Source organism: Myotis yumanensis, unplaced genomic scaffold (genome assembly GCF_028538775.1).
Source record: "Myotis yumanensis isolate MYYU_CA2020_CCGP unplaced genomic scaffold, mMyoYum1.0.hap1 SCAF_1, whole genome shotgun sequence".
In the NCBI taxonomy this organism is placed as follows: Eukaryota; Metazoa; Chordata; class Mammalia; order Chiroptera; family Vespertilionidae; genus Myotis; species Myotis yumanensis.
The window spans coordinates 16,448,929-16,737,286 of record NW_027223752.1 but is presented as its reverse complement, the minus strand read 5'-3'; the positions used below and the strand labels follow the sequence as shown (position 1 = coordinate 16,737,286).

Here is a 288,358-nt window from a genome sequence, read left to right as displayed (position 1 = left end):
CTGATGTGTGTGTGTTTGTCTCTCTCTTTCTTTCTGTATGCCTCTCTCTCTCCCTACTTCCCTCTCTCTCTTCCCCTTCTTCCTGTCCTTCCACTCTCTCTAAAAATCATAGGAAAAAATACCCTTGGGTGAGGGTTAACAAACAAACAAAAAAGTAATGCATGGCTTAAAAACTTAACCCAATTATAAGCTGAGAAATTCAAGTTAAAACAGAAACTTTCCCAAATAACATTAATATGGACTTAATACTCTATACTTCAGCAAGTTCCTTACTAATATACTTTAAAACAAACCAACAATGGATATATTTAACTGCTCCACTTTTAAAAAGATGTATTCACGTCTGAACACTAAAACAGAGTCCATCTGATGTGCGTATTCATACACAGGTAACACTGCCAACACATATATAACCGGAGGCCCGGTGCACGGATTCCTGCACGGGTGGGGTCCCTCAGCCTGGCCTGCACCCTCGGGGGATGCAGCAGTACCAAAGCGGCAGGCGGCCGGGAAGGAGCCCCAGCCGGGGCCTCTCATCCTGGCCCTGTTGCGCCTGCTGCAGCGTGGAGGCAGGAGAGGCTCCCAACACCGCAGCTGCGCTCGCCAGCCGTGAGCCCATCTTCTGGCTGAGCTACGTTCCCGCTGCAGGAGCGCACTGACCACCAGGGGGCAGCTCCTGCACTGAGCGTCATAGCGACCGGTTGACCAGTTGTTCGGTTGTAACAGTCACTTAGGCTTTTATATATATAGATTATCTAGAGTTTCTCTTATTGTATCATATATACTTTCAAATTACTATTGGGTAGAAATAATTCCCTTAAGAATATAAAAATAGGGCACTTTATTCCTTACCCAAGCTTCTGTTGCTCCCCTGAGAATTTTTCCTCGACGAAGAGCTGCTAGGCACACTGGACAGTGAATCATGTCTCTACAAATAGAGTTCTTTAGTCAGAAACTGCATGTCAAACTTGAAGGCGTCTGAAATAATACCTACCCTACTACCAAAATGCATGCTAACCATTTTGACAGTTACTGATCGGAATTTCCCACTTTTAGATAGAAAAGATTTCTGTGTGTGCTATCAGGAAAATCTTACATATCTTACTAGATAATATATGGAAAAGCCTTTCCTGTTTGGTTTGGTTTGGTAATAAGGATGAAGAGACTATGGCTATGTTTCAGATTTAAAGGTACTAATAAAAATCTGAATATATTTGCAAGTGCCCTGCTACTTAACAACCTGTAAAGCAACAGTTATTCCAGCATGGTCCCTCTGGACTGAGAGGTACAGCATCACCTGGGAAACTATTAGAAACACAAACTCACTGCAGAGCTACTAAATCGAAAGCTCTGGGGGTGAAGCCTGGCATTCTGTATTTTAACAAGCTCTCTACACAATTCCAATGCATGCTAAAGAACTGGTGCTATAAAGAATTAAGTTTGCAAACATTTAATTCAACTGGGATTATTAATGATTATTTAGAATACACTTCATTTTAATAAAATATATGTATATATGTTCACGTGAAAAAAAGTCCACAAATATGTAAAAACAATATTTGCACAGTGTTTTTACTCAGTTATAGGAATATAGGTGATTTGTCTTTTTACTTTGCTTAAATCTTTCTAAGTTTTAAATAATAATCACAGTTCACTTGTATTAAGAAAAGAAACATTTTTTAAATGTCAAAAATTTGTCAATTCTATTTGAAACATAGGACAGTATTTTAATATTACTGAATAATTAAAGTTCTACATCTCAATAGTAATACTACTTTTTATTAACTAGTTATGTTCATTAAAGAAAGTAAAATCAATAAGCACTTTTAAGTATATACCATTTTAAATTCCAAGTATCTGAGTGCTTATCAAATGAGAGATATAAGACACATAAAAACAAACAGAAACTACTGCCTTTTTTTTCACTTGAAAGCTAAAATAATGCACATGGGAAATATCAAGCGTTTTCCTAAGAGGTATGAGAATAGATACATCTACATAAGATGCAAAGCATGTTGTTCCTAATGTAATTTACACGCTTTTGAAATTTTAGCTCGAAAATAAATTATCAGATATAATTAAATTTATATAAATAATTTACCTGCATGAACTTCTGAGATGAACTTGTAAGATCAAACATAGACTTGCTTAGCCCGGGGGAACGAGGGAGTTTGTTGGTCCTTAAATCACAAACTACAAAAAGATGTAAGTAAATTACTTATAGTAAAAAAGTAGAAATTCTATTTAATTACAATGAATTAAATCTTTTTAGGAATATATCATGAATATTATGCGCAAATCTACTTACGAGATAAAACCTAACAAAATTTTAAAATTTTTTCAATTATTTTACTTTGTTTGAAACAAAAACCAATAAAAATCAAACAATACATTTTTACATCCACATCAAATATCAAGCAGGGAAAATTCGTTATTTTCGCTACATTCCTCAATTCTTCACCTCATAAGAATAATCAAAGAGGTAAGTCCTCTGCACTAAATGCAAATCAACTATTTAATGAGCACTTTTTTAAAAAAAAATCAACACCAAATCCTAGGTGATCCTATATTGCTAGTTTCCCTCCTGAACTGTAAGATCCTGGAAGAATAGAACTCTGCATACTAATGTGTATTCTAGCACAGTACTGAAATAACTAAGTACTTAAATAAATATTTCTGCTTTATTTTAGTGCCTGAATTCATTGTTGAGACAGATATATGACCTGAAGAACAGTGAGAAATTTGTGAATTAGATATGTACTAAATAGACTATAACTGATGCAGTTTCAAATATGAAACTAAGAAAGTTCTAAATATCACTTAGGCATTTTCTATTTTCTTTGTTTACATTTGTAAACCTATCATGTTTCTAAATATATCATTTTTATTAAGTAGAGCAGAAAAGGAACATTTGTGAACGGATAGATGATATATAAAATATACCAAAATAATCTGTAAACAAAACTTTTTTTCAAAAAAGGACAAATCAAATGGAATTTAGAACTCACTAACACATACAACGTATTAGTCTTTCCATTTGTATATTAGATGTAATGCCACAAAGAGGTGAAGATGCTTATCTCGGCACTTCTGAAGCCTGCTTTCCCCTTATTTGTAAATTGTTTTCCGTAATAAGAATCATCTTTTCCGGGGTCTCTGGTTTAATCTGACTTGTACATTTTTTGCTAAAAGAGAAACACAGAGAGCCAGCACGGCTGCCCCAGCGGAGGAGGAGAAAGTGGGAGCAAAGAAAGAAGGATCTGGGAGTCTGATGGGCTTTGGTCTTTTTGACTAAACCTCTCTTGTAACACATTCAATAAAAAGCTGAACTCTGAGAAAAAAGCAAGAACTATAAGGAGGGGAAAAAACACACACAAAAAATTTCAAACCTGATCCATACAGTCTTGTCACTTCTGCAGTAGGGGGAAAGCGCCGACTCAGATCTGGGGAAATGTGCTGATACATATAGAACGGGTTGTACACGTCATAGCTGGATCCAGGGTGGGAGGAGCCGGAAAGTTCTGCCTTTCGATCCCCAAAAGATGCTCTGGCCGATCCTGAAAGCAAATGTTCCTAAAGTTTTATGACGTCCTTTGCTTGGAGTTACTAGCCAACAGCTGGTGCATTCAAGGCAAAAGGAAAAAAATTTGTTTCGAGTAATATTAACTCGCATGTGTTTGATATCTAAAACAATAAGCACACTTTTACTGAGCTCTAAGTGTGTGGAGTATCCTGCCAGGGACCAGCCATGAACCCTGCTCTCAAGACAGTCTGGTAAATTTTTGACATTTTTCTTTGCCCCTAAGCACACTATTCCAAAATGTTGTGGACAATTCTGTATTTTGTGACTGGAGTTTCCTTTTATTTTTCTAGTTACACAAAGAACATCTTTTAAGTAAAAAGATTATCTCTTTTTAGAAATGTGCTCTTTTCACGAAGACCACAACATTTATAAAAACGGACCACAAGCTCATTTCTGTCTGGCATCTTTTTGTTGTTGTTGTTAATCCTCATTGTTTTCCCATTGTTTTTTAGAGAGAGTGGAATGGAGAGGAGAGAGAGAGAGAGAGAGAGAGAGAGAGAGAAACATCAATGTGAAAGAGACACATTGATTGACTGCCTCCCCCACCCACCCTGATGGGGGCGGGGGGATTGACTCTGCAACCCAGGTTCACTCCCTTGACCAGGAATTGATTCTTCAGTTTGCAGGCTGATGCTCTAACCACTGAGAACACCAGTCAGGACTTTGTCTGACATCTTATCAGGACATCAGTGGTAGCAGCTGCTCTTCGAGTTCGCTATTCTGCCCAAGAATGACAAGAAGAAGAAGGATGCCAGAAAGTCAGCTAAGAAAGACAAAGACCCAGCGAACAAATGTGGGGACAAGGCCAAAAAGAAGTCGTGGTCCAAAGGCAAAGTCTGGAACAAGTTCAATAACCTGGTCTTGTTTGACAAAGCACCACATGACAAACTCTGTAAGGAAGTTCCCAACGAGAAGCTTATAAGCCCAGCTGTGGTCGCTGAGAGACTGAAGGCAGAGGGAGCTTCCTTGGCCAGGGACTTATTAAACTGGCTTCAAAGCACAGAGCTCAGCTAACTTACACTGCAAACACCAAGGGTGGGATGCCCCAACTGCTGGAGAAGAGGCACGAACAAACTGTACATTTTGAAAAATAAAACGTTATTAAATAAAAAAAAAGAAACTGACCATATGCTGAGATACACAGAGCCAGTCTCAACAAATTATAAAGAACTGAGATCATAAAGAATATGTTCTCTAACACCAATGCAATAAAGTTAGAAATCAAATTGCAAAACGGATAGGAAATATTTATATTGAAACATAAAGGACCAAAAATAATAAAAAAGGTAATCTTTAAAAAAACAAGATTGAAAGATTAGCTCTATGGGGTATTAAGAAAGGAATACTGGCACCAACGATAAGATCAATGAAACAGACTAGAAGGCCCAAAAAGAGACACCCGTTTTATGGAAACTTGATTTATAATCAGTGTGGCACTGGCACTTTTCACTAAAAGGGATAAGACAACTGAATATTGATACAGAGGAAACAACACCAACCTTCATGCCAACTAAATATATTCACAAAAATTAATTCCTTGTGGACTGTGGCTCTAAAATAATGTTAAAGGCAAACCAATAAAACTTCTATATTAAGTACATTTATCAGAAAGTCTTCCTAGCCTTAGGGCAGAGTAGCACTTCTTAAAGGGAACATAGCCTTAATCATTACAAGTTTTTAATAAACTCAACTATATTAAATTTGAAATTTTCCAAATCTTCCATTTCCAAAGACTATTTAAGAGAGTAAAGAGGTAACCCACAGAGGGGAGAAAATATGTGCAAAAATATAGCTAACAAAGTGCTTATATCCAGAATTTATGAGGAACTCTCACAAATCAATAAGAAAAAGACAAGCAAGTCTATATGTAAATTAGCTTAAGGCTTAAGCAGACACTTCAGAAGAGAGTCTATTCAAATAGCCAATAAACATGATCTGGTGCTCAATCTCACTGACCATGAGGGAAATTAAAACTCTAATAAGATACCACTACATGCTCACCAGAATGGTTAAAATTAAAAAGCTGACAATAGCAAGTGTTGGCAAGAAAGCAGAGCAATGTGAATGATCATACTCTGCTGATGAAAATGTAAATTGATATAATCACTGTGGAAAAGTTTGCTAACTTCTACTAAAGTTAACGATATTTCTAACCTACAACCCCAACATGCCATTCTGGGACATATACACGACTGAAATGCTTGTACATGTGCACCAAGAGACAAGTACAAGAATGTTCATAAGCATCATTATACACAATAGCCAAAAACTGGAAAAAACTCAAATGCCCATCAACAGTAAAAATAGATGAACTGCAGTATATACCTGATACATAAAAATATCTTATGCAATGGTCGCCAATCGGTGATCTGCGGACCACTGGTGGCCTGGGAGGTCCAAAAGGTTGGCGACCGTTGCCTTATAGTATGCTATACAGGAACACTTCTGTATCTCACCACTAGAAAACAATAGATAAATACACGCTCTGTGCAGATATAAAAACAAACTGAAGCTTACTAACAACCATCTGAGTAAATTTCACAAACATAATGCTGACTGAAAGAACCCACAAACAAAAGAATATATACTGAGTATGTTATTTCATTTACATAAGGGTCAGAAAACATACAAAAAACGAAGCCATAACATTTAGGAATATGTACTTAGGTGGTAAAAAGTAAGAAAAGCAAGAAAGCGATACTGATTACTCTGAAGTGACTGAAAAGGGAAAGATGGAAGCTTTGGGGTTGCTGGCTTTACTCTCTTTGCTTGAGTGGTGACTATACACATGATTTGCGGTGTAATAAATCACTGCGCGATAGATTTCTTTGTTCCTTTTTTCTACATGTGTTTTATATTTAGATCAAATTTTCTTCAAAGCTTATAATCACACTGGAAATAATATATACACGTAAAGTTTTTTAAATGTTTAAATCATCACCATGTTTTCATTCTTTTTGTTCCATTTAAAACAGAACCCACAGTATAAAGTAGTATTTTCTGAATTAAGCTAAACAATAAAGCAGGTAGCTTGACATTGAGTTCAGAAAAGAAAAATAAAATATGAGGTTACGAGGTGAGATTCTATCCTCATCCTGTTTCAAAAAAACGATGTATGCAATCCAAGCACAGCCTATGGTCAGAGGGGTGCCAAGAGGGAGCTATGATGCCGAAGAGCCTAAAGAGTGTGCACCCTATGAGCTAACACTTGACTCATTCAACACACAAACAATACAAACGTCTATGGTAACAAGAATAGCACTGTCAAGAGTATGACTCACTGCCTTTATAGGCTATACCTAAAACGGAATATTCTGATTTCATTTTTCCTTTATAAGTAAGCCACTACAGAATTCCAATTTTCCCCTCAAACAGTACACAGTGATAGCAGTTTTTAAGTTCAAGAGGAACTTCTCTCAATTTACAGACCCACACTGTTGTAAAGTTGCATAATTGCCAACACATGTCAAAAGCCCTATTTGAAATTTCAATATTAATTCAAAATGTGTCCTCTGGATGGGTAGGTAGGTAGGTGATAAAGCCAGCACAGTAAAACTTTCATGACAGATCTGTCTGCTATCAAAGCAGGAGTCTACAGCTGTGATCAGACTCATTAGCAAGTAATGCGACAAAACAAATTTCAAATATTTGAAACATAATTTAAGTCACAATTGATAATGGTCTGCTCTATCCTCTTCTCAAAATCTCCATATCAGCCATCACTCACACATGCATTTGCACATACAGCTTACACATATTTTACTTCTATAATTAGGTACCAAGAAGACTTTCCCGACTTCAGTTATATAAAGTAATTCTCTCTCCAATATGCTAAAAATCAGATGGCTTCACCACATCCTCCGTGAGCCTATAATCTAAGTATAAGCCAATTTCTGACTCAGTCAGCTAAAAAAGTAATATTTATTAATGATACAATGAAAAAGAAGAAAAAGAAAAATGACCACATATTGCCAGGTAGGTATTTCTTACTTATTTTCTGATTACAAACCCCCCCCCCCCGCCCCCACATAAAATACTTTAAATGTCTAAGAACAGATAATTTATAAATTGTGGTACATCCATATAATTTAATACTATAAAGCCATTAAAAAGTAATGAATATGAAAACATGTTCATAACAGATGATGTGAATAAAATAAATTGCAAGACTGTTTACATGGCTTAATCCCAATGTTGTTAAACAGGTATGAGAGAAAGAGAAAAGTCAATTAATCATGGTATCCTGTGAGCCAGAGCTCTTAAAAACTATTTTTTAGAGATATATGAAAAATAAGACATAAGGTTCATCTTTCCTTGTTTCTTAAAAAAAAATAAATCACTCCTACTAGACCTTATTCGCTTATAGATAACACTAAACTCTACATCAAAACCCAAAGGCACTGGAGCATAAATAAAAGCAATGCAGACTCTGGACAGGATTTGACTGTTGGAAAAAAAGAGAACAGTACAAAATTAGTTACCTGTTTTTAATAACTTTTAGCCTAAGGGCAGGCCAAAGTTGGCACTGAGCAGGGCGGGTAAAACTCCAATAGAAAATTCAGTCTTTCTGGCCTGAAGAACCAGAAGGCAAAGTTCAGAGCAATCGCAGCAGCTAGAAAGTAAGGTGGGAATCTTGGAAAGGAGAAAACCCCAGATTATGTGAATAAAGTCTGCTCAAATACCTGGCTGATCCCTGAACCACACATGTGTGGACAGACTCCAGCTAAGGACAATAAAACTAAGCTGAGGTAAGAGCTGCCACTACCAAGTTGCAGAATCCAACCAAGTTAATTGCCTGCTGAAAAAAAAAGAAAAGAAAAAAAATAATCCTCTGAGTAATATAACAGATTTGAATCCCTAAAATATAATATCCAACATCCGAATACAAGCCAAAGTTACCAAACACAAAGAAACGGGAGAATATGACCCATTCTCAAGCAAAAAGACAATACACCGAATTCAAACCTAGGTGACCTCAATGCCAGAATTTTTAGACAAACATGGTGAAGTTCAAAAATATAAAAGAAAATGGCTCAAAGTAATGAAAAATATATGTTTAAAACAGAAAATTCAGTGGATAGGCTTAACAGCTGAATGGAAATAACAAAGGAAAGAGACAAATAACTTGAAGATAGATCAATATTATCCAATCTTAAGACCAGAAAAAGAAAAAAAAAGATGGGGGGGGGGGGGAGTCTCAGAAACACATAAAACAATATCAAAGAGTCCTACATATGTGTAATTGGAAACCCAGAAGAAGAGAAAAAGGGACAGAAAAAAATCTTTGAAGAAATATGCTAGGTCTCGATAGTTTTTATTACACTAGTATATGCATTTGTCAAACTCAAAAATTACACACTTAAAACTTGGGCAGCTCACTGCATGTAAAGTTTGTGTTGAAAGAAGAAGACTAAACAGATGCTGAACTCTAGTAAATTATATAAATGCTTAAATGTTTAGAGGAAAGTCTACTAATGCCCATAATTTACTCCGACATACATCCTCCTCCACAAGAAAGTATTAATAACGCACAGAGAAATGAATAGATGAATATATGTGACAGGAAGTATACTAAAACGTAAAAATCTATATGATAGATATGTAGAGGTATTTACCAATAAATTCTTTCCATTTTTCTTTCAAATTCTTTCTGTATGTTTGAAACTTTCCATAATAAAATTCTGAGAAAAAATAATCATTGTGACTGTTTCAATCCACTAGAACAAATTATTTTTAAAATACAAGAGTTACATGTTGTTTCCTCTTCATTAGTCCATTGATCTCTACAATATCAGCCAAAATTCAAGCCAATGAACCTACCTCATTGAAGCAGCTATTTAGACTGGCAAGTGTACTTATAGACTGGGGAGCATCGTGGTGAAGAAAGATGGGAAGGAAGAAAGACTACTTCATTGCTTCTTTATTTCTCTTTACACCAAACTTTAGAAAACAGTAGACAGAATGTTTCCTCTATTTACTGATCAAATCCAGAGTAATTCCTCTATTTTTTCTTTCTACACGTATGAAGGATAACTGATTATAATTATAATAGTGGCCCGGTGCACGGATTTGTGCACATTGAAAGGAAATTAATTAGAAGGAAGATTCGTGCCCTGGCTGGTTTGGCTCAGTGGGTAGAGCATCAGCCTGCGGACCAAGAGGTCCCAGGTTCAATTCCGGTTAAGGGCATGTACCTTGTTTGCGGGCACATCCCCAGTGGGAGGTGTGCAGGAGGCAGCTGATCGATGTTTCTCTCTCATCGATGTTTCTAGCTCTCTATCCCTCCCTTCCTCTCTGTAAAAACAATAAAATATATTAAAAAAGAAAAAAAGAAGGAAGATTCATGCGGAAATTACGTTACTGCAAAAAATTACATGTCAAAATAGTATATATAATATAGTATTATAAAATTAAAATACAAAATATTTTAATATGTATCGTGCATGCGCGAGTCAACATTTATTTTTAAATTGCCAGTGTGCATCATATGTACCAGACGGTCGGTCACATGCGATTGGTGCCAGCGAGAGCTTTATATGTATAGCGCATGTGCGAGTCGGTCGGTCGGACGGTCAGACGTACGTACAGTTGGTCACTCAGCCTTTTATATAGAGAGATTATTCCTTTAAAAAAGGCCAAATCTAGATACAAATGTGTTGTATTATGGTCAGATTTCATAACGAGAGCTTTCAAAAATACTATACATTTAAGTTCCTCTACAGAAAGAGCAAAACACAAAAAGCGGAATGTAAAATTTGTGTATAAAAGATATACCTTTATGTTAAATAGAGCAATAACAGCATTGAAAGGCTACATGCTGATTTTTCAACCCCGGCATTTTCTTGTTTACCTTCAAGTTCTTCTAGATGTGAAGGAGTTCCTTGCGTCCTGGGCTGAATATAAGATAACTTAAACTTGGGCACCACAAATGGTACTTGTTTGCCATCAGATGGTAACTTGGAAAGTAAATAATCCTCAGTACAGCCAACCTGAGGCTTTACACAAACAGACGTCAATGGAGGGACACAGACGGCAGTATTTCGACTACTTGAGACTGCTGTTTTAGCTTCCACAGAAACTGCATGGAAGAGAAGGGAAAAAGAAAAGAAAAAAAATCACAAATATGTACTCAGATTTATATATAAAAATCTAAACCTAGCATGCTTTGGTATTTATCCAATCATTTCAGAAGAAACGGCTGATCCATAAACTACTCTTGGGTCCTATCAAGCACTTCTGGCCTCTACATTAATTCTGTCCAGCCAATATTCGAGCAATTAGTACACCACTACCGAAGTCTATTAACATCATAATGGTGAAAGGAGGCTTTAAAGACTCATTCCCACAAGAGTTCATACAAGGAAAAACGAGTTTATTTTGAAGTTAATTGCACAATACTTTCAAGTGAAATCTAGTCATTTAAAACTACTCTCAACAAAGCAATTCTTGTCAATACTAATGGTTACATCAGTCCTGAATACATAAAGCAATTCTGAAAAACCTACTTTTAAGTCTCTAAGTCTACAAAAATCTTCACCAAATCACAAAATAAAATATACACTGACCCTAACATGATAGCAACTCTCCTTGTGCTAGCTTCTCTGACCTACTTTGTTTGATAGAACGATATATAATTCCTAAAATGAGGGAGTTAGATGGGGAGGTAAGGGACACCCAGAATTAATCCACCTGTAATACTCATGTCCAATCCTCCTCTTCCCTTACTTCCTTCTTCCCACTCAGCTTGCTAACATCCTCCTCATATTTCCACAGCAAATGCCACCTTCTTTGTGGGATTGTCCCAGGGTGCCTCCTGGGTTGAATTCATCTCTCCCCACTATGCCCCAGGTATTTTAATACTTACCTAGCGTGCCTTATATTGATGTTTCTGCCTCCCTCATGCAGTTAGGAAATATGCCTCACTTATTTTTATATTACAAAATGCCACAAGTAAGGGGACATTAAATAAATGTTTGTTGAAGTCATAAAACGAAACTCACCGTTGTGTTTTTCTGTTTCACCATAGAAACATCCCCTACAGCAACTCTTTATAAATTCTGTTGCCATTACACTCAATTTCCAATATCCAGCAAAAGATGCACGCTTCCAACTTTAATATTAATCTGTTGGTAGAAAAGAAAACAAGTTAAAATAATCATGCTTCATGTCATTAGGTATCACCAAATAAATCAAATTATCTGTCTTTCTAAGATGTTCAAATATTCAGAGGAAGGTAGATTTTTTTGTTCCTATTTGTAATTTTTATAACCTGGGCTCCTTATAAGTTAATAAAAATGGAACTGAACAACCTCAATGTTAAATGTGAAAAAAAATCCCCACTCTCCATTTTCTCTTTAGCCTCATATATCTAAATTGATGTCCAAGCAAAATTTGAAACATAAAATGGCCCTCATAAAAAAGTGTGAAAAAAAAATTCACTTGCTCCAAATCAATTCTTTTGGTAACCCAAGGACCTTATAATGGGGGCCAATGAACAAATAATTTCATACTTTATGAGTTAGCTTAGTGCTTAGAATTACACTAGCAGAAAAATATACCTTAAACACTGTAACACATACATGCAATGCTATCTAAGTCACAAATAAGAGATGTTGACAATAAAGGGGGTCTGTTAAGTTTACCAGAAATATAAGACTGTATGAGGAGACACATTTGTTGTAGGAACAGTGCACCAATCACAAGACACATTTCATGGACAAGCTAACCTGGCATTCAGGAACAAGACTCCCCCTGGCTTTTGGGTTCGAGATGGCAAACTAGGAAGATCCTGAGCTCACCTTCTCTCATTGACACCAAAACTACAATTACACACAGAACAGCCATCTCGGAGAGCGACCCGAGGACTAGCAGAACAGGTTTCCCACAACTACGGATGTAAAGAAAAGGCCACACTGAGACGGGTAGGAGGGGCAGAGACTCAGTCTAGGCAGGACCCACCCTAACCCCCATTCCCCGTGTGGTGGCTCACAAGTGGGAGGGATATCACAACTACAGAGGTCCCCCACCAAGAGCGAGGGGTCCAAGCCTCAGCCTGGGGGACCTACACCAGGAAGAGGAGCCTCCAGAGCAGTGGTTCTCAACCTTCCTAGTCCCGCGACCCTTTAATACAGTTCCTCATGTTGTGGTGACCTCCAACCATAAAATTATTTTCGTTGCTACTTCATAACTGTAATTTGCTACTGTTATGAATCGTCATGTAAATATCTGATATGCAGGATGTATTTTCATTGTTACAAATTGAACATAATTAAAGCATAGTGACTAATCACAAAAACAATATGTAATTACATATGTGTTTTCCGATGGTCTTAGGCGACCCCTGTGGAAGGGTCGTTCGACCCCCAAAGAGGTCGCGACCCACAGGTTGAGAACCGCTGCTCTGTAGCATCTGGCTTTGAAAACCAGCAAGACTTATTCTGAGAGAGCCAAAGGGCTGTGGGAAATCCAGGTTGTGCTCTTTCTGAGTTCCGGCACGCAGGCAGCAGTTTGAAAAGCATCTGTGTCATATATGAAGGTGATAGATACATGGACCAACTTTAGGGCATGTGCTGGAGGGGCAGGGATCTTTCTCCAGAGTCCAGAGTGCTGCTGGGCGCCACTTTCCCCCCACTGCTTTACTCTCTTTCCACCTAACTGGTCTGATGCTGGCAGGCGCCATTTCTGACTCTCCATTAACCTTGCGAATACTGTTCAGCCCCTAGCATTTCCCTGACGACCTCTCCAAAGCCTGCCACAGCGGTGGGCGACCTCAGCCAGCATCTGTGCTCAGCAATGTATCTACAACAGTCCGCAAAGCTGAAGATATGCAATGTAAACCGTAAAGCAACCACTAAATAAGAAAACAGGGGTTTAACTAATAAGCCAAAAAGTTGATCAAACGGAATTATAGAAAATAATTCTTAATGTAACAGAAAGCAGAAAAAAGGGGAGGAGACAAAGAAGAACTGGAGTGAACAGTAAACAAATAGCAAGGTTATACAGCAGGTGGAACACAAAAACAGGTGGGATGAACAGGAAATAGCAAAATGATACATTTAAACCTAACTATGTCAATAATCACATTAAGTATAAATGCTTTAAATATGCCAATTAAAAGGCAGAGATTGTTAAGACTGGATAAAAAAGCATGGCCCGAGTATATGCTGGCTATAAGAAATGTACTTTAAATATAGACACAAATAATTTTATAGTCAAAGGATGGACATCCCTCATGAATATAGACACAAAGATCCTCAACAAAACTAGCAAACTGAACCCAGAAACGTTTAAGTAGGATTATACATCATAACCAAGTGAGATTTAGCCTAGGATGGCAAGGCTGGTTTAACATCTGAATATCAATTCACGTAATACAGTACATAATAAAATAATCAACAAAAACTACATGATCATCTCAATAGATTAAAAAAAATCTGAAAATTCCAATACTCTTTCATGCTAAAAGAAAGAAAGCTGATCAAACAAGGAATAGGAGAGAATCTTCTCAACAAAATACAGAGCATCTATGTAGCTGCTGCAAGACTGAATGCTCTCCCTCTAAGCCCAGGCAAAAGACAAGGATGTCTACTCACCAACTCCCGTTCAATGCTGTCCTGTAGATTCCAGCCAGCACAATTAGGCTAGAAGCTATAAAGGGCATACATCCTGGAATTAAAGAAATAAAATTCTTTATTTAAAGACAAATTTGACCTTGCAAATAAAAAGAGCAAAGGAATCCACTAAAAACTAGTAGATGCAATAAACAAGTTGCATGCAGTGTTCAAAGCATTAGGTTGATATACAAAAATTAATTGTACAGGGTGAGGCAAAAGTAGGCTTACAGTTGTAAGTATGTGAAATAGAGTTTATTCTTGTATTATTATTTGTGTTATTTCCCATATGAACTGTAAACCTATTTTTTTCCCAACCTGTATTTCTATATACTAAAAACGAACAATCTAAAACTGAAATTAAGAAATCTATTCCATTCATAAAAACATCTAAAACAAACCCTAAAATATTTAGGAATACCTTAAAAAGAGAAGTGAAAAACTTGTACACTGAAAACTATAAAATATCATCGAAAGATATTAAAGAAGCCTTCAATAAATGAAAAGATATCCCATGTTCATGGGTTGGAAGATATAATATTATTAAGATGGCAACACTCCCTGAATTTTCTACAGATTTAACATGATCCCTTCCAGCTTCTTTCTAGAAAGAGATCCTAAAATTCATATGGAAATGCCAAAGACACAGAGCAGCCATAACAATCTTGAAAAACAAGAACAAAGTTGAAAAACATACTTCTCAAAATTTACTACAAAGCTAAAATAATTAAGGCTGTGATATTGGCATAAGGAAGACATATGGATCAATGAAACAAAAATGAGAGCCTAAAAATAAGCCCTTATGTTTATGGTCAATCAATTTTTAACAAGGTGCCAAGAAATTTTAAAAAGAATAGTCTTTACAACAGATGGTGCTGGGACAACTGGATATCCACATGCAAACAACAACAAGAAAAAATAAAGAAACTGGATGACTACCACATACTGCACATAAAAATTAGCTCAAAACTCATCGCCTATATATATGAGCTAACATCAAGAAACTCCTAGAAGAAAACACAGAAGTAATTAGTTCTTTGTAAACATGGATTAGGCACTGATTTCTTAGATATGACCCCAAAAGCACCGCAATAAAAAAAATTTTTGATATATTAAATGTAATCAAAATTTACAACTTTGTGCTTCAAACGACACCATCAAGAAAGTGAAAAGCAACTCAGAGACTGGGAGAAAATATTTGCAAATCATAAATCCAAGAACGAGCTTATATCCAGAATATATAAAGGCCTATTACAACTCAATGACAAAAGAAAAACATCACAATTTTAAAATAGGCAAAGAATTTGAATAGACACTTCTCCAAAGAAATATACAAGTGGACAAAATAGCACAAAATAGCACATAGGAAAATGCAAATTAAAACTACAATGAGATAGTACTATACACTTATTAAAAAGGATAAAATTGCGAAGTCTAGCCATTCAAGTGCTTGCAAGTGTGCAGAACAAGTAGAACTCTCATATTCAAATTGTGGCAATATAAAATGGTTTGACAGTTTCTTAACTTAAACATACATCTACCATATGATCTAGACATTCAATTCCTTGAGTAAATATACTCAAGGAAAAAGAAATCATATATCCACATAAAGACGTGTACACTGCTGTTCATAGCAGCTCTATTTGAAATAGTAAAAAGCTATCATCTCCATCATCAAGTGAGTAAACACATTATATAAAATCTATACAATGAAATACTACTCCGTAATCGGGGAATAACCCATCTGTAGATTGATGTCTTTCCACCAGTACTAGTAGATTTTCCAGTACTAAAAATCTTCATTCTCTTTTTAAATATTGCTTTGCCTATTCTCAATTTATTAGACTTTCTCACTATAATTTCTCATTCTGATCATTCTAATTTCCATGCCTCTTAATTTTTCTCTTTTCCATTTGTCTTTTTGAGCTGTATTCTGAATGATTTATTCTGACCTATATTCTAGTTCACTGATTCTTGGGGTTTGCCTAATTGCCTAATCAGTGGTTAAACTCAATGAATGAATTTTGATTTTTTTATTACTGCATTTTTCATGAATAGCAATTACACTGTTCTTTTTTAACCAGCTCTGTATCTCTGTCACTTTTAAGCCTTCTGCTCCCTGCATCTATTTTTTAAACTTGTCTGTTATATATGTAAAATAGCCCATTGTAGTCGCTTTAATAATCTGTGACTGGTAATTCCAATACATAAGGCTTTTATAATTTTACTTCTAATTGCCTATTGTTTCTGCTGATTCTTGCTCAGGTTGTCTTATTCCCTTGTGTACTTGGGTTATCTTTGACAATAAATTATTCACTGACTTCAAAACTTTAAATCAAAGATGACAGTATACTCCTACAGAGAATATTTGCATTTGCTTAAAAACGATTTTAACTTCATGCTTTCACCAATAACCCAATTTTTAAATGAGCAAAGGATGTGAATAGACATTTCTTCAAAGAAGATGGACAAATGGCCAATAAACACATGAGAAGGTCTCAACATTATTAGTCATTAGGGAAATGCAAACCAGAAACACAATGAGGTACCACTTGACACACACTAGGATGGATCTAGTAAAAAGGACAGATACAGTGTTGGCAAGGGTGTGCGGAAACTGGAACCCTCACACGTTGTTGGTGGGAATGAAAAACGGTGCAGCTGCTCTGGAAAAACAATTTGGTAGCTGGTGACGGACGGAGACTTGACTTGGAGTGCTGAACACACAATACAGTGTACAGATGACGCGCTGTAGAATTGTGCACCTGAAACCCGTATACTTTTGTTAACCAGTGTCACCCCAAACCCCAGTAAATTCAATTAAAAGGAAAAAAGCAATTCTGAGGAATTGGGAGAAATTCAAGGTTTGAAAATAAAATTAAGTGGAAACTTTAAGTAATTAATAAAAGAAAAACAGTTTTGTAGTGCCCCTAAAACTTAAACACAGAGTTACCATATGACCCAGGAATTCCACTCCTAAATATACCTATGAGATTGAAAAATTTATTTCCACACAAATGTTTATAGCACATTACTCATACAGTAATAGCCAAAAAGTAGATACAACCCAACTGTCCATTACTAATGAGTAGAAAAACAAAATGTAGTATATTTATACAATGGAATATTATTCAGGTATAAAAAGGAATAAAGTACAGATTTATGCTACAATATGAATAAACCTCAAAAGCATTACACTAAGTCAGTGGTTCTCAACCTGTGGGCCACGACCCTTCTGGCGACCCTTTCACAGGGGTCGCCTAAGACCATCCTGCATACCAGATATTTACATTATGATTCATAACAGTAGCAACATTACAGTTATGAAGTAGCAACGAAATAAATTTTATGGTTGGGTCACAACATGAGGAACTGTATTTAAAGGGCCACAAGGCTGAGAACCACTGCACTAAGTGAACAAAGCAAGAAACAAAAGACCACATATTGTATGATTTCATTCATATGAGATGCCCAGAATAAGCAAATCCAGAGACAGGATGTAGATTCGTGACTGCCTGGGGCTTGGGGGCAGGGAAGCAGTGAGTGACTGCTAATGGGTACATGGTTTCTTACCACAGTGATGAAAATGTTTTGCAATTAGATAGTGATAATGGTTGCACAACTCTGTGGGTAGAAAACCCACTAAATTGTATGCTTTTCTGGCCTGAATTTTATGGTATGGACATTATATCTCCCCAAAACATGAATTTTAAAAATTCACATTTTGACATTTTTTATGACTACCACTGGGATGCAAATTTCTCCCATGGTCTGGTGGTTGCATTTCCTAAGGACGGGCTTCTTACTCCTCTGATTTACTTGGCATCAAGGCAACTTTCACTGCAGATCCTTGAAGGAGGTAGACTGAATTTTCATCCCTTACATGATAGCACAGACATCTGGGATCCCAGAATTATGGGCAGTCTTTGGTTAGCGAACCTTGACTGAGCCCTGTGCTGACTTGTAAGTATGCCTCCCATCCTGCAAATCCACCAAGTTCTTACTCAAAGCCAATCAAGTCCCCCTCCGTGCCCCCGCGCCGCCCCCCCCCCCCCAGTTCAGCAAACACCCTCTTTAGTCTCTCAGAGTTTCAGCTTTCTCTTAGATTTTGACATATCCATTCCTAACTACCATTTAATTTTTTTAATACAGCATTCTTGGCTATTTCCAGTAACAACGTTTTCCCAAATATCTTACCTATATCCCCCAAAGTGAAAATCCTGTATTTGCTTTTCAAGTTAAAAGTTAACTCTAATGAGTTAGGACAGGATTTGCAAAAACTAAAGACAGTCTGATAGTCTAACTTCAGTATTACTTGTGAGGTTGGGGGATTACTGTAGAGATACTTAAGACTTAACTAACACATCATACTACAATAAAAAGTTTTAAAAGCAGCATGGGTGGGTGATTTGTTCTCCTAGGTAGCGAGGCTCTTTATAAAACTAAAGTAAATAAGATTGCAGCAAAGATACACAAAGAAACCTAAGGAAAAAAAAAAACAGCAGGAACATACACACATATGGAAACTTGACATAGGACACAGATCAATAAAAGGAAAAACAGAATATTCAATTTAAAAATACTGGTCAAACATCTTATGAATTCTGCCTGAGTCTCACTAGCTACTTACTTCCTCATTATCACTGCAAAATAAACCTTAGGAGTTTCATCCAAAAAAAAAAAAAAAAAAAAAAAAGGGGTCAAAAGATTAGCCATATGGCAAAAAATAAAAAATAAGTAAACTAGATTCCCCCACTTCACATCATACAAAAATCATGTGCACACGATTAAGGACATAAATATGAACAGCAACATTTTAAAGCTTTTAGAAGAAAATATCAGACTATATCTTTATGACCTCAGAGAAAGAAAAGATGTGTTAAACAAGATGCCAAAAGCACTAACCATAAGGAGAAAGATGACATATTCAACTGCATTAAACTATTGAATATGCCCATCAAAAACCACTATAAAGAAAGTAGGAAGACAGGTTACTTACCAGGAAAAAGATATTTGCCACATGTATAACTGACAAGGGATTAGTACCCAGAATCTATAATAATAAAAGCATAATATGCTAATTAGACCGGACAAAGCTGGGGCTGTGAGGGAAGCCCAGGACCCAGATGCCAGAGGGAAGCTGGTGCTGGCAGTCAGGGGAAGAAAAGCCTATTCTTACACGAATTTCATGCATCGGGCCTCTAATGTATATATAAAGAATATACATATAAAGAGACTTCTAGAAATCAATTTTTTTAAAGATTTTTAAAAACAATACAAACTAGGCAAAAGACCTATATGGACGTCCCATAGAAGAGGAATTATAAAAGGATCAACAACATTAGTAATTAAGGAAATAGAAATTAAACTCCCAATGGGGTACCATTTCTCACCCACCAGATTGTTGAAAAGAAAAAAAAAATCAGGTAAGTACAAATACTGTACAAACTGTACATTGTCTCAATGTGGTTGAGAAAGGGAACAAAGCAAACACTTAACACACTGGGAGTATAAACTGGTACAGCCACTTTATAAAACAATTCAGTATTATCTAGCAAAGCTGAAGAGCCACAACTCCACTCCTAGGCAAAAAGCTAGGGAGATTCTTGTGGGTGACACAGAGACATGAATTAGAACGGTAGTAACAAGTCAGCTTTTAACGACCAAAAATAAAAATTAAATTTAAAAAAGACCGCTGAAAAGTCCCCCAAATCTCGATTAACAGGAGGATGGATAAAACAGAGGTAGAGTCATACAATGAATGACATACAGCAATAAAAAGTAAACAAACACATCCACATGGATGAATCTCCCAAATGTGTGCCCCCCAAAAGTGATAGAATAGACAACTAAATAATACATCGGGGAGCGTGGAAAGACAGAGACAATCAGAGATAAAGATACAATCAGTTCTTCAAAAATACTGACTATGTATTATTTCTAAAGTATAATATGGGTACAGGGAATTTTATTTTATTTGTATTCTCTAAATCTGGGGGTGAAATTTCTCATTTAAAAATTAAGTAAGGGCCATAACCGGTTTGGCTCAGTGGACAGAGCGTCGGCCTGCGGACTCAAGGGTCCCAGGTTCAATTCTGGTTAAGGGCATGTACCTTGGTTGCAGCACATACCCAGTAGGGAGTGTGCAGGAGGCAGCTGTTCGATGTTTCTAACTCTCTATCCCCCTCCCTTCCTCTCTGTAAAAAAATCAATAAAATGTATTTTAAAAAAATTAAGTAGATACATGGCTGTGGTAGAAAATATAGAGGATTATATGAAGAAAATAAAAATATCAATAATTCCATCATTCTGAAATGACTACAATATTTAAAAGAAATAAAGACAATTGACCCTTGAACAACACCAGTTTTGAATGGCATGAGTTCACTTATACATGGATTTTTTTTCAATAATATTGTAATGTATTTTCCTTGTGATTTCCTTCATAACATTTTTTCTAGCTTACTTTAGTATAAGAATACAGTATCTAATACACATAACATACATGTGTTTGTTAATTTACTGTTTATGTTATCAATAAGGCAACAGTAGGTTATTTGCATTTAAGTTTTGGAGGGGTCAAATTTATATCTGGATTTTTAACTGCATGAGAGGTAGGCACTGCTAAGCCCCACTTTGTTCATGGGTCAACTGTATATTTCTTCTTAAATGATGTGTTTTCTTCCACTCTCTTTTTTTATTTACTCTCCTTTATAGCTTTATTGAGGTACAATGGACTTACAGTAAATTGCACATATTTAAAATGGACAATTAAATGAGTCAGACGTTATGTATACATTGATGAAAGCATCTTCACAATCAAGAAAATGAATACATCCACCCCCCTCAACGTTTCCTCGTGCCCCTTTTCAACCCATTCCCCCTCACTTTCCCTTGTCCCTCTCCCCAAGTAACCACTGATCTGTTTTCTGTACTTTACACTAATTGGCATTTTCTAGAATTTATCAGGTATAGTTTGGGCATAATTTATGCATATATTTCACTTTAGTAGATACTGCCAGGAAGTTCTGTAAAATGACTGTACTAATTCACACTTGTACCAGCAGAGTATGAGAGTTCCAGTTGCTCTACAACCTTGTAGACCAGTGGTTCTCAACCTGTGGGTCGCGACCCCTTTGGCGGTCGAACGACCCTTTCACAGGGGTTTCCTAAGACCATCCTGCATATCAGATATTTACATGACGATTCATAACAGTAGCAACATGACAGTTATGAAGTAGCAAAGAAAATAATTTTATGGTTGGGTCACAACGTGAGGAACTGTATTTAAAGGGCCAGAAGGTTGAGAACCACTCTTGTAGACCCTTGATTATTGGCCTTTTCCATTTTAACCATTTTTTGCATATTCCTAAGTAAGATACATATAAAACTACTTGTCTGAATAACAAAAACATTAAACGTTCAATGGAGATTGAAGTCATTACAAAATAAGTTTAATCAAAGAGCATTTTCTCTTGAATGCATAATAATTATTGAAGCAAAGGCCCTAACTGATGTATACCTCATGGATTCTGATTTAGTAAGGCCATGATTTCTCCATAAGAATTTTAGAAGAGTCACTGAGATACACATGAAAGAGTCACATGAGTTAAAAGTAAGTTGGGCAGCCCGGCTGGCATGGCTCAGTGGTTGAGTGTTGATCTATGAACTGGAAGGTTATGGTTCGATTCCTGGTCAGGTCACATGCCCAAGTTGCGGGCTCCATCCCCAGTAGGGGGTGTGCAGGAAGCAGCTGATCAATGATTCTCTTTCATCATTGATGTTTCCATCTCTCTCTCCCCTCTCCCTTCCTCTATGAAATCAGTAATATTTTTTAAAAAGTAAGTTGGGCAAAGGAGGGGGAAATAGGGGACATCTGTAACACTGTCAACAATAACATTTTTTTAAAAGTAAGTTGGGAGTATCCATGTACTCAGGTGAAATACTACCCAATAGTTGGCTACAATATGACTTGAACACTGATAACAGCACTTGAACCCAACAGACCAAAATACCACCAAAACAGTGCTCAGCATTTGAAATAAAACAGGTTCTTATAAACACTGTAGTTCTATCAATGTGCTCAGCTACTTGTTCTCACCTTTTGCTACTTGGCCATGAGAGAGGAACAATGCTGTGAGATACACTTTAACATAAAGGTATTTTCCTTCTATTCTTTCCAATCTGACTATAAACTCTCATTTCCCACTCTGTCACTTCTAATCTTTGTTTCTCAAAGTAAGGACTCGCTACCCTCTATCTTTATTTCTTCATCTTCTATTTACTCCTCAAATTCATTCAAATTTGGCTTCCATCCAAATCATTTCACTTAAACTATGTTTGCTGAGATCGATGACCCCCTCCTTATTAGCAAAGCCAATGGGCATTTTATCAGCTCCTATCTTCCTGATTCTTCTGACTCATTCGACTCTGAGATTCCTTTCATTAAGCCTCTTCCCTCTCCCGGTTTCTATGACGCCTGTCAAAAGTTTCACTCCTTCCCTGAGGGCTCCTCGTTTCCTTCACTGTGCCTACCTGTCCCTTAAATATCGGTACGTCCCATCCTCGATCTCCCTCCCTTCTTACTCTTCTTATTTGAATGGTTTCTTCCACTCTCACAGAATCAACATCCACAATCCAGATGCTTCCAACTTCTACAACTCTGCTCCTGACTGCAGAAAACCCCTACACCAATATATTAAAACTAGAGGCCCGATGCACATAATTCGTGCAAGGGGCTAGGCCCTCACAGCCCGGCTTCGACCTGGGAAGTCCTCCCGAGGGTCATCCAGCTGTTCAGTCTAATTAGCATATTAGCTCTTTATTATATAGGAGGATGCCTGCTGGACAGCAATGCCAGGTGTCTTGTGAGAATCTCAAACTCATTTGCTCTCAAACGGAATTAGTCCATCAATGTGTTAGTTTTATTTGTAAATTAAATTCATGAAATGAATTATTTATTATAACTCAAGAGGAGCCCCCCCCCCCCCAAAAAAATACAAGACACTTAAAATATTTTTTCGTAAAGGGTTAAAAAGGAGCAAAATTTTTATGGTGTCTTTTCTTCAGTTACAAAGGTAACTCATTGTCATTAGCAAAAACTACAAAATACAAAAGATGATTTTAAAAGCAAATTTCGAATTCCAGCTCTCAAAAGCAAGTAAAATCAACATTTCCGCCTAAAAAATACATTTTTTTAACCATGATAACGTTACATCACAAAATATTAAATTGGTAAATAGGGGTGTTGTTATTAACTCTCAATATTTTTAAGCCCTCCCCCCCCCCCAACTCTATTAACCGCCCACCTGGAGTTAGAATCAGTGTAATATTTTAAATACAAAAGCAGTCCTTTCTCATGCTGTATTTTAAATATTCTAAACTTTTTTGACTTGGCATCTATCTTACCTATACCTGACGTCTGTGTGCAATATACCCCGCCATCCATCCACAGTGTTAGCAAAGGGGGAAAAAGGTGGAAGAAATAGATGACAAATCTAAAGCCTGGCTGGGCAGATAACTCGTGTTCTGCAAAAACCACAGGAAAGTGGCATTTTAACACCCCTTCGCGGCTTCAGGAAGGGCCGGGCCTGGTCTCCCTCCCTCCGGCCGGGGATCCCCACAGCCCACCCAGCTCGCGGGGCGCGCCAGTGCCCTCCCGGCCGGGACCCTAAGCTACACCCCCCCCCCCAAAACCCTGGCCTCCGGGGAGCAAGCGACGCTGAGGAGGCTCGGGAACAGTCACCCGGGGCCCCAAGGAAGGCGACATTGAAAGAAAAAAAAAGTTGGAGACGAAAAAGAAAACGTGCAGAGCAGTCGCGGCGCACTCAGCCCGCGGGGCACCAGGCGAGGGGTCTGCTCGCTGGGCCCCGGGCCCGGGACGCTCTCACTCCTGCCCCCCCAAACCCCCCCCCCCAAACCCCCAACCCCGCGAGCCAGACCCCGGAGGCCAGGGCAGCGGCGGCTGGACCCCGCGCCCCGTGCGCCTGGGAAGCGCCCCGACCGCGCACCTGAGCCCCGGCTCCCTCCCCGCCGGGGCCCGGCGTCTCCGCGAGGCTCCGGGGCGCCCGGCTCCACTCCGCGCTCCCGGCCCCGGCGGGTTACCTGCTCCGGGCAGTGGGCGCTCTGCCGTGGCCGCCCCGGGGGAATGGGACTCGGGTCACCCCGCGCCGCAGCGGCCGAGGTCCCGCCCCGCTTCCCGTGTCCTCCCGCCCGTCCCCTCGGGAGGTGCGCGCCTGGGGCGGGGTGGGCGGGGCTGCCGGCCAGGGCACCTGAGCGCACTGCGCCTGCGCCGTCCACTCATTCATTTTATTATTTTTCCCTCCCATTCTTGGCGTCTTCAAGGCCCAGCTCTCAGCTCCTCCCTTTGGAAAGGTCTAAGATGAAGCCAGGCATCTGAGTTTGGAGTGTTTTGAGGGATCAGAATAGAGATAAAGGATAGAAGGGGACTAGAGGGACCGCACTGGCCTTATGAACCTCTTTGAATGGTGAAGGAAGGAGCAGTCTCTCTTGTCAGAGATGTTTCTGCACCTTTTCTTGGAAGCGGAGAACCTTTGCTTAGTTACTAGACTTAGTGTTTATTCCTAACTATAAAGCCTTGAGCATCAGCCGCATCTCTTGGCTTTTGTGGTTTTGCATCTACTACCACCTTGCCAGCAGGAGGCACGCTGAAAGGAATACTAAGGGTCTCCCCTGCCATGGCCCTGTCCCCATCCTATGCTGGAGTCGTGGGCCCTGGCGAGGAGCTGACGGGCCCTTGTCCTTTCTGCCTCCCGTGGTCGGGTCTTAAGGCAACGGTAAGGTTGGTGAATGAATTCTTAGATTATCTGTTGGAGAAAAGCTCAGCTTTTTGAGAGGCTGATGGATTATAACTTGAAATAAAGGTAATACTTTTCTCCCTGGAGAGCAGTCTTTTCCCAAAGTGGGTTCTGTTCATCTCTAGGTCCTAGAGATGCTGGTGGTGGGGTGGGGTGGGTATAGAATACAAAGTCAGATTGACCTAGGGGAAGAAACACAATATAGTCGCTCTCCTTGAAACAGATGAAGCATTTACAGGACTGAAAACTGTGTTTTACTTTGTATCATCCTGCATTTCCCAAATGTATTTGACCTGAAGGGTGGCAGACTATGCCAGCCCAAAACATGCCACTTGGGCACAAGAATTACTTCGAGTTAAAAGCACTTGAAAAACTTCAGATGCAAGAAGGGCAGGCTCGTCTTCCTTTTTCTTCCTGAAGGCAAATGAAACTGCAGTGTGAAAGATGCTCTCCATGTACCAGAAGGAGAGAAACACTCTGATCACCAGAGAAGGAAGTCAAGGATGAGGGAAATCTATAGAAACCTTGTTAAACTGACCCTTGTCTTCCTAGTCACTTCACAATTAACACATTGCGGATGGACCATGAGAATTCTCGCTTCATATTACACAGTGTTTTACAAAGTATCATACTTTAAAAAGATATTAGCTTGTAAGAACATCTAATAAATAACTTCAAAATGCAATGGGTATTAATTTTAAAGCATGCCTTTAACATTTATGTAAAACATTTTTTTGTGCTCATTCAATAGAAACTTATCTGGCCACTGGTAAAGCTAGCAATAAAACTACTGGTCTGCAATGTGTTAACTACCAGAACTCAAGCCCCCTTGTCTTGTCGCGTTGTCACTACTTACTACTCTTTGTCCACCTTAGTATATGAATGTCCAGCTCTAACTGCTTCTTTGGGCCTTCAATTTCCTATGGCTGCTCCCCTGTACATGGAAACCTCTGTTTGCTTTGCTCTTGTTCATCTGTCTATGTCAATTTAATTCTAATTTCTAGTCAGAAACCCTAAGAGGGTTGAGTTTTACCTTCTCTAGCGACCACACAAATCTCTTCTTGAGAAATGCCGGTTACAATCCCGGGGCATTAGTGTTTCAACCAACACACTTCGATCAATTCTGCTTTAACGTCCAAGGACATTCACTTTGAATAAATTTTCACCCTATTACAAATGTTTGCAAGGTTCTGTACTGTTTACATAAAGCTTTCACATGAGACATCTCATTTAATCCTCACAGTGATGATGTAATGGAGCTGTAATTATCCTCATTTTACAGTTGTAGGTATTGAGGGTCAAACAGTGATTGCCCAAGTATAGAGTCAAGGTTGACTCTGGACCTCAGACTCGAAGGCCTTTTAAAGGTGTACGATGGGCTTTTACTCCCAACGGCACCTGACATCATAGTTCACCCAAAAGTGTCACACAAATGTGCTGAATGAATGAATGCTTAATGGTGCTTACTGAATGGGACTGAGTCCTTGGTGCCCTAACTGGACAACCTTCACAACCTCTTCACTGATGCAGAAGCTCCAAGAGCAAGAGCTCCCTGATTGTTCTTAGTTTTCTTCCATCTTCCACCTAAAAAGGATTCCTTAGAAGAATCCACTCTGTTGGCAGAAAATAGTTCTTTGAAAACAGTGAAGCCACTTCCTTTATTTTCCTTGAAATGGGCCTCCTTCCTGTTCCGCCTTCAGAGGCGGAGCTACGTTAGTAGAAATGGTGATTTTGTATATACACCTTTCTTTGTGTCCCGGTGTTTAACCTCTTCCCACAAAGAGACGGTTGTGCAACATTCTGAATAGGTTTTTGTTTTCTGTTTGTTGGATTTTTAATGTTAAACATTAATGTTTTAATAGCAATGTCATATTATTTGAGGCAGGTCTGAGGCAAAAAAAAAAAAAAAAAAAAAAGATTTGGGTTGCTGTGGGTAACAGGGCTGCTTAGATTTTGTTGTGCGAATCGATTCTTTCATTTGGTAGAGACAAATCACTGAATCCCTGTCCGAATCCCTTTTCTTTCTTCCTTCACTCAGTGCAGCTTGTAAATGATCTGTGACTCAGTCCAGCCCTGCCACTACCCCCCACCACACATTTTTGAATCAACTGTAGTTCCCTACATTGCCAAATTTGCACTACTGTTCCCCTTAACTCTATTTTATGGGGGCCAACTGGCAAATTCATGTTTATTCAGCTGAAGTATCTCCTCTTCTGAAGATGAAACTCCACAACACTCATCCCAGGGTGAATTAAGTGTCCTTCCTCAGTGTTCCCGCCACAATCCCTCCGTATCTCAATCATGCCACCTGTACAATAACGGTGATAATTGCTTTCTTTCCCCTCTTGCTACTAAACTCACTCCATGTGAGTTACCAATACACAGGAATCATAATTTCCACCTGTTTCCTGGACACATGGCTTAGCACCTGACACATAGAAACCACTAAAATATTTGTTGAATGAAGGAAAAAAAATATGAATTCCTAAAGTGCTTGTAAAATGGGGATAATTTCGCAAATATAAATGTTTACGTGAATACAATGCAGGGAGTGGGGGAGAGACAGAGTCCCCTCAAATGATCCCCTTCCCATTTTCTGTCTTAGGAAAACTTCAGCACAAACTTATGCATAGGTATTCATTCATTTACTTGTTCAACAAACATTTCTGAGTGTCCATAGTATACCAGGTACAGTCCTAAGCACTTGCTTCAGAGCGAAAGTGACATTTCAGCAGAATCATGAATGCTCACCAAACCTCGATTCCTCTTTCTGGGCACAAAACTAAAGTGCTAGGAGTGAGAAGAGAGGCCCTATAGGTTCTTGAATGTCTTACTAAGAAGTTTATATATTAATCTACAGGACACAGAAGTTGAATAAACCAGGGACTATTTGTGGTGGGATGAGTTTTTTCTCTCCCTGCCCCCCTCTTTCTTCATCATATTCTTTCCTAAGTGACTAGTACCCACTAAAGCTAAGGTAACAATGGGAAAATGGTTGGTTATAGATACTTCACCAAAGGCCTCTTTTCTCAATGCCCTCACCCCACATACCTTCCCTGCTCCAAACCCCATTAATCAATGACACTTCATAGCACCAAACGGCTGATAGTTTCATGGAGATCTAAATGAAAAACATCCAGCCCCTAGGACAGGAGGCAATAGCACCAGTGGGATCAAAGGAAGATTTAAAGGCGGAAAAGGAGAAAAAGAGAATTCAGGAAAGAAAGGAAGAAAGAAAGAAAGAAGGAAGGAAGGAAGGAAGGAAGGAAGGAAGGAAGGAAGGAAGGAAGGAAGGAAGGAAGGAAGAAAAGGAAGGAGGGAAGGAAGGAAGGAAGGAAGGAAGGAAGGAAGGAAGGAAGGAAGGAAGGAAGGAAGGAAGGAAGAAAAGGAAGGAAGGAAGGAAGGAAGGAAGGAAGGAAGGAAGGAAGGAAGGAAGGAAAAAGAGAGTTTTCTACCAAGTACAAAATCAACTCCTCCAGGCTGGGAAGCTGGTCCAAAGAGGATGAAACATACATGGAGCACATGGTGTGAAATTGTCCCAGGATTTTAGAATAAAGGCCCCCAGACTCATTGAATAAAGCACAGAAACATCTAAATTCCTGGATTGGAAGAAATGATTCAATTCTGAAATAAACAAGTGCATTTTTCTGGACTCCTTTTACAAGGGTTTAAACTGAGTCAACTTGCTTAAGCTGGAACTACCCTTCCCAAGATTTCTTTCCCTGTGTGGTTCTATGTGGGATTGACCAAAAAGAGGAATTTGGACAAGACTTGGAAGGTAGGAGTGAAAGAGAGCTATTACTCTCTGAAAATCCTCATAATTACACACAGTGGTGCACACACACACACAGAGACACTGCCAGGTTCTAGCTTGTCCTTGTTCCTTGTGTCTAGGTCTTCCTCCTAATCGCTGGCCCTGCAGAGCACTAGAGCACCAGGCCTACATCCTGAGCTGACTGAAGACCTACAGAGATGAGCTAGCCACAGGCTTCCCACCGCTCTCCTGGATGCCACTCTAGCAGCTACAGACAGGTGCCTGGCTTCCTAGATTCATCCCAAGTTCTGACCCTGTAGATCCATCTACCAGGGCTTGATGGGAGCTGGTTAGTGACTGTCTCTGGTCCGTCAGTCCGGCTACCAGGACTTTACTTTCCCAGTTTCTACCACAGTTTTTACATTCTTATGTCAATATTACTCTAATGGTGCATCTTCTCTGATCAAAGCCCTCCGATTCACCTGGCATGTGCTTGGATGCCCAAAAGGAAGGCTATGTGACTTGTACCTCTCCTCCCTTCTACTATTAAAGGAAAAGGTTATCTATAAGAACTACAGAAATCTGAGGGAGAAGTACTACTTGATAGAGGTCTCCCCAAGAGAGGGTGGCTTCCTACTGTGAATTTACTGTAGAAGGAAAACTGACTTTCAGCAAGTTTCTAAGCTTGCTTCTCCCCCCACCCACCACCACTTAGCATACTAGGTTAAACCCTATTGAAGAAGACTCAATCGGGCTCAGTAGACACTGAAGTAGACAATAATGTCTATTAACAGGGCCTATTAATATAGCATGAGAAATAGAATTATTGCAGGCCCTAGACATTTGTCTCTTATGGTCAAAGCCCTGCACTTGCAGAAATAGCCATACAGGAAGCTAAATGATAATCAGGTTGCTGAGGAGGGATATGTTACCAAAATTAGAAGAGTGAAGAAGAATACTGAGTGATGAATAGCATCCAGTTATGATAGACATATCAACCCCACAGAACACACTGGCCTGTCACAGCTGTAGATAAGTGTGTGGCTCCATTCATCAAGGGTTCAGTCATAGCCATAGGCCTTCTCTGTAGTCGATTACAGTATTAGCCCAGTGCTTCATCTCCTACTGTATCCGTACCCTTTGCCATGACTTTGAAATTCCTTTCACTCAAGGAGTGGAGTATATTCCTCTACCCCTTGATTATGACTTCAGACATGTGACTTGCTTTGGCCAATAGAATGAGATAGAAGTAACTGTTAAAGTTCTGAGCTCGGGCCAGAGGAGGCCTCACATATTTCTGCTTGCCCTCTTGTGCTGCTGCCAACGCCATAAGAGGAGTTTGCCTGGGCCGGCCAGCTGGTCCGAGAAGGATGAGGGGCATGGAGCAGAGTCATCCCAGATAAGCCCAGACTAGATCAGCGTGACCCCAGCTGACCAGCAGACAGCTGAGAAGGAATAGCTGATTACTGTCTTATGCCATGGTATTTTGGGACTGTTTGATACGCACTGGTAGTTACCTGAGACGCTCTCCAATTATGATTTTCTGGGATGATGGGAGAGGTGCTCTCACCCCATTGTGGCCGCAAAGTTCTAGAGCAGCATGCCCAGGATTCTCCCCCCAGATCACTAGGAGGCACCAGTCTGGGCCGATGGTAAGCTAGAGGGTCATCTTGGGGCCCTCAGTCAAATTCTGTTTGACATTTTCTATCCTTTTGGTTCGATGTAAAATCTAAATATTGTTGCAGCAGAGGAGAAAAAGATAAAAAAAAACTCTTCAGAAGGCTACTTCTGAATATTAAGGGCCGTTTGCAAATACAACTCTGAATCACCATCTGAAAAAACACACACACACAAATCTGAAATCTATCATTTGTGATTTTTGCTTTTATCGGAGTTTGAGGAAAACTAATACACCCAACAAAATCCCCAGGCAGCTTAGGATGCCAAGACGTCCTTCCCCTCTCTTCAAATCTGCTCCAAGCCCATAATGAGAAGTCACGAATAAATGTGGTTGGCAGATGGACCAAATGTCCAAAGACATATTTTAATGACAATTGTATCTTAATTTGTTAGTTTGAAGTATGCATTGGTCTTTCTATGAACTAGAAGCATTGTTGGGGGTGGGGGCTCCTCAAAACATTGTATAATCTATTTCTTTAGACATTCCTTCTTTCCCCACCGCCCCCTGCCTTTCACCGGCTTCCCCCACCCTTCCAGTTTGCGAGGGACTGATGATGTTGGGATATTTTTTTCAGGAAATGTGGGAGGTCTGCAGTCCATTTCCTACTTGATGTGGGCTTCATTTACGAGAAGAACAAACCAACAACAACAATGCAACACTCTTCCAGCTCCACTCCACAGCACCCCATGCACTGGCACTGGATGGGCTATCGCATCACCCTACAAGGTGACAGCACTCCAGGGGTGGAACAGGGTCTGTGAGGGCCAGCGAAGCACACCCTTCCATTTCTGAAAAACATCCCCTCAGGAAACAATTTGGCTTTTCCTGCAAAACATGAACTTGCTTGGCAGTCTGACCAACTCATCACCCCTGTTCATCTCACACTGAATGCCTGATTAATAACAACAGCGAGTCCAAGAACATAGTGAATACAGCTTCAAGAGGAAAGGGGACAAGGAGAGACAAACAACACCCTCGCCAAAGAACACGCATGCGCACACCCCCACACTCCCCATACCCCAAACATACAAAGCCACTTTTAAAGTGTTGAGAAATACAAAATGCCTCAATCAAAACCATTTCACTTTCCTGGGAACAGGGTTGAGAATTACTTCCTTGCTCCCATCCAAATATGTTTGGTGTGATAATAGCATTCATTCCTCAATGGCCTATCACATGCCAAACACCGTGTTAATGGTCCATACATACATACTTAGTTTAAGCCTAGTAGATATTATTATCTAAACTTTACAGAAGAGTAACTTTTCCAAGATCACAAAGAAGCGATCGAGGAGCCAGGATTTGAACCCAAGGCCGTGTGTGACTCCAAAGGTCAAGCTTCTTTCATTGAATCACAGCAGTTGTTTCTACATAAACTCAATTCATTTCTCAAGGCTGATTGAAATCATCATCTCTCGTGTGAATTCTTGACTTGTTCTGAACAGAACTCTGATAGTTACAAGTAACAGAAACCCACCAAAATTAGTTCAAGTAAAAGGCACAGCATGGCATTCTCATCCCAGCCCTGACATGGGAGAGGAAACAGTAGGAACATCCAGGAATCAGGAATCTGAACAAGTGGGCGTTAGGAAGGGCAGCACCTGGGGCAGCCCAGGCACCTCCCAGCCTCTCCGCTCAGAGAGGCCACTTTTCCCTGCACACCCTGTACATCTCAAGCAGCTTCTCTGAGTCCCTGGTCCCTCAGAGCAGCAGTCTGCCCCCAATTCTGCAATGACTTCCTTTACTGCAAATCTACTGGAGCTTGGAGCTCAGGGCCCACCACCTAAGAGTAATAAATGAGGTCACTTTCCAGATTCCTGGGAGCAGCTTATATTTTTCAGCTGAACCACAAGAAGCACAGGTTGCTGGCTGGTCTATGGTTGGGTGCCCCTAGGTCCACCCTGGGCCAGACAGAGGGAGCTGAGAAGGAGAGGACCAAGTGATCTGCTGCTGTCCCTGTGGGTGAGGAAGCACCTTGAAGTTCAGTAAATGCTCAGCTCTCATTCACCCCCCTTTCCTCTAGAGGGCTGATTTATATACCCGGGGTAGCCCTTCATTTCAAGTAGCCCCAACTGCTCTTCAACTGCATTTCATTTATTTTCTAGGTTCCCAGAGAACCACACCTTCAGGTCATTATATCGGCAATGCTTGGCCGAGTGCTAAGAACACAGTGGACATTTACAAATGGTTTGTTTTACTAAACAGAGTTCATCATGGAGCAGGACAATGCAGATGATCAAGAAGAGTTTCTTGCCCTAGCCGGTTTGGCTCAGTGGATAGAGCGTCGGCCTGCGGACTGAAGGTTCGATTCTGGTTAAGGGCATGTACCTTGGTTGCAGGCACATCCCCAGTGGGGGGTGTGCAGGAGGCAGCTGATCGATGTTTCTCTCTCATTGATGTTTCTAACTCTCTATCCCACTCCCTTCCTCTCTGTAAAAAATCAATAAAATATATTTTTAAAAAAGAAGAATTTCTTGATTCTTTCCCTTGCCCACAGAAAGACCAGCAGAACTATAAAGAGAATATCACATGCGGCCCACAAGTCTTTAACCTCAGTGGCTTAACTGGAGTATATGTGGAGAAGGAAAAGAATTTGACCCTGAGCACATGAACTCTGAAGTACCCTCCAGCTCTTACTAAAAGAGACATCCTGCCACAAGCTCCTAACCTGGACTAATATTCCTAGACACCATATTCTTGCTCTGATCCCATCCCTTTATTACCCATTTAGAGAAGTCTACTAGAATTAAGGTAAATGACTCGTATGCTATGATAGTGGTAAGCTTGATTCTGTTCCAATTTTCAAGAGAAAAAAAGTAAATAGTTTCAAAACCTTGATATTAAATCACTAGGAAATTACTAGCCACCCTGTCACTATTGGCATTGGTATTGAAAACTGTTCATTTATGACACTCTGCTGCCCACAGCTGAGATGACACTAACTGCATCAATAAGGGTGTCTTCAGCCACAAATAAAGTGCCCAACTCCAACGGTCATAAAAATAAGGAAATGTATTAGCAAGTGTGGTGGTTTCAATCATGTTCATAATTCTTGGAATTTCCTCTCTTCAAAGACTGGGGTGTCCTCTCTCCTGTATGTAGGGTAACCATAGTCCCTGGTTGACCAGGAGAGTGCTGTGGAAATGACAGAATCTATATATATAAAAGCCCAGCGATCTAGCGGCGGAATGACCAATTGACCGGTCAACCAGTCACTATGACGTGCACTGACCACCAGGGGGCAAATGCTCAAAGCAAGAGCTGGTCCCTGGTGGTCAGTGCGCTCCTACAGTGGGAGCGCAGCTCAGCTGACCAGGATGAGCAGCACTCCCACAGCGGGCCAATCCCCACAGGCCACCCCCCCCCCCCCCCCCCGCCCACACACACACACCAGGGCACGAATCCATGCACCAGGCCCTCTAGTGTGGTAATATTAGAATATGACATCCAAGGCCAGGTCATAAAAACCAGTACCATTTCTGCTTGGTTCTCTCTGGATGCTTGCCCTTGGGATCCAGCCACCATGCTCTGGGGAAGCCTAAGCAGTTTGTGGAGAGGCCCACATGCAAAGGAACCCAGGGTTAGGACTCTCAGATCTGACTGAGCCCTTCTGTGCCAACTTTCCCGTTAAGGCAAGTGGATCCTCCAGCCCCCAGATGACACCTTGTGCAACAGAGACAAGCCTTCCCCACTGAGTCCTGTCCATATTGCAGATTCCTGAACTCAGTAATGATAACATGTTGTTTTAAGCTACTAGGTTTGGGGAAGGCTTGTTATACAGCAGCTGATAACTGACATGACTAGCCTAAAAGGAAGTCCCAGGTAGATCAGACTCCAGAGTCATCGATCCAGCAGGTCAACCACTTTATCATGGAATGTTTTCCTTCCTTTTGCTCTGTCCCAGGTTATGCAAGCTTTATCCGAAATCTAGTTGCCTTGTGTTTGTACAATGGTGGCCAGGGGCCATCAGAACTTCCTCTTTCAATTCTGGTGGGGGGTTAGAATGAATTCCCCTGGACCACTCTCAAGAGAGAAACTTTTCCAGAAGCCGGAAAACCTCTCCTCATATCTCTTTGGCCAGAACTGGGTCACAGGCTCATGCCTGAACAAATAACTGGCCAAGAGGATTAGATCATGTTTTGACTAATCAGGCCTCACTAACCCTTACATTGAGATTAACTTACCAAACGATATTGCTGCTTATGGGATAGAATGGATATTGGAAAAGACACTTCACCAGTGTAAGACATTTGAAAAGAAAGTCAGGTGAATGGAAAACCCTCATGGTGTGACCAGCCCTGGCATTTAATAACTAGGAGAAGAATCACAAGATTGGGACTGTCCTGCGTTAAGTTGTACAGGATCTAACTTTGTATTGATCATGAAGGAGGTGAAGTCTGCCTTCATAACCCATTGACTTTAGGACCTTTCCCTTATCCCCTTGTCCTATTTTTATCATCTGTCTCCTCTTCATCAGCCATCTGCATATCTACACCTGCTATCTGGCAAAGGTCAGCCTCTCGGTGAAAAACGCACTGTTCAACTTCTGGTGACTTTCTTCCAATTTCCCTCGGAAGAATAACCCCCTGACATAGGCAAGGGTTGGGGTCGTTATTTTTCCCATTTGTGCCAATGAAATAATTAAGGCTTTATGGTCTGGGCAGATGACTTCTTCAATCTATCTACTCATATGAAAAATAGAAGGAATAGACCAGAAGATGAATAACCTTTCTAATTCTAGGAGTTTCTGCCTCCTTTTTTCTCCTTATATCTCCAAGATATAGCCGGGTCTGAAAATGTCATTGTATGGCAGTCATGTTATTCTGTGTTTAGTCTTCTTAGTCACCGTCACTCCCCCACACCCTCCTTTACCGGTTTGTTTTCACTGCTCTGGGCCATCTCCCAAGTCCACCTTCCTTCTTTACTTCCTGGGCTGGCTAAAAGTAATGAGGGCTCCTCAGCTTTTCTACATGGATTTCTCCTCATTCCTTTTGGCACTGTGCTGACTCTTTTAAACATAGAAAACTGTTGTGATGGAGTTCTGCAAATATTTACTTTCCAAAAATTGAGTGGGATATTTTTTGAAGAGATATTTTTGTATATTAAATTTAGGGATGCTTCAAGTAGACATCTCTTTACAGCATGAGAAAGAAGATCATGAGTACCACTGCTTTCTCCACTCCAAATGTGTACTTCTATCTGCGGCTGCGTTATGTTCCCATAATTTTATTCCCCTAGTCAGAGTGGGTTGATTCATGAAAAGGCACCTGACTAACCTTGCTGGTGTGGCTCAGTGGCTGAGCATCAAACCCATTAACCAGGAGGTCACAGTTCGATACCTCGTCAGAGCACATGCCCAGATTGTGGGCTTGATCCCCAGTAGGAGGCTTGCAGGAGGCAGCCAATGAATGATTCTCTCTCATCATTGATATTTCATTCTCTCTCCCCCTCTCCTTTCTTCTCTGAAATCAATAAAAATATATATATATATATTTTTAAAAAGGCATGTGTAAAACTCTACACATGGTAGTTTGGCTTTCAAGACAGGAAAATGGTCAATACTTTATTTCTAATATCCATCAAAATGACTAAAATTATTTTAAAATTTAGTGCTTCAAAAAGTATATCCCTAATTAGCTAAAACACATTTTCCAAAATGATTCTTTTTTTTCCAACTATTCAAGACAGCCTTAATTTGGGGGTATTGCTGTCCATTCAATGGTTCAGTAAGTTAATTGCAAGTACTAGATCCCCATAGTGGAAAGATTCCCAACCCTTAAGATTTTATAAAAGTGAAAATGAGCAGTCCCCCAATAATAAGTATATTCTGTCATGCTATCTTTGCCTCACTAACCTTGACTTTTTTCATTTATAAGGGAAACCTGTTTCTGGGCAAATTTCCTACAAGAGAGATTGTTGAAGACAATGAATCCATAGGCTTTGGATTTTTTTAACCCCACCCCATAGATCCTTAACTTGTTGTCAATTATTTGAAACAAATATCTCCTACTTTTCTACCTTAATACACATAATGTAACATGTGTGCTGACACCTATGCTGGATCAGTGAACCCTACAGTAGAAACCTGCCTGTCATGTTTATTTTTGAATGTTTTTCTTTATTTCAGAGAGAGGAAGGGAAAGAGAGAGAGATAGACAGAAACATCAATGATGAGAGAGAATCATTCATCGGCTGCCTCCAGCACGCCACCTACTGGGGATCGAGCCCATAACCCAGCGCATGTGCCCTGACCGGGGATTAAACCGTGACCTCCTGGTTCATAGGTCGACGCTCAACCACTGAGCCACGCGGGTCAGGCTGCCCAGCACGCTTGAGGAATGGTGAGAGGGTCAGAACGACAGGAGCAAAAGGAAGAGAGGGAGAGGGGTAGAAATTGAGGACAGAAGAGCACAGGATGGGGGTCGGGGTGAGGGAGATAGTGTAGGCCGTTGTTATTTGCTTTTACTCCAAATAGGCTGAGAAGCTGTTGGACGGTATGGAGTAGAGGAATGGCATGAACCGATTCAACATTGGTGCTCAGCTGTTGCATTGAGAATACACGGCTGGGAGCAGCAAATGTGGAAGCAGAGAGACTGGCTAGCCACTGCCCATAATAGAGGCAGAGAGGAGGGTGGTTGGGACCAAGGCGGTGGTAGTGAAGGTGACAGGTTCAATGGTATAACGTACGCAAAGAAACAGTCATCCCCAGTAGATGCTGGCTCGTAGTGGTTATGGCATTCTGAATCCCAAGACTCATCAAGAATTGACTGGTTGGTGGAATGGCAGACCCAGGTGAGTGATGACAGGTTGGAGAGTCAACGTCAGGATTAGAAAAGAAACTTTTTGAGCGTTTGGCATAGATCAAGTGAAATGAACTGGAATTGAGGCAAAATGAGAGAGTTCATGCTTCCCCTCATTAAACTCTCTGTTTGGGCTATTTTTAAAAATTACACACACACACACCACCACCACCACCACCACCACTACCACTACCACCACACAGACACACACACACACAACACACACACACAACACACACACATACCACCACCACCACCACAGACACACACACACAACACACACACACAACACACACACACACCACCACCACCACCACACACAGACACACACACACACACACACACACACACACACACACACACCACGGGAAACCCTGTGATCAAGAAGCTTGTTGAAATGCCACCGGTGCCCAGAACCCAGCCTGACCTTGCAGCACTCCTCGATATGAAAGATTATTTCTATGGTCATACATTTTTTGGTCTAACAAACACAAGAGGCCATGAACTCCAATATCTGAAGCAAACGTGTTAAACATCTGGAATCTGGCGCAAGTTTCTCCTGTGGGATGCATTGTTTGCGCAAACTTTTACTGAGTAAAAAAAAAAAGAGTAAGGACTGAGTTTCAAAATAGTCGTGTAACCTAGTAAGAACATTTCTCTGAGGCCAGAGTAAAAATCCAGAGCTCTTCAAACGAGTTAGTAAACAATTTAAAACCAGGCTCGGAATCGGGTCCTAAAACACAAGGTGTTATCTACACGGAATGGACTTAAGTAGCTAGAGCGCTCGCTCTGACAGGATGGCTAGTCCAAACGGAGTGGATTTTTCCAGGCTACGGGCTGACGCTGCCAACTCTGCCGAGAAAGGGCCTGGATTTGCAGGAAGGGCTCTGCCTGCAGTTTAGGGCAAGCTCTGCCCCTGAAAGGCAGATGACCTACAGCAATTCCATGTATCTCTGGGTTTGATTTGCTTTTTTCCTATAAAAGGTGGGAAGAACAATATTGCTCCCCAGGTCTTGGGAGTTCACAAGCATAGAAAATAGAAATAAGGTGACAGAGTGTTTGAAAGCTCTGTACCTATAGGCACATAGAAGAGGAGGAAATACCAGGAGGGAGAAGGAGGATTGGAATGTAAGAGAATGTTATTGGAAGATGGGAAAGACCAAACAAGCTGAGTAAGCCTTTTAAATTTTTTAAATTCTTTTTATTGATTGATTTGAGAGAGAGAGGGAGAGAGAGAGAGAGAGAGAGAGAGAGAGAGAGAGAGAGAAGCATTGATTTGCTGTTCCACTTATTTATGCATTCATTGGTTGCTTCTTGTATGTGCCCTGACCAAAGCTAGAAGTCACAACCTTGGCATATGGGGACAACGCTCTTACCAACTGAGCTACTCGGCCAGGGCCTGAACACAGTTTTTTTTTTTTCTTTTCCAATTGATTTTAGAGAGAGAGAAGGAAAAGAAAGAGAGGAAGGGAGAGATAACTTGTTCCACTTATTCATGCATTCATTGGTAGCCCGAACAAAGCTTTTAAAGGAGAAAAGCTAAGGGTGGTCTTCTGGAATGTTCCTCAAGGGTGGGACGATTTCTTATACTCCTTTAGTATCTCCCCAAAGTGTCCAGGGCAGCATCCACTGACTGACAGACGGACACATTTCTCTCAATCTGCACAATCCATACCCTGAGCATTCTAGGGGTGGGGTGAACAGTATCTACCCCATGCAGTGTCACCAAAAATTGCCCCCGCTGTCACCCAGAGCTGTCCATCCTATGAGTGCTTCCTCATGATCCTAATGAACTTCCAAGACTGGAGCACCATGTGGGAGCCCTTTCTGCTTCTCTCCCAGGTCTATAGACTGCAGAGGCACCAGTTCATTTCCCCCTAACGCCTCTGAAGTCTTTCCTTTTCCAATGATGGACATTCTCTCTCTACTCTGACTTGACTTGCCACTTTGTGGTTTCTGGCCTCTTAGTGGTTTCTGGTGTCCAGCACAGTGCCAGGGTTGACCTTACTGAACTCCCATGGAAGTGGTCTAAATTGGTGAATGTCCTTCCGCACAAAAGGGCAAGGATTAAGCAAATAGCTCTCAGACCACTTGAGACGCAAGCAGCTAACAGGGTTTAGGACTGCAAAGATTCTGTGGTTTAGAGGAAAGTGAGCTAGACCAGGAATCAAGAAACCTGTATGTCAGTCTACCACTGGGTGACCTGCAGCTAGTCCACTCCCTATCCCCAGCCTCAGATTCCTCACTGTAAACAGGTGATTGGACCTTGTGACATAATTTCTAGATCCTTTGATCTGTCATGGTCTATATGGAGGCATTATCAATAAAATTCCATTACAATGACCTCCCTGGTACATCCATAGTTCGCGGGAAGAGTGAAAATGTTGCTAGGAACCACATTCCCAGTTTGTAGAAAGTGGAGAGGAAATGACCTAATTTCAAGTCTCAGTGAAACGAAACGCAATGAAATGAAAAGGAGTGAGAAGGAAATTGCTGAGAATGTGCTGAGGGAAGTGGGGCCACTTTGGTCCTGCAAGTTCCAGGAACTATTTATAAACGGAGCTGTGACTCAGGTGAATGGCTTTGTTGTTTGGAATATTTGAGGTTAAGGAAGGCCCGGGGCCATTGCTACTTGCCAGGATAATAGGGAAGGAAAGCATTTCCACACACATCTGATTTCTCAAAACAACGAAGACGTATCTTTATCCCATTTAATGGATGAGGAAAATGAGCTCAGAGGACCTAACCAACTTATTCCAGGTCACAAACTAGTAAATGGCAGAATTGGGATCCAAATCCAGGTCTATTCAACTCCAATCCCAGGTTCCCTCTGCCTCCCCAGATTGGCACCGACACCCCCAGTTGTCTGAGCCAGAACAGAATTCCCATAAGGGACCTGGGGGTGCGCGGCTCATTTTTCTGTTCTCCAGCTCAGGGAACACAGGCATGTTTTGGAATCGAGAGTGATGGCTACCTGGCCAAGGGCCAGAGCAAAGAATTTTTAGAGCCGGGATTCTTAACAAGCCCAGAGCCAGGAACAGAGGAGAAACTTGAAAAACACTTGTTCAGGAGTTGAGTAAATACCGGATTCAGGTTACAAAAGAAGGACACGAGGCTCAGCAAGGCCAAGTGACTCGCCCAAGGTCAAGAGAGACCTAAAAAAGGCCTCTCTTTTTCCAGAGAGAGATGGAAAAAGAACCAGGGATGCATAGTCTCCCAGACTAGAGATCTTCCCACTGTATCACCATACCTCCTAAGGCCATCAGAAATGTTCCTATCCATTTAGGTAAATGCAGTAGACTTGGGAGGGGAATGAATGCTAACCTCCCACCAGGAACATCTATTTGCCTAATGGGTTAATTAGAAAAAGACTTTGCTGTTTCAGGAAGCTAATGGATAGCATGCAATTTTCAGTTTTCATATTAGGCTCTGAGTCATATTTGTTTATCTTAGCATTTTTTCTTCATGTGTCGTGTTTGCTGATCACAATCACTGGGGCTAGGATCCCTGTCACTCAGGAAGCAAGTTACTGACTCCCTCTGAGGGGACGGCAGCTCTCATGAGTACATTTGGTCATTTAGATCACAGACTGCGTCCTCCGGCTTCTCAGCCCCAAATAGCCACCCGATCTGCTTCCCCAGAAGCACTTCTCACAAGGATCCCCAGGGCTCAGTCCCTGGCCCCAAACCCTCCCACTGAACACATGCTGCTGACCATCCTCACTGCCTGCACCCAATGTCTCACAGTCACCTCCAATTCAGATATTCCATTTGCCCAAGGGTTTGTAACTGTGTGATGAAGACCTATGCATTTCACTATATGTAAATTATACCTCAAAAACGCTTTTTGAGAGATGCACATTTAGAATGAAATTCATCTTCCCCCACTACCAAAACTCACCCTTCTAAAGTATTCTTCAGCTCAGGTCAGGGTGTCCCCTAGCTCCCTAAGCCTCCACGCCCCATAAATCCCCAAGACCTGCTGATTCATCTCTGACGGCTCTCTTGATTCTTTCCCCTTCTCTCCATTTTCTCTTGTCACTCCCCATCATCACAGTCACTCAAATGACCATGTACTTTATGCCAGGCCCTGAATTAGCCCTTAAGTCTAGAGTGATGAGCAATAGATACATAGTGTCTTGAAGGAGTTAGCATTTTAGAACTCCACGTGGTCACCACAACCACAGAAGCACAGGTACCACAGAAGGAGCAAATCGCTGTACACAGGAGTGGAAAACAGAGTGGACAACGCAGTGGAGGGTGTCAGGGGTGGGTCTGGAAGGCTCCTAGAGGTGCTGTCCTCCAAGGGGAATGCTGACAGATGAATGGGCATTTGCCAAGTGGGCACAGAGAAGAACTGCCAATGAGAAGAGCTCCAGTAAGAACACCTGAAGGGAATATATCAGCCTTTCAGGTTTGGGGGAGTTGTTTGTTTGTTTGTTTGTTTGAGAATTCATTATAAAGGAGGGAAAGGGTTGGAGCTGGGGCTGAAGGAGTAGACAGGAACCAGACCATGGAAGGCTTAGTCAATCATGTTCGGGAGTTTGAACCTTAACTGGTAGGCAGTGGGGATGTTAGGAGAGTTTTAAGCAGGGAGCTAGTCAGCCTTACGCTATCTGTTTAGAGATAATGATCTCTCGTGTGAACAACTGCAATACTTTTCTTGACTCCTATCTCTCCCATTTTCTCTCTTTTTTTAAAAAATATATGTTATTTTTTTTTTACAGAGAGGAAGGGAGAGGAATAGAGAGTTAGAAACATCAATGAGAGAGAAACATCAATCAGCTGCCTCCTGCACACCTCCTAGTGGGGATGTGCCTGCAACCAAGGTACATGCCCTTGACCAGAATCGAAGCTGGGACCTTTCAGTCCTCAGGCCGACAGTCTATCCATTGAGCCGTTAAACTGGTTAGGGCTCTCCCATTTTCATATACCACTTCCAAAGGGATCTTCCTAAAAATAAGGCCATGTCTCTTCTTTAATTAAAAAACAAAACACAACAAAATAACAACCCTACCATAACTCCTCTGAGTAGACAGGAGCAATTCCCAGACTCTAAAGAAAACTGTTCCTGAAGGTCCTGATTGTTCTTGGGCAGGGAGGGGGAGGGGTAATTTCCCTTGCAAATAAGTTTGATTAACATTTATGCAAAATTAAACAGGTTTCCTTTTCATTGCAGGACTTCTCAGAGGCTTTCATTTTCTAATGTCAATTGTGAATCTTAAAAAGGGGATTCCGAATTCAGGTTCCCCAATCTATGAAGCAAGTGAGCTCTTTGCCCTTGGAGCACTGGTCAGCATCTCCACAGGCCAATGTTCTGCGAAATGACGGCCTCTGCAATACAGTCCCAACTCAGTTAGATGACCCTCCCCTAAAACCCGGCCTCGACGTCTGTCCCTCCCTGCCATGCACATGCCTGCATCCTCTGCCCCCCCCCCCCCCCAACCCTGGCCTTCTCGGTGCCCTTCCCTCCCTATGCGTGAGGAATTCCTAATCATCCTTGAAATCAGAGCCAGATATCACGGGTCCCGGTGAAAGCTGCAAAGTTAAAGGTGAAGCTGAATGAAGGCTACAGTCCACGTACTGTCTGGGACTCATTTGGATGAATAACTCTGTAATCTGTGAAGCGTGCAAGACCACATTTTACAAAGAAAGGCAAGGACTGTTACTGCCAAAGAGAGTCTGGTCTCTAGAGACTGAGCACTGCCCGTATTTAAAGGGACAGCCTGGCTGATGCAGATTATGAGAAGGATGTCGACGCCACGTCAAGCCACTAGATACCGTGATGGACGAGGGACAAAGGGAGGGCTGGACAGATTTTTTAAAGTGCATTTTGGGGATGAGTGGGGGTAGCCTGGCCCGGGGAGTCGGGGTGTTGGGATGATAGAAGCCAGCCTGGAACGGAGAGAGGAGATCGGAAGGAGCCCTGAGAGAGGCCTCGTGAACAGCCATGAGGAAGGCCCGGCGTCAGGTGACTGAACAGAGAGGCTTTCTTTTTGAGCCGGGACAACAGGAGAGGAATGAGAAGAAGGAAGGCCTGGCTTTGCTGAGGAAGGGATGTTCTGGCGAGTGGGAAGAGGTTCCATGTGCTTGGGAGAGAAGAGGAGCCGGAGGGAGAAGTGGGCAAAGCTCACCAACAGCTTGTACTTTGTCCCACGGATCCAGCTCCCAGCGCTGCCCTCACTGGACCGGTCCCATCCCTGACCACCGGCTTCCAACCTCGGGATGGAGATCAGGTGGGGGTGGGGAGACGGTGCAGAGAAGGAAAGAAGAGAGAGGAGAGAAGAGAGGGAAGACATGAGAAGAGGAAGAGGAGGGGGTGAAGGGCTCTCTCAAGCCCACGACCTTGCTCAGAAGCGAGTGAGGAAGCAGTGTTCAACCTCGGTGGGGGCGGGGGTTGGGGGTGGGGGGAGAGACAACAAGAGCACCAGCTCCAGCCCCAGCCCCAGCCCCAGCCTCCCCCTCTCCTCTCCCTCCTCAGCCCTCTCCAGGTTGTTGAAGAACCAACAAAGGAGTGGCGTGGGGCTGAGTGAGAGCTGGTGAAAACTAAGAAGGGCAGCGTTGAGGGGATTCCCCCAAGATGGAAGCACGGGGCTGAAGGAAATGAGCGTGAATAGCAAAGTATTTATTAGCTGCGTATTAGCAGAGTATCGGCTGAGTATTAGCTAGAAGGAGCAACTCCTGCTCCTCCAGGTGCTGCCCCATCTCTACAGTTGCCCTAGTAAATTCCAATGTTCCGACAGGAAAACAAGCAGGAGGCAAGGGGGGCTCGCTCTCCATAAATGTGCATAGATGCTCAGCTGGAAGGATCCTCGTGACTCACCCTATATAACCTTATTAACCAACCTCACCCAACAAATGTAATTAATTTTTTAAAAATATTTTTTATTGATTTCAGAGAGGAAGGGAGAGGAAGAGATAGAAACATCAGTGATGAGAGAGAATCAAGGATTGGCTGCCTCCTACAAGCACCACACCGGAGATCGAGCCCGCAACCCAGGCATGTGCCCTGACAGGGAATCAAACCCTGACCTCCTGCTTCATAGGTCAATGCTCAACCACTGAGCCACACTGGCCTGGCCCAACAAATTTAATTTAAAAAGAAAGAAAAAACCTCAGAAAAAAACAAGGCACCTGTTTTAAGGGACAGTCACCACTGTGTGATACAAGCCAGTTCTGCAACGTCAAATGCCTTTCACATAGAAGGGTAGATAGTAAGAATTTGAAAAAAAGGCTAGGTTGAAACCAGAACAATTCTCCCCAAACAAAACCTACACTTCAGTGGCATCAAGCTATCCAGTGACTCTTTGGCCCTAAATCGGTGTTAATTAATAATCTACCAGACCTTGATAAATGAGTATCCTAATGACCTTGGTGTTTATATAGACGTACAATCTACCCCTGCCTTTATGTTACATTATTGTTCAAGAATATTCCAAATTCCTGAACAGAAGTTTGTCATGGCCTGTTTGTCACTGCCTATAATCACCATGTAATACACATGTCATCACCACTATGAGAGAACATGTCAATGACAAATTCATAGATCATTCCTAGGTTGACAACTCTTTTCTCTCCCTAATGGCATACTTCACTGATGGCTACTCCTGAAGATTCATTATTAGAAAGCATTAGCAAGCCAAAGGTTCTAACTCAGGGCTGTCGTCGCAATAAAAGCTGTCCAAGTGATAAAGCTCGCTTCTATGCATTCATTCCCTTTGTCCTGAAGCCTCTTTGTTATTTTTTAAACATATTTTAGTTTTCTGAAGTTCTAATGGAGATAGTCATTTGCTGAGTAAAGATACAAAGATTTGAAAACAAAAATATCAATGAGAAGGAACGATTTGTAGAGATTTGTTTGTAGGTGATGAGCACTGGCCAATTCCAAAATAATGAAGAGTTTTAAAAATGTTGACTCTTTTTTTCTTTTTCTAGAAAAGAATGCATTACAGTACACACAAACTATCAAAAAGAACGAAACTTTTCACCTCACATTGATTTTGTGTTTCCCTTCAATGCATGTAATAGTTCTAAGCAAAAGGCATCTCATTCTAAATTTTAAAGATGTGTCTGTGGAGGTTCATAAGGATTTTGTAGTGTAAAATCAATGCCAATGACTATTAAAATCTAACCCAAATCATTTCTTCGAGCTGCTAAAATGCTCCTATCACGCTGTCTCCTAGTTTGGTCTCACTGGCTGATAAACCCTGGATACATGTCCTTATCCATGAACCGGAATCCATCTTGGCTATTTCTCTGAATCCAGAAACTGGCTCAGCCAAAGTTGGGTGGGTGGGAGGGCGTTCAACCACGGAGTGTTCTCCCTTCAAGACAAAAACCTTTACCAACAGGATTGCATGAGCTGAGAGGGGAGTAAAAAATGGTTGCTTCTTTGTCATGTTCTCTCTCTCTCTCTCTCTCTCTCTATCTCTCTCTCTCGACCTCTGGGTTCAGGAGGAACTTGTGCACCTTACAATAAACATTCAGCCCACAAAAGTACATTGGAACCACTGAAAATGAAGTCATCCCACCTATTGAAATGTGTCCACCATCTGGGAAAACAACATCGCAGGGGCCAAGCCAGTTACCTAGGGAAACCTAACCCAGGCCTGAGAGGCCACAGGTGTGCAGATCCCACACCCATCAGAAAGCGTTAGGGTTGGCAAACCCCCGTGAAACTCTCCAGTGTCAGTTTAAAGGAAATGCTGGCTGTCGTCCCCAGAGCACATGTCAAGGAATCACAAAACTTGAGAATCAGAGGCCGCTGAGTGGAAGTTTGGGTCCTTAGTGAACCCGGATTAGGCAGTAACACAAGGATGTTTGCAGGTGTCCCCGCTCTTAATCCGGCGCCCCTTCCACCACAGACCCCTTCATCCTGCAGGACCTGCTAGAACAGCACAGAGCAGGGGTCTAGGACAAGCCCTCGCCCAGCGGAGAAGGGACAGGTGCCGAACGCCCAGATATTTCAAGCGTCCATCAGACGCCCCACAGACTCTGGTGGAGGGAGCACAATGCGTGTGATTCAAAGAGGAGGCTTATCCGCAATCTTGCAAAAAGAATAACATCTGTCTCTTCTTGAGGGTGGGGGGCGGAGGCGGGGGGCGGGGGCGGGGAGTAAACAGCCTTTCGGGTTCTGGGAGCCTCTGGAACTGCTTCCCAAACCTCTGGGGTTTGGCCTTACGGTACATGTTTCGCCCCTGAGTGTTTCCCCCTTGAATTTTAAGCCCAAGTGTATTTTAAGGTAAATGGATCCCGCACGCTTCTGATTCATCGGCACTGAATTCATCAGGTCACGTTGGGAAAGAGCAACCCGGGGCCCAAGGAGCCGGCTTCTATGAGTCTCTGGGCTTGTTTTTCTCTTAGGAGCAGGAAGCCACCTTTTCGCACAAATAAAATGCAAGCTCTCGACTAGAGACTCGGGTCTAGTCCCAAATGTGGTTCCTCTGAAACCAGTGGGTCCTCAAGTCACCAGGACAAAGCTTCCCTTCCCTCTTCCAGAAGTTCAAGGCAGCCTTACCCGTGTGCGGAGTTGAACCTGAACTGGCAATTCAGAGCTGCTCGAGACGCAGAGCTCACATCAACCTTCAGCAGCCCTGACTCCACGCCAGCTCCCGAGGCCTCAGCCTCCGACCCAGCGAGCAAGCGCAGCCCCGGCTCAGGGCCCCCTTCTGGTCTTAGCTCCATGGAGAGCTACTCGGGGCCCCTTGAGCCGGCAAGTCTGCAGGAAATCATCCTTCTCTTCAGCTGAGGAACGGGCGTTCTGAGCCATTTGCTGTGAATGTTATTGTTAACATCACCTGAACCTGCTGAGGGAGCACAGTGGGAAACGGTTTGGATGGGATTTGTTTTGTAGAATAAAACAAAGCTAGGTGTGTAGTGTGGGTGTGAGAAATGAGAAATGTTTTCTGGGTAAGGAGGCCCAACAGGCCATTCCTTCCACTGAAGAACCAGCTCTAAGGCTCTACGAAACCCCTCTCCACCCTAAGAACCCAGGCCCAGTTCCCGGCATGCAGTGGGGTTTTAATAAATATATCCTAATGGGTAGAACGGGAGCATCCACATGTCTACCCTCTAGATCAGTGGTTCTCAACCTTCCTGATGCCGCGACCCTTTAATACAGTTCCTCGTGTTGTGGTGAGCCCCAATTTCATTGTTACAAGTTGAACAAAATTAAAGCATAGTGATTCATCACAAAAACAATATGTAATTCTATATGTGTTTTCCGATGGTCTTAGGCGACCCCTGTGAAAGGGTCATTCGACCCCCAAAGGGATCGAGACCAATAGGTTGAGAACCGCTGCTCTAGAGGCAACCTCGGCCATCAGGGAGGGCACCTCCTCCTCTGAAGCTCGGGCCAGCTTGCAGGTGGGACACCAGGGCAGCTCCCCCACCTGTTCTCTAACCGGGACGGGCACTGCCGCCTCTCTGCCCCTGCCTGGGGTTCTGACGCTTGGAGGAAATGCAGAGCCTCGATCGGGACAAGGATGATGAACCCTACAAGGAACTGAAAAAGACGTTGAGGCCAAGGTGGCCGGGACTTGGGCCACATTTGTCTCCCTCTCTGTACAGGGTTTCTAACCACGTGTTCTCAACTCCGAGCGCTTATTAGAGTTTTTAAGATTCCCCATGCCTGGGGCATGCCTCAGCCCAACTTAATCAGAACCTCTGGGAGTGCCGCCCAGGAAATCAGTTTTTTTTTCTTAAAAGCTCCCTTCTTATTCCCCCAAGCAGTCAAGGGTGAGGGCCCCTGATTTAAAGTGACTTGAATAGATTCCTATTCTGGAAGAGTCCCTGGAACTAATCCTCAGAACAGAGGACTTGATAGTTTTCTAGTCAAATGAATAGGATTCGGGATTATGCTTCCTCCGACTTCTTCACCTCATTTCTGCTTCCCACCCTCGCTCCCCACCAGGTGCCTGAAGGACGATGATGATCAAGCTCCGGGCCAGCTGCTCTGCCAGCTTCTCCAATAAGCAACTTCACAGAGAGCTAGAACCGGCCCAAGTGCGGAATCCCCTACGGTGCCCGGATGAACCACACACAGACTCTCTTCAGATACCTCATCAGTTCGGAGACCTCCGCCTTCCAACCCAGTTGGGTCAAAATTCGAAAGCAAGCATGATGCCAGGGGTCCTCAGAGGAACACGGGGCTAAAATGGAGAGGAGACTGGGTTTGGGAAGACAGAACACAACATGTGCCCGAAGGCCTCTGGAAGGAATTCTACCACTTATTCTTTTTTTTTTAATTAAAAACAAAACAAAACACGAAAACTCAAAATGAACAAAAAGAAAGGATTAAACAGTTATACAAGTTTCAGGACAGCTCTAAACCTTCTTTTACGGCTGCAGATACCAGACGTGGATTTGGCATAGACTCTGTAAGAACCCTTCGGTCCTGCAGTGGCTTCTCTCCATAGCCTTCTCTGTGCATACAGGAAGCGGACTAGCTACACACAGCGTCCCCGGGGGGCTCTGTGGGCCTTTGCAAAGCGGCAATCAGCGCGTGGACACGGGAGGGGGGGATGGGGAGGCACGGAGGAGCGGGGAGGACTCTGTTCCCAGTCTTTGAACATGAACTCAGACCCCAGCAAACCTAATCTATTTCTTTGAAAAATATGAAGGTAAACGGAAGGCCTGGAAAAATCACCGTGACCCTGGGGCCAGGGTGCCAAGGATAACCCTTGTCGATAACTGCACTGTAGGAACTGGGGCAGCGTGTCCTCCGATCGGCAGGTCTACGATAATGCAGGCGTGGCCAGGACAGCGGGGCTGACTCCGGGGGACGTTCAGCAGGAAAGGCGGGGCGTCTGTCTCCCTCTCATTCTCCCTCTCGTCGCTCCCCGTCTCCTGGCCCTTGGTGCTGGTGAGAGGCGTGTCGGAGGCTCCGCCCCGGCTCAGAACGGGTATTGCGACACGTATATCCGCAGTCGGATCACGGAACTGCCCCTGAAGTTGATGACGGTGTTGACAGTGATCATCTCCAAGTCCAGCTGTATGTCCCGGGGCCCTTTGATGGGGCGTGTCATCACCAGGGTGGCACTGATGGGGCCTGTTTGCTGCGGACAGAACCGGGGGCATTCGTTAGAGAAGGCCTGGCCTGCCTGAGGGGGCAGGGGCAGCTGGTCCCCAGGAACAGCAGAGAAGGCGAGGAAAGCAAAGCTGTCCGTCAGGACACGTGGCCTCCCACACCATCCCCACAGAAGGCCGGGTGGTCTGGCCACAGCCGGCTCCTGCAGCCCCAATCAGGGTGCTCCCCCTGGCCCACTTCCATCACGCTCCACCTGGCTCTCTCCTGCTAACTCTTCCGGTCTCACCTAGAAACATCGCTTCCTCCGAGGAGCCTTCCCTGCTTTCCTCGATCAAAGTCACCCCTCCTACCCACCCTCTGGACCCTCTGCCATTGCACCTGCTACTCTGCCTAGAATGGGAAATATTCATGACCGTGTGTCATCATCCACACTATTTACTTGGACCACCTCTGATGTCCAGGTCCCCAGTAGACCAGGAGCTCTGTAGAGCTCAGATCTACAGGGTTAGGTTTGTCACCACTGAATCCCCTAACCACCACTGTGGTGCCTGGCGCACAGTAGGTGTTCAGTAAATATGTCTTGGATGAAAGAACAGAGGATTGATGAAACAGAGTGACCTAAAGCTGTCACTTCACCTCTTGGGGCCCAGCTCCTAATGGCCCCCAAAGCACCTCGGACTCTTAGATCTTCTGCCTCCGTGGATTGTCCATGTTGCCTGGGGCACCTGTCATTTGTTTATGAGCCTCCCGTTGGTTTCCATGCGCCCTGCTGTGGCTCCTGTCTAGAGACCGTAGTCACCTCCAGCTTTACCATTCTGCGACTATCGCTGGGGTCCTCATAATGCCACCTGAACTTTTCTCCTCCACTGAATCTTTTTCTTAAAGTCCCGAGGAGGGAGGGACAGCAGCCTGACATCAACCAAGCATCCACCACCAGCTTTTATTGTTTGCATGAGCAAAGGCCAAGGGTTGAGAACCCTGAGCTGTGGGTAGCCCTCTGGAGGGAGAGCTGCAGAGCCCTCCAGAGTGTGGTCCCTGGGCCAGCCAGGTACTGGGACCTCCACTGTCTGCTGGTGCAATTTCCTCTAGTATGCGCTCGGCCTGGCTCCAGAGCCCACACTAGAGTGACTACGCTGTAACTTTCTGGTTTGTCTGTATACTCTCATTTTTCTTCCATAAATACGTAAAAACAAAGTCATATAAAAAAAGAAAAATAAATTTTTAAAGAGAACAACAGCGTGTGGCCTCCTGAGGAGGGTGCTGCATGCTGGACAGCTTGGACACGTGGAAGCCGCCTGTCCGTCTTCCTCCTCCCATGCCCGTGGCCTCGGCACAGGCTCCCCACACGAAGCCTGTACTCAGCCCTCGGAACCGTCCCTCCCCGTCCCTCAGCTCCTTCAGCCATTCTCAGAGCAGACCTGCGGCCCCTCAGCATCCTTGGGACCCAGATGGAAGGAGGAGAGCCTGGGGGAGAAGTGACAGGTCCCAAAACTGTTCTAAAGGTGCAAGGAATGGCCTTCTCAGCATCTTCAAACAGCCCGAACTTCTGCTGTGGGAGAAGGAGACCATTCCACAGTGACCGAGAGCACCTGGGAGTCCTCCGGGATTAACCTGAGCGGTGGCCCAGGGGAGCCGGGCTCGACAGCAGGGTGGTGGTCATTGGTGAGGCTCTCCTCTGGCCACTTGGATGTACATGTGCTTATGTCATCCCCATGGAAACCCCGAAAGGCCTCGCTACTCAAAGTGTGATCCCTGGACCAGCAGCAGCAGCATCCTCTAGAAGCTGGTTAGAGATGCAGGACCTCAGGCCCCACCTGTGACCTCCTGCGCCAGAATCTGTAGCTTAACACAATCCCCAGGTGACTCGTGGGCACACTAACTGGGAAGTGCCCATCTGAAAGCACAGACCCTGGCTACCGTATTAAAGGTGTCTCATTATTTCCCCATTTTATAAATAAGCAAACTGAGGCCCAGGGAGGTTAAGGAATTGCTCAGGGTCACCCATCTAGTCAGGGGCAGGGCTGAGGGATTTCTTTCAGGTGCTTCTGACTGCAATCTCCAGGCCTGTTTCCCTGCACAATCACCAGAAGAGCCTGGTGGGTACCACTTTTCCTCTCCAACATGGCCCTTCAGGAGAGATGCTCAGGAGTCAGTGAATGGCCACACAATGGGCCCCTGGAGAGGACACGAGGATATGCTGGACAATCGCTTCCTATCAGCTGCAGAGCCCAGCAACTGAAAGCAACAGTCTCTGCAGAATCAAGAAGCTTGGCCACACCAGGTGTTTTATCGGCCTCTTGTAAAGTTCTGGGCATCCCCAAGCGCTCCACAGGCACGTCAAGGGTGGGGCTGGCAGACAGGTGCCAGCCAGGTACTGGGACCTCCACTGTCTGCTGGTGCAATTTCCTCTTGGCATCCGCTCCCTCTGTTCGCGTCAGCATCAGCGCAACTGGCACCTGCTCACGCAGAGGCTCGCTCCGACTTCCTTGTCAGCTCTTACATAAAGCTGGGAGCCCTGGGCCAGGACTCCAGCGGGCACAGCCACACAGGGAAATGCAGCATTTACATACACAAATATCTCACCAGCTTTTATTGTTTGCCTGAGCAAAGGCCAAGGGTTGAGAACCCTGAGCTGTGGGTAGCCCTCTGGAGGGGGAGCTGCAGAGCCCGGGAGGGGGACTGGAACAACTGGACACTTCCAAGTTGTTCCGTGCGGCTTTCCCGGTCAAAGCCTCCAATTTGGAAAGAGCTACAGAGATCAGCAAATTCAATCTCCACCCGGCTCAGACCGGCAACAGCCGGAGAAAGGCCAGCCCCCAGCACAAGGGAGGACTCAAGTGCCTGCCAGGAGAGCTGAGGACAGCCACTTGCACCTCCTCTAGGCTTTTAGGGCAGAGTCAGGGCATTAATGCAGCAGCCCCTGAAAGCCTCCGGTCATCGATGGACTTGGTGGTCATTGGAAAATGATGGTGGTGGTAATGGTGGTGGTGGTGATAATGATGATGGTGGTGGTAGTGATGATGATGATGATGGTAAAGGTGGTGGTGGGTGGAGGTGGTAGTGGGTAGAGGTAGAGATGGTGGTGGGTAGAGGTGGGGGTAGTGGTTGATACTATGCAGTTGGCTATGAGCTTTCACACGTATCTTACTTGATCCTCCTAACACTGCAGTGTAAGTAGGTTAAGTACACTAATTAAGGTTACAAAACTTGCACATGGTACTAGAGCGCCTGACTCACAAAGTCATGCTCTGACCACTCTGCTCAATGATGAGGTCTCGGGACCTCTCCGTTTCCTGCCGCCTCACAGCACTCACACTACTTGAGAATCACCACTTTGCATTGTAAATGTTTGCCTGGTGGGTCCCCCGCCCCCTTCCCCTCAGTGTGGGCTCCTCAAGGGCAGAGGCTATATCCTGTTTGCTCCTGAACTCTCAAGCCTGACGCAAAGCCACCTACATGGTGGTGCTGAATGAATGCTGGTGGCGGAAGAAGGAATGAGTTACAGAATGGAGCTGGCCCTGGACGCTGAGTGAGAGGCTGAGAGGTTGAGGGCTCCACTTCAACCAGCCCGGACTTCTGCTGTGGGAGAAGGAGACCGTTCCACAGTGACCGAGAGCACCTGGGAGTCCTCCGGGATTAACCTGAGCGGTGGCCCGGGGAGCCGGGCTCGACAGCAGGGTGAGGAGAGAGCCATGGAACCTTCCACCCTTGCCCATCCCAGTGGCCTGATAAAAACCGTCTCATTCCGTGTCCCAGGCACCGCGCTACGTGCATGATCTCATCTGATCCCAGAGTAAACACTGCCATCGTCCGTCTTCCCAGACGAGGAAGCGGAGGCCCAGCAGGTTAGGTAACAGGCCCAAGGTCATGCGGTTGGTAAAGTGCAGGACGCCAATGAGGCCAGTCTTGCCCAGTCTATTTTAACTCTCCAGAGCCCACACTAGAGTGACTACGCTGTAACTTTCTGGTTTGTCTGTATACTCTCATTTTTCTTCCATAAATATGTAAAAACAAAGTCATATAAAAAAAAGAAAAATAAATTTTTAAAGAGAACAACAGCGTGTGGCCTCCTGAGGAGGGTGCTGCATGCTGGACAGCTTGGACACATGGAAGCTGCCTGTCCGTCTTCCTCCTCCCATGCCCGTGGCCTCGGCACAGGCTCCCCACACGGAGCCTGTACTCAGCCCTCGGAACCGTCCCTCCCCGTCCCTCAGCTCCTTCAGCCATTCTCAGAGCAGACCTGCGGCCCCTCAGCATCCTCTGAGTAAATACTAAAGAACGAGGGCCCTTCTCAAAGCCCTCCGAGAGGGCACACGCTCCGTGCAGCTCAGCGTTGTGAGCTTCAAGGGGCCCCTAGTTACTGCAACAACCCAGGCAGCAGAGGGAGCCTCCAGGAAGGAGCCCTCACAATTGCCCACTCCACCTGCAGGATAATCCCCTTCCCACCGTCACTCTTACAAGTCAGCCAACGGGGAACATTTGGGTCTAGGGGGGTTTCAGTGGGTGGGATCCTGGGGAGCCCAGTCTTGCCTAGACAAGACCACCTTCTGCCGGTCTGCCATTCTGTTGGGAGAGAAAATACGGAGGCAGGTGGTATCAGTGAAGGTATTTTAACTCCCCAAGAGAAGCATCGGTGTGCCCTCTGATTGGGCCCCTGGTGATGCGAGAGGCCAGGCTGGTGATGGCCAGTGGGCGAGGCTTCCCCCGGAAGCTCCCAGCTGTGGGTTTCTGGTGGACAGCTGTTGCGTAAGGGTTGGGGGAAAGGGCAGACATAAACACAGCTCCGTCTTCTTCATCTTGCAGAAGCGCCTCTCCCCTCCCCTCCTTCCATCTCCTCCCAAAGCCCTTGACCTTGCTACGTGGGCCTACAGATGTTGGCTTCACAGGCCCTGTTATCACACGTGACCTGGCCCTGTGTGGGTCTTGCCAAAAACACGTGAGTGAGGACGCAGGCGGGACGCCAGCATCTGGGACCTTTTCTAACCTGTTCTAGCCTCTGTTTCTGAGACCTCTCTGTTTTCATAGTCGCATCCCCAGAGGCAGGGATTGGAAGAGTCTTCCAGGAGATGGGGAGAGGAGAGGGAGAGAGCTCAGACACGTGGCCCTCTTGCAGGCCCTGGACCCTCTGCCCTAGAGGCGGATAAGCTCTCATGGCCTATCTTTCTGCGTATCGCTGCCCACAGTGACTTTGAAGGACCACCTGCTGCATCTGTTAGAAATGCAGATTCCTGGGGAATGCTCCCCCCACACACAAGATATCTGGTCCTAAGCCCCAGAACCTGTCAATGTTACTGTATAAGGACAAGGAAACTGCGGGTGTGATGAATTTAAGGACCTGGCCACAGAGCGATTATCCTGGATTCGCTGGGTAGCCCGAAACCCAAACACTAGTGTCACTGTGAGAGACGGAGGGCGATGGTTGCACAGAGAGGAGGCGGCCCTGTGCCCCCAGAGGCAGAGGCTGGAGCGATGTGGCCATGAGTTAGGTGATGGCAGCAGCCGCCAGAAGCCGGAAGAGGGATGGGAGGCATTCTCGCCCGGAGCCTCCAGAGGGAACACGGCTCGGCCAGCACACAATGTCAGCTCAGTGGAAGTGGTTTCAGACTTTTGGCTCCAGAACTGCGTGCGAATAAATTTCTGTTGTCTTAAGGCCACCAAGTTTTTGGCAATCTCTTTCAGCAGCCATAGGAAACTGGCATTCCAGGCCTCGGCCGCCATATTTTGGATGATTCTGGATAATTCAGGTAATTCCAGATTTTCTGGAACCCATTTTTGGGCCAGTGCCCAAATTCTCACATAAATGAGAAAAACATCTCAGCCCGTGGGCGCTAAGAGGTGCCACCACCCGAGGTGGCAGGAAGCAGAACTGCTCTCTCTCTCTGAGCTAATACGGCAGCCCCATGTGGCTACTGGGCACTTGTAATATGGCTGGTGCCACGGAAGAACCTGATTTATGATTTTATTTCATCTTAATTGGTTTAAATTTAAAGAGACCGTGGCTACTGTATCGGACACGCAAGCAGAGCCCACCTCTGCCAGGCACGCCTTTCTATTCACTGCAGCGTAGGTACCACGCAGGCAGGGGTTTGGGGATGTTTTACAAACTGCTGTATTCCCAGTTTCTAGTTGTGCGTAGTAGGCACTTGAGCATCTTGGCCTAGTTTCTCATGGCACAGACGAGGATGCCGAGGCTCACGGGGGAGAAGTGGCTCTCGCAAGGCCATACAGAACGTTCCTGGAACAGCACCTTGGAGGCCTAACTCCTCTCCCCGCTTCTCTGCCCTCTCTACCCCAGCCCCTCCTAGCTGCACACTGACCTGTTTCTAGAAACACGTGCCAGGCTTGACGACACGATGCATGGTTGAAGACAGTGACTATCTGCCCGGCTGGCGTGGCTCGGTGGTTGAGCATCGACCCATGAACCAGGAGGTCACAGTTTGGTTCCCGGTCGGGGCACATGCCCGGGTTGAGGGCTTGATCCCCAGTGTGGTATGCGCAGGAGGCAGCGGATCCATGATTCCCTCTCCTCATTGGTGTTTCTCTCCCTCTCCCTCTCCTTTCCTCTCTGAGATCAATAAAAATATATTTATTAAAAAAAAAAAGATAGTGACCATCGCTTGCCACCCCTCTTACCCGCATATAGAATTCTCTGCCCTCATTCCCAGACTTGATCTGGAAGATGTAGTAAGCGCCGGGGTAGCGGGTGGTGGCTTGCATCTGGAAGATGTCAGCAGGAACGGAGCGTACGGACACCACGTCCATGTCCCGGTACAGGATGGTGAAGGGCTGGTCTCTGCAGCCGGTGTTCTCGGCGGGACACATACAGCGGCTGTTGGCAAGGGAGATCGTGTGAGAACGTGTCAGTCCTTTCCAGTCGCTGGTTGGAACCACTACCCCGTTTAAAACACGAAAAGGAGGCCACCCCGTCTTTGTCATCCAAATGCGGTAACCGTAGACACCTCTCCTTTCAAACCTCTCCGGCACGTAGGCGAGCTCTCTGTTTCCTAGAGAATGGCCCATTCTGGCCAATCAGATATTGTTGTGACTGGAGGTATAACCCGTGGGTGTCTGGTTTTCGGAGTCCTGGCCCACGCAACTCATGTTTCTCATGTGCTTAGTCAGTGAAATGTGCCACCATGGCACAGCCCTTCACTTCCCCAGCCATACACACTCATTAAGAAATTTAACTTCATATTTCCATACAGAAAACAATGGGTTTTAATAGTGAAGAAATCAAGGTCACTCCAGCCTTGTAGCCTTTGCACATGCTGTTCCCTCTGCCCTTCCACTCTCTGTTAGGTTAACATCCACTCACCTTCCCATTCCAACTCAAATGTCCTTCCCTCAGAAGGGCTTGTAAGCACCCAGTCTAGACCAGGTCCAACCTAGGCTTTCATTTTGCAAATGTCTGCTCTCCCCATTCATGGCACCCATCACAACCTATGATGGTGTGCTCCTGTGTGACGGAATGTCTAATGTCTTTCTCCTCCTTTACTCAAAGGGCAAAGCCCAGGGCACTCAGCACCGTGTTTGGCTCGTAACAGGATCTCGACTAACACCTCAATGGATGCGTGAAAGCATTTTTAAAGTTTTGTTCTTTAACCCTGCATCGAAATTGCCAAGTCCAATGTCCCCGGTGCCCAATGGTCACATTAAAAGTCACACGAAGAACTGTTTCCTAGAAGACGTTGGGAGGAGGGAGTGATGGCTCCCAGCTGAAGAGGACCACAAACAGCTGGGAGCGGTGGCAGGGAGCTGAGCTCTGAAAGGCGGGGCAGATCCGTCTGCGTGGCAATGAGAGGAATGGCTTCCACATGCAGACAATGTGTGCGTCGGGGTAAAGGTGAGCGCATGCCCTGTTCAGGTTGGCAAGAGTACAGGACGCCTGGGCAAGGAAATGACCTGGAAGAGGTGGCTGGGGTCTGACTGCGCCGGGACCTGGAGGCCGGGGTCACTGGGCGCTTGCAGCGGCCTGCCGTGGACCCACCGTGACACCAGCTCAGTGCTGCCAGCTGAACCCGGTCAATTTCCAGGCCACAGACAAGGGCAGCCTGGAGAAACCCAGAGAGAACTGGGAACAGAAGGCGGTAGGAGTAACCCACGGCTCAGCTCTGCCACAAAGGGCCCTGGGACCAGAAATACGCGACTCCTCTGCAAAGGGCTGCTTGGGAGCATAGCTCTGAGCAACAAGCGAAGACGGCTCTAAAGGACCTGTCCCTGCTTTGTCTTCTTTTGTCAGTTTTTAAAAAAATTTTTTTTTCTTTATTGATTAAGGTATCTCTGACTGGCTTATTTCTTTTGTCAGTTTTGATCCGAGGGGGAAGCACACAGCTATGCCAGGACCTCCTCTGAGAGGCTGAATTCCTAGAGGACACCAGGGGCATGTCCAGTGCATCCCAGGACTAGGGCGGGGCGGGGCTCAGGGTGGTAAATGTGTCACCAGCAGAGAGGAGGGCAGAAGATGCACATGCGTGTGTGTGCGTGTGCGTGTGTGTGTGTGTGTGTGTGTTCCCGAGGAGGAACTGAGATGGTTAAACGGGGACTAAAAGAAAGAGAAGGAACTCCTAGGAGGCCACACACAGGAAAACACTGTCCAGGGCTTTCAGCTGTAGAGGTGATCTTCCCTTTAGTTCCGTCCCCAGTTCCAGTATTTGCCATCTGGTGAGCTAGTAAACAGTGAATATTGCGAGACCGGAAACGTGAATACAGGAAGCTAAGTTCCCGGGTGCTGAGAACTTTCTGGTGACATCCCCCGCTCCTCGCTGCTCACAGTCCAGTCCAGGGGGACTGTCCGTCTCCCCTGGGAGCTTGTTGGAAAGCCAGGCCCTCAGGCCACCCCGAGCCCACAGAGTCGGGACCTGCACTCTAACACCACCACCAGTGGGGCCAACGCACAAGACGTCTGAGAAGCCCAAGCAAGAACCCCGTGTATCCAGAGCCAGGTTGTCAAAGGGAAAGAAAGTTCCCGAACTCTCCTCTTGGTCAGCTCCAGGAATCTTCCTGAAACTCTGGCATGAGTGGGGGAGTGATTGAGGACTGTGTGCTGTGTGTGTGTGGCTGGGTGGCGGGAGTGGGGGGGGGGAGGGTCCCACAGGCCCGATCCCCTGGCAGGTGTATTCTCCTTCACGCCGCGCTGGCAGCCTCCCGAACCAGGCCCCTCACCCACCTTCCCATTTCCCAGGGGAAGTCACGACTTACTTGTCGCTGATCTGAATGTACGGCTCCTCACAGCGGATGGGGTCAATGCACTTGAACCCCCCTTGCAGATTGTAGCAGGTCTGCTGCAGGGTGCACGTGTGGTTTCTGTGCTCGCACTCGTTGATGTCTGAAAAGCAGGGCAGAGGAGAGGCTGAAGCAGGGCAGTGTTCCCAGGGTGCTGGCCCTGGGCCAGGCAGAGGGGGTGCCTGGGGGTGCGGGCTGCCTGGGTCTGACTGCAGAGCTGCACGGGCCAGGAGGGCAGCCACTGGCCACGTGGGGCCACTGAGCACTGAGAATGCGGCTGGTCCAAACGGAGGTGTGCCCTGGTCAGTGGAAAAGACGCGAGATTCCGACAACTTCGTGCAAAAGAACATAAACTATTACTGATTTGTATATGGAGTACGTACATGTTGGAACATTTTAGATACATTGCATTAAGTGAAATGTAATCTTAAAATTAATTTTACCTGTTTCTTTTCACTCTTTTAATGTGACTCCTGGAGAAATTTGAATTACATGCATGGCTCCCATTTGTAGCTCATGTATCGCTTGGCACTGCGATGGAGGATTCTTGCTGGTGTTGGGGCAAGGCAGGTGCAAGAAGGCTGAAGTGGTCAGCCGCTCAGCTACCAGCCTCCCCCACTGGCCCCGGTGGGTGGAGCATGGGGCTGGAAAATGGCCAAGTGTAGGATCTGAACAAGACCCACCCTGACTCAGCATGGGGTCCTGACCCTTTAAGGGACAGAGCAGTCAGATGGGTGAGGTCTCCCTGGCATCCCTTCTCTAGGAAGTCAGTAGAACAAGGTTGACCAGGGGGCCCCCAGGGGCCATGAGGAAGCCTGGGCTCTGGTTGCTCCGGTCACACAACGTCCCAGTTAGGTCGGGAGCAGCCTTCAGAGGGCCCGCAGATCTACCGAGGGAGACAGGACCAGCCCTTGGCGGATGCCACCTCTATCCGCAGAGTTCATTTACAGAAGCGCGAGCGGTCATGTCCTTTCTGGGGCCAAAGGATGAATCACAGGGCAGAAAGGCACCAGCCCAGGCATCCTGCCCAGAAACTGCCACTCTGGGAGCCGCCAACACCCACTCATGCTCTCACCCCTGTCACCTTCCCGAAGCTGTCCCCAGGTGAAGACATCTGAGCCAGCCCCACCTTCCATCCCCCTCCTCCAGGCCCCTCCGGCCGGCCTTACCCTGGCAGCTTCGGTTGTCATCCAGCAGGATGTAGCCAGGGGGGCAGGAGCAGAAGTACGTGCCGGGCTGGTTCACACACTCGTGTTGGCAGAGGAACTCGGAGAAGCTGCACTCATCCATGTCTGGGGGAGGGGGGACAAGTTACACCTGCTGTTTATAATCACAGACGCCCTGGAGGTGGGAGCTCAGTGGCCGTCTACTCCCGCTTCCACACTCTCGGACACGTGACAGCTTTACTGCTAAAAAGCTGCCAATTTGCTTCTTGAATATGTCTGGTGACGGGGAGCTCACTACCTTCTGAGGCAGCCCATTGATATTTGGACAACTCTGTTAGGAAATGATTTCCTACAAGGAGGTGAGATCTCTCTCCATTGAGCCTCCCACTCCCTCTGCCTCTGGCCCTGCTACATTGCTGACTCATTGTGCCCTGCAGGTGAATCCACCCTCCATCTCTGGAGGTGGGATTTGTTTGCTCGCTGGAGTTTTCTGGTTACAGAGCTCTTCCTCGGAACCCCAAAATGACTCACTGGCCCTGGTCTTCTAAACGGGCAACTTTATTAATTGGCCCAAGTTGAAAAATCATTTGATTCCTAAAACCACAACGAAAAGGGACATAGCCAGAAAGCCAGGGGGTGTCCATTATATCAAAACTTCCTTATGTCCAAAAGCCTCCTTGGAAGAGAAAACTCTAGAGGGGCATCGGCGGGCGGGCACCCCATGGCTCAGCGGCCCGCCTGCCTCTGAGGGCCTCTAACCGCAGGCGGTGCAGTGGCTGCAGGAGCAGGCGTCTCAGCAAAGCCAGCTCTTTATCACACACGGAGTTTGGCAGTGAAGCCCCCGTTTGAGCGTCATTCAACCAACAGGCCAAAGAAAACATGTTTTCATTTCATCTGTTGTTTCCCGAAAACTTGCTTTTTCACTCGTTTCCCCCTGTGACATGTCCTCGGATTGCTCTCCAACTCACAGACCGCTGATGGCTGGGATCACCCCGAGTGGGTGTCAGCCAATGAGGAGGCTTCTCTGCCATCGGATAATCCGGGTGTTACGTGCCTGATGCCTCTCGCATCCTTACAGTCTCTCTCGGGATCTTCAGGTGATGGGTTATGAGCCAGCAGGACTGGGATGCGGATTTGAAAGCTAACACATGTGCAGTGAGATCTGCTTCTGCCATGGCCCCTCCCAGTCCCCTGGGAGCCCTGCCCATCATAACAAAGGGGGCCCTCACTCTTCACAGACTCCTAGACTGCATACGAGGCTCCCATTTGTAGCTCCCGTTCTCCCTCTATGGCCTGGCAGCGCTGGGGAGAATTGTCACTTGGTGTTGGGGTGAGGCAGGCTGGAAATGGGTCAGCGTGTGGATTGGTTCAGACCTTCAGTAGAAGCAGTAGTCGCCCCTGGCAGTTCCTGAGACTTGCTATGTACCAGGCACCCAATTAAATGCTTTACCTGCCTCATCTGATTTAATCCTCACCTCAGCCCGTGGAGGAGGTGCTATGAGTAGCCATGCGTTACAGGGGAAAACTGAGGTTCGGCAACTTACTCAATTCACCAGTGAAGTGGGGATCTGAACCCAGCCAGCCGCCAGATCCTATACTTGTCAACACCATTCTGTAAGGTCTCCCTGAGTCGATCATACTGGGGACTTAAAATGGATGGACTTGGGGAGTCCTGAGGTTGGGGGACATCCCCCGAGCAGGGTGAGCTCCTGTGCAGAGGAGATGGTAGCACCCCTTCCCCCTCCCACCAGGCAGCAAGGGGCCGTAACAGACACACTCGGTGTATCTTAGGGTTTGCAATCCCCAGACCTAAGAGCTGAAATACGATCCCAGTTTCTGGCAGGGAGCACGCAGGAGGGAGGCCCTTTTCATTCATCCACCTGAAAACCCACCGTGGTTTCCGGGACCAGCTGGGCTTCCCAAATCCCCGAGGGACAAGGGGACACGGCTAGGAAGGGTCTGGTGCCGCATGGAGGGGCCTCACTGGCTGTGATAATAGAAAGGGTGACATTTCCTGGGGAAAGTGATTAGCAGAGAAAGAGGGGAAGTAGAAGAGACGGGACATAAATTCTGTGTCACATTGCTATCCGAAGCCAGCCCTAAAGCCCTCAATGTCCAGGGGTCACGGTCACGCTAAGTCTGAGGAACATGGGCATCTGGTGGATGTGGAGAAGTTGGCCATTTTAGGTGAAGCCGGGCAACGGAAAACCCCTGCCAAACCACCGAGGAGGTGCCCCGCTGGAAAGGCCAAAGGTCTCTTCCACTTACGCTGAGAGAAAGCACGTGCACCTGCAATGGCACCTAGCTACACCAACATGTCTAATCCTGGTGACCGCCCCATGAGGGTGTTTGTTTTTCAATAAATGAGGAAACCGAGGCTTAGGGAGTGACCTGGCCAGGGAAAGCACTACACAGTAGAGCCAAAATTTGAACTCAGCTCTGTCTGGCTCCACCACACCGCCTCTGCGGATGGGAATAAACCCCTGTGGACGTGCAAGGAACTCTAGAGACAAATGATCCCATCTCCTGAGGCTAACCCTCCCACCAGTTAGTTCCTTGGCCCAGATGCCCCAAGGAGTGCCATTCGGGGAAACTGAAATCTAAAAAGAAAGTAGCTTTTCATGCCTGAGGGTATTTTATTACCGTTCCCGGGCTGACATTTAATGGGTGGAAGGCTCCCTGTCACTGCCTACTTGCTGCCCTGGCTTTCCCGGCCCCTGGGAGAGGCTCTCGTTTGTTTCAGGGAACTCTGTCCCCAGACACTCCAGTCCCGAGTGGAGCTATCGCACAGTCCCATCTCGACCAGAGGCACTTCCCGTCACAGTGAGACCCAGGATTAGGAAACGCTCCATCCTGCGAGACAGAAAGGTTTGCACACCCTCGGGCTTGGCAACCACTGGTTTTTGAAAAATACAGCGAAGCATCATTAATTCGGCCTGCGCTCGTTTACAACTGATGATGATGAAGATGATGATGCCCAAAGTGGATGGGTTGGGGCTTAATTCAACGTTTACCAAACAACAAAAACAACAACAAAAACAAGCGGGGGGGAGGGGGCGGGAGAAAAGAAGGAAGAACGAAAGAAAGAGCTGTGCGTGGCTCTGTGCAGGATGCTAATATAGGAGTCCGATGCGGTCCCTGTTTTCAAGGAGTTGACAAGAGTTGACATGTTTCTTATTACAAGGTTTAAGAAGAAAATTAGGACAGAATCCACAGTCCAGCATGGGCAGAGAACCAGCTTCTTATTAGGCTTGGAAGGGATTTATAAAAGGCTCAACTAAGCCGTCACATCTATGTTCTCACAACAAGTTAAGGGCTCGTTCATTCACTGTTCAACCATTCGCGCATTGATCTGACAACGACTTATTTCATGCTCGCTAGGTGCCAGGCCTGGAGCTGGGCACCGAGTGTTTGCAGAGATTTTAGAATTTCTCAGTGTTTGCACTTACATACATGACCTCATTCTCTCCACACGCCCCTCCTGACCCGACCGTATGAGACAGACCATTGTTCCTGGGCCACTGCCCTCTGTCAGCACCGTCTGTGCTATCCCCAGGACCCGAGTCACTGCTGGGTGAGGACAGAGAACTCAAACCAACGTGCACAATTGGGTGACCCCTCTCCCTCTTCGCCCCCATCTCAGACTCTGAAAGGTCGCCCCATTGGTTTTTGCATTTGGCTCACACCACCTTTCCGGAAGTGACTCATCCCTGTGTTGTGTGGTTGTGTCCCAAACTGAAGATGTTTCTGGGCAATGAGAGGAAACACCTGTGAAGGAAGCCCTGGACCGCCACCCCTCACCCCTAGGACAGGTGGAGGTCTCCAGGACTAAATAAAACCCATTACCACTGCAACGAACTCCGTCATCCTCGAGTTCATATCCTGGGTCACAGCGGCAGATGAAGGAGCCGTAGGTGTTGACGCAGGTCTGCACGCAGGGGTTCTCGGCCGCACACTCATTCACGTCTGTGAAAAGCCAGAGCGAGTCACTGATGGTTCCCAAACAACGAACTGGGCAGATAAACATGCACTGGCAACACAATCTGCTGTCCCTGGGGGACCAGGTCCACGGGCCGCGAGGTTCTCCGCCTGGGACCTATCAGACTGAGGAGTCGGCCCCCAGAAGTGTTCACTGAAGAATCAGGGGCTCCACCCATAGGCCCCTCTGGAGTCACGCAGGGGGAAGGGTAGAAACAACATGTATACACGTCCTATACATGTGTGCACATGTACGTGTTTATACCTCCTAGGAAGCCCGCCCTCCAAGGTCACCAACATTTCTAAGCAATGTCTGCTCTTTCCCATCACCTGCCACATTCCATTTCCAGTGAACTCTGCCCTCACCCCCACTGACGTTGACATTTCAGGTAAACACACAAATAACTGTGACAATTCTAATAATAACTCTACTTATTACTGCTATGGAATGAATTGTGCCCCTTCTCAGCCCCCTCCCCCTCCTTCCCTCCGGCCAAGTTCAAGTTCACATTGAAGCCCTAACTTCCTATGTGATGGCATTGGGAGCTGGGACCTTTGGGAAGCACTTAAGCTTAAGTGAGGTCCTAAGGGTGGGGACCTCCTGAGGGAATTAGTGCCCTCATAGAAAGAGACACCAGAGACTTGCTCTTGCTCTTTCTGCCGGGTGAGGATTCAGAGAGAAGTTAGCCATCGACCAGCCAGGAAGAACGCCCACGAAAGCCCCTGGCCATGCTGCCCCCCGACCCTGATCTTGTACGTCCAGCCTCAGAACCCGTGAGAAATAAATTTCTGTTGTTTCAGTCCCCCAGTCTATGATATTGTGTCTGCCCAAGTTGACTGAGACAATGATGCATAAATAACATCACTGATAATAACGGGATCTCAAGTTCACGGAATCCTCACAACAACCCTGCTCTAGGGCCACAGCCCCAAGTTCAGTAGGTTAAGGCGAGGACCAGAAAGGAAACTGTTAGGAATGATGGAATGTTCATTATCTTGAGTGTGGTGATGGGTTCATGGGTGTATACCTCTGTGGAAGTTCACAAAAGCACATTCCTTGAACCGTGCAGTTCATTGCACGTCAATTACACATCAATAAGATGGTCACGGTTGTGTTAAGGCTGAGAGATGTACCCAAATCCCCAAGCTAACAAGGGTGCAGTTGTGACTGGAACAGGAGTTAAGGGTCTTTCCCTAAAACCCAAGACTCCTTCTGCACAGCTGATGGAGACGGGGAGGCGGACTGCACTAGCATTGGCTGCCCAGCTTAAAGCACACTCTCTCCCATGCTCCTTACGCCAATGACCAACGTTCCAGCCCAGAGAACTTCTGTCCTCTTCAAACGTCCCGGCAACCCTCTGAAGACTCTGAATAGAGATGTGAGTGTTTTCAGAGTTAAAAGCCTTCCCAGTGAGTAGCTTTGAGAAGCTATTCTTAAAGGGGAGGGATAATCCCATGCCCAGATACTTCCTGCTTCCTGGAACCCCTTGGAGCATTTTAGAGAAAGAAAAATAATAGTCGGCCATGCCGGGTGGGTCCAGTGAGATACCCGTGTCCCCTGGTGCCCATGGGGGTTTGGAGGCTCTCCGCCCGGGAGGCCAGGAAAACGCGGTGGCGCCAGGCTGTGGAGGCAGGTTCAGGCAGGACGGCGCTGGTGAGCATCAGGGCTGGCACCCGTGGCTTCCAGCCGGACACTGGGCACACAGAGATGAGCAGACTTCAGTCCCACCCTCTCTCTCTCAGCTGTTTCTGCAGAGCAGCAGGACCCAAAGGACCCTGCCCCAGGAACCCTGGCTGCCCTTCCCCGCCAGCCCGGGAGCCACACATGTCCAAATCCCTCTAGGTCCCGTGGGAACAGACCGCACCCGCTCCACTGCTGGGCAGGAAGGCCGGCCCTTCGTCTGCGCTCAGCTCTGCCACCACCTGGCTGAGGCACTGGCCAAATTGCTTAACCTCTTGGCTCCTGGATTTCCTTGTCTGTGCAGAGAGCCACACACACCTGCCCTGCCTCCCTCGTCCGGGCCATTGTTGGGATTCAGTGAAATGAACAGATGGGACAATGCTTGGAAGAGGGCAAAGCACACTTCCTCGCACAAGGTGTTAGAATTACACAAGCCCCGTGCAGTTGGGAACATTCGTGTCACCAGCGGGCCCAGCTGATGCAACATCCCAGTGGCCCAGTGCCCGTGTCCAGGCCTGGGTGCTGTGCCTGCTGCCGGACTTGGCACCGCCAGGCGTATTATCTGCTCCTTGTCACAGGCCCGGCCCTGAGAGGCTCAAGGACACATGGGACTTTGGCCTCCGCTGCGCCTGGCTGTTCCTCGGGGGGTGTCGGGTGCACCAAGCCAGACTCGAGGAGGGGCGGGGGACAGAGAAGAGGACCTGGGCTGGCACGTCCAACCCCCAGCCTTGGCATGGAGACGCCTGGATCTGCCCTGAGCTGCTTATCACAGCAGCGAGGGAGCCAGGCGCCTGCTCCCGCTCCAGGGACAGGGGAGGGCCCTTGCTCTATTGGCCCCTCGACCGCCCAGCCCCGTCTCCACTCCCAGAAGAAAATGACCTCTGCTGGCGAGAGGAGCCTTGTTGGAACAATCAGCAGAACCAGCTCTGGACGGGAGACTTCCAAAGAGTCCAGGATCACGCTCTTTAAGGCCAATGCCTTCCTGTTTACCCAACGATTTAGATGCGATTAAATGGAGACATAATATCCTCCAACTAGCTGGCCAGAAGCCCGCCAGCCAGGCCTCTGGTGGTGTGACAAGGAAATGGGCCCTGCGAAACCTGGTGGCAGCTCCAGACAAAGACCTCAGTCTGAGTCCCCGGCACTGCCTCCACCCTGGACGGAGCAGCTGCCAGGGCCCGGAGGCCCCGGCCGGGGGCTGGGGCGGGCGGGGAGCCGGCGGCCAGGCCAGGCGGGACCTGCACTAATTCCTCGAATCTTAAGTCCCCCATTCATTTCCTGAGCGGGAGAAACCGGCAGATGGAAACCACAATAGGCACGGGGATTGTTTTTCTTACTTATCAGTGCTCGAAGCAATCATGTGAAAACCAGAAAATGCCTCTGTTCTGTCCCGTTTCTGTGAGGAATGCTGAGTGGTAGGGGACGTGACCGCCGCCACCAGACCCTCTGCTAAGTAACAGGCCCTCCTGGCGGGGGCTGAAGCGGAAACTGTAACACGAGGCATCAAAATTGCCCACGAAACCCCTGCACAGAGTGTGCGTGTTTATTTCGCCATTCATCAAGGGTCGGGTCAGGCGTTCTTTCCGACCACCCCACTTTGGCCCAGGAATTGGACTGAGGCTACAGGATACGCAAGAACGTTTCTGATGAGCCAAGAAAGCCGGCAAGGCTGCTTGCTGCTGGACAGCAGACAGAGAAGCCAGCCCATGAAACCATAGCTCCCAGCTGACGGATGGCTGCGCTTCTCACGCCAGCAATGCCCAGAGCGCTCCTTGACATGCATCATGCAACCTCCGTTCAGGTCTCGGGTTTCTGTAAGCAAGGGGGTGCTCGGGCAGTGACACTGGGCGGACAAGCGCTTTAACCGCGCGGCCTCTCCCACCCGCAGGAGCTGTCAGGCTCAGCAGAAGACAGCCTCTCGTGTTTCATGGCATGTTCGAGTTACCGTTCACGTCGCATACCTTGGCAAGACCTTCCATCCTCGTTGAGGGTAAAACCAGGGTTGCAAGTACAGGAATAGGATCCAGGAACATTCGCGCACAGCTGCTGGCAATAGCCATAGCGGCATTCATCAATGTCTGGAAACAGAAACACGCAAGGTAAGACATTTCTTCTCCATCACAATGCCCCCGTCTCTTCTGCAGAGAGATCTTGAAGGGAAGCCAGGGAGAACCGACGTGAAGACCGTACCTACTAAGTGTCAGGGCTGGTGACACTCTCTGGATTCCAAGGCTCGATCTCCCTACAATCCTCCCCGACCCATCTTGGTCCCATGAACACCCCAACCCTATCTTGAAAGTTGTAGAGGACGATTTTGCTTAGAGTGGGCAAGATGGCCTCTAAGATTTTATCCACGCTAAGAGTCCACTTTAAGCGGGACACATTAGCTCAAAGTATAAGAAGACTCTATAGCCTCGCTCCAATAGACTCCTCACCAGCTCCATCAACAATGACTATGCCCAGGTGTCAGGAACAAGGACAAGTGTGGGGGAGGAGGAGTTGGTCGCACTACGGTCTGGAGACCCACGGATCCAGTAACACCAGGACTCCGGAGCTCACCGGGGATCTCCTCCTTGCACTAGAGCGGACATACAACTCTGCCTAAACACACCTCTTCCAAGCCACGACTGGTCTTTCCTGAGCAAGCCGCTCTGCGCATGAATGGATCCTTTTAGCAGAGTAGGCAATCTGACCTCCCTGCCAACATGGACCAGTCCATGGGGAGCCTGGTGTCCCTGGGGAAGCACTTCTCAACCCCCAAAGCTGATGGGCTGGAAAATTCACTCCTGTGAGATAGGATGTCTTGAATGAAGCCTACAGGTGGAGACAGAGTCCTCACCTATACAAGCACCTGCTGTGACCGATTGATCTGACTGTAGCTGTGACTGGTTATCTCATCTCCACTTCCCCCTAAACCAGTGGTTCTCAACCTTGGCTGCACATTAGACTCACCTGGGAATCTTTTTAAAATCCTGATTTCTGGGCCTCATCCTCCAGAAATTCTGTTTCTTGGTTACTCATGTTGTGGCCCCACCCCATAACCAAGAAACAGAATTTCCGAAGGATGAGGCCCAGAAATCAGGATTTTAAAAAGATTCCCAGGTGATTCTAATGTGCGGCCAAGGTTGAGAACCACTGCCCTAAACGAACCACATCCCTCCCGGGCACCTGGTTCCCAGGGTCCATCCAGCTCTCCAGAGTTCAGCTCAGAACCTCAGTCCCTGTGCCTAGTTCCTACCACCTGCTGCCAGAAAGCACCCCACTTGCACCTCACCTATTGTCTAACCTTCCTGGAGGCTGTGCCCTGCCCTTGTGCTTCTGTTTGACCTCTGAGTCCCAGCTACCTCTACCCTGGCACACCCCACTGCCCACCGGGTGCCTGGCAGCTCCTGCTTAGAAAGCACAGTGACTTGTGCAGTGGCCCGCCCACCTCTTCCCAGGGTGCAGTTGGACACATCAGCAGGGACAGGAGGCAGCAGGGAAGGGAGAAGACTTCCTAGGGGACCTTGGAGGAAAGGCAGCCCCCAGCCCCTCCTTTTTCTCCAAAAGCAATGCCTCCAAGGGTGCACAGAGCGGGCAGTGGACATGGCTATGGAAGTTGTGTCTTTAAAGAGAAAGAAAAAAGTTTGGCCTGAGGATGGCAAGCGTTCAGCCACAATTAGGATGTGAAGTGCATGTGGCACCAGGCAAACCTGTCAGGCCTCCAGGAGCCCCTCCCAAAGCTGCACACTCGGGGGCCAGGAACCACCCTCCCGGGTAGAGGAATGTCCCAGTGTCTGGCCACCCTCAGATCAGAGGGGTTTCCTCTGTATCATCAGTCCAGCCTGTGTGTCCCCAGCACCCGATCCTCTCTTGCGCCCCCTGGTGGCGGACAGTAACTGGACTGAAGAACAGGAGGTGGGTTTTAGACCGAATTCACTTTGTCCAAAATGTCCCTCCTGGTTTGAGTCTCAGTTTCCAACTGCATAAAAGCTGAATGACATAATATCGAACGTCCCTTCCAGCTCCGAAATTCTACATATTAAGTTCCTGCACAAACAACTCACAATGGTGTGCTTATGTTCAAAGCAGCGGCATCAAATTTTCCATAATAGCGGAGGTTGGTTAAAACGCACAGCGACCATCGCATTCACACATGCCGTGTGCGGCCAGCTCTCTGGTGCATGTCTGGAAAGGGGAACCGCGCCAAGTCTAGGCTGGCTTATCGGGCCCCCAGGAGGCCGCAGACAGGGCCCTGGGGCCGACCTAAACGCAGTCTCCATCGAGAGAGACTTGGAAAAAAAAGAACCTTCTTTTTTTGTCTCCATGATGTCGTGTGGGTTTGTTTCTCGGCTCCTCCAGGGCTGACTTTGGGGCACCAGGACGGTGTCTTGGAGAATTGAACCTGGCAGGGCTTCTCCAAGAAAACAGCATAGAAACCACACCCCAGAATAGAAATTGAACTGACAGCGAGAGGTGGCTATGAATTCATTCACTTAGCGAGACCGAAAACTACAGGGAAAGAAAGGAAAATAACCCTCCAGTGAAAATAAACAGAGAGACCATAGAGCAGATGCCAACTGCAAGCAACGAAATTCTCAATTGGGGCGGCTGGCTCCTTAACAGTAAAAAAGAAAGACCAGCCAGTGGGGTGGGCATGATGGGGTGTGGGGCGGAGATGGGGTTCGAGCAGGATCTCCTGCCCCACGCGGGAGAGCTGGAGCTTGCCTGTGGCTAAGCAAAGTGTGTCCTTCTCTTAGTATGATTTCTAACTAGGACAGGTTAACGCTCTCCTCCACCCTTTCCTGCCTTGGACATAAACGTCATGAAGGCTGGAAGAAGGTGTAGGTAAAATTAAACAGGAACCTTTCAAGTAATTAAAAAATTCAGACGCTGACATGGCGGAGATGGTGACAACTGATTTCAAAAGGTGGTGTGGCCCTGGCTGGTGTGCTCCGTGGTTAGAGTGGCGGCCTGCACACCGAAGGGTGGCAGGTTCAATTCCTGCTCAAGGGCACTTACCTCGGTTGCGGGTTCATTCCCTGGCCCCAGTCAGGGAGCATGCAGGAGGCAACCAATCAATGTGTCTCTCACACATCAATGCTTTTCTCTCTCTCTCTCCTTTCCTCCTTCCCTCTGCCTCCCTTCCTTCCATTCTCTATAAAAATAAATGGGAAAATATCCTCTGGTGAGGATTAACAACAACAAGTAGAAACACAGTGGTATTGAAACATGTAAGCTCATAGCCTTCTACCTCCCCCACCCCCTGCAAAGCCCACCCAGCGATGCCCATTTCACAGTGACCCTGGCAACCATCCACTTCCAAGACCCCCGTGAGCCCCGAGAGCTCTTACCTAAGCACTGGCCTTCCAGGAGCCAGTAGCCGTCAGTGCAGGAGCAGGTGTACCCTCCTTCCGTGTTGATGCAGATCTGGGTGGGGTTGCACTGGTGGGAATCCGTTGCACACTCGTCCACATCTACAACACAAACAGATTCCGAAGAATGTTACCTCCATCTGTGTAGGGCCCCGGTGCCACCAGAGGTGCCAGCTGCTTGCTTGTCTGGCTGGGGGGGCAGTTGATCACATTCCTGAGTTCTACCCAAAAAGATGGGGCCACCTCCAGATGGGTGCCCCTGGGAGACACTGGCCTTTCGTGGAGCTAGTCTGCTGCCCAGAACTCCACCAAGAGAAATGGCCAAGAAGGGAACACACATCCATGGCTCCTTTCCGCCACCCTCGTCCATCGTTTTCTGCAAGCAGGTCACCCTGACAATAACCATTACTGGATTTAGAAATGCGTTTTGTTTCGGCTTCTCCTTTCACCTGTTACGTGGGGGTCTTTCGGGGTCTCTATTGTGTGCATGGAGCTACGATACCTCTGAGGACATAAGAGAAGAAAAGGAAAGCCCTCCGCCAGAGGAAGCTTGGAATCGAGGCACTGGATTGGATCTGTCCATGAGCATCTTTCCATCTGAGGTTCCTGACCCTTCGAGATGCTTCATGGGGCCCCCAGTGCTCCCTCCTCTCCTGCGGCTGACCTCTGTGCTCTCTGCCCACACCAGGCTTGTCTACACTGTTTCATACCCATCGCCGTCTGACTGTCTGTCTGTCTGTCTGTAGTCACTTGTGTCTAAGGCAGCCCCGTCTTCATTGAGAGCCTTGAAGCATAAAGACCACGCTGCAGTCACAGTCATATTTCTCACGACACCCGGTGGACACATTCAGCCTCAAAACGGTTTCAACTGAAACGAACGCTTCTTTCCCATCTCCCACGCTGTGCTTTAGGGAGAGCATTCAGATCCTGTAAGGGGACCTCCTGACCCCGCCCTCTCACTCTGACCTCAAGCCCTGGCTCCGCCTGGCCTCACCCCAACGTCTTTCCTCCTGCCCGTCCTGCCCTGGCCTGTCTGTCCCTTCTGTCCCTCATCACTGCAGTTCCTCCCGCCTCCCCCAGCGGCCATCGCGCAGTTGGAAGTAACACTGGAAGCGGCAGTTCGCTGGGCTGTGCAGTGTGCCTGGGCCCGCACAGATGTTAGTGTATTTATTCTCACACTCGCCCTGCCCATGGGCTCATCATCCCCATCCTACAGACGGGAAAACTGCACAGGAGGAGCTCACAAGCCCAGCCGAGAGCTCAGCCTGGGCCTCCCTGGCTCCAAGCCCACCCCGTGCAGGATAACAGAGGCCATTCCGCCCCTGGGTCTGGCAGGGTCAGGAGGGGAGGGAGCTGGCACACCTGGCAGGGGGACCACACGGAGCTGTTGCTGCCTTTTCCTGCCTCTCCTAGAGAATTGTCTGCCTCTGAATGTTGCCTATTGCAGACTGTGGTGGGAGTGGGGGGCACCGGGGGCCCCTCAGTGGAAGCTCCCCAAGGACAGGGTCTTCCGTGACAGGCCTGTTCTGCTACGCGCTCAGGGAGCGAGCGTGACTGATTCAGGGAAACACTCGGCCAGGCGAGCCACGGTGTCTTGGGTTCCAGTGATACAAGCACAATCCACCTCCCACGACAAGTCAAACACCAAGAAACGGATCAGTTCCCACCCGCCAGGAACCGTGTGTCTGGGCCCCGCATGGAGCCAGCCTTCAGTCTCTAGACATGGACAGACTCCAAGGAGCTGGTTCCAAGGTGGGGGCCGCCTCAGCTCCAGCCTCGGTGGTGGCGAGGACCAGCCCAGTTCTCAGCTGCAGGAGCTCCTGCCTCTGCCGCCGCACCCCACCCCCACCCCCCGCCACCCCCAGCTCTGCCCACCTAGCCGAGCCTCCCAGGGGAACCTCGAACAAGGCTTGGCCAGCAGCCGGGCCTGCTCACATCCACCCTGAAGCTAGGATAATAAATAATGCCACTATCGGCCAGAGCATATTTACATTTTTCCGGAGGGGAGTGATGGATGGCAACTGTACCCTGGGAACAACGCTGCCTTAGGAATTCGTGCTCTTTTTCCTGCCTGGAGGGCAATGCGGGGTGAGGGAGACCCAAGGCGAGCAGAGCCATGAGAGCGCCTTGGTGACCGCGAGTTCCCAAGGCTCGGTCTGTCTGTGTAGCTCACACACACGCCACGTGCCCGCAGGGCCCCACAGGGAAGACCAGACACTTGCAAGTGGACCCGACTGGCTCAGAAGGGCAGGCAGGGGCCTATGAGTGCGTGCGTGTGTGTGTGTGTGTGTGTGTGTGTGTGTACGTGTGTACATGCACGGGCACACAGGCACAGGCACAGGCAAGGCAATCCCACCAAGACACACAATCTTTAAAGTTCATTTTTTTTAAAAAAACTCTACCATTTTTACCAAGTTAAAGAATTAACTCATTTCTGTTGATGTATGCTCAATAAACTAATTTGTAACGTTCGCTACCTGACTGAATGGACTGTCAATATAAATGTATTTTGAGAACTGAAGTGCCTGGCGCAAGCCTGTCAAACTAGTGGTCGGCGGGCCACATGCCTCATTAAATGCGGCCCCCGGCCGTGAGTTTGACATGCTTGCCCTGGAGTTTTGGGTGGAGGGTGCATCCCATCTTTGTATCCTCAGAACACACGTGGTATAACGCCGTGTCCATAGTAAGTGCTCAGTAACTGTTTGGTGCGCGGATGAATGAACGCAGGAACTGCAAACATGAATGCCTCTAGACCACGGACAGATGCGTCCCGGACAGCTTGCTACCAAGCCCGTTCTGGGGTGTGGACTGGAAACACAACCAGCCCCGCCGAAAACCACCGTCCACCACACACCCTGGCGGCCACGCGGAGGGCTCCACGCGGGGCTGGAGGGCCCACCACACATTCCAGCTCACAGCCGAACTGCTTATATTCAATACATTCGACTTAAATAAACAGAAGGAAAAATACGTCGCATCACTCCAAGGACATTCTGTGGCAAAGCGTCCGCTCTGCAGGGTGGAAAAGCACGCCCTGCGGCAACCTGAGTAGGTGTCGTTAGCCTCGGGCGTGCGCGGCCCGCTGCTTCCTTTCCTTCTTGTGTGATATTTAGGAAGAGGCTCCTAAGAGAAAAACATGCTGGGTTCATTCAGGCATCTGTTCAGTCCGGCTCTCACTCAGTCTTCGTGCTCTAGTGTGTGTGTGTGTGTGTGTGTGTGTGTGTGTGTGTGCGTGTCCTCCCAAACCTCCAGGTCACTCGGGAGAGCTGGCATCCAGCACAGTCCCTCCATCTGGACTAGTCCCCAAAGCAGCCTTTGCTGAGAGCCCTTCTGCCCGCTCCCTGCTCCCTCCCGAGAGCGCCGCCTGGGCACGCAGAGGATTGCACCACAGCAACTGTGGCCCGTCTCTCCCCAGGTGGGCATCCTCCACCCGCCGTCCTGGCGACCAGCACCCTGGCCGCTGGAGGAAGGAGCCTGCTGACTCCTCCAGAACCTGCAGCTGCGAGCGCCCAGCACGGCACCCGCCCAGGAACGAATCCTCCCCGGGCGTGAGCAGCCCAGCTCTGCTGGCCCACGCGGCTGTGTCTGAGCTGTCATCCTTGTGCCGATGTCCCTTCAGTGAAAGCAACTGCTGACTCAGTCATCGACACAGCCCACCGCATCCCTGATGGCCCAGGAGGCCGCAGGCAGAAGTGGGCTCCGGACCTCGGGATAGCGGGCCGTCCATCAGGGACACATCCAGGGTTCATGCCACTGGCTGGGTCTCATGTCCCCCTCCAGACAGCAGCTTCACGCGGGCAGGTGCGTGAAGGCAGGTGAATAAAGAATGACCTTCCAGTCCAGTGATGGCCTCACAGAGGCACCAGATGGAGGGACCGGCCTCCGGTCACGAGGACACACTACCCAGCAACCTGGGACAACCAACGAGGGGTCTTCCAGGCTGACTCGAGCGGCAGGCGGGTGGACCGCGGGCCACAGAGACACCTCGCAGCAGGCGCCTGAGGGAAGCGAGCGGTGACGGGCAGCCGTCTGTCGGATGAACTCTCGGGATCTTGTGGTACCAGGTCCCGTGTCCTTCCTGGAGTGGGCGGGTTCTGAGAACACAGCATACAACCCACGTCTCTGTCCCGTGTGAAACTGAGGGCTCCGAGGACAATCCCAGTGCTAACTCGCGGGTTGTTGTACCCACATCTCCACAGGGAGGTGGAGCAATTAACGTGCTGACGTAAATATCTTGGGCTATAACTCCTCTGTGTCTGTATGCCAGCTGTTCATTGTATTTGAACGTGTATATGTACATCTGAATGTATATTTCATCATTTACTCCTATACGTTGAAAGGAAAACACTTAAACTGCTTTCCTAACACCAATTCTAATCGAAATAAAGTGTCGTTCAAAAACTATAACACAAAACACAACCAAGCAGGAACTAGTGGCTCCTTCATGCCCGCAGAGAGCACACTTCCTAGGCCATGAGCCCAGCACCAAAGCACAAGAGGGAAAACAAACAAACAAAGGGCTGAGTCTCCCCAGAAAGGACGGTGGGGAAAAACATCAGAACTTGGGGGGCCGGCAGAGCTGGGCGTGCGGCCAGGCTCCGGCACGTAGTACCTGCGCATTCCGAGCATCATTCCCTCTGACCTCTCAGGTGTCCTGCAAAAGGGAGCAGGCGGCCTGCCTCAGCGGCCCCCCCGAGAGGTCATCCGTGAATATGTCCACCGGTCCCACCACCACTGCCTGGCACACAGTAGGTGGCCGGGAAACTGTGTCCCCTTCCCTGGCGCGGCTGTTTCTAGCAGCCGTGAGAGATTGGGGCAGCGTGGCTGCCGCCTCCTGCAGGCTCTGTTCTGCAATTCACCAAAGACACCATAATGACAGGCGTGATCCGCTCTGTGGTTCAACCAGAGCCAGAGCCGCCTTCCCCCCAAGCCCAGACACGTGTCAGGAGGTTGGGAAAAGACGTGCACAAAGGCCGGAGCGTTCCCTCCCGGGGTCTCGGGGTCCCCGCTGCACCATGGCATCTCTGGCTCCATCTCTGGTCCCACGGGGGTCTGATCCGAAAGCCCGGGCGCATGGGTGTCTGACTGAATTCCACAGCCGAACATGATCACCCTTTGCACAGTCTGATTCTTCCCGCTTCCTGTGTCCCCTCTTCCCCTGTGAACAGCAAAGGGCTGACTTTGGGAGCCCGTGTCCGCAACCTCGGCTGAACGTCTCTGCCGTCGGCCAAGAGGAAACATTCCCACTGGGCGCCACTGGGAGAAACGTCCCGGAGAATGCGGACAGCTACACCTTCCCAAAGGCCTCCACGGGGCCTTTTTTGGACACGGCACCAATCGTTTCCTTGGTAGTAAATTTTTACCCAGTGAAACAACATGTTTTCCCAGCCCGATTTGGTTCCTTCCTTGCTCCAGCTAACGGGGCTTGATAAGCAAGAAGAACATAACAATGGCACATTCCTACGTCTCCGCTTGAAGCCAGTCTCGGGCCTGCTGCTGAGCTGGGTCGGGGCCATTTTTTCAGCGAGACAAGCCCGGCCAAGGCTGGAAGCTACACAGGGCCTACTTCCCAAACACCTGCTTAATTAAAGACCTCAGCGTTGGAGAACTCGCTCGAAGGGTTCCCAGGACATCTGCACTCCATGTGTCTGTGGGTCCCGGGCGATCGTCAGGAACCAGATCGTTCTGTGTTTACGGCATTTTTCCGAGCGCTTGACAGTACGCATAGGATACAAAGCTTGCCGGTTCTGAACCTCCATTGGGGCAACAAATACGTGGTCCATTTTCCAACCCACAGCAAGACTATCCTTTCCTTTGGACAACGACGCCAAACCGGCTGGAATGCAGGTCCCCACCTTGCCGCCGTGAATTCTACTTTTCTCTCCGTAAAATGAGAGCCTGGAGGGGAGGCTGAAGGGCCCCTTCTCGCCCTGACCTTCCGTGGAAACAAACGCTCCGCTAATGGGGACCACATTGCTGGTTCCTGAGTAATGATTTTCAGCCCGAGTGCTCGGTAAACATCAGCTGACGCTGCCGCTCTCGGCAGCGAGCTGGCCCGCTCGGCCTTGTTGTGCGTGAATGGTCCCCGCCACGCGAGGCGGGTGTGGCGAGGGGGAGCTGACAGATCGATTCCTTCTTGAGCATCACGCAGCCAGACGCCCCAGAGGAGGAGGACGGGCTGCTCGATGCCAATCTAGACCTGGCATTTTTTTTACTTAAAGGGCGTGAGACTTTGGTCATAATTGTGACTGCAGAGCAAACAGACCATCCCTTTTGAAGGGAGGACTCTCAGAGCCCAGCAGTCTGCAAAGCTCCAGCTCTTCAGTCCTGCCACCTCCCTGCAGGTTCCTCCCCCACAGCCTGACCTCCGGGCTCCATGCTCATGTCCCGGCCTGTGATGTCCTTGTCCCCATCCCCACACCCTCTCCTCCATGCCGTCTCAGCGAACGGCGCCACCGCGTTTCAGTCATCCTCACATTGCCCCTCCCCACACTCCCTGCTCTCAGGCAGTTCTTCTGGAAACCTTGCAAATCCCCCTCCTTCTCCCCCTCCCCCTCCCGTCCCCACCCCCAAAAACTCCAAGGCCTGCCTTTGCTCTAAATGACTGAAATAACTTGGCCTCTCGTCTGCTGGTCTCCAGTGTCTCCCCCAGGAAAGTGCACTAAACACACAGAACCATCCAAGGCACAGAGGAGATCGTGTGGCTCTCAGAACTGTGTGTTGCCTCCTTAGAAAGCTCAGGGCTTTGACACCTGGGCCGTGCAGGGTGTCGAGGCGGCTCCACACTCACACGCGTGCTAAGCACACACCGTTTCCGAGCGCTCCACACGGCGGCACGCGGCTCAGGGTGTGCGGTTCCGCCCCCTGCACTACACCGCGAGCTTCCAGAAAGTAGGGCTGGGGCCTGCTCACATCTGTATCCTGAGCAGCGAACAGTGCCTAGCGGGGCCGAGCGCAGAAGTGAACTTCATTGGAAATGAAGGTGCTTCGTTCTTGGGCTTCTCTGAAAGCCAGCGGGGAAGGCGGGGAAGCCACGGACATTGGAGGAAAAAGTTCAGCCACCCACCTCTTTTGTGGCCCGTGGCCCGTGGCCAGGATCACACTCCCCTGGGACACTCCCCTGGGATGAAGGATGTGACGGACACAGCTCTGGCCCCACAGAGCCTCAGGCCCCAGCTGGCAGGGCTTGGGGCCTTCCTCCCATCCCTGGGCGGATCTGAGCATCCTCACCCCCAGAGGCCTCATCCCACCAGGTGCTGGGCCTGGGAGCTGCTTCCTCTTTCCTCCCAGACGAGGACGAAGCTTATTCTTAGCAATCGAGGAGGGGGACATCCGAGGGGGGGAAAGGCACGCCTCTGCCTGGCCTGAGAACGTATCCACAGGACCTCTGAGGGCACCGCCAGGAAACCCGATCCATTTCTCAGGCTCAGCACAACCCCGCAGCCTGGTGAGGGCTGTGAGAAGAGCCAGGTGAGCAAATTCACCGCCAGGAATCAGCCGGCTCACGGACGGCAACAAACGTTCCCTGGCAGCCCCTCTCGGAGCGAGATCACAACATCAGCACCTGTTCTCTTCCCACCGCCGGGATCAGAAAGCCCTGCCACCACTCTGATCCATCACTAGCCAACCAGGTCACCTGGTGAATGTCACTGACTTTCTGCACCTGCCTCCTTGTGGCTGAAGTGAGGCGACCGTCCCCTGCCCTCCTAGGGCTCGCAGGCCCGTGGGGAAGACAGCTGTGGACACAAGTGTGTGGAGGGCACCACAGAGAACAGTGAGGACACAGAACTGGGAGTGTCCCACATCTGGAGGGTGGGGGTGGGCGGGTCTTGACACTGAACAATGACGTAGGAGAACAGTCCCTTCACATACACCCATTCCTGGAACCCGAAGCCTCTTAGGAAAAAGGAGGGAAGTGACAGAGGGATGGCTCTTTCAACATTACTTAACAAGAAACAGGCCAGCGCCCAGCCGGCGTGGCTCGGTGGTTGAGTGTCGACCTATGAACCAGGAGGTCATGGTTCGATTCCCGGTCAGGGCATATGCCTGGGTTGAGGGCTCGATCCCCAGTGTGGGGCGTGCTGGAGGCAGCTGATCAAAGATTCTCTCTCATCATTGATGTTTCTATCTCTCTCTCCCTCTCCCTTCCTTTCTGAAATCAATAAAAATATTTTTTTTAAGAAAGAAATGGGTCAGCAGGAGAAGAAGAAAATGGATATTCATCCTGAGACCGGCCCACTCTGCTGGTCCCCTCTCCTGCCCTCACTCCTTCATGCTGGTACTGTCCACAGCTCCTGCTCCCCAGCTCCAGCAGGTGAGCCCAGCAAGTCAGAGAATAACTGCTGAGGCTACAGCTCAAGAGGAGGGCAGACCTCGGGAGATGGCGAGAAGAGGCGACAAACCTATAAGGCCATGGGGGTGGGGCGAGGATGCCGGGGAGAGAGCGGCCCGAGGGTACTGACACATGTCCGGAGAGTCGGGAAGCCAGGGTCCCACCGCACACAGCACAGGCCTGAAACAGCCACGCCCGCTCCCGACCACATCTGGGGCTTGGTGAGAGCTGGATTATATCACTTGAACCTAAAATAAATATTTGAACCGACGAAACACTTTTCAGGATTGCGTGCTTACCTGGCTGAAGGGACCGAGGGCTGCCCTTTCCCATCCACCTCTCTGTGGTCACTAGCAACTCCTGGATTTCTTTAGTGTGGAAGGCAGAGCGGTGAAGGAGCTACAGGTGGGGCCAACCAACTAATTTACCTGCCAGGCCGCTGTAGCCCTCCCTCTCTCCCACCAGGAGGAGCCCAGTGCCAGTAACACAGCTATTCAGGATTCATAGGTGCTGCACACATTAACCAGGTGCCATCACTGCTATGGGTCCTAGGGATTCAAAGATAAAGGAGCCATGTCTGCTGACAGTCTAGAAGGAAACAGATAGGGAGCCAGATCATCCCAATTCCGTATGGTAGGTGCCATGCTGGAGAGAAGGATGGGTACTTCCCGGAGGAACAGGCTTCCTGGGATAGAAGATATTTGGGTAAATCTAGATGGTTGACGTGGCAAAAGCAGCCACCATTGGATTTTGGCCTCCAATATCCATTCTCCCAAGTAAAGGTTGCTTTTCAGCTTCCCTTACAGCGACACGTGTCTATGGCACTGCATCCTGGCCAGTGGGTGTGAGTAAAAGTAATGTGTAACAACTTCTGGATCGTGTTTTAGAAAGAAGGAGGGTGTGGGCCCATTGTCACCTCCTGCTGGCTGGGATGCAGGTGTGATGGTGGGAGCTGCAGCAGCTGTCTTGGATCCAGAGTGAAAGCCACACATTGAGTTTGGCCAAACCACCCTACCAGTCCTGAATCACCTGCCTCTGGGCTATGCCATGAGAGAGAAATAGAAGTCCCTCTTACCTACACCAGTGTGTTGAAGGCCTCTTTGTTATGGCAGCTTAGCTTGTACCCGAATTCAAATGAATAGGAGTTAGTCCAAAGGAGTAGATGGCGTGAGGCCCGTGCAAAGGCATGAGAGGCGCAGCACAGCCAGGGAGCGAAGAGCTGTTAACACACCTGGGGGGGGGGGGGGGGGGGGGGGGGGGAGGAAGCCCATTTGTTAAAGCGTCAGGTGCCCAGCTAAGGAGGCTGGAGGAGAAAGAGATGGAGAATGGGGGCAGAATGAACTGGAAATGGGAAAAGAAAAGAAAGAAAACGAAGAGATGAAACCAATTTAGGCAAAAATTAAAATTACATTGTATGTTTTAATGAGTTCTCTGGGTTAGCTTTAATCAGAACCATTTGACTTCCATATTTTTAAAAAGCCACAATAAGGTGAGCCCCCCACCCGCCCCGGCCAAATGTAGTCCCTGATTCTAAACAGTTGGGTAAAGCATCTGCTCAATTGGGTTCCTAGCAAATGCATGTTTGATGCGCATTAGTAGCAGCAGTGAGGAGATTCTAATGAGAACACAATAGAAACAGATGGCCCAAGGCACCTCCCCCGAGACCACAGCATTCCTCTGTGCCCCTCTGACACAGACATCCTAGAAGTGTCACATACAGTCACTGTTCTGCCTCTGCGCTCTCTCTCTCGCTCTCTCTCTCTCTCTCTCTCCCTCCCTCTCTCTCTTTTCCCCAGTCCAATCAGGCTCCCATCTCTTCCATTCTACTGCAGCCTCTCTTGTCAAGGTCACCATCAACCTCCACAAAGTCAAATCCAATGGTTCAGGTATCATCCTTGCTACTTCTCAGCAGCATGTGGCACAATCAACCTCCCCTTCTTTTTTTTTTTTAAAGACTTTGTTCAGCCCTGGCCGGTTTGGCTCAGCGAATAAAGCATCGGCCTGCAGACCAAAGGGTCCTGGGTTCGATTTCAATCAAGGGCATGTACCTTGGTTGCAGGCTCCTCCCCAGCCCGGGCCCTGGTTGGGGCTCGTGCAGGAGGCAACCAATCAATGTGTTTCTCTCACATCGATGTTTCTCTCTGTCTTTCCTTCTCTCTTCTACTCTCCCTAAAAATCAATGGAAAAATAGCCTCAGGTGAGGATAAATAAATAAATAAAATAAAGACTTTGTTCAGTAGATTCCCATGATGCCATCCTCTGTCATGCCCATCAACAGATGAATGGATAAGCAAAATGTATTACATACATACACAATGGAATATCATTCAGCCTTAAAAAGGAAGGAAATTCTGACACATGCTACCACATGGATGAATTTTTTAAGACATTATACTAAGTGAACTAAGCCAGTCACAAAAAGACAAATTTTGTATGATTTCACTTATATGAGGTACCTCCAATGGTCAAACTCATAGAAACAGGAAGTAGAATGGTGGTAGCCAGGGGCTGGGAGAACAGAATGGGCGTTAGTGTTGAATGGGTACAGAGTGTTAGCTTTGTAAGAAAGAAGAAACAGCTTGGGGGAGTGGGTGCACAATAACATGAACGTACTTAACACCACTGAGCCGAACACTTGAAAATGGTTAAGATGGTAAATTTCATGGTCTGTGTGTGTTTTTACCACAATAAAAAAAAAGTTAATATCGGTAAATCAACGCATGCATCTTCACTGAATTCCATTCTAAATTCTATGGATTGTTCCTACCCAGAGACAGCATTAACCTGTGATCTGAAGCAAAATCCTAGTGAACAAGCATACAGCGGCCTCCTGAGCTCCCAATGGGCGTAGGTCTGCCCAGACAGCCCACACTCCTCTGCCACCCCTGCTCCACCAAGGAATTAAGACTCGAGGATCCCCAGATGGGAGCAGAGAGTCAGGGAGAAAAGGAACGGCGGGGAGAACAAGGAAGGCATAGAAGGAGGGGGAGGAGAGGAGGGACGCAGGAAGGAAGAGGTCTGGACGATGGGCATCTTGTGCTCCTGGAAATTTGGTTCAAAGGCCACACAGGTTGGTGGGAACTCAAGCTTTGGAGTCAGACCTGTTTCAAATCCTGCCACACCCTCTCCCCCCAGCCCCCTCCCTTTTTTTCTCTGCAAGTTTTTTGTTGTTATTTTTTGTTTTTAGCCACTAGAAGCCTTGGTTTTCTAACTCCTTGTAAAAGGAGTTAGTGATGTTATATAACTCATGGGGTTTTGTGAGGTTCCGTGTAAATCAAGTCTTGAAATCATGCCGGGCACAGAAATGTCCCTCGGTCTAGTCTGACTGTTACAGCTTCATGCCAAGAAGCAAGAGGAAGGGAAGGAAGGCAGCAGGTGTGAAACTCACTCCTAAAAGAAGAGGGGAAAAATGGGGTTGGAAGCCCAGTTCTAGTCCAGAACCTTCTACTAGCTCATTGGTGACCTCCGGGCAAGTCCTTCTCAGCCTGTTTCCTCCTCTGAAAAACGAGGTCTGAAGCCTCTTTTACCTGGGAAGGTAGATGGACCTGAATCCTCTGTGCTCCAGATGGCTTCCTCCCCAGGCAGGTCACTCACGGCCCACACCTCCGCCCTGGGCAGGCCCGAGGAGGCCCTCTGGAGGACGCAGGAGGAAAAGACCTAACGTGGCTGGGAGACGTCCACAATTTGCCTCTGCATGACAATGAGGACATGACCTGGTAGACCAGACTATCACAAAGCAGGGAGAAGACTTAAGGTAAGAGGGCGACCTGAACGGGAAGGGTTTCTTGCCTGACACCATTTGTAAAAGCTCTGTGGAGCACCACGAAGTCATGTCCTGTCTGGTCAGCCCCATGTCGAGTGTCTACTACAACATATAGGCATTGACATAATGCACGAGCATTGCCGCAGCCTATGAACATGGTTATACTAGGTGGATGTGGTTGCAATATCAAATGCTGTTATAATGTATAAGCGCTGCCACCGCTCCTGGGACTCGGAAATAAGAACGATCTGGATCTCTTTCATGTTTTGTGGAACAGGCATCTTCCAAAGGCGCTTCCTGGGGGCTCGGGAAAAGACAGAGGAGCTAGCAAGTCACTCTTTTCTCCTTCACATGCCCTCATGGTATTGATTCCAAAAGGAGAAAATGTGCTCATCAAAATAAGGACCGGTCATTCACTCACTCACTCACTTAAGCAATATGCATTGACTCGTGCAGAAGGGATATATTGTTCATTCTTTGTCTTCAAATGCCCTTGACAAGCAGAAATTAGTCAAATGTGTTTACCTACCTTTATATTCTCTTGGGCAAGTCTAACCACCCTGCTATTGTAGGTGACAAAAATGAGGTGAAGAAGGTTAGTGTATAGAATAAAAAGCACAGATCAGGAACTCAACCAACCTCACCCCTAAGTAAGTAGGTTTATGTCAAGTTTCCCATTTTTTGTAAAGGGGGGTGGAGGGGAGGCATCATGCCTGATTACTTTCAGGGATTCAATGAGATAAGAGTTTCCTTTGGAAGAAATGTCACCTTCATGTATTTTTAGAAACTATTAGCATTAGAGAAGAAATACTTTTCTCCAGGTCATAGAAGAAATAAATGGAAAACAATGATCTAATTCTATCACATGTACTAGGAAGACTGGGCCTGATGGTCTCACCTACCAGTTTTGTAACTAGCCTCTCACCCACATACTCCGTGTCTGCTTCCCAGGCCAAAAGGAGGAAGGGGGTGAGCAGGCTAGAAGACAATTTTGGAGAACCACTTTATTACTGGTGTTCATTTGCAAGGCAATTTTGGAATATGATGTAGCTGGAAAGACTGGACAACTTGGCTGGGCAGGAAGAGACAATTCCTCTAATGTCTGCTCACTAGACATTCATTCATCTGTCATTCATTAGACTGGCAAACACGTACCAAACTACTTGTACATTCTTGGCATTATGCTAGGCGATGTGGATACCAAAGCGAACAAATCATGTTCCAAACAAATTTCATAGAATCAGTATCCCCTGGTGATAATGCAATTAAATAGAAATCAATAACAAAAAGATAAACCTCCATAAATGTGTAAAATTTTAAACTCATCACTAAATAAATCATGGGCCATAGAAGTGACCACAATAAATCAGGCAGTTCTTAGGACTTAATGACAGTGAAAATACTATATATCCAAACTTGTAGGACACTGAGAGAAATATGTGCTAATGCTAATGTTAAGAAAGAAGAAAGCTCTGCAGTGAATGAGCTAAGCATTCTGCTTAAGAAATTAGGAAAGATACAAAAATCCAAAAAAAATAGAAAAAATAATCAAGATAAGAGCAAAAATTAATAAAATGAAAAATGAAATAAGCAAGAGAGATCAACAAAGTCAAAAGTTAGTTCTTTAACATTGCCAAATAAAATAGATTTGATTTTAGCATTTTTTAAAAAAACGAGTTAGCATAGCAATATTAGGAATAAGAATAGCAACGGAACTAGATTCAGCTGAGGTTTTAAAGATAATACAAAGAATGCTATGAAAAAGTTCATGCAAATTAATCTGAAAACCTAAATGGACAAATTCTTAGAAAAATATAACTGCAAAGCTGACTTAAGAAGGAGTAAAAAGTTCAAATAATCCCCTAACTGTTAAAGAAATCATATCTTCCAACAAAAATCTTTCCACAAAACAAAAACCCACCAGACCTCAATGATCTTATAGACACATTCCAATACACTTTCCATAAATAGGTCGTTCTAGCCTTCCAGAGAATAGAAAAGAAAGAATATCTCACTCTACCAAGCTAATATGTTGATACCAAACCCAGCAAGAGTAATTGTTTAAACAGTGCCCAGGCACTTTGCTTAAAGTGTAGTTCCAATACACCAAGGTTGCGGGTTCCATCTGTGGTCAGGGCACATACATGAAGCAACCAATGAATGCATAAGTGGAACAGCAAATTGATGTCTCTCTCTCTCTCTCTCTCTCTCTCTCTTTCTCTCTCTCTCAGGTAGGTGATAGATAGATAGATAAAATTTATTTTTTTAAAGGAATGTGACAGGTCATTTTAATATATATACATGATGAAAAAAATCCTAAACAAAATATTAGCCAAACAAATTTTACTACATCATGACCAAGTTAGTTATCCTAGGAATAAATGAAAGGTGGTTTAATAAGAAAAATCTGTCAATGTAATTTCCCACATAAGCAGATTTTTAAACATATGCTTATCTCAATAGTTGTATAAAAAGCATTTGATAAAATTCAATACTAGTTAATAATTTTTTTAAAAAAAGAAAGAAAACTTAGCAAAGCTCATTCTTAATGAGGTAACATTAGATACAGTTCTTTTACCATGAGGAAAAAGACAAGGATACCTACTCTCACCACCTATATTCAATATGGTTTTATAGGTATTAGCCAGTGCGGTAAAACAAGTAAAATAAATAAGAGGTATAAAAATTAGAGAACAAAACTCTCACTATTCACACATAGTGTGATTGTCAGAATAACCCAAAAGATTCTACAGACTAAGTATTGGAAATAATAAGAGAATTTCACAAGCCATCAGGATACAAGATCAATATTCAAAAATAAATTGCATTTCTACATACCAGCAACAAAAGGAACACTGAGTTTTTTTTAAATGCTATTAATATAGAAACAAAAAATATATATGAGCTTGCTAGGAATGAATCTAGACAAAGACTGCAAGACTTGTTTGGAGAAAATAATGAAACCTTACTGAAAGATATTTAAAGAAGACCTTAAAAGGGGGAGAGACTTAATGTTCAAGGATGTAAAAAATCAATAAAATGACGATGTCAGTTTCCTTCACATTTATCTAAATACTCAAGGAATTTCAACCAAAATCTCAACAGGGTTTGTTTTGTGGGTTGTTTTTTTTCAAGGCACTTGGCCCAAGAATAGCCAAGACATTCCTGGAGAGGAGAATAAAGAACCCTGCTTATTTAATAAGACTTATTATAAAGCTGTGATAGTGAACACGGAGTGACACTGATACCAAACCCAGCAAGAGTAATTGTTTAAAAGAGGCCCCGTCCCTATCTGGTTTGGCTCAGTGGATAGAGCATCGGCCTGCGGACTAAAGAGTCCTGGGTTCGATTCCAGTCAAGGGCACATGCCCATGTTGCGGGCTCGATCCCCAGTAGGGGGCGTGCAGGAGGCAGCCAATCGATGATTCTCTCTCATCATTGATGTTTCTATCTCTCTTTCCCTCTTCCTTCCTCTCTGAAATCAATAAAAATATATTTTTTAAAAGAATAAGAGAAAAAAAACATTTTAATTACTAGATTGGCAAAAATTAAGCAGTCCATCGATACCAAATACTGGAGAGATTGTAGATCAACAGAAACTCTTAATCATTGCTGATTAGAGTGCAAACTGGTGTTCTGGAAAATTATAAAACATTATTTTGGGAAATTGACATTTCCATACCTATAGCACAGCTCTATGGAGCCTGAGAAAATATTTATAGCATCGTTCTTTCTAACAGCAAACACCCAAAACGATCCAATGTCTTTTGACAAAATAATGAATTGATAAATTGTGCTATAGTGTAGTCTCAGAGTGGAAAAGTATTTTTATAAATGAACTACAGCTACACACAACAACATGGATCAGAATCTTGGAAACCTAATGTTGTATGGAATGGGAAAGTCTCAGAAGACCTTGGATAAAGACGGTGCCATCATGGAGAAGCCTCAGGTTCGTCGGTTGAGTGCTGGGTTCTCCCGTGTGCATCGTTAATTAGCCTCTGCTCGCATATGTTACATATCACTTTGTGCATATACCAAGTATTGCACAAGTCCTTTCCACAGTTCAGCGCACGGTTGATTAAGACAGACTGACAACAGCTACAACACACTCATAAATAATAGAATGGAGCAATCTCTAAAATGCTCTGGAAACAATTAGTCCTCCAGATTTTATAGGCGCTAAAGGCTCTACTGCATCACTAATCATCCTGTGAAGTGGGCAGAGAAAGAATCGTTATCCCTTTTAGCAGATGAGAACACTGAGATTCAGAGTTTCAGACATCTGTCCAAGATCACACAGTTAGTGAGAGGCTGAGCTGGCATCCAACCCTGAGATCCTAGGCCTGGCCCTGAGGATTTTCTATAGATGTTGCTCTATTATAAATGCTTGCAGGGAAGGGTCTAGTCCAGCGGTTCTCAACCTGTGGGTCGAGACCCATTTGGGGGTCGAACGACCCTTTCACAGGGGTCGCCTAAGACCATCGGAAAACACATATATAATTACATATTGTTTTTGTGATTAATCACTATGCTTTAATTATGTTCAATTTGTAACAATGAAATTGGGGGTCATCACAACATGAGGAACTGTATTAAAGGGTCGCGGCATTAGGAAGGTTGAGAACCACTGGTCTAATCTGTTTCTGATACCTTAGCACTAAGCTTCTAGAATGATTCTGGTCAATTTTCAGAATAGTGTTATCCAATTGCTTAAGATTTTCTTTCTCGGGTATAGGGCAGTGGTGTACCCCTGGACCATCGTTCCAGTTCACAAGCTCTTAGAACTAGCTCTCGTGCACTTTGTAAGTGACCCGTGGGACTTTTTATTAAGAGAAGAAGTTACATACATTCATGAAACATGTCTTAGGGCAATATACAGCTATGCATCTTACTGAGCACCTTCTAAGGTCACATGCTTTGTATACATTCTTTTAATCCTCACAAAAATATTTATGAGATAGGCATTATTCTCATATTACAGATAAGAAAACCAAGGCCATTCCCAAGATTCACTATGATAAGGGGCCAGGAGACAAAAGGACCAACAGCTCTGCACATGTGAGTGCAGGCAGTTAGAGTGCATGACCAGGGGGAGCACATTAAAATAAAATGGGAGCAGAAAGGCACAGGTACTCTGGTGTGGGATGATGGTGATGATGGTGGTTATACACGGTAACAACCTACCAGTTTTTGTTCTTCCTAAGGGCAGGATGAGAAAGACAGCAGCACAAAAGATTCAAGCAAGGCCCTAGACGAGTGGTCGGCAAACTGCAGCTCGGCAAACCGCAGCTCGGCAAACCGCGGCTTGCGAGCCACATGCGGCTCTTTGGCCTCTTGAGTGTGGCTCTTCCACAAAATACCGGCTCTTCCACAAAATACCGACTTCTGAGTATGGGCCACGAAGTTTCAATCTCACTGTATGCGCGCCAGCATGTGGTATTTTGTGGAAGAGCCACACTCAAGGGGCCAAAGAGCCGCATGTGGCTCAAGAGCTGCGGTTTGCCGACCATGGCTAGACATTTCTTCTTTTTTTTAAATTGATTTCAGAGAGCAAGGGAGAGGGAGGGAGAAATAGAAACATCAAAGATGAGAGAGAATCATCGATTGGCTACCTCCTGCACATCCCCTACTGGGGATCAAGCCAAAAAAAAAAAAACAAAACAAAAAATGGGCATGTGCCCTGACTGGGAATCAAACCAAAATGGGAATGTGCCCTCCTGGTTCATAGGTCAACACTCAACCACTGAGCACACTGTCTGGGCTAGACATTTCTTCTTGACTTGGGGCATTATAACAGCTTGATATTTCTATAAAGAGACTTCATGGTATTGTTCCCCTGACAATTTACAATGAAAAAGAGTATTAGTTGTCTTGGTGCAGTGTGGGTACCTGCGCACCTGAGGACAGGTGTGCAGCAGAGATGAAGGCTCCAGGCCCTTCCTTCCTTACTGGTGATCCTCCGATGTCAGGGAGCGTGTGCCCCATGTGCACTGGATCGGCCGTGAGCACATCGTTGCCATCTGGCTGTTGACTCAGAATAAACATAGGTGCTTCTGTTTCTTCCTTTTCCAAGTGGAAGGGGGGATCCCGGGTATAGCTCTTGCCCATTCGACATCTAAACCCCCTCCACCTGGTAATAGCACTCAGTTTTCCTTTGAGGGAACACCTTTCCCCACACTGAGTGCATGTGTTCCAGGTAGTGTTAGACCCCCTACTGGCTCCAGGTTTGGACTTATGTCAGAGGCTTGCTAAGTCAAAACCCCACGTGACCAAGGCATGAGCTCAGGGATGGGCATGTGACCTGAGCTGGCTACCAGAGCCCGAACACAGCCTTTGACTGGAGCTCTAGCGACTGAGGCATTCTCTCTGGGTGGGTCAACTGGTAAGAGAAAAGCCTGGAGCTGCCAGGGCCATTTCTTGAGCGAGCCTGCCTTGAGAATGAAGACACAGCGGGTACTAGATGGAGAGAGAAAAAAACAAGTCCAAACGACAACACGTGAGCCCTTGCATCCAGCCATAGCTAAGGCTACTTCCACTCATGGACTCTTCCGGTATAAAAATAAATAATGCGGGCGTGTAGTTTTTCTTAACTCTTGTGTTTGTTGGTTTAGTCTTACTGTTTGCTTTGAGCTGGGTCTCTGTTACTTGCCACCGAGAGTCTTGATGATAAATACGCCGAGTGTAAGCAAAGTGCCCCCACAGTCTTATTGAACCCCGGAGTCCTGATGTTGACCTTCACTTTGCCAAAGCCAGAGCACCAAGAGCATTAAGGGAATGCGTTTCATTTTAAAAGGTAAGTACTGAGAAACCTGCTCGGTGTTCCTAGGAATCTCCGCAGAACACATCAGTCTAAAATAGTCCTTCCCAACCTTTTCCACGTCGAGGCAAACACACAGAAAATTCTAGAAGTGTGTAAGGCACAATGGAGAGAGCACAGGTGATTGGTCCAAGGACTCAGGCATCCCAAGCCCCTCCCAGCCATCCCAAGAGCCAACCAATCCCCAGCCACACCTCTCTCCCAGGTGCCAGGTGAGTGGCGTTACGAGAGGAAGTAAGAGTGGAAGGCGAGGGGATGTGTTTTGGAGCAAATCCTCAATGAGTCTCCTCTTAACAAGCTGGGTGACCTGCCGTATCCGACAGTCTGTTCTTTATGCTCCATACGCAGGCTGGAACTCAGTGCTTGTACATTGTTAGCATTGTTTTTCAAAATCCGTCTGCCAAGAGCCAGCTGCTTCTGCACAGTCAGGCTTTCTGGGGCGTGTGGCTCTGGCTTCGTGGGAAGGACCCCTCGCTCGGCTGAAACTGCTTTTGCTCTCTGCAGCAGACCCAGACTTTCAGCCAAGAAACAAAGGGGCGGAAGGTCACCGGACTGGGGGCGGAGGGAGGAGTAGCCATAGAGCCGAGCCAAAAGAATGCCATTATTCAAGAAATGATTGAAGAGTTTCTTCAAGACCGGCCAAAGGAGTCATTCTCTTTGAACTCTGGGGGGTTGAAGAATGCTGAGCGCCCAGTTTGCAGATTCTTCCATTGACCCGTTGTGGTCAAACCAGGATAGAAGGATGAAAAAGAGCGTCTTTGCTTTAGAAATCCAGGAGCTGGACTTTGGCGATGGTGGGTGCAGAGAATTGAAGGAAAGGCGCCTTATTAACAGCTGCATCTCCCTCATTACTTGGCACCTGTCACCCAACTTTCATAGACGACCAACCCATCAACCAGCCAACAAGCATCGAACCTGCTGTTCTATGTGCCGCGCAGGAGGGGAGGGAAGGGAGAGCGATACAGGCATGTAAGACATGAAGCTCTCCTGTGCCGGAAACACAGACACGCTTCTCATTAAGTCTAAGGTAGATGATAAGTGGCCAGCGGAGGAACAGGCCGAGTGTTTGAGGAACTCGATGTGGGGGGTGGGGAGAGAATTCCAATGGGCTTGGGGCGGGGTAATAGAGATCTAAGAAGGCCTCCAAGAAGAAACCGCATATGGCCTGGGTTGTTAAGGATGAGAAGAAAGAATGGCATTTCCTGTGTCTCAGATCTCAGAAGGGTCCCTGCTGGAGGAACAGGACTGGGTCCTAGCTGTGGGCTGAACTGTGTCCCCCAAATTCATATGTTGAAGTCACATCCTGAGTACCTCAGAAGGTGATTACTTGGAGATAGTTAGACACCTTGGAAAAGGTAATTGAGTTGAAATGAGGTGAGTAGTTGGACTTCCAGCCAAGGAAGGCATCCTCCTGAGATGAAGGAATTCGGACACAGAGATGCGTAGAGGAAAGACCATGGCAGACACCCTGCCACACGCCTCGGAGAGAAGCCCGGAACAGCTCCCGCCCAGCGGCCCTCAGAAGATCCAGCTTCGCTGACACCTTCATCTCGGCTTCCAGCCTCCAGAACTGAGACAATGTGTAGACTTACACATTCCCCAGCACCGCCCACACTGGAGACGGCCACCCAACCTCCCAGAGGGAAGTGAACACCCGGTCCGATCCCTGACCCCCGTCTGGTCTCAGCGCCGTTATTAGCGTGCATGTGGCTCATGTGCCCGATTCTAGACTCACACACACTCTTCCCCAGATCAGGAGGGTCAGCAGCCGGCCTGGAACACTCTCCTGGGTTGTGGCCAGCCTGCCCTCCTCCTCACAGCTAAGAGCCACCAGCTCCTATGGTCTCCAACCACTTTCTGCTTTATGAACCCTTTTGTGGCTCATCTGCCTGCTGGAGTACCAGGGTCTGCCTCGGTTTTGTTTGCTTCTTTTTCACCTTCAGAAAGCAGTAATGCTAGCAGCCAAATGTATCCCGTTTACAGCTTGAGTGTGAGAAGACAGAGCTCTGACTGGAGAGAAGACTGAGTGTAGCATGTCCATGTGGCGGGGGGGGGGGGGGGGGGGATTCCTGCAAAAGCAGAGTCTCGCTTGAAGACCTGAGGCTGACGCCACCAGCCCTCTTTGAAAAGACACCTCCATTGACTGCCCGGACTCCCCTTATCCTGACAATCACCAGCCTGACCACGCTGCTTAGAATCAATAAACATGTGCATGGGCAACAGCAGCAAAGATCTCCAAACTGCCAGTCTGAGGTCCTGAGGTGTTCACCTGTAGCCTCACCTTCCCTCACACCGGAGGAGTCTCTAAGCGAATCTGATGAATCGCCCCCCTCTGCGAAGCCCACGGAGGAGCCGTGACTTGCCCAAGGCCAGTCAGCTTCCAAACCCAGCCTGTCTTCTTGGGAGTAAGAACCCAGAGAAGGCAAGCGGGATCCCAGCTCTGCAAATGACCTCTAGGTGACCTTGGGTAAATGACATCTCGTCAGCTTTCCCAGCTGACCTGTGACTGTCCCTTCTCTATGTGGGCTGCCTTCATCTCATGGGCAGAACTAGTTGCTCCCATGATACTTAGTCCATGGTGGCCATGAGGTGGTCTCCATAAGAGCTGGTGGTCTCCTATGAGTCCTTGAGGGAGCTGTATCCCCACCTGGAGAAGGCAGTGTCAGCCGGCTCGGTCTAAGCTCACCCTCAACACTTGTTGGCCACAGTAATAGCTTTGGGGGATCTATAGTCACCCCAGATTTTATCTTCAACTCCCCCTTGCCAGGAAAGATAAAATTTTACAGCTAAAACCCAATTCCAGTCCGGCAAGAGCTCAACTTTGTTCTTTTGAAACCAAAGAGTAGGACTAGGCGCCAGTGGCCTCAGACACTCCAGAGTTCTGAAAATATCAGTCTGGGAATTATGAGAAGTGCAAGCCAGTCATAAAAACTTAATTCACTTACCCAGAAAGTTCCCCAGAGGTTTACAGCTGTGTTGGCTGGGCTGGATCACACAGTTTGTTAGAACGTGGTGCCCATAAGCCCCAGATCAAGGTTTCTTCCCTCTGTGCCAATCTGCCCTTCCCAGAGGAACACCCTGAGCCACAGGCTCCAGCCGCAATGCCCACCCACCCGACCTCAGCTAGCTCTTCTGTCATCTGTCCCCAGGGAGGAGAGTTAGGCTGGGGCTCCTCCCCACCTGCTGAAGGGAAGGTGGGTGTTAAGGTCGGAGCACAGCATGGGCTATGGCCGACGTGGGAGCCATACTTGCTGGATGCCCTTCAGCTTGGCTGGGTTTCTTCTGACAACTCTCCTTGAACCCAGACCGTCCAATGCATTCACCTGCGATTTTATCAATGTCATCCATGCAATCTATACACAAAATTAACAACGACCCTTAGAAAAAGCTCGAGTGTGAAAAGAAAGAGGTAACAGGGGAGAAGAGATCTGACCCAATAACTCCCAGGGCTCCTGCAATGTCTGGTCTTCTTCCCCTTGTGCAGGAGGGATGACTCTAAACCAGTGATGGCGAACCTTTTGAGCTCGGCGTGTCCGCATTTTGAAAAACCCTAACTTAACTCTGGTGCCGTGTCACATATATTTTTTGATATTTTCAACCATAGTAAAGCAAAGATTTATATTTTTGATACTTATTTTATATATTTAAATGCCATTTAACAAAGAAAAATCAACAACAAAAAATGAGTTCGTGTGTCACTTCTGACACGCGTGTCATAGGTTCGCCATCACTGTTCTAAAGCAAGGAGTCCTGACTGAGTCTTCAGACCACACTCAGGAACAAATACTGATCAAGCACCAGCGATGGCCAGGCTCTAGGGAGGCCGCAGAAACAACGTGAGAGACGGACAGGCAATAAGCAAACCAGACAATGAATGTATAAATAAGTGGAACAAGTCAATATTTCTCTCTCTCTCTTTCCCTAAAAATCAATAAATAAAAAATAAAATGTTTTAAAAAGGAAATCTTGCCATTTGCACCAAAATGGAGAGACCTTGAGGGCAGTATGCTAAGTGAAATAAGTTAAAGACCATATGATTTCATTTACATTCAACGAAATCATTAAAACAACAAAACACGAGCTCATATATACGGAGAACAGCATGGTGGTGGCCAGAGGAAGGGGGTCAGGTTTGGGGAAATGGGTAAAGGGGTTCAAACAAACTCCCAGTTATAAAACAAGTCAGCCATGGGATGTCATGTACAGCCCGGTGACTGTAGTTAATAATACTACGTCGCACATTTGAAAGTTGCTGAGAGTATATCTTACAAGTTCTCATCACAAGAAAAGCTATTTTTCCATGTGTGGTGATGGATGTTAACTAGGGTTACTGTGCTGATGCTGTGTATACAAATATCAAATCATTATGCCATATACCTGATTGATGCTGATTATACCTCAATAGGAATTCATTCATTAATTGGTTAAAAGATAGTTATCACTCCGTGGTTCTCAAAGTGTGGTCCCCAGATCAGAAGCATTAGCATCCCTTGGAAATCCAGGCCCCACCCCAAATCTACTGAACCAGAAACTCTGGGGGTGGGATCCACAACCTGAGTTTTCATTCTTCCCGGCGATGTCACACAGGCTCGAGTTTGTGAGGATGAGGGCTGTGATGGAGCGTGACTGTGGGGTTACTGTGGGCAGGCTGGGCAGGGATGGACTCTTAAGGGAGGTGACATCTAAACTAAGCTGAAACCTGGAAGCAGAGAATGAGCCAGCAATGTGAAGGTCCAGAAGAGCGGTCCAGAGGGAACAGTAAGTGCAAGGGCCCTGGGGTAGGGAAGAGCCTGGCATGTTTGAGGAAGAGAAAGGAGGCCAGTGTAGCCTGTGAACAACAAAGAGCATTGGAACATCTTATGGGAGGGGCAGGGTCTGAACGTCAGCAAGTCTACCCTCTGGTGGGTCTCTCCCATACGTGAACTGTGGATGCTGGGACAGTCACACAGCCCTTGCAAGCGTGCTCTAAAATGGGGAAAACAATATGAACCTGCATACTGGGTCATTTGAGAATTCAGTGAGTTAGCGGATGTGAGAGATTGGGATAAGGGAGAGGCAGTGTTCAAGTGGGAATTATTGCAATTAAGGGAGTCGCTTAAGGATGTAACCACAGAATCCAGCCTCCCACCGTGACAAGCCAACAGACCACAGGCCAGCACCACCTGGTCCCTGGCCAACGCCTGTTCTCTGGAGCTAATTGACATTGAGATGATTCTTTAAAAAGGGTCTGTGAGGAGGTCTGAGGTGGGAAATTTTCCAGAAAGGCCTGATAGTGGAACTCTGTGTTTTTTTTCTTTTTTCTTTTTGGAGAGAGAGAGAGAGAGGAACAAAGGAAGGGAGGGAAGGAAAAAGGGAGAGAGAGACATCAACTTGTTGTTCCATTCATTCATGCATTCATTGGTTGATTCCTGTATGTGGCCTGACCGGGGATCGAACTTGGTGTATCAGGACGATGCTCTAACCAATTAAGATACCTGGCCAGGGCTAATAGTGGAACTCTTACGTTTCCACCCTACTGGTCACTCTAAGAGGATTCTTGGCTTCATAAGGAGTTTGTGTTTTACTCCAGCTCCTTGCAGACCCTGCCAGGTGTTATAAAGGCAATGCCAGGTTGCTCATGGGACCCAGGCCACCTCTTATCATCAGATACACGCCATCCACCGATGCCCCTTTCCTAAAGGGACTCCGAAAAGGGCTCATCTCTGCCTCAAGCTTAAGGGAAGGCTCCGCCCAGGACTCTGAGAACATGGAAGTGATGCCATTACCAGGTGGCCCAGTCACCAGCCCCCGGAGCTTAGACTAAATGCAAAGCCCCTGCCTCCAGAAGCTCCTCTTCACCTGGTGGTAAGATTTTCACATCCCGAGTGGTCAGGGTGGGGGCAGCCTTGGAGACTTTCGTCCAGCCCCTCTTGTATAGATGAGAAAACGGAGCCAGAGAGAGAAGGGACTGGAGCCACAACCACCCACTGAGCTGGCTGCGGTGCTAAGATTAGATCAAGACCCCAGTTCACTGGGCCCCTAAACGGGGAATCTTCTCCAAACAGATGTCAGCACACCACGCCCCCACTCCAAAACCAGCGCTCACAGGACAAAGCCCAAGCCATTGGCACGGCATTCCAAGCCCCCAGAGTCTAGTTCCTGCCAAGTTTCCTAGCCCCATCTCTCACTCGATCCTCCCCGCCCCAATCCAAGGCCGCGCTGCAGCCACGTCCTGGGCATCTGAATGGGCAGGTGACCAATGGGCTCATGACCAAGGCTGGCCCTCAACAGCACCCCTCAATGTGCTGGGCAATTTCTTGCCTCCATGTCTTTGTCCACATTATCCCCTTGACCCAACAAGCCCTTCCTCGCCTCCCACATAAAAATCCTACTCAAGGCTCCAAAATTCACACCGAGGCCATCCTATCCATTCCCAGAGCAGAATCCCCATTTCCCGCGGGTACTCCCTCGGCACCTGGCAATACTGCTTCCGCCCCCCTACACACTCTGGCTCGTGGGAGACTCTGGGGGGTTATGTACATCCTCCCCTCCCCGACCGCACTCATACCCGCTCAGCTGCGAGATCCGGGGGCAGCGACAGTCTCCTCCATCTTTAGATCCCCTTCCAGCACTTGGCAGTATCTGACACAGAGCAGTGCTCAGTGAGTATCTGTTTAATCGCATGACGCACAGATGTGTAACACCTGTCTCTGAGGAAGGTTTCCGTGGCCATGCCAGCCAGCGCCCGCAGAGAGCCCCCTGCCTGCTTTCGTTGCTGCACCATCCCACTGGGCTAGAGCTAATGTATGTGTTGGGATGTTTCCTACCGTCCCACCCCGACTCTTGGCAAGAGAATGTGAACTCCCCAGGGCAGTAATGATGCCTGACTGATCTGTGTGCACAGCATAGACCCCAGCCCATACATGGTAAATGAAGCAATCAAGCCCATCCTATATATAATAAAAGCCTAATATGCAAATAGACAGAATGGCGGAATGACTAGTGGAATGACCGATTGCTATGACGTGCACTGATCACCAGGGGGCAGACGCTCAATGTAGGAGTTGCCCCCAGCCCACAGGCCCCAGGCCAGCCAAGGTGGGTGCCAGCGGGGGGGCCCCCAATAACCCCACCGGTCGCCCCACAAATCAGCCCTGATGGCCAGCCAGGCCTAGGGACCCTACCCATGCACGAATTTCGTGCACCAGGCCTCTAGTTAATAATAATAAACTAACCTATATGGACACCTAGGACATAATCAATTTCTCTTGCTCATCGGAATCCTATATGTACAATTCACCACGTGCCGCTTTCCCAACAGCGAGCAAGACAGAAAGTTCCTGCTGGATAGAGGTGTTAAATAAATAATCGCCAGCGTCTATTTATCACAGTTATGGGTCGTGCTCCAGAGAACACAGGACGGGACGCTCTGGTCACTGCTAAGTTGGCTCTGAGTTCATGGCTGGTCCCAGCAGCCCAGACCCATGATGCTTCCTTTGGTCACAGTGGCCACCTCTCACCCAGCTCGCAGATGACTTACCTTTCTCCCCAGCAGGAATGAAGCAGAGTCAGGTTTTCTTTGTGTGTGTGTGTGTGTATGTCTTTCCATTGTTTCATATACTCTCCCTCCAATTAGGACGCCCTGATTCCCCGGGGAGCTATTGAAAATGCCAAGTTCTTACTGGTTGCGGATGCAAAGTCTGTTCTGTCTGACCTCACTGATTCCTGGGGGATGTGTTAAGACCTGCAAAATATGTGGAGCTCATAAATCAACTCTGGCTGGGTTTCTGCAAATGTTCTAGCTTGAAGGAAAGTCAGACAGCACTGACAAGTCCCCAAGCCTCACTGCTTCCCGGGCCCCAGCCCGCCCGCACCGGCCCCTGGAGCCTGTGGATGCCGGCGGCCGGGGCAGGGCCCAGTGCTGGGTGTCCCCATCTCCCCTCTGGCCTGGCTCCGACAGCTGGAGGGGAACGGGAGGTCAGTCCTTGACATCCAGTCTGCTGTCTGGGGCCCTCTGGAGGGAAGGAATCCTGTGAATGTCCTTTCTCTGCCAGCCCCCAAGGAGATGGCCCAGGGACCCTTCCTCAAGCACGTTCCTCTCTTTCCAAGACAAACAGGAGCCTCAAGCCAGCTGTGTGGTGGGAGGGGGTGCCAATGGCATGTCATACAATTGAACGGCGCCCCCTGGAGTTGTGCAAGAAGCTGGCCCTGGCTGGAGGCAAATCCTTGGGAGCCAGTCCCTCCCATGGCAGGGAAACGAAGCCTGGCCTCACAGTGGGAAAAGCCCAGCGACCACGGATTTCCCCTCTGGCGAATCCCCAAGAGGAAAGGGGCTTGGAGGTGGGTCCCTGTAAAGCTCATCTGACCAGAAGGTTCCTCACAGGCATCAGCCTCTCGGCTACAGAGTAAATTCAGCTCAGTTCAGCGTTCACTGAGTGCCGTGGCGTGAGGACCCAGCTGGGCATGGGCCCACGTGGCGACCATGGCTCTGGGCCACAGGAACTCAAGGAACAAGGAGACCTTGGTCCCCTCTTGGCTCCCAGCGAGAGGTAAGGGTGCCTCTAGTGGGTAATGAGAGATGGAGTGTGGAAATGAGTGAAGACCCCCCTCTCATTTGTCCCCACTGTTCATTCACTCATCCATTCATTCATCCATTCATTCATCCATTCATTCATCCACTCATTCATCCATTCACTCATCCACTCATTCATTCAGGTGACAATTGCTTATTGAGAGCCTGTGCTGCCAGGTGCCAGGTGCCTGCAGCCAAGGAAGCCTCTGTCCACTGCCCAACCCTCAACACCCACACCCTGATGAGAGCCTGTGGGCCCCTGCCTGCCATCTGTCACACACCTGGGGGCTACCTGGAAGCTGTAGCCTTGCTGCCTCCAAGCAGGAGACCAGCTGGGGGCTGGTCTTCCGGGGGAGGTCATCTGATTCAGGAAGGGGGGGGGATCTCTGATAAGGGTTCAACCCAGCCCACCAGCACTTTCCCAGTCACAGCCAGCCGGGCCAGCATGGTCTGGAGTCTGTCTTTCTGTCTGTCTGCATGTCCATGTGTCCAGAGAGGCTGGCAGCCGATGGGAGAAGAGAATGAATGGACCCGTGTCGCTCCTTGGCACTCCCAGAGCTAAGAGGGCCCCAGAGGAGGGCTCCAGGGAGCCTGTGTGAGTGGGGTCAGAGTGGAGGAGGGGAGAAGGGTCAGCGCATGGTCACAAACTAAAGGGAAGTCCCTCTCCTTCTCCCTCCCCCAACCTGCCCACCTGGGATAAGCAGCCAACAGCACCCCACTCTCAGGTGACTGGGCAGGGGTCCGTAGATGTAAGCAAGTAGATCGCTGCCCCCAAGCGAAGGGGCTAGGGGCGTGACAGCAGCGATGGGTAAGGGGGTGCAGACTTGACCGTCAGACACACAGCAGACCCTTTGCTAAGCCCCCGAACAATCCCACAAGGTGTGTACTAGTGGCCTAAGGGCTTAATGCCCTGAGCCAGGCACCTGTTCAGGGGTGGCATTCGAACCCCAACATGTCTGAATCTAAAGCCCATGCCCTTTTCACGGCATCATACTACCTCCCACTACATCCTGGACTAATAACCCACTCCCTCAGGTCCTCTGAGGAAATAAAGAGCCCCTTTCCTTCCCTAACAGCAGACAGTACCACTCGGGCCTATCAGAAGATGTTTACATGTGGCTGTGGTCGACAGCATTAACCGTGATTCCTAACTTATTGCTTGAATTAGTTTTATTGCTCTCATGCGCACACTCTCCATAACACTAATATTTTGCACTCACGTGGTATATTTACTTCTTCATTTCATTGACTCCATTCCCAATAGCACAAAGAACTCCCAAATGGCTCTATTCCTGGCCTCACATTGGGTGGGGTGGGAGCTGCAGAAGCCCTGCAGACACCGTCTACACAAGCAGATAAGAAGGGGGGACATCTTATCTGCTACCAGTGTAGGCACAGACCCTAAGCCAGCAATTCTGTCCTGGACTCACCAGTGGTGTGCTCACCCCACTCCCATCAGAAGGACGTTTGAAAAGAAATCTATGGAAACAGCCCAAGTGCCCATCAGCAGATGAGTGGATAAAAAAGCTGTGGTACATTTACTCCATGGAATACTATGCAGCAGTAAAAAAGAAGGCTCTCTTACCCTTTGAGAGAGCATGCAGGGACTTAGAGAGTATTATGCTAAGCGAAATAAGCCAATCAGACAAAGACAAGTATCACGTGATCTCACTCAGATGTGGAATCTAAAGGACAAAATAAACTGATGAACAAAATCCATCCAGAGACATAGAAGCATAGAACAAACTTCGAAATCTCAGAGGGAAGGTGGGAGATGGGGTTGGGTCGAGGGTGTGAAGAGATCAACCAAAGAACTTGTATGCATATATGCATAACCCAGGAACGCAAACAATAGGGTGGCGAAGGCCTGAGGCAGGGGAATGGGGCCGGCTAGAAGAGGTCAATGTGGGTGGGAGGGAAAGAGGACATATGCAATACTTTCCACAATAAAGATTTTAAAAAAGAAAAAAGGAGAAAAGAAGTCTACTAGCCTTGAGGAGAAAAGAGAAGGTACAATCGCCCTCCACTGTTTCAACACACTTGGAACCACTGAGCCTCTTTCAGAAGCACCAGAACATGCCCCTCCCACTAAATGAAAACACACCTGGCTAACCCTGGCATCTGAGGCTGTTGACAACCTGGCAGGTCATGCCACCTCTGTCCTCCAGCAGGCACTCTCTGGAGACCTGGCCATGCACCCGTGTTCGCCAGAACCTTCCAAAGCGGAGCTGAATTTTGTCCCGCTGAAAGTCCACACTTCTCCTCGCCTCTTGCAACACCACTTGTTTTCCACACACAACTGGCTAATTCCAGAGTGGAACATAATTAAAAGAAACACAACCAGACCAAGGAACATAAGGTGAGAGCCAAGAAAAATTTGTAGGTCATTGAGAAAATTGCCGTGCTGGGCACCAGGGAAGTGCCTACTACACAAAGGCCCCGAGGCTGGGCGTGCCCCAGGGCCAGTTCCCAAAGCGGCTCCAGCTGTGGGTGGGAGGGGCCCACAGCTGGAGAACGGACACAGTCCTGGCAGAAGATGCCACTGAGCACACAGGCTGGTGGAAAGGCAAGTAGAGACAGACCACAACACGGAGCAATCCCGATGACAATGAGTTAACAGAAAACCTGGACTGTCTGGACACGATCTCTAGCTTCCCTACGGATTGGCAAGATTTAGAACAGGAGAACGTCTTGAGCTGGAGGGGACCTAGGAGCCGTCTGGTCTGGGGAATTCAAGCCTCCTGTGTGCATGCTATGAACTTGCCTTGCAGTTGGATGAAGCCTGTGGGCCTTTCTCAGAACACTGCTTCTAATTATATACCATGAAATTCATAGGATTACAAAAGAAAACAGTGATATTGAAAGACAGTTATCAAAACACTAGAGGCCTGGTGCACGAATTCATGCACCAGTGGGGGGCCCCTCGGCCTGGTCTACGGGATTGGGCTGAAAACTGGCTCTCCGACATCCCCCAAGGGGTCCCAGAATGCGAGAGGTCGCAGGACAGGCCGAGGGACTCCACCGGTGCACGATCGGGGCCAGGGAGGGACGCGGGAGGTTGGCCAGCTGGGGAGGGACTGCGGGAGGGCTCCAGGGTGTGTCTGGCCCATCTTGCTCAGTCCCAATTGGCTGGACCCCAGCAGCAAGCTAACCTACCAGTTGGAGCGTCTGCCCCCTGGTGGTCAGTGCACATCATAGCGAGCGGTTGAGCGGCCTTAGCATATCATTAGCATACTACGCTTTGATTGGTTGAACAGACGATTGGATGACCGGACACTTAGCATATTAGGCCTTTGTTATATAGGATATCTGTGATGTAATAATATATATGACATTGGCAGCAGGTCTACTATCTTCTACAACTTGCAGGAGGGTAAATGAGAATGATATTTCAAAATAATATTTCATAATGTCAAATCTTCAAAATATTTCAGAATAACTGCTGCAGCTGCAGTGTGATATATATATTTCTCTTGTTAATACTGTCCCAGGGACTGCTAAGAATCCTATAGCTTATTGCCTATATCTATTGAAGGTAATGCTAAGTTTCATTAAAAGTTAATGCACGGAAAAAAATATGAAAATAAATCATCAAAATTCTACCCACAAACCCTAGATTAAGACCCCTAATTTCCTACTATCCCTTCTTTTAGCAAATAATAAAATGTAGGCCAGAAATGTAGACCAAGTGACTTTTTAAATGTCATACAGCTAATAAACAGCCAATCTGGGATCAAAGCCCAGTTCTTACTGATGTCCTATCCTAAACTGATGCCTCAATTTAGGCTTAACATTTTTTTCTTTTAGATTTTTTTGTGTTTAAACAAAATACATTCTTTTTAACAAATTCAAACAACGTGGGAATTACATTTAAAAATAAAGTTTCCACCTTTCTTAATACAGTCCTATCTAAGAATAGACAGATGGACTAGAGCAGTGGTCGGCAAACTGTGGCTCGCCAGCCACATGTGGCTCTTTGGCCCCTTGAGTGTGGCTCTTCCACAAAATACCACGTGCGGGCGTGCACGTACAGTGTGAAAGTTGACTTAAAACTCTAAGTAAAGTTTATTACGCTAATTTTAGGGAACGTTGTGGAGTGAAAGAAGATGTAGTGTCGAGGATTGAGAAAGGTATGTTGAGATGGTTTGGACATATAGAGAGGATGAACGAAAGGAGATAGACGAAACAAGTATACAAGACGAGTGTGGATGGGAGAGTTGGAAGGGGTCGACCTCAGCAAACATACCTCAATCAGATTGAGGACGTTTTTGGCAAAGGCCAGCTTAGGAGTACCCTAACTAAGTTAATAACAATGTACCTACCTATATAGTTTAAGTTTAAAAAATTTGGCTCTCAAAAGAAATTTCAATCGTTGTACTGTTGATATTTGGCTCTGTTGACTAATGAGTTTGCCGACCACGGGACTAGAGCCCGGATCAGAGTGGACCAGCAGCATGGCATCACCAGGGAGCTGGTGAGAAATGCGGACCGCAGGCCCCTCCCCAGACCTGCTGAGTCAGAATCTGCATTTTCCCAGGTGCTGACTCATGGGCACATGACGGGGCCCAGAAGAGCAGCTCTGGATGATCCTGGGGGTCCCTTCTCTGCTGAGATCTCCTTGGAAGTATAAATCCCCCCAACCCCTAATGTGGAAAAGTGACAAGAATTCAACCCTCCACCCTCTAAAAGGCAGGTGCTAGTCACTCTAATCCCCCGAGGAAAAAATAATAACAGAATAACAAGAGTCAGGGTTTGCAATAGGAGAATGCATCGTGGGATGGTGAGATCTGAAATGATGAAAACAAAACCATAACAACTGTGCTTGACCCTTTCAGAAAAGACCTGAAGGAAGAGGGGCTGCCTGATTAGCAAGGCTGCACTTGAACAAGCCTACACCCGAGCAAAGCCAACTGTGCAGCCCCCACCTCCGTCCTCGGTCCCCTTTCCTCCCCAGCCTGCCCTGTTCCAAAGCCCTCAGCAGCTAAAGATCCCAGTAGCCAACCGGGCTGCCTGCGTTTTCCTCCCTGGTCTCATCCGGAGGACTTGGTCTCAAGTTACAGCCCAGGCCTGTTGAAAAGCAGAAGCAAAGCTTGCAGGGCCTGTGACATCACTGGCTGGGGTCTAAGTGTCCCTGTCCTTGTCTTACCTGCCCCTGCCGGGAACTACTTCCATCGTTTTGTTTCACAAGTTAAACAAACACAGGCTTGGCTGGTATTTCAAAGCAGAACCTGACTGATGTCTCTGTGAAGAGCTGAACAGGGCAAAGCCCTGCAAGGTGGGTGTGTAGCAAGCTCAGTTTTAGGGCATTTTAAAGGTTTTCAAGAATTAGGCCTCCGCTCCTTTTCAGACCCTGCGAATCTTTCCACGGGTTAGCATCTCCGGCCCCTCGCTGCCTCCTCCTCGAATCCTTCCCCCGCAGTATTTCTGCGCGATACTCCATGCAGACCCAGACCAGGCGTTTTCACATGTTACTGCGAGGTAGGCATTGTCCTACCCATTGTCCAGAGGAGAAAACTGAGACCCAGGTCTCACAGCTCAGAAGTGGCCCAACCAAGGGGAGAGGCAAGGCCTGTCTGACTCCTAGATTCCAGCCTTCTCCACTGAAGGTCGCCCCGCCTTTTCAGGAACCCGTCTGCGGTCACCTGGTATGTCAGCTGCTTGCTTCCTTGACAGTGAGCTCTGGAGAGAGCCCTGTGGCTGTGCCCGGGCTCCCTGCCTCCTCCGTGCCCAGGCCAGAGGGTGGCACCAATAAGGTTCTCTACATACATTGATTGAATAAAATACCTGTTGGCTTTCAGAGAAAAATAACTGAGAAGAAAGCCTCAGGCCAACAACCACCCATCTTTCAGAAGGATCCACACGTGTTCCTTTCTGTGCACTTGGGCGCTTGGACCAATGAACAAACCCCGGGCCGGGAGAATAAAGATACCGCGTTATCACCAGTGGCCAGAGAGCCCCTGCAGTCCCCAGGGCAGCGTGGCTCCAGTGAATGGTGCTTTCTCCATGCACGGTGGTCATGAGAGTTGCCATTGCCAAGTTGATTAGCAAGGACAGCACTAAGCATGTTCACCCAGAGGTGACAAATTGAGCCCCAAAGGAGATGAACAGTCAGAAACAAGTGGCATCCACATTCGGGGACCTACACCAAGCGTCTCAGAGGTGGTGAGCTAGGAAGGGAAGGTTCCTGAATCGGGGTCCAGACCCAGGGTGCCCCAAGCCCTCGGCTCGGCTCACCCTGAGCCCTCAACACCGATGCTGTTAGTCCCACCCCACCCTGCTTCCGCCATGTCTTGCGGCTCAGAACCCCTTGTAGGCGTCCGATGTGGCCTTTGGGCCTTGGTTGTGTTCTAGGGAGGCAAGGCTTCCTTCCAGCAGCCCTCTCCTCCTTGCCAATTAACCACGTCCTTCCGGCTCTCCATCCTGAGAAGCTGGTCTCCAAATCTGCCAAGGGCCCAGGATCCAGGAGGCACTCTGACTAGCCAGGAGTCCCACCACCCTTGTGGAGGGGGCCCTGGTGCTGGGCACCCCCAAGCCAAGAGGCCAGTTTTCTAAAGAACAGAAAGCTTTCCTGGCTCCTAAGGAGCAGCGTCTAGTCACCTTCAACGAGGAACTAGAACAGAAGTGGAGCAGGAAGCTCAGAGGCCCAAGGGACCAGGGTGCCAAGTCTGGCCCCGCCCACCCTGCAGAAACAGAACACGGACTAATTTGGGCACAAGGGAGGAAATTGCTTCCTTGAAGGTGGGTCCAAAACTCAGAAAAACATAGTTACAGTGAAAGGGGATGTCCGTTTGCTTCTATAAACTCGTGTGTAGACTTTCGTAGACGTAGGTGAAGAAAGCAGGACATGGAGGGAACCAAGGAACAGGGTGCTACCTGGAAAGCAGTTTGCCAAGAAAATTAAACCTGAATTGGAGCAAGTCTCTGGATGTAACTCTTCTAGCTCACAGGGAAGCGGTGGGAGAAAGGCACATGCTAAATGCCACCACAAGAATGCCACCGGCTACACCCCAAATGCAGGAAATTCTACAGGACGAACAACTCGGCCTCTTTCAAGTGGCAAAGGAAACAAAAAAGATTAAGGGAGTTAAGAGGGTTGTCAACCAAATGTAATTTGCAGACCTTGTTTGAATCTGATTCAGACCAACCAACAGAAAAAAGACATTTAGGGACAATCAGAGAAATTTGAACACTACCTAGATATTTAGTAAGAAAAAGGAACCATTGTTGGTGTTTATAGGTTTATGACAGTACTGTGGCTATTTTTTAAAAGAAACTTTATCACTGAGAGATACATTTGAACCCCAAATAGGTAAGTAGATAGATAGATAGATAGATAGATAGATAAGTAGGTAGATGAATTGGCTTTCGTGGAGAACCCCAAACACTTTATCAGCTCAGGCTGAAATTAGATGATGCCTGGGATTTGCTTTAAAGAAACCCACGAGGTGAGGGCAAAGGAGAAATGAGGCTGGGTCTATACTGACAATTACTGAAGCGGGGCGATAAGGAGGTGTGTGTTCATGATGTTCTCTCTGCTTTTGTCTAGGCTCAAGGTTTTACAGAACACAAATGTTAATTACAAAAAATAAGAAGAAGAAGAAGAAGAGAAGGCCCTGGTTGTTAATGATGGCTCCAGTACTGATTGTCTGGGAGGATCTGAAAACCTTTACTCCGGGGACCTCGGTTTCCTCATCCAGAGCCTGCATGGGTTCAAGCGCTGGCTTGGCTCCGTCTTCTTCACCTCTCTGAGCTTCGCGTCCTCAGCGTCCACTAGGAAGAACAGTCCTACCTCGTGGGGCGGTGGGGAGGGGTAGGTGCGCGTTCCTAGGAAGGGGCTGGCGCACAGCACTCTACCAGTGCTCACGGTCATTACTGCTGCCCTTTTTTATTTCGAGGTGGAGGACACTCCTCTGGAGATCTGGTCCTCTCTGCTCTTAGAACACCGAAGTTTCAGAAACATTTCCCAACTCGTTCCGACCGGACACAGCGCATCCCATGGACCAGACGTGCGCTCTCGGAGGCACCAACGTTCTCTTTCTCTGGGCAGTGACCACAATGTGCCCTCTCGGGTCCTTCCCCCTCTCCGGCCTCCTCTGTGCCTTGCTCCCATGCGGCCGGTTCCCAGGCCCTCCTCCCTCATCCCTCTCCCCAGCGGGAGCGGTGTTGGAAAGAGAGACTCCCTTCTCTGTCCCTCCCTTGCTCCTGCCCAGGAGGCCACCCCTCTCCATGCCCAGACGGACCCTCTGTAAACCAGGAAACGGTGGGTGGGGTGAAGGGAAGTTAGAAAGAACTCCGGACTGATGAATGCATAATGCTGAACTTTCTGGAAATGGACGGGCCCAGTGCCAGTCCCCACTAGGGTTCCTAGATTGTATTTTCCTTACAAAAGGGCCATTATGAAGGCTCCACATCTCCCGTGTGACAGGTTTCAAGCTGTAAAACCGCATGCCATCCTAGGGACCAGAGATGAATAGGCTTCCCAGCCATGTCCTCATTCTCAAGGGCACTGGGGTCCTGGAAGAGGTCTGTGGGAGACAGGGTGACGTCGGGGAGCCCTGGGCACTTCCCAGCTGCCCCCCCACAGGAGCCATGAGATGGCCCAAGACCTCAGATAGAGCAGCCGCTCCTGGAAACCCGGAGCGCTCCACCTGTCATTACAGCCCTTCTCCACTTAAAGAGGTGCACGGTCCCGGGGCCTGCCCGGCCCCACAGGGAAGAGCTGCACCCCCACCCCAACCTCGCTTTCTCTGCACTTGCTTTTGGGATCATGTCTTTCTACAGAGGCAAGCGGTGTGCGGTGCAGTTAGGAGAATGCAGACTGGTTGTCAGGACAATGGGCCCCCATCTGACCTCTGTTGTCATCTAACTCATTGGAGTCCACATTCCCTTTTCTGTAAAGTGAAGACGCCAAAATTAAGTTGTAAAGTCCCTTCCAGCTACCACGTCTGTGGTTCTGCTGCATGTTGTAAGGAAGCCTGTTCCTATCTTCCCCACCAAAGCGTCAGCCCTGACTGGACTGGGCCCCACACTCTTTCCCTTTGCACAGTCATCTACATCCCAAGTGACCATCAACCAGCTCTTCCCCCCTGACCCCGTTCCCCTGACACCCCACCTCTTGAGACCAGAGAAGTTTGGGTTCAGGCGTACCCAATTTTCCCTTGTAGCTCTGACGGACACGTTTGCATGTGATTTGCATGTATTCAAATATAAATGTACTCATTTGCATGGACATATAAAAGACATTACAAGATCACCACACAGCCTCTAACAGTTGGTTATAGTTCATCACTCCAGAACCCTCAAATGGGTCCAACAAAAATCTCACTAAGCAGACCGATGTTCTCCTAAACTTTTGGGGTAAAGGAAGGACATATTAGAACTTCACATTAACTTTTATCACATCCCTTAAATTTTTCTATTTCCTATGTATGCTCTATACTCCTCAAACCATCCTAGTAAAACAGGATATTTATATAACTTATAAATATGCTTAAAACGGGGCTCCAGGTACAAACAGGTTTTGTAGATGAGGTACATGGAGTCACCATCACTCCATTTCCCAAAGCTGGAGACAATTGCAAAGGTTCTGGTCACAGCCAAGTGACCAGGGAGGGTTCCAGGTAACCCCCTGCCAAGGTGACCCTGGCCAACGGACTACCAAAGCTCACCAGGGCACCCATCACACCACTCACCAGCTCCGTTGGGACCTCACGGCAAACTCCTTCTCCCAGAGATCTACTCCTGCTACAAGCTCCCATCAGCAAGGCTCCTTCTGGCCAAAAGGGCATTGGTCCCCACTCAAGGAACCCACTTTCTTTCCAGAACAGGTGGTCTTGGCCCTCACGGCTTCTTTTACTTCAGGAGCAAACATTCCATTCACAGTGAGGGGTGTTGGGAAGAAAGTGCCAATCCTTTCTCGATCTCATTCTGGGATTCACTTACTAAGTGTGACCAGTTGCATTTCTTATTGCACAGAGAACATATGAGCCTGGTCTTTAAATAGATAGAGGATAAATAGATAATATCAAAAGATAGATGGATAGATGATAAATAGGTAGATAGATAAGTAGATAGATAGATGATAGATAGATAGATAGATAGATAGATAGATAGATGATAGATAGATAGATAGATGAGTAGGTAGATTAATTGGCTTTCTGGAGAACTGTCAATGACACAGCAAACTAAACTACTGATAGGTGGGAGGGTTCCCAGAGACGTGCTGCTAAGAGTGAAAAACTATGTAGAAAGGAAGTCATTGTTTCACAGGTGCATGGAAGGGCAGCTAATAACCTGTCGGGGTGAACCTGCTGGATTAGGGCGTGGCCTTCGCCGGGCACAGTGGACAGGGGCCCAAGGTGCTGGGCTACTCACCCACACACTGGTTGCCTTCATCCATCTGGAATCCGAAGCGGCAGATGAGAGGCCTGGAAATCGTGGGGTAGTTTGGAGCCGGGAGCGGAGGGGCAGCTGCTGGGTATGGACCTGAGTAGGAGGTGGAGTAGGGGTTCGAGTAGGGCCCCCGATACACTGGGTTTGTTCGGGGGATGCACAGGTACCCGCCGTTTTGGTTCACACACATCATGTCTCCTCGGCAGGCCTCGGGGATGGTCCGGCATTCATCGATATCTGGAAGGCCACAGAAGGGACGAGTGTCAGCGGCCCCTGGCCACACTGTGCACGGGGCTCACACACACACACACACACACACACACACACACACCAGACACTTTACCAGCATCGGCGCCCAACAGTGCCTGGCTCATCGCCCGCAGGTACTCCCACAGGTTAGCCACGTTGAGTCAAATTGACTAGCGTCCCCCAAACATCAGCCATCAAATACCACCACCCCGGCCTTGGCCTTGCCCACAAAAGCCTGTATTATCATGTGCTTGATATTTTAAAAAAATGAACCCACATTTGAAATTCAAGTAAACATATTTTTAAAACTTTTACGTGACTGCAGCAAGTGAAGAACACCATCAATGAACATAAATAGAAGGTAACGGTAAAAATAAAGATATAACTATGGGAAAAAAGAGTTTATCTGTGGGCGTGGCATCTTTCTTGTGTTTGCCCACGGGCTACTCAGGAAACGCTGGGATACACCTAAGAATCGTTCCCATTTCCACTCCGAATAACAGCTGGGCCTCAAGAAAGACAAGGCTTGGCCGAGAGCTGGTTACTTGTTAGGAAAGCGGAGCCTTACTTGAAAGTCAGCTCACACCGCGCCAGCAGCAGGGCCCATTTCCGGCCGGGCTGGTGTTCTGCTTGCTATGCCTGGAAGGGGAGGTAGGTGCTCTAGAAAACCTGATTTCCTGGGCCAGGCCCGGGCAGGGGAGGCCTGAACTCTGGCTCCAGCATGAGCAGCTGACCTGCCCCCCCCCACACACCCCCGCCCGGGCACTGGGCCCTCTCCCTAACCTTGGGGGCTGCTCCCCGTGGGACAGGAGGCTGGGGAAGAGATGCCCAAATGCTGCCAGCTCCTCCCAGCCATCTCACCTGAGCAACTCCCACCAGCTCCCACCTTGGGAACCAGAGATGTTGAGGCTCTGAATGGCCCATTCAGTAGCTGCAAGCCTGAAATCACCCATAAAACTGGTGGGTCAGCCTGCCCAGCTGGCATGGCTCAGGGGTTGAATGTCGACCTATGAACTAGGAAGTCACAGTTCGATTCCCAGTCAGGGCTCGATCCCCAGTGTGGGGCATGCAGGAGGCACCCCATCAATGATTCTCTCTCATCGTTGGTGTTTCTATCTCCCTCTCCCTCTCCCTTCCTCTCTGAAATCAGTAAATATATTGTTAAAAAACTGGTGGGTCTGAAAAGATGGGTGCTTCCCTATTCTGTGCCCCTGGGCACTGTTGTGCCCAGATTTCAAGATTCCCAAGAAACCACATCAGGGAGCCAATTCGATGTAAAAACATAAGAATCTGTATTCAAGCTAGCTAGCTTGGGCCCCCCCCATCCATATCAAGACAAAACCAAATGGCTGAGCGCCCCAACCCCGCCCGAAGACCGGTTATATAGGGGGGGGTTGGAGAAAGGGGAGGAGAAAGAACTGTGCTCTGCCGCCTGGGTGTGGCTAGCAGAGTAGGACGTGGCCCCCTACCCTGGGGCAACCTAGCCTTCGCCCTTTCAGGCACAGCCTCATCCCCTTCAGACCGAGGTTTTCCAGGGCAGGGTTTTATTCCTCACCACTTGTCATTTTTTAAAACTGTCTATCTCCCCTCTGGTTCTCTGAGCTGACGTGAGCTCAGGAAAGATATATGATTTGGCCTAAATCAAATATAATTAAAAAGCTAAATATATATCTGAGGCAGGGCTGCCTTATTCTTTCTAGGTACCCGATGCTCCATCCACAACAAACTATTATACACTCTCAATGCCCTTTCCCCCCTGGTCTTTGCTTATGCTCTTCCTTCCACCTGGAATGCCATTTCTCAGGCTCCTACTCATTCTTCTCAAACATAATCTCATATATAATTGGATCTATATGGAATTGGATATAGCTAGATAGGTGATAGATAGGCAGGTCGATAGATAGATCCGATTCAAAAGGAGGGTCCTCTCCTCCTTTTGCAGGGCCCATCGCTATTGCCTCAAGTTGGCCATGACTTTATTCCACCTGGTAGCGTTCACTGCACCCAGGTGTACCTCTCCCACTAGATGGTGTGCTAGGAGAACAGCCCCCAACGTGTCTGTCCCAACCCTATGGTTACATCAGGTTCCCTAACAAAGGGGAAGTAGGTAGCAGATGGAACTAAAGTTGCTAACCAGCTGACCTTGAGGTGGGGATCATCTGGGTGGGCCCATTGTAATCATGTAAGCCCTTAAAAGGGGAAGAAGAGGCAGAAGGGTTGGTCAGGATGTAACAATGGAAAAAGAAGAGATTAGAACAGTGGTTCTCAACCTTGGCTGCACATTAGAATCACCTGGGAATCTTTTTACAATCCTGATTTCTGGGCCCCATCCTCCGGAAATCCTTTTTCTTTGTTACTAATGTTGTGGCCCCACCCCATAACAAAGAAACAGAATTTCCAGAGGATGGGGCCCAGAAATCAGGATTTTAAAAAGATCCCCAGGTGATTCTAATGTGCAGCCAAGGTTGAGAACCACTGGATTAGAAGATGGAGGAAGGGACCATGAGCCAAGGAGTGAGGGAGGGAAACTGGAAAGGGCCCTCAGCGAACAGCCACAAGAAGACAGGTGCCTCAGTCCTACAACCACAAGAAACCAAACCTGTGGGAAAGCAGGATGGGAGTTCCTCAAAAAATTCAAAACAGAATTACCATCTGATCCAACAATTCCACTTCCAGGCATTTATCTAAAGGAAATGAAAACAGGATCTCCAAGAGCTATCCACACTCCCATGTTCATTGCAGTATTATTCATAACAGCCAAGGTGTGGAAACACCCTAAGTGTCCCTCTGTAGATGAATGAATAAAGAAGATATCACACACACACACACACGAACACACAGGAATAGCATTCAGTCACAAGGAAGAAGGAAATCCTGCCATTTGCTACAACATGGGTGGATCTTGGAGACATCATGCTGAGATAAGTTAGACGCGGAAAGATAACTGCTGTATAATGTCACTTGTATGTGGAATCTAAAAAAGCCAAACTTAGAAACACAGTGAGCAGAATGGTGGTGGCCAGGGGCAGGGGGCAGAGGAAACAGGAAGAGGCTGGTAGAAGAGCCTGAACGTTCAGTTCTAAGGTGGTAAGTTCTGGGGGCCTGACGCGCTCCCCTGTGGTTATCGCTAACAGGACTGTGTTGTATGATTGAACTTTGCTACGAGAGAAGCTCTCAAGTGTTCTCACCACAAAAAAGCAAACGCTATGGTGGTAATCATATTGCAATGTACACGCACATCACATCAACATGTTGGACAGTTTACCCTTGCCAAAGGGATATGTCAACTGTATCTCAAATTATAAAGAGAAAGAAACTCAATTCTGCCAGCAACACACATGAGCGAGGATATGGATTCTGCCCGCCATCCCCCCCTCTCCCCCCCCAGGAAGGAACAAAGCCTCGTTGGCCCCTCAGTGTGAGCCTGGCAGACCTCTGTCCAACCTTTGACCTCCAGATCAGTGACTGAATAAATGTGTGTTACTTAGGCCACCAAGTCAGTGGTAATTTATTACGGCAGCCATAGGACACTAACACAGACAGAGAGCTCCTGGGGAACAGGAGTCAGTTCTTACTCATCTCTGCCCCCTCCCAGGGCTTACGGTGAAGGTGACGGGCACAGAGAAGGTGGTGGGTGGAAGGGTGTCAGGGACCTCATCCGTCCCGGGCACTGATTCTCCCATGGGCAAGGCGAACACAGATTGGACATCCCGGACAACAGTGTCACTGAGCGTCCCCACCCGGCGCGGGGCTGGCCGTGGCCTCTTACCTATGCACTGTCCCGACGGGCGGTCCAGGTCAAAACCGTTCGTGCACTGTTGCTGCGGGGAGAGAGGAGGAGGCGAGGTCATTTCACTCACTGATTTTTGTTGAACTGTAAACGCATTGTAATGGCAGCACAGAAAGTTCAGCAAATAGAGTCAAGGGGAAAAACAGCAGCCATAATACTAATACTTGTATTATAATGTCTATTTCTTCTTCCTCCTCCTCTCCTCCTTCCCCTTCTCCTTCTCCTGCTTCTTCTTCTTCTGCATTTTCGTACATTTTTTATACTTAGCATTATTTGTAAAGCTCCCTCACTGTTGCTCCAAAACCCCTATTTTTAGCAGCTGGTTCCTGGGGCTTTGTCATGAAATCACAGCTGATCTGCCCGACCAGGCACCTCCTGTGTCCACTCCTCTCTGGGAAGGGATGTGACTGCTTTTAAGGGCGCTCACTCTCCTGGGGTGCTTTCAACCTCACCTTCTCAGCACCCAGTGTGAGTCCTTTGCGCCCTGTGCAACGCTCCACCAGAACCCGAGGTCTGTACGTAAAATAAAAGCTACGCAGAGATGCAGTCAGTCTCCTAGGACAGTGGTCGGCAAACTGCGGCTCGCGAGCCACATGTGGCTCTTTGGCCCCTTGAGTGTGGCTCTTCCACAAAATACCACGTGCGGGCGCACACATACAGTGCGATTGAAACTTCGTGGCCCATGCGCAGAAGTTGGTATTTTGTGGAAGAGCCACACTCAAGGGGCCAAAGAGCCGCATGTGGCTCGCGAGCTGCAGTTTGCCGACCACTGTCCTAGGACAAGCAGCACTGGGGAGACGCCTCCATTTCAACCTCAGAAGACAATCACAGAGACACTTCCAGAAACAGATCTCCACCGTCCCTGAGGGCTGTCGGCTTCACATACCACGAGAGTTACAACTTTATGCATTTAGAGAAGCGTCATGGCCTGGCCGGTGTGGCCCAGTGGTTATGGCTCAATCCCTGGTCAGGACACATGCTCAGGTTCTGGGTTCAATCCCCAGTAGGGCGTGGGCAGGAGGCAGCCGGTCAATGATTCTCTCTCATCACTGATGTTTCTCTCTCTTCCTCTTCCTTCCTCTCTCTGAAATCAATTTTTAAAGAGAGAGGGGAAAACCCCATGGGGGTCGACAGTCAGGGGTCCTCTGGGCAGACCCTGGAGCCTGCCATGTGACAGGAACAAGGCGTCAGGAGTCGGGCTTCCCTGAGCTGAGGGTGGGTGTGTGAAGAGGATGGACTAGCCTGCATTCCTGGGAGTAGGCCCAGGAGCCTTGGAGCCAGGGGGCTGCCCATGACCCTCAGAGCTGGGTTCCCGGCTCACCGACTGATGGATGCCAAGGGCAGGCACGCAGGGGCACCCCTGCCCAGAAACACCAGAGCACATCTCCCTTAACATCTCAGGTAAGTCAAGACACCCCCAGAGGGATGCAAATGAGGGGGGAGGATCCGATGATAAGAACCTTGGATTGGGAGCCAGGGACCCGGTCCCCGCCCTGCCACGTGTGAACTGCATCACCTCGATCAGGTCTCAAGTTTTCTGAGCCCCAGCTTTCATCTCTGTATAAAGAAGGGCTCGATTTAGGTAAACTATAAAGCCTCCCCCGCCCCCAAAAAATCCTAGGATGCTAACATGTGTGGCTGGACAACCTGATGTTTAACATGCTTCTACGTGATTCGCAAAATGAAAACCTTACCTGTGCATTCCCAGGACGTGGAAGACAGAAAGCCAGAATGGTGACAGTGAGAATCCTGTGAAAGGCAAACAGGCGAAATCAATGCCCAGGGCACTTCCAGGAGCCGGGTCTGCAGGCACACGGCCCGCCCGCTGCTGGGCATTTACAACCGGAAGTCACCTTGGGCTTATATGGGGGGACCCCAGGTACCCCAACCACCCCATTCAGACCCGTCTCTTCCACTGTGTCAGATGTTCAGATCACGTGTTAGACGGCATTTTTTTTTTTTTAATAAAAGGTTTTTGCTACTTCAAAGCACAAATCTAAACCCCGCCGGCTGTGGTATTGACCATGTATTGTCCAGTTGCTCTGACCTCTGGTACCAGCCGGCCTGAGTTCAAACATCTTTACTCTGAACCGGTAACAGAGGGAAGGAGCCCTCGCGCCCTCCAACGGTGACAGGACAGTGCAAATGGGAGGCACACGGTTCCACGAAGGAAGGTGTCCCAGGAAAGTCACCCGATCCTGGGGGTGGAGTGTGCATGACGCTGCCCCTGAGGGAGCAGAGGACCAGGGGCCGAGGGGCCCCGGCAACAGGAGAAGCAGCGCAGCAGGAAGCTTAGGGGGAGTCAAGAAATGGAGGGTCGGGGCAGCGCTGACATCCACAAGCCACCAAACCTCTCTGAGCCGGAGACTCCCACCCTCCACAACACAAACTTCTTCCCAATAAAAGTGCCATCGCCCATATGCTTTCAAAACACGGCATCGCTACCGCCGCCAGAACTCCTTTCATTCGCTCCACAAAACTGAACCGCTAAGCGCCACACCCACTGGGAGAGCGATAATCAACAGAGCAGGGCACGCGTGGGGGGGAGGACGTGGAACACCCGGGACCGGGAGCACCTCGGGTGGGAATGTGAAACGGAAAACAGGATGACCGATCCTTTAAAAATTAAAAGTACAATTACCATAGGACCCAGCAGCCCCACTTCCTGGGACACGCCCCAAAGAATGAAAAGCAGGGTCTCAGAGAGATACCGGTGCACCCACATTCCTAGCAGCATCGTTCACAGGAGCCAAGAGGTGGGGGCAACCTTTCATTCCTGGATGGACAGATGGACGCACAAGATGTGGTGTCTCCGTCCCGTGACATATTACTCAGCCTTAAAAAGGAATGACGTTCTGACATGCGCCACATCTGGGGGAACCCTGAGGACATCCTGCTACGTGAAATAAGCCAGTCACAGGAGGATCAACACTGTATGATCCACTTATGGGAGTTGCCTACAGCAATCAAAATCAGAGAGACAGAACATAGAGTGGTGGTTGCCAGGGGCCGGAGGAAGGAGAGAATGGGTAGTCGTTTAATTAAGGATAAAGTTCAGTTTTGCAAAGTGAATGAAAGGAGTTCTGGAGGTTGGTTGCACAACAGCAGTGTGAATGTACTTGACACCCCTGAACTGTATGCTTAAACGTGACGAAGGCGGTAAAAATATACATATAAAATCTATACACATGCGGAGTTTTATTTGGTGTTATGATTCAACAGGGATTTGTCTGAGTCACTACTCTTTGCGGGTGTAAACCCCAGGCAGAAGAGCCACAAAACTAGGACCCAATCGCTGCCTGAGAGCTGGTTGGGGAGCCACATGAATCAAGAATGTCTCTACACGTTGGTTAGGACACTGACAGACATGCCCATTGAGTGCCGTGAGAGCCAGGCTGGGAGTTAGGGACAGGAAAGTCAAGGAGGGCTTCCTGGAGGAGGTGACCTTGAAGGCTTCTTGTATAGAGCAGTGGGGCCTGGGCCCTGGTTGCACTCAGTGGTCTATTCCTATCAAATACACCTCCACTTTACAATCCCTCCCTTCATGGAAAGGGTGTTCGACAGATTGCAAAACCCACTCCAGCCATAACACAAGGCTCATCTGAATCAACAGCTCTGGGTCCATGGTGGGCCCTCGAATTAAGGAGGCATCCACAGGGAACAAAACCCCGGTGTGGCGCCAGAAGATGCAAGCCCAAGTCCTTCACCGCGTCTCCAACCCCAAGAGAGAAGACCCTGAGCATCTCCCAGTTTTCATTGCATCTAAGTGCCTGCGTGAGCCAGGTTCTCACTCTCTGGAGACAGCTCCGACCTTATAAAGCGCAGAGCCAAATCCCAGGGCTTTTTGATATTTGCGACAGCCAGATTTATATCTGGAAGGAATGAGAGAACAATAATAAATTTATTTTCCAGGCTGTATATGATGAATTTCAATGTTTTCCTGTTTCTTCGCATGAAGTTTCCTTTCAGATGGTTATAAAACCCTGTCTCGTTTATGTTGGAGACAGAACAGGTTGCCTGAATGCCGTGGACTTCAAGAGCTAGTGGAAAAGGAGTGCTAACCTCATTTCTCCCCCGACTCCCGACTCCCCCGCGCTCTCTGGCCCAGAGCCCTCAGAGACAGGTCCCCTTTGAGAGGTGCGGCCGCAGGCCCAGCCTCCGGGAAGAGCCACGGCTGGGTCTTGGGGGCCAGGTAAGCTCCAGGCTAACAGAAAGGGTGTTCCAACAAAATGAAATAACACCCACACGTGCTGCTCTCCCATGTCACCAACAGTGGCACCTTGTCACAAAAAAACTCTAGAAAACCACAAAAATAAACTAACTAGAGGAAAACGGGGAAACCTCTCATGCTCAGAACTGGTCCCCGGGACTTTGGAAAACAGTGGGTCCACCCACTTTGTGCACCATCCTGAGACCCACGGGACCAGGCTGTGTGTCCCCAATCCCAGATGACATTATTACAGCTTAGTTTTCAGCATATATGCGCGCTCTCTCTCTCTCTCTGCTACATTTTGCCCTGACCAGTTTGGCTCAGTGGGTAGAGCACCGGCCTGTGGACTGAGGGGTCCCGGGTTCGATTCCAGTCAAGGGCATGGTTACGGGCACATCCCCAGTAGGGGGTGTTCAGGAGGCAGCTGATGGATGTTTCTAACTCTCTATCCCTCTCCCTTCCTCTCTGTAAAAATAATCAATAAAATAGATTTTAAATAAATAAATAAAGCAGCGACATTTTCAAGAGTTTTGCTCAATAAAGACTGTGCAGATAGAACCTAGATAAAGCTCTTCAGCGTTGAAGGAGCCCTCGACGGGAATTGCAATTTTCTTAAAGAAAAGCAAGGCGTTTGCTTACATGTAGTTCTGTCTGCGGTCCCCACTTTTCATCGGCTCCAGGCTTCTGGGTCGCATGCCCTTGGATCGCACATATAGGGCAGACCTAGCCCGGGATGTGCGGCTCACCCCTTCGCTTGTCCAGCCGCCAATGCAGCAAAAGATCGGCTAGTGAACCAGTAACCCGTCTCCCCGAACTTAAAAAAGGATGTGAATTTTTGGGGAAAACGGCACACTTGATTTGCTGCCCTTTCCGACCAGAAAGAGGGACGGAGCTCGGAGGCGTTTGCAGGCTCTGTCGGAGGCTGCCTCTGGAGCCGGATGATAAAATGCCCACTCCCAAAAGAAGGCTCCGGGAGGCAGCGCGCAGAGCCGCAGCTTTTTATAATTAACAATGTCATTGCATCACTAGCTAACGCCTTTCCCCATCTCCTGACACCGCCTGGATCCGTGCAGAGCCGTTTTCCACCCATCGGGCGTTCGGGAAGCTTTCCAGACCCCGGGGGAAAGAGTCCAGAAGGGAGAACCCACCTTGTAAATCCTGGCATGTCCAAGGCGCGCGAGCCGGAGAAGCAGAGCGAGAAAGAGACGGCGCTGGCAGTGCGTGGGGGACCCTCGGAGCAGTTCCTGAACTTCGGCCTCCTCTGGGCCCGCGGGGCTGGCTGAGATTTTATTCCGGGGGGGACAGCGAGTCGTGGAGAGGACACGGGGAGAGCCTGGGTCCTCCGAGCCACTGGAGAGCCGACGGGGAAAACACCTGGTTTTGCTTAGCCCTCTTCAGTAATTCAGCATTAAACCAATTGGAGGAGGAATGTTAAAAATGAACACTTCATTTTCTAAGTATGTTAAACAATGCAAATGGGGCCTCAGTCTGGACACAGCTGGTTCAGATTACAGCGCTCACAACAATCTTGGGGCGTCTGCCAGGACCCAGTGCTCAGCGCTGGGAGGAGAGCCCTGTCCCGGGCGAGCAGCCGCACTCGGGCTCCCAGCATCTCCGCTGGAGGCGAGGGGCGGGCGAGTGCGGAGCGCGGGGGGCGGGGGCGGGGAGGGCCTCCGGACCCTTTACTTCCCACCCGGGAGGACATCCCCGCGCGGGGCGGGGACCCAGCGCCCCTGGCTTGGGGACGCCCATGCGAAGTTAGCTGCCTCTCCAGTAACTTGCGCTCAGGACAAACGCCCTGAGGACTCGGGTCTTGAGATTTACTGGGAAGCAGAGGCTTGGGGATGGCGACAGGAACGCGCGATTTCCCCGAAGGGGTGGAGGGGGACGGCATCTGGCCTACGGGGCGCGAGACACCAGCTTGTGCAACGCAAACCTTCCCCGGGGGCGCGCCCCGCCCGCCCCGCCGCCACCCGGGGCTCTCGCGGCACGTTCTTGCTTTAATTAAAAAGTGTCCATGCATCACATCAACGCGTTGGCCGGCTTAAACCTACACACAGTTATATGTCAATCCTATCCCCACCCGGCTCGAGAGAAAAGGGGACAGCCAGGAAAAACAGGACGATGATGATAAGCTCAAAGTGCTATGCTAAGTCCTTTATATTCACTATATTGGCGATTTCAAAGCTTTTTTTTTCTTTTTCTTTTTTTCTCTCTTTAAAGCTTTGGAACCCTTTTCATCAAATTAAATCTTACCAGAGACACTACTCCCTAAGAGACCAAGGTGGACGGGCAGGGGTTGAGGGCCTCCCTCCCCACCTGCATCTTCCCAGGGGCCCCTCCACAGAGCCCACCTACTGGAGAGGCTGTGCGGTCCTTTAACCCCACCGAGAGAGGTGAGGAACCCCCTGGCCCCACAGCTGAGAGCCACAGTCTGCGGTCCAGCCTTCGAAAGGGAAGGGCGTGGTGGTGGGAAGGGAATGGAATCCTGCTGGAGAGGCCCAAGATTCCCCACCTGAAGCTGCCCTCCGAATATTGATGTTTCTTAATGTTTTTATTGACTTCAGAGAGGAAGGGAGAGGGAATGAGAGAGAAACATCAATGATGAGAGAGAGTCATTCATCGGCTCCCTCCTGCACGCCCCACACCGGGAATCCAGCCCGCAACCCCAGGCATGTGCCCTGACCAGGAATGGAACTGTGACCTCCTGGTTCATAGGTTGATGCTCAACCACTGAGCCACGTTGGCCGGGTGGTATATTGATTTTTAAGCTGGTAATTAAGAAAGAACCTTTGACCTTGCCCCCTTTACTGCCTAGCACAGTGGTTCTCAACCTTGGCTGCACATTAGAATCACCTGGGAATCTTTTTACAATCCTGATTTCTGGGCCTCATCCTCCGGAAATTCTGTTTCTTGGTTATGGGGTGGGGCCACAACATGAGTAACCAAGAAACAGAATTTCCGGAGGATGAGGCCCAGAAATCAGGATTTTAAAAAGATTCCCAGGTGATTCTAATGTGCAGCCAAGGTTGAGAACCACTGGAGCAGATGCAGAGGGAGAGACCTCCTCAGGGAAGGGAACCATCAGGTGTGCGGCCTAGCAGCCTCACGGAATTCCCGCCCGGGCCTCACTGCTTCTGGGTGGGCTAGCAAACATCCACCAGCCACAGGTGTTCCGCTCTTCCTCAGCTGCCTATAAATCTCCCCCTCTCACTTCTGAAATCTGAGACTCCATTCCCCATTTTCTACTTTGTCCAAAATGTCATAGTTACCCATGTCTCCTCACATGAAACAATGTCGTTTCATGATTGTGTGAATTCCCCGTGTGCCTGTATTAACATTTTTATTTCCTACTGTTAATCTGTCTCTGTGAATTTATTAGCCCAGCTAGAAGAACTCAGAAGGTGGTGGTGGGGCGGGGGAGAAAGTATTAATTTTTTAAGCTCCCCCAGGACTCTAAAATGACATCTAACAAGAATGGCAGAATGGTGAGAGTTGTCTAAGCTGAGTGTCCATTTATTGTTTACTTTGTATGTATTAGAAATTTCGCATAAAATATTTTTTTAAAACACATTTTTTTTTTTACGAGGTTGTTCATTGCCCCCAACGTTGGTAATAGCAAAAGGTTGTGAACAACCTCAAAGTCCATCAGTTGGCTACCAGCAGAGTTAAATAAAGTAAGAGCTTCCAAAAATGAAGTATTGTGCAACCAATAAAAAATGTCAGACACATAAGAGTACATATTGGATGACTCCACTTATATAGAAATCAAAATAGGGTCGTGACTGGGAGGGGCCCCAGGAGCCTTCTGGGTGCTGGTAATATTCTAATTCTGGATCCGGGTGCTGGTTCTACAGGGAAGTGGACGGTTAGGATGTGTGAACTCCTCTGTATGTTACACTTCTCTCACTCAGCTCCCATTTCCCCATCTTGTCCACAAAGAGTTGGTAGGGGACTTTATCCGATGTCCTGCTAACATCAAAATGAACGGTATCGTAGCATTTCCTGCCTAGCAATTCTATTTTAAAAAAGAAAATGAGGTTTGTTGAGCATGAACTGCGAAGTGATCCTTCTGGCTTTTAAATACCATCATTTCCTTTTCTAAGTGGTTTGTGGTGTGTTTTTGTTTGTTTGTTCTGGTGCAAAATAAAGATCCTAACATCTACCTCACTGCCCATGATTGGAATCAAATACAATCACAACCATAGAATGACTTCACAAAATGTAAATTGTAACGTCAAGGTAACGGGTTATCATCTGCTGAATGGGGCCTTCCTGGGTCCAGTGAAACTCAGCTTCCTCACTGTGCTGTGGGTTGGAAAACAGATGGGCTATTTTTTTTTTAAGCTGATGCTTCAAATTGGGAGTAAATTTCACAAAATTAATAAAAGTAATTATGTATTTTGACTACTAATATTATTTATTTTTTCACTGTCCAAAAATAATGACATCACACTGCCCTTCTAGGAGAGAATGTAAAACAGGGAAGGTGACATGATTGAATGTTCATGATCATGCTGGACTCCACACACACCCTCTCCTGTGACCCCCACCCCCTCCAATTTGCACATGAAAAAAAAAAAACAGACCCAGAGACACTATGGCCACACAGATAATAATCCAAACTCTAGCCTAAACCAGGCCCTTTTGATTCTTACAGTCCTCATTCTTCCAGTTTTCCAAGCCTTGTTTCAACAAAAGTTCACTGCCACCAATCTGATACCCACAGAAATCCCCAATATGGGGTGTCCCAAAGGAGGAACTATACAGATAATCAGTTTGCAAACCTGAGAGGCCCCCAAAAGTGGGCTCTGTCCAGACAAAGGGGAGACTGCTTTTTATCAAGTCCTGCCTTCGTCTCTGATTGGTCCATTTTTATGCAAACTAGGAATCCAAATGTGCACAGTCTGATTGGTCCAAATAGCACTGCCCTGATTGGTCCTTATGAAGCCACTCTGATTGGCCAGTAAAGATGCAAATGAGGATGTAGCGGGACATTTCCATTAGACAGGGCAGGTCTCCGTCTTACAGTGGAAAGATGATCTCAGGAGCCATTCCTAAGGGTGGGCTCAGATGGCAGGCACAGAGTGCAGGAGGCTGGTGGCTCCATCTGCGGCTTTTCACTGAAATGCAGAATGTGTGAGAGGCCTCTGCCAGCAATGGTTAACTGAGTCCAATTAACCACTAGGAGTTCTTGGAAGATATATTCCTTCTCAGGGTCAACACCTGCTTTCTCTGACTTACTGCTTACACAGCTAGTACCCGTGACACATGGGTACATGTGTCGGTCACCTCACCGAGTCCCACCTGAATTCTCTGAAATCCGGCCATGTTGCCACCACTCACCCACAATGGTGCTTCCTAAGTTCCCTCGTGCTCTCATGGCCAAATACCATGCCCTTCATTTTTAATTGTTCTTTTGTCGCTTTGAAGGATTTGACCATTGATAATCCATCTTGTCCTCTCATGTCCATGACTTTAAGTTATCCTGGTTTCCTCACTATGACTGCATTTTCTCCAGCCTCTTTTCTTTCTCCTCCTCTCTGGCCAAAAAGTCCCCCCAAGTTAAATCCAGCCTCTCTACTCTTTCTCACGATCCTCTTGTGGAAACAGTCCTACAACTGTTATGGGGCATTGATATATACTGTCAGCATTGTGCAGATGACTCTTAAATCCCTCTCGTCATCCCTAACGTGTCTCTTTCTTGACAGAGTCAAATGTTCAACTCCTTAAATTTCCCTAAATCCATTTCTTCTCCTGACTTCTCAGTCACCTAGTCAGGGTAGTTCCTTTACTCCCTGAGAACTAATATAAAAGTCAAATGTATTCCACCCTACTAGTGACTTTGGTTTAGGGTTTTGGGTGGTGGTGATGTGTTTTAACAGAAATAGCTCAACGGGTACGTGTCACAAAATGATACATGTTCTCACATTCTGTAGGAACCTGCTTAGCTAAAAATCTGTTGTTCTCTTATTGTGAAAGGAGAAAATGGTCATCCAGAGACAAACTGCCAGCTCAGCCAGAAACCCTAAAGAACATCAATTATCTTTACTTTGCCCATCTTTATTTCTATAGTGAGATTTCTCCATGGTCATCTATATTGCAAATATTTTCCTTTTTTTGTTGTTATTTTTTACCTTTTAACCTACAGATTTTTGAAAATGCATACATTTTCTATTTCTCTGTATTTGGATGTCCTAATCCCATCCTGCATAGTTTCTGCTCTCTGTGTCATGCTTATGTTAAACATAGATAATGTTAAAAAATATATATTGGTCTGTTTCCCTGGAGAAACCTAACAAATACAGCACCTAAGCAAGTTTTTAACCTTAACAAGCTTCAGGTTTTCAACTATAAAATGGGGGCAAAAATAACATCATGGTATTGTAAAGGCAACAGTGTTCATAAAGCACCTAGCAGGTGCCAATGCACAGTAGGTCAATAAAGGTTAGGAAACTTATTCTTTTATTTTTATCATGAGTCACTGATCAGCCTGTAGTGCAAGTAGGTGTGCACAGGCCAAGGCAAAGGCACCAGGGCATTGCCTGGAGGAGGTGACAGAGTCCTGGACTTTATACATCACTTACTGTACCCCAATTTTACAAATGTGAAAATTAAGGCTCAGAGGGACTAATTTACCCAAGATCCTATCATTGGAGGCAGAGCAGGGGTCGGAATCAGGTTTTTGGACTTCTGCTCCAGGATAGCTTCTCCTATTACATTTGGTCTCTAAACAGTACTTTACTGCAACCAACTGGCTCAAGGATGCCAGGATTTTCTGCACATACTTGGAATTCTCAGGAAAATCAGAAAATCATGAAAACACCTGGGTTTTTCGTATGGTTTGTTTTAACTGACTGTGGTTCTAACATATGATCATGTGTAAACTATGAGAGTTCCACTATCAAAGAGACTTTAGGCCAACACACTCTTTGCCATGGAGCCAGAGTTGCACTCAAGAAAGTAGCTAATGGCATTCTCTGTTTCATTTTTGTCTGTTAGTTTTCTGACACTTAATATGTATTGATGTTTGGGGCAAAGTGAATATATTTAATATCTACACTAATAAAAGAGAAACATGGTAATTGGAGTACGACCGCTACCCTTCCCATTGGCTAATTAGCGAGATATGCAAATTAACCACCAGCCAATATGGCGGCTAATTTGCATACTGCAGGCAGGCCAACAGTGCCAACCGCCAGCTCCCTTCCATCCAAGGCTGGCGGCAGAGGTCCCTGCCCTCATCCGGGCCTCCTGCGGGGGACCTGGGGCTGGCGGGTGGGACCACGGTGTTTGGCACCCACTCCACCCTCATCCGGGCCTCTCGCAGGGAACCCGGGGCTGGCAGGTGGGACCGCGGTGTTCGGCATCTGATCTGCCCTCATCCGGGACTCCCACGGGGGACCCAGGGCTGGCGGGTGGGACCCTGGCAATCGGGCACCCGCCCTGCCCTCATCCGGGCCTCCCGTGGGGGACCCAGGTCTGGCGGGTGGGAATGAGGTGTTCGGCACCCGCTCCGCCCTCATCCGGGCCTCCCGCCGGGTCCTGGGGCTGGCAGTGGGGCCGCAGCTATCGGGTACCCACCTGGGTATCCGCTGTGCTACAGGCCGGGCGGCAGCAGTGATCTGCCCGCTGGCGCATCCCATGTGCTACCCAACTCGGGCGGGCAGGTCACGGGCATGCCTGGCAGCCTCAGTCAGTGCCTCAAGCCCCAGCAGCAGCAGCAGCAGCAGCAGCAGCAGCAGCGGCAGTGGCAATGGCAGTGGCGGCAGTGCCCCCGACCTGCCCGCCCAGGTTTGAGCGGCCCCAAGCGGGCAGTGCTTTCCATCAGCCGATGGTTGGCGAACACGCATGCAGGTGAAATCACCAGCGCCTGCTTTCCCACAGCCCTGAGCTGGTGATCCCAAAGGCCTGATAGCCAGGCAGTGCAGGCCGTGTTGGGACTGGGGAGTGGTGAGCAGGCAGAACATGGCCCTGATTGGGCCAGTCGCTATGATTCCCAATGTAGCCAGCACACCGCCTGATCAGGGGGCAAGCAGCCAACCTTGCAGCCCCTCCCCCCTGCAGGCCTTCCCCTGATCAGACTCTCCCATCCACATGGAGAGCAGGGTGCTCAGAGCCTGGACCCTTCCTGGCAGCCCTGAGTCCCTGGGGTTAAGAATTCTGATGGCCCAGCCCAGAGAGTAGAGGTGCCTGAGGGGCAGGGACAGGGACCACAGGCCTCCAGGGAGCACTGCAGAGTTGGCAATGAGAGGAGAGGGCCTGTGAAGGGGGAGAAGGTGAAGCCAGTGGACATCAGCCCAGAATCCAGCCCTTCCCCTCCTGAGGCAGCAGGACCTAAACCCCAAACCCCAGCCAAAATTGGAAGAGCCTGAGGGAGCTTCAGGAAACTCTACGAAAAGCTGCACATTGAGAATGAGAGATTTCGTGAGGCCCTGACCCAGACCATGCTGCGGCTGGAGCAGCTCAAGGTGGAGCTGGAGCAGAGGCAAGAGCACTTTGCAGAGAGGCCGGCCATCCTGGAGCTGGCGAGATTTGAGTGCAGGGCCCTGGAGTGCAAGGCCGCTGAGCTGGAAGAGGAGCTGAAGGGCCTGTCCAATCTCCGAGCTGACAACCAGCGTCTCAAGGATGAGAACGTGGCCCTGATCTGCGTCATCAGCAAACTGTCCAAGTGACCCCAGAGGACTTGCTCCTGCACCCGCGTTTATACAGCTGCTTTTGCCACATGCACCCCTTCCCTGTGTGAACATGAGTGATAGGGCTGTCGAGGAGTCTCTGAGAAGCCATAACCTTCCTTGAGATCTCCAGGTTAGGAGGGGAGGACAGAGCCCCCAGGAGCCAAGGGGGCCATCTGAGGGCAGGTAGGGGGACCAAGGCTGCAGGCAGGAACAGAAAGGAACTGGGGACCAGGAAGTGGCAAGACCAATAGCCAGGACCAGAGTGGTCACCCAGAGGTCCCCTCTCACGTGTGCTGCCACCAGTCACCCCTCCAGGCCCTGAGCAGGGATCCTAGAATGTGCCAAGCATCCCGCCGGCCTGGGCTAGGTGAGCCTGTATATAGGGTCTGTGTGCAATAGGGAGGGATGTCTTCTATTTTTTGCTGCCCCCTCCCCATCGCTCTCCTGGGCAGGGGGGGGAGGTCTTTTTCAGACATAGCATAGGCACCACAAATTAAAATTGTGGAGTTGCCAAAAAAAAAAAGAAGAAGAGCAGGCTGGCTGGCCAAATACCCCCTCTCTTCCCACCCCCCTCCGCCCCCGCCAGCCACATCCTTGACCAACCTGCCCCACCACAATAGGCCCACAGCCCCTCCCCGTGGCTATCTGCCCCTGATTGCACCCCCCCACCCCAAGAGGGGGCTGGGCTGGGCGGCCAATGTCCTGCAGCCCCTCCCCAGGTTGGCCCCACCCTTGATCCCCCCACTCCAATAGGGGGCAGGGCTGGCCAGCCAATCTCCTGCAGCCTCTCCCCTTGCCCAGCCCCACCCCAGATTGCCCCTCCCCCTCCGCCCCCCTCCCCCCCCCCCCCCCCCCCCCCCGCAATCAGGGGCAGGGCTGGCTGGCCAACCACCCATGGCTCTTCCCCCAGGCCACTGGCCCTGATCGCCACCCCCCAACCCATTTGGGGGGGTGGTTGCCCAGCCCACCAACCACAGCCCCTCCCCATGGCCAGCCCCACCCCCAATCGGCGCCCCCAACCCCAATCAGGCTGGTGGGGGGGGGGGCAGTTGGGAGCAATCAGGCCGGTGGCAGGGGGTAGTTGGGGGCAAACAGGCTGGCAGGGGAGGCAGTTGGGGGTGATCAGGCCAGCAGTTGGGGGTGATCAGGCTGGCAAACAGAGTGGTTAGGGGCAATCAGGCAGGCACGCAGGCAGGTAAGTGGTTAAGAGCCAGCGGTCCTGAGTTGCTAGAGGGATGTCCGACTGCTGGTAAAGGATCGGGCCTAAACAGGCAGTCTGACATCCCCCAAGGAGTCCCAGATTGGAGAGGGTGCAGGCCAGGCTGAGGGGCTCCCTCCCCCCAGTGCACGAATTTCGTGCATGGGGCCTCTAGTAATTTTATAATAGTACTAGAGGCCTGTTGCAAGAAATTCATGCACATATATGGATTGTAAATAGGAAATGAAGTAATTTGAACATCATCTATACTAATAAAAGAAAGGGTCATATGCTAATTAGACCAGACATCTTCTGGACGTCCTTCCAGACAAAGCCACGGTGGCTGCACCCTCAGCCCAGCCTGCACCCTCTCCAATCCAGAACCCCTTGGGGGATGTCTGACTGCCGGTTTAGGCCCTATCCAGCAGTTGGACATCTCTCTTGCAATCTGGGACCGCTGGCTCCTAACTGCTCACCTGCCTGCCTGCCTGATCGCCCCTAACCCTCTGCCTGCCTGATTGCCCCTAACCACTCTGCCTGCCTGCCTGATGCCCCTAACTGCTCCTCTGCCAGCCTGATCGCCCCTAACTGCTCCCCTGACTGCCTGATTGCCCCTAACCACCTCTGCCTGCCTGATCACCCCTAACCGCTCTCCCCTCTGGCCTGATCGCTCCTAACTGCTCTCCCCTGCCAGCCTGATCACCCCTAACCGCCTCTGCCTCAGCCCCTGCCACCGTGGCTTTGTCTGGAAGGACGTCCAGAAGATGTCTGGTCTAATAAGCATATGACCCTTTTATTAGTATAGATGATGTTCAAATTACTTCATTTCCTATTTACAATCCATATACTAAAGTGGTTCCCAGATTCTTGAATTTACCAAACCAGTAAAATCAAAAATTAGAAGAAACAATATTAATGCTGTCAGCTTTTTTGTAAAATTGAAGAATTTTTTATTGATTTTTAGAGAGAGGGGAGGGAGAGGGTAAGAGAAACATTGATGTCAGAATGAAACACTCATCGACTGCCTCCTGCTTGCCTCCTATTGGGGATCAACCCTGAAACCCGTGCATGTGCCCTGACCAGGAATCGAACTGGCAACCTTTTGGTGCATGGGACAACACCCAATCAATTAAGCCACACTGGCCAGGGCTATGCTGTCAACTTTTAATTCTGCCAAATAAAAATAAAAAATATTACAACTATCATATAGCATATTACCATGTTGCATAAAAGAAAGAACTTTTAACATTACATGAAGGAGAGACCTTGTAAGCTTCTCTATGTATCCAGATGGGGTGTCAGATTTCAACAATATTCCTATAGAGTTCAGGGACAGGAGAGGCACACATTATCTGACCATCTCTCATGTCCTACAGAAAGTAAGAAGATTGGCTCATTACAATGTTAAGACAAGTTATGGGAAAATGCTTCCAAAATTAAAAGGGAAAGTGGCTGGTGGTACAGGATGAGAGTTGGTCATCCTGAGTTGTTCATCTTGAAGTGGATGATGGGTACATGGGTACATTGTTACCTTCTATACTTTTGTGTCGACATTCACATTTTCCTCTAATAAAAAGTTAAAAAATTTTTTTTTGGAAAATACAGCATAATGTTAAGATTTGACGAAGCTGGGTAATGAACATACAGCGATTATTCGGTATCCTGTGAACACTTTAACTTTTGCATTTATGATTCACAGCAGTGAAGTTCTTGTGGGCTAAATCCAACATGGAGGCCCACGCCGTTTCTTTGACAGCTTCTTTTCTGAGTACGGGTCACACTTTCTTCTTTGCATTACTCATAGTTGTTGGTTGAAGTCTGGACAATCTAGATTATGTGTAGAAACTACTGATTGCGATGTATTTCTCTGATTTTAACATTTGGGTTTATTTTTTAAAATATATTTTTATTGATTTCAGAGAGGAAAGGAGGGAGGGAGGGATAGACACATCGTTGAGAGAGAATCATTGATCAGCTGCCTCCTGCACGCCCCACGCTGGGGATCGAGGCTGCAACCAGGGCATATGCCCTTGACCCTCAGTCCGACGCTCTATCCACTGAGCCAAACCAGCTCGGGCTAACATTTGGATTTAAACTGAGGAATCTGTCTTCCCTGCAGGAGAGTGTGGCTGCTGATGTCTCTGCTGGTTTTACATTCTTAGTTTAATCTTTCACTCTGGCCTCCCAGAGGTTGCTGCTGCAGGACTGGTCAGCAGGAGGCTGCGCTCATTAGACACCCAGAGTCCCTGTGGCTCCCATCCACTGCCGATGGGTGTGGGTGCAGATTGAAAAATACAGGCCAGGCTCTGGGTGGCTGAGGCTGTCTTCTCATGGGGCTCTCTTGGTTCTCCCCTGGCCATGGCTTTCTCAGCTCCTCATTACATTTCCACTGGTCGGCACTTGCCCCACCTGGAGTTGCAACCTCAGCCTAGCAGAGCTGAGTTTTCTCCAGGTTTCCTTCTAAGTTCACCACTTTTAACTGGCAAAGTCATGGTTTTTGCTCAGCTTCCACCCCACTCCATGGAGTTCATGCCCTCAGGCTCCAAAGCTGCTGGTTTTCAGACAGACTGATGGGAGTCGGGGAGCCCCAGGCAGGAAACTACAGACTCCAGTGGTTCTTACCTGAAGCTCTATAGCAGTGGTTCTCAACCTTCCTAATGCCGCGACCCTTTCATACAGTTCCTCATGTTGTGGTGACCCCCAACCAAAAAATTATTTTCGTTGCTACTTCCTAACTGTAGTTTTGCTACTGTTATGAATCGTAATGTAAATATCTGATATGCAGGATGTATTTTCATTGTTACAAATTGAACATAATTAAAGCATAGTGATTAATCACAAACACAATATGTAATTATATATGTGTTTTCCGATGGTCTTAGGCGACCCCTGTGAAAGGATCATTCAATTCCCAAAGGGTCACGACCCACAGGTTGAGAACCGCTGCTCTATAGAGTCTGGACCAGGGGTGGGCAAACTTTTTGACTCGAGGGCCACAATGGGGCCGGAACAAAAGCATGGATTGAGTGTTTGTGTGAACTAATATAAATTCAAAGTAAACATCATTACATAAAAGGGTACGGTCTTTTTTTTTTTTTTTTTTTAGTTTTATTCATTTTGGCCCGCGGGCCGTAGTTTGCCCACGGCTGGTCTAGACGGTTTTTAAAAAAATCAACCATTTTCAATTTCTTGTCTTTCACCATTTTGGTTATATACTTGTTTTTTTGCAGGGAGGACTGGCTGACCTCTTCACCCTACCATGGCCAGATGTCCATCCCTCCTAATACCCCTTTGTTTATTCTTGAATGATTGAAATATTTGAAACCCACAAATAAAGGATGAAGTCAGAAGTAAAATTACTTCCAGGTAAAACTAATGTTTTAAGGAAAAAAATTAAGAGTGAAAACACTTTAAAAAATGGAAATCTATTCCTCAAGTAGCAAGTCTATGGAGAACTGATTTCAACCATCAGTACTTTTCAACACGGGAGCGCCAGTTGGTGAGTGTGATCCTGAAGAGCGCCACGGGTTGAATGCATACATCCAGACTATTCGAGCGGGGAGCCTGCATGTGCGAGGCAGCCAAATGCTTTAGGGAGATGACTTTGAAATGATTCCAAAAATGTTCAAAGACTACACATTCCATATACGTTTTCAAAAATAAAAAATTACCTCATTAGTCTAGAATGTGTAACTTTATCACCATCACCCCCATTTTTTATTAATGGAGAGGGCCTGGAACTGCCTTTTAGACAGGGATGAATGTGTTAACTCACAGATGACACCGTGGTGCTTTAAATATGCTTAAATGGACAGAGCTGCTTGGAAACCTAAAGCAAAGCTATGTTACTTTGCTTCCAATTCTTTTCTTTAAAAGAAATCATGTTTGCCTTCACCATCTGGAACGGGCTTTGCCCTTTGGGAAATGAATTCATTCAAGAATATACATTGACTCACCATTGTTAGAGGAAAACTTCTCACAGTGTTAGTCCTTCCACATTTAAATGCCTTATATTTTACAAAAAAAGAATTACATTTTCAACAGCCCGAGGAAAACTAGGAAACAACTTCACCAAACTCTTTCATTAAGTTCACAAATATTTTCAATCACTGAGATTTAATTTTTGAGGGTCAGAAATAGTTCACTGAAGTCAAAGAATGTTAGAGCTGAAAAGGGGAGTAACTCTTGTAAAAACAGCCACAGCTGAAAGTGATCACAGTTAAAATATCATCGTAATGCGAATTATTAATTTCTTAACCCCTGAAGGGCTAAAAGTTTGATGCACAGTAGTAGCCAAGGCAGAAAACAAACTAAGGGGTCAAACATCTGCCTTAAGTGATCCACTTATTAACATTCTTGAATTTTTCTTTATCTCCAAAGGAAATACTGGTGTGTTTATAAAGGATTATTACTTTACTGGATGTATTAAATTATGACAATAACGTGCTGTAAAACCTTCCATCATATCATATCATATATTCACATGACCTATAAGCCCCAAGGACAGGAAAACAAGTTCAGATGAGTAACATTTTGTGTTCCATTAGAATTGGTTGGGGCAAGGACCGCTGGACATGAACTTTGCTAGCTCGCTTCCTCCTAAGGTGCTCAAATGTTACTTCCTTTAACCAGCACACCCTCCTCCCATCTGCCTGCCAGGGCCAACCCAGGGCTCCCCAGCACCTCTCACTGCTCTAGCAATGTGGACACGAGTCTCTCTCTCCCACTAGACTGAATTTCTCAAGCCTCAGACCCTCGTCGCACCCCTCATTTTTAGCCCATAAAGCTCCCTGCCCATCTCACAGAAGAAATTCCCACAACTACCCGAATCCATTTGCTATCTGCATCCCCCTCTCTTCCATTCCGTCTGTGCCAGTAAAGGTGTCTTTCTATGCAAGGCCGATGCCTCCCGTGTTCGGGGGCTATCAGCTCCCTCTCAGGAACTCTTCTCTCCACTCTCTTCACCCCGTAAGGATTGGTACATGCTTAAGCCTCCCAACTTAAACCCATTCTCCCTCCACCCCACTCTCCTCTCTCCGCCTCGTGTCCTCCTTCCCCTTGACAATGTAATTTCTCAGAAGAGCTGCTTACAAACACTTATCTCCAATTGCTCACCGCCTACTCAACTCACTTATGACTGGCTTTTCCTCCCACCATTCCACCAACACTAAGTCAAATCCAACAACTCCCTGGTCCCAGAATCCCAGCTTATCTCACCAGAACAGCAAGCACTCCACACTTCTGACCTCTCCCACCTTCTTGAAGTAATTCTTGGCTTTGGCAACACCCCTACGCCTGACATGCTTACCCCCTTTTTGGCAATAATAATCTCGAGTTCTGACATCTGTATAGAACTAGATTTTAGAAAGCATTTCCACAAGTGGTACATTTATCATTTAATAAATACGATGAATGAATGCATCATTTGATGCTTACAACCCCATAAGCTTACTACCTAGGTCAGTGGTCAGCAAACCGCGGCTCGCCAGCCACATGCGGCTCTTTGGCCCCTTGAGTGTGGCTCTTCCACAAAATACCATGTGCGGGCGCGCACGTACAGTGCGATTGAAACTTTGTGGCCCATGTGCAGAAGTCGTTTTTTCGGCCTGGGCGAGTCTATTTTGAAGAAGTGGTGTTAGAAGAAGTGGGGGGTGTTGGTGGGTCAGGCGACGGGAGACACGGCGCAGGCGGGCCGCGGGATACGCAGCGCGGGGGAGGTACATTGTTTTGAGGTATATTCCCTGAGGTCGACCCCTTCCAACTCTCCCATCCACACTCGGCTATCTGAAACAGGTATACAAGAGTGTGGATGGGAGAGTTGGAAGGGGTCGACCTCAGCAAACGTACCTCAGTCAGATTGAGGACATTTTTAGCAAAGGCCAGTTTAGGAGCACCCTAATTAAGTTAATAACAATGTACCTGCCTATATAGTTTAAGTTTAAAAAATTTGGCTCTCAAAAGAAATTTCAATCGTTGTACTGTTGATATTTGGCTCTGCTGACTAATGAGTTTGCCAACCACTGACCTAGGTTATTTGAGATGAGAAAAATCAATTCCATCAAAGTAATGCTGTTAAAAGTCAAAAGAAGCCACCTCCCAACTTAAAAACCCATGTTCCTTCCAATGCTGCCATCACACGAACAGTTAAAATTATTCAAGTTCCACATCTAAGAAAAACGAAGACAGGATTGACTGATCATCTTGCAAAAACATGAAGGCCGGATGATGCATAATATCACCTCGGAACAGGCTGGCTAAAACCTCTCAGATCCTCTTTTCATGCGTTATCTTATGTTAAGCCTCTATGAACTGTTCGTACTTAACATTTCCAAGGCTCAAACACTATCCTCACAGCAGACATCCGGCGAGCACTTGAAGACATTAGCTTCAGTAGTTGATCAACGGCTGCTATAAACAACATGTGTAAGTCATTTCTCCCCCTTCTAAAGAAAAAGTCAGCAGCTGTTTGCTAAAAAATCTTTTTTTTTTTATTGTGGATGAAGACATCGCCAACTCACATATATCATTTTTATTTGGAGTATTTTTTTGCCTTGCAGCGCTCCTGAGAAATTCAGAAATGCATTGACTTTAGATCTATAAAACACAACCCAATACTATAGTTGGGTTGTAAATTTCCCCTATTTAGTTATTTCCCTAAAAATCAAGACAATTGATCAATTTTAAGTACAGAAACCTTAATAAGTTAAAAAGTAAACACTGGCAAATAATCACAAATGTCAGAACATTAAAAGTGTCTTTACTTTTTCCATAGGAATATATAAAATAAATATCAAGTATAACTGACTTGATATTTACAAAATTAAATTTTTGATGGAAGACGCTTTAAATACTTTGATATATGAAAAACTTCATTAGGTTTAAATCAAATTCAAATGCTCTAAGTCTGATACATAATAGCTCTAAGTATTCTCATCCCTCCCCTGTCCCTGAGGACACTTTTATATTTTCCACCTAATGATCAAATAAGTTATTTTGAAAGTGTTTTTCTCCCTTTTGATTAACAATTGAATGGTTAAAATAAGCTGGAGGTTTTATTTGGGGGGATATTTAATATTTTAAGTGGCTGGTTTTAAAGAATTAAATTCTTTCCCCAATTTTTTTTCTTTTAAATAAATAATGGCAGGAACTAAAATTCAAACAGCCATATGATACAGAATTGTACTAAATCAAATTCAATGTCTGGCTGGATTTTCTATTATAGTATTAGCAGTTGAAAACCATTAGGAATGTTGTGAAAAACTGTGGCAGCTAAAGCAAAATTCAACCACAAATCCTAGTAAGTTTGCAGAGAAGTAAACAGTAAAATTACTGTCATTAAACGACTGCAGTAAATTATTGTTAGAAATGTCCTACTGCTGACATTAGAATTATATGCTTCCTCATTGTATGGCTGGTTACTAAGAAGATTCCTTGAGCAGATGGTTCATCTCTGACACAACTTAGTTTCAGGAAAGTAGATGAGTTATGTCTGGTTTAGATCAACAAACACTTAGTATGCATACCAGGCAGCTATAGTTTCAATGATGATACAACTGAAACATTAGGTACTACAGCTTCAGTTCAAGGTCACATAATTAAACAGCAGCCATGTGAGGTCATGCTATATGCCCATAATAGCTTTCAAACTTATGTTAAACTATGGGGTGAAGGGAGATAGGCTGTTTTGAATAGGGGAGGAAATACTTAAAATGTCATGAAAGGCATTTAAAATATGATGACATGCTACTTAAATACCCACTACTTAAATTTTAATTCTCAAATTATAAGAGAAAAACTCTATGCATTTTCTATTTCTTCAAAATGAAGGATCATGTGTCTTTTCTTTTTTTTTAACTTAGAAATTTTTATTTCAGATGCTCTACACTGAAATGAAACTTCAATGGCAAGCAGCAAATAATTTAAGCTGGTCAGTGAAAGTATCTTTGAAAGGATCCCAAGGGTAATAATTTTATAAGAGAAATAATGGGCAAAACAGACAGGAGGCAGTTTGGCAGTTCTAATATAGAACTGGATGACCACTTCCTTTAAGCACACTAAATAAAGAATGGCAATATAAATAAGTTAGCTAAGGAGACAGGACGTTGTGAAGCAACAATGTCTCAGTGACTGAATTCCTCAGAAAAACCAGTTTCACCCATCAACACATAAAGACTTCCAATCTTCTAAATACAGTAGAAAGTATACAGTTAATCACAGCAAAATTTACAAATGATCAAATTTAGCCCTGGCTGGAGCCAGAACTATTTACATATTTGGATCAATATCATTTCCACCTTTCCTTGTTATATAGATGTTTCTATTTTAAAGGCATAGTGAAATTTACAAAATTTGCAAGAAATGTCTTTAAATATACAACTTCAACAACTAATACAAACATGAACATCCTGATTAAGTTCCAAGCCAGGATTTTTTTATGATAGGTTTATAAAAAATTAAAGAAATACTCCCTTATTCTTAAGTTCCAAACACCGGATGCTGGTGTTGCTGAAGTAATTCCACTGCCCTCGGTGACCGTGAGGATGCGAGTGGACAATTCCTGGACTAAACATGCCTGTCACATGGACATCTCAGACAGAGGAAGGAGGGGCCGTATTTAGTGATATTGCTCATTATAGTTCCGTAAATGCAGCTGTACGATTTAACACTTACATGAAAGTTGTATGTATAGGTGTGAAAAAACAAGTAGTTTTAAGATGATAACTTTAAAAAGATATCTTAGCTCTTAAAACCAAATCATATGCCCATAGTATGCACTTGACAACAAAAAGAGAAAGGCTGACACACGCAATAATTTGGATAGATTTCGAAGGGCATTGCACTCAGTGAAAAAGTCAACCTCAAAAAGGTTACATCCTATGGGATTCCATTTACATAGCACATTACAGAAACGGGAGAAGAGTGAGTGGTTGCCAGAAATTCAGGGAGGGGCTAAAGAAGGAGGTGGTGGCTGTGACTGTAAAAAGGGCAGCACGAGGGGTTCTTGATGTATCTGTTCCGTAGTGGTGGTCACATGGGTTTACACATGTGATAAAGCTGCATAGAACAAAATACACACACATTCCACCTCAGGACACATGTCCTCCCAGGGGCAACCTTGTTCTTGTCCTGTCTACACAAAATCCTCTATAAAGATGATTAATATACACTTCAGGTCAATTTTCTGCACTATGCAGATAAGCCACAGTTATTATTTCTTCTTCCTTTTCTTTTTCTTTTTTGGGTAAATCTCATGATTATCTTTAAAAGACAACCACATGTCTCAACTAGCCTAAATTAACTTGAAAATCAGAGAAAGAAATTAAAACCTGATATATAGCTACTTTTATTTTACTTACTCCCATAAGTTAAGATTAAAAAATCAAATGTTTCTAGCCTGAATTAGGTTGAATCAGAGAAGGAAAAAAAATATATAGCAAACACTTCCTCCTGTGACACCTGCAATTTCTAAAAACAATAAGAATATTTTTATTAAATTCAGAGAAAGTACAACTGCAAACAAATACATGACTTTTTCCAAAAGGCCACTTCGTGATAAAGTACATACATTTAGTGTTTCTCTAAAGTGCTGTGCATGTCGTCTCTGGCTTGAGAGTCATCTATTGATTCAAAAGGTCCTTCAGCACAACCCCGGCACTGTTGTCAGGCGACACTGGCAAAGGCGTAAACGTGGGCAGCACGTCTGAAATGGGTTTCAAAAGGAGGTGCCCAGGCCCTCCAGGCCCAAGGCCAGCCGGGTTCATGAGAGGCACGGCCGCAGAGCGGGGAGCCAAGAACAGACTCACATCTGTTCTTCTCCCAGACCTGGGTTCTGTCGTATCTAAATGACAAGATGTGAATTACTTAGTCTCCTATATGTTATTTCATCAGCACTATACAAGTGTTTTAGGTTCCAAGATCTGGCCCCTAAATAAATTTAATTCACATGCTGCTGGGTTCCGGATCCGATACGCAAGGTCTATGAAATATACTAGAAGAAGGACAGAGAAAGAAATGGGAGAAAGGAAACGGGACAGAAGGATATTTGAATGTGTAACTAATACTTCATTACACACATTAATGTTGTCGTTTTATATTTAAATACAAGTTACATAACTGATAAACTTAATTTACTACTGAAGGGGAACAAAGTTTTGCCCCTTAGGACATTGATTTTTAAGGGGCAATTAAGACTCAGAAAGGAACTTTGAGCCTCCCCTTCCCTGCCTAGGAGATGCGGAGGGAGAGATGGACTGTGGCAGGGACCCTCCGGAAGCTGGCCTCCGCGCCCACCTGGACTGTGTGTGGTAAACAGGAGGACTTGGGGCAGGGCCTGTTAGCTAGATGCCCACCATGTCCCAATGTATCTGGTCGCTGAGCAAGGATTTCCCTGCACGGGCGCTCTGCTCTTCCTCAACTACCTGCCCATTCTCACTTCTGAAATCTCAGAACCCTCCGGTCCCCGCTTTCTCTGTTGTCCAAAATTTCATATATATCCAATGCTGCCTGTCTTTGGAATTCTCATGTATGTGAGCCCCTTTCCCATGCATATATATTAAAAATTTGATTTTCTCCTCTTATTTTGTCTGTTGATTTATTAGTTCAGACAGAAGAACTTAGAAGGTGGGAGGAAAGTATTTTTTTAGCTCCCACACTACAACAAATCCAGGATCAAAGACTAAACTTTAATCCTGCGAATCCTAGAGCAATCAGAACATCAGGGGCCCCCGTAATGTACGGAGGCAGAGGGAGAGGGCTCCGGCCCCCTCGGCGTCATGTCTTCGGTGCCGACGGTTGCCAGTCCGCCGGTTCTATACTCAAGCGCCAGGACACGGGTAATAAAAAAAAAATTTTTAAAAAAAACACATCAGGGGCTTTTGGGTCTAATCCAGCCGTGGGCAAACTATGGCCCGCGGGCCGGATCCGGCCCGTTTGAAATGAATAAAACTAAAAAAAAAAAAAAAGACCATACCCTTTTATGTAATGATGTTTACTTTGAATTTATATTAGTTCACACAAACACTCCATCCATGCTTTTGTTCCGGCCCTCCGGTCCAGTTTAAGAACCCATTGTGGCCCTAGAGTCAAAAAGTTTGCCCTGGTATAATCAGTACAAATCGAACTGACGCAGGACTTGTAACTGAATGGAGGAGAGCAGGAAAGAGGGAGGAGGGGGAAGAGACTGAGGGGAGAAGGGGTAAAAGAGAGGGAGACCTGCCATAATGAAATTTGGAATCCTCTTTATGATGTTACAACCTAGTGTAACAAGAAAAAGTATTTTTAGTACAGTCTACATCTATTAAAATTAAGACTTTTCACTAAATTTAGCAGCCAAAACTTTTATCTAAACAACAATTTTACCACTTCCTCTTTCTATAAAAGTTGAGGAAAATATAACTTTGTCTAAATGACTAAGCAAGTTTTTAAATTTTCAAAATATAAATTATTTAATATCTTATTCAAAATTTAGTATCTGACATGTGATATGATTATAACATACTAGAGCAGTGGTTCTCAACCTTCTGGCCCTTTAAATACAGTTCCTCATGTTGTGACCCAACCATAAAATTATTGTCGTTGCTACTTCATAACTGTCATGTTCCTACTGTTATGAATCGTAATGTAAATATCTGATATACAGGATGGTCTTAGGCGACCCCTGTGAAAGGGTCGTTCAACCGCCAAAGGGGTCTTGACCCACAGATTGAGAACCGCTGTACTAGAGGATCATTGCACGAAATTCGTGCACAAGGGGGTTGGGGGGGGTGGGAGGGGGTGTCCCTCAGCCCGGCCTACACCCTCTCGCAATCCAGGACCCTCGGGGATGTCCAACTGCCTGATCGCCCCTAACCACTCTGCCTGCCTACCTCATCGCCCCTAACGCCTCTGCCTGACTGCCTGATTGCCCCTAACTGCCTCTGCCTTGGCCCCCGCCGCTGCGGCTTCGTCCGGAAGGACATCCAGAATGACATTTGGAAGGTAGTTCGGCTGTCCAGTCTAATTAGCACATTACCCTTTTATTAGTATAGATATGTACCTTTACAGTTCCACTAGCAAACATGTTAGTTTGTATTAAAATATAAAAATTTCAGGGGAAAAAAGGGACCTTACAGTAAATAATCTTTTTGTAGTTTAAAGGTTATATTTAAATTTCAACTCAAGAAATTATCCATGCTAATATAGGGGATATGGATATAAATAAAACCCTTATAAACTAGTGAAATAAAAAATTACGTACACAGCCCTGGCCACTTTGGCTAGGTGGTTAGAGTGTCAGCCAATGAACCAACGAATTGCGGGTACAATTCCTGGTCAAGGGCACATACCTCAGTTGTGGGCTCTATCCCTGGGCCCTGCAGGAGGCAACCAATTGATGTCTCTCTCTCCACCCTGCCCCCTTCTTCCCTTCCATTCTCTCTGAAAATGAATGGGAAAAATATCCTCGGGCAAGGATTAAAAATATACACACACACACATACACACACCTACTGTGGTACAACCAAACTACTTGCTTCTAGGCACATCTTTCAACATATAAGAATGCTTCCTATCATTCTTGGATATTTAAGCCAGTTTATTAAACTACTCTTATAAATATTATTAATATACCAAGGTTGGGGTATTGAGTATAACAGATTTTCACAGGGGAAAAAAAAATCTTTCTCTAACTATAAACTACACTTCTCTGATTAGAAATAAGTACCATGAGTGAGAAAGGAAAACAGGTGCCCAAACAAAGGCTTACCATTTAATCACCTCTTCCAAGAAGAATAATTCAAAGTGGCTTATACAGAGAGAAAACAATGACACCAATAAACAAAGAAAAAAATATTACATATTTTTAAAATTAATCTAAACCAATTAAATATCAGGTTACCACAGAATGTATGAAACCAAAATATAATGTCTTATTGGAATTTTAGAAGTCACTGCACATTTTCAAAAACATTAAAAATTTAGTTAATATCACTGTAAAACATAATCAAAAATTAAACATTTCATTTCTTAAATTGTTGAATAAATAAATATCTGGTTTTACCTTTAAAACTTTCCGGTACACTTATATCTAGTTTTCTCCTTCTTGGTGAGTCTAGTGGTTTCATATCGTGAACAGAAAGCTTTGGTGGTGGAATAGATGGATGAGATTCTGTTTCTAGAAATTTAACAAAAAGTTCTGAAAAAGACTAAGAAAAAAATATTTCAGTCATATTAGGCAGATATTAAAATTGTATTCACTACAGAAAATATACCAGGTATTCTAATTAAATATTAAAAACTAATCATGTCATCTGAATCATCTATCTATATATATAAAAGCCTAAGCGACCAGCCGGCCAGCTGGCCAGCCGGTAGCTATGATGTGCAATGACCACCAGGGGGCAGACACTCAATGCAGGAGCTGCTGAGCAACAGCAACTTTGCAGAGTGCCCTCTTGCACTCCAGGACCCCTCGGGGGGATGTCCGACTGCCGGTTTTGGCCCGATCCCCGCAGGCCAGGCCGCGGGACCCCACCTGCCAGAGGGACCCCGCTCACTCCGCAGATGCCCTTTGAGCCCCGGCATCGCCCCAAGTGCAGCTGGCCAGGGAGGGACTGCGGGAGGTTGGCTATGGGGCGTGTCTGGCCTGTCTCACACAGTCATGCCCTGCCGGCCACTTTCTAATTAATTTCCTTTCAATGTGCACAAATCCGTGCACTGGACCTCTAGTTTCTTTATAAGCTTTATGAATAATTAAAATGCTAGCACTTTAACCCCCTGGCAATGGGCAAGGAGACACCTGATTGGTGGTGTTGCTCTTATATCAATCAGGGGCAAGGCAGATGTACAGTCCTTAGTTCATTCTAGCTTGATGCCTGTATCGGTGGCCAGACCTGTTTTATGCCTGAGACACATAAAATTATAATTCCTAGGTCTTGGAGGGGAAGAGATCAGAAAAACTGGTCTGATAATAAGTAGATTATTAATATTAACTGAGGTTTAGGAGGGGATGTAGTTTTAAAATGTTTGTGGAGACATTGTTGTGATTACTCTAGTAACTTCCAGATAACAGTAAATAGATAGTTCTAGCACAACTCCATTAAGAGTGAACATGTCACCTAACAGTTTTTGTGGCAGTTGTGCAAATGGATATATGTCATTCTGCACATAAAACTGGATGCTATGAGAATAATAAGTGGATCACTACTGACTTAGTGAAAGTTGGGTGAGGGTCTAGTATGGTAATATTGTAATTATTTCAGAGGGCAGTTACTGTGAATCATGTATTCTCAGGAGCCAGAAAGTGTTCAAATCCTGAGTCTCTGCCATTTAACTGTCAGTGTAGTCTTAGATGCATTTAACCTGCCTGTTTCTCACCTCAAAAGTGAGTTCTAGTGATGGTGCATATAAGTTGTTGGGAAAAATAAAACATGAGAAGTACTTAAAATGGGGCCTGGCATTTGTAGCCAATAATATGTATGAGCAATTATCTTTTCCTGGGTTCAGGAAAAAAAAAAAAGTGCTAGCACTTCAGTGACAGAGGTATCAAGTAAAAACTTTAACATAATAATTTTTGATGACAACACTTCACAAACCTATGGTTAGAATTAGCCACTTAGATTTCTTAAATCATTTTAATAACTGTTTACATACACATGAAAATTTGTATTGACAGAAAACAAATATTAAACTCATTCTTCTAAAGTAACACACAATCAATGAATATAGCAAAAGCTCACCAGTAACTTTATTAGATTAAAATAATGTAGTGCAGACCTTTCCTTTAAACTTTAGGCCATCCCACTTTAAACAGGGTTTTATCTTTATCGAGTTGTGGGTAGATCACCTATCCTCAGTTTCCTCTTCATTAAAAAAATAAAATAGAGAAATAAACTCCACATTCTAACTCACAGTGCTACTCAATTCAATCAGCCTACTACATAACAGGCACTATTTTCCCTGTTTATTAACTATCTGCCTTCTCCAACCAGAGGAAGTTCGTTGAGGGAGGCACTGTATCTGGTTTGCTGCTGCATCCCCAATGCTTAGAACAGCTGGGTACACAGCAGGTGCTCAATAAGTACTCACTGGCTCCATGACCAGGTAGATACATATATGCATAAAAGAAAGCTTCCATCTTAAGAATCTCATAATATAGTAGTAAGACAAATGACTGTGTGCCTAGCATTATGATCAAATACAAATAAAGGAATAATACTTTGAAAAATAAAAGTACTATATAAGTAATAAAAAATAAAACCTATATGCAATAAACTTATTAAACCTGGCTTATTATCCTTAAGCTAGTTACATCTCTGGATCTGTTTCTATAACTTCAAAATAAAATGACTGTATAAAATCACCTAAAAGAGAAATCTGATTCTTGCCAATGAATGTGATGTACTATCATTTGACTACTCATATTCAGCAAAAATAAAATCAGCTCTTACACTATTAAACACAGATTGCTGATGTGGTCTCAGAGGTGTGTTGGGGACACTTTTTGATCCTCCTCCAAGCCACCCAGTCATCCATCTGGTAACTCCGCCCTGATCTTCATTCAACAACTGAAAAATTATTTTAAAACAGAAAAGTGTTATCAGTACAAGAAAAGAAAAAATAAGAACCATATTTCAAGTCCAATTCTTAGCAAATGTTTCTTAGTGAGAGAAGCTACAAATACAATGAAATGTCCTCCCAAACACTATCTTGGATAAAAGTTGAGGACTATCAAAATTTCAGCATTCTGATAAGAGGGGTGGTGTATAAGTTACAAAATATTTAAACTGATATACAAATTGCACAAGTCCACTCCTTCACTATAGCATGAAATTATTCCATTTCCAAATTATTGAAAAAATTGTATTCAGGAAAAGTTATATAATATACAGTAAAATAAAATTTTATCTGATGCCACTACTTTAGTTATACGTGTACTCAGAATGGCTTTTATTATTCAGTTACCTGCTCCATATCCTCTCTTTTGATACCCAGAATGCTTCCCATTAATCGTAACACTTCATGTCGCTGGTTCTTTGGTGTATGGAAATGTCCAATGAAGAGGTTTCTCATTAGGATTCTATGAAAACAAAGGCAGAAACAGCTCAAGTTTACTCAGAGTGGTTCTCAACCTTCCTAATGCCATGACCCTTTAATACAGTTCCTCATGTTGTGGTGACCCTCAACCATAAAATTATTTTTGCTGCTACTTCATAACTGTAATTCTGCTACTGTTATGAATCGTAATGTAAATATCTGATATGCTATATGTGTTTTCCGATGGTCGCAACCCACAGGTTGAGAACCGCTGCACAAGCTCTCCCAATATTTAGTGTACCGAAATAATAAATACGTGTTAAACATACAAATATTTAATTAGACTTAAACAATACTTAATTATAAAGAACACTAAGCATATTTTAAAGGAGCATTTAAAAATTTTTGATGTGTCTAATTAAGAATATTTCAGCCAAAACCAGTTTGGCTCAGTGGATAGAGCGTCGGCCTGTGGACTGAAGAGTCCCGGGTTCGATTCCGGTCAAGGGCATGTACCTGGGTTGCGGGCACATCCCCAGTAGGAGATGTGCAGGAGGCGGCTGATCGATGTTTCTCTCTCATTGATGTTTCTAACTCTCTATCTCTCTCCCTTCCTCTCTGCAAAAACTCAATAAAATATATTAAAAAAAAAAAAAAAAGAATATTTCAAACAACCCAAAACGTATACCCAGAAAACATCACTTATTATAATGATTTACTACATATACACTTAGATTTCAGATCTAATACATTTGAGCAAAATATGTTCATTTAAGAACAGTACAAAGAGCAAAAAAGCCCTGACTGGTGTGGCTCAGGGTGTCGTCCCATGCACTAAAAGATTGTACGGGACGATTCTTGGTCGGGGCATATGCTCAGGTTTCCGGCTCGATCCCCAGGAGAGGGTGTGCAGGAGGCAGCCATCAATGTTTCTCTTTCTCTCTTCCTCTCCCTTCCTCTCTTTAAAATTCAATTTAAAAAACTTAAAAAAAAAAAAAAGAATGGTAAGAATAAACTTTTTATTTTCTAGTTATGGTACTGTTTTAACTTTTCCATATAGTTTTAAGAAAAAGAATTTGAGCTGGAAAAATCTATTTAAAAGCCAAGAGAAGTCCAGTAAGCATGGCTCAGTGGTTGAGCCTATGAACCAGGAAGTCATGGTTTGATTCCTGGTCAGAGCACATGTCCGAGTTATACTCTCAATCCCCAGTGAGGGGCATGCAGGAGGCAGCTGATTGATGTTTCGCATTGATATTTCTATCTCTCTCTCCTTCTCCCTCAAATCAATAAAAACATATTCTAAGAAAAATAAATAACAGCCGAAAGAAGATAAGCTATTCTACTATCTCATTAAAACTACCTATATCTCATCACTGTATAAAAAAAAGAAAAGATTTTTTTAAAAACCTAATTACATATAAATATCTACATGTAGACATTTTACCTAAAAGTAGTCTTCATAAAATACATAAAAGTAAAAAGGCAGAACATACTTGTCTACTTTTCCTTCTGTGCTGTTGACTAAGTTCATCAATTTCTTTTGTACATCATCCAGCATTTCTTGTCGGAGCTCATCTGTTTTAAAACATGTGAATAAATATAGTCATTAACTGATTAAAACAAACTGGGTGAATATGTTATGAGATTTAAGACATCTTTGCTGTGAATTCTGAATATATGTACTTATTCTAATTAAGAATACTCAATTACTTTCATTTCATCTCTTCTTTGGTTTAGTGGACTAGGTTTGCTGGTACAGAATCTACCTGGAAGCTAGGGTATGCATTTATTCACACGGTTTACCCCCAATAAAGTAATCAATTCTTTAGCAGAAAATATAAAAATCAAAGAAAAATATTTTCCTTCGCTTCAGAAGCTTAACAGCAAAGAAGAGATTTTCTCCACTGCTTCCTCGCAGGAAACGTTTCCAGAGCCCTCATTAATGGGAAGAAATGGAAAGGACAATTTTAGACTTTCCTTTTTCCATTTTCCTGGCTAGACTCTGCTTTTCGTGAGCTAAGAAAAGTATCTAACACAACTAAGACCACAGCTCGGGATGTAGCTGATAGGGCAAATTCTAGAGCTAAAAAATTGCAAAATACAATTCATATCACTGATTCTAACATACTAATCAAGATACTAAAATTTATGACTGACTCAGAAGGATGTTTGGACTCTTTTATTTTCAAATTCTTTTTTTAAAAGCAAGCAGAATCTGTAAAATGTTGGTGGAATAGTTCGAATTTGAGCAGTATTAAAAGCAAAGTCTAGAATTTCAACAGGAAACAATACTCTGTTCATAAATCCAAGCATGCTAGAGGGCCAAGAATTCCTAGACTAAGGAACTCTCAGCCAAACCCATGGAGTTTACACCTATTACCTCAGAAATGAAGAGTTTGAGCTGAAGGAGCTGCTTATTAACCTCAAGCTACATTACACATTTCATCCTGAAAGAAATGAAGACTGCTTTGCCACAGAGCTCCATTTTTCAAATTAAGAAACACATCCACACACTACACTCTGACCTCTTTCCACAAACCTACTCTTTGAGTTATGCTGCATTTTCCTAGTAGTAGCTGGATACAAGTTCCCTTATCAGAGATATGACTTGCAAATATTTTCTCCCACTCTGTGGGCTGTCATGTCATTTCACTTTCTTGATGGTATCACTTGAAGTACAAAAGTTTTTAGTTTTGTTGAACTCCCAATTAATTTTTTTTGTGTTGCTTGTGCTTTCATAGTGAAGAAACTGTTGCCTGACTCAACATCACAAAGATTTAGTACAATGTTTTGTTCTAAGACTTTTACAGTTTTAACTCTAAAATGTAGGTCTATGACCCATTTTGAGTTATTTTTGTGCATGGTGTAAGGTAGGGGTCCAACTTTGTTCTTGTGTGTGTGGAAATCGTTGTCCTAGTACCATGTGTTGAAAACTATTCTTTTGGCATTCCTGTTGAAAACCTATTGACTATAAAAGTATGGATTTTAAATTAGTTAAATCTAATTTAACTGAAATAGAGTCCCAGTCAGGGCACATATGTCCAGGCTTCAGGCTCAATCTTCAGTGTGGAATGTGCAGGAATCAGCCAATCAATGATTCTCTCTCATCATTGATGTTTGTATCTCTCTTCCTCTCCCTTCCTCTCTGAAAGCAATAAAATATATATATATATATATATATATATATATATATATATATATATATATATATTTTAAAAGTATGGTTTATTCTGGACTTCCAATGCCCACTGCAAGACTTCTGTAAATGATTTTTGTCTGCCTGAGAAGCTCTTTTCCATTGGCACTACCTATTAACCCCCTTGCCACCCTTCACGTCATAGTTCCCAGGTCACTTCCTCAAAGAAGTTTACTCTGAACTTACAGATTGAGCCAAGTCCATTTGCTTTCTGTTTTCATCTGTCGGGACAATGACTAAACTTCAGACTTACATATAGTACTAAATATGTATAGAAAATATCCAGTTTAACTGTTTGCAATGCCTTATGGGTTTTCTAAATTGCAAAATGTAATTCATATAATAGGCTAACTTTACCAAAATAGAGATGGTTGCCATAACCATATTATAAAAGTGAGGTTTGTGCTTGGAAAATTTACTACAGTTTTCTTCCTTTCCAGTAAGAAATTTAATCTTGGAGAGAGGGGTGAAAAAGGAGAGAGAGAGAGAGAGAGAGAGAGAGAGAGAGAGAGAGAGAGAGAGAGAACACGAACGAACACACAAGACTATTATTAAAGCTGGAGCCAGCAAAAGACATTTTGGATTCTTAATGTGCACACATATACTATGAACACATGGTGTTCTTTGGGCTTTTCTAGTACTACATTCTGAATATAAATAGAACTCTCAACTATTGAGAGGAAAAACAGAAGTAACTTAACCACTGTGAATTAACCATTCCACTCACGAGCTAAAACCAGAGCCAGAGTCAAGATGGGCGCAGTCTTTGCTTTCTCTCCTCCCCAAGGTGAAGAGAGGTAGCAGAGAAAAGATCAAACTTATCCTGACCCTACCCTTCCTTCCTCTCCAGGATTCCCTTCTCTTATCTACTTTCTTCTAAAATTAATAATTTTTATATTGATTACATGTCAAAATGATATTCCTGACATATCGGGTTACATAAAATATAGTACTACAATTAATTACCTTTTTAATGTGGTTACTAAGAAATTTTAAATTATACATGTGGCTTGCATTATTTTTTGACAGCAATGCTTTGGAGCATAACCAGGATATAACCACTATACATACTGTCTCTTATTTAAAAATAAAAGATAAAACTGAATGATAGACATACTCAGAGTAAAATTCACAAAGCAAAGAGCGGATTCTGATAAAAATGATTTTACTAAGGTAAATTAGAAAAATATAACTTCGCTCTATGAAAAACTGATCAAGAAATTTGTCTTAGAGTTTGTCAAAAATTTTTTCTTAATGAAAATTCATTAATGTTGTTATAAAATTGATAAAAATCTGTGTTCTGAAAGGTAGGGTCAAAGCGTCCTTAAAGCCAAAATATCAGGGTAAACATTTCTTACACTCCCTATCAGAATCCAAGCTAGTCCTGAGCTAATGTGATGGAGAACTGACAGCTGCATCTCCTTGTAGGCATGCGCAGGGCTGTTTCAAATCCAAGCAGTAGTTTAAATGTGTTCTGATATTTGAGTCCAGATAAAAACTTCAGAATTTGGGGGAAGAGGCTGGAAGGCTGGTATGAACTAGGAAAGGTTTAGAAAAGCACAGACTTCCAAGGTCCCTACAGACTGTCTTTCTCTCCAGGCACCCTGATCTCCTCCCATCAGAGATTCTGAATATTTCTCCACAAAAACTGAACACTAACTCAAACCACAATTTGAAATCAGAACTGTATTTATATGGGCAGGCAAAAACATGGTTATTCAGAAATGGGTTTTTAGCCAAATACAATATCCCTGTGAAATACATGCCAAAAAAATACTTTGGAAGTTAAAAAGAGAGAGAGAGAAGGCAGTAGGTACACTTTCAGGTTGAGCAATAGTCTAGTTTTAGTCTGAGATTTAGTCTAGTTTAGGGGAGAGTTACTCTGAAAAGATGACACCCTAAAACCTGCCACATCAGAGCCTCTTCTCGGTAATGCCTAGAGATGGCACCATGACCTTCACCACTTGATTTAAAATCAAAACTGAACACAAAATGCAATTGACCACAACAGATTAGCACATCATAACTTTACACTTTATTTATGATTAGTAACATTGTCTTCAGAGAACATCATAAAATTAAGTCACAAAGTCATTTGGCTACTCATGACTAAGCTCTCTTGGACTAGACTCAAGTCAGTGTTTTAACAGTCACCTGACTAAGAAGAGAATGGTGGTTGGAGCAGGACTTGAGCGTCAGAAGACCTGCATATGAATTATGGTCCTGTCACAAGACTTGGGTATGAATCATGGTTCTGTCACCAGGGTCAGAGTTTGTTGCCTATTTTATAAAAAGAACATGTTTTTCTCCGAGGATTTTTAGAGAGTCTGAGTGATTAAATGTGACTTTTCTAAACAGAAAAGTGCTATATATAAAGCATTAGTACTCATTTATCTGATTTCTTAAAATATCATCTCTCCATCTAGCCCTAACCAATATCAATAATATATATCACTTTCGTTAACATTAACATTGATATTTTCCCTCCATCTGCCTTGTCATCTTTATAAACCAAGGCAAAGGAATCAAAAGAAGAAAGAAAAATGTTAAAAAGATGATTCTACTTATAGATATTTCAGTAAATAAACTGGGTCTTGTGTCTTACTTGCACTGGCTACCTAAAAAATAAATTTAAATCTAATACATTAAAGCTGATATAAGGAAATTTAGCCTCTTCATTGAATTAAATATAATCAAAGCAAAAGCTAGAAATTAGCTACTTTTTCATTACAGAATTTCAACTTATACAAGATCATTTTCATTATAGCACCAAATCAGATTTTTAAAAGCTTGGTCGGAGTGGCTCAGTTAGTTGAAGTGTCAATCCCACGCACTGGAAGATGGACGGTTCGATTCCTTGTTTGGGCACATACTTGGGTTCGGGGTTCAATCCTCAGTAGGGGTGTATGCAGAGGACAACCGATTGATGTTTCTCTCCCCCCACCCCACCCTCATCTCTCTCTAAAGCGTGTCCTCCAGTGAGGATTAAAAAGAAAAAGAAAAAGGGGCATTTTATAATTTATTTATATTTGAAGACAGATTTGCTTTGTCTTTTAACTCAATTCTTTCAACCATATCAGACAGAATTTTAAGGGGTAGAGTACATGCTGAATATTTTCTTTTTCCATAATTATAATTATTACTAGATCAGAATCAGTAATTTAACTGAAATAGCAAAGTCGAGGTCTTCTGGATTATTTGTACAGTTAAATTAGAGTTACTATGTGCATTTGAAAGATATTTTATATAAATTTTTAATGTGACCAGATCAAATTTATACTCTCTATAATCCTTCAGTATGAAATCTGATCATTTGTACTGTACTTTCCATATCAAAACATTTTTAATGTGAGTCAAATTATATTTAATTTGTAAAGCTTCACATAGCCCAGATATGTCCCCCAAAAAGGAAGGCAATTTTGTCAAAGAAAAGTAAAGTCATTATAATAATTTTGCCACTTACTGAATATCATTATCACTATAGAAAATATACCAATGACAAAAGGCTTTCTAAGCTGCAGACTGGACCTCACCTCATTCCTGAAAGCTCCCTGTTGCAAATCAGTACAGAGTAACTCTGACTCCAAAAGGTTATGTTCAGCCCACGCAGGGTTTTTAGAAAAAATTGAAATAGGTGTCACAATTAAAAAATGAAATATTTCACATTAAAGTCTACATTCCCAGTGTCTCTTGAAAGAGCTGAAGGTCTACCAACACTGGCCCATATTCCTGCACGGCAACAGCTGAGTGGAGCTGAGCATTTCCTGCCCCCTCTAAGAAACTCTCCAATTCACCATAGTCTCGGTCCTATTTGCTCTTTCCTATCATAATTTGGGCCTCAGTTTACAATTTGTGTTTGTGATCCAAACTTAAGATTATTTCTTCACATAGCAACCCACTTCCACCTGTCAACTAGCGCACACACCACACACACACACACATACACACACACACACACACTCCTTTAGTCATTACCAGTTCACCAGATCTTCAGCCAGTTTCCAGATTATGTCACATAGCTTCACATGAATTCCTCCTTCTGTCTAGAATGTTCTTCCCCTGCCCTAGCCTGTTTGGCTCAGTGGATAGAGCATTGGCCTGAGGACTGAAGGGTCATGGATTCAATTACGGTCAAGGGCATATACCTGGGTTGTGGGCTCCATCCCAAGTAGGGGGGGTGCAGGAGGCAGCTGATCAATGATTCTCTCTCATCATAGAAACATCAATGATCACTGATGTTTCTCTCTCTCTCCATCTCCCTTCCTCTCTGAAATCAATAAAAATATATTTTAAAAAAAATGTTCTTCCCCAACTCCCTGTTGGCTTAGCTATACCTATTCATCATTCAAGTGAGGTCAAGTACACCCTTCACTAGTCTTTCCTACCCTTTCATACCACTATTACCAAGTAGAATGGATTGCTCATTCCTTTGTAAACAATTTGCTGCCTGTATGTGATTACATGTAGCCTTCCCCTTCTTGCCTGACAGTACACTTTCTGAAGGTAGGACCCTTGTCCCTTATCTTTGTATCTCTAGTGCCTATTTTAGTGCTTGGTACACAAAAGAAAACAATGAATTTTTTATTAATAAATGAGTGATTTTTCTCTGGGAGGGGAGACTATCTGGGAAGAACAGAACACTGAACAAAAGGAATAAATGATTTATGTTCTGAATTATTCATCCATATGAGGGAAAATACACAAAACATTAATTAAAAACACTCATCTCTACAAAATTAACTTTTTCCTTTATAAGAATTAATAAAACACATGTAAAAATATAACCATTAAATTGAAAAGGGCTTAATTATTTATCTAACCGATATAAACTTTTTTCTCAACTAAAATTTTGGCATTGTGTAGTATATACCCAGATGTTTATATCGTCACAAATAACTTTTTTAACCATTTATGGCAATTCAGAAAACTGCATCTGGTATTTCTTATATGTTTCCTCTAAAATCACCACTTCTGCCAAAAACATCTATAAAGAAATCCCTCAAAAGGTTTGGGTAACAAAGCGTCTGGGAATGTATTTGGCCTATGTTCAACAGGACATTATATGTTTTCTTATATAAATCATGTCTTGGAAAACGGAATGTCTTTATTTAAAATAAAAACTCTACCATCCAGCACCCAAAACGTAGTTCCATAAAAAATACTGTAAACTTCTCTTATATTTGTAGTTTTAACTCATGTTTTTATACTTCATACTAAAGCAGGTTTACTGGGTCTCATTTTTACATTCTTCTAAATTTTCTTTAAAAAAAAAACACTCTAAGAAAATTTTCCATTCTCAACCCACAGAAGACTTTTTTAAAAAGCAGTGACCAAACATTCCCTAAAAAACACACACACACACACACACACACACACACAACAAAAACCAGTTCTGGATCCCTTTAAAATATGGGTATAAACTAGCAGACAGGCTAAAAGATTTTACCAATGTAGAATCTAAACTTGCACTGTTTATGAAAACTTACTTTTCTTTGTGTACCACTAAATTCACCACCCTTTTGAATAGTTATTAAAACAAAAACTATTTTGTTCTTTCCATTTCAATTTTATTCCATCATCTTCATTTAAGCAGGAATTTATTTTTTAAGAATGATGGTAAGGAACAAGATGTGAAAGAAGGAAAAGAAAAATGTCCAAGCTGGCCATAAACACAGCAAGATAACACATCTTTCAATGGTCCCACTGCAGTCTAGGTTTCCATAGGTGAGTGTTTTCCCATGAATATCAATTCCATGAAAATTATGAACTCTGATCAACTCAGAATAATTAGCGAATGACACTGACTTACCTGTTTCATTAAAAAAAAATCAATAAAAAATAAGATGACATGTGAAATAAGTCTTTGGAACTACAGACGGTCCTTGGGTTACGTTGGACTCGACGTACGTCGTTTAGTGGTTACGTCGCCATCTCCCATTTATTTATAAAAAAAAAAGTTCCGTCATTTTAACGTATGTACATATGTGCTTTATGTTTTTTATTATTTATTTACCACAAGTAAAGGTCAGGAATTGTTATCTTTCTTTTAAATTTTTTTTACTGTTTCACTTCATTACTGCTGTGTATGTGCTCCATGTGAGTGACGTAGGTGCTCATGTAGGTGGGTTCCGACACACGGCGAAAATCGCGTTACGTCGAGCTGTAGGATCGGATCTCTGATGTAACCCAAGGACCAACTGTATATTGAAAAAGAATACTTTCAGCCCTGGCCAGTTTGGCTCAGTGGATAGAGCGCTGACCCCAGGTTCAATTCCATTCAAAAGCATGTACCTTGGTTGCAGGCTTGATCCCTGCCCTAGTTAGGGGCGTGTGTGGGAGGCAACCAATTGATGTGTCTCTCTCACATCAATGTTTCTCTCCTCCCTTCCATACTCTCTAAAATCAAGGGAAAAATATCCTTGGGTGAGGATTAACAAAAAAACAAAAATAAAAAAAGAAGAAGTAAGGAAGGAACAAAGGAAGGGAAAAGAAAAAAAGGAGAGGAGAGGAGAGGAGAGGAGAGGAGAGGAGAGGAGAGGAGAGGAGAGGAGAGGAGAGGAGAGGAGAGGAGAAGAAAAAGAATACTTTCAGGTAAAATGTTGAAAGAATAGTTTCTAAAAGGAAGGAAAGCACTAAATCTTCTACGAGCCAACATTATCTATTAAAGTACAGCAGCACCACTATCATCCTAGGGTTTTCTTTCACTGTTACTTTCCCTTAGGGGATAGGGGACAAGAGAGAAGTTCTCACACTGTCAAGGTGAAAGCCCAGGGTTTGGGGCTCTGCTCAAGTTCCTTCCCAGTTCCTGCCCCTTAATGGGATTCTTGAGGAACTAAAATGCACTGTCTTAGGAGCACTACGTGCACCACTGTCTGAAATGATGAACCTATGGTGTATCTATGCTCTGTGTCACTTCCATGAAAAAAGGAATCCTATCTAGTCTCTCACACAGCATCAAAAATGAAGCCAAGTAGTTGGTTGTCATTAAGTATTTAATGCCTCATAAGGCATCTTCATACTTTCCACCTAGAGCCTGAACTCACAAGCAGTTACACGTACCTGGCACTAACAATTACGTATTCTAAGAATGATAGAAATCATCAACAATTACTGTTTTAATCCTGGTATTGTATACAATAGCTCCCTTTTCATGTTTGACCAGACTGAATCATCTCATTTCTGGTAGCAATGACATAATCAGCATTTTGAATAAAATATCACTTTTTAAAATGAGTTTCCTAATATTGTTTAAATGTTGAAACTGCATATCAACTAATCATCAGTCCACATATGCTTAGAAATAAAACAATACTTTGCCTCTACGATTCAAGTCTCTATGTACTTTCTTGCAACAAAAGCCAATCTGTCCTTTTCAAAATTGTTTCTCCTGGCAAATATTTTTGCTGTCTGGCCAAGTTTTGTGTTAAAAATAAAGTACAGTATTACAACATCAATCAACATTTAAAGTACTTAATGATCTATGAAAGAAAATATACAATGATTCTTTTGAAACAACCAAGCCAATCAAAGTTTTATTTATATTATCAAATCAAGAGTGTAGCTTTGAGAAAATAAAATCACATTTGGGTTTAGAGATATAAAAGCAATATCAAGCACTTAGGTAATAAAAGAAAACAGAACACTGAGGAGATTGTAAATGGCAAGAATAGCTTAAAGGCATAAGAGAACTCTCTCTACTCCCTACTTCCTGTCTATGCAGTACTGGCCTTTTGCCTGCCCTTTCAAATATCAGTTGTATAAGCATAATTAGGGCTTTTTCTACAGCTAATATTGACTCCACAAAATAAGTCCACAGCTACTTTACATTTACAATGAATATTAATTGTAATTTTTTTTACATGAATAGGGACGTAGGCCACTTAAGCCTTGTCATTTATAACCAAAATCTGAAAATATTCTACTATTACTGAGAGCTTAAATGGGTGCCTGAATAAGTACTGAGTAGTGCAGGAATTCTGATATTTATCAACTCTGATAAGAATAACTCAGGTAGATGTCTAAAAGGGGATGTGGCTTCAGACATTCTAATAGCATGACATACAACACTGAGCTGTCACAGACCAAGGAGTTGGTTCAGAATACTGCTTTTCACCTCCATTAGTCAGCCCTACCCTAAGATAGTAATTCTCTGGCTAATCCCTTGGGTGCCAGTGTGTCCCCTCTGAGTTGCTCATGTCTTCCAGATAATGCTGTAGCTGCAATAGTAGCCTTCAACCTAATTTTCCCAATAAATACTGTCTCCAGATAAGAGCAACCATTTCAACATTGAGGGTACAACAGAGAGGATACTGTCCTTCCTCAAAGGAGATGGAGATATACAGAACAAATATAAGTCAGTCTATAAAAAGCCATTTTCCTGACAGGAAGAAAGATGTAACATGAAAAGAACATGAACTTTGGCCAAAGGTAAAACATCAGAGTTCAAATTTCAGCTTCTTTAACTTATAAAATGCAACTAATACTACCTACTTTAAAGTTGCTGTGAAGAGTAAAAGAAATAAGACTTAATATGCAGTAAATGTTATATAAAATATCCATGGTACTCAATATAAAACTGTGTGCTTGCTGCCAGTTTCCAGGCCCTCTAAGACATTTACAATTCCCAGGCTAGCCAAGTCCTACAAAGTAAACGGAGGACTTTTAGTTGGCCAGTAATCTGCCTCCAAATGAAGTTATCTCGAGAGGAATTGCCTCACTTGATCCACCTTATTATTTTTGTATTCCTAAAAATCTCTTATCTCCGACTCTTGCTGGATTTAGGCCCACCTACTCTGGCTTGTCCTTTGGTATCCATGTTTCAGAGGTTCTTGTCTGCTTGCCTCCTTAGCCTCCAAATCACTGTTTCTGTTGTCTGACAGCATCTCTGCTGTGCCATCTCCTAGTTCTGCCTGTTTCTAATTTCTATTTTATTTTAGGTGATACATGAACTTTGGCCAAGAGTAAAGTTAATTACGTGCTTTGGTGCTACTATGACTAACCCAGACACTAAAGTTGCTGCATTTCTAGATTCCTTTATCACCTTTAGACAATCTTACATCGTTACCTACTAAATGCAACCCTAGAATAGCTTCAACTTCCTGGGGACCCTTAAATCAGAGATTAAATGAGGACCTGCCATACTTGTTAGAAGTTAGATTCAACAAAGCACTTAGGAACCACCTGATTTTCTGAGACCCAATTCATAATCCTAAGCACAGGACTCAACTTAGTGAACTGACAAGGCTTATGAGAAACCTTACAAGCATCACAAAAATACATGAGTGGCCGTTATGTAAAGCACCATCTATAATCATAAAAAGCTATTTATGCCCATTCCTTACACAAAAAGTTACTTTTACTTGATGATATTGCACTCTCTAACACATCAGATGGCTTTAAGTAGAATGAACACAGACTGATCAGGGAAAAGTCATAAACAAAAATCAGGTAAATCAAATTAATCCCCTTAATGGTCAACAGGGTCAAGCCCACACAACTGGACTGCCTCATACCAAGGAAAACTAACTGGACAGCCAGGGCCAACTTATGAGTCTGATTTCACAGGACCATATTCAAACGGAAGCAAACTGGTTAATGGGTGATGGAAATGGAAGTCACCCACCAAAGGAAGTTGGTCTCACTCAACTGTACCAATGCACAGGGGAAGGTTACAACTGATTCAATACTAGTTTGTAGTAAAAAGAAAAAAAGGAAAAGGGAAAAAAAAACTTACTTTGTTTTTTAAGTTGTTCAATTTGTTCTTCCTTTACATCTAATTGCTCTGTGAGTCTTGATGCTGAATCCAACGCAGCATTTGCTTCATCCAAACGTTCCTGAGGAAGAAAAGTTCATTAAAAAGTAGCAGGTTGCAAAACCGGTTTGGCTCAGTGGATAGAGCGTCGGCCTGCGGACTGGAGGGTCCCGGGTTCGATTCCGGTCAGGGGCATGTGCCTTGGTTGCGGGCACATCCCCAGTGGGGAGTGTGCAGGAGGCAGCTGATCGATGTTTCTCTCTCATCGATGTTTCTAGCTCTCTATCTCTCTCCCTTCCTCTCTGTGAAAAATCAATAAAATATATTTAAAAAAAAAAAAAAAAAAAAAAAGTAGCAGGTAGCCCTAGCCAGTTTGGCTCAGTGGATAGAGCATCAGCCTGCAGACTGAAGGGCTGTGGGTTCAATTCCAGTCAAGGGCAGAGGGAAGCAACCAAACAATGTGTCTCTCTTACATCCATGTTTCTCTCTCTCTGTCTGTTCCCCTCCCTCCCACTCTCTCTAACAATCAATGGAAAAACATGCTCAGGTGAGGAGTAACAAAACAAAACAAAAAACCCAAACCCCCCCAAAAAAAGTAGCAAGTAAAGCCCTGGCCAGATAGCTGAGTTGGTTAGAGCATAATCCCAATAAGCCAAGGTTGCTGGCTCAATCTCTGGTCAGGGCACATACATACATATATACATACATAAATATTTAAAAAATAAAAAGCAGCATATAAAAACTATTTCACCAACATAGGGCTAGAAGACTTCTTAGAGTCAATCAACACTTTTCATTTCAGCTGATGACCTTGGGCAAGATGAAGCAACTAAATGTCAAAGACAGAACCCACACTACACACACAATACTGTGTTAAGAGGAGCTAATCAGAAAAAGACTACTACAACAAGACAACATGGTGACAAAAGTTAAAAAAAAAAGTGACAGTACTGAATAAAAGCTACAAAAAGCAGATACAGAAAGTCAAGAAAGATAGCAACAAATGTTCTTTTTAATTTTTGTAAGCCTGATAAGTATAAAGTGATGTTTCATTATTACTTTTCATTTCCCAAACTACTAGTGAATTTGAGTGTTTTTTCATGATTACAGGACAGCTAGATCTGCTCTTCTGTGAAAACCTCTTTACATACATGTGATCTTTTAGATTTTCTTACAAGAAATTTAATATTTTTAAAAATATTTGCATCTTTAAAATAGTGTTTCTCAATGGGAGTACTTTTAATATTCTTGGCCTTTGGCCACTAAATGCCAGAGAACCATGTAGTCACTCTAATAACCCCCAGACCTTCAGTACCACTCCCAGGTAAGCGTCCTTGCTTTAATACAATTGGAATTTAATTTTGTATATGGTATGAGATAGGAGTCCAATTTTATTTTGTTCCATACAGAAGCAGTTGTAGCCATATCATTTATTAGATAATCTACCCTTTCCCCATTAAATTGAAATTAGTTTAGCTTAGGGTTTAGTTTTAAATTCTCAAATATATCTTGAGCTCTGTTTCTGAATTTTCCACCTATTCTACTACTCTAGTCAATATAATACTGATTTATGGCTCTATTTTGATATTTAGTAAGAAAGTCCCTCCTTACTATTGTTTCTTTACACAATTTTCTTAGCTATTCTAAAGTATTCACTTGTGTAAATTTCAGTCAAGTTTTACCATCTTGAATCAGAACGTGATACCTTTTTTGGTGTGTCATCTTGGATAGGCTATAATCCCGTTTTCTATCAAATATAATCTAGATGTTGCTGTTAAGGTATCTTACAAATATAGTCAAAGTTTCTAATCAGTTTAATTTAGGAAAGGCACATTATCCTGGATAATCAGGGTGGGCCTGATTGAACCAGTTGAAAGTCATTGAAAGCAGGCCAGAGGCTTCCCCTCAAAAGAGGAGGAATTCCTTCTGTGGACAGCTGCCCATGGAGTCCCTCCCGCTGGTGATGTTCCTTCCTGAGCACCTGCAGACAACAGCTTTGGCCCATGTCTATGGGTTCTATCCAGCCTGCCTATTTTGTGACCTTCCCATTTTGACTGCCAGGCCTACTAATTTTTTACTTGCTTAGCCAGCCCACACAATCAAAATGCCAATTCTTGTAATAAATCTCACAGGTGTGTACAGCATATGTATCAATGTATATATATGTGTGTGAACACAAGTGTTCACACATTAAAAATTTAATATTCAAAATGCACAAAACTAAGTTTAGTGTAAAGAAAGTATGTTTTCAAGTAATCTTTTTAAAATCTCATTTTGTTTATATTTAAGAAATTATTAAAGCTTAAAACTACATTAAGATGTTTTCAAAAATTAATATTTAGATTTTGTTACTCTTTCTACTATTGTTTGGTTTATATTTCATTAATTTTAGCTTTTATCTTTACTAATTCCCTCTTCAGTTTCTTCCATTTTATTTCATTTTCTAAATATATCTTACACTTTAAATTTGAAAAAAACCACCTAGCTTAAAAAGAAGATCTGACTTCTATTTAAAAAGTGTGACAGACTATCAGGGGTCCTCAAACTTTTTAAACAGGGGGCCAGTTCACTATCCCTCAGACCGTTGGAGGGCCGGACTATAGTTTAAAAAAAAAACTATGAACAAATTCCTATGCACACTGCACATATCTTATTTTGAAGTAAAAAAACAAAACGGGAACAAATACAATATTTGTATTTGCATGTGGCCCATGGGCCGTAGTTTGAGGACCCCTAGACTAGATACTCTGGACCTAATGGAAACAACTAAAAGTGTTGGATAAAATACATTTTAAATGTATTAATGAGTTGACCATAAAGTAAACATAAATGGTTAATAAACATTAAAAGGTGCTTGACCTCGCCCTGGCCAGTGTGGCTCGGTTGCTTGGATGTTGTCCCATGCACTGAAATGTTTGTGGTGCAATTCCTGGTCAGGGCACATGCCTGGCTTGTGGGCTAGATCCCCTGGTGTGCAGGGGGCAGTCAGTAAATGTTTGGTTCTCATACCAATGTTTCTCTCTCTCTTCCTTACTCTCTCCAAAAAAATAAATAAAATACATACATACATACATAAAGTAAATACATACATAAATTAATTAAAATTAAAAGATGCTTGACCTCATTAGTAGTCAAAGAAATGCAAACTAAAACCATAAGAAGATAGAGCCCTTCCTCCCTCCCACATTGGCAAAAAGTGAAAATATTCTTATAAGGTCAAATGCTGACAAGATGTAGAACAAGAACTCTTATGCACCACTGGAAGGACTAAATAAGCACAATTATCTTAAAAAGTAAATTTTCCATCATCTAGTCAAGTTGAAATCGCTCATATATATCCCATAGCTCAGCAATTCCAATCAAGATACCCACCTGATAGGAACTCCTGTATATGTATACCAGAAGATATAAACAAGGAAGTTCATAACCACATTGTTTGCATAGCAGATAATGAAAATTACTTTATCAATAAAATAAGTAAATAAACTATATATTTATGCAATGAATAGAGCAGTAAAAGGAGTGAACCATCTGCACACAGTAACACACAGTAACATGGCTGAAAATCATGAACATAATTCTAAGCAAAAAAGCAAGTCTCAAAAAAAAAGCATGTCTCAGAAAAATTAATCTACATACAGTTTAAATTCCACTTAATACAGAGTTCAGAAATATGTAAAACTAAACAATGTATTGTTTGGAGATATAAATCTATGTGTTAAAACCATAAAAAATAACAAAGGGTGAGAAACATAAAATTTTGGAGTAGGAGGTGGTAAGAAGGGGATGATATGAGAAAAGATGCATAAGAAATGTCAAAGGGTGTCATTCTATTTCTTATATTGGGTGGTGAGTATGTGGGTATTTGCTGTATTGTTATTTTTATATTTTATACATATTATCTAAACTAGAGGCCTGGCGCACGAAATTCGTGCACAGGTACGGTCCCTAGGCCTGGCCTGCGATCAGGGCCATCTTCCCGGCTGCCCGAAGCTGGCCCTGCCTCCCACCGCCACCCACCCTGGTTCCCTGTTCACCATCGGGCAATTGGAGCCTGACTGCTGGGGGAAGGGACCGAGAGGTCGGCCGTTGCCACCTGCTCACCAGCCCTGCCCCGACTGCGGGTTGCCCTCTGTGTGTAGGGCAACTGGCGGGGCAGGGGCCCTGGGCCTGGTGCCACCCACGTCCCCTGCCACCTACCCGGTTCCCCGTTTGCCATCGGGCGATCAGAGCCTGCCAGCCGGGAAAAGGGACCAAGAGGTGGTCAGTGCACCTCATAGTGACTGGTCGAGCGGTTGTTCTGGTCCTTCCACCGTTAGGTCAATTTGCATATTACCCTTTTATTATATAGGATACTGTTTTACAGTCACTCAACAGTTAATAATTTCAAAACTTTATAGAAAATGCAGCTTTACTTATTTGGAATATCAATGTGCCTGAACAACATGACAGGTAAACAAATTTTATTTTCCACCAGCGTCAATTCATGACTTAGAAAAGTTTATCCTAAATCTAAAAGCAAGTCACTTTGGTGTCATATCTCTTCATGAAGGTTCATTTTATTTATATCTTATGTATGATTTTTGCATATATGAAATATAGCATAACAATAAAGATAAAAATATTTTAAAGGATTACTCTGCAAAAGAAAAATCTAATGGGATAACATACATTAATTTAATCCATGTGAAATAAAGTACTCAATATATTTTGTTGAAAAGAGAAAATTATAAAGTTAAAATTGTAGATTAATTTGTTGTTTTTTTCCCTTCAGTGATCTCTAAAATACTCATCTGTGCCAAAAAAACTGAAAATGTCCTATCATCTCATATTTGCTGTGTCTACTCTATAAGACACATGAGGAAAATCCTGAGTATCTTGTTCACTATTATGCCACACTATGGGGTACAGATTAGTTACTCAAATAATATTTAATAAATTAGTTGTTTAGAGATTATTTCCAAGACAAAGATAATATAAGAAACTGCTTCATTAAAAATAATATTTACAAGGGAAATTATTTCAACCAACCTGTACTGACATCAGTTTTCCTTCCAGATTTTCTGCCTTTTTCTTCCATTCAGCTCCAAGCTGTTTGTGCTTTTCTAGTTCAGCAGAGTACATAGCTTTTTCCTCTAAAGAGGAAAAAAGTTACATAGTATTTTGCAATTGTGCAATAAAATTAGAACTTTAAACTACTTGAAATTTTAATAATTCAACAAAAACATTTCGTATGTCTCAACAATTACACATGCCTGAGTGATAGTGTTAATGGAGTTAAGGTAATGAGATCAGTTTCCTCTGCCTAACTGCTTCTCCATCTTGTCTATCTTGCAAACTCTTCCCTCCCTCCAGAACTCCACCCAAATATTTCCTCTTTGGCAAAGCTTTCCCTACAGCCCCAGTACCATATACTTTGTACACATGTTCAGTTTAGTATTATACAGAGTAGATCTGGAGAAATCTTATATTTAAAATTCAACATTTCAACCATGAGTAGCCCTGAAGGTCTACATATGTACAAATTTAAAGTTTGACTTAGGTACAAAACTAGAACTCCTATTGCTTCATTAGCCTCATATCCCCTAACCACCCACTTGCCCTCACTAGCAGTTAATTCATTGCCAATAATTACTGAATGTATGAATAAACAAATGGATGGGTGAATGATCTAAGGGGGTAAATCTGAGGATGGGAGATAGATGTGAGAAAGCATATTCAGTTATCAGGGTCCAACTGTTCCAGTCACTATTGTGTCTCCAAAAATTATTTTCCACCAGGACTAGAAAACATAAATACCTCAAAGTACAGATGAAGAGCTAAGAACAGGCTCATCAGTATTTCAAAGGACAGCAGTTACTGATGATTACCTCTCTGAAGTGGATTCAACCTCCAACCGATATCTCAAAACCTAACCATCTCTCCTACCAGTGCCTCTCTCCTCCTTTGTATCCCCTTCGTTATCACGTGATCATCCTTCCTTTGTTACACTTATAGTTACCCAACACTTACCTTAATAGCTCATGACATGATACTAAAATGAATTTTTAATAATTGCTATATATAATGTTCTCTAGTCTTAATTATAAAAGCAGTCTAAACTAACTTGTTGATGGCTACTTATCTTCCCCCCTACTAGTGGGTAATCTTTCAAAGATATCCATATCCCCAGGCCTAATCTAAAATGGCACTGAAATAAGCCATAATTTCCAATAACTACGATAATTTTTCTTCAGTGAGAGACTAACCACACTCCTTACCTTGCTGGAAATGCTCTAGTACCATCTGCAGGTTGGACAGTGATAGAGCATACTGCTTTACTTGTTCCCGAGACATAGAAAGCTGAAGGGCAGTCTCATCCCTTTGCTTGGAGACTAGATTCAATTGTTCTTGCAATGACTCTACCTGCAAATTGGCTTGATGGCTTCAAACAAAAAGAATAAAAGTCAAACTATTTCTATTTAGGTTCTTTACAAGATGAAACATCTTCTGTACATTTTAGTGTAGTAAATGCAAATTAGACTTCATAGTATTTAGATAACTTTAACAAGATGAAGTCTCCTACTTTTTTTATTATGTTAAAATATACATAATATTTACCATTTTAATCTTTTTTAAGTGTAGAGTTCAGTGGCACTAAATGCATTCACATTATTGTACAACCATCACCACCATTCATCTCCAGAACTTTTTTCATCTTACCAAGCCAAAACACCACACCCATTAAACAACTCCTCGTTCCCCCAGCAACCATAATTCTACTTTCTGTCTCTATGAATGTGACCTGTATTTTATTGCATTAAAGAAACTTGAAGAGTGCCTCTGATCTTTGTTCTCCCTGTTTTTAACCATCCTTCTTGTGAAAGTGACTCTAAATGGCAATCATTTTTAAAGACAGCATTGCATAAACAAGAACTGTCACCATGAGAAAAATTTATAAACAGCAGGCAACTATATGATGTAATTTATCATAAAATTGTAAGTTCTAAGGGCCCTTAGAAGGCATTTTGTCCAGCTTCCAATCCAATGAGCAATGAATTCTATGACACCCCCATACTTTTAACATGTGAAATCATGGTGAAGTCACAGTTTTCCTAAGGTGAGCCCAGAGATTGACTGCTCTGATTACTAGTTAATTATCTTTTTACCATCATCTTTCTGTGTGTATTAAATAATCCCTACAACTGCCCCAAGTGATAAATTGGAGTTCCCTAAGAGATTTATATAGCACCTCTCCAGGCTTATGTCATTGATATACTTCCTTAATGTATAATTATTACATACAAAATATTGCAATAGTCTTTCCTGGGTTTTTAATACCCAGTTAAGTTCTTACTCGAGAAGCCCATCAAAGACCATTTAGAGCAGCTACTCTGAAGAAACTTTACCCAGTAGCACCCTCTTGTGGAAAGAGCAGTAAATTGATAAACAGTAGACAACTGCCCTTAAATGTCCCTGAGTTGTATTCAACTTTGCTGGTTAGAAAATCACTCACAGATAGTAAAGATTAAATGAGCTGTGATGTCACTCAAGAGGTTAACAGATTATCACGTTACTGTTGTTAGGTAGTTTTGTAGATTTGAATTACTTTTATAAAAATATTTAATGAACATCTATTAAACTATGTGTGAGAATATATGCTTGTGGGAAGGGTACAAAATAAATGACATCATTCCTACCCTTGGTAACCTTACATTCCATTGGGTGGGAGAAAGTGTAAGATGGGTCAACATTACCTGTACCCTAAAGTAAAATAGAAGTGCCCTATCAAAGACTCAAATTATTATGTGGGTTCAAAGGAAATAGTATCACACCAGGATTTGGTTTTGGGTTTGAGGAGTAGGGTGAAGAAACAGCGTTTATGAAGAAAATGCTATTTGAAGAATAGGTGGGATTGACAGAAAAACTGTTAGGGATCAGGCCCACTTTCAGTAGAAGAAAGAATATAAACAAAAAAGTAGAAAGAAATAGAAAAATAACTGTATCTGAAGAACTGAGTGATAAAGTTTGGGTAATGTAGATAATAGTGAGAAATAAGGCTAAAGATTTTGGAAAAAGGAGTAACAAGGTCAAAGCTCTACTCAATGACGGTTACTCTGGCAATTATGAAGGGTAAATGAAAGAAGGCAGAGACTAGACTGTTTTAATTAGAGAAAACAAGGGCCTGAAAATTTAAAGGAAAGTATCAATTTCATAGTCTGAGGATGTTTTGGCATTTCTGCCTTTGTGAAACACATATACAAATGATAATCCATTATTCTCAATCTCATTTAAAAAAAGCTTTCCTTCTGAGCCTGAAGGCATAATAATATACCCTATAATGTGAGGGAGGACTTCATTCTCAGAAGTATTGTCTCTACTGGCCCACAATTTATTTGCACACAGATATATTTACTATCTCCTTGTATCTCCTTCAGCATCATACATGGTAAAAAAATAAGTTAAAAGATGTGCATATCACCCTGGCTTGTGTGGCTCAGTTAGGTGAGGGCTGTCTCATGTACTAAAAAGGTCACTGGTTTGATTCCCAGTCAGGGCACATGCCTGGGCTGGGGCTCAAACCCCAGTAAGGGAAGTGCAAGAGGCAGCCAATAGATGTTTCTCTTTCTTATGGATGTTTCTCTCTCTCTCTCTCCCTCTTTCTTCCCCTCTCTTTAAAGTCAATAAAAACATATTTTTTTAAAAAAATTTTAAAAGATGTGCATATTGCCCTAGCTGATTTGGCTCAATGGATAGAGCCTCAGCCTGCGGACTGAAGGGTCCCGGGTTCAATTCCGGCCAAGGGCACATGCCTGGGTTGCAGGCTCGATCCCCAGTAGGGCACGTGCAGAAGGCAGCCACTCAATGATTCTCTCTCATCATTCATGTTTCTATCTCTCCCTCTCTCTTCCTCGCTAAAAAAAATCAATAAAATATATTTTTTTTTAAAAAAGATGTGCATATCACTAAATGGAAATATAAATAGACGTTATTTTTCTGTAAGATTATTTGGCAGTACATTTCAAAAGTTTTTAAAAAAAACCATTGAACCAAACTTCCATTTCTAAAAATTTATGCTAAGAAAGTAATTTCTCATCAACACAAAAATACCAATCTTGAGATATGATAGCACTCTTAGCAATTTTGAAAAGTTGAAACTCTACATGTCCAATAATAAATGACTGGCTTATAGAAATTATGGCAATCCAAATAATGGTACACTCTGTAGCCATAAATGATATTGCAGAAACACATGGCTTAACATGTACTGATACTCATATTAAGTAATAGAAGCAGTTTATAAAACACTATGAATATATAATCTCTAGTTTGCTTTAAAAAATATATAATATGTACACAAATATATAGAAGCATATAAAGGCACACAAAAAAAGATTATTTGAGGGTGGGTGGGATTGTGGCTTTATGTTCTTTGGCTTATGTGGTTTTCCTAAAGTGAAAAATAAAATGTTTTGTCATAAGAAGAAGAAAAAAAAGACATTTTATTGAGAGAAATAACATGATCTCACTCATTAGTAGAATATAATGAACAACATAAACTGATGAACAAAAACAGATCCAGAGACAGAGAAGCATCGATCAGACCGTCAAACCTCTGAGGGAAGGTAGAGGAGGGTGGGGGTAAGGGGAAGAGATCAACCAAAGGACTTGTATGCATGCATATAAGCCTAACCAATGGACACAGACAACAGGGGTGGTGCGGGCATAAGTAGGGGGATGGGGAGCCAATGGGGGGATAAGGACACATATGTAATATTTTCATCAATAAAGAAAATATATATATATATATATATATATGGACCCGGTTATTCAAAAGTTCTTAAGAAACCAAGAGTTAGTTCTTATTGACCCAGGTTAATTCTTCACCTTGCTACTTCCTTTACTCTCTCCTTTAGAGCCAAACCTTGTTCAACCTCAGATCATTTGATTAAAAATAAAATCACACAAATTTAATTAAATTAATCCTTTAAGAGCTTGAAAACTAAATGAATCAATTGGGATTTAAGTCTAAACTCCTAAAATGATGAGAAGCAATTCAATTATCTAGGTAATGGTTAAGATTCCAAAAAACCTCACTTTGAATACCAGATCTAGTTAAGAGTTAGACCCCAGTGTGAAACTCCCACACACTGTGCCTGGCCTCAGGAAGGTTACTAAGCCTCTTTAAGTTTCTTCGTCTGTAAAATAGACAAAATAAATTTTGTGAGAAAAAAATGAGGCAAAATATAAAAAATGCTTATTGAGTCTTATAATCAAGAAGTGTTACTATTAAGACTAAAAATGGGAGAAAGTTACCTTGCATTTTCCATTGCACTAGAGGATGAAACTAGCTTCTCCTCCAATGCTGTGACTTTCTTTCTTAGATTAGCCTCTCTATCTTCTGCAGCCAAAGCTTCACGGGTATAGGAATCTTCTGTTTCTAAAAGATGGTTACGCAATCTCTCTAGTTCCTGGTTTAAGCGTAATTCTTTGTCACGTAAATGTTGAACCTAGATAGAGGACATTTCTTTATTTTTCTTCTATAAAATGCTCCCTCCTCCTCCACAAGCCACTAACTGTTATCAAATTCCCCCCCCAATTATTGAAGTGTATTAACTGTATATTAATTTCTCATACTGCAAGATGCATTTATGCTAGAAAAAAAGTCTCCTGAAATGATCTGGAATATTCATTTGGAAGATTTCTTTTGTAAGACCTCATTCCTGTGGCTATGATAGAAAATGGAATTACACAAAGATTAGATTTTTGTCACAGACCACTTTTTCAGTAAATCTCATTTTTTCCATATTTTATGACTGGAAAAAATGTTCTTATATCCAAGATATGCCTTTGTTTTCACTTTTTTATTTAAAAAAAATCAAGGTATAATTTAGTTTCAAGTGTACAACATAATGATTAGATAACAATTTTTACTTCTGAAAACTGAAGCAAAATGCATTCTAGATCAAAATTCTATCATAGCACATTAGAGCAAGACTAAGCAAAAAATCGCTGATGAGAGAAATTCATTGTAAATGCTTATCTTTACAGTTTTCTTCATAATGATTAAACTTGGTGTTTGAATCACTGTTTCTTTAAAGTGAAAGAATACCTCATTCTGCACAGCAGTGTTTTCCATTTGTTTCTGTTTCAGGGCCAACATGACTTGATCTCTCTCCTGCTGAAATGTAACCGTCTTCTCCTGCATTGACTTAACTGTATTTAAAAGCTGATTTAACTCCCCCGTCTCGCCCTTTAGGAAAAAAATAACTTTAGCTTTAAATAAAAATACATTTAAGAAAGACATTTCATCACTAATTAATTTTAAAATATAGTTAACCATGTGAAGGTCATCAAAAAAGGAAAGTCTGAGAAACTGTCAGTCTAAAGGAGCCTAAGGACTCATGTGGTACCCCAGACGGCATCCTGAAACAGGAGAGGGCATTTGTTAAAAGTTAAGGAAATTCAAATAAAGTGTGATCTTTATTTTTTAAAATCTTTATTGTTGAAAGTATTACATATGTCTCCTTTTTCTCCCATTAACTCCCTCCAGCCCACTAAAGTGTGAACTTCAGTTAATAGTAATGTATCAATATTAGTTCACTGGTTGTTACAAGTGTACCACAATAATGTACGATGTTAAAAATAAGGGAAATTGGGTGTGAAGTATATGGGATCTCAACTATCTTTGCAACTTTTCTAACAGTCTAAAATGATTGTTAAAGAAAAAGTTTATTACACAGATTTTAAAAGAACTCAAAAGACACAGTCTCTTCAAATTTACCCTAAACAACAGTGTTCACAAATCCAAAATCACTCAAAAAAAGTGTGTGTGTGTGTGTGTGTGTGTGTGTGTCCATTCATCAGGCACTCACAATTGTTGCTGGAGAAAGTAAGTATCAAGATGCTGGCAGAGGAAAAATAGGGAAGTCATTTTATTTATTTATTATTATTATTTTTAATATATATCTTTGTATTTATTTCAGAGAGAAAGGGAGAGGGAGAGAGAGATAGAAACATCAATGATGAGAGAAAATCATTGATCAGCTACCTCTTGTAGGCCCCACACTGGGGACTGAGCCTGCAACATGAGCATGTGCCCTGATCGGGAATCGAACCCTGACCTACTGGTTCATAGGTCGACGCTCAACCACTGAACTATGCCAGCTGGGCTAGGGAAGTCATTTTATATGTACAATCTAATTTTAAAGAATATTTTGGCAACAATTTAATGAAAGAAAGCAACTCTGGAATGATATCTTGCTAGAATGGTTAGGAAAATGTATGCTTGATTGCATTCCATACAAATACAATATATTAAAAACAGCAGGAGAAAAAAAAATGACCATTACAAAAATAGGACCATGAGCCTAGCAGGTGTGGCTCGGTGGTTGAGCGTCAACCTGTGAACCAGGAGATCATGGTTTAATTTCAGGTCATAGTTTAATTTACTTGATCCCCCTAGTAAGGGGCGTGCAGGACACTGCCGAACAAAGATTCTCTCTCATTATTGATATTTCTATTTCTCTCTCCCTCTCCTTTCCTCTCTCTGAAATCAATTTTTAAAAAAACCATAAATAAATAAATAATAAAAAATAAAAACTGGGCCATGAAATTAGGATGATAGCTGCAATTCTAAAAAGCAAAAAAAGTGACAGGCTATTTACAGCCTGTTTTAAATATGCATACTTTACGGATCTATTTATAGTTAGGTATCAGCCCTAAGACACTACACTCAATTTTGGTTAGTGAGCAATAGAAAGTTTCTGCTCTCTGAAGAGTTTTTTTCACACCAATTCCAGCCCAGCACCACAAGAAGCTAAGACGTTATATATAAGGGAGAACACCTCAACACTATTAGTGTACCTACTTAATCAAATGGCAAAGAAGGGGAAAATTAAATAAGACTTTTCTTACTAAAGTGAAAACTACATGAAGCATTTCCCAAACCTTAATCTAGGACTCTAAGAGAGAACCTATTTGGCAGAAGAAGTTAAATCATTTTGTATCTTGTGCCTAGCAGTATATAAATGCTCAAGAAGCACTAGCTGAATAGTCCCATTTCTTTTCCAAACTCCTACTACTACAAGTATAGCAATCAGAGTAATAAGCACTACCAAAAAGCCCTACACAACATCTGTCATAGTAAGATGTACTAGAAGGTCTTCAATACATTCTTATTAAAATCACAATCAACTGCATGTAAAAATTTAAATATATCAAAAACTACTGATGCTTTACATATATAACTGCTACAACCCTCCATTTTATTACTGAATAAACTAACCAGTAAGGTCAAAACATACCCAAAGTCACATCAGTGACAAAGCTGGGATTAGAATATTTACTGAGTCTACTATGTGAAAAGCACTACTCATGGCTAACATTTTTCAAATCCTAGGTTGTGACTGATTCATAAAAATCAATTTAATGCAAGCATGTCAAACTTTTTTAAAAACAGCATCACATATAGTAAGGGTAATTTCTAATTCCTGAAACTTCTGTTTTACACACACACACACACACACACACAAAGTGCTTACTGTGTTACAAGGTAAAATGTATAACCTATTGCAGATTGTCAAAGATGGAGCATGTATTTCACAGAACTTCTCATCACATATAAAAACCTCTGAAATGTTAACATTACTAGCAGCTACTGAAATATGCTTAAAATTTGGTTAAGTTGCACTGACTTAAAATGCTCTTGTAACACATTTCTAATTTCTGAAGAAAAATATTATTACTAAACCTTTCCTACTTAACAGGCTCTAAAAGATTAACCCAGTATCAAAAAATATTTGGAAATACCTAGTCATTTGGGGGAGAAACTTCCAGATGCCTCTGAAGAATATTTATTTAGAATGAAACACAAAACCTTGAAATAAGTATTTCTAAGTGAACAAATACATATTCCCCTTCAAAGATAATATCAATGGAGTAACATTAAAAATCTCCTCCACCCGAACTTCCCTCTGTATATAATACCACATTCAGGACATACCTCTTTTTCTTTCAGTAGCTGCTCAAAAGCAAGAGCCTTCTCTTTCATTGAGTGGCACTCAAACTCTTTTTCTTGCAGCATCATAGAAAACTTCATATTAGTCTCTTGTAATGCTTGATATTCAGTTTCCTTTTCCCTGGTTTTTTCTACTATTTTTTCATTTTCCTCTTTCAATTTACAAATGTCCATTTCTAAACTCAATGTTCTCTCCTTCAGGTTTGTTACTGCCTGCCTTAAAAGTTCATTTTCATTCACCTTGTTTGTGAAATTTTCATTTACAGAAAGTAACTGATCACTTTTCGCTTTAATTAAGAGGTCTTTCTCTTTAAGTGACTTTTGCAAAACATCTTGTTTCTCCTTCAGCTGTTTAATTTCTGAATCCGTTTGTTCGTGTTCTTTTTTTTCTAGCTCTGAGGTGGCAGCAATTGAATTAGAGAGTCTGTGATTATTTTCCTGGAGAGTTCTAATTGCTGCATCTTTTTCCTGCAGCAACTTTCTTAGCTCTTCTATCTCGTGCTGAGAAGCTTCACTTAATGTTTCAGACTTAGTTTTAAGAGACCCTGCAGACTGGGAGGTAAGAGATGATCCAGAAGAGAACTGAGGTGAGATAATATCAAGTTTTCCTAAAAGGAGATCTTTGGTGTTGCAAAGCTGCCCTATGCTATGCTGAACTTGTGCTAATTCATGCCCAAAAATTTTGAGTTTGGTTTCATTCTGCTCATAGCTTTGGATCAGGCCCGTATAGTCCACTTGTAACTTAGAATTGTTATCACTGTCAACCAACACTTGTGCCTGAAGCTGATGAAGTTCTTCCTGAAGCTGGGCTGATTCGTGTTGCATATTCTGTACTGTGGTCATCACCTGCTGTTTCCACTCTTCCATTTTCTTTACTTGTTGTTTTAACTTATCACGTTCCTGTAGAAGCTCCTCAAACTGATTACTATTAACACCTCCAACCTCATCACTGGTGCTGGATGTTTGTAAAACTGTCAATAAGGTCTGACATTTCTGACTTAATGCATCTATTTCAATGTCTTTTTCTCGAATGATACGAGATAAATTCTGAACAGTTTCTCGAAACATTTCTTGGCCAGCACCTTCAAATTGAGTGGACATTTTCTTATTTTCATCTTGCAGCTTAAGGAGGGCTGCTTCTTTGGCAGCAACTATATCCATCATTTTGTGATATTCTGTTTTCAGTTGGCTATTTTCCCTAGTCTTCTCATTCAAAACAGCTAATACTTGTTCTCTTTCCATAGCAAAGGCCTGCAGCTGCTGTTGAAGGTAAACAATATCCTGATTGTAGGAAACGGAAGAAACTCTAGCGTGGAGAGCCTGAATCTCCAAATCTTTCTGCTGGATAATCCGAGTTAGCTTTCCAACCTCATCCTTGGACAGCTGATCAATCTGTTTAGTTAAAGATAGATTCTTTTCATTTAGAAGTTTAATCTCTAATTCCCGTTCCTTTATTCCTTTTACTAACCTTTCGGTTTCAGCTTTAGATAAATCATGCTTTTCACTTCCGTTTTCTATGTTAAGGCTCTGAACTTTTGTTTCTTGAAAAATATTAGAATTCTCTGTTTGAATACCCTGCCTTTCTTCATGCAACTGGGTTTTGATTTCTTCGATTGTTTTTTGCAAAGTCTTAATTTCCTCATCTTTCTCTAATAAGAGTTGGGTGTGCGTGACATTCATTTGCTCATGCTGGTATTTAAACTCATCCATTTCCTTCTTATGCTCCTGTAAAGACTGAAGTAGTTGCATTTTACTCTGGTTTTGATCTTCAATTATCTTTCGGTGGTGTTTTATTTCCTCTTCAAGATTATCCTTTATTATATTCAATTGAGATACCTCAGATTCTAGTTCTGTAATACAGTCAAGGGTTTTAGGCTCAGCCACAGGTGCAGCTCGACTCTGCTGTTCCCTGAGTCGTTCCAGTTCTTCTTTTAGGTGATTGTTTTCTTCTTTCATGGATCCAAGATGTCTGTCTTTCTCCTCTATGGTTTGCTTCAAAATTTCATTTTTTCTTAAGGCTTCAGTATATTTATCTAACTCCTCCTGGAGCTCTGAACTTCTCTCTTTAAGTCTTTCAATAAAAAGTTCTTTCTCATTTATAAGTTGTGTTAATTGCTTCCTCTCTTCTAAACTAGATGACAAAATGTTCTTAGTCTCTGTATGATCAATATCTATCTGCTCAATATTCTTTTTGAGTTCTGCTATTTCCAAGTCTTTCTCTTGACTGAGCTTAATTAAGCGCTCATGTTCCAGCTGTAAAGCAGAGGCACTCAAGTTCCCTGCATTTGACAGTTCTTCAATGGTCTGCTCATACTTGTTTGCTTCTTCCAACAGCCTCTTTTCAGCCCGACACAATTCTGCTTCTAACTGTCCTTTTTCCGTTTTTAGAGTCTCCAAAATTGTGTTTTTTTCCAGAGAAATCTGATTGTTACCAGCAATAGATTCTTCCAACTGATGTCTTAAATCTTCACATGCTAAAACCAACTTTTCATTTTCCATTTTGAGATCAAAAGAAACTTTCTTTAAATTTTCATTGAGCTGTTCTACTTCTGAAAGATTTTGCTTTAAGTTTCTGATGTCAGCTTCTCTTTCTTTAAGTAAGTCATCCTTAAAATTGCTGTTAGAGTCTTGATGAAGAGACCGAGTTAATTCACACCTGACTCTAGAAAGTTCCTCCTCCTTTTGTTTAATATGTTCCTTAAGCTCAAAGTTCTCCTTCTGGATATTTAAATTATTGTTCTGTGATTTATTTAGTTGATCTACTAAATCTTCTATTTTATCCTCTAGCTCCTGCTTGGTTAAATGCAAGTTATTTAGGACCAGTTCACTTTGAATTAACTTTTCTTTCTGCACGTCTAACTCTTTAGTAATGTTCATTTTATCATCTTCAAGTTGATGAACTCTCTTTTTTTCATCATTTAGATCTATTTTAAGTTTATTGATGATGCTATCTCCCTCATTTTGCTGTTTTGATAGCTGATCTTTTATCAAAATCATGTGCTGCAAAAAAAAATAATAATAATTTGCATATTAACTTTAAAACATTCCCATTTTATACCTAAAGGAAATTTTATAAAATGTTGTATACAATAGAAAAATAATTCTCAGTTATTTCTAATCCTTTTTAAAAAAATATATGATTTTATTGATTTCAGAGAGAGGAAAGGAGAGGGAGAGACAGATAGAAACATCAATGATGAGAGAGAATCATTGATTGGCTGCCTCCTGCACACCCCTCACTGGGGATAGAACCTACAACCCGGGCATGTGCCCTGATTGGGAATCAAACTGTGACCTCCTGGTTCATAGGTCGATGCTCAACCACTGAGCCATCCCAGCCAGGCTCTAATCCTTCTTAAAACTCTTTTTTTTAAAAATCCAACAAACTTACTAATATTTTATAGAAAATTATTTTATCATTTTAGAACTTAGAATTTAAAATTAAAGAAGGTAAAAGATATATGTTGTTTATTTTCAACTTTAAACACTGTGCAGGAGTCAACAAATGGGGCAAATCAGGCCTGCCACCTGTTTTTATAAATAAAGTTTTAATTGAAAGAGAGTCAGGCTCACTTGTTTACATATTATGACAACAGAGTTGAGCAGATGCAACTAAGAGTATATGGCTTGCAGAGCCAAAAATATTTACTAACACTTTACAGAAAAAGTTTGCCAACCTCTATGACTAGAGCATCATAAACTAAAATATTAATTAAAACACAAAATTAAATCACACCAATCACCTTGCTTGTTAATCCAGTGTTCGGTCTACTGGTTAGAATGTGCTACCACACTGTCTTTAATATGGTACTTATTACCTTTGTAGCTTCTTGGTTCTGCTTATCCAGTTCTTCTAACTCAGCTATCAGTATTTCCTTTTCAGTAATACTCTGATTCAGTTCTTGTTCCTTTGTCTCCAAATTAAGTCTTAAGTCATGTAATTTTGAATCCAAATCCATGTCTCTCACAGCTGTACTTTTAATTTCTTCATATTCATTGTTTAATTTTAAAAGTGATATGTGAAGTTCTTCCTTAAATGATAAAAGGGGAAAACCACAACACATACTATCAATTGGAAGAAGAGACACTAAAAGATTAAAAATATAAACAAAACCCAACATAACATTACAAAATCTTACTCTATCCTTGCTACCAATATACACAAGAGACCCTATTTCTACCACTGGCCATGTCCCTCTTTGCCCCTCACCACTAAAAAATTCCTGTCCACCACACTAGACACATTCTGGGGCATATAAGCAGTACGTATAGTTACTATAGTTGCCACTCCAGGCTCCCGACCCACCTGTGTGTATGTTGCTGTCAGGACTTCATCTGAAACCAAAGAACCTTTACCTTTCTTTTCTGCTCCTATCTGTATGCCTACTGGTTTATCTCTAAACAGAAACTCTGGCCAGGCTCATACTCTGAACCTTGACCAGTACTTCAACCTGGCCTGACAAGCACCGATGAGATCAGCTTTACCCTCAGGACTCTCAAGAACTAAACACTCATTTTGATATAAACTGGCTCTTAGCTGTGATCGATATATAGTGCACACACCATTTTAACTCTGCCCCCATATTTATTGCACCCACCTTTTCTTGACTCAATAATGAATTCTCTTTTTCTAAAACTTGGACATGCATTTTAAGTTCCAGATTGTCTTCAGTGAGATTATCCTGTAAACATGTTAAAAACAATTTTCAGATGATAGGAAATTTCGAGTTTATAAGAAAGCAGGCAAGCTATACAATTGGGTATTTGTACTCTGCATTTCTTAAGTGGCATAAAAATTATAAGAATGCAACACTGGACCATCTAAAAAGCCCATCACTCATTTAACAGACATTTGCAGAGAGGATTTCTTTATTATATATATATATTTTAAATATATATATTTTATTGATTTTTTACAGAGAGGAAGAGGAAGGGATAGAGAGTCAGAAACATCAATGCAAGAGAAACATCGATCAGCTGCCTCCTGCACACCCCCTACTGGGGATGTGCCTGCAACCAAGGTACATGCCCTTGACCGGAATCGAACCTGGGACCCTTCAGTCTGCAGGCCGATGCTCTATCCACTGAGCCAAACTGGGTAGGGCTCTTTATTATATTTGAAAAAATATACAAATACATTTACAAAATAACCTGTAATCATCAGAAAAAGAAACAACTCCCTAAATATCATAAAGGGAAACCAAAATACATTTCTCATTTTGGTAGAGGATCTGCTTCCACTGTCTCTACAAATATAACATTTGTCTAATTAATATTCAAAGAGATATACTTGTATTTTTCAATTATGGAACTTTTAAAATTGTTCATTTATAATGCAAAAAGTTTGTTGTTAATCAGCAAACATAAAATTCCCAAGATAAAAGTTCCTAGGATAAGTTCACATGAATTTATAAAAAAACAAAAAACACAACAGCCTGGATAGTGTGGCTCAGTGGTTGAGCATTGACCTATGAACCAGGAGATTATGGTTGGATTCCTGGTCAGGGCACATGCCCGGGTTGTGGGCTTGATCCCCAGTCAGGGGTATGCAGGAGTAGGCCGATCAATGATTCTCTCTCATCATTGATGTCTCTCTCTCTCTCCCTTTCTCTCTGAAATCAATAAAAATATATTTAAAAACACACACAAAATAAGCAACTGTAATGGTTTTTCTGGGTAAACCAATGCCAAAAGCTTTCTCTCTTAAAATGAGTTTACCTGGTTTAAATGACTCAGTCTCGTTATTTCACTTTCAGCATCTGTAAAAACAACAATGGATCTGACATTAGAATTCTTTAAAATAACTTCATAATTCCCTCCTAAAATTAAACTCAGAAATGAAACCCAATTAAAATAAAGTATATTTATAAGCACAATTAGCAAGCCCTGAGAGTTCTTGGGTAAAATGTATGTTTGTTATTTTTTATTTCTATTTTGACTATTCCAAAGAAGTCATATTATAAATGCAAGGTATAAACTATGTTAAAATCCAATTCTATGAAACAATATAAGAATTATAATTGTATTCTGAGTGAATCATATTTATTGCCTTGATAAAAACAGTAACAACTGTTTCAAAGTGAGTTGATTAGTTTGTGTAACAGTAAATAGTATAAGGACTAAAACCAAGGAGGGGGGAGGGCTTAAAACACAAATGTGTATTTATACAACAATACACAATCTATCAATTCTCTAAAGTGACTTAGACATGACTACTAATAAAAAGACCATCCAATCTGGTATTCCGGATAGATCCATAAACAGAAGGGGTTTTAGAACACAAATGCAGAATACCATGAGTTCAGCTGAAGTAATTCATTCAATGTTCATACAGGAAATACTGAACATTTACTATGAGGTCAGCTGCTAGACCACAAAATGGGAAAATGTAGTCCTTGCTTGCTCTGAAGGAGCTTACAATTCAGAGGGGAAGGAAAGTAAGCACGTGATTACAGTACAGTGTGATACAGGGAGCACAAGGTGCTATTAGGCCAAAGAGGGCAAACTCCTAAGCCAGAAGGACGGGGTGGGGTGACACGTGGGGCCAGGGAAGCAGCTGCGCCAGTGCCTCAGAGTGAATACAATACCTGTGTTGAATCTTAATACGCAAAGAAGAGTGAGTGAAAAGAGAGAGATTACACAGAGAAAGCAGTAAATGCAAAGGCAACAGAGCTAAGAGACAACATTGCCAGCTTAAGGAGCCATATAGAAAGTTCAGCCCTAGCCGGTTTGGCTCAGTGGATAGAGCGTCAGCCTACGGACTGGAGGATCCCAGGTTCGATTCCGGCCAAGGGCACATGCCTGGGTTATGGGCTCGATCCCCAGTAGGGGGCGTGCAGGAGGCAGCCGATCAATGATTCTCTCTCATCATTGATGTTTCTATCTCTCTCTCCCTCTCCCTTCCTCTCTGAAATCAATAAATATATATTATTAAAAAAAGATCATTAAGATATTACTTGTCTGATCAAGAAGTTTCACAGGGAGCCACAAAGTACTCGTCAGGAATGTAACCTGCTTTGCATTTCTGAAAAATCATTCTGGCTGCAAAAAAACAAAAAAAATTGTTGAGGCAGGCTCCAAGCTGGGCGCGGGGTTCTTCAGAGCAGTCTGGGCTGCAGCGCAGTGGGTGCCGTGTCCACTGTGGTGGGGAGAAGCGTGGGGACGTGGCGGGAGGGCACCAATGCTGCTGGCCCCTTCAGCTTCAGCTGGAGCCCATGCTCGAGAACAAACTGCCTCCATGCAGAGTTTGTTGCTGCAAGAGACGGACCATTCCACCAGCCTCGGAACCGCCTGGCCCGGGCTGGGGAAGTGGAGGAGCCCGCAGAGCTTTCAGTGGAAGCCCTTCAAGAGGAGCTTAGTGGTGTCCTCATCTACCTGGCAGCATTAGCAGCCCCCTGCCATGTGGATCTGCTCCAAGCAGCGCTAAGACGGACACCAAGCGGTGATGCTACCAAGCACATCTGTCCTGTGGCTCTGCCAGCAAATATATAACCTGCCCCATGAGGCCACCTCTGAAGACCAAATTGTGGGGACCGCAGACCTTGCCTGTGAGTCCACGGGTCAGGCCTTAACCTAGAAACAGGGGCCCAGGATCTGCAGCTCAGAATGGTATCTGAGACACACATGGTAGCCTGGCTATGGAACCTCATTCTAGTCCTTTCCTAATAGATCACCGGCCTGGGGGCCCCACATCCTGAGGGCTGAGGCTCAAGAACCTCTTGAAGACAGCCTCTTCGTACTCTTTTCTCTCAGTAGAAGTTTTGTTTAGCAAAAAAAAAAAAAAAAAAGAAGAAGAAGAAAAGAAAAAAATTATGTGAAGAAGGGATAATGAAGCCCAGAGACTAATAACAGCTAACACTTTTATAAAACTTACTGTAGGCTAGACACTATTCTAAAGAGAACTTTGCAGCTAGTAAGTCATAAAATCGTCATTACTACTACAACTATAAAGAAGATAATATTACCGCAACCATGTAGATGAAAAAAACAAAACATAAAGATAGTAATTAACTTATCCAAGGTCAGCTAGTTAGTAATGGAGTTGGATTCCAACTCTGTTATGTTCTTAACCAGTATGCTATCCTACTTCATTCAGGGACTATGAAAGTTAACTGTGCCAAAAAAAAGAAAAATTATGATTGGCTGAAGTTATTCCGTGGCAGTGGAAATGGAAAAGGGGGAAGGCCTAAGCCAATAAATTTGTTTTTAAAGCAAGTAAACTCATATGGGTCACCCAATACATTTATTTTGAAAAGAGCTGAGCTACTTTGAAGTCAAATGAGAAAGAAGTCCAAAATCCAACTTGCACAGCTTTCCCTCTGCCTTCATGGCAGCTCCCAGGACTAAAGTACCTATGAGAAACCCTACAGCTCATCTGGGAAGATAAAGTACTAAGGACCTACAAACTTTCTAAGGAGTAACTTCAAATGTTGTTTTGGGAGACTGATAAACGCTAGCAATCACCAAGGTAGGAAAAGAAGAGAGGACATGGAGATTTTACTTTGAACCTAACTTAAATTCAAATCTATAGACTTGGCCCTCCAGGGCAGGAATTCATGGGTACTCACAAACACACAGGGGCTAGAAACCTCCCGAACAAGAAGGAGTGAGTTCATATAGTTTATTGTGAGACGAGGACACAGTGGAAAATAAGATGTATCTTTTCAGCTAAAGAGCTCCTGTTACGTTTTTCTGGCATGAATGAGTACTGCTGCTTGGCCTAATTAATTTAATACTTATTTTTTGTAACAGAACACTGGTATGGTAACTAAATATCACCTTGAGTATGGACAACTATGGAAGACCTATGGCTCCTATCATTCTCAGGTTTGCTTAGATTCAGGAGATCATTTTGAAAGGTAACACAAGATTTTGAAGAAGGTAGGTTGAATTCCATAACTGGAGGGTTTGAGCCCTAATGAGTTATAGGAAATATTTGGTTCTTTACAAATTAACAGAAATAGGCCCATTTCTACTCCCAACAAATGTCTATATAAACATTTCTCAGAAATGTACATGGTCTCCTAAATCAGTGAGTTACACATAAATACTTAAAAGATGAGGAAGAGAGGTTAAGAGACACCTAACCAACACTTAACCCTTTTTAGTAGAAAATTCCTATTTGTGATGTATTATGACACTGAATCTAAACCAAACAATTCTATTCAAATTCCAGTCATTTCCATAAATATTTCATTTCCACAAAGTACCCAGTTATACAAAGAGCTAGTTGTCTCTAAAAACAGCTAGTATGCAATGAAGCACCAATCAGGAGTAAGTTCCAAACATTTTATACCAGACAGTGCTTGCTGTAGTCTGAACACCTCTTCTTCCAGTGATGTGCTCTGTGGAAGAATGCTCTCCCCTTCCTTCACAGTGTCACTCTGCTTCATAGCATAAGGCTGCAATTTACTACATTCCAGTTTCAAGTTTTCACATTCTTTACTTATTTGCCTGTTTTCCACGTTTAGTCGTTCTTGTTCCTTCCTCAAAACTTCTCTGTCATTTTCTGAAGACAATAATTTTCTACTTATATCTTTTATCTGATCCTCAAGTTCTTCCACTTTTTTTGTAGACTCTACTTTTTCAGTTTGTAGAACTTGAATAGTTCTTTGCATCTCATGGATTTTAGGGTAATCAGTTACTGTAATTCCTGAGCCACCTGGAACATAAACATAAGTCAAGCAGAACAAATGTACCAAGAGTTAAATAACTTGCTATATACAACTAAGATTTTATAAACTTCAGAATTTGGAAGGCTTGAAAAGTTAAAATAATGATATAACACTACACTACTATTAAGTCAAAATCCAAAACACTAACACCAACAAATGCTGGTGAGGATGTGGAGCAATAGGAACTCTCATTCATTGCTTGTGGAATGTAAAATGGTATAGCTCCTCTGAAGGACTGTTTAGTGGTTTCTTATAAAACAAGCATACTCGCCAAAACCAGTTCGGCTCAGTGGATAGAGTGTCAGCCTGCGGACTGAAAGGTCCCGGGTTCGATTCCGGTCAAGGGCATGTACCTGGGTTGTGGGCACATCCCCAGTAGGAGATGTGCAGGAGGCAGCTAACTGATGTTTCTCTCTCATCGATATTTCTAACTCTCTATCTCTCTTCCTTCCTCTCTGTAAAAAATCAATAAAATATATTTTTTTAAAAAATAAAATAAAGAAAAACAAAAAACAAGCATACTCTTGTCATATGTTCCAGCAATCATGCTCCTAGGTATTTACTCAAAGGAGCTGAAAACTATATTCACATAACACCCCAAAAAGGATGTTTATAGCAGCTTTATTCATAATTGCCCAAACTTGGAAATAATCAAAATGTCATTCAGTAGGTGAGTGGATTAATAAACTGCATGGAATATTTTTCAATGCTAAAAAGAAATGAGTTATCAAGCCATGAAGAACCTGGAGGAAACTTAAAAGTATATTACTAAGTGAAAGAAGACAATCTGAAAAGGCTATACGATTCCAACTGTAATAACAATTCTGGAATAGACAAAACTATGGTGGCAATAAAGAGATCAATTGCAGGGGATAAAGAGAAGGATGAATAGGCAGATTTTTAGGGCAGTGAAAATACTTTGTATGACATTACAATGATGGATACGTGTCATTATACATTTGTCCAAATCCATAGAATGTACACCACCAAGAATGAACCCTAAAGTAAACTACGGATTTGGGCAATTATGATGTGTCAATGTAGTTTTATCCTTGGTAAAAAAAAAAAAAGTGCCATCCTTCTGAGTGAAGTTGATGGTAAAGAATATGCATGGGGGTGGGGGTAGGGGTGGAGGCAGAGACGATAAGGGAAATCTCTGTACCTCCTTCTCAATTTTGTTGTAAATCTAAAAATGCTCAAAGAAATCTAGTCTAAAAGAAGTTAAGTAACTACAATAAGCAAAGCATTTAAAAATAGTTGAGGAAAGATATTATTTGAGTCAAATACTAAAAAGTCTATGTATCTGAATTTGAAAGAAAGTGAAATATACCAAACAATGCAAGAGTCTCCGTATTATAATTTTTGCCACAAAGGCAAAGGACCTTTCCATTTTTGCAGAACCATGACAATAGGAGTGCCAGTGCAAATTTCTGGCAGATGAGCAGAATTAGTCATTTACTCATTCTTTAGAACTTTGTCCAACTTTACATCAGTATCCTGATCTTACAGTGCTAGGCTTGTCATTTAATTATGCCAGCTAATATGTTACATTAATGAAATTAATAACCTTGTTGTAACAGATTTTCCAGTTCTTCAATTCGTTCTTCATATTCACTTAACTCTTCTCGATGCCGACGAGTTATTTCTGCCAATTTCTGTTGATGTGCATTCTGTAATACTGACATTTCCTGTTGATGATCATCAATTTCCTGACTTCGGTTCTGTTTAAGTTCCTTAAAAAATAAAAACAAAGTTAACCACTTTAATAATCAATGAACTTATCTAAGCTATTTCATTTTTGCCCAAAAGTCTGTATTATTAAAAATAATTCTCCGAAAGTGCTAAGGATGAAAAAAATTTAAACACAGGCCCAACATTTGGACAATTCTGAGACTCCAGCCACCCTTTCCTCTCTTGAGCCTTAAAAACAGTTTTTCTACTTTTTTTTTTAAATATATATTTTATTGATTTTTCAGAGAGGAAGGGAGAGGGACAGAGAGCCAGAAACATCGATGAGAGAGAAACATCGATCAGGTGCCTCCTGCACACTCCCCACTGGGTGTGCGCCCACAACCAAGGTACATGCCCTTGGCTGGAATCGAACCCGGGACCCTTGATTCCACAGGCCGACGCTCTATCCACTGAGCCAAACCGGCTAGGGCAGTTTTTCTACTGTTAATGAGGGAATACCAATAAGAAAAAACTGAAATAATAAGCGAGCAAAATATCTTTTTTCCTTAGCATCCGTGACCATGAACTTCTGCTAATGACATTCCACCAATATCAGTGTCAAACTTCTAGCTAATATGTGACTATTGTCCTATTACTCTACCTTCCCGCTCACTTTTTCCTTCCAGTCTTGCTGGGACTCCCAAACGGTCAACCAAGATGCCTTGCTAACCAAGTTGAGACCACCACTCTCTCTACTAGGAAACTAGATCTTGGGCTGAGTCCCTCAAAGAGGGAAATTGCTTAAACCGGAAGCGTTATGATAGCTGCACCTTGAAGAGTCTGTCCACTGTGTCCCACTACTTAGATCCTTAATGCTGTTTCCATTCCTGTCTTTTCTGAGGCCAAAATGCTCAACTCTTCCTTCAATCCCGTGAACAAACTACTCAGGGTCCTTCTAATCCAATCAATCAATCAATCAATCCTCTTTTGCTTTACTTAGCCAGAGATGGATTTTGCTGCTTGTAATGAAGAATCCTAATCTATAAATTAGCTTCTATTTCCTGAGAAGACAAGTGAATGTGTTCTTTATTCCTATGTACTTATGTGCCAGCACTAGGCATTTATACTTCAAAACAATTCTACAAACGAGGTATTATGATGACATCTACTTCACTGATAACAGAACAGAAGGTGCCCAAAGAAGCACAGCTTGTAATAGTAGAGCCTGCATTCAAACACAGGTTTGACTGAGGAACCCACCCACACTAGTACTGTAATAATAATAAAACCCAAAACTGATCAAACTAGCAAAATTCTATCATTAAGAGAAAATAATTATTTATAATGAATAACATTAGCATTTTATTTTATCAATATCCTTTAACCCTAAACCTTGAAACTTCAGCAACCTTAGAATTCTATTTTAATAAAGACCATTTTGTGAAATACAATAGAAAACAGAGACACAGAATATAAACTACCTAATGAATAAATGTTCAAAACAAATGACTTTGGAGAGATATACCTTACTTGTCATAAAGACTAAAAAAGATATAAAATGGTAAAAAGAAATAAATACCCTAATTTGTAGTTACTTTTACAACTTTTATTAATTTAGGCTTCTGATTTTCATAAGCAAATTTTAAATGTATTAATAGCCACTGTTCCAACAATCTGCCTTACCTTAATGATATTTTGCAGTTTGCAAATTTCACTTTGATCAGAGCTGTTTGATCCTTGTGCTTTAGAAATCTAGATCAGAAAAACAGATTTCGGAAATTATATTGATATTCTTATAAAAAAGAAAGTCACAGACTAACTTTATTAAAAGATACTTTTAAAAAATGGGGCATTTCCAAGACAAATTCTGATTTTAAAATGCCAAGCATCTTTTAAGAAACCTAGTCCAATAGTGAGGAATACACAATAAGTAAAAAGATACCTTCACAAGTATGTTAACTAATAGGGGAGACAACCGTTTTACAAAATAAGAAAAACACCACAGAATATTCTACTCATTTAACAAAATGCGTGTTAAAAAGTCTCTGTATAACTTTTTACCACAAAGGCAAAAGGACCTTTCTATTTTTGCAGAACCAATGCAAATTTCTGGCAGATGAGCAGAGCTAGTCATTTACTCATTCTTTAGAAGTTTGTCCAGACTGCCACCCAGAGGCTGAGCCACAAACTGACTCTTAGGGGAATACAAATTAAGGCAGACTGGATCACAAATACGGCCTGCTTTAAAATCAGGACTGTGATTTACAACACGGAGGAACAGTGTAATGCAGGGAAATTCAACACTCTCCTAAATACCTGGCAGGACTAAGGCGAACCAGGCTGAAGAGTAGAAGAACCGAAAGACCATCACTACTGCAAATTTTTTATTTTTCTTTTTTTTTTAATTTTTTTATTTTTGTTTTTTCGCCTTTTTACTAAGAAACCAATTTTTTTTCTTTTTCTTCTTTTTCCATCACCTGATTTTACCCTTTCAATTACCACATTTTTATTTTTAACCAGTATTATTACTGCTACCATTTTGCCATTTTTTAAAGTGCCATTTTATTTTCTCTTTATTTTCTTTTGGGATTAGTGTTCTCCATTCTATTTTCATCGTTCCTTTAGCATTAATTTTCCCTATCTCAATTTCACCTCTTTGCTAAAACCCTCTTCCTTACTTTTCCCCTTTTGGTGTCCTGTTTCTCTTACCCTATTCCTGCTTCAGATTTTCCCAATTCCTTCTTTTTACCCCCTGTCTAATTCCACCCTACTTATATACCCTATTTCCAATCTACTGCTCTAAATCCTTATACACCTATTCTTTATCCTTCTTCACTTTCCAAACATTTTTTTTCCTCTTAACTTTCTATTGTTTTCTTGATTGTTGAATATATTGGGCTTTGTTTTTTTTATTTGTTTGTTTGTTTTGTTTTGTGTTTTTTCTTCTTCTTTTTTAGGACTGGTTGTGAGGTTCTTTTTCTTTTTCTTTTTCTTTTTTTTTTTTTCTGCTGGTTTTTCCCTTCCCTCCCCCACCCCACCCCGGTTATTTTTGTGCTTCTGTTTTCCCTTACCCCTCTTGATATTATTGGTGGTTTGTAGTTTGCATTCACCTCCAGGGATCTGTTGCTGGAATTTGTTGAGATTAGTGGCAGTTCTATTGGAGTTTGCTCCTCATACAAATAGTCTCTTCCCCGCTTCTACTTCATTCTCTTTTTTCGCTCTCTTTTTTCCCCCCTCTTTTTTCCCAATTCTATTTTTGCACTCCTTTTTTGTTTGTTTTTTTCTCATTTTTCTTTTCTGCTCTCTCTTTTATCTTCTTCTCTTCTTTCTCCCTTATCCCCTAATTCTCTTAATTCGGGCGGTCACCTTTATTTGGGGTTAATATTGTGAATATACCTGTGTTCAGTGCCTGGTACGTTGTGCCTTGCTCTGTTGTATTTTGTGCCTTTAAATCAATGCAGCAGATCCAAGCAACAGCAGCCCCCTGATCACCGCAGCCTCCTGATCACCACAGCCTCCTGATCACCACAACCTCTGTCTGTGGAACAGCAGCTATACGTGAAGCCTCCCCCCACCAGCCAGAAGAGCCAACACAGCTGCGAACAACACCCACCAGAGGAGCTGCTGCCAACTGGAAAGCAGCTGCTACTGCAACCGTCTGAGCAGCAACCACAACCCAAGGAGCCCCTGCCACCCAGGGAGCAGCCACTGAACATCTCAACATCTACATATGTCAGCGAGATCAAACATGGGTAGGCAAAGAAACCCCCAAAGGAAAGAAAAGGAGGACTCACCAGAAAAGCAGCTAAGTGAGACAGAGGCATGCAACATGACAGAAATAGAATTCAGAATAAGGGTCCTAGCATGCATAAACCGGATGGAGGAAAAAATTAACTACTTATGCAAGAAGCAAGAAGAAACAGATGAAAAAATCAATAACTTATGCAAGACCCAAGAAGAAATGAAGAGCGATATAGCTACAATAAAAAACACCATTGAAAGCATCAACAGTAGACTAGGAGAAGCGGAGGACCGAATTAGTGAATTAGAAGACAAGGAAGCAAAACACTCCCTAACTGTACTGCAATTGGAGAAAAAAATTAAAAGACAGGAGGAGAGCCTAAGGGAGCTTTGGGACAACATGAAGCGAAACAACATACGAATAATAGGGGTGCCAGAACAACAGAAAGAGGAACAAGGATTAGAAAACCTATTCGAAGAAATAATATCAGAAAACTTCCCTGGGGTGGGGAAGAAAAAAGTCACACAAGCACAGAGAGTCCCAAACAAGGTGAACCCGAAAAGACCCACACCAAGACACATCATAATTACCATGGCAAGTGTTCAGGACAAAGAGAGAATCTTAAAGGCTGCAAGAGAGAGACGGAAAGTTACATACAAGGGATCTCCCATTAGACTATCAAATGATTTCTCAACAGAAACACATCAGGCCAGAAAAGAATGGACGGAAATCTACAAAGTGATGCAAAGCAAAGGACTGAATCCAAGAATACTCTATCCAGCAAGGCTATCATTCAAATTTGAAGGGGAAATAAGAAGCTTCACAGACAAAAAAAGTCTAAGGGAGTTTAGCACCACCAAACCAGCAATGCAAGAAATGCTAAAGGGACTGGTGTAAAAAGAAGAAATAAAAAGCTCAGAAAGAAAACAGCCACACACAAAAAAAGAAATGGCTACAAACAAGTACCTTTCAATAATAACTTTAAACGTAAACGGACTAAATGCTCCAATCAAAAGACATCGAGTGGCTGAATGGATAAAAAATCATGACCCATACATTTGCTGTCTACAAGAGACCCACCTCATTAAAAGGGACTCACACAGACTGAAAGTGAAGGGATGGAAAAATATCTTCCAGGCAAATGGAAAGGAAAAGAAAGCTGGGGTAGCAATACTTTTATCAGACAAAATAGACCTCAAAGTGAAGGCCATAACCAGAGATAAGGAAGGCCACTTCATAATACTAAAGGGATCAATACAACAAGAAGATATAACCCTGGTAAACATTTATGCACCCAATGCAGGAGCATCCAAATACATAAAAAAAACTCCTGGAAGATATCAAGGGAGAGATCGACAACAATACAATCATAGTAGGGGACTTTAATACATCACTGACATCACTGGATAAATCCGCTAGACAAACAATCAGCAAAGAAACAGCAACCCTAAATGACTCACTTGATCAGATGGACTTAATTGACATCTTCAGAACACTTCACCCCAAAGCCACGGAATATACATTCTACTCAAGGGCTCATAAGACACATTCAAAAATAGACCACATATTGGGTCACAAACAAAGTCTACCCAAATTCAAGAAGATTGAAATCATACCAAGCATCTTCTCAGATCACGATGGCATAATATTAGAAATGAACTACAGAAAAAACAACCCAAAATACTCAAACACTTGGAAGCTGAATAGCATGTTATTAAATATTGATTAGGTTACCGATGAGATCAAAGAAGAAATTAAAAGCATCCTGGAAACTAATGACAATGAAAACACAACAATCCAAAACCTATGGGACGCAATGAAAGCAGTCCTGAGAGGGAAGTTTATAGCCCTACAGGCCTATCTCAAAAAGCAAGAAAAAATGGTAGTAAATCATCTAACTCTACAACTCAAAGAATTAGAAAGAGAGCAACAAGAAAACCCCAGAGTGAGCAGAAGGAAGGAGATAATAAAGATTAGAGCAGAAATAAATGACATAGAGACCAAAAAGATAATACAGAAAATCAATGAAACTAAGAGCTGGTTCTTTGAAAGGATAAACAAGATTGACAAACCTCTAGCCAGGCTAACCAAGAAGCAAAGAGAGAGGACCCAAATAAACAAAATCAGAAATGACAGAGGCGAAATAACAACAGACCCCACAGAAATACAAATGATTGTTAAAAAATACTATGGACAGCTCTACTCCAACAAACTAGACAACCTGGAGGAAATGGACAAATTCCTAGAAAAATACAACATTCCAAAACTCAATCAGGAAGAATCTAAAAATCTCAATAGGCCAATAACTATGGAAGAAATTGAAGCAGTCATCAGAAAGCTTCCAGCAAACAAAAGCCCAGGGCCAGACGGCTTCACAGGGGAGTTTTACCAAACATTCAAGGAAGGACTAAAACCTACCCTCCTCAGACTACTACAAAAAATTCAAGAGGAAGGAACACTTCCAAGCTCATTCTATGAAGCCAGCATCACCCTAATACCAAAACCAGGTAAAGACAACACAATGAAAGAGAATTACAGGCCAATATCCCTCATGAACATAGATGCCAAAATCCTCAACAAAATCTTAGCAAATCGGATCCAGCAGTACATCAGAAAGATCATACACCATGACCAAGTAGGATTTATCCCAGGGATGCAAGGATGGTACAATATACGCAAATCAATAAACGTGATACATCACATAAACAAATTGAAAGAAAAAAACCACATGGTCATATCAATAGATGCAGAAAAAGCATTTGACAAAATCCAACACCCATTTTTGATAAAAACTCTCAGCATGGTGGGAGTAGAAGGATCATACCTCAACATAATAAAAGCCATATATGACAGGCCCACAGCCAACATCATACTCAACGGACAAAAACTAACACCATTTCCCCTAAGAACAGGAACAAGACAAGGATGCCCACTCTCACCACTCCTGTTCAACATAGTCCTGGAAGTATTAGCCATTGCAATTAGGCAAGAAGAAGAAATAAAAGGCATCCAAATTGGAAAAGAGGAAGTAAAACTGTCCTTATTTGCAGACGACATGATATTATACATAAAAAACCCTAGAGACTCCGTCAAAAAACTACTAGACTTAATACATGAATTTGGCAAAGTAGCAGGATACAAAATTAATGCCAAGAAATCTGAGGCATTTCTATACACCAATAGTGAACTTGCAGAAAGAGAGATTAGAAAAACAATCCCATTTACCATCGCACCAAAAAAATTAAGCTACCTAGGAATAAACTTAACTAAAGAGGTAAAAGACCTCTACTCAGAAAACTACAGGACATTGAAAAAAGAGATAGAGGAAGACATAAACAGATGGAAGAACATACCGTGTTCATGGATTGGTAGAATCAACATCATTAAAATGTCCATACTACCCAAAGCAATCTATAAATTCAACGCACTTCCCATTAAAATACCAATGGCATACTTCACAGATCTAGAACGAACTCTCCAAAAATTCATCTGGAATAAAAAAAGACCCCGAATAGCTGCAGCAATCCTGAGAAAGAACAAAGTAGGTGGGATCTCAATACCAGATATCAAGCTGTATTACAAAGCCACTGTTCTCAAAACTGCCTGGTACTGGCACAAGAACAGACATATAGATCAGTGGAATAGAATAGAGAGTCCAGAAATTAGCCCGAACCAATATGCTCAATTAATTTTTGACAAAGGAGGCATGAACATACAATGGAGCCAAGATAGTCTCTTCAATAAATGGTGTTGGGAAAATTGGACAGATATATGCAAGAAAATGAAACTAGACCACCAACTTACACCATACACAAAAATAAACTCAAAATGGATAAAGGACTTAAATGTACGACAGGAAACCATAAAAATTCTAGAAGAATCCAAGGGCAACAAAATCTCAGACATATGCCGAAGCAATTTCTTCACTGATACAGCTCCTAGAGCAGTTGAAACTAAAGAGAAAATGAACAAATGGGACTACATCAAAATAAAAAGCTTCTGCACAACAAAAGAAACCATCAACAAAACAACAAGAAAACCCACTGCGTGGGAAAACATATTTGCCAACGTCATATCTGATAAGGGCCTAATCTCCAAAATTTATAGGGAACTCTTACAACTTAAGAAAAAGAAGATAAACAATCCAATCAAAAAATGGGCAAAGGATCTAAATAGACACCTTTCAAAAGAGGACATTCAGAAAGCCAAGAGACATATGAAAACATGCTCAAAGTCACAAATCATCCAAGAAATGCAAATCAAAACAACAATGAGGTACCATCTCACACCTGTCAGAATGGCTATCATCAACAAATCAACAAACAACAAGTGCTGGAGAGGATGTGGAGAAAAAGGAACACTTGTGCACTGCTGGTGGGAATGTAGACTGGTGCAGCCACTATGGAAGACAGTATGGAGTTTCCTCAAAAAACTGGAAATGGAACTCCCATTTGACCCTGTGATCCCACTTCTAGGAATTTATCCCAAGAAACCAGAAACACCAATCAGAAAGGATATATGCACCTATATGTTCATAGCAGCACAATTCACCATAGCTAAGATCTGGAAACAGCCTAAATGCCCATCAGTAGATGAATGGATTAGAAAACTGTGGTACATCTACACGATGGAATACTATGCTGCTGTAAGAAAGAAGGTACTCTTACCATTTGCAACGGCATGGATGGAGCTGGAGAGCATTATGCTAAGTGAAATAAGCCAGTCAATGAAGGAAAAATACCACATGATCTCACTCATTCATGGATAATAGAGACCATTATAAACTTTTGAACAATAATAGATACAGAGGCAGAGCTGCCTCACACAGATTGTCAAACTGCAGCGGGAAGGCCGGGGAGGGTTGGGGGGCAGGAGGGAGGGGGTTAAGAGATCAACTGAAGGGCTTGTATGCATGCATATGAGCATAACCAATGGACATAAGACACTGGGGGGTAGGGGAAGCCGGGGTATTGTCAAGGGCGGGGGGGAAAAAAAAGGACACATATGTAATACCCTTTGTAATGCTTTAAGCAATAAAAAAAATAAAAAATAAAAAAAAGAAGTTTGTCCAACTTTATATCAGTGTCCTAAAAGGTAATTTCTAAAATGAATGCTAATAATAACACTAAAAATCTTTTAAAAAGATTTCATCCAGCCGAAACCGGTTTGGCTCAGTGGATGGAGCGTCGGCCTGCGGACTGAAGGGTCCCGGGTTCGATTCCGGTCAAGGGCATGTACCTGGGTTGCGGGCACATCCCCAGTGGGAGATGTGCAGGAGGCAGCTGGTCGATGTTTCTCTCTCATCGATGTTTCTAACTCTCTGTCTCTCTCCCTTCCTCTCTGTAAAAAATCAATAAAATATATTAAAAAAAAAAAAAAAAAAAAAAGATTTCATCCAGAAGGCTTCTACTCCAGTATAGAATAATCTTTGGTTTGACAAATAAAATAACTTTTGGATTCTTCTTATTCAAAGCTTGTTCATTTATCTCTATTAACATTTACTATAGAGTGTGTTAAGGAACCAAAAGTTGCTCTCTGGATAAAATAGTGAACACAGAGCCCCTGGCTGGTGTGGCTCAGTTGGTTGGTGTCATCCTGTGCACCGAAAGGTTGCCGGTTCGATTCTTAGTCAGAGCACATACCCAGGTTGTGGGCTCAATCCCTGGTAGGGAGTGTGCAGGAAGCAGCTGATCAATGTTTCTCTCTCTCCCCCTTCCTCCCTCTCTAAAAATCTTTTTTTTTTTTAAGAAGGAACACAGTATAATAGAAAGAACTTAGGATTGGAGTAGAAAGATATGTATTTGAATCACAACTTAATCACTGTGACAGTGGGTATATTACTTAAACTTTTACTTTGCTCATCTGTAAAACAGAATAAATACTCACATACCTATTAAGGACTAGAGGCCTGGTGCACGAAATTCGTGCACCGGTGGCGGGGGGGGGGGGGGGGGGGCGGGAAATCCCTCAGCCCAGCCTGTGCCCTCTCGTAGTCCGGGAGCCCTCAGGGGATGTCCAACCGATTGCTTAGGCTTGCTCCCCACAGGGGCCTAAGCCATCAGTCAAACATCCTTAGCACTGCCTTGGAGGTGGGAGAGGCTCCCGCCACCGCCACTGCACTAGCCAGCCATGAGCCCGGCTTCTGGCTGAGCAGTGCTCCCCCTGTGGGAGTGCACTGACCATCAGGGGTAGCTCCTGCATTGAGTGTCTGCCTCTTGGTGGTCAGTGCATGTTATAGCAAACAGTCGTTCCACCGTTGGGCCAAAACCCACTCTCCAACATCCCCCGAGGGGTCTCAGATTGCAAGAGGGTGCAGGCCAGGCCAAGGGACCCCACCAGTGCACGATCAGGGCCAGGGAGGGACGTGGGAGGTTGGCGAGCCAGGGAGGGACCACAGGAAGACTCCAGGGCGTGTCCGGCCCATCTAGCTCAGTCCCAATGGGCTGGACCCCAGCAGCAAGCTAACCTACCGGTCAAAGCGTCTGCCCCCTGATGGTCAGTGCACGTCATAGCGACTGGTCGACCAGTTGACTGCCCCCTGGTGTTCAGTGCACATCATATAGTTGAGTGACCTTAGCATATCATTAGCATATTATGCTTTGATCGGCTGAATGGCCAACTGGATGACTGGACACAGCATACTAGGCTTTTATTATATAGGATCATATAACATATATAGGGATAGTATATATGGAAACATCTTGTAAAGTATAATACAAATATTAACTTATATTATGTCTTGCTAGAAAATTAAGTTCCCTGAAAGGTCCCAATTATGCCTTTTTCACCTTTATATCCCAGTACAGGTCTGTCATATAGTAGGCATTCAAGGTATGCTCAAGTAAACATACAAAAAATCCATCTCTTCCTTATGAAATCTTACCCTAAGCAATGTTTCTTAAAATGTTTTACTCATATTATCAGAATCACCTGATGATTTATTTTTTGAATGCAGTTTTCAACACCTCAAAATAGGCTACAAAATCTTAATCTCTTAAGGGAGAACAGGGAATCTACAATATTATCAAGTTCCCCAGGTTATTCTTACATGTACAAAGTTTAAGAACTACTACTACACATAAGATGGACAGACAGATCATTCTCTCCAGATTTACTTTGAATATTAGAAATGTCTAGCAACTTGGGAAGCAGGAAATAATTTTAATTGGGAGGATTTCTCCTTTACATAATTAGATTACACTCACAAAAAGACAGAAAATACTTCATTTTTCTATACACTCACGAATTAAACCCATATGAACAATGTGCCAGTGTATTTTTTCTGTCCCAGTATATTTTGAATCTCCTATCTACTGACAGCCTTAGTAGTACATATAAAATCTGACATGTAAGACAAAAAAGCGTTCCCTGGAAGAAAGTTTACAGCCCCAAATAGCAAGTATTTAATTTCTAATGCATGAGAAACAACACAAAATAGTTTTTAAAATTGATAATACCAATTCTCAGATTTTCATTTTACATGTAATTAATGCAAACAGAAACCTCAGACAATATCTAAGCAAGTAGTTTCAAATCTCGTGCCTTGGAGCCCTGATTTCCAGCAGCAAAGCCTGAGGAACTCCAGGGGGAAAGGTGCTGGTTCAACCACAGCAACTCCACTTTTATTTTGAAAATTTCTTCCCAATATTGTGCAGAAGGGGAAACTGAGGCTGAGAGAGAAAGATGATCTGATTACAATCACTTAGAAAGTTATTGGCAGAATTAGAATGCAAGTTTCGATTTTCTAGTCCATAGTTCTGATAATGAAATCTCTACAAATAGCACCCGTATTTTCACTCACTCACAGTTTCTAAAAATTCATGAAAAGTTTACCTACCTGAGCAATATGCCTCCAATGTGCAACTTCAGATTCAAGTCTTGAAATTTCATTTGACAATCTGTTTATTTCTTGTTGTGATGAAATTACATCACCAAAGTCCATGTCATCATCGTGGAAAGCTGCAGCATGATGGCTGATACCATAATTGAACGATGATGATGATGATGCAGTGGTTGTGGGCACACTGCCAGCTCCTGAACTTTCAGATTGAGCAGCAGACTGCAGCTTTAGCAATTGATCCTGTAGTGCAATCTGTCTTGCTTTAAGATGGCTGATTTCCACCTATATATTTATAATCCGTATTTTAGAGAAGGTACTTTAAAATAACCATATTCTAGATCAGTGGTTCTCAACCTTCCTAATGCCACAACCCTTTATACAGTTCATGTTGTGGTGACCCCCAATTTCATTGTTACAAATTGAACATAATTAAAGCATAGTGATTAATCACAAAAACAATATGTGTTTTCCGATGGTCTTAGGCGACCCCTGTGAAAGGGGTTGCGACCCACAGGTTGAGAACCGCTGTTCTAGATTCATAAAATTAAAAGTCATAATAATTTAACATTATCCAATGATTGTATGCTATCAACTGAATCTAAGTTTTCTCTAACATCTCAACCATACATTTTTATTTAAAAGCAAATACTATTACCATAGTTAAAGCATAGATAATGTTTCACTCAGATGGAACTAAAGCAATGGGATTTCTTAGTTAAACATGGATTTACTAGCTTCTATGTATCAGGTAGGATAGGCAATTCCTCAGAGTTCTGTTTGTGATTATCAAACCTCAAATGATGAGGAAGTAAAAGCTGTGTTAGCCTATGCATTGGAAAGTTTCTTGAGAACATTTGTTGGAAGACTCTTATGTAACTGATTATGACTAGATTTAGGCTTAAAATGCACCATGAATCAGGAATAACTTTGTTGTGGTCTGTACAATGCTATTGGGAGAATGCTTTGATTTATTAATCCAGTCTTCTCAGATATGATAACACAGTGAGACTATAGTTACTGTCTCATGAGAATTAGAAGGAAATCATACATTGACAGAGGGCTTGGCTTTAGTCTTGGCAAAGAGGGGCTAGTGAGAATTTGACTCTACTCAGGGAGAAAACATACTAAAGATTCTAAAACCCTGAGCAGAGTATTAATAAGTCATTGTCCAAAAGAAATTATGAACACAGGACTTAACCATAATGCCACATGCACCTGAGACAAAACATAGAAGTAAGCTAGAGAGCTCTGAAATAAGCTTCCTAAAATATTCAAGCTAGTCCAGAAGACACCCTTCTGCAATGAGGAAAACTGGATACTTGAAAAGACAAGCCAACAAGTAATATAGCATTTCTACACGGGTAACGTCAACCAACTAGAGACAAACAAATACCAAACACAACTATGTCAAATGTCACAACAAACAGGTTTTGCACATCAGAGTTCCTTCTCTAATGGAGGTTCTAATAGTAGTGCACAGATTTCATTCATTTTTCTATACACAGTATGAGTCAAATTGCATCTTTAAGAATATGAACATCAGAGTGAGGACAGCAAATAGATTCTGCTAAAGTATCTACACTAAAAAAAGAGAAACATGGTAATTAGCATACGGCCGCTACCCTTCCCATTGGCTAATCAGTATATCCTTATGCAAATTAACTTTCAGCCAAGATGGCGGCCGGCAGCCATGCACTGAAGCGAACAGGAAGGCTTGCTTGCTCCAGTGATGGCAGACTCCTCTCTCAGCTGCAACTCTAAGCAACTATGTTGCAAATATAGAAGCTAAACAAAACCCCAGAAACCGGCTTCCAGTCAGCGGGGCTTCAGCCAGCCGGACCGCAACATTGTATCAAATACAGAAGGTAAAGGCCAGAAACCTGCTTTCAGCAGCGAGGCCTCAGAGCTAAACCTGGCCCAGAATAGAAAAAAAAAAAAAGAAGAAAAGGAGCAGTTGGGAGCTTCAGTCACCTGCCAGCCTGAAAACAGCCCTCAGCCCCTCACCCAGACTGACCAGGCACCCCAGTGGGGACCCCCACCCTGATCCAGGACACCCTTCAGGGCAAACAAGCCGGCCCCCACACATGCACCAGGCCTCTATTCTATATAGTAAAAGGGTAATATGCCTCCCGGCACCGGGATCAGCAGAGCAGCGAGGCTCCGGGCACCGGGATCAGCGTGAAAGGGGGCAGCGCCCAAATCCCCTGATCGCCCTGCGGCTCTATGTGTGACAGGGGGCGGGGCCACAACCTCCCCATCCACCCTGCTCTGTTCGTGACAGGGGAAGGCACCCCAACCCCCTGATCAGCCCTGCTCTGTGCCTGATAAGGGGGAGCTCCCCAACCCCCTGATCGCCCTGCAGCTCTGTGTGTGACAGGGTGCGGCGCCCCAACCCGCCCCCCACCCCAACGGGCCCTGCTCTGTGTGTGACAGGGGGGAGCTCCCCAAACCCCTGATCGACCCTGCTCTGTGTGTGACAGGGTACGGAGCCTCAACCCCCCTGATGGGCCCTGCTCTGTGAGTGACAGGGGGCAGCGCCCCAACCCCCTGATCGGCCCTGCTCTGTGTGTGACAGGGTACGGAGCCCCAACCCCCTGATGGGCCCTGCTCTGTGAGTGTCAGGGGGCAGCGCCCCAACCCCCTGATCGGCCCTGCTCTGTGTGTGACAGGGGGCAGCGCCCCAACCCCCTGATTGGCCCTGCTCTGTGCGTGACAGGGGGTGGCGCCGCAACCTCCCCATCGACCCTGCCTTGAGTGTGACAGGGGGCAGTGCCCCAACCCCCCAATCGGCCCTACCCTGAGCATGACTGAGGGTGGCATCGCAACCTCCCAATCCGCCCTACTCTGTGCATGACAGGGGGCGGCGCCCCAACTCCCCAGTCGGCCCTGCTCTGAGCCTGACCAGGGGCTGCACCTAGGGATTGGGCGTGCCCTCTGCCACCCGGAAGCAGGCCTAAGCCAGCAGGTCGTTATCTCCCGAGGGGTCCCAGACTGCGAGAGGGCACAGGCCGGGCTGGGGGACCCCCCTTCCCCCCCCAGTGCACAAATTTTTGTGCACCAGGCCTCTAGTGTTCATATATTATCTTTCATTCTGGTAAAGAGTACTAAAATGCACATTTTTTTTCAAATGTAGCCACAATACAAAGAAAGTTCTCATTATACAAGAGACATTTATATCAAGTTGTAGAGTTAAAAAGTGTAAACTCTAATAATAACAAAGGCATTTCTAATAATAAGAAAGGAATTCTGAATTTGGGGGTCTAATATCAATAGTTAAGTAGAATATAAAATGCCAAAGTTTTCCACAGTGGTATTTTCAATGAAACCACCTATGAAGTTTTCAAAAAATACCAATACCAGGGCCTCTTCCCAGTATGCTAACCCAGAATCTCCTGGAAAACATGAGCTGGTGTATTTTTTAAGTGTCACTTATGATTCAGCTACAAACCCCTGGATGTGAACTATTGCTCTATTGTAAAATCTGTAAGTCAGTGCTACTCAAAGCGTGATGTGTGGACTGATGCCATGAATGTTTGCTACCTGTCCATGAAAAGTACAGAAATTCAAAAGGCTTAAAGACTTAAACCAATTTGACAGAATAATTTTATATCTGTTGAGCCTTTTAAAATTAAGGTGGGTTTTTAATTTGAACTTGTAGTTATGCGTTTTTATATTCATTTTTGTAGTAATTCATTCTATTCTACTTTATGAAATAAATTCCCAACAGACTGGAAATTAAGCTCTTCTTTAAATGTGTGTATTTATCTTTAAGGTGGTTTGCTTTAATTTTTCATCTTAATATGTTACTAAAAGAACTAGAAATCAGTGCACCTAAATTTAAAAAACCCAAATATGAATTTATGGTAAAAATGAACATTTTATCAACAAAATGAAGAATACCCAAGTGATCTGGATAATTAAACAAGACATGGTTCTATTCAATAGAAGTGTTTACTGAATTCTAGTTATGTACTGAACACTAAAGAGAATTCAACAACAGAATGAAACATAGAGACATAGTCTATATTTTAAGGATTCATGATAACATTGGTTATATTGTATAATATTTATTACCAGAACTGCAAAGAAAAGCTAATTCCAAAATACTATTTCTGTCAAACTAAAGGAGAAAAAATTTACATGACAGTATAAGTCAACTATAAAATACTTAATATTCTGTTTTTCCATGGAAAAATCAAGTAAATGCCAACATATATTAACACGTGTAGTTAAAATTAGCAATGATCACAGATTTAAAACAATTTTAGGTAGAGAGATAAGAAATTAGGTTTCATAAAATGAGAAATTATAAGCAACAGGTGCCTAAAGATATTTTATACCAGAGGCCCGATGCACAAAATTCGTGCAAGAATAGGCCTTCCTTCCTCCGGATGCCAGCACCAGCTTCCCTCTGGCACCCAGGACCCAGCTTCCCTCCCAGCCCCAGCTTTGTCCGGAAGGACGTCTGGTCTAATTAGCATATTATGCTTTTATTTTTATAGATAGGACTTTTCTTCTTTGGGAAAGCAGAAATTAAACTCCACAAAGGTTAGTTTATGTAACATAGACATAATAAAAAAGCTTACAGAGTTCTTGTTAAACTAATGATAACAAACTGAATTGGTAATTATTAACTTCAACACCCTTTCAAGATTTTTAAGGATCTAAATATAGCTCGATTTATATTACAACTCTTGAAAACGTCCTAGATACTGTTCAGTGAAGTAAGTATGAAGTAACTGTAATAACCTTTACCTCTTTCTGTTGCAGTTCATTTCGATAACTGGTAGATTGGTGCTTTATTTGAAGCTCAGAAGCTTCATGCTTTTCTTCTAGATCAGAACAAAGTTTCTTTAGTCTTTCATTCTAGAAGCAAAGAAAAAAGTATTTTAACAAAGAGACTAAAAAGTAAAACGTTAGTTATAGTTATTTCACCGCATTATGAAAACAATGCTTTATACAAAAAAAGATGTAAAAAATAGATGTGACAGAATTCTGGTCTTTAAAATACACGTTTCATTAAAGTTACTAGTGCAATAAGCATGTTTATAGAGATTATGCATAATTCTAAAGCAAAATTAAAAAATAAATCTTTCTCAGTTTGATTTTCTGCTAAAACCAAACCACTGATCAATGTTTACCCCATCTTTTTATACAGAGTATCTAGCATATAATAGGCAGTAAATGTCTGGTAAATGAATGAACTAGATTACATATTTAAACTTTTGTTTTCTCTCCAAACAGAAGAACTTTCTTTTTTTTTTGAATTCCATGTAATGAGTTTTTATAATTCCTCTTCATTCAAGCAACATCCAACTTTGGTTCCTAAAATTTGTTTATGTCAGTCACATGTTCCTATTAGTGTCTATATGCCACCAAAATCTGACACAGGCTAACTCCCAAATGCTCATTTTCAGCACTTACACTCTAATACCTGTGGTACTATTCAAAGGTCAGTGGAACACAGAAGAACTTTCTTAAAGAAATATTTTTTTAAAAGACTTCTGGCTGAAGTACAGATAGGAGGCCAAAGCCTTACATCACTTGTCTGCCTAAATCCCAGGGGCACCTCTAAAAATCCAATGTAAAAACTACTTGGTTCGCCGAAACCGGTTTGGCTCAGTGGATAGAGCGTCGGCCTGTGAACTGAAAGGTCCCAGGTTCGATTCCGGTCAAGGGCATGTACCTGGGTTGCGGGCACATCCCCAGTAGGAGATGTGCAGGAGGCAGCTGATCGATGTTTCTCTCTCATCGATGTTTCTAACTCTCTATCTCTCTCCCTTCCTCTCTGTAAAAAATCAATAAAAATATATTTAAAAAAAAAAAACTACTTGGTTTGAAAAACTACAGTTTGAATTATACAAAATATTCTAAGTATAATTCAATGAATCTAGATATCACAGTCCTTTGTTTTAAGATATTGACATGTACAAAAATATTAAATTTTATATACCTAAATCTTGACCTGTTATCATTCTCTGAAATCTGAATGAATAAGTACATAATGGAGCAAGAGAAATGAACCCTAAAACTTTCTGCAAAAAGGAATTTACAAATTATTACAGATAATAATTTACTAAGACTTCTACTAATATATCTACAAACACAGTTTAACAATAATAACTGAGTCTGAAGAGCCTGATGGGGGAAAAGAAAGCTGCTGCTAGGAGGCGAAGACTTTTTCACTTTGAGGATGTCATCTGTTCTCTTCTTATATTCGAGGAATCCTATATAAAAAAAGGCAAATATGCAAAATGTCCCCTCAGCCAGCAGTTCAACCGGGAGTTCAACCAGGGGCTGGCTCCTTCTCCGGCTGGACCCCACCCATGCATGAATTCATGCACCGGGCCTCCAGTTTCTTATATTGACAGATGTGAAAATTATGATCCAGGGAAATTATGTGAATTCCCAGAGAAAAATCAGTGGAGTAAATTAATGAAAAAATTAGAATATACACAAATCCGAGTTTGGGAGACTATCTCCAGAAATCTAACCAGACCTTGGTTATGTTGAAGAAATATTAATAAGAAACAGGACCAATGGTCACACAACCACTTTCTATTCTATTGGCTGCTCTTACATGATTTTCTGTTAACATGAAAAACACCATACATAACTGAAGCAATACAATATAGTGAAGTCAAAGCCTAGTCATAAAAATCCACTCTAGGCTTTTTCACAAACAGTACATAAGACTACCTTTAACTCTGCTGAATAAGTAGAACTCAAAAACTTTAAATTTGGCCAATATCTAATTGGCTGTCTCTCCTCACCTCCCTTTAGGTGTGAATCAGAAAGGTTAATAAAGCACATGAAGGACAGACTTCATGTGCTGACCCATAACACACCAGGAACTGTCATGGGCTATTTCTATTATGTGGAATATGAAGCAGAGGGGGCTAGTCTGAAAGGAGAAAAGAATAAACACAAAAAAGAAGAGAGGAGCTATGACAGAGAGAGATTCCTGAGGGCTCCAGTTCTGGTTGCAGATCCTTCTCAAAGACTGGCTACAATTTCTGCCCCTGGAATCCATGATACTCTTATTCTTAAATTATTCCATTCCTCTTAATCCTTGTTATACCATCAAGGTCTACAGGAACCAATTTTAGCCTATGAGTTTCCTTTTTGAGTAGTCCTAACTATCAAAAAAGATTACGGTTCATGCCCTGCTGGTTTTCTCAGTGGTTACAGAGCGTTAGCCCACTGACCCAAGTGTCACAGGTTCAACTGCTGGCATACACCTTGGTTGCAGGTTCCCTAACCTGGTCAGGACGCCTGGAGGAGACAACCAATCGATGTGTCTCTCTCACATCAATGCTTCTCTGTCTCTCTCTCCCCCTCCTCCCTCCCTTCCACTCTGTCTAGAAATCAAAGGAAAAAATATGCTCAGGTGAGGATTGAAAAAATAAATAAATAACTGATCTTCATGACTTTTCTTCTTTTTTAAAGGTCTTCCAATAAACAAAGAGAAAATACATTTATTTAACAGAATAAAACTCATTCTATCTTGCAAGTACCACAGGATACATTGGGCCCTTTTATAAGTTTAAGAATAATCATGGGATTATAATTATCTTGTTTTCCATATCTTGAAACATTTTGCTATTTTATCATCCTAAGAATTATTTTGTCATTATTCATCAATTATTCCCACTATGCTAAAAACGATTTAAATAATAAGAAAATGAAAGACTGGTGGAATCTTCTAAAAGAATGATGCAATAATGAAATAACCAGTTTTCTGACTGCATTGCCCAATGTATTGCATCATCTTTTTAAAAAGATAAAAACTATCTGGAGATATCATCTTTGTAGCTTTTTTTTTTTTTTTTGCTTTCATTGAACACAGTTGAAAATTCAGAATTTTCATTTTTTAACAAAGAGAACAAAAAATATTAAACAATTATTACACAACTAAGAAGATCAATGCAAAGAGATAGAAAACAGCATTCTAGAGTCTAACAGTTATGGTGAAACTGAGTATAGAAGCAAAATCTCAGACAAATCTTCAAATAACAATATCCTCAGTAAATTTTCTCAAACTCAAGAACCAATGACTCAACAATACATCCCTAAGAATAAAAAGGAAATATAGTGTTCTTATCAAGTTAGTCATTCAATAAGAAAATATTTTATTTAACAATGTTTTTTGACAAGAACTTGAACCATTCCCACTGTGCTAAATGGATATGTGACAGTATTCTTTCATTATGAACTTGATATAATTCATACAGGGGTAAATGCTGAAGGCAGATGACTGGGAGGAAACAGATAACTTAAAGATGAAAAAAATTCAAAGGATTGATCCTTTAAATTGGCATTAATAAATCTAAGAATAAAAATGTTTTGCAATTATAGAGCAAAGATGACAAGCAAAATCATGAACCATCAGAGTTTTCAAAAGTATTGGGTTTAGTGACACAAATAAAGAAACAGAAGTTAAATAAATAAGCTAATATCTTTTAGAAATATAAGTGAATCTAGAATCAGTATTTACAAGATAAGATATAATCCAGTTCATGCATAAGAGTTAATAAGCAGTAAATTGCATTCAAAGAACATTGCCTATTTTGAGTATATGTTTTTAAAACCAGAAACATATAGAATTTTGGATTTGCTATATAAGCTCTTGTTAAAATATTTAATAAAATTTTTCACTATGACTTCATTCTTACTTCTGTAAATTACTTATAAAATGATTTAATATTTAAAAAATTAAAAGAGCCCATTGGATCCAGATGGTAAATGTAATAACTATTTTTCTTGGTATAGAGGGTTAAATTTGCTTAGATTGGTTGCTATTACTTGCAACTAAAGAAACCCAGCTAATTCAGTCACCTTCAAATACTAACATCTGTACAGAAATCTAATTTCCTTTAGAAAACACACTGCACTCTGTCTAAACTAAAACTTTATACTGTAAGTTCCCTGATGGCTTCAATCATATCTTCACCTTATTCTTTCATTGCACAGTCACATAAGGATTTAGGGTGTGCAATGCTTATGTGCTGACATAAGGCAAGAATCATGTACATTTAAAATCACCTTAGAAAATAAAGCCCTTGGGAAGCCCAATAATATGTTTTCCTCTAGTACTTGAGTAGCTCACATTACTTTGGATAAGCACCAAAAGAGGAAGTAGGTTTTCATTTGGGGATGTGTCATACTAAAAATATGTATTTCTAAACACTAGAATCATATTTGCCATGTAGCCCAATGGTAACACTATGAGAGATTAGACCTGAGATCAAAGAGGGATGGAAGGTTTCTTTCAATCTCCCTTCTCAAGCTCTATAACAGAGCAGACATTCATTAAGCTCGTTAACTCTATTTACTATTTCCCCCAAAATGTACACTGGTGAATTTACCAAAATTAATGCTACTACACACAACTGCCATATAATTTTTCTGGGTGGTCTGTACTAAAGGTTTCTCTAGGGACTACAGGAACAATTTCCTATCTCAGTCTTACAAAAAAGAAGAAATTAAGTTCACCTGTCACAAAAGCATCTACTTACTAAGTAATTACAGAAAATGTCTCTAACGTGTCACCAACCTGCCCTTTTCTATGGAGGCAAAATATCATTGTAATTCCTCTTGAGAGGTCTTCTACCTGCAAATTCCGCAATCTCATCTTGGTAATCTCGACCAAAACTCAAAAATGCTTGCTGTAAGTAAATTTTTTCAAATTCAATTTTCTCTTTTTATGAGCTTAACAGACAGGAAAACATGCTTGTTACAGTCCTCTAAGAATGTCTTTTCCTAAAATATGATTGTGTTCCCTCACTGCTCTTATTTTTGGACTAAATCACTGAATGTCTCATACTTTATAACAGATCTCACTTTAAATCCTTTCATGTTCTTTGTGGCTTTCCTTTGAACCCTTTCCAAGTTTTCCTCATCCCTGTTAAGTATGCATAATGTCCAGAGTTAGACACCACAAGGCACTAACTAATAATGAAAAAGATGGTAAAAGTAATTTGCTATACCTATATTATTAATTTTTCTGTATACAAACATTACTTAAGTGTGCAACTTAATTTAGCACAGTCAGAACACAGTAAATCCTTGACAATGATAAATTGTACCATTATTATTTCGATATTTAGCAGTTTTCCTACTCCCAGCATAGAGAAGCAGAGATAGAAATATTACATAGCAAAGTGCAGTAACATATATAGTCTTCATCTAAAGGAAGTTGATAATGCTTTAAAAAACTTAAAGAGCAAGAGACAAAAAGTGGCACGCAGTGTATAAAAAAGAGAGGGCCAAAATAAAGCATGAATAGCTTTCATGACTTTGAAAAAGAAAAATCTAAGTTCAACAAGTAGTCTTTAATTTTCCTTACCTCTGATCTTAAGATTGCATGAATGGCTTCAATTTCCTTTGTCCTAGAATTAGGTAATTCTGTTATAAAAGAAACAGCACATACTGAATATACGATCAACACCATATAAACTAATAAACAGGCATTGTAAGGGAAATATACAGCACTGAGCTTTAAACAGAATGGTATGCTGATCCTAGAATCTATTCAGAAGATAAATATTACTTGATCTTATCACTACTTCCTACTGCTACAAGTGTTCTTTACTGTCAGAGAAGTCATTCCTTTTGCCTATCTTATACACCCTAGGATATCCTCCTTTATTCCTTGGAAGTGTTCATTAAAGTTTGGAAAATTAAGTTTTACAAATGAAATCTCTTTGTGTTTAGATGAAATTTTTGCACCTGGGTTTTAAGGCCTTATTTCTAACTTCTGCTCCCACTACTATTAAATAATTAATGACCTAGAAACAAAGAATGAAAATATGCTACAAGAACACTTATTTCAAATAACATAGACACAATTTATTTACAATAGGAATAGCTCAGCCAAGCTAGTGTTGCTCAGTGGTTGAGCCTTGATCCTTGGTTGGAACCCTGTCAGGGCACAGGACTGGGTTATGGGCTCGATCCCCAGTAGGGGGCTTGCAGGAGGCAACTGATTGATGATTCTCTCTCTTCATTGATGTTTCTATCTCTATCTCCCTCTCCCTTCCTCTCTCTGAAATAAATTTTAAAAAAATTTTGTCTAATAGGAATAGCTTAGTCTAGGTTCACACACTTTCATATACCAGTAAGAAAAGAATCAGAGGCCAGTAGTGGCAAAGCACCATTCATGCGACCAGAAAATTATTATGCACAGTTAGGTTTTTTTCCTAAGTACTAGTATTTTTCATTACTCATAGCACTTTAATACTATAAAAATAAGTTCTCTGAATTACAGTTTAAATTGGAAGAAAATACAAGTGGTGTACAATAAAAGTGACAAACCCACTCTTCTTGTTTTGAAAATCACCAGGTGCAGTTGCTTCTGTGGTTGTTTATACATCTTGTTTAAAACTCTGACAGGACTGTCTAATTGCTAGTCAGAAGAGAACAAATTATAATCTAATGTGTTTAGGAAGGTAATTATAGACCAGCAATTGTTTCAAAGAGGGATAAAACGAAGTTACATCTCCCTTCGCCACCCCCCCCCCCCAAAAAAATCTTGGCCTTTTTAAGAATAAAGGGGAGATGTAATACAGACAAAAAATTATTCCTCACAGAGGGAAAACAAAAACAATAGCTACCATTTAGTAATGCTTACTATTCTCTAGGCACAGTGCTAAGAGTTTTATACTCATGACATCAGTTAATCCTCCCAACCTCATGATAGATATGATTATCCCTATTTAACAGATAAGGAAACTCTGCCTTTTAGAGATTGAGTACTTAATAATTTGCCAAAGAGCCCACATATGGAAGGAGAATTTTAACCCATGTTTGACTTAATATCCCAAGCTCCTAACCTTGAATAAATCAGTATAGTGTTTGCTTGGTAGAATAGCAACTTTCTGATATTGTGGACATGGATGATTTTCAAGCTGTACCAACAGTACTATTTGAGAACTATTATCTTGTTCACCGCTGACACAGGATACACACTCAATAAATACTTGTTGCATGAATCAATGAACTGGACTCTGACCTGATTTTTAAATGATTTATAAAACCAGTAATTAGGTGTTAAGCAAGTCCTATTTTAATACAAAGGAAAACAAAAGCACTAAGCAACTTTGAAGATTTTTAATCACTGAGCAAAATTTTTACTGAGCATCCACTATGTACCAGGGAAGATGCCACATAAGGAAAAATAAAATACAGTCCTCACCCTGGGCACCAAGGGAAGAGATAAATGATAACATGGTGAGTGCGGTCAGAGACCCACAAAGTTCTGCTAGAACACAGATCGCCTGCAATCAATCTAACCTGCCATGGAGTGAGAACGGTTCCACCAAGCCCCTGACATGTGAGCGGGGTCACACAGGAAAAATTGTCTCCCAGGCAAAGGAGGACAGAGGAGGAAGCAGAAAAGGAAGGACTTCCCATGCAGAGGCTTGAAGTTGTGTAGGTACACAAAGTTCCATGTGGCATCGCTCTGGATGCAAGCACATATGTGTATGTGAATGGGCATTATGTTTGGCAATTGGAAGAGAGGGAGAGGGAACAAGAGGTAAGACTGGAAAAGGTAGGTTGAACCCAGATAAGATAGTTTTCTGGTCTCCCAAAATTAAGAGGTTTGGATTTTATCAAGGAAGTCAGGGTCAAGAGATTTTAAAAGCACATTTGTTTTAGAAGAATAACTGGCAACTCAAGAGAAAACGGAGTGGAACAGGGAGAAATGGATGACAGGTGGGAAAGATAATGGGGTATGAACTAAAGAAATAGGAGTAATTAAGGGAAGGGCAGATAAAAGTAACAATTCTGGCACAGGATGACCAAGATTAGTGACCAACTGGAAGATGAAAAAGAGGCAAAGCAAAGATGACGAACATTTCTATTCTAGGAGACAGGTGGATGGTGAAACCAGTAAGACTGAGACTATAGGAACACGTTTGGTGGGAAGAGCAAAATCAATTCCACCTTAAGCCTGCAGGGCATCCAGATTGGGGGTACGCATATTTTCTGGTTTAGGGTCAAAGAAATGGCCAGCTGTTTTCCCCTGTGTAGTGTACAAGGAGAGATCAGTCCCTCCCAGCGTCAGGGGCCCTTCCCCGCTTCTGACTGACCTCCGTGACCCTTTCCTTCCCCAACACAGGAAGAATCCTTTCCCCCCCCCCATTCCCAACCGGCCCCACCCCAGGGATACCCCAAGCAGTAAAATGGATTTAGGGAGCGCACCAATTTTCCTCCCCTCTAAACGCACGCACAGAAATTCTAAATTTAAGTACTGTCTTTTTGTCAAACTCACTTTCCTTCGGCCAAATAAACACGAAGGCTCAGTCCAAACAGGATTTTAGAAATCAACCCAGAATGCTAAGTGTACTAATGCACAAAAAACAAAGCTGTCAAAGGAACTGTTCCCGTCCTAGGCCCGGAGGCAGACCCAGGTCAGGATTCCAGAGCCCTTCTGAGCCCGCCCCTCGTGGGGGCGGTGACACCTCTTCCCCGTGCCAGGTGGCTGCTCTCCACCCTCTCCACACCTCTGCAAATACTCTTTTTAATAAACCCATTTAGAACGGTCCTAAAAAAAAAAAAAAAAAAAAAAGGACTCTTCTGATCTAGATGCTACCTGTTGAAAGAAGTATCAAGAAATCAAAATAGTAAGTAACCATCGAACAACACGCAACTCTGAGTCGCTGTTATCAGTTAAACCAAAACGAGGACTTAAAAAACAAGCGAAGGTGGCTAAGGATACCCCCCAAGAACAAACTCTCTCCCTTGTTCCACCGGGCGATCGGGCCGAAAAACACATAAAAAATATATAAAATAACGAACGGGAAAAACATAGCTGTGTTTTCACTAACAATATATTCAAACCGGACAGGGTGAGCGATACTAAGCACTGCATGAGTGACTGCCATTGTTACATAAACCAAAGGGAATAAAAGTGACTGTGTGTCATACACACATCATTTTTTTTGAAAAACCGTCAGATCAAGGAAAAGTATCCAAAATCGGTTCCGCCCCCAAGTTCAGGACAAAGCGAGCGGTGGGCGTGAACGAACCAAACAAAAATAAAACTACTCCACGCGGGAGCAGCGCCGCTCCGCCCGGAGGAATCCCGACATTCACGGGGCGGAGAACCCGACCTCCCCGCGGACGCCAGCGGCCTTTCCTCCGGGAAACCCGGGTCGGAGGAGGCGAAGGGAGCGCCGAGCGCGGCGGGGCGGGGTGACCTCCCCGGCGACCCGTCCGCGTCCCCGGACAGAGGGAGGTGGGGTCCGAACGCAAGCTCCCGGGGCCCAGAAGGCCCTCCCCCTCGCCCCAGCTGGTACCTTCCACTTCCTCCGCGCCCTCCATCAGCATGTCCTTCGTAAAGTTTGAAATCTGGCCCGTGAGGGAAGCCAGGCTGCCCCCGACTTGACCCAGCGACTGGCCCAAGCCGGAGCCGAGGCCCCCCAACCAGGACGACATCGCTGCGGGTTAGAGAACCACCCGATCCGATCCGATCCGCTCCGGGAAAGCGCGTCCAGCGCCGTCCGACGACCCCCGCCGCCGAACGTCCTCGAGCGGCTGCCTTCGCTCCAAAATCACCCTCAGGACGCGATGACACCGGGCGGGGTTCCTAGGCAACGCGGGCTTCGGGGGCTCCCACCAAAGTCCCGTTCCGCATAGAAACGCGGGGGCCCGGCCTGGGCCTTTCCCGGGGGCCCGCCTCCGGTCACACGGTCACCCCCGCGGGGCCTCGGCTCATCCCCGCGACTTCCCGCCGTCCAGCTGGGCCGCCTCTTCCTCTGCTTCAGTGACTCGCCCCAGTTCTGTGAGCAACTCCTGCCAACTCGACGCTGGCCGCCATGACATCCACTCGCAACGCGGCAACGGACCATAGAGAGGCGCCGCGGCGGCCTAGAAGGGCCCTGCGGAGCCGGCGGACGTGTCCTTGCGCAAGGCAGCGTGGGATCGCGGAAGACCCAGCGAGGTCGGCTGGGGCCGCTGCCCCCGGCTGAGCGCCAGGTCGCGCTCCAGGTCGCGCGCCGGCAGGGCCAGCGGGGGGGTGGGGGGGCGGGTGTGTGTGTGTGTGTGTGTGGTGTGTGTGTGTGTGTGTGTGTGTGTGTCAGGCCGCGGAAGACCCAGCGAGAGTGTGTGTGTGTGTGTGTGTCTCGGGGGTGGGGGTGTGTGGGGTGTGTGTGTGTGTGTGTGTGTGGTGTGTGTGTGTGAGTGTGTGTGTGTGTGTGTGTGTGTCAGGCCGCGGAAGACCCAGTGAGAGTGTGTGTGTGTGTCTGTGTGTGTGTGTCTCGGGGGTGGGGGTGTGGGGGGGTGTGTGAGTGTGTGTGTGTGTGTGTGTGTGTGTGTGTCAGGCGGAGCCCGCCCTCGCTGGGTGCGCCCCGAAGCCGACGTGGCCCGGAACCCCGTGGGCTCAGTGTTGGTGGAACCTGAGTGTTTTGATTCTGACACCCGCGAAGGCAGTGGTGCGAGGAGACTGGCGGGGTCGCTCCACCGCGGGAAGAGGCTTCACACAGCTTATCACCGGTTACTGTGTCGATTGTTAACAGCCTGTGGGGGGGAGGGGGCAGGGAGCTACAGTCCGAACCGGTTTGGCTCAGTGGGTAGAGCGTCGGCCTGCGGACTGAAGGGTCCCAGGTTCGATTCTGGTCAAGGGCATGTACCTGGGTTGCGGGCACATCCCCAGTGGGAGATGTGCAGGAGGCAGCTGATCGATGTTTCTCTCTCATCGATGTTTCTAACTCTCTATTCCTCTCTGTAAAAAAAAAAAAAAAAAAAACACAAAAAGAGGGGCTACAAATAGCACTATTTGTGGATTGAACACGGCGATGCCTCCACTCGTGGGAATCTGAGGGCACCAGGCAAGCTCTCCCTGAAATCGGGATGGTTTAAAAGGAACACTTGCATCTCGTTCAGGAAGTGTTTGTTAAACATTTGCCCACAGGTTAGAGGTGCAGACCCTGCGGCTGACTGCCTGGGTCTCACTCGTTAGCTTGCATGACCTTGAGTAAGGCTACTTCGTGCATCGGTTTCTCATTGTAAAATGACCTCCCTTCTTAGCTCAGTAGCGTTTCAGTTAGTTTCCTTGGGTTGTCTAAGCATACAATCATTTCAGCAAATACTAATTTGGCATCATCCTTTCCAGTGTTTACGGATATTAAACCTGTAATAACATGTTGGCAGTAATGGAGATTCACTTAAAGGTCGTTGGAGTGATGGGGCTAAGCAGCTTTGGGAAGGCTGGACTCAAAATCAGAGAAGCTGGCCCCTCCCACGTGGTTCAGTGGTTGAGCCTCGACCCATGAACGAGGAGGTTGGGTTCAATTCTCAGTCAGGGCACATGCCCAGGTTTCAGCGATCCCCCAAGTAGGGGGCATGCGGGAGGCAGGCAGCCAGTTGATGATTCTCTCATTGATGTTTCTGTCTCTCTCTTTCTCACCTTCCTCTCTGAAATCAATTTTTAAAAAGGAAAAAACAGAGGCTGAAGGCGAAGTGAACAGCTAAGATGTTACTGCACATGATACGATATCCTGGACCAGAACTGGCTGAGAAAGACAAAAAGGGTATGAATGGGAGAGATTCTGATATTAGCCACTATCGTTGATAATGTGAATGAACAACTCAATATGATACTAAGGTTTTAAACCTGAACTATAGTCGTCTGATAGTGATGAAAATAATGGCATAAAATTAACAGGAAGAAAAACACAATGCACAAGCGGGTAGTGGGAGTCTTGACTAAAATTATAATCTGAAATTGGTTAAACAATATCTTTAGTGTTAAACATTCAGCCAGTTTTTTGGGTTACGTTGAACACTGGCATGCTCTTTGGTGGATGTAGTTGATGAGCCTCTTAAATGATTTTTTTTTTAAAAATAAAGGCTCGGGAATATTCTAGAAAGTGGAGGCAGAGGGCCTGGTGTAATAAAATATAAATAGAATACATACTCACCTTTATTTACGAAACCTTACATGGTAAAGTTTTGCCTACATCCCAATTTTATCTCCTGTCCACTACCTACTGGCTTCTGCAGCCTTCTCTGTTGGTCAGGAGCAGCCGCCAGCCCTCATGTCGGGGCCACCATGCTTGCTGTTCCCAGACGGGGCTGGTGGCTCCACGCCTTTGCATGGCTGCCTCCTCATTTTCGGGTGTCTGTCTGAATGTCACCTCCAAGAGGCTTTTCTGGAACCCACTCGGAGGCAGTCCTCCTTCCCAGTCACACTCTGTCATATCATCCTGTTTGCCTTCCTATCTTACAGAAAAGCACAGTTCTTCACATGTCAAGCTCATTATTTCTTTTAATATATATTTTATTGATTTTTTACAGAGAGGAGGGAGAGGGATAGAGAGTTAGAAACATCGATCAGCTGCCTCCTGCACACTCCCTACTGGGGATGTGCCCGCAACCAAGGTACATGCCCTGGACCGGAATCGAACCTGGGACCGTGAGTCTGCAGGCTGATGCTCTATCCACTGAGCCAAACTGGTTAGGGCAAGCTTATTAATTTAAATGTTCCCTCTATCAGCCAGACTACAAGCCCATGAGAGCAGACTCTTATTCATGGCTGTTTCTAAGCTTCCAAAACCCTACCTGGCACAGACAAGCGCTCAAATATTTTGAATGAATGACATAGGAATCATTTCCCTCTAGCAGCCCATGAGGCAAAGGGTGGCTGGGGTTCCAGACCCGGGAGCACTGGAACAATCTTGGGAGAGAAGAGAGCACAGCAAGAAGTGATAGTCCAGCTGGAAGCGTCCTTCAAGCAGGAGATGGCAAGTGAACTATAGGAGCAAGGACTCAAAAGGTGCAAAGGAAAGGAGACAGAGTGTTACAGAGTGCCTGCAGGTGGGAAAGGCCTGGGTTTATCTGAAGATCTGTACCGCTGCTAGCTTCCTCAGCCCTCTGCTAGGACTGAAGTGGGACTATAGTGGGTAAAGGGGGAATATCAAAAGGACAGGCTAAAGAAGTCATCTGGACCCATGAATTTTGAACATTTGGTGATATCCATACAAAATAGTTAAAAGATGGGGGAGAAGTGGGGGACACCTGTGATACTCCCAACAATAAAGATAAATTTTTTTAAGAAATGGTTAAAAGGGCCCTAAACATGCAAATTTTTAGGGTAAGGATAACCCCAAAATTCCTTTTAATAAAAGATAATGTTATTTATTTATTTATTTATTTTTAATATATTTTATTGATTTTTTACAGAGAGGAAGGGAGAGAGATAGTTAGAAACATCGATGGGAGAGAAACATCGATCAGCTGCCTCCTGCACATCTCCCACTGGGGATGTGCCTGCAACCCAGGTACATGCCCTTGACCGGAATTGAACCTGGGACCTTTTAGTCCGCAGGCCGACGCTCCATCCACTGAGCCAAACCGGTTTCGGCAAAGATAATGTTTTTAGAAAACATGAAATAGGGCCCAGCCAGCGTGGCCCGGTGGTTGAGCATCAACCTATGAACTAGGAGATCATGGTTTGATTCCCGGTCAGGTCACATACCTGGTTTCGGACTCGATCCCCAGTGTGAGGTGTGCAGGAGGCAGCCAATCAGTGATTCTCATCATTGATATTTCTCTCTATCCCCGACTCTCTGAAATCAATAAAAATATATTTTTTACAAAAAGAAAACATGAAATAGGCATTCCAATCAACTTATTGATAGGCATTCCATTCACAAGGCCTACGGGTGAGTGTTGATGAGATCACTCATTTGGTGGCATCCAAATTCAATGAATTGGTCCTTCTAAGCACCAAGCTATTAAGTTAAAAAGATCATATAATCTATTTGAAAAATTTTTTCAAAGTTTGTGCCCAACCCAGATTAAGGCTAAAATGGATATATAACCCTCATAATTTGAGGATTCTATTAGTCCTGGTAGAGTTCAATTATTACAGTTAGATTCTAGCGTCCAGAGTTGGATAAAATAAGGGAAAACCAGCACTCTTAAAAATTATCATGTGGTTTAGCCCCGAGTTAAAAATAATTGAGCCAGCATTCAAAACTTAATTTCAAATAAAAATGTGGGATTCTTAGCTTCTGAGAAAAGATCTGAGGCTCTAGTAATAATGGGCCCTTTGGCAGCAGTTAGCTGGAACAGTGTCAGTGGGCGCCCAGGCCTGCTATATTCACCACCATAGTCCATTAAATGCTTCTCCAACCTCACTCTGCACTGGAAACCCCCGGGGATCCTGTTAAAAACAGGCTCTCAGTTGGTCGGAGTGGGGCCTGAAACTGCATTTATGAAGTTCTCGGGGTGGTGCAGACATTGCTGGTCCTCCCACCAAACTTTGAATGGCAAGGCTACGAATTAACAATAAACACACATAAAAACGGAAATAAAAAAGCAAACATTACCTTTATTTAATAATCTGTGATATTTAAAATACAACTTATAGAACATCCACATTAACAATAGAATCCTGTGTTCAACAGTGATTTGGAAGCCCGGCTTTTCTAAGGACCAGACAGGAAGGCCTGTGTGTGTACTAACGGCGAAAGACTCAGACGGGTGCACAGACAAGGGCTGCAGAGTTGAGTCCTGAGCAAATGGCACCGTCACAGTGCACTTGTGTCATGGCCAAGACAATGCTTTTTATTTCAGATGTTTTTGTAGTTGAATTTCAAATAGTTTATTTATATAGAAGACTGATTTTTAAAAAATTATTTCTAGTAATCCAGTGTTGTAGAAAGTAGATAACCACATTCAAATGTACATTTGCCTCTTTAAAAAAAAAAAAGCATTAAAAACATTCCCAGAAACATTCACTTTTGAACTATGCCAGAGAAAACTGACGTGCTTCCTCAATAAGTCAGGAATTTCCACATACACTTCACTATCGTTTCCCACTCCTTGATTCATTATTAATTTAGCATGCCAACTGCTGTGAATTTAGAAGTATGCTACTAGTATTACTTCTTAAAATGCCAGCTCAGTTTGGGTGAAAATAAAAACAGCAAAGATTTCCTTCAAATTTAAAAAAATCAAAATTCAGGAATTAACCAACTACGTCAATAATCTTTTTGTTCATGAAAGCAGAATGGAACAAAAAATATTTCTGTTATGTGTAAGGCTCTAAAAGATACAAGCCAGTTCACTTCTTTAGCAAAAGATACTGGTTATAAAGGGACCAGGAATGAAGGAAAGTTTTCATTTGAAAATATTAGCTCGGCTGGTGTGGCTCAGTTGGTCGAGCATCACTCCATACACTGGAAGGTTGCCAGTGTGATCCTAGTTAGGGCAAGTGCCTGGGATGCGGGTTTGATCCTCATTCAGGGGGCATACAGCGGGCAACCAAAAGGTGTCTGTCTCTCTCTTCCTTCCTCTCTAAAGTCCTCAGGTGAGGATTTAAAAAAAAAAAAAAAACAAGAAAAATTATCTACACTACTGAGATTAGTTGATCCAATGTTTTTTCTTAATTAAGATCACACACATGTCCATACTTGTGAGGCCCTGATGTAACAATTCACTTTGAAAGTAGTGGTCATAGGCCTCTCTAATTGCAGGTCAAGTTTTTAGTAGGAAGCCATCAATATTAATTATTGAATCTTCCTCAGAATTTAACACATCAAGATTTTTCAACTGAAGATATTTCAATTATTATATTTTGTGTATGTACTGAGTCAATTCTTTTTTTTAATTTGGACAGGTCCAATGGGCCAATTTTAAGACATTTAGTAAATCTTGGCACTAGCATGATACTATTAAATATAGTATCAAACAAGCAGACATTAAAAATGTGATTTAGGCTCTGACTAGAATAAAATTTACTTTATTGAACTTACTAGTATGTGAAACAATGTAGACTATGGGTAATTTTGCATATGAGTCTCAACTAGTTTTGAGGTTTTTTTCCTCATTAACTTTGGCATGAATAAAGTCATAATTAAGAAAAATAAAGTTTTAAAGAAAAAAAAGCACCTTCTTAAATATTCTGTGAATTGTAAATTATTTGGCCAAGATCTTAGAGCTGAGTGAAATATAGTTTACCTACTGCAATCACTTCAAACAATTTACAGTACTGAAATATTTGTAAGTTAATTTCTGTAAAAATGTAAATTGATGGTTTTAGATCAGAGGTTAACTATTCCAAAATTTAAAACATAAATAACTATTTATTAAATCTGACATCTCAAAATATGAAAGTGGCATTTCCAAAGCTTGTTTAAACTTTACTTCTAACACTAGCTTTGCCACTGTATGTATTTTATCCTAGTAATACAAACTATACATTAGAAAAATGATACCAATAGTTTAAATATTAAACATTAAGGTGTTCCCAATTGGTGAAACAGAATGGAAATCTTAATATAAAGTTGTTAGCAGGACAGTTGTGAATTTTATTGTTCCTTTCTTCTAGGTTGTTTATAGTAAACAGCAGTTCCTGATGTGTGATCTGTAGCTTTTTGTAACTTTTACATTTTCTGATACTGTGGTTATGAGCACTGGCATCTTTTCATACAGGCCAATCAATGGAATTTAAATGTTCAATTAGACTTAACCTAGTCCAAACAAGATGGCACTTTACTGGTGATTTTGGATCTGCCTGCCAAATATAACAATGTCACAACAAACTAAATAAACACATTGAAATGTATCCAGTGTGTGCTCAGCTTTGCTTTTTAAAAAACCCCTGGCAAATGAAGGTCGACATGCTATATTTTCCTAAAGGCTTTGACAAAGGTATGTAATATAAAAACTTTATAAACTCTAGGTTAAAACTTATGTGTATTCGTCCTCTCATTTTTATATTAAGTAGCTCATCAATTCAAGTGAATGAAGAGTTTTAAAGTAAATTTTCAAGGGGAAAAAATAAAGGCCAAATACATATTTTGATTTGCGAGTCTTGAGAGAGTAGTACTAAACTCTAACATCACTTGCAGTTCTAAAGTTTTATAATTCTTCTGAAACATTCTCAATTGTCAAAAGAAAACTAGATTTTAAAGCAAAATTCTAATTTTATGTAAGGGAAACTTCAGAAGACTTCATTTGGCACAAAATAATGACTAAAAAAATCTGTCTTTTTCCAAGAAAAAGCTTTATCATAATTATAAATAAAATGCATTTTCTCATCTCTTTTCACTTAGCAATAAATCCTAGATAAAAAAAAATTTCCCTGATAAAATGTGTGCAGCCACACACCAATATGGCAACGCACCATATTTTATTTTTCTACGTCATCGGCTGCAATGTCTTCTTACATTTCAGCTTATAAACAATTTGACATTCAAAAGGGCTTCAAAGGGGATGGAGGATGAGGGATGCAGAGTAGATGACAGAATCTAAAACACCCATTTCAAAGAGACCTAGTTAATTTTCACCTAAATCATACCATTGTATTGACCTAGCAAGAAACTCTCTGGTCATCCCAAAGAATGCTTATCAAAACTAAAGACTTTCTTATTTACAGACCCATTCAGTTCTATGAGACTTCTATAATTCTTAAGCTATTTTAAACAACCAAGTGTTAAGTCACAGTATAAATTTTAATATATTTTATGAGTAAATTATTTTCATGTTCCAGGCCATCATCTCTGGCAAGCTATACCTATTAGAAGATGTACAGCAGAAGCTGACATCTATCTACATTCCATGACCCAGCTGTAAACAGAACAGACAGCTCCATCACAAGAGAAAAAAAATAAATTGGCTCTGCTACTAAAATTGAAGGCCAAATTTTGTCTAACATACATTCATGGTGGGTATTAGATGTTGTCTTACACCAGAAGGAATCTTGCTTGCATACCGCGTTTCTGCTTTTCTCACCGGGAAAAGAGGAAAACAAACGTGCTGGAGGGAGGGTTACGACACAGCTGCAAAGTTCCAACACACTGAGAAGACATTCATGAAGCATCTGGGAAAGGATGTGCTCACACGTTTCAGAAATGCTCATTTATTCTTAAATACTTGTGCAGAGCTGACTTGCGAGTTTAGGAATGCACCAGAATCGTGACATAATGATCCCACCTTGGAGGGCTTAAAAAGAAAAACCTCAAGAAAAATTACCATCTTTTAAGAGTTGTAGAAAAATAATAAAAACCAGGTAACAGATAAATTGTGACCAGAGACAATAACATGAGGAAACATCCAAGTGCACCATACGTAGGTGGAGGGAGAACACTTATCCTCTGGAACCGTTCCTATTATCAACATAGAGAAGAGACACTGTCCTAAAAGGTTCATTTGGTTAACGAGACATAGAAGCAACTACTGTGTTAAGTGATGAAAGCGAGCCAATTACCTACACAGAAGGGAGGAAAAGAAAACAAAATATATGGGAAAAGTTCTGTGGCAAGAGCTTATTAGTTGGTCTGCAATAAGAGTCAAGAAAAATGCCCTAATTTTAGACACATTAGATATTGCACACTCAAAAATGAAAAAGGAACATTGAGAAAACTATTGTTAATTTCTTTAACTGCTGGATGCCTCTTTGGCTAGTATTCGAGGGATTATGACTTAGTCCTACAACTGATGCATTTTTCTACTTTCTCATCTTTTTGTTTGCAGACCACCTAAAAGTCTTATCTCCTCTGTTGAACCTCGTTCTCTTTGACACATTACTAAATAGACCCTATGCTTTAATCACACAGGACAATGTTGGAAAGTATGACTATTTTAGAGACTTGTAAAAGGTATTATTTTTTTTCTTCGGTTATGAAATTATTTCTAACAGTTTCTAAAGACATGGTCACAGCTGCCTGAAGCATGTCTTCTTCACTCATATCACCTGTGGGAAAAGAAAATACACATATTTCTTAGATATTTCTGGAAAATTATCAGTCATCAAAAGGTAAACTCTTAGAAAATGTATTTGACTACTATAGTTTCCTTTTTGGTTTTTAAATTTTAAAATAGTAAACTTCACTCATTTAGTTTTGACAAATGCATTGAATTGAATAACTACCATCACACCCAGACACAGAACTATTCCATTGTCCCCTCCAAATTCCCTCTTGCTCCCCCTTTGTGGCCAATCTCCATCCCCTAATCCTAGACAACCACTGATACATTCTCTGCCCCACAGTTTGCCTTTCCCTGCATGTCAACATAAATGGGATGAAGCAGTATGTATGGAGCCTTTTGCGTATGGCGAAATACACATTCATTACTTAAAAAAAAAAAATCTGTTTTGAAAATTTATTCACAGAAGTTACAAAGATAATTCAGACAGGACTTGGGTACACTTTGGCTCAATTTCACCCAATCTTATATAAGTATAGCTTAAGCCAAAACCTGGATATTAACACTGGTACAATGTTGTGTAGTTCTATGGTATTTTATCATATGTGCAGATCTGTGTAACCACCACCAAGACAGAGAACTGCTACAGTGCCACAAAGATCTGCCTCCTGCTATTCCTTTTATTCATGCCCACGTCTCTCCCCATTACCTTCCCTAACTGCAGTAACGACTAAGCTGTTCCCCATCACTATGAATCTGTCATTTTTAGAATGTTACACAAATAGAATCATACAGAATAAGCACTTTTGAGGCCTTTTTTAAATTTTTTTTCCACTCAGCATAATGCCCTGGAGAGTCATCCAAGTTTGCTGCACGTATCAATAGTTGGTTTCTTTTTAATCCTGAGTAGTATTCCAGTGTGGATGTACTAGTTTAACTATTCACCTCCTGTAGGTCATCCTGGTTGTTTCCAGTTTTTGGTTATAACAAATTTTCCTTTGTCATGTGAGGAATTTTTGTGTGCAGGTTTTTACATGGACAGAAGTTGTCATTTCTCTGTGCTAAATTCTCAGGAGTGTAACTGCTGGGTTGTGAGAAACTTCCAAGGTATTTTCCAGAGTGGCTGTACTAGTTCAAATGAAATGCAGAAACCTGATCTCCCTTTACACCCCTTTAATCTCCCCTGTTTAAAATTGTCTTAAATATTTTGTATATACACACTAAAAGTCAAATCAATGTTTTAATTCTTGCTTTAATCATCAAACATAACTTAGAAAACTCAAAAGGAAAGTCTAGTAGGTTTACCCCTATTTTTACTCTATTATTCTTTTTTCCTTCCTGATATTCCAGGATTACTGTTTAGAGAACTTCCTTTAGCCATTATTTTAGAGTAGGTTTACTGTGACAAAGTCTCTAATTCCCCCCTTCATTCTTGAAGGAAATTTTCACTGGATATAGAAATCTATGTTGAGAGTTCTTTTCTTTCAGCTCTTGAAAAATGTGCCATTTCCTTCTGACCTCCAAGATTTCAGATGAGAAATTTGCTATTATGCAAAATTGCTGTAGGTTAAGTTATTTCTAGCTGTCTTCAGATTTTCTTTTTTGTGTCTTCCATTTTCAAAAATTAGACTATATGTGTCTTAGTATGGATTTCCCTGGATTTATCCTGTTTGAGGTCCACTGATCATTTTGAATCTGTAGGTTTATATCTTTTGCGAAATTAGGAGAATTTTCAGCCATTACTTATTCAAATACTTTTTCAGCCCCAACCCCTTTCTCATCTCCTTCCTGGATTCCCATGGAACATGTTAGATCTTTTATTATAGTCCCACAGGTCTTAAAGGCTGTTAATTTTCCTAGTCTAATTCTCTCTGTTGCTCAGAACGGGAAATTCATTTTCTTTTTTAAATGATTTTTATTGATTCTGAGAGAAGGAAAGGGAAAGATAGAAACAGTGATAAAAGAGAACATCAATCGGTTGCCTCCTGCATGCCCCCTACTGGGGATCGAGCCAGCAACCCATGCATATGCCCTGACTGGAAATTGAACGTGCGACCTCTTGGTGCATGGGATGAGGCTGAACCAACTAAGCCACACCAGCGGGCAGAATGGGAAACTTCTGTTCTGTTTTCAAGTTCACTGACTCTTTCCTGTCTTTCCATTCGCCTGTTGGGTCCATCCACTAAGTTTTAAAATTTCAGTTATTATTTTTCAGTTCTAAGAGTTCCATTTAGTTCTTCTTTTAAAAAAATTGTTTTTATTGATTTTAGAGAAAGGAAGGGAGAGAGAGCTAGAAACATCAATGATGAGAGAGAATCACTGATTGGCTGCCTCCTGCACACTACTAGGCATCAAGCTGAAAGCCAGGGATGTACCCTGACTGGGAATTGAACCATGACCTCTTCGTTCATGGGCTGACGCTCTACCGAGCCACACCAGCCGGGCTTGGATCTTTATAGCTCCTATATTTTTCTAATTTTTCACTGTTTCAAGCATATCTGTAATTGCTCATCGTAGCATTTTCATGATGGCTGCTTTACAAATCCTTGTCAGAAAATTCTAACATCAGTGTCATCTAGGTAATGGTGCTTAGTAATTTCTTTTGTTATTCGAGTTGAACTTTTCCTGACTATTGGTATGACAAGTGATTCTGGATTGACTCCGAGACATCTGGATATCAGGAGACGTTGAATCTTATTTAAATCTTCTCTTTTAACAGGTCTCCTCCGACACAGCACCAGTGGGGGGAAAGGGTGCTACCCTGCTGCTGCTGTCAGATAGGGGAGGGTGTGTGTGATCACAACTGCTGAGCACATGTGCGAGTTCTGGCTTCCCACTGTCCTCCACTGATGCCCCCATGACTGGGAGGGTAGGAAGGCCTTGTTACTGTTTCTCACCGACACTGTGGCCTTGTTTCCACCTCAATGACAATCCTGAATCTGCACTAAGCCTCTCCTGACACCACCCAGGCAGGAAGCCAGAGAGACGCCTCTTTACTGCTGGTCCAAGTCCAGGACACACGACCACTGACACTCGGCAAAGGCAGCCTTGCTGCCTCCTGGAGGAGTAATAAAAACTCCAGTTCCCCACTTGGCTTTCTTGGATACCACCTGGGCCAGGGGGCAGGGAGGTGCACCTCATGACTACCAGGTGGGGATACAAGTCTAGGCTCCCACTTGGCCTCTGCTGACAGGGTGAGGTGGCAGTAGGGCCGGTTTATTTACCTCATCCAGTTTGGCTGGACTAAGGTGTTTATTATCAAAGAGTTTCTGTCTTGTTCGGTGGTCCCTTTCCTCATCACTTTTTTCTTGGTTTGCACCTGTGGTTTCTCCAGCACAAGGTCCATGACAGATGAGGCAAAAAGAAAACCCAGATCTGCCTAGCACATCTGTCTTCTCTCTACCTTTCAGACTCTTAGGTTTGTTTAATACAGCGGTTCTCAACCTGTGGGTCGCGACCCCTTTGGCGGTCGAACGACCCTTTCACAGGGGTCGCCTAAGACCATCCTGCATATCAGATATTTACATGACGATTCATAACAGTAGCAACAATACAATTATGAAGTAGCAACGAAAATAATTTTATGGTTGGGTCACAACATGAGGAACTGTATTTAAAGGGCCAGAAGGTTGAGAACCACTGGTTTAATACAAATGCTCAGGGCTGCTAGTTGTACTTAGCAGGAGTAGAAAACGGTACCAGTTCACCCCTTTTTATTGCTAATACAGTCCATTGTTTGGATGTGCCACAGGTTGTGCATCCATTTACCAACTGAAGGACAACATTTAGGCAGTTTGAGGCCTATGAGGCAATTATGAATAAAGCTGCTCTTAGGAGTCACATGCAAGTCTTTTCTGTGAAAACCTCCGTTTTCTTTTTCTTGGTTTATACACCTAGGAGTGGGACCGTAGATCACATGGTTCAGTTTACTTTAAGAAAATATTAAACCCTTTTCCAAAGGTGCTGTGCCATTTTACATTTCCACTAACAATGTATGTGAGTCCATCACTCTGATCCTTGTCAGCCTCTGGTATTGTCAATTTTATTTCTTTAGCAAACCATTCTCAAAGGTGTGTAATGGTATGTCATTGTGGTTTTAATTTGCATTTCCCTAATGATGAGTGATGTTGGGCATATTTTAATGTGCTTATTTGCCACCCATATATTTATTTGGTGAAGTATCCATTCAAATCCTTTGCCCATTTTTTGAGTTGTTTTCTTCTCTCAGTTTTGAGAGTTCTTCACACATACTGCTTAGAAGTCCTTTGTCATATACATTTTGTCACTCAACTTCTAGTAAACAATAACTGGCCCAAGTTTATGACTTATTAAACCCAGGCCTGATATGTAACTCTAGACTTCCTGTTGCTACTTAGACTACACTTAGGTGGTTTTAGTTGTCCAGGGGGTAAGATGTATTTATTTTCTACAAGCAATATTCATTACGTCTGAAGAACTTGTGTAGAATGTATTAATTACTGTGATGTTGCAGGGTATCATTTATAATTTTAAAGAAAAATACTCTTTGAGTGCTCTAGTCTGCCTGCTCCTTAATCCAGAGAAATTTAGATTACAAATTCATTCAAAATTTCAATACAATTAAAGAGAGAAGAAACAGCCTGTAAAGCCAAAATCACACAGAGCCTGTGTGTCCAACAGTGTGCAGGTAACGACCGTGATGTATAGTCGGAGGTGTACCTGGATCACGGCCAAGTGCTCCTGAACTTGTGGTTGGTGTTTCACGTGGGTGTGGAAGTTGTCCTGGTGGATTCTGCTGCTGCTGCTGCTGCTGCTGTTGCTGTTGCTGCTGTTGCTGCCTGAAACATGCAAAGGACAATGTACATTAAACAAACAAACCCTCAGAATAAATACACCACGAGAAGTGCTATTCACATGGAAAATAAATGGTTCCATAAAACAAAAGTCACTGACATGAACACCACAAAAGGATGCAAGAGCAATCAGTCTGATAATATTAAAAGTATCACAGTGCGATCCTACGAAATCTGGATGTAAAATTTGTATTTATCAGAGAAATTAATAGGCAGGTATTTTTAACCACAAAATAACACATTGTACAAAAGGATTCACTGGCAGCTATTTTTATGCAAATGTGTTGGTTTACAGATCCTTAATATTGTGGGAGGTCACTGAAAATAAGCACGTCAAGGAAAGGAAAGCATCTCAAATTACCATAAGTGTTAACATGATCTTTCCATGGCTGGCTCCTTCCTGTCATTCAGATCTGAGCTTAACATCTCCTCAGAGATACCTTTCCTGCCCACCGTCCTCAGTGACCACCTGGCATTCCCCCTATCCCATCACTTCATTTTAATTTCCAGCATAAACTTATCACCATGTGTTCTGTCTTCCTCTTTAGAATGTAAGCTAACAAGAGTACACCCCTTATCTTGTTTGTTGCCCAGTGCATAACACTATGCCAGGCATTAGTAGACACTCATCAAATACTTGATGAACTCTTTAATATACATTACCAAGTTTCAGTAATATCTACTGCATTAAAATAAGTTCTCCCTGTATTTTTTTAAGCAGGAGAAACAATGTCATAAAACATTTAAACATGATGGTTATGATGTAATAGGTAGGTGCTTGTACTGAGAAAATATACACTGAAGTGCTGACATGTAATGAGAAATCATGTCTGCAAGTTATTCTCAAATGGTTCAGAAATGTCAACAACTGGGGAATCTGAGTGATGGGTATATGGAGCTCTGTGAACTATTTCTGCATTTATATATATTTTAAATGATTTCATATATACATATATATGCTAAAATTAAAAAATTAAAAACAGCAACAATCTGAGAAGCCATAGCTTTCAAAAAAATGCATAAAAGGATTTTTAAAGGAAACAGAATTTTAAAATTAGCAGTAACACTATTAATAGCACATTATTTCCTAGGGCCCCCCTTAATCTTGTGTTTTAAACATGAGCAACAAAGGAAATTCAACCAGTGGGGAATCTCATTTCTCCTTGTTGGTCTTGGAGCGAGCACACTGACATCTGCATGTTTATGACTGGTGTGCAGGCTAATGACACACACGTGGGCAGTATACTCCCACTAGCACGCTCTGACTCTGGAACGTGGCACAAGAAGGACAGGTTGTGAGTTATGTGGATTTCCTAGCACATCAGATCTCTCTCCACACCCTCTTCCTCCTCCACTCAGGAAAACACATCAGAATGCAAGGGAGTGACAGGTGAGACAGCGACTTTAGAGCAATAACTTTTATTCTACTTTAAATTCATGAAAAGTGAGTAAATGAACTGCCAACCTTGAATCACTTCTAACACCTTTCATATGTGATGACACCTTAAGATAAAATGTGCACAAATAGCACTCAGCATCCATTCCCACTGTGCCTTCTGTATCACAGAGTCGGGAAAGCTAAAAACGACATGTCTTACATTGCTTTAGACCTCAGATTCTGGAAAAAGAGTGCTTTTAAAGCATTTGTATGAGCTTTAAAGGGCAGAAATGAGGCACAGCCATCTCCCTGCTGCTTTCGCTATTCTCTGCACCAAGTCAAGTCATGGGGATGCCAGTCCCAGAATTCTGCTTTATGGCAGTTGCAGTGGAGCCAGATTTCATGTTCCTGAGTCTTCATGTCTAGGCAACTGTGGTAGCAGTTTCCTGACCTTAGGATCACAGCTCAGGAAGTGTGTTCCTAAACTCGATATCCCGATTCCCCATTATCTCAACTTGGGCAGCGGTCAAAGCTCTTCAGACAAGTTAGAATTCTGGAGGCCTGGCCTACAGCCTGCATTCAGCTCTTCCTAAGATTGTGTAAGGCCTTACCTTCTGTATTAAGTACTTTCTGCTAAAAAAATCTCTAGTCGTTTATGTTTCTTAAACTGAACCCTGACCAAGCCATGCCACTGAAGTGGTGGCTCAAGTATTAGGCAATCAAAAAGTGAAAGCAATTCATGGCCATGAAAAGTATTGGGAAACACTTTTTAAATTAAGAATCTGCATCATTTTAGAGAAAACCTGTGAGAAGACGTTAATCAGGCTAATGCCTATCTGTGGAGCACTTTACAGTTTATGAAATAGTTTTACATACCTTGCCTAATTTTATGCTCATAACATGTGAGTGAAGGCAGGTTTTGTAAATGACATAGTTTACAATAGTTTTGCCTGGGGTTTTATGATAGGTAAAATGGTTTAGAGATTATTCATGGGGAAAAAATACGGCTATGAAAAAATTTAACAACTCTTATTCATAACATATTAGCTTGTAACAGGTAGATTTTTAACAGTATTTTTATGCTACATGCATGAATACATTAAGTATGAAGCTTCAAATGTCCTACAAAAACAAAAACTCCCACCAAACCTATAAATTTTAATAAATAACAAGTTAGCACCATGGTCAGTTTGAAGAGGGTCAGAAGGAAGAAAGAGTTAACTCGAGAAGCTTACAGCCACATTTCCAAAGATGGAAGCTAGAGAGACAGGGGCCCATCTAGGCTTAATAATCAGAAATTCTAGTGAAAAGCAAATATTAGTTTTCAGCCCCTTTATTAATGAGCCCTACATGATTTTGAATGCTAGTCACTGTTAAAAAGAAATACCAAGAAGTTAGCTCTTAACTCCGCTCAGCAACATTTGACTCTAAATCTTCTCTAGTTTTCCACTAGTATTTTTTTAAAAATGTTTTTTATTGAGCCTGGCCGGCATAGCTGTGGTTGAGCATTGACCTAGGAACCAGGAGGTCACGGTTCGATTCCCAGTCAGGGCACATGCTCGGGTTGGGCTTGGTCCCCAGTGTGGGGCCTGCAGAAGGCAGCCAATCAATGATTTTCTCTCATCATTGATGTCCCCCCCCCCCACTCTTTCTCTCTCCCTCCCTCCCTTCCACACTGACATCAATAAAAACATTTTTTAAATGTTTTTACTGATTTTAGAGAAAGAGGAAGGGTGAGGGAGAGAAAGACAGAAAAATCGATGAGAGAAATATCAATCAGCTGCCTCCTGAGAGCCCCCTACTTTTGGGGATCAAGCCCCAAACCCAGGCATCTAACAGGAAGCTAACCAGTGATCTCTCAGTGCACTGGACGATGCTCAACCAACTGAGCTACATCAGCCAGAGGCCCACTAGTATTTCTGAGATCAAACTAGGAGGCAGAGGATGAAAAACTGAAGCTGGAAACTTTCCCTGCACATCTTCCTCCCCATCAACTACTTTCCAACCAGGAGGGAGCTATCCCGATGCTCAGCCATCATAACAGGGCACAGGGTTGATAAAACATCTGCATCAGTTATCACTGGCATTGTGCTTGTTAGAATTTACTTAGTCATTACAAAATGTCACTGCATTATTCTTTCCACTCTAAAAAGTTCAATGCATTGAAAATTCTACATTTCTAATCCAAAATATCTTTTAAAATTTTTAAATAAGAGAGGGATTTGTTTTTTATACTTTAAAAGACGGTTTCCTTTTCTTGGATGTATTTGTAAACTTTGTAGATTCTCTATTAAGTATGTCTGTTTGGACAATTTTATTCTGGCAAAAAAAAAACAATAACAAAAAAACAAAGTCTGAAAAAACATGGTAGAAGAATCACTTGGAAATTATTTGGAAAGCAGTTTAGAAATCTGTACCAAGGCCTTAAAAATGTTCATATTCTTTAACTAAAAAAATCTGACATCCTCAGAATAATTAGAAGAAACAATGATAGATTTGAGGCACTCAGTCAGTACATGGATAGTTCGTTGCACTATTAATTATAATAGTAAAAATCAAAATGTTCATATGTCAATTATGATACATACTTTAATTTTATAAAGTACCATATAGCCTATTTACAAAGAATACTTACTATTAGGGGAAAATGGGTATAAGTAATATGTATGTGTGTCTGTGTGACCAGAAGAAAATGTGCCAAGTACTAACATCAGTATTATATAAGGAAAGTAGAATTATGTTTTCTTTTAATTCTGATATGTCTTAAAATAAAATTTCTAGGGTATTAGTTTTTATCTAATTATGTAGTTTTAAGTTATTTTTAATACTAACTAGATATTTTATGATATTATAAAATATTATTGTGTGACAATAGCATTTGGCTATGTAAAAAAATAAGCTCATATATTTAGAAAGGCGTACTGAAATAAATATGGATAAACGATATAATGATTTAGATTTGTTACAAAAAAATCCCAGCTTGGGGGTAGAAGGGTGACGGGCATAGGAGATGGGGACATAGAAACACAAGGCTGGTCATGTGCTAATCTTTGTTAAATCTGGGCAATAGGGCTTCATTATGCTGGTTTCTCTACTTTTATATGAATTTTAAGTTTATAATATTTAAAAAATAAAAGTTAAATTTAAAAGGAAGAAGTACTAATAAGCACTATTTTGAAATTTTACATATAATCAAATCCATTACTCTATCACTGAATAAAGACTAGAAATATCTCACATTAAGAGGATGTCAGTTGATCAGAACTTTCCTTCATATACTTCTGAGCTGTGACTTAAAAACAAACAAACACAGAAAACAAAGTAAATATTATCTCCATTACACCATCAAATTTTAGCTCCAATATCTTAGGTACCACTAAAATACTGCCAAATATGACTGTGAGATGCTTCTCAGGTGCAGAGGTGTGGAGATGTGAGAATATGTGCATCTTAGAATTGATGAAGTACAGTAATTAACAGGCCAAGTTCAGCCACTGGCCTTCTGGTTTCTGATCTGGGATCAGAGGATCTGAATATCTATTATAGATCTCGTAATTTCCAAGATGGATTTTTATCATTAAGATAAAGGGAAGACTTGTGAGTGGAAAGAGTGGTATTTTTCTGGGATAAAATTTTTATTTTAAGGGCACTTTTTATAAAGCTGATACAAAGTTAGGTTTCAGGAGCTGATGATTCAGATTTATGGTCTGCCCTCCCATCCCGGATGCTGACAGTCCTGCAGTGCCGCACTAGAGCGCAATGAGCAGAGCTCTCAGCCACCACCTCTATTTATGGTAGGAGTGGGCTCCCCGACCTAAAGTGCTGTTCCCTATGAACAGACAGAAGAACACTGCAGGATTAGGAGCTGAGGAGCACAGTCAAAGGATCATGAAGCATGGTTCTTGCCTTGATCCAATTTCATTTTCCCTTTGATGACTGAAATTTCACAGGGTTTCCTTCACCCAATTTCATGTAAATTTAACTAGTATTGGGGCTAAGTTTCCCCCTAAAACAACATTCCATTTCACAGTTTATTTGTTGTAAATTAAAATAAGTACATTCAAATGTTCACAGGGTCAGGGAGTAACCAGTCTTTTTTAAAAAAGAAAATTCTAAATAAAATAAGTAGTTTAAGCCAAAGCTCTAAGTTCACAAATAGAAAAAATAGCCAAAGTAAAGACTGAATATGCCATTTGAATATTGTACCAACTACTTTACTTTTCAAAGTAGGCTTCTCTTCTCTTCCGTAGCTCTTCTGAAGTCAGCTGTGTACCTGATGTCTGTGGAACATCTTGAGGTGCATTTCTGGAACTACCTGAAAACAAACGAAAATAGGACCAAAACAAACAATTTATTTACCAGGTAAAGTAACAAGATGTTTACACTTATGTGAATTACGCACAAAAGCTTTTTTAAAAAAATTTAAGTTCTTTATTGTTTAAACTATTAATATGTTTCCCTTTCCCCCCCATTCTCTCCCCAGCCACTCCCACCTCCTCACACAAAAGCTTTTAAAATGTTTTCTTCTTAAACGGATTCTGCTACTATTCTGTAAACACTAGATGCTCTAGGCCTGGCCTGAGATCAGGGCTGATCGGGGCCTTCTGGCTGCCAGCTGGGGCCTCCCTTTCCCTTTCCCGGCTGCCAGCTGTTGGCCAGGGCCTCCCTTCGTTCCTCGTCGCCCCATGGTGGTCAGCGCACATCATAGAGAGCAATCGAACTCCCGGTCTCCGGGTCAAACTCCCAAGGGGACACTTTGCATATTAGCTTTTTAATAGATAGATAAGAAAGGGTCTGAAAGCCTCAGGGGAAATCTGAATAACGCAGTTCAAACCTAACCAGTATCCACTACAGCCAAAGCTGTCACCCAACTGTGGTAGCAAATGTGAGGATTTAAGACCAACAACCAACTAGGGAGGAAGAGCCATTAACACCACTCTTGCGTGCTCGCTTTAACTTATTGGACATCAAGCTATACTTCCAAAGACACAGACTTCCTTAGAACCAACTTAAAGTGGATGATCATGAAACAAACACATTCTCTGTGTTCCTTTATCTTCAAAAATTTGGGTCCTACAACAACTTCAGTATATTTCCATAGCCTCATTTATTACACCAACCAGAGATTTCGCAAAAATGGTGAAATAAAGTGGTAAGAAGAGTGAATTACACACAAATAACTAAAATTGCAAAAGCTAGTGTCTGCCATTACCTCAATTTTATTTAGATATTAGAAGCCCAGCACGCGAAATCGCACGTGACCCAGACCCGCCGCACTGGCGGGACCCTAGACCTGCCGTGCGCGAGTAGCTCGCCACCACGAGCCACAGCACCGCTGCAAGGGGCTCACAGGCTGGAGGGAGGGACCGAGAGGTGCTCCATGCACCTCCTGGTGACTGGTCCTTTGGTCGTTCCAGCGTTCTGGCGTTCTGGCCACTGGCCTTTTATCATATAGATTTCAGGAATTCAATCAATAATTGCATTAGAAAGTAGAAGGCAAAGTCATATTAATTAGATGAAAACAAAACTACCAAAAGAAATTCCTCACGCTTTTATGTAAGCCACTTAGAGCTACAAAACAGACATTTCCTTCCACCTGGATTCCCTAGGGAATATGGCTTACCTCTCCTCTGTTTATGGGCTTACATCACTATAAAAGCGTCAAAGTGGACTCAAGCTATACGTTGCACAGACACCAATGTTAGAGTTTTCTAAAATCAATTTATATTCTCTGTCCAGGCCTTCCTTTGTGTCCAACAGCAAATACATTTATGAAACAGTTGGTCTAGGTAACAGTTCCCCCACTTTTGCCCACAAAGATTGACCTCAGTTTATTGCTGTGTTAGTATAGTATTATAACCAAATGGAATAACCAGAAATAAAAACACAGCTAGTTATCTTGGCCAGTGTGGCTTGGTTGGTGGGAGCATTGCCCTGTGCACCAAAAGGTTGTGGGTTCGATTCCCGGGTGAAGCATGTGCCTTGGTTGCGGGTTCAGTTCCCTGGCCCTGGTAGAGATGTGTGCAGGAGGATGCAGCATATTGATTTTCTATCTCACATCAATGCTTCTCTCTCTCCCCCCCTCTGACCTGCCCCTCTCTCCCTCCTTTTCCCTCTCTCTAAAAATCAATGAAGCCTGGCTAGTGTGGCTGAGTGGTTTAGTGTCGACCCATGAACCGCGGTGACGGTTCAATTCCAGGTCAGGGCACATGCCCAGGTTGAGGACTTGATCCCTAGTAAGGGGCATGCAAGAGACAGCCAATCAATGATTCTCTCTCATAACTGATGTTTCGCTCTTCCTTCCTCTCTCTGAAATCAATAAAAACATATTTTTTTAAATATCAATGAAAATGACCTCGGGTGATATGAAATATATATTTAGTCCTAATATAACATAGGTTGTAAAAGGTATTTATATTACAAGGAAACTAAAAGAACAGCTGACTGTACATAGCTATTGATTCTGCAGTAACTGTCAAAGAACATCTAACAGTTCATTAACTTCCAAGAAACCAAGAATTATCTAAATCAATTCTTCAACAATGAAAAAATCCCATCAGAATGTCTGTACCTTGCATACTGAGCTGAATAGCCCTGCGGAGATCTGCTTCCTCATCTTCCATGTCAATCTGTTGGCGACTTAGGGCCAGAGCCCGCTGCAAATCCTCCTCCTCTTCATCTAACACTCCTGATCCCTCATTTGCTTCTAAGGTTTGTTCCAGATCCGTTTTCTGGATGCTAAAGAATGAAAGCACTGATAATAACTACAGACAGGTCTTGCATTTTAGATATAAAAATATTTATTAACTGAAGATTTTATATGTCAAAACTTACACATTTCAGTCAATTGTAATTGAAAAATAGACTTAAAGAAACGTAGATTTTTCTCGCAGATAAGGTCTAACAATATAAACTTTGTGTTGCGATGTGGCTCTAAGTTAACATTTTTAAGTAATTCAAAGAGTTGATTCAGGTGTGAACCAATAAACTTCACTAAAACATTTGGGTCTAAAAAAAATTACCAACAATAAAAGGACCACCCACCCAATGTTAGCATGAAACTTTATTTCTTGTAATGAAAGAGTATCACACATTCTATACTGCAGAGTTAATTTACCTCTGTTCTTTCACTTGTGCTAATTCTTCTCCAATAAGTTTTGGTCGATGCATCTGTTGGACCCTGATCATCTGTAGGAGTTGGTCAGCTTCACAATCTGGCAGATCACCCTTAACAACAAATATAGAATAACCTAAAAAAAAGGCAAAAATAAACTAAAACAGCTAGTAAGAGATTCAAAATCAATGAAAAATGATAGCAGCTAGAGAGGCAGTGCGGTATACAGTAGTGGAAAGAATATAAATTGAGGAAACAGAAAAAGCTGAGTTCAGTAATGATTCTTGCACGGACTGGCAGGGTAAGCTAGGATAAATTACCTGTAAGTCTTTGAGTGTAACTTTCCTCACCTGTAAAATGGGAACAGCTATCTTCTGGAGTATCAGAAATAAAGGAAATAATATCTATAAAGGGTCCTCCTAAAACAGTGCTTGACCAGGTAGGCTACTCACTACACGGTAGCAGAGAAGCAGTAAAGGTCCGGGTAAGAGCAAGGAATGTGGAAGCAGTGGCCTGGGTTTTAATGCGAGCTCTTCCATTTCCTAGCTGCATGGTCTCCGGTAAAGCACTTTGCCCACCTATGTCTTGGTTTCTTCAATTGTGAAACAGATGATACTCGTACTTCCTCTGAGGGCTACTATGAGGACACGATCCGATGACATATGTAATAATGTATAATAAATGTAAAGTAAGTTATTTGTGGAAAGAGCTGCTTCCTCACTCTGACCCCCCCACCTTTCCTAACTGAAAACAAGGTCTGAGAAGCAATACCTAAAATCTATATAAGGTATGAAAGGTGTGGCTTGTCTTTGGAAAGAATTACACTGATCCTATATAATTTTTTATAAATATGTTTCTAGAAAGCCAGTTTTCCCAGCTAAATACTCCATATACTAGTAAAAACTGAATAAGGGTGGGCTATACCTAAGTCATCCTAATTGATTTATGTTTTTCTACCATAAAATTTTCTTAAACTTTGGTGCTTGTTTCTTTCCACTACTATATACCGCACTGCCTCTCTAGCTGGATATCCTTTGTGAACATTAATAGATACTGAAATAATACCAAAAAAATAAAAACAGACAATGAAACAAATAAATAGGACCAAAAAGAGTATTAATGGAAAAACTCAAAACAATAATACGTTTAATCTTTTTTAAAAAAATAGTTTTTATTGATTTCAGAGAGAGGAAGAGAGAGAGATATAGAAACATCAGTGATGAGAGAGAATCATCGATCAGCTGTGTCCTGCATACCCCTACTGGGAGTTGAGGCTGCAACCCAAGCATATGCCCTGACCTGGAGTCGAACCGTGACCTCCTGGTTCATGGGTCGACACTCCACCACTGAGCAACAGTGGCTGGGCTAGCCATTTTGGTTTCACAAGGACAAGTGTGCTCAGAGTTCAGATGGTTTAACATGTTTTATGCCAGTAAATTGTTTCCAGATCTTAGAAGAACTATGTCAGCTCACCATGGCCTTCCATGAAGAGCAGAAACCCTGCCTATTCAGGTGGTTTACTGTAAGAATCCTAGGTTTTATTCAAGACTAGATTTCATTCTATGTGTGCTGGGAAGCCACTCAAAGGTGAAGGGTGAGGTTGTACCATAATATGCCTTATGTTTTTTAAAAAATCACTCAGGGCTGTTTTATCAATATATGGGAACCAGAGTGCAAGAAAGTGATCCTTACTGAAATGGAAAACCTGAGGGATAGCATGTACAGGGAGAAAAAATAATCAGTCTTTTTTCAACATGTTCAGTTTGAAATGCTTTCTGGAGTTCCAAGTGGAGATATCAAAGTTAAGAATTTGGTGTTCAGGGTGGCTATCTAGACAGCACATACAAGTTTGGGAAGAACTGGCATACAGATCTCATTTAGAGATGATATTTAAAATAACGGGACAGCACATAGTCAAGAAGTTGTCCAGGGATTGAACACTCAATGGTTAGAAATTAGAGAGAGCAATCCACAAAAGGAATCTGAAGGAAGCAGCCAATGAAAGACGAGGAAAATCAGAGCACTGTGGCCTGGAAGCCACGTGTAGACAGCATTTCAAGAAGGGAAGAATAGTTAAAAACTAAGGTTTTAAAAGAAAAGACATACAAGTATATAAAACCAAAGAAGTTATATGTGAACTGGAAAGCTCTACATGAGGACCAACCCAGCAGCAAGAAGCATGCCAGTTCCCAGACTGTGATCTGTAAACACTTTTACTAAAAGGGCAGGAAATATAAAAGATACGCCTGAAAATTCTGTTAATATGAGAAAGGATTCAAAAGGCTATTGGGGTCATTTCAGAAATTTGGGAATCAAGTTCAAAAGGTTCCCAGTGGTCCAAGATGGCACAATCTGAATATCAATATGAATATTATAATGAACTGAAACATATAAACTATGTTTTAATGGATTAATTTACAATAACTCTTTAGAAAAAAAAACAACCGTTTAATTGGTTACCTTTGGAGGAAAGATACTATGAAATGAACTTATTTGAAAACCTGATAAAAGAAATATTTATCCTGCTTTTGCTATGTGACTATACTTGAGGATAACCAAATACTTGATGAGGGAAAGTTTATTTGTATAGAAGTCTTTCAGCTAATATAATAAATGCAGGAAGGGACAGGGGAGTGGTTAGAGGTTTGAAGAGAGAAGCTGTGAAATAACCATCATGGAGAGTAAGTGAACTTACAAGAAAACAGTAAGAATGGCAAGTAGCACTAAAGGCTCATTTGAAATTTGTGACCAAAGATTTAAAGCCAAATCAATCATCACATTTTATGTTATTCTTTTTTTTTTTTTTTTATTGATTTTAGAGAGGAAGAGAGAGGGAGGGAGGGAGAAACATCATCGATGAGAGAGAATCATGGATCAGCTGCCTCCTGCACGCCTCCCAGTGGGGATAGAGCCTGCGACCCAGGCATGTGCCCTTGACTGGAATCGAACCCGGGACCCTTCGGTCCGCAGGCTGACACTCTATCCACTGAGCCAAACTGGCCAGGGCTTATGTTTTCTTTAGCCATGTTCAGCTGCTCTGGTGCAGGAATGGACAAGATCAAAGTTTTGGTTTTAACCAGGTTTGGAATTTTGTTATGAAAGTACTAGAGACCCGGTGCACAAAAATTTGTGCACTTGGGGGGAAACAGGGGGGGTGTGTCCCTCAGCACGGCCTGTGCCCTCTCGCAGCTGGGACCCCTCGGGGGATGTCCACCTGCTGGTTTAGGCCTGCTCCCCCAGGGATCGGGCCTAAACTGGCAGTCAGACATCCCTCTGGCAGCCCGGGAGTCCTCGGTGGATGTCCACTTGCCAGTGGGGAGCAGGCCTAAGCTGCAGTAGGACATCCTTAGCGCTGCTGAGGAGGGAGAGGCTCCCACCACCACTGCTGTACTGGCAGCCATCAGCCTGGCTTGTAGCTGAGCAGAGCTCCTCCTGTGGGAGCGCAGTGACCACCAGGGGGCAGTTCCTGCATTGAGCATCTGCCCCGTGGTGGTCAGTGTGTGTCATAGTGACCAGTCATTCCCAGTCGTTCTGCTGTTAGGGTCAGTTTGCATATTACCCTTTTATTACATAGGATGATGGAGGGAAAGGAGAAAGGAGTTAAGGACTGTAGTGATTATAATGATGGATTATAGAAAATAAGCAGACTAAGATAAGAAGTAAGAATATAAGAGGATGTTTGGACCTTGTGGTAGGGTTTAAAGAATTGTTGCAATGAACAAAACAGAGAAAATATGATGCAGAGATAGGAGGCAACAGTAAAAATAGGATGCTTGCAATTAGGGTTTAAAGGTGGTACAGTTATTGGTAACAACAAGGCAAGAGTGGAAAAAAGAGATATTTGGAAGAAGCAAGGTATGGAATTGATTTTTGATACAGAGATCACTAAGAATGGTGAAAGGAGTTCAAGCAGAAAGAAGACAGTGAGTCAGACACTAAAATCTTCAATGGAAAAGAGGCAGATCACAGATGACTACAAAAAATCAAACATCCTCTTATATTCTTACTTCTTATCTTAGTCTGCTTATTTTCTATAATCCATCATTATAATCACTACAGTCCTCAACTCCTTTCTCCTTTCCCTCCATCATCCTATGTAATAAAAGGGTAATATGCAAGTTTAATCTAGTGAGACGTATTTCAAAGGAGCTGGAAATTTTAGGGAAGGACAGTGGCCCAGAAGGGGCGAGGAGGAGGAAGAGAATTACTTGGGCCTCCTCTTGGCTCTGTGGTATGTGAAGTACCGGAGAAAAAAGAGCCATTACTTAGCTGCAAAGGAAATAGCATCCTCAGGGGCGGGCCAGGTGTCAGTGAGAACTCTCCCTGAACAGTATCAGTCAGACCGCAACCTCAAGTTCACCATGTAAAACAAAGATTACCTCACTGCCACTGCCATAAAAATAGTTTTGGTACATTCATATCTAATGAGTTCGTTTTATTTAGCTTCTTTGAAAGTTAACATTATAAAATTTTCCATTTTTATTTACCTTCCTGTTGCAATTGAGCCAAAAAAAGTGCAAGGTATGTGTCTGATATTAATTCTGGACCCGTCAAGAGAGAATTCAAGTTGAACCACTGGAAAAAAAAAAAATGCCATCATTTAAATTAATATACATTATAATTAAGAAGGAAATTTCACGTTACGAATAGATATAACCCAGCTAGGCTTAGTATGACTGTCTAAACAGTGAAAACAAGTCAAACTGAGATTTAAAAAAAAAAAATTTCGAAGAGAGAGAGAGAGGTAAAGAGGAAGAGGGAGAGGGAGAAGGAGAGAGATAAAGAGAGAGAGAAACATCAATCAGTTGCATCCTGTACCTGCCTTGTCCAGGGTCAAACCCGCAACCTAGGTATGTGCCCTGACTGGAATCAAACTAGCAACCTTTTGGTGCATAAGATGATGCTCCTACCAACTGAGCCACCCAGCCAGGGCTGCATTTGTCTTAAATAAATAATTTTTCTTGTGATACACCTAAACTGTACATGATTGTCACAAATAAATCTATAGTGGAAACTGACATTGTCTTTTAAAATAGCAAATTTCTAACTATCAAGATTGAAACTATGCTACATATATGCACATGAATGGTGAGTTTCTTCATCAGATCCTGAGCCTGTGATACTCTGGACTGTTGAACATTTTAGTTGCAAATGGGGTGCAGGATGAGAAAAAAATACAAGGAAGGAGGAGAAACATTACCTGTTTTCCTAATTTTCTAACTGTAAACCAGTGTTCTTTATAATTGCATATAAATGATCTTTCATTTCTAGAAAAGGAAAAAAATAAAGACCCAATATTAAGTTAAAGTATTAGAGTTCATAGTGATTTAGTTTGTCTACTGGCAAATGTTATATAAAACTTATGATAATTTACTAGTAAGATTATGTTTACAGTTTAGTATCACTAATTTTTTTTAAATTACAAACAGACTGAATCTCTCTACACATTTGGGATGCTGTGCAAAATGAAGGCATCACACATCACTAAAGGATCAGCTCTGTGCCACCACATACCGAGCTGCCAGGCAGGCTGAGAGGGCACATGTTCATGGACATCTCCAAAAGGAGAAGTAGGGAATGAAGCAGGGCACATCAAAACAAAAACATTCAAAATATATTTTTCTTAAGAAATTATAACTTTAATAATCAAATTTAGGAAAAGAAACGTAGGAAAAGCAAAATAAATCTTACATGGGATCGATCCTGAGCCTCTGATACTCTGGACTGTTAAACAGGATTAGTTCTAAACCCCAAACTTTCAAGGCATTGCTTATAACCTGTTAAAAAAAAAGAGGAAATTCTGATGAGCTAAACCATTCAATTCCAAATGTAATTAGGGAAAGTCATATTAATTGTGCAAACAATTGTACTTCATATATCAATTTCCCTGGAAGGCTATGGTTTTTTCAAAGTGTGTGTGTATAATATATTTCACTAAATCTATAAATAACATACAAACATAGCATTTAAAAAGTCTTTTTAACTCTAGGTTTCTGGGATATTCCAGGGAACCACATAATTCCTAGATAAAACTGCCTCAAAAATCCAGATGTATATATTCTTAAAACTAGTCCTCTATATACATATGATAAATTGGACGCTATGGTCCTGCTGCAGAAAAGTTATATTTCAACTCACTACCTGATATGTCAGGAATAGTGATAATTATATGTCTATTAAGGTGAGTTCTTTCTAGGGGTTTAAACTGAAGTGTTCATAGATTTTAATCTTCTGTTATCATAGGTCAATAATTTTAGGAAAAACAAAAGATAAACCTGGTTATTTCAAACTGCCTAGAAAGAAATAGGAGATTTCTGAAAATTCACTACTAATCCTTCTAGGTAGCTGACAAAGAGGCAAGTGAACTCGGTACTAGCAAACAGAAAGCGAATGCAATGTAGGAGCAAATGTGAATCAGCACCAAGGGCAGCGCCACATACCACAAAGGACAAGTGCTGGGCCCCTCAGCCTTCCATTCTAGCCCTGTAGGGAAGCACTGAATGGAAATGCTGGTGAATGAGGAGTCCAGGACAGTGCAAGGGGAATGCAAACAAAATTGTCTTCAGAAGTAGATCCCTCAAGAGAGGTTCCGAAAGAACTCTGGATGCACCTTCAAGGTGTTAGAAACACAATGAAAGACCCACAGATAAAAGAATCTCACAAGCAATATAGCTTCCTTTGAAGTCTATGGGTGAATATACGATTAAAAAAAAGAAAAAGCCTTGGGCCATAATAAAATAACCCAGTCTCAGTAGGCTGATTAAAAGGGAGACAGTGAGGTGTTGCATTTTCTCAAATTTACACAAGAGATAGTAAGTTTAAAAGACTGTGACTTATTGGAATTAAGGTTATTAGTATCCAGATGCAAATTAAATAATCTTTCAAAAAAGCCCTATTCTAAAATGAAGATTCTACAATCCTAATTTTCATATTTACCTATATAAAAGTCAAATACTCTAAGAGTACAATCTTATACTTTTAGACACAACCCATTGGAGGAACTTCTAAAGTTCATATCATTAGCGTGACTATGAAACGCTGTGAGAAGATGCTTCTATCAACCATACCCTGAGCTTAAATACAGCCAGGGACAAAAACAACACTTAGTACTTGTTGTGACTACTTACTTGAATAGAGAAAAAACCACTATCATCCATATTCCCAGAAGGCTGCTGTTTAATTTGGAAAGGTAGTTGAGGCGGGGGTTGAGGGTGGAGAAAGAAGGAAAAACTGTCATTAACAGGCATATTTAAAATAACATTTTGTGCATTCTCATTTACAACGTCAAGAGCAGAGTTATAATTAACAAGTCAGATCCCGATAGGGAGAATAGTTTGTTCTGTTCTAAACAATACCCACATTTTTTTCTTTTGCTTTTTAATACCCGTGTGTGTTTTGTTTTTGTTTTTTTCCCAATCCCTCTATGCCCTCAAACACCCTCTCCCCCTCATCAGAGCTGTCTGCCTGCTCTCTATGAGTCTTAATACCCACATTTTAAAAAAAACGCAAATTGGTGAGTTTAAAGTCAGTACCTGTAAAAACGTGCGATAGTCTTCACTAGTCACTCCGCCTTCTGCCATCCTCATCCTCTCTTCTTCATCTAGTTGATGTGCAATAGAAGATAATTCCACAGGGCTAAAATATTCTCCTTGCAATAGATTATTCAAGCAATGCTGAGCACAAAGTGAGCCTTCTTGCTAATATCCAAAAGAAAAAATTCAAATGTGGCTTGATAAACAGATTTGTTCAGGGTCTTTCCTTAAAGAGGAATTTAATGACTAACTTCTTAACTGTCAAAACTGAACCTTTCTGGCTTTAGACCAGTGGTTCTCAACCTTCCTAATGTCGCAACCCTTTAATACAGTTCCTCATGTTGTGGTGACCCCCAATTTCATTGGTACAAGTTGAACATAATTAAAGCATAGTGATTAATCACAAAAACAATATGAAATTATATATGTGTTTTCCAATGGTCTTAGGCGACCCCTGTGAAAGGGTCGTTCGACCCCCAAAGGGAGTTGAGAACCACTGCTTTAGACAAACAACACTAACAAAAGGTAAATGCATTTTCATTTAACATTTGTTTTACAATCCTGCCATTAATGAAGCCATAATAATTTAGCTCTATAATGGAAAACTTAAGAATGATTTTATATTAACACATTTCGTACCGCTCAGGAGTGTTCTCGTGTTTCGTGTGCCATCTGTTAAGGACCGCTCACGAGTGTTCTCGTTTTTCACGCCCATGGAAAAAGGAGCGAATCTAGATACTTATGTAAATTTTGTTTGGTCCCTCTTTATAGAGGAAAATGTTTTACGCAGTACCATACGTTAAAAAAGTACTAGGAACTTTAATTGTTTAATTGTTTTTGTAAATAAAAATGTTATAATTATTGAAAAACAACACCTAAAGTGCATTATGATGATTTAAATAACGTGCAGTTTGCCCAGAAATGTGCGGTCCCTGGCGTATGTCTTAGAGATTTCTATGAGGTACGCAATGTGTTAAACAAACATCTTTGAAATACACCAAATCTCATATTTTACTAAAAATTACTCTATAAGCACTTAGCCTCCCTCATTTTCAGTGCCTAAAATAAATCCACTCAAGATTCCAGAGCAAATTTACTAATGCTGAAAGGGAATTTTAGTCCCTAGAACATTTGTTCTTTTAACAGGAAAATGTCTACTTGATTTCAATGCTTGTTCATGTAACTTCAGACCTCAAGAGCTGATACAGATAAGGACAATCTGTTTGAGTTAATGAGACCTCATGGCTGCAGAGTTGAGGTTCCCTTTGGGAACTGTGAAGGTAATATACACACAGGGTGGTGCCGTGAGCAAGACTGGCATTCCTGGAGCTCACTCTGGACAAGCCAACATGGGGGGCTGCATCCAAGCTCGGCCCCCCATGGCATCATTGACTTCCTGTTATGGGCGCAGGGGATTACAACTTCCCATGGGCCTTCAGGTGCTGGGCAGATGGCTTTTTTACATGTATGACAACCCAAGTATGTATCCAGACTGCCTGGCACTGAGAAGACTCATCAGCCTTCTCCCTGAAACAATGTTGCTTTTCCAAGCTTGCCTTTTAAGAAGACACATTCAAGCCCTGCCTGCATAGCTAGGTGGTCGAGTGTCCACCTATGAACCAGGTCACCGTTCGATTCCCAGTTAGGGCATATGTCAATGATTCTCTCTCATCACTGATGTTTCTATCTCTCCCTTCCTCTCTGAAATCAATAAAAATCTATTTAAAAAAAATAAAAAAGAAGCCGAACCGGTTTGGCTCAGTGGATAGAGCGTCGGCCTTCGGACTCAGGGGTCCCAGGTTCGATTCCGGTCAAGGGCATGTACCTTGGTTGCGGGCACATCCCCACTGGGGGGCGTGCAGGAGGCAGCTGATCGATCTCTCTCATCGATGTTTCTGGCTCTCTATCCCTCTCCCTTCTTCTCTGTAAAAAATCAATAAAATATATTTAAAAAAAGAAGAAGAAGAAGAGACATTCAAGAATAAATGAGATCCCTCCTATGAATCAAGACCAGGGGTTTGCCTCTGTGGGATGATGGCAGCAAGGAAAACACATGTTTCTCCTGCTAACTCTGGCCTTCTAAGTTCTCCTTCCCCAGTAAAGTCTATTCTGTAAGCCAGTCTGTCTGTCTGAGCGATGTTACACAATAGATAGTGACCCCAAAGAACAACATCTTGCAAGATACATATTCTTCCTGATCAATTAATGTTCAAGGAACAAAATTCAGCTGCTGAAAAAGACATAAGGAGCCCTAGCCTGGTGGTTCACCTGGTTGGAGCGACGTCCCATACATCAAAAGGTTGTGGGTTTGATTCCCGTTCAGGGCACATACCTGCGTTGTGGGTTCAACCCCCAGTTGAGGGTGTGTACGGGAGGCAACGATTGATGTTTTTCACACTGATGTTTCTGTCTCTCTCCCTTCCTCTCTCTAAAAAATAAATCAATAAACATCCTCAGGGTGAGGATTATAAAAAAGATATAAGGAATACATATGTAATGGAATAGGAAAGCAGCATTGAGACAGTTTGAGATAGGGGCTGAGATAAATTCATCTTCATAACTTGGTATGGTAGTGAAAGAGGACTTGTGTCCACCTCCTTTTCCTTCTACTGTTTTCCTACTACCAGAGAGTAACTCCCACTGAATACTATAATGGAAACCGAAGAATATACAGATATCTTAGTTATATTTTGCTGAAAAATTACAGGTCAAACAAGCATTCACAAGAGGTAAGCCAAATGGCTAAAACACACAAAAAGGTGCTCAACTCCATTACCATTAGGGAAATATATACTAAAACCACAATGCATTACTACTCACACTCTCCAAAATGGTTACAATGTTGGAAAATATTAGAAACATCAAAACTATCATTTGCTACCAGTGAAAGTGTAAGTTAGTATAACCACTTTGGAAAACTATTTGTAATACCTACTAAAGCTTATCATATACATACCCTATGATCTAGCAATTCCACTACTGGGTATAGAATACAAACAAAAGAAATGTTGCCCGGCCTGTGTAGCTCAGTGGTTGAGCATCGACCTATGAACCAGGAAGTCACGGTTTGATTCCCAGTCGGGGCACATGCCTGGGGTTGTGGGCTTGATCCCCAGTGTGTGGCATGCAGGAGGCAGCTGACCAATGATTCTCTCTCATCATTGATGTTTCTATCTCTCTCTCCCACTCCTTTCCTCTGTGAAATCAATAAAAAATATATTTTAAAAAACAGAAATGCAAAATTATGTTCATCAAAAAACATGTGCAAGAATGTTCAAAAAAGCACTACTTATTCAAATTTTGGAAACTAGCAAATGCCCATCACAGTATAATGGATTCATTCCTTGGTTTATATTCACAAAGCAAGAGTACACAACAATGAGAATGAATCAACTACAATTACCTGCAACAATATGGATGAATCTCTCAAATGATGTTAAACAAAAGAAGACAGACTCAAGAGTCTACACTATATGATTCCATTTACAAAAGTTCAAAAACAGGCAAAACTAGTCTACAATGTTAGACTAGTGCAGGGGGTGGAGGCAGGGGTGGAAAAGGCAGGGAAATACATATTTGTTATTCAATCTCAGTATTATTCACATGTATGTTTACTTTGTAAGAATTCATTGAGCTGCACTCTTATGATGTGTGTGTCCCTACGTGTATTATATTTAATTTAAAAATTCAAATAACAAAAAAGCCTCTGCTAAGATACAGCTATTGCACACAGCAAGAGTTTCCTAATATGGTAACCAGACAATGAATTTTCTGGGATCAGTCCTAATGCAAATTTTCTCTCCTGCTGTCATGCCTCAGTTTGGGGCTCTTGAACTATGGTTACCATACTTAATACGATACATAGAAACAGTGACATCCAAATATTTGATATAAAAAATGAAAAATAAGCACTTGTCTAAGTAAAACTATATCGCTATAGGAAATAATATCGTTCTGTATTTTTACTATGATTTAATGAGAGAAAATAACACATTGTCCAGCCCAAATTTTAAAAGCACTTTTTTTTAAAGTCACAAGATGAAGCAAATGCTACAAGGACCAAAAAAATTGTACAGTGGTCCCTCTAAAGATTATGCACGCCCTCTCCAAAAACTATCCCCAGTCACTTCCTCCTCATCAAGCTTCAACCAAAGCTGAATAGTTCACTTTGCTATAGTTTAAGTTCAGAGGTACTGAAATTCCATGATTTCAGTCCTAACTTTGCTTTGGGATTAGAGGATAAGCAAACTGCATCTCCAGCTTTACAAAACCACAAAAGGATGAAATCCCCCACTGCCCTCAAAGTCTTCAGGACCAACCTGAAACCAGCTCAAATTCCCAGGGAAATACTGACTTCATGTGTGCTCCACCCAATCGACCGAGCAGCACTTCATCTCAACCAAGTTACAACAAGGTCCCCCGCCTCCTGAGGTTCAGCAAACACACAAGCATCCCAATAACAAGGCCAGCACTTCTGTAACACAAAGTGCCAGGTAGCATGCTAAGCACTCATATCTCTGAGGCAGACACTTTACTATCCTCACACCAGAGGAGGAAACTGGGTCCCAGAGATAATAAGTAACTTACCCAGATCACACAGGTAGTCAATAAATGGCAAAGCTGGGCTCCAAACCCAGGTAGAGTCTTCAAGTCTGTGTTACTACCACTTCCTCGTGCCACTTACCTATGACTAAACCTCAACTATCCTGACGATGGCTAAGAACCAGTAATCACAAAAGGGCATATAATAGATGTCATGAAGTCAATGCTCAGCATCTTTTCAGCATTTCCACTGATTTTAAATATAATCCCAGCAAGGTTGGTCACCATTCTGTTTACATTACATAAAAGTACCAATTCAGATGGCACAGTGAACTCACCAAGAGCAGCCAGCAATTGAAGTGATAACAAAAATGACAGAAAGCAGGCAACAGAAAATCAAAATCAAAAACAAACAAAAAGCGCCCTGACCGGTTTGGCTCAGTGGAAAGAGCGTCAGCCTGCGGACTGAGAGGTCCCGGGTTCGATTCCGGTCAAGGGCATGTACCTGGGTTGTGGGCACATCCCCAGTGGGGGGCATGCAGGAGGCAGCTGATCGATGTTTCTCTCTCGTTGATGTTTCTAACTCTCTGTCCCTCTCCCTTCCTCTCTGTAAAGAATCAACAAAATATATTTTTAAAAAAACAAACAAACAAACAAACAAAAAGCAGTTGGTGGTCATTTCATATTAGTTTTAACTCCCGCTCTTGAGCCATTTAATATTAGGACAAACTCCTGCTCTTGAGCCAAATTCAACCTGCACCAGTAGCTAAGAATGGTTTTTATATTTTCAGATGGTTAGGAAAACACACATAAACAAGAATATATGACCTGCAAAGCCTAAAATATGTACAGAAAAATTGTTTGGACACACAGCACCATTATATCTTAGATGCTCCAAGAACTCAATGTGTTCAAATATTTATTGAGCACCTACTATGTGCCAAGCACTCTCTTAGGTACTGGGGATGTAACAGGCAAACTTGTTGAGTTTACATTTTGACTTAATAAAAGGACCCTCAAAGTGACAACTCTAAATATGAGGAAACCAAGATTCCAAGGGGAAGTGCTTGCAGATCCCTACATGCACAGCTTCCTTAGAGCCAGAGTTGAGATTTTGGCTCCCTGAACCCAGGACCTAGCAAGGGTTAAATATATGTGGTGGAGGGGAAGGGATAAATATATGTGTCTGGAAAATGGCATATTAAGTTCAAGAGCCTTAATTTGCTACGTACATATGTTTATAAGGGTAAATATATTCCTGAAATATCTTCAAGCTGATAATTGAGAGTGACTTCATTCACATAAATAGATTTTCATTAGGGTATGGCTCAACTTCTTTTGATCCCATGGTTTAGTAGTTACCTTCACTAAAATCAATCTAAAATAGGTAACAGTCTATATTTTTAAAATATGCATTGCACACGTCTCAAGAATCTTCCATGTTGAAACATTTGGTCTTATACCAAAATTTCTGAAAATTAGTAATAACAGTATGTACATAGAGGGCTCTCCTTATCCAATCTCCTTATAGCCAACCAACGAAATTTCTATTGCCCAAGTTTCATAAATCATGTCAAACAAGTCAAGATTAACAATATCTATACCACTGAGTCCTTCCTCCCCATACATAAGAATTAGTCTATTCTAATGCCAAAACTTCTCTTTATTGAAAAGAAAAGCACCCTAGCCGGTTTGGCTCAGTGGATAGAGTATGAGCCTGCGGACTGAAGGGTCCCGGGGGTTCAATTCCAGTCAAGGGCACATGCCCAGGTTGTGGGCTCGATCCCAACTAGGGCCTGTGCAGGAGGCAGCCGATCCATGATTCTCTCTCACCATTGGTGTTTCTACCTCTCTCTCTCCCTCTCCCTTTCTCTGCGAAATAAATAAAAATATATATTTTAAAAAGGAAAGCCTTCCATTTAACAACTTTAGATTTGTGCTGTTGCCTCCTTAGTCTTTGATTGCTTTATTTGATGGTGGTGTGCCTGTGAACCTTTTTAAATGGATAAATGATCATTTACAACTCTTTAACAAAACAAAGCCTCTTTTCTCCTACTAATTCAAAGCCTTACCAGCAACCCCTTCAACACTTGAAACTCTTACGAAACAAAATATCATGTGCCCAAGCTATCCTGAGCAAGATTTCACTCAAAGCGAAATAGCTAGCTAATTGCATGCGGGAGAAGACGAGTTTCTCCGCATGCCACAAGCAGCATCTTTTCAAGCTCCTGGTCATCGAAGAATCAAAACAAACCAGGCTAGGACCACAACACTACTATTCCAGTCCACCCCCCACCCCACCCCACCCCGCCCCACCCCGCGACACCTAATAAGAAAACTGGTTTCCCATCCGGAAAGATGGGACTACCGAAAGAAACGAAACCCAAAGAAACTAAACCCAAACCTTCCGTAACAAAAACTCTCGTGGCGACTTCCCTGTCCAGGTCCCTAAATGCCAGGCCCTCCACGGGATGGAGCCAGGCTCCCGGCACCGGAGTCTCACGGAACTGGTGCAGGGGCAGGACGTGAACCCGAGCCCAGGGAGCTAAGCGGATGGGGGGTTCCAGTATGAAATTGAGGAGCTCAGAGGAGGAAAAGTTCATTCTGCCACGAGCAGGGCTGCGAGAGTTGGAAGGAGCGAGGGAGGCGCCCGGGAGGTGACGAGCTACAACCCACGGAGAGTGGGGGGAGGAAGGACTGGGGAAGGAACCCCACGGAAAGTGGAGGGGAAGCGCAGAAGCAAACCCACTCGGGGCCACCCCGGCTCCGGTGCCCCGCGGCGCCCCCGGCTCAGCCCACACTCCCCGCCGGCTCCCGGGACTTCCCAGGCCCCAGGCTCCCCGGGCACCTCGGTCGCGGGCACGGGCACGGGCCTCCGGGGCGAAGAGTGCAGTGGGGGCTTCAGGGAAGCTCCCCTCCCGAGGAAGGTCTTCCCGCCCCACGAGATCGGGATGGGGGCGCCACGAGCCCCACCCAGCTCTTTGGAAGATGGCAGTACCGCGCCCCACGCCCGCCACGGCACCGCGGGCAGGTGCCCCCGAACGCGGACACTCACTTTCTCGTGGAAGATGGACTCCATGTTTATTTGTCTGGAGCCAACGGCCCCCGCGACAGACCACCCCCTACTGCTCCGCCCCCGCCCCGGCCCCACCCCTCCGCCCACCCGGCTCCGCCCCACCTGGCCTCCCCTGGCCACGTGTCTCGCGCTGACCAATCACACCCGAGAATGAGAGTCACGTGGAGAGAAGAGCAAGTGAAAGCCGGAGCGGTAAACGCGGGGACACGTGACCTATGTAACGCGTCCTCCTATCCACTGTTAGCTGGCAGGCTGGGGGGGTGGGGGGGGTGCTGCAGCGCCGCCTGCCGTCTGGAGGATCTTCTCCACTTCCCACCCATTGCTATGGATTCTTAAGGACCTCCCGGGTTCTATGTTCTTTTTGTTTTCCACTATACTTTGTACTTTCTACTTATCATATCTGATTATAATTATTTAATGCATTTCTCTATCGCCATTGAAAGCCTCATTAAGAAACAGGCATCGCCCAGCAGGTGTGGCTTAGTGGTTGAGTATGGACCTATGAACCAGGAGATTACCAGTTGGATTCCCTATCAGGGCACTTGCCCTGGTTGTGAACTTGATCCCCTGTGTGGGCATTCAGGAGGCAGCCGATCAATGATTCTCCCTCATCATTGTTGTTTCTCTCTCTCTCCCCCTCTCTCCCTTCCTCTCTGAAATCAATAAAGAAATACATTAAAAAAAAAAAAAAAGAAACAGGCATCATTGCCTCCCCGAATACCTAGCACTTATGTAAAAATGATAGTTAATATTTATACAGATATGGGGCTTACTGGAGGGTAGGCAATTTTCTAAGAGCTTTGCATATATTAATGAATTTACTACAGCAACGTTTGATGCAGGCGCTAGTATCCCTATTTTACACATGAGGAAACTGAGGCACAGGGAGGATATGAACAGCACAGTGTCCAAGGTTCTGGGCTGGGGTCCAAATCCAGACAGACACCTTGTTATTAGTGTTATGTGTTCAGGCCCTGACGAGGAAGTGTCAGTAGAGGGATCTGACGGTGACCCTAGTAAAGTTAGGGTTGGGGGTCAGAAGAGTTTGATGAAGCTGATGGTGTAGAATAGGAGATCTTGCACCTTGAAGCCAGGTTACGTGGTTATGTTGAATAATGGATATATATATATGAGATCTGGAGTGCAGGAGGCTGGTTTGGCTGTGGAATAGGCCCAGGAGAAGGGAGGAAACACAGGAGCATGTAATATTATGAGAGCCCTGAAAATGGAATGTTCTAGGGAGCAGCCATGTTGCTGCCAATAGGTCTTGTAACATAAGGACAAGGGCCCACTACATTTTGCTGCTATGGAGACCACTGGTAACGTTGGTGAGTGCAGGTTCAGAGGAACAGAAGGAGCAGTGGGAGGTAAGGCAATGGAGGCTGCTAGTGAGGCCCAGGTGCTCAGGGGAGGAATCGGTCACCACTTATTCAACGTCTCTCCTTGCAGTCCACAATCCTATACGGTGTTGGGGAAACAGTCTGTGTTCTTAAGGAATTGTGGCTTAACTGGGGAAACAAATCGTGGTCTCCTGAAGTGAAAAAATATGCAAAACGTTTTCTGATTTTCTTTCCGTGTAGAGAAACATGTATTGTGTGTGTTGTGTAGGTGTGTACATATAGATATTACGAATTTCTGGAAGAATATACAACAAACCCAGAAGTTAACCTGTTTGAGATGGAAAAGGAACTAGGTAGATAGGAGACAGGGTAGGATAGAGATTTTTTTTTTTTTTCCTGTAGACAGCAGATATATGGGTCATGTTAGGATAGAGATTTTTCACTAGTTTTATTCTTTTTTTATTAAAGATTTTAAAATTGATTTTCAGAGAGAAAGAAAGGGGAAGAGGGAGAAAGAGTGGGGGGGAGAGGGAGAAAGAAAGAGAAACATCAATGTTGATCAGCTTGCCTCCTACACACTGGGGATCAAGATCACAACCATGGCATGTACCCTGACCAGGAAACAAACTGGCAATCTTTCCATGCACGGGATGATGCCCAACCAACTGGGACATCCTGGCCCCGGCTACAGTTTTATTCTTGATTTAACTATATTAGTGTATTATTGAGAAAAAATTCAATTGTATTCATGTCCTATGACTGCTGTAGCAAATTATCACCAACCTGGGGACTTAAAACAACAGAAATTATCTGACTATTCTTAAGGCCAGATGTCTGAACCCTAAGTGTCAGCTAGGCCACGTTCCCAAGTATCTAGGGGAGAATTCTTCCTTACTTTCAGGTGGCTTCTGGCATTAGTTGGCTGTGGCCACATAGCTCCAATCTCTACCAGTGTCTTCACATGGCCTTCTTTCTCCTGTGTCTCTTCTGTGTCCTCTCCTCTTATTGGATTTAGGTACCACCTGAATCCAGGGTGATTTCATATTGAGATCTTTAACTAATTAAATTGGCAAAGACTCTATTTCCAAATAAGGTCTTTGGTTCTGGGTGGACTTGAATTTTGGAAGTGTATGACTCAACTTTCTACAGTGGTTGCTTGCTAGGATATATGCTACACAAAGGACCTTATTGTTTTGTTCACTGTTAAATCCTTATAACCTAGAACACTTCATGACAATATTTAGTAACTGGAGGCCTGAGTGCATGGGTAGGGTCCCTAGGCCTGGTCGGTGACCAGGACTGATCTGCGGGACGACCAGCAGGGCCATGAGTGGGCCCCTGCTGGCACCCGCCTTGACTGGCCTGAGGCCTGCGGGCAGCTCCTGCATTGAGTCTCTGCCCCCGGTGGTCAGTGCACATAATAGTGACCGGTCATTCCACCGGTCATTTCGCTGCTCAGTGGATTTGCATATTAGGCTTTTATTATATACTAGAGGCCCAGTGCACGAATTCATGCACCAGTGGGGTCCCTGGGCCTGGTCTGTGGGATCAGGCCGAAACTGGCTCTCTGACATCCCCTCAGGGGTCCCGGATTGCAAGAGGGTGCTGGCCAGGCCGAGGGACCTCACCAGTGCATGATGGGCCTGTAGAGAGATGCAAGAAGTTGGCCAGCCAGGGAAGGCCCTCGGGAGGGCTCCAGGGTGTGTCTGACCCGTCTTGCTCAGTCACGATTGGCCGGACCCCGGCAGCAAGCTAACCTACCGGTCGGAGCGTCTACCCCCTGGTGGTCAGTGCATGTCATAGTGACTGGTTGACTGGTCAACTGTCTGTCCCCTGGTGGTCAGTGCATGTCATAGCGAGCTGTTGAGCAGCCTTAGCATACATTAGCATATTATGCTTTGATTGGTTGAACGGATGACCAGACAATCGGACACTTAAGCATATTAGGCTTTTATTATATAGGAGGATGCTGAACTAATACCAGCCATTTCATTAGGCCTTCCTGACCTATTGAGCATGCGATTAATAGCAAGCATCATAAAGTGAAAAGATATCAATGCCTGGGAGTCGGAATGCAGGTTGTTTTGTTTTTTTTAAATATATTTTATTGATTTTTTTACAGAGAAGGGAGAGGGATAAAGAGTTAGAAACATCGATGAGATCAATCAGCTGCCTCCTGCACGCCCCCCACTGGGGATGTGCCCGCAACCAGGGTACATGCCCTTGACCGGAATCGAACCCAGGACCCTTGAGTCCGCAGGCCGACGCTCTATCCACTGAGCCAAACTGGTTCGGCAGGTTCTGGTTTTGGCTTTGTCTCTGAAGCCATGTAGGATTTGGCTATTAGATTTGTTACATCTCCCATTCTGATAACTAATATTTGGCATGTCCTAAACTTTAACTATGTAAGATAATGCATATCGTCTTTCAAAACCCAATGACCATACTCTCCAGGAAGTATTCCCTGCTGCCCAACTAATTTAGAAGCCCCTGTTCCTCTTCTGCGCTCCAGTATGTACCTGTCATACATGGTGCTTTTCATACAGTATCAATAATATTTGACTTAATCATACATCTTCACCAATACCCTATCAATGTCTTATTTGACTTCCTGTATTTAGTAGTTGATGTCTTTCAAATGAATTAATGAAGCCAGGTGTCTGGAAATCATTTCTTGATTTCTTCCCACTTTTCGACTTCACCCCTTGTTCCAGCCAGTCCCAAATACTTGCTGTGTATCCATCCACCCCTCATTCCCTCTTCATTGCGACTGCTCAGTTCAAGCCCTCTTGATTTCCTGTGCAGTCCACTCCAAGCATCTCTGGTCTCCTGCTTTCAGTCTCAATTATGTTCCTAGTGCTGTCAGTGTTCTCTCAGAAATGCAAATTTCACCAGCTTTTCTCTCATTGAACAAATTAAATGCTACTATGTGTCAAGCTCTGGGATGACAACCATGAGAGACAAATGGTCCCATCCTCATGGAAATTATAGAGGGAGGGATCATTGAATCATTATACAAACTTTATTAAATATCCTTCAGTCGCTTCCCATTGCTGGCTTAAAAGGCTCTGCAATCTGGACCACCCACCAGTCTGGCTTTATCTCCCTGAATTCCCTCTGCTCTGGTCACACCAGCTGTTCCCTTGACCTCCCAAAAGTCCTCAGATGAACAGCCCTTTGTGCCACCACCATATCTCGCACATGCCTGTATTAAAGCATTTACTACATCACGGTGGGATTATGACTTTACCTGCCATTATTAGACTCAGCTTTTGAGGATCAGGGTTTTACTCAATATGTAATCAAGGGCTGGTACAGAACAGTGAATAAATGCATGAATTCTTTTTGACTCATTGGCGCAAGAGTATTACAATAATTCAGCAGGAGAGGTTACAGAGCTAATCAGGAGGGCTCCTGGAGACAGGGTAGACATAATACATGCACTTCTGGTACTTCCTGTCACCTTGAACAACACAGCTTTTCTCTAATCCACTTCATTAGAACTCTGTTAACAAGTGAGAGTGCAGCCGTTGTGTTCTTCAATACTGTACCTTTTAAACTGGCATTTTGTTACTAAAAACCAAATAGCTTAGAAATTTTAACATTTATGTGTCAATTTGTATCTTGAGTTCCGACAAGAATCAGTGATAATCAGGGTGCATTATTTCATTGTAATTTTACATCTATACTCAATCTGAAACTAATTTCTCAGGAAAAGGTAGTTGAACATGAACAGGTGACATATATATCCACTCATGAAACCATCACCACAATCAAGAACACTAACATACAGTACTATACCCCAGTTTCCATGTGTCGCTTTGTCATTCTTCCTTCCAACCCCTTTCTGCTCTGGATTAGTTTGCAGTTTCTAACATGTTATACACATGAAATCATTCAGTGTGTGTGCTCTTTTTGTTTGGCTTCTTTTATTCAGGATAATGAACCTGAAATTCATCTCTGCTGTATCAATAGATCATTTCTTTTTATTGCAAATAAAATCTTAGCATTCTCCTATTAAAGCTCCTTTGAAGAACATGGTTTGAAAATAATTTTCTGAAAAATATCTGAGGAAAAAATTGGTTACATGAATATTACTGTGATCTAAACTAAGTAACAGAAAATTAAATGCTAGTTGTAAAGTTAACATCAATGTACACAAGACACTAATTATTTAGAAAGCTAGTGTACCTATTACTTGAAATGTGAAAGATCACTTCAACATTAAAAGACCACATTCTGCCCTAACTGGTTTGGCTCGGTGGATAGAGCGTCGGCCTGCAGACTGAAAGGTCCCAGGTTCGATTCCGGTCAAGGGCATGTACCTTGGTTGCGGGCACATCCCCAGTAGGAGATGTGCAGGAGGTTGCTGATTGATGTTTCTCTCACATTGATGTTTCTAACTCTCTATCCCTCTCCCTTCCTCTCTGTAAAAAATCAATAAAATTTATAAAAAATAAAATTTAAAAAAAGGACCACATTCTAAATTGTTCAGTGTTTTTATTTTTCTGATAATTTAAAAAATGTGAACATTCTGTAATTCAGCCACAGCCTTTACTTCCAGGTGACTTCTTCATTGGGTCTCAATTCTCTGTGTGGAAAGAAAAATGGAAGGAAAGGAAAAAGTATTAAATAAAAACTTTTATGAGGGATAAAAGGGAAAGTCACAACAATATAAATTCAGTATTTTATACTCTATTAAATTAACCCATTTAAAAGATTTTATGTTGAGTCAACATATTCTCTCATGGTTTATACCTTTACTATCTTTTCAATTATATTTTCCCAATTAAACTGTAATTTCTTTTTTAAAAAAATATATTTTTATTGATATCAGAGAGGAAGGGAGAGGGAGAGAGAGATAGAAACATCAATGATGAGAATCATTGATCGGCTGCCTCCTGCATGCCCCCCACTAGGGACTGAGCTCGCAACCCAGGTATATGCCCCTGACCAGAATCAAACCTGCAACCCTTCAGTCCGCAGACCAACGCTCTATCCACTAAGCCAAGCCAGCTAGGGCATAAACTGTAATTTCTTAGTCTGTCTTCATATAAAAGCTCAGTGAGTTCATTCATTGTTTCTAGACCTTTTCCAGCTCATTTTCTCTTTTTTGAAATCCTTGACTGTGAACCTCCTCTGGAGTGACTGCGACTGCTGCTCAGTTCTCGCCCTCTGAGCTTCCTCCTACCCAGCTGCACATGCAGGGGCAGACTCCCTATCTTGTCATCTCAAACTCCCTGCTGCCAGGGGAGCCATTTCCAGACACAGTGGAACCAGGCGGCTACCAGCCGCCATCTGGTCACTCAACCGCCATGTCTAAAGCTCTCAGGGCGTGCTGCCGAGAACAGATCACCAAGCCAGTCAGCACCATTTATTTCAGCTACACCCTGACTCAAGTAAGATGGTATGTCATCATACATGTGAAAGCTGTATATAAAGTAGGCTTTGGGGGGCTGGTTCAATTTCAAGCAGTGTTTCCATATTAAAAAGTGCCCCGAATTCCAAAAAAGGGGGATTTTTCAAAAATCTGAAATAGTCTATTCATAAGCTGAAGACCTGTTTACATTCCAAACGTAATCATACCGTCTTATGCAATCATTAAACAACAAACAAGACTACAAAATAATATCACTTAGATCTAAGTCCTTGGGGGACGGGGATTACCCCTTCTGTTTATTTTTGTCGTATATGATATTAAGAATACTTCCAAAAGCTGGCTAATTGTTGGTTTAAAAATGCCCAAACTCACCTTTTAAATAACAAACTCTTGTTCCGGAAGGCAGTTAGCTTTTCATCACTCTTTCTGTCTAGATAACATCCAATGACAAATCCCATAGGGACAAGTATATGTACCCAGTGGTCACGCACAAGCTGAATTAAACTCATCCTGAATGCTAAAAAAAATGAAAAAAAAAAAAAAATTCAGAAATATAACTGACTTTGAAATATCTTTTAAATTGCATCTGAAACAGGAGATAGTCCTGAATATAGGAATAGATATTAAAAGCATAAGCCTCTTGCCCTAGTCGGTGTGGCTTAGCGGATAGACGATAGAGTGTCGGCCTGCGGACTGAGGGTTCCTGCTTGATTCTGGTTAAGGGCACGTACCTTGGTTGAAGGCTCCTCCCTGGCCCGGGCCCTGGTCGGGCTCATGCAGGAGGCAACCAATCGATGTGTTTCTCTCACATAGATGTTTCTCTCTGTCTTTCCCTCTCTCTTCCACTTTCTCTAAGAATCAATGGAAAAATATCCTCTGGTGAGAATTAAAAAAAAAAAAAAAGCATAAGCCTTTTTAAAATTGCTTGGCATCAGAATGTAGTATACTACTTAAAATCTACTTGATAAAGATTATATAGATGACAATGATTAGCATAGAAACTGCAATGCACTAAAGTCAATTTATTAACTTTTTCCCTGTTTTCATCAGTGATCTGACGATATAATGCAGAGAAATGGAGAGTATAAATTCTATCTGCAAAAGCCTGGACAGTGTTGCTCAGTGGTTGAGCATCAACCTATAAACCAGGAGTCACTGTTCGCTTCCCTGTCAGGGAACATACCATCAGCATAACTACTATATACTGTTTGTATTTCACCACCAACAGAAAAGTACTTGGGGACTCTCAGCCCATGACCACCTGTGGGCTATCAGCCACTTACTATTGGCATTCTTCCAACATGGCCAGACGCTACTTTTGTCTGGCTCTACTCTGAGCAGATGTGACCATACAAGCCCTGAGGTTCTTGCTGAATAAACGTCTTATGAGAGTCCAGGTAAAGACAGTGGGACTGATAGATAAAAGAATTCTGTACATTTAAAATCCAGAGTTGGATTCAACCACCTCGAAGGAAACCCGAATCCATCCCCAAGAAGCAAATGGCAAATCTTAGTCCCAGAGGTATTTCATATTACAATTGTAAAATCTACAATTTAATAGGCTTTGGGAGCAGTGGCACTGAACATACTTTTCCTGTGTATTTCGCTGCGAGTGGGTGACCAGGGAAGACAAAGATTTATGGGCATAAAACTGAGCTAGGATGATTTCTTGGAGAATGGACAGGAGAGGGAGCATGGACAGGCTTTCCAGCTCTTGGTCATGGGCCCAAGGCCATACGGGATGGGTAAAGGCGAGTGAGGGCCTGGGACAGGCTCCAATGAGACAAGCCTGGGTTTGGATGAAGAGGGACATCGCCTGGGTGCCCATGAGGGCACTGAACACACTGGGGTGGGAAAAAGTAAGTTTACAGTTGTAAGTGCGAAACAAATTTTGTTCTTGCATTATTATTTTCTAAATTATTGCATTATTTTCAGTAATATATACTGAAGAATACTGCATTATGAACAACTGTCAACCTACTTTGGACACCCTGTATTAGTGTCTTCTTTATATGAAAACTCTTAAGAAACACTTTGCTCTTACTTCCGAACTGGGAGTAGCTGTGGTATCCCTGGGAAAAACAACAACAAACAAAACGAGTTGGTTTTTATCTTATGGACTCAAGGAATCATATAACAGATCAAGCTGTTTTGCCTACCTCTAGAAAGAGCTGATTTAGCAGTCTCTGTGAGGCTCTTTTTTTAAAAAAAATATTTTTATTGATTTCAGAGAGGAAAGAAAAGGAAGAGCGAGAGAAACATCAATAATGAATGGGAATCATTGATTGGCCGCCTCCTGTACGCTCCCTACTGGAGACCGAGCCCCCAAACCGGGCATGTGCCCTTGACCGGAATCGAACCCGGGACTCTTGAGTCCGCAGGCCCACACTCCATCCACTGAGCCAAACCAGCCAAGCTGTAAGGCACTGTTCTTTTTTTTTTTTTAAATTTCTTTATTGATTAAGTTATTACATATGTGTCCTTAATCCCACATTACCCCCCGCAAGGCACTGGTCTTAATGCTTTTCCTAATCACAACTCAAGTAATCCTCACAGCACTATACAAGTTTTCATTAATAAAGGCCCCCAGTGCAGTCGACATATTTTTTTTCAGATGAGGAAATCCAGGGTTAATTGATTTGTCAGAGGTCACAGATGCAGCAAGTGGCAGAGCTGGGATTAATGGGCAGCCTGCCTCCTGGAGCCAAGCTCTTTATTTGTGCTTCCTGTCTCTTACAGGAAGCACAGAGGTAAATAGTTATATAATTCTTCACTTCCTCTTATGTTCCCTAACTACATATTATTTTTTCTTCGACCCAATTTTCCCCGCTTACCTTCTAAAAAGAAAACTATCTGGTGTGAATTTTTGCACGCCACTCCGAATTCACGTTGGAAAAATTAAGATGGATATACACACACACACACACACACACACACACACACACACACATATATTTCTACTTTCTAACTGTTCCCCACAGCATTTTATATGTATTGATCAAAAAGTGTCAACTAAGCTGACGATAAAGAGCGCTGCATGCATGGAGAATCTGAGCTCCTTGAAGTCACCTGTCTTAATGACACATACGCCCAAGAAACTCAGCACAGAGTAAATATTCCATTTTTTAAAAGTGCACATGGTCGGCTCGAGGGTTTGAGATTTACAAGAGGGAGAGCGGGGTTAGCTTCCCATGGCGAGTGGCGAGGAAGGCAGACCCGGGACCGGGGACGCATGAGGGGCTCCCTCCAGGCTGCAGCCCAGCATCGCGTCCCCGCCGCTTTCCTCCCGGGACGGCCGGGCGGACCCCGCGTGACCAACAACACGTGCCCCAGGGATGACAGTCTCCGAGTCCCCTTCCCAAGAGCCGCGAGACGGCGTGGGCCCAGCACCTCCCTTTCCCATCTCGCCTCCTCTGATCTGAAGCCCGGGGAGGCCGGGCCGCTCCAGCTCCGGGGAGACCCGGGGAGACCCAGACTACAACCCCCCCGCCCCCCCACTCCATCGCCGAGGGCTTTCCCAGGGGCGCACCCTGGCTGCCTGCACAACGGAAGCCCGCGGTATCGACCCCGGACCCACCTGCGGCCTCGGTGCCAGCCCGACCCCAAGACCAAGGGCAGCGGCGAGTCCAGCCTCCAGCGCCGGCGGAAGCCGCGGCCTTGGGACACGCCATTCGCAGCGCCCCCTCCAAGACGGGGGGGGGCACCGCATACCATACCTTTTTTCCTTTCAATACGCCACTCTCCTCATATTTATGTTAGCTTTGACATATTAAACATTATTGCAAGAGTAACACCTAGGCCTCAGGAGGCGAGACTTGGGGTGAGGGCCGTCTCTTTCCTACATTCCGTCCCCGGCCCTCCCCGGCAGATGGTATCGCCCCAGGTCTCGCCCCGCCTACGCGGTCCGACTCCAATTTCAAGATGGCGGCCGCCATGGCGGAGCTTCTGCGGCCCGGCCGTAACGGCTGCTGCTGAGCGGGCGTCAGCTTTCCTCGCTCTCGAACCTGGATTCAGCGAGGGGTTGGGAAGGGCAGTGGACGGCGTTGGGGGGAGGACGGACGAGGCAAGTGCGGGCGAGGAAAGGAGTGAGCCTCGGGATGGGGGAGGGGGCGTCCTGGGCGGCGGGGAGTCTGCGCCCACCCAGTCTCCGCCGGGACGGGCTCCGGGGGTTTCGGATACGACTTTCCGGCTCGATCTTGGCCCAAGTGCTCAGCGAGGGAAGAAGAAGTGATATCTCCGAGGGTCTGGAGCTCCCGGGCTTTGGCGGCCGTCCGTCCGATTCCCCCCTTCGCTCCCCCCCCCCCCCCCCCCCCACCTCCGGCTGCTTCCCTGCGCCGTGCAGATCGCGGGGCTGGAGGCGTTCATGCGACGCCCGCCTTGGCTGCTCTGTTCTCCGCCTCCCCCTCGGTCTCGGGGTGAGAGAGCAGGAGGCTGCTAAGCACTGGGAATGAAGCAGGCATCCTTTTTGGTGAAGGGGGGCTCGGCCCTCCGAGTCTCCCGCTCCCCGGCCGCCTTCCATCTATTTTACAGGCTCCTAAGCCAGCAGGAGGTCACGCTAGCCATACCCCTGGCGAGGCTGAGCTCCTGTGACCTGGCGGACCTGAGTTATCAATTGCCCATCTCCTTATTTTTAAAAATTCACACCCGCGCTGATCCTGTTAGGAAATCACTGCTCTTCTGGAAGTGACCCGGAAGAGACTCCGCATTCCGCTCAGGGGCCAACCAGGACCCCTTCCTGTTCCCTTGCATTTTGCAGAATTCCTCTTGGTTGTCATCGACATGCAGGGTCATTATTGAGAGAGAGAGAGAGAGAGAGAGAGAGAGGGAGAGAGAGGAGAACTGATGGACAATTGCAATGAAACACTGTCCAGACGGCGTTTATGATGTGGCTAGCGTTCATTCCCAGCCTCAGTGCACATTTATGTTGCTTTGAGTGCCGCGCTTGGTATTGGCGATACCTTTACTCCTGGTGCATTCAGTATCCATTCAACAAGTATTTTTTGTCCCCAGTTTGTGCTAGGTGAAAGTAACTACCTGAGGACACCAAAAAAGCTTTTTAAGGAGTACATATTTGAGCTGGGTCCTGCAGGGTCAAAAGGAATTTACTAGATTCAAGAGAAGGTCATTCCTGCATGGAGGACTGGAATGCAAAGATTTGAGATGTGACTCAATAGTTAGGAAGCCTCGGAATGCTTTGCACAAGGAAGGGGCATGAGTATATTTGTTCTTTTTAAAAGATGGCAGCTGTGTTATGGAGGATCAGCTTGGAACAGGAAAACTAGATGAGAGAAAATTGCAGTCATTCAGGTAAGATAATGAGTGCCTCAGTTGGGGTAGGAGAGTTGAAGGACGTCATTTCTGAAATGTCAAATAGGATTCACCTGGTGGCAGCCCATTTGGTGGTAAGAGGGTGACTCCAGAGTTTTTAGTCTGGGAGGCTAAGTGGTTGGTGATACCATTAAAACCAAGCCTAAGACATGGACATGAAAATGGAGCGGTGCCAACCTGCACTGTAGGGGTGGGAGAACACAGGCTCTGCATTCGGAAGCAGTGATTTGAGAGTCTAGATCTGTGCTATTAACAGTAACCAGGAGCCACATCTTGAAATTGTAATTAGATCAAATTGAAATGTGTTGTAAATATGAAATACACACTGGATTTCAAAGACTTAATACAAAATTAAAATATCATTAATAATTTAGTAATGATTACATGTTGAAATATTATATACGTATTGGATTAAATCAGCAGTTCTCAACCTGTGGGTCTCGACCCCTTTGACCCCTTTTAACTCCTGCATTGAAAGGCTTTGGGGGTTGAACGACTCTTTCACAGGGGTCGCCTAAGATCATCGGAAAACACATAGATAATTACATATTGTTTTTGTGATTGATCACTATGCTTTAATTATGTTCAATTTGTGACAATGAAATTGGGGGTCACCACAACATGAGGAACTGTATTAAAGGGTCGCGGCATTAGGAAGGTTGAGAACCACTGGATTAAATAAAAGTATATTAAAATTAATTCCACCTGTGAAACTTTTCAGCATGGTTCTGAAAAAACTTGAAATTACATTTGTGGCTTGCATTATATTTTTGCTGGGCTAACCTGTGGTAGTCTGGACTAATGAGAGAGGAATTAGTATGGAAGTGGAATTTGAGCTGGGTCTTGAGATGGTGAATAGTGATGTCAAGGCAACTGCTGGCACCCTCCATTGCCTGTGAAGGCATTCAGATTTCTGTGTTGTTTTTTCCTTCAAGCAGTAGGAAGCCTGCCTAGATTTCTGAGCAGGGGATAATGTGTGCAGGGGTGTTTCTAAAGACTAATCTGGCTGGAATGTTTAAGTTGAGATAAGGGCAGAAAGCCTGGAGGCTAGGAAACAGAAACCCTGCGTTAAGGTACTGACAGTGGGAATAGAAAGAATGACTTATGTGCAAGGCATTCTGAGGGAAAACTAACCAGAAGTTGGTAACAGACTGTTCAAAAAGAAGTAGAAAAAGGAATTAAACATGTAGAGTTACAAGTGTTGGTTACTTAGATAATGATGAATTCATGTCTTAGACTTAAGAAAGTACTAGAGGCCCAGTGCATGAGTTCGTGCATGGTTGGGGTCTCTCAACCTGGCGATCAGGGCCAATCGGGGCCTGTCGGCCAGGGGGAGGGACTGCGGGAGGTTGGCTATGGGAGGGCACTGACCCCCAGGGGGCAGCTCCTGCATTGAGCATCTGCCCCCTGGGTGGTCAGTGCACATCATAGCAACTGGTCATTTGGTCAACTGGTCTTAACCGTCTCTTAAGCTTTTATATATATAGATTTTTGGGGCTAAAGAAATATAGCCTCAAAAAAGAACCAATAAAGTTGAAAGGATGAAGTAGCCTGCTAAATATTCCCTCTTTTTATCTCTCAACTTTCTGTACCTTCTTATCAATCATATACATCAGCCAATATCCCTAAAATAAAGTTACCTGGGTCATGTCATCTTCCTACTTGACAATGGATCTTAAAATGTTTCTCTGTTGCCTATAGAACTAGGTCCAAAGTTTCCCAGGCCTTTCACTATCTGGCCCTTTTCTATTCAGATGCCAGCTAGTTTCTTCACTGGTAGCCTGTAATTTTTTTTGTTTTGTGCCTTTGATCATGTTACTGTTTTGTATACTTTTTCTCTTTGTCTCTTTCTACCCAGGTCCTACCAATCCTTAATGAATAACTTAAGATTCCACCTTTTTTATGATTTTCAATAACATAAGCTAATGTCAATTTAAAAAATCTTATTTCCTAAACTGCATATTTCAGCCCTTAATTATAACTAATTTGGTATATTATTACTTTTGTTTTTTATTATGTCTTTTATTATCTTATCCCTGTTGGTTTTATGTCAGCTTAAGCTTCCTAAAATTATGACAGGTTTCTTTTTTTAAAATTGATTTTCTAGAGGGAGGGAGGAAGGGAGAGAGTGAAAGAGAGAAACATTGATGTGAGAGAGGCACATTGATTCGTTGCCTCCTGTCCCGTGCCCCGACTGGGATAGAACCTGCAACCTCCTGGTGCACTCCATGATGCTCCAACTAATTGAGCCACACTGGCCAGACATGACAAATTTCTTTTTTTGAAAAAAGATCATATATCATACTGTTTGTTGCTGCTCACAGTTTTTATCGTAGGGCAAGACATAGAAATTAAACATCATAATTAAAACTAAAGTAAGTCATTATGCCACATTCATTAGTCTCCTATTTCTTTATATTTTAGATTTTTAAAGAGCTCTTTCTTTGAATTCATGGTGTTTCATCGTAGATAGGACTGAGATATCAGTAAGTAATGAATGTCTAATAAAGATCTAGCTTTATTATATTCCGAGAATTTGTAATAAAAATACTTTTCGTGTGGTGAAATCAGGGTCTGACTGCAGAAACGTTTACCATGAACTCATTCAGTTCTGTCTGCAAGGGACTTTGTGTTTTCACGTCATGATGGAAGGAAAGTGGGAGGCCAGGTGGATTTGAGATGAGTTTCTCCTCGGCGGTTAACAGATCGTCGTGCGTGTGTTACCTGCTGTTGCATTGGCTCCAGCTCCTCGTGACTATAAATGAGTGGTGTCCACAGTGTTCTGCTCAGCTCCTGCAGACTCACGCCTGTGGCTTCTTCTCTGGGGTCAGCCCATCTCATATTTGGTTTCCTCTTTTCCTGCTGCTTTCTATTTTTCCCAGTAGATTGCCACTTTCAAAGAGCCCTGCCTTCTCATGATGGATGTGAAGTAGGTCAGCCTTAGTTTTGTCATTTTTTTTGGCCTCCAGTGATGTTTCAGGTTTAACTTGTTCTAAAGCCTACTTGTTCAGATGAATCAGTTTTTTCCTATTAGCTTCTTCACTACCCAACTTTCACATCTGTACATAGTAATTGGGAATATGAGGGTATGGGTGACCTTAGCCTTGGTCTCAACACACCTTTACTCTCAGTGGTTTTCGTTTTTTAATATATTTTTATTGATTTCAGAGAGGAAGGGAGAGGGAGAGAGAGAGATAGAAACATCAATAATGAGAGAGACTCATTGAATGGCTCCCTCCTGCACACCCCACATTGGGGATCAAGCCTGCAACCCAGGCATGTGCCCTGACCGGGAATCGAATGGTGACCTAGTTCATAGGTCGACACTCAACCACTGAGACACGCCAGCTGGGCAAGGCTAATTTATTTTATTTTTTAATTGATTTTTGTTTTTCAGGGAGAGAGAGAGAGAGAGAGAGAGAGATTAATTTGTTTCACTTATTTATGCATTCATTGTATGTGCCCTGATGAGATAAAACTCACAACCTTGGAGTATCTGGAAGACACTGACCAACTGAGCTACCTGGCCAGGGCTAAGGCTAATTTATTTTTAGGAGCTAAAATCTGGAATATTTCTGTGGAGCTTTGTTTTGCTAGTGAATGTTTTTATAACATTTGTTTAATAGCCCACGATTCTAGTTTTAGGTCCTAAATCTCAATAGATGTGTTCATGTTATATTTTCTTGAAATGTGTGTAGTAGGTGTCCCAACATAAATTCTATCTTTATGTATATATTAATATTTATGAGGAAAGGTTAATTAACTTACCCAGAACCACATAGGAGCAGATTCAAATTTGAGTCTGTCTGATTCCCATTCCACTACTTTTCATTGAATCAAACTGGGGAGCCACTGCAGTATTCATTGTAAACAATAGTGTGTAAGATGTTTGTGCTTTTAAACTTAGCAGTGATAGAAAGGGGTCTTTGACACGTTAAGCGCCCAGCCTGTTTTGTCTTCCGGACGGAAAGTGTAGTGTCAGTCACCAGTGACTGGGCGCTTAACGTGTTAAAATGTTTGCTTTTCATGTTTATGGAATTTCTGCCCACTTAGAAATTATATATAATTTTAATTTGTCTAGTGTGTATATTAGGCTGTACTTTTATGCTTAATTATACATATTTTTCTTTTGAAAGAACTGTTTGGACTGTTGCTATTGGACCAAAAAGAATGACATCTATTATCAAATTAACTACCCTCTCTGGGGTTCAAGAAGAATCTGCTCTTTGTTATCTTCTTCAAGTCGATGAATTTAGATTTTTATTGGACTGTGGCTGGGATGAGCACTTTTCTATGGATATTATCGATTCCCTGAGGAAGTAAGTTACTTTTAATATTTCTAGACTTCTAGTACATCAACTTTTCTACATTGTAATACTAATTAATGGTACATAAGGAAGACATTTGAAATCAGCTTACATGTGGTATCTACCGTTTCTTTTCTCTTTTAAATGTGTCTATACACTATATACCTAGTGTGACTTACACCATGATTTTGATATCTATACAGGACAGGGGTGGTTAGAATTAATATTTGTAGGCATCATACTTTGAGCTCTTTTACTCCAGCGTAGTCTTCAATTCAGAATGCTGAGAGGAATCTGAATTGGTGAATTAGTTTGAGTGTCCTGCCTTCATCCTTAAAACATGACTAGGGAAATGGTAATGTTGCTGGTGCTCTCCCAGGCACGTTCACCAGATTGACGCGGTGCTGCTGTCTCACCCGGATCCTCTCCACCTCGGGGCCCTCCCGTATGCGGTCGGGAAGTTGGGTCTGAACTGCGCCATCTATGCGACCATTCCTGTTTATAAAATGGGACAGATGTTCATGTATGATCTTTACCAGGTAATATAAGCAATTAAAAAAAGTTTTAACGGTTCTGCAGTGATCATTTTTAACCTTTTATTTGTGTTACCCTTTTAGTCTCGACATAATACAGAAGATTTCACTCTGTTCACGTTAGATGACGTGGATGCAGCTTTTGATAAAATACAGCAGTTGAAATTCTCTCAGATTGTGAATTTGAAAGGTAAAAAATATTTCCATCAATAAAATAATTGGACTAACGGGATTTAACTTACTGAAAAATGCAAGGGGAATTTGTAGTAAAAGCTGTAGGCACTGTGGTCTGAGGAATAGAAAATTAGCATTTTTTAATAAGAACTTTGAACCTCCCCTGAGTCATTTGGACTGGAAAATATTCCAGAGGAAATACTAACAAAATGTGAACAACTCTGGCCTTTTTGTTGTTAATCCTCACCCAAGGATTTTTTTCCTATTGATTTTTTAGAGATAGTAGGAAAGAGGGAGGGGGAGAAAGAGAGAGAGAAACATCAATGTGGGAGAGACACATCAATTTATTGCCTCCCATATATGCCCCAACTGGGGCCAGAGATCAAACCTGCAACCCAGATAAGTGCCATTGACCAGAAATCGAACCTGTGACCCTGTGGTGTGGGGGTGGAACTCTAACCACTGAGCACCACTGGCTAGGGCAACAACAAAGGCCTTTTCACCTTTAACTTGGGAAAGACTTATTCAGTGTCTACTGTGTGTAATGCACAGAGGTAGCGTGGGCAGATCCTCCTGGGAGCTCACAGGTCGAGGAGGATAAGCAGCACAGACAGCTGGCTGTAGTGACTGACGGAAATGGAATGCGATGGCAGCATAAAGGGCAAAAATGACTGCATTCTAGAATCAAGCATTAAGAAGTTTATTCTCATTAAGGCAGGAAGTTACATAGTAAGTTTATATTTACTACCTACAGAGATAATTGTATTGAAGATTTTCAGATATGAACCCTGGCATTGAAAAAATGGTGCAACAATCTTCCTGAAGATTTAGCCAGGAAGCCACAGTGGTCTCAATAGTTGTGCATTACTGAATTTTTCTATAGGATAAATTCTTTAATGAGGTTGGAATGGTCAGTTTAGAAGTTAGCAAAAATGTAAATACTTAATAATTGTGTGTACAATATAAGTAATAAAATGTATTAGCTCATACTAAGTAACTTACTAGTAATAGTAACTTTAAGTCCAATCTCTAGCCTTTTATTCATAAGCACAAATATGTCTGTAAGAATCGTAATAAAGTGATAAGAGCATTTGCTTCCATGAGGGAATGGAGTAGCCAGGGGACAGGAGAGTGAGACCTGCATTTCACTGTATGCCTTTTTACTTTTGAATTTTGTATCATTGTCTATATTACCTGTTAAAAAATAGCTTACAAATAAATAACCTCTCTGTAGGGATGTAATAGAAATCTGAGTGTTGTCATGATCTCGTTGACCTAGGAAAAGGACATGGCTTGTCTATCACACCTCTGCCGGCTGGTCATATGATAGGTGGGACCATATGGAAAATAGTCAAAGATGGAGAAGAAGAAATTGTTTATGCAGTTGACTTCAACCACAAGAGGGAGATGTAGGTATATTAAGAGAAAAGCGAATAGAAATACAATTAGCATTATTTTATACTTTGGAGGGAAAATTAGAAAACAGTTATTTTTTTAACCAGAAATCTATGGATATTTAAATGCACCAATTAGTGAATATTTTGAAAATTACTTAATTATTTGCATTGTAAGGGAAAACTATGATACTAAGATAAAAAATATATTTGAAATTTACATGTTAGTTTCCACTCTATAAAACAGATTTCTCCCTGGAGATGCTGCAAAAGAGATACATTTTTGTATATCAAACTATACTTTATATGCTCTTGACCTGCTATTTAAAGGAACTTTGTCTTTTTTTTTTGTAGAGTTAGTAATTACCATCTAATATAGTTATATTTAAAGTCAGACTCCCTTTAAAAGGAGACACAACAGTTTAATTTTAAATACTTCATTTTGTATTCATAGCATATTATATCAATTACTAGAGGCCTGATGCACGAAATTTGAGTAGGCCTTCCTTCCCCGGCTGCCAGCACTGACTTCCCTCTGGCACCCAGGACCTGGGCTTCCCTCACAGCCACGGCTTCATCTGGAAGGTCGCCTGGAAGGACATCTGGTCTAATTAGCATATTATGCTTTTATTATTGTAAATGTCTGAGTGGTGGTACTCTGGAAGATCTTGGTTTTCCTTTTTTTTTTAATTTACAGATTTTCTTATCAGTGAGCATGTATGTATACTTTTATAGTTAGAGGAAGAAAAAGGCCTTATAAAAGACATTGCTTATTTTCAGGTAAGATTTTCAGGTTTATTTGAAATGATATAAAATATTTCTCTTCTTCAAATTTGTTATAGCCACTTAAATGGATGTTCCCTGGAAATGCTAAGCAGACCCTCCCTACTTATCACAGATTCATTTAATGCTACATATGTGCAGCCGAGGAGAAAACAGAGAGATGAGCAACTTCTGAGTATGTATTACATAAGGTCCTTTATAAAGAGCCATGGAAGTGCTTGGTAGAGTGAATTGCTGCTTATTCTGTTCTGGTTTTCATTTTTCTTGTCATAAAAGATTGTCTAACTCTAGTTATTTAAAAAAAAAAAAACAACAAACACCTATGTGACCATATCAAAACAAAAAGATGCTTTCATTGGTTTGAATTTAATTTTTGTGGAATAGGTATAAAGATTGGCTTCTCCCTGCCATTCACCATATGGCTAGCTCTCCTTGGCACTCACTGGTTTATGTAGGGAATACCAAAATATAAAGATCTTATATAAATCAATAAGAATACAACAATACTTTGCTACAGAACTAAAGATAACTTTATTTTCATGTTTTCACTATAAAAACTATGATTTATAAATAAGCCATTACTAGGCCAGGTACAAAATAAAATAAAAAAATGAGAGAGAATCATCGATCCGCTGCCTTCTGCATACCCCTCTACTGGGGATTGAGCCCGCAACCCGGGCATGTGCCCTGACTGGGAATCAAACCATGACCTCCTGGTTCATAGCTCAATGCTCAACCACTGAGCCACACTATCCAGGCTTGGATTCTACTTTTAAACATTTTTTAAACCACTGCCTTTGTCTATCTACTTAAAAAGTATAGCTCGTATACTATGTTACACTACCTAAGAATGTTTTCAATTCTTGTTTTTGCTAGAGTTGGTTTTGCTAAATATTTTCAAGCACACTTTTATCTAGAGCAAGAGAATCTATTTAAATCTGTTTATAAAGATGCTTTTGTTAGCAGAGAGAATATCTATTTTATTCTATAGGCATACATACACATATATAAAACATGTTTGTATTAGTGTAAAGTCCACATTAAGGGTTGGAAACCAGTGATTTCTAATGTCTCTGTGAAAAAAAATTGAGAGTCAATGGCATTGTTTTTTACTCTTAGAAAGATGTATTCCGAGAATAAAAAGTATTTGTAATAGCCTGAACAGAATTATTTTATTTTGTACCTGACCTGGTAATGGCTTATTTATAAATCATAGTTTTTATAGTAAAAACATGGAAATAAAGTTATCTCTAATTTTGTAGCAAAGTACTGTTGTGTTCTATAGGGATTTTACACTCTTGTTTTCTAGCAAATGTCCTGGAGACACTTCGCGGGGATGGCAACGTGTTGATCGCAGTGGACACTGCAGGCAGAGTTCTGGAACTTGCGCAGCTCCTCGACCAGATCTGGCGAACTAAAGATGCAGGACTGGGTGTCTACTCCCTGGCACTCCTGAACAACGTCAGCTATAATGTGGTGGAGTTTTCCAAGTCCCAGGTTTGTCTTTACATGATCATTTGTAATATAGTTTGCTACAGACAGCACTGTTTTAATTGCCCTTTAGATTTTATTTTTCTGTTGAAGAGGTTGTGATGATGACAATAATAATAGCTAAAAATTAACCACTTACTGTGCTTTCTGCTTTACATGTATTATTTCATTTAATCCTTATATACCCTATGAAGTAGGTTCTGTTCCCCCCCTCCGTCCTGCCCCCAGCCCCCATTTTACAGATTGGGCAAGTTGCTTCTCCTCTAGCACTTAGTATGGCCAATGGGGACAAAAATTAAACCAACCTCTTAGGCCAGTGGTAGGCAAACTGCGGCTCGGCAAACCATGGCTCGAGAGCCACATGCGGCTGTTTGGCCCCTTGAGCGTGGCTCTTCCACAAAATACCGGCTCTTCCACAAAATACCGACTTCTGCACATGGACCACGAAGTTTCAATCGTACTGTACGTGCATGCCCACACGTGGTATTTTGTGGAAGAGCCACACTCAAGGGGCCAAAGAGCCGCATGTGGCTCTCGAGCTGCGGTTTGCCGATCACGGTCTTAGGCTATAAATGTTAGAATTCATTTTTCTCTTCCTTTTGAATAAACTCTTGTCCTTGAAATAGCAATCTCTGGGCTAAGATACTCATTTAGAACTTATACGTAGCCATCTCAATAGGCTTAAAGTAATTTGTAAGTGAAACATAATGCAAAATTGGAGTTTTGGGGGTGACCACTATGGGTGATGGGATCTAATGGGGGCGGAAGCAGAAAATAAGCTGCTTGTCAGAAAGTTACAAATTTAAGCAACTAGTGGTGGTGGTGGTCGGGGGGGAGGGGGAGCTAGAACTTGAACTTCCTGACTGTGGTAGAATACATTGAATTTATAATATAGCATTTTCTTATCATTGTCATCTTTCCCCCATATTAGGTAGAATGGATGAGTGACAAATTGATGAGATGTTTTGAAGACAAAAGAAATAATCCGTTCCAGTTCCGCCATCTCTCTTTGTGTCATGGTCTTTCTGACTTGGCCCGAGTACCCAGTCCTAAAGTGGTACTTGCCAGCCAGCCCGACCTGGAATGTGGATTTTCAAGGGATCTCTTTATTCAGTGGTGTGAGGACCCTAAAAACTCCATCATTCTAACTTACAGAACTACTCCTGGGACTTTAGCACGTTTCTTAATTGATAATCCTGCTGAAAAAGTTACAGAAATAGAGGTAAGTGCTTGCATATGAATTTTATCTTAACACTGTTTTGAATACATTATAAAACTCAAAACTTTCAAGGTTGTTATCAGAATAACAGTAGAGAACCTTTAATAGCCCACATTTCAGAGCTACTTAGTTGGAAATCCTCATTCTTGAACCCTTCCATGGTCCCCGCTGGAACCACCCCAGACGGTGTGCACATACACTGTGTTCCCATTTCCCCTTGGAAAAGTTGCTCTGCGTCCTTTCCTTAGTTGGAATCCAGCGCTTTCCTGATGATGCTTTTTCCGGTAGCCCTCTCAAGCAGACGCTCTTTTTCCTTCTTTCTCCTCCTTTCATGTTCCACGTACTTTAAGTGGGGTAGGTGTTCTTGTTATGTATTGCAGCTTTGAAGCCATTTCTCTTCCCTCTGCAGTTCTTAAGTCAGACTTGACAATATACTCACCCCTCCTTGTTCCTGGCATTTACTGATCTCTTGGTCATTCTGTCACTCATCTGTGACTTCGGACCCTGGTTCATAGCCTTCCTGTCCACTTGTACTCAGGACTTCATTCTTGATGACTTTAGCATTCCTCTCTGCCCAGTTCCTTGGCTCTCTTGTTTCTTGACCTCTTATTCCTTAGTGATCTTTTCCTCTATTCCACCTCAGTATCTTTCCCACCTTCATGCTGTGTATTCCCAGGGTCATGCCCTTAACCTTGTTATGGATGAACAACTTCCACATCTCCACTACCTCAAGCACCCCACCCTGATCTTACAGATGACTCTCTTACTGCCATGCCAACAGTTCTTTGGTCCCATGGGGACTTTAGGTTCATGAACCTCACCACTTTTGCTATCCGTCCTCCCTCCAGCTTTGAGTCAGTGGTCCATCATTACTCTGTGAACACCTTTAACTCTCTTATCCTTCTTTTTGCCATTGTACTCACCTGGCAAAGCCTTGGCTAGTTAAACCATTTGCTTAGTGTGTGCCTGTACCCAAGGACGTAAGCTCTCTGCTGTGGGGACAGGTTTTCCTGCCCATTCATGACCTCACATTTCAGAAGGGCACCCAATACTAGCACTCAGCATTTAGGGGCAGTTTTCTGCACTGTCCCACAAGACAACGTCATACCTTCTTTCTTCTCAAAACGCCTACAGCTCCATCTCAGTCCTCACCCATAGCACATGATGTTGTGGGAGTTGTTAACAGAAGTGGGAGTCAGACGGGAATTCCCTTATCTTCTCACCACTAAATAGCCTCACCTGTTTCTGCATCTGCATTGCTGCTGCCTTGTTTCCTGTTATAGGAGCAAGACAGTCAAATGACTGTTATGCCAAAAGACCCTAATATATCAATTTTCCAAAACTAGTATCATTAACCTGAAGTTTATAGCAATTGATATTGAATGGGTTAATGACTGCCAGTGCTGGGCAGAGTTTTAGAAGACTCCCTTTTGTCTTCATACGGCCATTTTAAGGGATGTCTAGTTTTAAAGCTGAGTAGGAAGAATATCTTATTAACTCTACTTAAGAAAACCATGGTAATAGTAACTAAAATCTGATATGCATTCACTGTAAATACAGAATTATTGAGGAAGGATTCAAAGCAAGCACACCAATTTAAAATACTGTCTTTTGGGTTATTTAATAGCTTAGAAATACAAAGTTTAAAGAGCTCAGAAATATTTGAAACAGTTTCATCAGATATGAAATGCTGTATTAGAAAATATTAATAACTAGAAATTCAATTAAGGCAGATATGCCATTTGAGGAATTCTTAAAAGAATATTAAACGTGGTTTAAGTTTGAAAAAAATAGAAAATGACATTAAAAGCTGAAACTTGAAGTGTTAGGTTTTTAATTTTTTTCATAAGTAGTACTTATCCTCAGGATTCATTCCCGCTTACCTTGTTAGGGATAGTTCTTGTGTAGTTATCCTTTTCTGTCCTTTATCTATTACTTCTTCCTCTACTTGATACATCCAAAACAATTTTGACTATGTCTCCTCTTCTCCCAAACTTCCTTTTCTTTGAGTTTTCTCATCTCAGGGAATAACAGCATTTTCCATATGTTTACGCAAGCCAAAAATCCAGAAATTTAAAAAAAAAAAGTTCATTGAAGTATAATATATATTGAAGAGTGTGCATAGCGTATGCATACAGTGTGATGAATTTTCACAAATCGAACACACTTGGCTAGCCTGTATCTAGACCAAGAAATAGAATATTACCAGTACCTCGGATGCCCCCTTTCTGGTCTTCCCTACCTCTTTCTTCCTAAGGTAAACACTATCCTGACTTCTAATGCACAGATTATTAAAACTTATTTTAACTTCCTTATTTTTCTTTTAACAGCCATAATCATTCTAGCAAGAAGTCCTTCCTATTGGCTTGACCTCCAGATATAGTCTATGTGTCTTCATGGCTGTTACTTGTTTTTCTTATTTTAGAAATTGCCTAAATATTTGATCTTTTCTGATTTGTTAATCATCTTTTTCTTAGGAAAACAGTAGCTTCTGCTAGTCATATAGTGCTGCAAATAGATTTTTCAGTTTCTTTTAACTATGAAATTTAAAATGTTAAACAGATTTTATTTTTATACTGCCACTAGAAGCCCGATGCACAAATTCGTGCACCAGTGGGGTCCCTTGGCCTGGCCTGTGGGATTGAGCCAAAACCGGCTCTCCGACATCCCCCAAGGGGTCCCAGATTGTGAGAGGGTACAGGCCAGGCTGAGGGACCCCACAGGTGCACAATTGGGGCTGGGGAGAGACGCGGGAGCTTGGCCAGCCGGGGAGGGACCGCAGGAGGGTTCCAGGGCATGTCTGGCCCATCTCGCTCATTCCTGATGGGCCAGACCCTAGCAGCAAGCTAACCTACCTGTCGGAGCATCTGCCCCCTGATGGTCATTGCATGTCATAGCAACTGGTCAACTGCCCACTGGTGGTCAGTGCATGTCATAGCGAGTGGTTGAGCGGCCTTAGCATATCATTAGCATATTACGCTTTGATTGGTTGAACGGCCAATCGGTTGACTGGACATTTAGCATATTAGGCTTTTTATTATATAGGATATTTATTCATATTTTCCTTACGGCTTTTAGGTTTTATGTCATATGTAGGCCTTGCCTACACTAAATTGTAAAAATACTTAGCTGTATTTTCTTTTCCTTATTAGTGATTTGAAACCAGTTTGATTTAAATTAAGCCCATCCTAGAAATGGGAAAGCTCAATTTTTGTACTAATCTAAATAGGATCTGTAAGTGCCCATAATGGACACTTGAATAATTTTAGAGAAAAATTCAGTTTAAAAATGATGAATCAATTTAGAGATGCAATATATCTCACACCTCACTTACCTTAATCTCATAATGATATTTCCTTTTGTCTGCTATTTCTCTTTAGTTGAGGAAGCGGGTAAAGCTTGAAGGGAAAGAACTTGAAGAATACTTGGAAAGAGAGAAGCTAAAGAAAGAAGCTGCTAAAAAACTCGAGCAGTCCAAAGAGTGAGTTATTTTCAGACATATTATAATTTTACATATGTAATTTGAGAAAAACATTTCTAAGATAAAAAAGTTTACTTGAAAATATTTAACTTTTGTTTCAACCTCATTACTTTCATTACATCTTTCAAATGGTTCTGGAATATCAAATTCTTTCATTGCTAATATTAATATGTATTTATTAACTGGCAGTTAATGCCATGTTTCACAAAATATCAACCCAATAATATTGATGATTATATTACCATCCAGTTAATATTCAGTGTTCAGTAATAATTATATGCGCATTAATTCAAAATCTTTAGGGGACTCTATGACCTTTATCTAGTCTAAAATCCTCCTAGGGCCGATATAGATTCCAGCGATGAGAGTGATGTTGAGGAAGACATTGACCAGCCTTCGGCTCATAAGACTAAGCACGACCTGATGATGAAAGGTGAAGGCAGTCGGAAAGGGAGTTTCTTCAAACAGGCTAAAAAGTCTTATCCCATGTTTCCTGCCCCAGAAGAGAGAATTAAATGGGATGAATATGGAGAAATTATCAAGTATGTGAGCAAAACAAGCTTTTCTTTCTTACAGATTAGAGGTATCAAGTGTGTTATCACTTGAGTCGAGTGAATTTGGTCTTTCTGGTCTTTGTGTACCTTGTTGCTTTCTGAGAACCTCAGCTTGAAAAATGTAGACTTACAGTGTGAAATGTAAAAGTGGGAAGGTGGAGGAACATCTAGAGAATTGAAATTAAAGGAGAGCTGGTAGTTTTTGTTTTTTTATATTCAGGTATCACTTTTTTATTATTATTTTTTAAAATATATTTTTTTTTATTTCATAGAGGAAGGGAAGGGAGAGAAAGCTAGAAACATCAATGATCAGAGAGAATTATTGATTGACTGCCTCCTGCACGCCCCCTACTTGGGATCGAGCCCCAACCTGGGCATGTGCCCTTGACTGGAATTGAACCCAGGACCCTTCAGTCCTCAGGCTGATGCTCTATCCACTGAGCCAAACCAGCTAGGGCGGAGAGCTGGTAGTTTTATTACTTAGAACAGGGGTCCTCAAACTACGGCCTGCGGGCCACATGCGGCCCTCCGAAAACATTTGTTTTTTTACTTCAAAATAAGATATGTGCAGTCTGCATAGGAATTTGTTCATAGTTTTTTTTTAAACTATAGTCTGGCCCTCCAACAGTCTGAGGGACAGTGAACTGGCCCCCTGTTTAAAAGTTTGAGGACCCCTGACTTAGAATGAAGACTTCTATTTCCCACTTAAAAAGAGAGATAAAGGGCATGCATTGGGAAGAGACATAGGATAGGAAGAACTTTTGATGGGTGGGATTATGTTAAGTTTGGGAAATGGGTTATGTCTCAGATAGTGTTACACGCATGTTTTACTTACAAGAAAAACATGAGATAGCATGAGTGGAACCATGGGAAATCTACAAAATCTATACCCACAATTAGAAAAAGAACTGAAATCACATGTTCCAATCTCAAATCTGAAAACACTATCCTGACACTTAGGGTGCCATTGCTTTCAGGTAAATGTCAGTGCCTTAGCACAGTGCGCGATGTCTTTCACGACCTAGTTTCTCCCTCCTGTTCTGTGATGTTTCTACATCCTTCTGCTACGTCCGTGTTCTCCAGCCTTCTCAGATTCCTTCTCAGCTTCTTCATGTTACCCCTTTGCACATGTTGTTTCTTCTGCTTTGTGCCACCTTCCCATCCCAGGTGTCTGGGCTGCTCAATCTGGCCCCACAAACTATTGGAAACCTTCCCTGGTTCTTCCTTGTTACCTCAACACGGTTCCTCTCTTGTACTCTCTTTCTACTTTCATAATACTGTCTTGAGCCTATTGTGGACTTAGGTTTTAAACTCACTCTAGGGTTTAATTAGGAAAATTCCACTGTCTACTTGGACGTCTAAAATAGTAGAGAAGAAGAAAAATCTAAACAGCATTGGTGAGTTTGCTTACCATCCCACTTAATTAATGGCCAATCTGTTTAGCATATGGATGGTGCTTTTTAGCTTCAATTCCTTGTCTGAAAAATGGGGTAAGAATTAAACAAGGTGGTTGTTGTTAAGGCACTTAGCATAGAGTCTGACTCATATAGTAAATGCACTTCAGGTGGCTGCTGCTGCTGCTGTCGTCATGTGGATGACAATGGGCGACTGGGCTTCAGGGGAAAGAAGCTGCAGCAGTCTAGGTGCTGGGTAACAGGTGGGGATTCCAAGGAGTGTGAGTGGGTTTGGGGATGGGGCCTAGACCAGCCGTAGGCAAACTATGGCCCGCGGGCTGGATCCGGCCCGTTTGAAATGAATAAAACTAAAAAAAAAAAAAGACTGTACCCTTTTATGTAATGATGTTTACTTTGAATTTATATTAGTTCACACAAACACTCCATCCATGCTTTTGTTCCGGCCCTCCGGTCCAGTTTAAGAACCCATTGTGGCCCTCGAGTCAAAAAGTTTGCCCACCCCTGGGCCTAGACAGTAATCACAGGAATTAGAGAAAACAGTTTTAAAAGTTTGTTTTTGAATTTTAACATTCAACTCTCTGATCCTGGAGATGCAAAGATAGATGTGTTAACAGTTCGTTTTAATAAAGACAAGGGCGTTTGAGGGAGCTGATGATTTCGTATGTCAGTCTTCTCGTTAATGTGCAAATGGAGAGCTACCTGCTTTCTATGAGCAGGGGTGGGAGGACTGGGGGTCTTAAAGAAATCAAAGGATGTATGAGATTTATAAGAATTGGGAGGTGGCCAGGGAAACCACAGAAACTGGAGACAAATGCAGAGCCAGGCTGTAATAGTACTTATACTAACCGCTAAGATCTGATGACCTGTCTGGGGGCTCTCACTGGCTCACGGGCTGTGTTTTAAAGCGTACTCCTTAATGGCCATGAAGAACATAACATATGCAGTCATCTGATAATTGATGTTATGAAGTTGCATTGGCTTTGGATCAACTGTATATTTAAATCTTGAGATATGTGAGGAGTCTAAAAATTATGCCATCTACTAGTCAGTTATAGTAACATAATATTAGCTTGTTTGTTACTACTTCTAATTAGAGACTTATTATTTAGACCAGAGGATTTCTTGGTGCCAGAACTTCAAGCCACTGAAGAAGAAAAAAGCAAATTAGAATCTGGCTTGACAAATGGAGATGAACCCATGGATCAGGATTTATCTGATGTGCCCACCAAGTGTATTTCTATGACAGAATCTATTGAAATAAAGTAAGTGCTTTCATTGCATTTTGTAAGTAAAAATTTCAAACACTTGAATTATATAATTTACGTTGTTTCCAAAGTGAAACTTCTGAATATCCTCTAGTAGGTTTGCACTTTCAAAATTTAATTTTTCATGTAAAGACTTGTGAAGTATGGACGTATTTTCTCTTCATTAATTATATCTGAATGCCAGAGTAATTGAATTGGTGGAGAGGAGGGGTTAAACATTAAATTGTACATTTATATAAAGAAACATTCTTTTTGGCATTTCTAGTATGTCTAGTAGCAGGTGAAGGCATACAATTCATAGGTTTAATTTTCCCAAGTGCTTGTTTAATATACTCGACTTAGACATTTCCAGTGTCCTAATATCTTAAAACTGCTATCGTGATCTTCAAAAAACTTTGTTTCCTTCTCTGCTTGGTACAGTTAACACCAGTAAATCATCATTTTGGAATTTAAAAAACTCATTAGAGAGCAAATTGGTTTATATCTGTCCTGTGATATCATATAGTAATGTTCTTGGATAAAGCTAAGCTCTCAGTGCTGCATATCAGCAGTTTCGTAAAGGTCTCTCCAGAATGGCTGGACCCGTTTACATTTCACTAGCAGAGCAGGAGCTCCCTCTTCCCTGTTTCACCGGCACATGCGGCTTATCCAATTCTTTCATGTTTCCCGTCTCATGGGTACAAAGTAATATGTCAGTGCTATTTCCATTTGTCTTACTGTGATTATTATTGAGTTCGATTATCTCTTCAGAGGCTTGTTACGGTTTTTGTTTTCTCTTCTGTAAAGTCCATGTTTATATCTTTTGTGCGTTTTTCTCTAGAGGTTGCTGCCTTTTTGTTAATTGATTTGCAGGAGTTTGGTGTATATTCTGGATATTATTGCTGGCTGGTTTTAGACAATGCCAATAAGTACCACCGCTCATTCTCGTATTTGTTTATACGAGTTGCCCATGGTCTACTTCGTTTAAAAACATCTTTAATGTTGATGTAAGGAAATAATAGAATATTTCCCATTAGGTATTTGGGGTTTCATATTTTAAAAAGTCTTTCCCTATCCTTGGTCACAAAAATAATTCTTATATTTTGTTCCTTAATCTAAAGCTTTACTTTTTTTTTTTTATGACTTCAACTCAGCTGCTGTTTTATATGGCATTAGGTCAAGACCCAGTTTTATTTTTTGTTGTATAGTGAGCCATTTTTTTCTAATAACACCTATTAAAAAATCCATAATACCTCCCTCAAATACACATTAATAATAATATAACACACGTGTGTTCTTTAAAGCCTCATTTTATATACTGTATATGTTTCTTTCCAGATAATAAAAGTCATTAAATTCTAGTTTTTGAATTATCAGAAAAATAAAATTGAATAATTATGTCTAATTACAGAGCCAGGGTTACTTACATAGACTATGAAGGACGGTCTGATGGGGATTCCATTAAAAAGATCATTAATCAGATGAAACCCCGACAGCTGATCATTGTCCACGGGCCTCCAGAGGCCAGTCAGGATCTGGCCGAGTGCTGCCGTGCGTTCGGGGGGAAAGACATTAAAGTGTACATGCCGAAGCTGCACGAGACCGTGGACGCCACCAGCGAGACCCACATCTACCAGGTGAGCGTGCCGGCGCTAGAGCCACACACAGGAAGCACTTCCTGCTGCAGGTTAGGACGGACAGTTCCATTAGGAATATAGCAGTGAGTGACACACACACGGTCCCCTGCCCTGGCAGATCTTAGTCTGTGGGGCTTATAGCAAGGAAATAGTATTTATCACAAGGTTTCACCTTTGATAGAGAAAGTAGAGGATGTTACGAGAGTCTAAAGAGGGAGACTAACCCATATTTAGAGGCTACAAAAGATTTCCCAGAGGAAGTGATTACTAAACCAAATCCTGATGGATGGATTCTCAGGGGTGTATATAGAGTAGGAAGAGAGGGAACTACATTTGCAAAAATTACAGCTGAGGGGAATGGTGAGTGTTCAAGAATTCAAAAGTTTTATAAAAATTCACAGATGTCAGGGTTCTACTAATAGAAAAAAAAAGGAGACAGGCACAGAAAATAGGAATAGAGGAGAAATTGATTAGTTCTTATTTGTTAGTGGGAGATGGTGTCCGTTAAGGCAGAAGTGATATCTATATTTGTTTGGAAAAAATGGATTAGAATTTACCAGGCAAAACTGTCATTCTGGCCAAAACAGGAGGAAGCAACATTCTAAGAATAGGGAGGTGTGAAACCTCATGGCTTATTTAGAAAACCGTAAGCAACTCAGTGCTGCTCTAGTGCCATCAGGTATTGGGAATGACACTTACCAGTGGTTTTCAGCCTCACCTGTGCATCTGGGGAGTCTTTGGGGGAACTGGGGGTCTCAATGCTCTTAGTTTCACTAGTTTTATTCGAATCATTGCAAGTGGGGCCCTGGCACTGATAAATGGGGGGGGAAATGTGCTGTGTGACCCCAGTGTGCAGTCTGGGTTAAGAAGCTTTATTTTGGAAAGTAGACAGGGGCCAAGTGACCTTACAGGTCATTAGGTCATTACCAGTCATGGTGAAGAGCAGATGAAGTGGAAGATTTTGAAATTTTAATGCACATTACCAGACTTAGAAAATGATAATAATAGGTTAATTTATTCATGGGTTTTATTTCTCTTCCTCCCCTTTGCATGTGTAGGTGAGATTAAAAGACTCACTTGTTAGCTCCCTTCAGTTTTGTAAGGCAAAAGATGCTGAACTGGCTTGGATAGATGGTGTCTTAGACATGAGAGTTTCCAAAGTGGACACAGGAGTTATTTTAGAAGAAGGAGAACTGAAGGATGATGGAGAGGACTCAGAAATGCAAGTGGACCCACCTTCAGATTCTAGCGTTATCGCCCAACAAAAGGCCATGAAAAGTCTGTTTGGAGATGATGAGAAAGAAACAGGTGAAGAAAGTGAGATCATTCCTACTTTGGAACCCTTGCCACCTAATGAGGTAGGAAAGTGTGCGCTACTTCTATCTTTTCCTTCATTTGTCATCCTTGAATTTTCCATTTAAAATATATGTCATATTTAGGCTGATTTTGGAGTTTTTTAGATTACTTGTGTGTGTGTGTGTGTGTGTGTGTGTGTGTGTGTGTGTGGTATGGCTAGGGAATAATAACTTAAAGGAAACCGTTAGCAGATGTTATAAGATACATAATTGTTTCATGATTTTTTTTCAGTATGACTTTTAAGTTTGATGATTGTGAGAATCGTCTACCTGCCTCTAATTGGGAGATTTATAGTTTTCTAAGAATGTCATACTCCTGCATCCCAGTTTTGTCTGTTGTCAATTCAGTTCAAATCACTTGGTTTTGATATAATTAGAAATCTTTATTTAGTACAAATATAATTCTGGTCTAGTATTGACATGTTCTCAAGAGATATCTACTTAGTAAAGGTTTCAGGGAATTAACTTACAACATTAAAACCGTATTGTAAGAGTCTTACATGCATGTCAAGTGATGGCTTAGCCCTTCTAAGCAATAAAGAATAGAGACAGCCTCCATCCCTGCCAGTACTCCTCTTGAGATGGGGAGGAGTTGGAACTGTTTTTTTCTCTGTGCTGAAGCTAGCACTCATCAAAGCAATTTCAAAGTAGCAGCATTAGGTTGAACCACTTGTCTTTGCGATTCTAAAGCCCGTAGCATCCACTGCTTTCGCTCTGAGGGAGGAGGGCAGTGGCACTGGGATCTGGAGTAAATCTCCTCTGAACTAAGCAAGGGTTTTTGGTTCAGCTCTGCCCGCAGCACTCTAGTTGACCCCCTTAGGCAAGTGGGTGAGTGAAGAGCATAGCATTACCGAATGTCTCTGTTATTATGAGGCATGACTAATAAAATTGATCGTGAAGCATTCAGAAAATGTGAAGGCCTTTGTAATGTCAAATAATGAGGTGTGATTCAGAATAACAACTTGGAATGTGATTTACAGTCTTGAAATGATCTGTCGAAGGACTTCAGGGAATAATAGAAAATGTCTTAAAGGTCATGGGCTGTTTTACTTTCGTCAGTACAGCTATGTGTCTGGTCCTCCGTTTGAAGTTCTTCTTCCCCTTTCACCTTATCCAAGGTTCCTGGACACCAGTCAGTCTTCATGAACGAACCAAGACTGTCTGACTTCAAACAAGTTCTCTTACGGGAGGGGATCCAAGCTGAATTTGTAGGAGGTGTCCTTGTTTGCAACAATCAAGTAGCAGTTCGTAGAGTAAGCATGTTTATTAATTAATAAGGGTTGAATTGAACAGCTGCTTCTGATGTTTTGTCATTTTGAATTCTATAATTCTTGATTGGTAATTTCACAAAACTGAAAATCAGTCATTTATATTCATAATGATGACCTTGAAGGCTTTAAAAAGTGACTCTCAAAGACTTGATAATTTTACTGTAAATTTTTATTTGACTTCTCTGACATTGATATGTATGTAAAATTCATGACTTGAATAATATATCCATATTCCGTGAATCAGAGCAGTCCATTTCCTGACCAATCCTAAAGTTAACTTATTTTGGTTATTATGTCTGCATATTAATAGTAGAGAATGTACTAAAGAACTTTTTTTTTTTCACTTGGTTTCTAGACGGAAACTGGACGCATCGGATTAGAAGGCTGCCTTTGTCAAGATTTTTATAGGATAAGAGACCTTTTATATGAACAGTATGCCATTGTGTAAAGTACAGCATGTCAGGAAGTATCTGTTTGACCTTTATAAGAAAAAAAGGATTCTTATTCTAAGCTTTTGCGCTTTTTTTCTTGTAATATACAAAAAGAATCTATCAGAAAAACTAAACGTGCTTTAGATTTTTTTACAATGTAAATATTTTGCAATGCTCTAATAAGCATTCTACCTTTTGGCTTTGAATGGGAGAGACCTGTGTGCAGGCCTGAGAGGTGAAGGTACTTGCTTTCCTTTTCAGAATCTAACTCTTGAAGGGCTCTTTACTTGAATAAAACAATGCAACTTAGCAAACCAGTTCATGGCCTTAGAGAAACATATTTGCATGAATTCTTGCAAACTGTTTCTTACATTTTCTGGAATGCAAACTGAGAATTATTTAGAAAAGATGTGCTGTTAGAAAAAAACTGATAAAAGTTTTTGGAGGCCTACCTAGTTAAAAAAAAAAAAGGTAGCGTATGGGCTGTAACTCTTCTCTTGAATTATAATATGCAGTTGTCATCACATGCAGCATATCTGCTCCATGCCTGTATTTCTCAGATCCACTAGCGTGAGGTTGGACACATTTGGTTCAGAAATCAATTATTTCTTCCATTTCTTGTTTTACCAAGATTTTGTTGTTGTTCAGTTTGAATTATAACACCATCATCTGAATGCACATAATTCAACAGAATTCCTCGATGTGTTACAGTCTTAAGGGTTCTGTGTATATGTTAGACACAGCTTAACTACCAGCTAGATGACTGTGTTAGAAACTGTTTAGTGCTCTGTTTTCAAGGAAATAAATTTGAATCTCACATTTCGATAAGATAATAGTATCACTGATTTACAAGCTGTAAATGTTTTCATCTTTTAGGCTTGCTTTCTCCCAAGTTTGCCTAAGCAGTGGTTAGATTTTATATACAATACTACAAACATAATGTTGAAACTGGAGACGGTCATCCTTTCTGTCCTCACATCTTGGCAGCCCCGATAATAGTATACACCACCTGTGTTTAAGAATAAAAAAGGAATATATGCAATTTTCGTTGAACTTAAAAATGAAAATCATGTCGCCCTATTGTAATCTGTCGATGCCTTTTTAGCATGTAGCTTGATTGTGGCAGGTCTTTATGCTTATTTTGTAAGTATTTAAGCTCTCCTCTTTATACTCAGTATTTTTAGAAGGGTCAGTCTTATTTAACTATGTATAGTTCCATATAAGTGAAATCAGACTAGAATTCATTTCATTCCATTGCAAATGCGTACAGAGCTTTTCTTGTGGATTATACTTTTACTGCCTTCTGATACTGAAAACCAGATACATACAACAATGTGACAGAAGATGAAGAGTATGTTTTCTTTGCAGAGCTTTGAAAAAAATCCACTTAAACTCTTATTCCTGAATAGAGTAAGCCTAAAATTCTATTTATTTTTGGAGGGTGGGGTGGGGTGAGGTGGGGGGAATGTCCGAATTTGTTTCATGGCCTAATGATTGGCTTATACATATTACATTGTATTACTGATATTGAAAATTTATTTTTTGCCTAATCTTTAAAAATTTTTTTTGAATTTTTTAATTGATTTTAGAGAGAGGCAGGGAGAAGGAGAAAGAAAGAGAGAGACATCAATGTGAGAGAGAAACATTGATCTGTTGCCTCCCGTGTGCACCCTGACTGGGGATTGAACTTGAAACCTGGGTACGTGCCCTGACCGGGAATTGAACTGGCAACATCTTGGTGCATGAGATAACCAACTGAGCCACACCAGCAGGGCTTGCCTAACCTTTTTATTGTCCCATGAACAGGAATGAAAATTTAAAGTACTGCTTGAAGATCAACTGATGTCATTGCAGGAGTAGTATTTTTGTTTCTAGATGACGATATTACTAACATTTTTAGAATGAAGACATTTGTTTAGCTTTATTTACTTAAGAAAAACACAAATTTTAAAAGGATTAGGACATAAATCATGAACTCAGAGGAATTTTTAGATCTTTACTGTTTAGAAGCAAAATAAATACAAGTAGACCATCAGGTGAGATCTATACATAATTAGGTTAAAAATAAATTTTGTAGTGTTTTGTTACAGTGGGATTATAAATGTCAAATATCATTGCAAACTTTTAAATATTTCTATGAACCAGTAGGTGGTCTCAAACAAAAGCAAGGAAATCAATTTTCTAAGGGCCATTTGCCTTTTATTAAAAATTTGAGATATTCACATACCATACAGTTCACTCCTCTAAAGGATATATTTACTTGGTTTTTTAGTATATTTACAGCATTGTGCAACCATTACCACTACCTAATTCCAGAATATTTTCATCACCCCCCCTAAAAAACTTCATACCCATTAGCAGTCAGTTCCATTCTCCCTTTTCCCCAACCCCAGGCAACCATTAATTTATTTTGTCTCTTATGAATGTGCCTGTTCTGGATGTTTCAGAAAAAAAATTGAATCACAAAATATGTGGCTTTTGGTGTCTGACTTCTTTCACTTAGCATCATATTTTCAAGATTGATTGATGTGGTAGCATGCATCAGTATCCTTTTTATGGCTGGATGATCTGTTGCGTGGACATACCACATTTTGTTTATTCTTCATCAATTGATGGCCATTTTGGTTGTTTTTTGCTGTTATGAGTAATGCTGCTCTGAACATTCGTGTGCAAATTTCTTGTATAAACATACATTTTAAGTTTTCTTGGGTATATACAGGATGGGGCAAAGGCTTACAGTTGTTCATATGGAAAATAATACAATAATTAAGAAATAGTAATGCAAGAATGAACTCTGTTTCACGTACTCACAACTGTATACCTATTGCCCAACCCTGTATCTAAGAGTAGAATTGCTGGATCATATGGTAACTATATTTAGCTTTTTGAGAAACTGCCAGACTGTTTTTCAAAGTGGCTGCACCATTTTACATTCCCACCAGCAGCATATGAGAATTCCATTTTCCCCACGTCTGCAGTGACACTTGTCGTTCACCATCTTTTTTGTTTTAGCAATCTTCGTGTGTGTGAAGGGGTACCTCATTATGGTTTTGATTTGCATTTCTCTGATCACTAATGATGTTGAGCATTTTTCCTGTACTTATTGGCCATTTGTATATATATATTTTTTTGAGAAATGTCTGTTTAGATTCTTTGTCTATTTTTAAAAATATATATATATATTTATTGATTTCAGAGAGGAAGGGAGCAGGAGAGAGAGCTAGAAACATCCATGATGAGAGAGAATCATTGATTGGCTGCCTCCTGCATGCCCCCCACTGGGGATCAAGCATGCAACCGGGGCATGTGCCCTTGACTGGAATCGAACCTGGGACCCTTCAGTCTGCAGGCTGATGCTATAGCCACTCAGCCAAACCAAGGAGGGCTTTGCCTATTTTTTAATTGGGTTTTTATGTTTGTGTTGTTGAATTATAGGAGTTTTTTTATACAATATGGATACTAACTCTATTGGATATATGATTTGCAAATATTTTCTCCTATTCTATGTGTTTGTCTATTTTCTTGATAGTGTCATTTGAAGCATAAAGGCTTTTGATTTTAAGTCTCATTTATCTTTTTTTCCCTTTGGTTCCATATGTTGTTGGTATCATATCTTAGAAATCATTGCTTCATCCAAGGTCACAAAAATTTATGACTTTTTTCCTAACAGTTTTTTAGGTTTAGCTCTTATATTTAAATCTTTGATCCATTTAAGTTTATTTTTATATGGGTGTGAAGTAGGGTCCAATTTTATTCTTTTGCATGTGGATATCCAGTTGTCCCAGTATCATTTGTTGAAAAGACTATTTCTTCATCAAATTTTCTTGCCACCTTTGCTGAAAAACAGTTGTTCGTAAATACATGTGTTTGTTTTTGGACTCTAAATTCTGTCCTTATACCAGTACCACATTATCTTGTTTACGGTAGTATTGTATTACGTTTTGAAATGGACAAGTGTGAGTCCTCCAACTTTGTTCTCTTTCAAGATTGTTTTGGCTATTCTGGTTGCCTTACATTTCCATAGGAATTTTAGATCAGCTTATAAATTTCTGCAAAAAAGAGCCATGGGGGGGGGGGTGTGTGTGGTTGAAATTTACAGCTTAAAATCTTAGAATGTTATGGCTGAGAAGGACTATGGAGTTCATGTAGTTCAACACATTTATTTGAGTAATAAATGATGGGGCCAGTGGAAAAGAAGGGATTTGCTTGAGAGCCAAATAGCCAGTTAGAGACAAGAGTTGGAATTGGAACCCAGCCTTTCATAGTCCATTTATTCAATACTAAAAGAATAAATCTAGAGTCCTTACAGAATCCAGTCATTCAATACAATATGTGTTGAACTAAATGAGTTCTATAGTCCCTCTCAGTCATAACATTCTGAGATTTTAAGCTATAAATTTCAGCTTCTTTTTCCTGCACTGCTTTTTTCCAATTGCTTAGTTTATGTTCACTTTGATTAAAATAATATGTTCTGTTATCTTGTCTAAGAATGGCACCTGGCAAACCATTACTTAGGATGATAGCATGCTGAAAGATTGATGTCCATTCTGTATGGTGGGGGCAGAAAAGGTGTAAGTCACGCTCTACGTTGTTTTTTTTTTTAATTTTAATATATTTTATTGATTTTTTACAGAGAGGAAGGGAGAGAGATAGAGAGTTAGAAACATCGATTAGAGAGAAACATCGATCAGCTGCCTCCTGCACGCCCCCTACTGGGGATGTGCTCGCAACCAAGGTACATGCCCTTGACCAGAATCGAACCTGGGACCCTTGAGTCCGCAGGCCGACGCTTTATCCACTGAGCCAAACCGGTTTGGCATCTACGTTGTTTTTTTTTTTTTTTTTTTGGTTGTAAGGTTCTAGATTTTTATCACAAGGTTATTGTCCTTTTAATATTGATGAATTGCCCTAGCTGGTTTTGCTCAGTGGTTAGAGTGTAGCCTGTGGCCTGAAGGGCCCCAGGTTCGACTCCAGGCAAGGGCATGTACCTCGGTTGCAGGCTCGATCCCCAGTCTGGGCAAGTGTGGGAGGCATCCAATCGATGGGTCTCTCTCACATCGATATAGCTCTCTTTCTGTCTCTCCCCCTCCCTTGCACTCTCTCTAAAAAAAATTCAGTGATAAAAATATCCTTGGGTGAGGATTAACAAAAATTAGTTGCAGTGTGGAATCTAAAAAATAAATAAACATCGATGAGTTGATCATCACTTAAGTCAAAGGATGTACATGGGGGTTAGTAACTCTGTGATTGAGAGGTTGGTTGGTTGTTGGTTTGTTCGGGTGGTGGGGGTCCCCTTTCGCCTGACCCCCTTTTTATTCAACCATTCAGTAGCCGTAAAACAAGTGCATAAGTGACAATGCAGCGAAACTAGAGAAGGAGGACTCAGATCTGCCTCCCTGGGCAGGGACCAAGGAAAGGTTTTTTCCCTTAACCACCTCAGTTGTGTTTATGAGAAACATCACAAATTACTAAAATAAGTTAAAAACCCGGGCTTTGCTGGACGTCAGGGTATCTTTGCTTCTCTCTCCGATTCTTCTCCTCCCCGCCATCACACACACAGCTCTATTTGTTGGTCTTTTCATTTCAGTACCTCGTTTGTTTTAGTTATTGAAGTCAAAATGTGACTTCAAGGTGCAAAATAGGAGTTTGGAGAGTTTACATCTCTCTTCACCGTAGTGGAAGAGAACCAAAGGTGTATGTGTTGCTTTTGTGAAGTTGTCGATGGACTCCACGGATGCTACGCAAATGTTAATGATCATCTCAAGCGGAGGATATACAGAGGACTCATAAGGACTTCCTACATCATTTTTTGAGGTTGTGTTGATTTTCCTGTTCAGGATCCAGTTTATTGTATGTATTTCCATGTTTTCTGACATAATTGCTATACTTTTTAAAAAGGTACTACTAAACTATGTTCAGAACTAGTGAAATCCTTCAAACTACTCTTTGTGGGAAGCTATTTGATCCCAGCAGTGCTGCTGTTGTCCTTGCTTCATTTTTTTTATTAATTAAATCTTTATTGTTCAGATTATTACAGTTGTTCCTCTTTTTTCCCCCCATAGCTCCCCTCCACCCGGTTCCCACCCCACCCTCCGCCCTCACCACCCTCCCACTGTCCTCATCCATAGGTGCACGATTTTTGTCCAGTCTCTTCCTGCACACCCTACACCCCGCCCCCCAGAATAGTCAGTCCACTCCCTTTCTATGCCTCTGATTCTATTATAATCACCAGTTTATTCTGTTCATCAGATTATTTATTCACTTGATTTTTAGATTCACTTGTTGATAGATGTGTATTTGTTGTTCATAATTTGTATCTTTACCTTTTTCTCCTTTTTCCTCTTCTTAAAGGATACCTTTCAGCATTTCATATAATACTGGTTTGGTGGTGATGAACTCCTTTAGCTTTTTCTTATCTGTGAAGCTCTTTATCTGACCTTCAATTCTGAATGATAGCTTTGCTGGGTAAAGTAATCTTGGTTGTAGGTTCTTGCTATTCATCACTTTGAATATTTCTTGCCACTCCCTTCTGGCCTGCATAGTTTCTGTTGAGAAATCAGCTGACAGTCATATGGGTATTCCCTTGTAGGTAATTGACTATCTTTCTCTTGCTGCTTTTTTTTTTTTTTTTTTTTTAATATATATATTTTATTGATTTTTCACAGAGAGGAAGGGAGAGGGATAGAGAGCTAGAAACATCGATGGGAGAGAGACATCGATCAGCTGCCTCCTGCACATCTCCCACTGGGGATGTGCCCGCAACCAAGGTACACGCCCCCGACCGGAATCGAACCCGGGACCCTTCAGTCCGCAGGCCGACGCTCTATCCACTGAGCCAAACTGGTCAGGGCTCTCTTGCTGCTTTTAAGATTCTCTCTTTGTCTTTTGCTCTTGGCATTTTAATGATGATGTGTCTTGGTGTGGTCCTCTTTGGATTCCTTTTGTTTGGGGTTCTCTGCGCTTCCTAGACTTGTAAGTCTATTTCTTTCACCAGCTAGGGGACGTTTTCTGTCATTATTTCTTCAAATAGGTTTTCAATATCTTGCTCTCTCTCTTCTTCTGGCACCCCTATAATTCGGATGTTGGTACGTTTGAAGTTGTCCCAGAGGCTCCTTACACTATCTTCATATTTTTGGATTCTTTTTTCATTTTGCTTTTCCGGTTGGGTGTTTTTTGCTTCTTCGTATTTCAAATCTTTGACTTGATTCTTGCGATCCTCTAGTCTGCTGTTGGAACTCTGTATAATATTCTTTATTTCAGTCAGTGTATGCTTAATTTCTAGTTGGTCCTTTTTCACAACCTCGAGGGTCTCACTAAATTTATCGGCGGTTTCACTAGACTTATTAAGGGTCTTACTAAATTTATCGGCGGTTTCTAGAAAATTCTTGAAAAACCTTATAAGTGAGGTTTTGAACTCTATATCCAGTAGTTTGCTTTCCTCGATTTCTGTCATTTGTGACTTCTTTGTCTCCGCTTTTTTTATGCTTCCCTGTGTTGATAGGGTGGCTTTCTGTGCTAGGTGTCCTATAGGGCCCAGTGGCTCAGCCTCCCCAATTACCTGAGGAGGACACTCTTGGTGCACCCCTTTGTGGGCTTTGTGCACAGTCTTGTTGTAGTTAAGCCTTGATTGTTGTAGGTATCACTGGGAGGAATTGACCTCCAGGCCAATTGGCTGTGAGAATCAGCTGTGTCTGCAATGGGAGAACTTCTGTGCTGGGGACACCCTTCTGGGGCAAGACTTGCTTCAGTGGGTCTTTGGTGCTCACTGAGTCTGCCCCCTGAGTGTGTCCCTTATGGATCTGAGGAATTGTAATCTGGATGGTCCACTCTGACCACTGGGTACACTGGCTCTTGGATCTCTAAGAAGGTGCTAATTTAGCCTCTGCCTGAGGCTACCCAGCAGGAACTATGGAGAGATCTGCAGATTCCTCTTCTTTGTTTGGGATTTGGAGGTGCCCAGATGAGGCCCAGCGGTGAAGCAATGCAAGCTGCTGTGGGGCCTTGGGCCTTCTTTTGGAAGTTCTGGGTCTCTCTGACCCAGCTACAGTTTGTTAGGTAATTTTCAGATTGCAAAGGGCCAGGCCTTTCATATGCAAAAGCCTCTGTGCACAGCTTGGTGGGGCGGGGTCTCAGGGGATCAACAGGGCAGAGCAAACAGCTATGGCTGATCCTCAGTCCTACCCTAAGAGGCCCCGAGTCTCAGTGTCCTGGTAATCGCTGCAAGCACCTCTGAGGGAATGCCGCCCTCGAGTTCCGACCGATGCCAGACAGTCCAGTTTCTCCCCGTATGAGTCTGGGTCCCCAGAGACTCTCCTGGAACTGGAGTTTAGAGCAGTCGGGAGCTTGAGACTCTCTCCTGATTGAAAAAGACAACCGAGTCCTTAGTTGCCAGCCCTTTCCACGTGCGCCTCCGTACCTCTGCACTTTGCTTCCACACCTCCTCTTGAGTCTCAGTGTGCTTTTCTCTTTCTTTCTAGTTGTAGACTTTCCACTCAGCCAGCCTTCCTGTGGTTCTGGATGATGTCCGTTTTGTCTTTTAGTTGTATTTTTGAAGTGGTTGTGCGTGGCAGCAATTTCTGGTATTTACCTATGCCGCCATCTTGGTTTCTCTGTTTCATTTCTTTTCACATTCATTTACCAAGTATATGAGAAAGGTCAATTACTTTTATTTTATTTGAAAAATATATTTTTATTGATTTTAGAGAGGAAGGGAGGGGGAGAGAGAGATGGAAACATCAGTGATGAGAGAGAATCATTGATCGGCCGCCACCTGCACGCCCCCCACTGGGGATCAAGCCCACAACCCAGGCATGTGCCCTGACTGGGAATCAAACTGTGACCTCCTGGTTCATAGGTTGACACTCAACCACTGAGCCACGCTGACGGGGGCAGGATCTCTCTTCTTTAAGGCTGCATAATATTCCATTGGATGGGTATACCACATTTTCTAGATCTGTTCATTTATTGATGTACATTTGGGTTGCTCCTACCACTTGGCTATTGTGAATCATGCTGTGATGAACATGGGTGTGTAAATACCTCTTTGAGATCCTGCTTTCAATTCTTTTGGATGTATATCCAGTGGAGTTGTTGGGTCATATGGTAACTCTGTTTTTAATATTTTGAGGAACACCCAACTGTTTTCCATAGTGGCTGCACATCCCCATGGTTCATTGAGCACTTCCACAAGATGCTCCAGGCTCCTCCTTGTATTTTCCCCACCAGTCCTGGCTCACTTTAGTGGAGAACAGAATTAGAACCAAGATCTGGGTACGAGTTTGTGCTCATGGCCACTATGCTATCATTGCTACTAGTCCTCTCTGTGGGCAATGTGGAAATATACACATCTGTGCTTGTTCCCTCATCTATGTGCACGACAAGCCATAAGTTCACACTCATCTCCAATTCCTCTTCTGCTCCATAAGCCTTATTCTGCCTTCTCCCTTTCCATATTTTACTTCCTGTATAGTGAAAGACAGGCTCCCATAACCTTCAATATACTTGCTCACTTGTTCACTCCCTGTGATTAACCAATCTCATGACCCTGGGTTTGGCTGCAAGGACTGAGTTTCCTTCCATTCCTCAGTCCATGGCAGCACCTGCCAACTGAACCCCAGAGCAGGTTAAAGAAGGCACCGCTAGCTCAGATGACAGTGCCACGGTAGCTCAGAAGGGGGTGCCACGGTAGCTCAGGGCAGTGCCATGGTAGCTCAGAAGGGGGGTGCCACGGTAGATGTTTCCTTCCAGCTTACTTGGTCTAGCAGTAGTGGGAAAAAAACAACCCAGGTTCCAAAGGTTTCTACTTTGGGACTGTATAGTCTTGGGGTATTTGTCTTGGTTATTTTGTTACCACATTTTCCTCGGTACTTTCTCCTTTATAGTTAAGGCAGACAAAGTAACCATCGCAGTGGAGTGGGGTTAATGGGGGAGGGGAACCAGTCTGGCGGGGAGGAATGGGCGTGGTGGGAGGGTACCACACAGTTGCGATGGCCTCTAAGCTAAGACACACTCGCAGGTAAGAATCTCAAGTTCTGTGTTGTTTTATAACCATCCTTGCAGAAAACCTTGCCTGTCAGTTCATCTGGATCAGCCACCCCCTTACGTCTTGAGTTTTAGGAGTGTCAGGACCAAGTTCACTGTATTGAGTGCTGAGGTGTTCTTTTATTAAACAGCCAGTTATTCTCCAGTCGTAACCATTTGTAGTGGGAGGAATAATATCATTTGCCCCTGGACAAATGATTCCTTACTCAGGATGGAGTTTAGTTATGTAACAAATGTGGGAGCCTGGATACTTATTGGAACTCATTCCTACATGTGGGAACATGGGGTCTGTGGCCATTATTGGT

At 43.1% G+C, this 288,358-nt stretch overlaps 6 protein-coding genes, 1 long non-coding RNA gene, 1 other non-coding gene and 2 pseudogenes across 15 annotated transcripts in view; 5 read left to right on the top strand and 5 right to left on the bottom strand.

Moving 5' to 3' along the window:
• LOC139010385 (tandem C2 domains nuclear protein-like) overlaps window positions 1–24,387 on the bottom strand; it is a 40,015-nt gene extending 15,628 nt beyond the window's left edge. The window contains exons 1-7 of one of the 2 annotated variants that reach the window (XM_070414766.1): window positions 24,298–24,387; window positions 14,176–14,248; window positions 11,584–11,706; window positions 10,434–10,661; window positions 3,390–3,557; window positions 2,102–2,193; window positions 853–928 (exon numbers count right to left, since the gene is read on the bottom strand). In XM_070414766.1, coding sequence (XP_070270867.1) covers window positions 853–928; window positions 2,102–2,193; window positions 3,390–3,557; window positions 10,434–10,661; window positions 11,584–11,650 — 631 coding nt within the window. In that variant the 5' untranslated portion in view covers window positions 11,651–11,706; window positions 14,176–14,248; window positions 24,298–24,387. Of the gene's footprint in view, window positions 1–852; window positions 929–2,101; window positions 2,194–3,389; window positions 3,558–10,433; window positions 10,662–11,583; window positions 11,707–14,175; window positions 14,249–24,203; window positions 24,262–24,297 lie in introns of those variants that run through there. The other variant, XM_070414776.1, reaches the window with a different exon arrangement.
• LOC139008038 (small ribosomal subunit protein eS25-like) lies at window positions 3,749–4,670 on the top strand (annotated as a pseudogene).
• A 24,129-nt stretch (window positions 24,388–48,516) lies between the features above and the next one.
• Window positions 48,517–118,349, bottom strand: LOC139010381 (fibulin-5). Of its 2 annotated transcripts, none has more exons than XM_070414750.1 (11): window positions 117,929–118,349; window positions 114,265–114,319; window positions 112,550–112,601; window positions 108,514–108,768; window positions 70,653–70,775; window positions 67,281–67,397; window positions 63,507–63,626; window positions 59,664–59,786; window positions 58,471–58,597; window positions 55,906–56,101; window positions 48,517–49,300 (listed from the first exon to the last, which is right to left on the bottom strand). In XM_070414750.1, exons 1-11 carry the CDS (start codon window positions 117,943–117,945, stop codon window positions 49,139–49,141), a joined length of 1,347 nt encoding a protein of 448 aa, XP_070270851.1. In that variant the 5' UTR covers window positions 117,946–118,349; the 3' UTR covers window positions 48,517–49,138. The 2 variants fall into 2 exon arrangements, with proteins under 2 accessions (XP_070270851.1, XP_070270841.1); XM_070414740.1 differs by lacking the exon at window positions 117,929–118,349 and adding an exon at window positions 117,420–117,583.
• A 14,772-nt stretch (window positions 118,350–133,121) lies between these two features.
• Window positions 133,122–207,368, bottom strand: LOC139010374 (thyroid receptor-interacting protein 11-like). Its single transcript, XM_070414727.1, has 21 exons — window positions 206,844–207,368; window positions 202,889–202,947; window positions 197,296–197,406; window positions 192,538–192,822; window positions 182,642–182,710; window positions 180,855–181,020; window positions 178,909–179,274; window positions 175,332–175,372; window positions 174,212–174,295; window positions 173,432–173,644; window positions 169,599–172,613; window positions 166,707–166,847; window positions 165,911–166,104; window positions 161,875–162,038; window positions 160,646–160,749; window positions 155,597–155,696; window positions 144,161–144,242; window positions 142,596–142,710; window positions 142,082–142,198; window positions 139,693–139,837; window positions 133,122–136,494 (listed from the first exon to the last, which is right to left on the bottom strand). Exons 1-21 carry the CDS (start codon window positions 206,980–206,982, stop codon window positions 136,274–136,276), a joined length of 5,931 nt encoding a protein of 1,976 aa, XP_070270828.1. The 5' UTR covers window positions 206,983–207,368; the 3' UTR covers window positions 133,122–136,273.
• On the top strand, window positions 137,344–137,488 carry LOC139001285 (small nucleolar RNA SNORA57). The gene has a single exon (XR_011469939.1). It is a non-coding gene; the product is annotated as a small nucleolar RNA SNORA57 (small nucleolar RNA).
• Window positions 140,404–140,548, top strand: LOC139001439 (small nucleolar RNA SNORA48; annotated as a pseudogene).
• A 749-nt stretch (window positions 207,369–208,117) lies between the features above and the next one.
• LOC139010369 (uncharacterized) lies at window positions 208,118–212,895 on the top strand. The gene is made up of 2 exons (XR_011471508.1): window positions 208,118–209,075; window positions 211,956–212,895. It is a non-coding gene; the product is annotated as an uncharacterized lncRNA (long non-coding RNA).
• On the bottom strand, window positions 211,860–244,709 carry LOC139010355 (ataxin-3). Of its 4 annotated transcripts, none has more exons than XM_070414679.1 (11): window positions 244,655–244,709; window positions 237,058–237,222; window positions 236,653–236,697; window positions 235,217–235,302; window positions 234,726–234,792; window positions 234,013–234,100; window positions 229,529–229,661; window positions 228,983–229,149; window positions 226,630–226,726; window positions 220,900–221,018; window positions 211,860–216,247 (listed from the first exon to the last, which is right to left on the bottom strand). In XM_070414679.1, the coding sequence occupies exons 1-11, from the start codon at window positions 244,676–244,678 to the stop codon at window positions 216,156–216,158; spliced, it is 1,083 nt and encodes a 360-aa protein (XP_070270780.1). In that variant the 5' UTR covers window positions 244,679–244,709; the 3' UTR covers window positions 211,860–216,155. The 4 variants fall into 4 exon arrangements, with proteins under 4 accessions (XP_070270780.1, XP_070270790.1, XP_070270809.1 ...); XM_070414689.1 differs by lacking the exon at window positions 244,655–244,709 and adding an exon at window positions 244,448–244,500; XM_070414698.1 differs by lacking the exon at window positions 211,860–216,247 and adding an exon at window positions 225,650–225,703 and having other exon boundaries at window positions 220,945–221,018.
• A 5,786-nt stretch (window positions 244,710–250,495) lies between these two features.
• Window positions 250,496–255,081, bottom strand: LOC139001903 (NADH dehydrogenase [ubiquinone] 1 beta subcomplex subunit 1). Its single transcript, XM_070403415.1, has 3 exons — window positions 254,973–255,081; window positions 251,768–251,912; window positions 250,496–250,606 (listed from the first exon to the last, which is right to left on the bottom strand). The coding sequence occupies exons 1-3, from the start codon at window positions 255,064–255,066 to the stop codon at window positions 250,570–250,572; spliced, it is 276 nt and encodes a 91-aa protein (XP_070259516.1). The 5' UTR covers window positions 255,067–255,081; the 3' UTR covers window positions 250,496–250,569.
• A 235-nt stretch (window positions 255,082–255,316) lies between these two features.
• On the top strand, window positions 255,317–284,043 carry LOC139010342 (cleavage and polyadenylation specificity factor subunit 2). Of its 3 annotated transcripts, XM_070414646.1 has the most exons (16): window positions 255,319–255,458; window positions 259,148–259,209; window positions 260,860–261,042; window positions 261,410–261,569; window positions 261,648–261,753; window positions 263,017–263,146; window positions 263,974–264,089; window positions 265,224–265,411; window positions 266,337–266,627; window positions 270,005–270,105; window positions 270,447–270,647; window positions 273,184–273,336; window positions 274,730–274,955; window positions 276,014–276,313; window positions 277,429–277,563; window positions 277,937–284,043. In XM_070414646.1, the coding sequence occupies exons 3-16, from the start codon at window positions 260,894–260,896 to the stop codon at window positions 278,027–278,029; spliced, it is 2,349 nt and encodes a 782-aa protein (XP_070270747.1). In that variant the 5' UTR covers window positions 255,319–255,458; window positions 259,148–259,209; window positions 260,860–260,893; the 3' UTR covers window positions 278,030–284,043. The 3 variants fall into 3 exon arrangements, with proteins under 3 accessions (XP_070270766.1, XP_070270747.1, XP_070270757.1); XM_070414665.1 differs by lacking the exon at window positions 270,447–270,647 and having other exon boundaries at window positions 255,317–255,458; XM_070414656.1 differs by lacking the exon at window positions 259,148–259,209.
• Window positions 284,044–288,358: the final 4,315 nt, after the last annotated feature.

Excerpts from the sequence above, each read along its gene's own strand:
- LOC139010381 (XM_070414740.1), bottom strand. The coding sequence starts at position 117,475 with ATGCGACCCAGAAGCCTGGAGCCGATGAAAAGTGGGGACCGCAGACAG. Across the intron at positions 67,398-70,652 it reads CCTGGAAGGCCAGTGCTTAG|ACATTGATGAATGCCGCTAT; the intron begins GTAAGAGCTCTC and ends TTCTGTTTCCAG. Across the intron at positions 63,627-67,280 it reads GGATGGAAGGTCTTGCCAAG|ACGTGAATGAGTGTGCGGCC; the intron begins GTATGCGACGTG and ends GGCTTTTCACAG.
- LOC139010374 (XM_070414727.1), bottom strand. The coding sequence starts at position 206,982 with ATGTCGTCCTGGTTGGGGGGCCTCGGCTCCGGCTTGGGCCAGTCGCTG. Across the intron at positions 162,039-165,910 it reads AGTGCAATGGAAAATGCAAG|CCATCAAGCCAATTTGCAGG; the intron begins GTAACTTTCTCC and ends TTTTGTTTGAAG. Across the intron at positions 160,750-161,874 it reads ACTAGAGCATTTCCAGCAAG|AGGAAAAAGCTATGTACTCT; the intron begins GTAAGGAGTGTG and ends TTTCCTCTTTAG.
- LOC139010355 (XM_070414679.1), bottom strand. The coding sequence starts at position 244,678 with ATGGAGTCCATCTTCCACGAGAAA. Across the intron at positions 234,793-235,216 it reads AGGCTCAGGATCGATCCCAT|AAATGAAAGATCATTTATAT; the intron begins GTAAGATTTATT and ends TTCCTTTTCTAG. Across the intron at positions 234,101-234,725 it reads TTAGAAAATTAGGAAAACAG|TGGTTCAACTTGAATTCTCT; the intron begins GTAATGTTTCTC and ends TTTTTTTTCCAG.
- LOC139001903 (XM_070403415.1), bottom strand. The coding sequence starts at position 255,066 with ATGGCGTGTCCCAAGGCCGCGGCTTCCGCCGGCGCTGGAGGCTGGACT. Across the intron at positions 251,913-254,972 it reads GGCTGGCACCGAGGCCGCAG|CATTCAGGATGAGTTTAATT; the intron begins GTGGGTCCGGGG and ends CATTTTTTTTAG. Across the intron at positions 250,607-251,767 it reads AAGAGTTTGTTATTTAAAAG|AGAATTGAGACCCAATGAAG; the intron begins GTGAGTTTGGGC and ends CTTTCCACACAG.
- LOC139010342 (XM_070414656.1), top strand. The coding sequence starts at position 260,894 with ATGACATCTATTATCAAATTAACTACCCTCTCTGGGGTTCAAGAAGAA. Across the intron at positions 263,147-263,973 it reads TTCAACCACAAGAGGGAGAT|CCACTTAAATGGATGTTCCC; the intron begins GTAGGTATATTA and ends AATTTGTTATAG. Across the intron at positions 264,090-265,223 it reads GAGAGATGAGCAACTTCTGA|CAAATGTCCTGGAGACACTT; the intron begins GTATGTATTACA and ends CTTGTTTTCTAG.